The sequence below is a fragment of the Lutra lutra genome, chromosome 12, assembly GCF_902655055.1.
Source record: "Lutra lutra chromosome 12, mLutLut1.2, whole genome shotgun sequence".
In the NCBI taxonomy this organism is placed as follows: domain Eukaryota; kingdom Metazoa; phylum Chordata; class Mammalia; order Carnivora; family Mustelidae; genus Lutra; species Lutra lutra.
Genome location: NC_062289.1, coordinates 39,201,825 through 39,490,182, shown reverse-complemented (window position 1 = coordinate 39,490,182; position 288,358 = coordinate 39,201,825). Strand labels below are relative to the sequence as shown.

General features: G+C 37.7%; 1 protein-coding gene across 7 annotated transcripts; it reads left to right on the top strand.

Moving 5' to 3' along the window:
- The first annotated feature begins 74,873 nt into the window (after window positions 1-74,873).
- ASXL3 (ASXL transcriptional regulator 3) lies at window positions 74,874-270,945 on the top strand. Of its 7 annotated transcripts, XM_047698330.1 has the most exons (14): window positions 75,005-75,042; window positions 90,998-91,063; window positions 107,204-107,286; window positions 110,538-110,540; window positions 142,429-142,537; window positions 143,795-143,903; window positions 159,368-159,489; window positions 171,416-171,533; window positions 172,507-172,626; window positions 197,541-197,704; window positions 253,079-253,175; window positions 255,246-255,351; window positions 259,877-261,827; window positions 264,613-270,945. In XM_047698330.1, the coding sequence occupies exons 3-14, from the start codon at window positions 107,231-107,233 to the stop codon at window positions 268,339-268,341; spliced, it is 6,684 nt and encodes a 2,227-aa protein (XP_047554286.1). In that variant the 5' UTR covers window positions 75,005-75,042; window positions 90,998-91,063; window positions 107,204-107,230; the 3' UTR covers window positions 268,342-270,945. The 7 variants fall into 7 exon arrangements, with proteins under 7 accessions (XP_047554284.1, XP_047554286.1, XP_047554290.1 ...); XM_047698328.1 differs by lacking the exon at window positions 90,998-91,063 and having other exon boundaries at window positions 74,874-75,042; XM_047698334.1 differs by lacking the exons at window positions 75,005-75,042; window positions 90,998-91,063 and adding an exon at window positions 75,154-75,467.
- The last annotated feature ends 17,413 nt before the right edge of the window (window positions 270,946-288,358 follow it).

Genomic DNA, 288,358 nt, shown 5'->3' with positions numbered 1-288,358 from the left:
AGTTTAATAAGCTCAGTTTTGGTTAATTAAAAAGAAAAGCAGGAGTCACTGATGTGTACACATTTCCAAGTTTCCAGAATTGCTCAGATTTTTATTAAATTAGTTCATATTTCTGCTAGTCATCAGGCACAGAAAGACTTTACACGTTCAACTAGGTGAACATTGTTCTGGAATATTGTGTCACAACCATCTTGGATCCTCAGCTGAGTCTTGGGCTTTTTAAGCAAATCAGTTTTAACTGCTCTTCTTAAAAGTGGGAAATTTCTTGGTCATCAAAACAATGCTTCTTGAACCTCTTCACATAATAGAGTATTTGGCTCTGCATCTACACATATAATCACAAGAACCACTCTTAATAATGCAAAGGATATGGTAGGTAATCAAAAAATATATAGCTTTCAGAGTTAGGTGAACAGATAGTTCAGAATATGACAAAACACTCTTTTATTCAGTTTTGCTTTATTTTCCAAACCAAATGCAACCTATGAGTTGGGAAAAGGATGCAGAAGACAAGAAACTTCTTTTTATCTTTCCAACTTTTGGTCCAGTTTCTTAATATGTGAAGGTTCTTCAGTGTAGGTTTTGGGTACCAAGAGGCCACCTCTGTCATTGGAATCACTGGAGAGAGTCACTGGAACCCTATTCCCTTTTCATCCTGTGGTCTCAACATTCCTTTACCACCTTTGTTCCTCGGTATTTGGAAACCAAACTTTTTATAGCAAGCCATCTTGAGGGAGGTTTTGACTTCTATGAGTAATGTATCTATTACACAGATATTTTGTACTGTGAAGGGGAGCTCTTCCTTGTCTGTCTCTTTTTATTTCGTGCTGAATACATCTAACCCCTTATTTGCCTTCACAAAGATAAGATGTTACCATTGTCTTGGGATGTGCTTTCCTTAAGAAGGGAGGAGGAAACACAAAAGTGTCATTCTCTAATTACACTTACTGATTTATCCTTTAAATAGACAACATTTTTCTGAAGAATGTTTCTCGATCAAATAAAACTTCAGTTATGTCTCATCCTCTTAACTAGAAATTTAAATGATCACGACTATGACTTTTTAAGCAAATGCATAAAATGTGGGTTTTACAACAACAAAAAGAAAATAATTAAGCAATGATGAATTTACAAGGCCTTTTATAACCTTGAGTTTTGGCACCAAATATAAATATAGCTCCATGAACTTCATGTTACAAATGTAGTAGAAAAGAGGCAAGACGGAATATGTTCTTATTGATTTTACATACTTAGCAATTTATATAAATCAAGTTAAGAGTTAAATGTTGCAAATCTGCAAGAACTAGAATTGAGTATTGCTCCAATATGAGATGTCAAATTAATTAAATAAGGAGACTTTAGGTTGAAGTAGCTTCAGTGTCTTAGTCACCTAGATAAGTGAACCAAAACCTGAGATTCTAATGCATCAAGGTTAAGAAATCAAAACCTAAGGACAACCCATCACAAACAGTAAATAGGCTTTCCCAAACAAAATGAACACTTAGCAGTACCCAAATGATTTCCTTGCTTTACTTCTACCTCTTCTGTAAAACTTTTTCCCCTAGCTCCTCTCAGTGGAGTGCTCCTAAACACTTCTGGTTTGGAATCTGATTCTAACAGATTTTTGCAAAACAAGCTCTTAAAATTTTGCTATGTTTATCTTTAAACAGAATTGTTTGTAATTCTTAAAGTCCTACAGAAGTGTGGCTATAGGCTTTCTAATGACAGCAGTGGTAACTGTGACACAGTAAATAGTAAAATAAAATAATAAAGATAGAATGAACTCCAATTATACTTAAAAAAAAAAGTCAAAGCAAGTTTTGTTCAACAGGAGGCAAGGGAAGGGCTCAGTCTGAGAGTTAGGCAGTACTGAATTTGGATCTAGTTTGGCCAAAGCTTCCATGACCTTTGCCAAATTATGTAACTTCTCAAAACTCCAGTTTCCTAATCTATATAATGTGGTGATTATGGTATCCCTCTTGTATGGTTGTGAATAGTAAGCTATTTAATACATACAGTGCACTGAAGACATTCCTAGCAGATGATATTTCATAAGTGTTAGCTCATATTTTGTTAGAATTCTTATTTCTAGAATTCTTTATTCCTCCTCCTGTTTCTCCCCTTCCCTTCTAATAGAGTTACTAACACTTTATGTATGGCTCCTCTCTTTACTATTGTCTTAAACCCCGTTGTTCTACCTCGTGAGGTAGCTGGAGGCTGTCATCCCCATAGGTCTACCGCTCACCAACCCAGTGTTTACACAGCTGGCAAACCTCGTTCTGCAGCCAATCTGCATCACTCAGAGGTCTCTCTTTCTTAATATGGGGCAGATACGGTTCATGGCATTTTCCCTTTAAGATCTTACTCCATTCTCCTACGCTGAACTTCATGCCAACCGCCTGCCTAGACTCTGCTGGATTGAATTCCTTGCTGGAAGGAACATTTTTCACTCTGTGCTCAATGTTTAGTCTCTAATCATTTTTTGTTTTTTCTTTAACAGTTTGTGTAATAATAAGAGATTCTTGGTGTGTTTGATTTTTCTCCTGAAACCTGTATTAGATTGGTATTGCTACTATAACAAATTTTCACAAACTTAGGAGTTTAAAATGACATAAATTTATATGCTTACAGTTCTGGAAGTCATAAGTCTGAAATTAATTTCATTGGTCAAGGTGCTGGCAGCACTGGTTCTTTTAGGAAACTCTGAGGGAAGAATCAATCTCCTTGCCTCTTTCAGCTTCTAGTAACTGCCTGTATTGTCTGGTGGTCTCTTCCCCCATCTTCAAAGTGCATTTCTCTGTTTCCATCATCACACTGTCTTCTCCTCTAGCTCAAACTACTGCATGCCTCTTATATGGACCATTATAATCACAATGGGCTTAACTGGATAACCCAGGATTATTTCTGCATTTCAAGAATCTTAATTCAGTCACCTCTGTAATGTCCCTTTTGCCATAAAAGGTAATACTAATGGGTTCCAGGGATTATGAAATGGACATATTTAGGTGGTTATTATTCAACCTACCATAAAAGTGCTTCACCTAAGAGAATAAAAGGAAAAAGAAAAAAATAAAAGGAAAGAAGTAAAAAGGAAAGGAGAGAGGAGAGGGAAATAGAGAAAAAGAAGGAGAAAAGGGGAACAATAAGGGGGATTTTGCATCAAAGAATAAAATCAAGTCGAACACAGAAATCTTCTTTGATGAAACATAGAAAGAAGCAACCCATCATTATAACCAGATGTATTTCATATTTTAAAAAAGAGATGTGATTTGCAGATACACTATTGGGACTTCATCAGAATAAAAGGTTCCTGCACAATGAAGGAAACCATCAACAAAACTAAAAAGCAACCTACAGAATGGGGGAAAGATATTTACAAATGACCTATCTGGTAAACGGTTTGTATGCAAAATATATAAAGAAGTTCTAAAACTCAAAGCCCCCAAAAACAAATAATCCAATTAAAAAAAAAAAGGCAGGAGACATGAATAGATATTTCTCCAAAGAAGACATACAGATAGCCAACAAACACACGAAGAGATGTTCATCATCACTTAACGATCAGAGAATTGCAAAACCATAGTCTAGCGAAATATCACCCTCATACCTGTCAGAATGGTTAAAATCAACAACACAAGAAACAGCAGATGTGGGTGAGGATGTGGAGAAAAAGGAATAGTCATGCTCTATTGATGGGAGAGCAGATTGGTGCAGCCACTCTGGAAAACAGTATGGAGGTTCAAAAAGTTAAAAATAGAGGGGTGCCTGGGTGGCTCAGTCAGTGAACTGTTCAACTCTTGATTGCAACTCAGGTCATGATCTTGGGGTTGTGGGATGAAGTCTCGTATGAGGCTTCATTCTGGGCATGGAGTCTGCTTAAGATTCTCTCCCCCTCTCCCTCTGCACCTACCCACCCCTTCTCTCTCCCTCTCTTAAAAAAACAAAAACAGGGGCACCTGGGTGGCTCAGTGGGTTAAAGCCTCTGCCTTCAGCTTAGGTCATGATTTCAGGGTCCTGGGATTGAGCCCTACATCGGGCTCTCTGCTCAGCAGGGAGCCTGCTTCCCCCTCTCTCTCTGCCTGCCTCTCTGCTTACTTGTGATCTCTCTGTCAAATAAATAAATAAAATATTTAAAAACAAACGAAAAACAATAAAAAGAAATAAAACTACTTTATGATCCAGCAACTGTACAACCAGGTATTTATCCAAAGAATACAAAACACTAATTCAAAGCGATACACGTACCCCTATGTTTATAGCTACACTATCTACAATAGCAAGATATAGAGGCAGCCCAAGTATCCATCGATTGATATGGATAAAGATGTGAGATTATATATGTAATGGAATATTATTCAGCCATAAAAAATGAAATCTTACCATTTACAATGACATGGGAGGGGCTGGAGAGTATAATGCTCAATGAAATAAGGTCAGAGAAAGACAAATAGGGTTTTATTTATATGTGTAATTTAAGAAAGAAAGCAAATGACCAGAGGGGAAAAAAGGGAATGAGAAATAGAGATAGAGATAGAGAGAGAGAGAGAGAAATCAAGAGTCTCCATTGTAGAGAACAAAACTAATGGTTACCAGAGGGAATGTGGGGGCGGGGAGTTAAATAGGTGATGAGAATTAAGGAGTGCATTGTGATGAGCACTGAGTGATGTATGGAAGTGTTGAATCACTGTATTGTACACCTGAAACTAATATTACACTGTATGTTAACTAACTAGAATTAAAATTAAAACATAAAAATCCAACAAAAGAGAAAGAGAGAGACATGTGGTTTGCTGACATAAAAAAAGAAAAGGGAGAATAGAAACACAGGTAACACAAAGCCTGTCCAATTTAAGAACACAATCAAGAAGAGTGTGAATTACTTAGAAAAGAATTTAACAATGACCTCACTTCAGAATGAAGGGGGAAATAACAAGTCCGTTTTATTATAACTGAAATGAAAACCTGAATAGTAACAGCCCATCATGTAATCCTTTTCCTGTGTGTTCCTCCGGCTCACAAACAGCCTTCTGGAATAAACCTGATTGATCATACTGAGAGAGTTTAGTGGAGGAGAGTGCCACCCTCTGCTTGGTTTCTGCAATAACAAATCCAAAGGGGATGCTATATGGGAAAGGATTGTTACATTGTATTTCAGCTATGTCAACACTGGGTTGTTTGGTAACAGCCAATTTTAAGAGATATAAAGAGGTATAAAAGCAGTGGGGGAAATTCACATTCTGGGTAGAATTTTCTTATAAACGATTCATTCCTTTTTACATGGTCAGGCAGAGAAAAACTTCAAGTTCAACAAAAGTAATTATAGCATATTAATTTACTTACTGTAAATCTTGGCTAGAAATTATTTTTGTTAAACTTGTATTTTCAATAGAGTAGCAGTGTTATTTATTCATAATACATAGGTATCTGATTTGGACTATCTTGTCATGTCATTAAGTTAATCATGAATATGTATTTGTGAAACATTTTCATCATATCTCATGATTTACAGATGCTTCTGCAAACGCCTATAATGCAGCGTTTCATTAACATTGCCAAGCTAAATGCATTTTCAAGAAAGAAGTCTTAAGAATAACGTAGGATGTAAGCAAAATAACTGAACCAAATTTTTGCATGGAAATTTGTTTAATAAGGATAGTGAGAAAAATATTCATGAAGCACAAAATGAGAAGACTATTATTCAAATAAAACAGAGCTTCTATTTTTGTATACAGACAAATGCTATGAAAAGAAAGATAAAACATTTGAAGGGGAAATAAAAGAGCTTCAGGTTTTCTCTCTTAAAATAGGCAATATAGTATAACTTCTAGAAATTTAGGAGAGTTATTACTATTTAATGCAAGTGATAGTCACATTTATTAATAGAATGAAAGTAGGAATTGTGTAGTTAGAATTCACACACAGTATTATAAATTTCAGTTAACTTAATACTATTTGAAAAATGGACAGAATGAATAATTAGAATGTGTACTAAACTAACTCACTCTAATTTTTTTTAAAAGATTTTATTTATTTATTTGACAGACAGAGATCACAAGTCGGCAGAGAGGCAGGCAGAGGGGGAGGAAGGGAAGCAGGCTCCCTGCCCAGCAAAGAGCCTGATGTGGGGCTCGATCCCTGGGCCCTGAGACCATGACCTGAGCCAAAGGCAGAGGCTTCAACCCACTGAGCCACCCGGGCGCCCCAACTAACTCACTCTAATTTAAAGCATTTGGTTTAGATAGCATGTCATTCATGTAAATCAGTTTATTTCCAGGAGCCAAAAATAAAGGAAGGGACAAAGGAGAGACATTTTTCAAAGTATCTTACTAACAAAAACCCCAAAATGTGTGAGATCTACACCTTTATTTTCTTCATTCCTCAGTTGGGTATTTATTGAGAACCCATTCTGTGAATACTAGATGAGGTATCTTGTTAGGTCCAGCTCAGCGCCGTCATAGTACACCATGAGAAAACCATCTCCTCTTGATTACCTTCAGACAAAACCATAAAATATATTGAACTGAAATGTTACAAGTCCTATCTCTTACTACCCAGAGACCCAAATCCTGAGATCTCTTCATCCCTTCCCCCAAGCAGGTCAGGACACTTGCTTGGGAAGTTTCCTGAAGGCCCTTTCCAGATCCAACATTTGTAAATTTGTCCCCCTTTTTCAGGGTCTTCCTATGTCACTGACTAGTTAACTGGGAAGATTAATTCCAGCTGTGAGGTGGTAAAGACAGATACTACTATGCTTGTTAAATTTCAGTCTGGACTGGGAGGGCAGCCAAAGCCACAGGACAAATACGGAGCATTAGCATTGATTTTAAGTGCTCTCCAAATACTTCCATATACCTAGTCTCAATTTTTGCCCTAGAAAAATCTTGTTAAAGGTTATGATTCATCTTTTTGAAAACCTGAGTTCAAATTGTATTACCTTAAATATAAAGCACTGATATTTGTCTTTGTAATATTCATGTATTTCAAGCTGAGAACCAAAATTATTTCAGGAAATTGTGGAATTATTATTTAGTGTAATGTTCTATTATTTTAAAACAATAAGAGGTTATGGAATGGTGGTACCTATGAATTATGTGAAGAAAGTTTTGTTCCAAGAATATCAGGAATGCTTGCTGGATTGTATTCTGAATTAACTCCTCAGTTGAGAGGTTAATCAAAATACCAGTCAGAAGAAAGAAAATACTGAAAAGTAATGTTCAATGAAGGTTAATAAATAATTATAAAATAGAATAATTTCTATTTCATAAATATATTTGACAGAATTGTTGTGTTCCAAAAGTACAAATACTTTAAAGTTTTGTAGGAAAAAATAGACAACAAACTTTTCCTCACATTCCAATGAGATAGACCTAAGATCCAAATTTAGATAGTTTGGGGCTCTCTTAATGGTCCATTCAATCATAACATGGTTCATTAAGTAGATTGTGCCATGTTAAGATGGACTTAGAAGCTAAATCAATTGAAAAGCAGCTGATTTGTTGGTATGACCAGGCACTTAGAAAGTGTAGTAATTTCCCCAGATTTTTATAGGATTATTTCGCTTAATAGAACTTCGATAGTCCAAATGCATGAAAGTTTTACTAAACCTCAGATTTTGCATTGTTTATGAGTAAAGGACAGGTTAAGCAAATTCACAGGTGAAAAAGATCCTAGGAATGGTTAATCTACTGTTTTCAAATACTGTAGTACTTACCATTTGTACTAAAGCAATTAATGTGCTCATTACAGATAGTTGTGCCTTATTCTATTCCTTAGAGTCAGCAAGGCTTCTGTTGTACAGGGCTTTTCACTTAGTTTGAAGAACTGAATGTTCTTGGAAATAAGATTGAATTTTTTTTTAACAAACAAGAAAAACTCCAATTTCATATGGCTGATTACTCCCCAGATTTGGGTATTTCACTCATCACATTCACCCTGTGAAACATAACAGCTGCCCAGCATAAAGCCCTGTTGCAATATAATTAATTTATAAAATAGGTATAACTCCTATTTTTTGCATCCTTCAGTCTCACTGTTAAAAAAGAGGATCGGGGGGATGCCTGGGTGGCTCAGTTGGTTGAGCAGCTGCCTTCGGCTCAGGTCATGATCCCAAGTCCTGGGATCGAGTCCCACATCGGGCTCCTTGCTCAGCAGGGAGCCTGCTTCTCCCTCTGCCTCTGCCTGCCATTCTGTCTGCCGGCACTCGCTCTCTCTCCCTCTCTCTCTCTGACAAATAAATAACATCTTTAAAAAAAAAAAAAAAAAAAAAAGAGGATCGGGGCGCCTGCGTGGCTCAGTGGGTTAAGCCTCTGCCTTCAACTCAGGTCGTGATCCCAGGGTCCTGGGATCCAGTCCCACATCAGGCTCTCTGCTTGGCGGGGAGCCTGCTTACCCTCTTTCTTTACCTGCCTCTCTGCCTACTTGTGATCTCTCTGTCAAATAAATAAAGAAAAATCTTAAAAAAAAAAAAGGATCAATCATGGTCTGTAATTCAGGTATTCTGCCAATTCCCTAATTGGTTAAACTTTACCAAGCTTTACTAGATGAGGGGAAAATTGGTCTATGGAATATTTTGAAGTGATAAATTATTGATTTTTAATGTTAAACACACCCCAATACAGCATAGAAGAAAGAAGAATCCAGGAGGGACCGTTTTTGTTTTGTTGGTTTTTAAAAAAGATTTTATTTATTTATTTGACAGAGAGAAAGAGTGTGTAGAAGCAGGGGGAGCAGCAGAAGAGGGAGAAGCCGGTCCCGCTGAGCAGGGAGCCTGATGTGGTGCTAGATCCCAGGACCCTGGGACCAATATGTGAACCAAAGGCAGATGCTTAACCACCTAAGCCACCCAGGCATCCCAGTTTTTTTTTTTTTTTTTACTACTGCCTGTCATTTCTCTGTTTACTGTTGGCAGTCTATATGGTTTTCTTCAGTATAGGACCCTTAATTCTAAAATTCATGCTTGCTATGCCAACTCTGTAGGACCCAGGTACCTGGTAGTAATGGATTTAGATGCGCAACTAGCATTACTGTGATAGTGGTATAACTTTGCAGTATTTTCCTTCTGCTGTAATAGTTCTCTACTTCATGCCTATTCTTTTTTATATTTACCCAAACTTATTAAAGGAAATGAAAGAAAAGATAGAATGAACTCAGGGCAGCCAAGAGTAAAGGATGTAAAGGACGGGGGTGGAAGGAGAAAAAAGGAGGTGAGAGGAAGGGAGGGGGAAAAAGAGAGCGAGAAAATAGAATTTAATATTGTTGGTTTTATAATGGACTCTTGAGAGGCATCAGCAGGTAATCTAAATGTGAAAACCTATATTAGATTGGGGGAGGGTGGGATTCATGACTGGAGAGGAACTCAAAAGGGCTTCTGGGGTACTGGTAATATACTATTTCTTGATCTGCTTACTGGTTACATAGGTTCAATTTGTAATAATTCATCAAACTGCACACATATGTGAGCTTTTGAGCATGGCTATTGTATTTCACTAAAATATATTTTTCATATTTCATTAAAATATTTTAAAATAAAACATGTACTACAGGGAAACATGTATTATTTTTCATCTGTTTTAAGTTTACCTGGATGAAGTGATCTCAAAAGTGACTTAAGGCCATCTATCAACTTCACAGTTAAATATGATCTTTTCTTATCAAAGATAACATTGAACTCCTAAACTTCACTTACACTTATGGCTACAGCTCTTTAATCACTTAGTGGTCATAGACAAGTAGTCTTACAGCTCTCAAGTCTCAGTTTTCTATTTGGAAAATGTTATAGGACCACTTAATGAGATACTAGTTCCAATCTTGTTTTTCCTGAGCCAATCTGCTGTTTTCTGAGCTTCCTTACTTCAGAGTAACACCCTTTTTGGGTTTCGAGACCCATCTTTGAGAAAATCTCTAACCAGTCTTTGTTTGCAAGAACCAAACTGGTATTTGTTTGAAAGGAGTTGGGAATAGGAAGGGAAGCTAGTGCATTTTGAGGAAGAAGAAGGGGATAGTTGGGGCCCTATCTGAAGCAGGTGGAGGCTTAGCAGATGCTGGGGTCAGTTGAGTTCTGGTCAAACTCTTTAGTTCTCAACAAACAGAGGCATTCCTATGAGTCTGTCTATAGTATCAGTGGTACCTGGGCACAGTTTCTCAACTTTGGCCCTATTGATGTATGGGGTACCATAATTCTTTGTTGTCAGGAGCTGTCCTATGCACTGTAATACGGTTAGCAGCATTCCTGGTTTCTACCCACTAGATGCCATTAGTACCTCCGCTCCAAATTGTGACAACCCAAAATCTCTCTCATCATTGCCAAGTGTATCCTAGAAAGCCATATTCCCCTCATCCCCACCGAAAACTACTGCCTTGCCGCAGAGTGCTAGATACTGATTTAGTATGGAAAGAATGGAGGGAATAAATACCAAGAGCTACAAAGCCACTGCTTTTTTTTTTTTTTTTTTCAATTTGTTAGTTACCATATAGTGCAATATTGGTTTCAGGAGTAAAATCCAGTGATTTATCACTTACATATAACACTCAGTGACCATCACAAGTGCCCTCTTCAATACCCATCACCCATCGAATTCATCCCCCACCCACCTCCCTCCATCAATCCTGTTTGTTCTGTACCATTAAAAGTTAAGGAGGGCACGTGTCGTGGTGAGCACTGGGTGTTACACATAACTAATGAATTGTTGAACACAACACCAGAAACTAATGATGTACTATATGCTGGCTAGTTGAACATAATAATAATTAAAAAAGAGTCACTTATAGCTTGTGTACTTCTTTCTTTTCCCCTTCCCATATGTTCATCTGTTTTCTTTCTTAAATTGAACATATGAATGAGATCATATGTTATTTGTTTTTCTCTGATTTACTTCATTTAGCATAGTACACTGTAGCTCCATCTATGTCAATAAAAATGGCAAGATTTCACGTTTTGATGGCTGAATAATATTCCATTATATACACACACATGCACAAACACACACACACCCCTTCTTTATCCATTTGTCAGTTGATGGACATTTGGGTTCTCTCCACAGTTGGACTATTGTTGATAATGCTGCTATAAACATCAGGGTGCATATACCTTCTTGAATCTGCATTTTTGTATCCAGGTAAATACCTAGTAGTGCAATTACTGGGTCATAAGATAGGTCTATTTTTAACTTTTTGAGGAACCTCCAAACTGTTTTCCTGAGTGGCTGCACCAGTCTGAATTCTCACCAACAGTACAAGAGGGTTCCCCTTTGTCTGCATCCTTGCCAACACGTGTTGTTTCCTGTGTTGTTAATTTTAGCCATTCTGACTGGTGTGAGGTATCTCATCGTGGTTTTGATTTGTATTTCCCTGATGACGAGTGATGTTGAGCATCTTTTCATGTGTCTGTTAGTCATCTGGGTGGATGAAAGACCTCAATGTGAGACAAGAAACCACCAAAATCCTAGAGGAGAATGCTACCTCCCTTAAAATGGGCCTCTAAAATTGAATAATAAGCACATAAAATAATGCATATATAGAATAAGTTAAGTCCAACTTCTCTGGGTTGTGTAAACCTAAAATTCATATCAATCCCATGATTGGGGGGTGGAGGACTATTCAGAATTTTTTTTTCCCCATAAACCCTGGTAAGTGGGAATTAAGCTAGATTTGATTTGATTTAAAAGATTAAAAAGTGTAGCGATTATTTTACGTAAGTTTCACGATGCCAATTTTTTGTGTGTTTAAAAAAATTTAGCAACGTTTCTAGCATTTCTAGCCACCGAAATTAAGTATATCATCACCCCTATTTTATAGATGATGAAAATGAGTCACAAGAAGGTAAACCACCTTCTCAAGAGCCAGAGCTAAGTAATAAACAGAACAGATGTTAAAGTACTCCTCCTGCCCTTACTCTTGTAACACTGTTGTCAATAGTAATGGTTAATTGTGTCTGAGTACCTAAAAGAACCACTTCAGCTCCTTTCAATTCAAGTTAGAAAATACAGGAATCCATTGTGTTCCCAACACCAATATTAGTCATTTCAGGATACAAAAAAAATTCTATAACCCAATTTAATTTTCTTTTTTTTTTTTCCTTTTTTTTTGGCGGGGGGGGGGGGGGGGGAGGCAGCCGAGACTCCTGAAACAGCGTAATACGAACCTGCCAGAATGAAGGTGCTTAAGTATCAAAATGATGGAAAAGAAAATTCAAAATGGATTGAAGTAGGTGAGGAAGGCATCATGGGATCTGGACTATCTGGACTAAATTTGAGAGTGGTTAGAAAAAGTACAAAATGTTGGGAAAAGCTTCAGTATCAGGAAAGTAACATAGGTCTTTACACTGCAGGAAGTCCCCACAGTCTGGCACCAATTTTTGATCTCTAGCTTCTGTTCTCTTTACAGCCTCTAAGGCCTTTTCTTCTTCATATAAGCCTAAACCTTCAATCGTACAATTCTTCAAATATGTCAGACCCTCTCAGGACTCCCGTCCTCCATACAGGCTGGCCCCTGTCCTGCAATCGCTCTGCTCACTCTGGCCCACTTTGCCTTAAATTCTTATTTTCCCTTCAAATGCAGAACTCAAATTTACTTCCTCGTATTTCCTAAGAGAAAACCAAAAACTTCCTATTTTCTATTCCCAATACTATTATAACACTTACTACATTATTTGGTGATTCATTCTTTTTTTTTTTTTTTTAAAGATTTTATTCATTTGACAGAGAGAGATCACAAGTAGGCAGAGAGGCAGGCAGAGAGAGAGAGGGAAGCAGGCTCCCGGCTGAGCAGAGAGCCCGATGTGGGGCTCGATCCAAGGACCCTGAGATCACGACCTGAGCCGAAGGCAGAGGCTTTAACCCACTGAGCCACCCAGGCGCCCTGGTGATTCATTCTTATAGGTGCCTTCTACCATGTGTCAAGTGCAAATCTCAGGTAAGTATTAATTCAGCATGGTATGAAAGTTTGTTCTACTCTTTAATTGAGCACCATCAGAATCCACTTATGCAAATATTCACCAGATCCTTTGATGTCAATTTTAGTGGCACAACTAATGCATAATTCCAATTTCTGTTTACATTTTCAAAAAAAAAAGTTAGACCTCAATTTAAAATTCCTGTGACCTTTATCCTCAATTCCAGTATGCTCTCCCATTTCCCTGAAGTAATCAATACTATGTCTTTGGTATACTTTTCCAATTTGTTTTTTACCTGTAGTTGGCATATATGAGAGGGTTTCCAGTTGTTTAGTGTATTTGTTTTTATTTGGGTTGTATCATATTCCATGTATTGTATAGAATGTAACTTTTAGAGTAACTCTGTGTTGATACTGGTGGATTGTGTATTTCAATTCGTAGATAGGACTCCATAAAATATGTGTTTCATATGTGATTTAAACTTCCTAGCAAACTGTCTTAGCAAAGACGTTAAGTTTGTTGCAGTCTTGATAATTCAAATAATGCTGCGGTGAACATTCTTTTGCCCTCAGGCACAGGTACGTAGAAACAGAATTGCAAGGTCACAGGCTCAGAAAATTTAGTTTTAACTATACTTTCAAATTTCTGCCTAAGTGAGTGAATCAATGTATTAGTACCCTAAAAATAGCTTTGGTAAGGAACTGTTTTCCACATTTTTACTGACACTTTATTACAAGACTTGTTTTTTAAATTTTGCATAAAATAATCTCACTTTTGTTTTTATATAGATTTTTCTGATTGGACTAATGAGGGGCAAATATTTTCCTAATATTGAATATTACCATTTATGAACATAGCATAGTTCTGTTAATTTAGATCTATTTATATCATTGAATAAAGTTTTATTATTTTCTCTATATACATCTTGCATTTTTAGTTCTTTTAAAACCAAGTATTTTATGTTTCTGATATGTTATAGACAGTTCCTTATTCTCTAATTTATTTTTAATTCTTACTCATGAAAAATAGGAAAAGCTGATTTTTGCATAAGGAATTTTATCCAACCAACTTGCTAAGTTCTTTTATTAGTTCTGCTGTTTTTTTAGTTGATTCTCTTAAATGTTCTAGGAAGACCACCATCTTTCCAATCTTTGAACCATCTTTTTTCTTTTACTATTTTAACTTGAGTCTCTAGCATAATTATCAATAATAGTAATGATAATATTCTGTTCTTATTTCTGACATTACTGAGCATGTTTCTAATATTTCCCTATTAAATATGTTTCCATAGGTTTTTATCAGGTAGCTCCTAATGAATTAAGAAAGTATCTTTCTACTTCTCATTTTTGAAGAATTGTTTTCATGAATGTGTATTAGATTTTATAAAATTTTAAATCAGCATCCATTAAAATATATGATTTTCTCTTTTAGTTCTCTAAACAAAGAGAACTCTGTTGAAAGAATTTCTCATGTTGTTTCATCTTTACAATACATGGATAAACCTTGATTATTGTATCAGTTAGGAATTGCATTCACCTGGTAGTAAGAGAGACCTGATTACAGTGGATTAAACACACCAGGACTTACATTTCTCTTTTTTTTCTTTTTTCTTTTTTTTTCTTTTCTTTTTTTCTTTCCTTTTCTTTTTTTTTTTTTTTGGTGCAAAATTGTGGTTTTATTAAAGCACAGAGACAGGACCCATGGGCAGAAAGAGCTGCTAAGGACTTATATTTCTGAAATAATCAAGTCTAGAAGCAAGCAGTTGCTGCCATTGGTTGAGCAAACTAAATATATAAAGGAACACATCTCTTTCTTCTTTTGTTTTTTCCTCATAGACCCAAGATTACCACTAGAGATGTAGGCATCATGTCCTCATCGGATGGAAGAAAAATGAAAAAGAGAGAGATAGGGTAAGGTAGGGAGAGAGGTAGGATAATAATTTCTTAGGAGTCCTAACCCAGAGTTTCTTCTTGCATTTCATTATCTATCCAAACTCCAGAAGATTGAGAGGAATATACTTTTTAAGCTGGTCATATTAGTGACTGGATTAAAATTAGGGTTTTGTTACTAGAGAAGAAAGATTCTATTTAGTAGATAATTAATTATCCTCATCCTCATAATACATTGTTCTTTTAATGCATTGCTTGATATGAATGGCTAATACTTAATTTGTAGCTCAGCATCATCATTGGCACAACCCACAGAGCTTATTCAGATTTCGCCAGTTATATATACACTCATTTGCATCTTGGGGGTAAGGGGGTATATCTTATGCATTCTATCACATGCATAGCTTTAGGCAACTGCTACCACAATGAAGATACATAATTATACCATCACAAGACTTCTCTGTGCTACTTCCTTATAGCCACACAAGCTCTTGCCCAGCATCCTAACACTCAGCAATTAATAACTTGTTTTCCATCTCTGTAATTATGTTATTTCACAAGTGTTATATGAATGGTACCATGTAGTATTTGTCCTTTGGATGTTACCTTTTTTTTTCCTCTTCACCCCCTGAAGGACATTTGGATGGTTTGGGGCTACTATAATAAAGCTGCTAAGAATATTCATGTACAACATTCTGCATGGAAATATATTTTCATTCATTTTTTCCCCTTAATTTGGTAGATATACACAAGAGTACACTTTCTGGGTCATATGGTAAGTCCATCTTTTATTTTAAAAGGAACTTCCAAACTATTTTTCAGAGTGCCTGTAACTATATTCCCAACAGTGATATCGGAGAGATCTGGTTTTCCACATTCTTACCAACTTATTCTAATAGTTGTATAGTGATATCCCACAATGGTTTTCATTTGAATTTATCTAGTGACTAACGGTGTTGAACATATTTTTACATACATGTTTTAAATCTCTGTGTTCTCTTTGGTAAAATTTCAGATCAAGTCTTTTGCTCATTTTCTAATTTAATTGTTTTTAATATTAAAGTTTGAGAGTTCTCTATATGTTCTAGATACAAGTCCTTTGTCATATATGTGATTTGTAGAAACTTCTCTCACTGTGTGACTTCTGTTTTGTTATTCTCTTAACAGAGTCTTCTGCAGAGAAAGAATTTAATGTGAAAAAAGTCTAATGTATTAACTTTTTTATTGTATAATCATGCCTTTTGGTGTCAAATGTAAGAACTTTTTGCTTGATGTCCATTAAAAATGATGCAGTAAGGACTTCTAACAATCCTCTCCTCCATAAAAACAGTGATAAAACATAAAATTGTCAAAATCAACATTTCCAGAACTATGAAAATTAACCAAAGATATTAAGCAATGTGTATTTATTCAAGAAAACTGGTTGAATCTTAGTTCAAAAAAACCCAGTGATCTATGTGCTATTTTTGCTTTCCTTAGTCTCCATGACCCTTTCACCAGCCCCATGGTAACCTTGAAAGCAATACTTTCACAATTATACTGAAAAGCAGTGGCCTAACAGCCTCTGGAGGTGAAGGAACTGGGTTAGATCTCTTCAAAATTCCAAATCCTAGAGAAGGGTTATTATTTGACCTGTCTGGCAGTTTCTTGGGCAGTCCCATTAGCAAGACTTGTCTTTATTTGGCTGACACAGAGCTGGCCCAGTGTAAACAGCCTTTCCCTGGGGGTGTATGTCAAAAAACAATCAGCCATAATTGTTTAATATTCCAGATGCCTGAGATAGCAATCACCAAATAGGAAACACATCAAACAGATCTAAAATCTAAAGTTTTTGAGTGACATATACACAGATGACTTTGAAAAGCTCTGACATATTTCTAGTAATCTGGAAGACCATATGCTATGGCCATGAAAGACCTGAGAGGGTCCTAAACTCTCACTTCTGGATGAATTTAAAGTTCTGCACAAATAGGAGAAAAGGTGAAGGTGGACTTGTAGAGTGGATACCTGAACATTCAAGTAATGCCCCCCAGATCAGAGACCTTTCACAAAATCTCAGAGATATTTTAAAGGAATCTCTATACAATTATTAGCTAATCATTAAGCTAACTGAGCATAGACCTCCGTAGCCATACAGTAAAAAAATACAGACTTAAAAGATATAGACTTTAAAGAGTTTATCCAGGAAAGCTACTAAACAAGAAAATGACAACAACAAAAAACAGCAACAACAAACCTGTTGTAAATGTCCAACTTTCAAAAGGAAGACATTATTGGACATGTGGAGAAATAGGAAAATATATCCCATATTTAGGAGGAAAGAGAATGATTGATAAAAAATTTCCCTGAGGATACCCAGGCATTGAACTTAATAGACAAAGATTTTAAATGACCTGTTTTAAATATATTCAAAGAACAAAAGGAAACTATCTGAAGAACTAGAAGAAATACAATGCATTATATACCAGAGCAATGGAGATTGAAGTGTAAAATTTTGTAGGCTTTTTATCCCCCCTCAGAGACTGGACACGTCTTTTCCTCTGCAACAGCTACAATGGAAGACTGATTATTCAGATTCATCTTAGAGTCAAGTTAAGTTGATGCCCTTTCTTGATTTTTATTAGATGGGTTTCTCCAGTTATGTCTTCAATACCCAAACTCTCACACATCTGGCTTTTTAATATAGTCACTCTTTGAACTGGAAGACAGTAGCTGCATTTTGGGGTCACTTCATTTAACAGGAATCTAACTGAAGGCCTTAGAATTCAATTACTACAGAATGCACAGGACTCTTTCCTCTTATTTGAACCCATTTCCCTCTTGTCTGAACCCATTTCCCACTCCTGTTTTCTTTGTAGAATTTGGAAATGGAAGCTATGTGTTGTGAAAGTATTATTGGATTAATCCATTCACTTTGGGTATTGGGGCTCTTCCGGATCCTAATATGTTTCTTCAACCCGGTAGACTCTTCCCATTCTTGCAGTCTGTCCATCTAGAGCAGATTGATTCTCCACTTGCCAGAATTCAGAAAAGATATTCACCTCTCGCTGTAGAATTTTCCATAGTTCTAAACTCATCTGCAAGCGGCTATTGCTGTTGGTGTTGCCATGGAAGCAAAATTGTATTACAACCACCCTACATGCTAATCAGAAGCAAAATCTCAAATTACTTATTATTTATCTTTTTTTGTTTTCTAATAAATACAATTAAGTTCTATATTTTCTCTGAGGTACAGTACTATACATGTTTTTTTTTTATAAACATATAATATATTTTTATCCCCAGGGGTACAGGTCTGTGAATCGCCAGGTTTACACACTTCTCGGCACTCACCATAGCACATACCCTCCCCAATGTCCATAACCCCACCCTCCTTCTCCCAACACCCCTCCCCCCAGCAACCCTCAGTTTGTTTTGTGAGATTAAGAGTCACTTATGGTTTGTCTCCCTCCCGATCCCATCTTGTTTCATTTAATCTTCTCCTACCCCCTTAACTCCCCATGTTGCATCTCCACTTCCTCATATCAGGGAGATCATATGATAGTTGTCTTTCTCTGATTGACTTATTTCGCTAAGCATGATACCCTCTAGTTCCAACCATGTCATCACAAATGGCAAGATTTCATTTCTTTTGATGGCTGCATAGTATTCCATTGTGTATATATACCACATCTTTATCCATTCATCTGTTGATGGACATCTAGGTTCTTTCCATAGTTTGGCTATTGTAGACATTGCTGCTATAAACCATACATGTTTTTATATGTAAGTAGCTAGCTGTCATTTGTTCTGAATCTAAATATTAGCAATTTCCATTTTGATGTTTTCTTTGGGACCCATGACATTTTTTCCAAGTTCATTGGACAGCATTGCCATTGGGCAAGATGTTGGCTTTCATTTTGTTGTCTGCTTTTATATTTATTGCATATTGATCGAGATATATAATGTATAGGTTATTTCTCAATTTTTTGTAATTTGTTCAAGATTATTATGACTCTAGTATGTTGCTACTTTTGTCTTTTAAAATTCCCGAGTGTTTACAAAACTAAAACATCTATTTTGTATGCAAATAATTCTATACGTATCAATTAGCTCAAACTCATTTATGATATCTAAAACTTTTAGAATTGTATTTACTTCATGTCTATTTATAAAAGAACTATTTTAAAATCTCCAGCATGACTGAAGTTTTCATATCTTTTTACTGAATTTTGTAAGGTTAGTCATTCTGTAAGGATCATGACTACTGTATTATTTTGAGGAGGAGAGTTCTTTTCTCAAAAAAAAAATACCTCTCTTTGATCCTTTTAATGCTCTATGCCTTGAATTCTGAGTGTTGTTAAAAGTAAATTATTTTCTTTTTGTTAGTATTTGCTAGACTATTTTTCCTATTTCTTTATGTTCCATCAGCCTGTGGCAGTTTGTTTTAGACCTGTGTCCAGTAAATAAAATATAGCTGTATTTTGACATACATACTTTAACCAAACTCTATTTCTTAGTATTGTTAATTTAAACTTATTCTTGCCATCTTATTTGGTGGTTCATACTTGATACTCTCTTTTTCTTTTGTTTTATAACATTTCTATTATTGGCCTGATTACATTTTTGTTCCATTTACCTCTCTGTAAGTATAGAAGTTTTACAGTCTATTTCTAGAATAGTGGTTTGCTTTAAATTTTTAATACATATGCAGGATCAGATTTTTTAATAGCATCAAGATTTAATCTGTACTCAGTCTCCTTCATTTACTTAGCCTACCATCTTGAAGCCAGATGTCTTTCCCAGATATGTGAGGTAATACTTAGCTGAACTTTTGGGGGAGATACATTTTATTCATATGTCAGCAATCGTTCATGCCTTTAAATTTTCTCTCCTCCAAATCTGCATTTCAGTTCCCAATGCTTTGCTGAGTTCATACTTTGGTTCCTGATCTAGTAAAAATAGCAGTGAAATGAGAGGGAAATTTCCCACCAACCTTGTGAGATAAATAGTCAGAGCCAAAATCATGGCAATTAATAAAAATGAATAAGTAATTTGTTCTGCACACAAGTTTTTGGGTTAAGATAATTACTTGCTATGTATTTAAAATTCAGCAGGAAAATATTTCAAGGGAAAATGTGCTTTGCCTATAGGTTGTATATAAGGATGACAGTGCACTACCTCTAAAATTCTAAGATGTAACCCAAATCTCAGAGATTGAAGATACATTTACTGAGTACCTGTGATGGTCTAAGGGTTGTTAAATGGCTGGTTGTAAAGAGGTGAACAGAATGGGCATGATTTGAAGACTTTAAGCAAATAAGCACACAAATAAATACATTTGTATCAGGATGCACCAGCAGAGATGAAATGTTTACATTTTTCACTCTTTTGCACAGACTGACATCAAAAACCACAATAGAATCCTGGAAGGAAGCCTTTCAATTCCTATGGGATAAGTTTAGGGACTTTGGTAACAATGAACTATTTAATTCAGTTTTCCAGGGAAAGTTAAAATATTTAGGCTTTTTTAATTCTAAGAGTTGAGAAAAAAATAGGTTTTGCTTCTGAGAAGAGGATTCTTTCCTTATGAATAATGTTAAAATATTTATAATTTCACATTCTCTACCTCCTCCCATAATAAATATGTGTTCATTTGTGTTACAAAAGGTGCTCATTCTATCAGTGTAGTCCATGCTTGTGAATACTTAGGCAAACTTACTAGATATAAATCCTTCAGATATGTTTAGAGTGAGAAACTTCCAGATAAAAAGCTGAAAACAGAAATGAATATAACCCTATTCAGATAGTATCAAATTAGCAAATCAGTGCAATATAAAATGGTGACAGGTGGGCCATGCTTTTCATTGATAAAAGATCTGCTTTCCAGATGGGATTATGAAAAGCTGTGAAAACAGGATCATATATTTGTCGACATGAACAATTAATTAAACTAGTGTCATTAGCAAATAATTAAACCAGGAAAACTAAAGCCAGGTTCATTAATCATTTTAAATTAATTATGACAATGATGTTAGTAACAATTGGCATTTGCATTTGTATGAACATTTTGGAAAAGAAATATGTGTATATTGGAGATTTAGGATTAGTGGCTGTGAATCAGAATCTTCTTAGGAGAGGAGACTTGTTAAAAATGTAAATTTAGGTGCCCCAGAAATTTAAATTCATTAGATGTGAAAAGGGCCCATGAACATGGTCTTAACAACCTCCCCTTTCCTTGCACACACACACACGTACACACCCAGAAACGATCATTTTGATACAGGTGATTGGATAGATAGTACTTAAAAAACATTTCTTACGTAAGTAAAACAAAGATGAAAATAAGAATTGTTACATTATCTATTGTGAATTAGCATTTGTTTGAATATTTCTTTATATATAATTTATTTTGAAATTGTTATTTCATTAGTAGGTAGTGAGGTTTAATTATCTATAGATAGTAATATGAGTAAATCTATCAACTTATAACATTACTACAAAAAATAGACTAATATAAATAACTTAAGAGGAGTGCTTGATCTGTTTTCTAATAAGATGTTATAATGGTATAATGAAGGCTCCCTCTTCCAAGAATAACTACAGACAAACTAGATAGGGAAAATACCAAGAAATGAGAAGTGTAAAATTCCTCTGGGTAGTAGGGGAATTGCTTTGCAATTGTATGCTCAGGAAGGGGTTGATTCTAGGCTTTAGCCAGGACAGGGTTGGCAGCCTGGGATTATTGTGGGAGAAAAAGGTAAGAACAGTATAGCTAGAGTTCTGCTTTTGCTTCTTTCCCACCATTGCCCCATCATTGTCACAGCAGGGGTGATACAGAGTTCTGGTGCAGGTATCTGCAGAAGGCAGTTCCCACAAGGGAAATAGCAGAACTCTGGGTCATTAAATTAGCCAAAATAGTAATATTGGAGAAAAATGTCATGAATAAGCATCCTCAAAAACCTCTAGTAATCCCTAAAAGCACAAATGAAAAGATAATCTGTTTTAGGCATATCACAGTGACAAAGGAAAATCCTAAAAGTAGCAAAAAGGAGGCAAAGGCATATTACTTTCAAAGGAGGAACAGTAAGACTGTTTATGGGCACCAGAACACAATACAATGACACAATTAAAGAACTGAGAAGAAAAACTGCCAACCTAGAATTTGTTATTTAGAATATTTTTCCTTTATTTATTTATATTTTTTAATTTTTTAAGATTTCATTTATTTATTTGACAGAGAGAGAGAGAGAACAAGTAGGCAGAGCGGCAGGCAGAGGGAGAAGGAGAAGCAGGCTCCCTGCTGAGCAGGGAGCCCGATGTGGGACGCAATCCCAGGACCCCGGGATCATGAGCTGAGCTGAAGGCAGCTGCTCAACTGACTGAGCCACCCAGGCACCCAGGAGAAAGCAGGCTCCCTGCAGAGCAGAGAGCCCAATGCGGGGCTCGATCCCAGGACCCTGGGATCATGACCCGAGCCGAAGGCAGAGGTTTTAACCCACTGAGCCACCCAGGCACCCCTAGAATATTTTTCCATATACCTTTGTGAAGGTAAAAGAAAAAGACAAACAGAAACTACAAAAGTATGTCTTGCAAACCTTCAATACAAATATAAAACAATTAAACTTATAGAGATCTGCTGTGTAAAGAGCTTAGAAGTCATCAGTCCTGTCTTCACAACAAGACAAAAGCTGAGTGTATTGAAAACCAATGAATTTTCTTATACTCCTCAGAGATATGGTGTCCCCGGATAAGCCACCACCCTGAAAACTAGAGAGATGTGAATACAGAGGTCACAATTCAGAACTACGTACCTGGAGCAGAAGCTGCTAGAGCCACAATATGGTGGGAACACACAAATGGCAATTTTAATGAATTGCTGGAGACTGAGAGTGCACCAGCTTTTTGTTAAGAAGCTCCTGGGGACCCCCACATTCTCATGGGTTTTCCCCCTAGAAACCCTGCCAGATTCTAATGGAAAAGTTATGTGGAAAAAATACCACCTATTTCTGTCAGGGAGAGAAGGAGAGTATGCATTTTGAAATATACCCAAATCATTCTCCATAAAAAAAGAACTACACTCTGAAAGAAAATACTGTACCAGAGCCTTATCTGATCCAGAGGAATGGCAATTAGCCAACTCCAAGTCCCTCTAACCTTCCTGTCTCACCTCCAGGGGGCTAGAAGCTGAGAAATATTTGAAAGTCACAACCCAGAGACTCAAGCCCACTTAAAGATCATTTTGAATAAAAAAATAAATAAACACAAAAGATTATAGAAGATTTCTCCTCCTCCTCACCTGACTACCACATCAACAGACCTACAGAATAAGAACAGTGAATTACATGGGGTGTCTGGGTGGCTCAGTTGGTTAAGCATCTGCCTTTGGCTCAGGTCCCAGGGTCCTGGGATTGAGCCCCTCGTTGGGCTCCTTGCTCAGTGGGAAGCCTGCTTCTCCCTCTGCCTGCAGTTCCCCCTGCTTGTGCTCTCTCTCTGTCAAATAAATAAATAAAATCTTAAAAAAACAAAACAAAACAGTGAATTGCAGCTAAAATTGCTGCAAGACCCAGAATCTGTTCAAGAAAGAGTTCTTAGGGAAATCCAAAGACAACAGGGAAGAAAACAAAAAGACACTAGAGAAAGCTGAAGCTTCTGCATATAAGCTACAACAAATATTAAACACAGCCCAACTGTGAGCTAGCGTAAGATAAATCTTCACAGTAAAGGCATATTTACCTCAGATCCCATTACTCAATATACCATGTTCCACTTTCAACAAAAAGTTACAAAATATGCTAAAAGGCAAGAGAAAACAATCTGAAGATAATAAAGCAAGCATTAGAACCATACTCAGATGTGATACAAATTTTGGAAATATTAGGGAATTTAAAATATCTATGATTAATATGTTAAAGGCTTTAAAGGGAAAGGAAGTAACATGCATAATAGGTGGATAATTTAAATAGAAAAATGAAAACTCTAAAAGTCAAAAGGATATTCTAGAAATCAATACTATAAAGGAATGAAGAATGCCTTTCTGGGCTTGTCAATAGGCTGCACAGGGAGGAAACCAGCAGTTCGAAGATACATCAGTGCAAACTTCCCAAAGTTAAATGCAAAAAGAAAAAAGATAATAATAAATAATATCCAAGAATTATGAGATTTGGAGCATTTATAAAAGTTATAAAATACATATAATTGGAATACCAGAAGGAGAAAAAAACAGAAGAAATATTTGAAGTAATAATAGATGTGAATTTTCCAAAATTAATGTCAGACACCAAACTAAAGATCCAGGAATCTCAGAGAATGTCAAGCAGGATAACTACCAAAATATATAAAACCTGGGCATGTCATCTACAAACCTTCAAAAATTAAAGAAAATATTTAAAAGTGCTGGGAGAGAAGAGGGCATACCCTACCTATAGGAAAAAAAGATAAGAATTACATCAGATTTTGCATCAGAAACAATGAAAGGAGGAAGAATGTAGAGTGGTATATTTAAAATGTTGGGATAAAAAAGAAACACCAACCTGAAATTCTGTATCCAGCAAAAGTATCCTTCAAAAAATAGAGAGGAAGAATGACTTTCTCAGATAAAAAAAAATGAGTGAATTCATTGCTAGCAGAGCTTCCCTATAAGAAAAAAGTTCTTCTAGAGAAGGGAAATGATGTAGGTCAGAAACCCTGAGAAACCCAAATCTATATAAAGTAGGAAAAAGTGTCATGGAAGGAGTAAGTCAAAGTAAAATAAAACCTTTTATTTCTCTTATTCTTACCTAATAAGTGTTGAAAGTAATGATAGAAGCAATATATTGGTTCTTTTGTATTGGTAATCTAACTTTATTAGATGCATTGTCACATATTTATTTTCTAAGAAAGAGAGCTCTAAAAGAATAATAAAAGAATGCACAACCAGTATCCATAGTTAATGGATAAGGGAGATGAATGACAGGAATCTTATAGGGATGGGAAAGAGGAACTGAGACTACCACATTATAGTAGAATAGAATATATATAGTATTATGGTATTCAAGTGTTCTGGGATCTATTGTAAGTTACCTGCACCTACCCATGAAGTGAGAGTGCTATTTGAAAGTGGACTTGGATTAGTTAAAATTGTATATTGCAAAGTCTAACACAGCAACAGAATTTTTTCGAAGTATAGTTGATATGCTAAGAGAAGGTAGAAAACGAAAACCTATAAAATACTCCGTTATAACCAGAGAGTGAAGAAAATAAGAGGAAGCTTTTAAAAAGGAAGAAAGAAAAATTATAATGAATAAGAAATGCTTACAATCATGGTACATATTAATCCAACTATACCAATGATACTTTGAATGTAAGTGGCCAAAATATACCAATTTTAAAGACAAAAGACTGTCAGAATAGGGGAGGGAAAAGAAACAAGACCCAGCTACCTTTTATCCAGAAAAAAAACTTCTTTATTATAAAATCACAGACAGGTTAAATGTAAATGAATGGAGAGAAATAAAGATACTCCATGCTAACCCTAACCCAAAGCCAACTTCAGAACAAGGAAAATTATCAGGGATAATGAACAGGCATTAAACAGTGGTAAAAGGGTCAATTCTCCAAAAAGACATGACAATCTTTACTATGCATGCACCTAACAGCAGAATGTCAAAATAAATAATACAAAAACTGATAGAAATAAAAGGAGAACTAGACAAATCCACTATTACAGTTGGAGACTTCAGTACACTTTTATCAGTTATTCCAACGGTGAAAGAAATCAGTAAATATATAGTTGAATCGAACAGCATCATTAATCAAGTTGGTCTATAAATTGACATTTATAGAATGCTACATACAATGAGGGCAGGATACACATTCTTCTCAAACACATATGAAATAGTCAACAAGACAGATCACATTCTAGGCCACAAAACCTAGCTTCATAAATTTAATATAATAGTAATCATTCAAGTTATATGCTTCTACCACAATGAAATTAAACTAGAAATCAACAGAAACATAACTGCAAAACAAAAAATACATATAGTGGAGATTAAATAATACTGTCCTAAATAATATGGAAACACCAACCTGAAATTCTATATCCAGCAAGTTCTATATTCAGGTCAGAAACCCTGAGAAACCCAAATCTATATAAAGTAGGAAAAGTGTCATGGAAGGAGTAAGTCAAAGTAAAATAAAACCTTTTATTTCTCCTATTCTTACCTAAGAAGTGTTCAAAGTAATGATAGAAGCAATGTATTGGTTCTTTTGTATTGGTAATCTAACTTTATTAGATGCATTGTCACATATCTATTCTCTAAGAAAGAGAGCTCTAAGAGAATAAAAGAATGCACAGCCAGTATCCACAGTATCCAAAATTTCTCAAGAGAAATTTTTAGATATTTTGAATTAAATGGAAATGAAGATACAACTTAAAATTTGTGGGATGCAGCAAAAGTGAGGCTTACAGGCAAACATAGCATTGAATGCATATGTTGGAGAAGAAAAATACCTAAAATAGAAAATCTGAGCTTCTACCTTAGGAAATTACAGAAAGGATGGGAATTTAAGCCAAGGCAAGCAATTTAAGCCAAAAGCAAACAGAAGAAAAGAAAAAGCGGAAATCAGAGAAACTGAAAGCAAGGAAATCAATAGAATCAATCAAACTAAAAGCTGGTTCTTCAAAAATAACAATTAAATGTATAAACCTCTAGCCAGATAAACCAAAAAAAAAATTTTTAGCAGAGGGAAAATGATTCGAAACAGCCCCTTGGAAATGGCAATGAAATGGTAAGTAAGTGGGTGGGTACTTATAAAAGTATACTGTCTGTACAGAATAATAATAGTAATGTGTTTTAGAATTTAAATAAGTGCAGAATTAACATGCGTGACAATATTAGGGCAAATGATGAGAGCTAGGTTAATAGAATTCAAGCATCCTAGGATCCAGCGTTATCAGGGAAATGATAAAAATAATAACTTTAGTAGATGCATTGTCACATATTTATTCCCTAAGAAAGAGAGCTCTAAAATAATAATAAAAGAATGCACAGCCAGTTAAGAATGGAAAAATAATTTAAAATATTTTATTAATTCAAAGAAAGACAAGAAAGAATAGAAAAGTAAACAGAAAGAGATCAGTCACATGTGAAGCAAATTGCAAGATGGTAGGTATTGCTCCAAGTATACCAATAATTGTATTTAGATGAAACAAGTATTTCAATGAAGGAGTAAAAATATTAGATTCCACTTTTAAAAATAGCATGGTAATTAGAAGAGATATATCAAGAAGAGTAAATGAAACAAGATGGGATTGGGAGGGAGACAAACCATAAGTGACTCTTAATCTCACAAATCAAACTGAGGGTTGATGGGGGGAGGGGGTTGGGAGAGGGGGTGGGGTTATGGATATTGGGGAGGGTATGTGCTATGGTGAGTGTTGTGAAGTGTGTAAACCTGGCGATTCGCAGACCTGTACCCCTGGGGATAAAAATATATGTTTATAAAGCTGTAAAAAAAAAAAAAAAAGAAAAAAGAAAAAAGAAAGGATGAATACCCAAGTTTTGTAGCAACATGGACGGGACTGGAAGAGATTATGCTGAGTGAAATAAGTCAAGCAGAGAGAGTCAATTATCATATGGTTTCACTTATTTGTGGAGCATAACAAATAGCATGGAGGACAAGGGGAGATGGAGAGGAGAAGGGAGTTGAGGGAAATTGGAAGGGGAGGTGAACCATGAGAGACTATGGACTCTGAAAAACGATCTGAGAATTTTGAAGGGGTGGGGGGTGGGAGGTTGGGGGCACCAGGTGGTGGGTATTGTAGAGGGCACGGATTGCATGGAGCACTGGGTGTGGTGCAAAAATAATGAATATTGTTATGCTGAAAAAATAAAAAAATTAAAAAAAAAAAAGAAGGTTTGGGACCACATGTAGGGGTCAATGTGGGAAATAAATGAGAGTTAGCACTGTCAAAAAAAAAAAAAAAGAAGAGATATATCATAGATCCTGTGACACAGAACTTTTGAATGTAAAGAAATGAGAATTACTTGGGGACATTTGATAATGATGAGACAATCTAATAGATAGACATAAAATACCAAGTCTGTATGTGCACAATTAAGTATTTGAAAATATACCAAAACTAATGGTGATGCCAACATATTTCAATGCACCTTCTTTAATCGCTAATAAAACAACATGAGGAGTCATCCCTCTTAATCTGACTTCTATCCAAAAGACAAAACTTGAAACTCTAATAAGAAAAAATTTCATAAATAAAGAGTGATTATTTGTGGTTTTCTTCTGTCTGGACCTCTGTAATCACAGACTATACCTATTGTCCTCCCATGGAACTTACAAGGTTTTAGAAACCGAGATCTGACCTTTCCTACTCATTATTGGACAGGATAACTGATACCTCCCAGAGGAAATGTCCTCACAAAATGAAACAAGATATTTGAAGAGAACAACTGCAAGGCAAAAGAATGTACTGCATGAAACTCAGAAAGAGAAGCATTATAATGAACAAAGCAAAAGTTTTAAATAAAATATAGTGTATTAAAATATAAACAAGGTATTTTAAATGTGAACCATAGTAAAAATGCATTAAAAGAACAAACCGGAAAAACTATCTGAAAATGAGATAGTTACTGTAAAGGCCACAATGGCTCTACAGATTTGCAATGTTGTAAGTGAGGGAGGAATTAGTAACTGGAAGATCCACTTGAGTATCCAGAAGGAAGTAAAAGATAAAAAGAATATTTGTAAATGTAGAGAGTTATGGAAAGTAGAATAAAAGTAGGATTTTAAAATATATGGATAATGAAAACCTAAGGAGAGCACGCTAGAAACTAAAAAGAGGAATTTTAAAAAATGGAGAAACATTTCCTGGAATTGAAAAATAAATGAAATAATTCATATTGTAAGCATTCGCATTATTGAAAGGAAGAAAATAGTTGGTGGGGGGGGAACCATGGGAATTAAAGAATATATCAAAAATAAGAAACTTCTAAAAGTTTTAGAAAGAGGGATCAGACCAAGGAAAATGATCAGAACAATATATTTTCCAATGTCACTGGAAGCAATATGAAGATGGAACAGTATTTTGAAGATATCAAAAGAACTGGGTTATGGGCATTAAGGAGGACACACGATGTGATGAGTACTGGATGTTACATGCAAATAATGAATCATTGAACAATATATCAAAAACTAGTGATGGACTATATGTTGCCTAATTGAATTTAAATTACAAAAAAGAAATTTGAACATAGATGCCAAACCAAACATTCAAATATTAGAGCATGATAGAAAATATTCACATGAATTCAACACTTTGGCTTGCTTTTCCCAAAAAAGACTTGCACTTAAAATACCTTGGGTTTATTGTCATTGTCATTGTCAACAATAACCAAATTATGGAAAGAGTCCAAATGTCCATCAACTGATGAATGGGTAAAGAAGAGGTGGTGTATATATACAATGGAGTATTACCCAGCCATCAAAAAGAATGAAATCTTGACATTTGCAACAATGTGGATGGAACTAGAGTGTATGATGTTAAGCAAAATAAGCCAGTCAGAGAAAGACAAATACCATATGATTTTACTCATCTGTGAAATTTAAGAAATGAAACAGATAAACATGGAGGGGAGAGAGAGGTAAACCATAAAACAGAATTTTAACTATACAGAACTGGGTGATGGGCATTAAGGAGGGCACATGATGAGGGTTGCTGGAGGGTTGTGGGCAGAGGAATGGACTAAGTGGGTGATGGATATTAAGGAGGGTACTTGTAGTGATGAGTGCCGGGTGTTATAATTAAGTGATAAAGCACTAAATTCTACTCCTGAAGCTAGTATTACATGATATGTTAAGTAACTGGAATTTAAATAAAAAGATGAAAAAAATGGGAATGGAATAAAAAAATAGTTTTGGATAACATTTTTAATAACATTTAAAATCATATTTTTAGCTTTCAAATAAATCTATGAGATACCACACAAAGTATTAAGAGGAAAAAAGACATGCTACACAAAACATAAAGAAGAAAAAAATGAATAAGAGATTGAATATGTTAGTAAAGTTTGTTTTCTTTAAAAACACAGTGAGCATCAGAGAAAAGAAAATATATGAGAAAAGAAAATATATACTAACCCAGAATTAAAATCTAGATAACATCAAGCTAAAAAGGAAGGTGAGAAGGCATAGCAGAGGGATAAGAAAATACAGTAAATAGATCATCTTGTTGGAGCTAAGAGATAGGTAACAGCTGAAGACAATAAATAAAATAAATTTTAAAATAGACCTAGAAAAGACAGAATAAGGTAGTAAACCAAAATATTAGATAAAGTATCTTAAGAATTAAACTAAATGTAAATTTTCTAAGCTCCCTATTAAAGAAGTTTGCATATTGGATTAAAAAGAAAATGAAATCAAGTCTATGGTGTTTATAAGAGAAAAATCTAAAGAATAGAGACTTGCAAAGACAGAAGCTTTTTAAAAAGGGAAAGCATTCCGTCAAATAGCAATCAAAAGAAATCCGGTTTAGGTAAGCCTACTATTAGAAAATTGTACTTAAAACCAGTACTAATTATATGCACAAGGTATAACCTATTTTGGTAGGTACTACTGTCTCCCCAGCTTTTGCCTGGAGACATTTCAGATCTGTGACACAGGGAAGGGGAAGGCAAAACAGGAGCAGGCAGTATTACCAAGTGGAGGAGAGATCAAGTTCTGGGAGGCAGAGGCACCTGGAAATCGCCAAGGCATTGTAACAAAAAGGAGGGAACCATGCAGAAGAAGGGCTTCAGGTGTCAAATCTGTCCACAGAATGACCAAGAAGGAGTAAGCTGGATATTCCACAGAGTTCACACAGAGCTAGACACATACGCGTTGCAGTCAGTCAGAAAACAGAATCCGTGAACACCTAGGGCACTCAGAAGAGATCTCTGAAGGGGTATGTCTTAGTAGACAGCTAAATTTCAGAGAAAAGTCCCTATAAATGCACCTTAAAACTCTTTAAAACAAGCTTCCAATGGAAAAAAAAAATAGAAAATCTTAATAGCCCTATGTCTCTTAAAAAAAAAAATTGAATTTATGAGTAAAAAGAAGCCTGCCCTAGATGGCTTCAATAGTAAATTTTGTGAAACATTTTGTAAGGAATAATCCATTCCTATACAACCCTTTCAGACAATAGAGGAAAGGAGAACTTGTGCCTGCTCACTTCATAAAAAAGCATTGCCCTGATATCAAAACCAGAAAACTATATGAGAGAAAGAAAGAAAGAGATGGGGGGGGGGGGGGGGGGAGGAAGGGAGGAAGGGAGGAAAAAAGGAAGTTACAGGCCAATTGCTTTGATTGATATTAAAAGGACACGTTCCCCAAACAATATTTTATCTTATCCTTCTCTTAAATATTCGGATTTGATGTTCTCAGGGCAGTGTGCCAAAGTAAGATTCTGGATGGATAAAGAGCAGGTGAGAAAAAAGAATCAATATGATTTTAAGAAATGGTCTGTATAGAAGTTCATGATTAGGAAATTGATGTATTTAAAATTCATGGTACCTCTGATATACTAATTTTGTAATCAAACTGAATTGCTAGTAATACTGTACAATCTGCCCTGTTTCCCCAACATGGTTTAAAGATTCTTCAGAAAGGGGATTCAGGCTCCTAGGACTCTCTTTCGCTCCGCCTTTTACTTGGTTTACAACCGTGTTTTATTTACATTTCATTTCAACTAGACTTTTGCTCCCCAATATAATAAGCACAGAGATCATTTTATTTAAAAATCATTATTCTAATGTTATCTTGAAATATTTATTATAGTTGTTATTGTTAGTTCATGTAGGCATGAGAATCCTGTACCCAGCTGAGTAGATGATTATCTGATCATGCTGTAGAACATCGTGGCATCTGCCTCCAATAAAAGTTTCATGCAAAGTAGTTATCACAATTCCTTAAGGAGAGAGAGGTGGGACTTTAAGTCTAAAAGACTAGTTGTTTAGTATTTTTATACTTGCCTGCTAATAAATATTTAATTGTGGCAGAATTTTTTCTGAGAATTGCTTTTATTATACAACCTGCTAGAAAATGTGTTGAGGAGGTGTCTAAAGCTCTTGCCTATCTGGGATTGTTGAGGAATGTCACAATTCTGGATGGACAGACTGTCTTGGATCAGATCAGGTGACAACAATAACTCCTTTAAATCAGGAGTAAAAAATGTGATTTCTTATCATTCCCTTTCTTTTTTCACCCTTATATTCCTTCTCCTCCCTTCCCACAGGACGGATTTCCAGCATATGCTTATAGATATTCCAATGTACTTTGTCCTCATTAAGTAGGTTCTTAAGGATTTTTCCAATTCTAAACAACCTCTTGAAAAATGCAGTATTCTGGTAATTCATAGTTGGTGCACCTTTTACTGTAATGCTATAGTGGCCTAAAAACATACTGATGTTTTTAAATAATGTAATTTAAAATTTAAAATATTTAAGGGCTAGCAAGATCAATTTTTTAAATGTTGATTAATCACATTGACTCTTCAGTACCTGCTGCACAGTGATTCTGCTCCTTCAAATAGAAATCCGGAACATTTTTCTATGTAAAAACACATACCACATCTATTTCATCTTTGAAACAGCAACCTTACCTGCCAGCAGCAGTTCCTTGGGGGTTTTAAAAACATCAATCAGTTTCACAGCTAGAGAGAAAGTACTTTTTCTTCCAGAACAATCTTAGTTAAAAGAAGAATAGGCCTTGTCATTTTCAAAGACACACAATGGGTTAACTTTAAGAAATTGCAAGATGCAACTTCTTATTCACAACTGACTTTATTTGAGAGGAAAAAAAAAAGTAGAGTAGGCAAATTGACTAAACACTTTACATCCTGGTTAAGTCTCAGGACTACAAAGTGAGCTGCGGTGATAACCCCTGGGCAGGCTGGGCCTAGGCACACTTGTCACATCAACCCTACAGATAGGCCTTGATGTAACAGTGCTAAAGATAAAAGCACTTCTTTGTATTTATAGGTCTGATTCTGCTTTTGTTTGTGTATTCACTTGGTTTGGTTTACAGATTCCGCAGTTATAGAGTGAATAAGTCATGAGCGTAAAGGTACAGTATAAGGAATAGAGTCAATGTACTATAATAACATTGTATGGTGACAGATGGTAGCTACACTTGTGGTGAGCATAGTGTAAGAGTTGTTAAATCACTGTGCCGAACACCTGAAACTAATGCAACTTTCGGTGCCAACTATACTCAGAAAAAAAAAGAAGAAAAGGAAAAGAAAAAAAAAAAGTAAGAGTACTTGATGATTTCTACTTCTTCCTGAGCCGTTATTTAAATCTTTTTTAAATTTAATTTAATTTTTTCAGTGTTCCAAGATTCATTGTTTATGCGCCACACCCAGTGCTCCATGCAATACATGCCCTCCACAATACCCACCACCAGGTTCACCCACCCCCCACCCCCCAACCCCCCCACCCCCACTCCAAAACCCTCAGTTTCTTTCTCAGAGTCCACAGTCTCTCATGGTTTGTCTCCCCCTCCGATTTCCCCCAACTCACTTCTCCTCTCCTTCTAATGTCCTCCATGTTATTCCTTATGCTCCACAAGTAAGTGAAACCATATGATAATCAACTCTCTCTGCTTGACTTATTTCACTCAGTATAATCTCTTCCAGTCCCATCCATGTTGGTACAAAAGTTTGGTATTCATCCTTTCTGATGGAGGCATAATAATACTTCATTGTGTATATGGACCACATCTTCTTTATCCATTCCTTTGTTAAAGGGCATCTTGGTTCTTTCCACAGTTTGGCGATTGTGGCCATTGCTGCTATGAACATTGGTCTTGACAGAAAAGGAAATCTATAATCTCAAGTGAAAGCATTGCCCTTTCTTTACTTAGTTTACAACTTGTGTTTTATCTACCTTTCACTTGAACTACTTTGTTTTTACTCAAAAATATAATAAGTACACAAAAATAATTTCACAGAAATCACTATAACTTTATCCTCCCATCTTTGTTATAGTATTGTTAGTTCCTTTAGGCAGAATGTGGTAGTGAATTCATTGTTATCTTCTTGGCATTTTAAAGGAAAATTTAGGGTTTTTTTTAAAGGATAATTATTTGACATACTCTGTAAAGCTTGGTTCAGAGTAACTGTGTTTTTACCAGTATTTTAAATAGGATAATTTCCTTCTCTATGTCATTGTCACAATATTTTGATCAATATGCTGAAGAATCAATGGGATACTTTTAGTCAATTAAGGTAAATGTAAAAAGGTACTATTGAAAAAGCTTGTTCATTTTGTGTCGGTTCATACATATGAAAGACAACTATCATGTTATATAATAATTGAGCTATTGGTCTTTTAAAAGTTTATAAATCTGTGTCAGAAATGTATTCATCTATGTGGCTAGAATGTGAACTAATAATTTGGCAATTAACATTTAATTTCACCCAAAAAATTGTCTTAAATAAACCACAGAGATTTCCCTCAGGAAAAGCTATCAAACTTAGAAGCAAAAAAGAATGCTTTATTTCTTTTGTAATTTAACCAGCTTTTATGTCTGAAAATGGAAAAAATAGCACCAATTGAAAAGATGGATTAACGTTAATAAAATCATTTGAAACCTTAATTTTTATATTTATTATGTAAATATAAGTTTATGACTAATAAGTATTCGAATGTATGTTGGAAGAACAACTTGACTTTCAGTTCTTTATTACAGATGTTTACTCATATTATTTGTCTTCTCTTATTTGTTCTGACTGGCTCCAGTCTTTGAAATTATACATTTTATCTGGAATTTATTTGTCACAATTCTCTTTAAAATTCAAATGTGCTATTATTGCTATCATATATTTAAATAGTTTACTTTTTCTATTAACAAAGAAAATAGGGACGGAGTTGGAAATAAAATAGCCTAATGATGAGCGGGGAGCCACTGGGGAACGGCAGGAGGAACAGTGAGCATTATGAAGAAAGGAAAAAAAACACTAGTTGAGGATGTATATGGAATGATTCTGGGCACTTGATTTTTAACCCTCACATCTAGATATGTTGTCAGGTAATTATCATTTTCCACTTTTTACAAATAAAGGACCTGGGGATCAAGATGAAGTAACTTGCCCCCAGATCAGTTAATAAAAGTAGAGCTGTGGTCTGCTATGCAAAGCCAGGTCTGGCTGTCCCCAAGGCCTGCAAGATGCCTAAATACAGTGTTTGATGCTTCTGCAGAGTTCTATAGAGGTGAGTATGGACCATGTCCAATAAAAACTTTTGGTTTACTGTTTCAAAGGTCTTTAATGCTTCATTTCCTAGGCATTCCCCAGATGTAAACAAAGGAACTCTCGCATTCACCCCAAGAGCATCACTAATGCCTTCCCAGTCCCTCCCGTTTCTTCCTGCTCTGCCTTTCACTATTCATTTATCTAAGTGTTCATTCATTCATGCATGCATTCATTCATTAAATATTGTTTACTATGTGCCAGGCACTGTTTGGCACCAAGGCTACAAACATGAACAAAACGGACCCCATCCTTGCCTTTGTGGAATTACCATCTAATAGTATCTGAGAATAATTTTATGGAGGTGTTCTAACTACACAAATAAATATTTAAATTTCAATCACTTCTTTCTACCTATCTCCATCATCAACCCTAGTCAATGTTATGCCTTGGGAACCATCTGAAAGCTCAAGTGAAATGTAAATCTATGCATTTTATCCTGCCACATTCTGTAAGAGTCCAACTGCCAACTGAAAGGTGCCAAGGGTAAGGGGGAGGGGACATGTACAAAGAGGAGCCTCTAGAGTAGGACAAGAAAGGCAATATTAATCAAAAACATAAACTGCTGGAAAAGGCATAGATGATTGGTCAGGGATGAAAGAAAAAGGCAGAAATAGAGATAGCCTAGAGAAAATGATTAAGGTGGGTCCTGACATGCAAATTGAGCTGTGTGCCGTTTCTCTCTCTGCAAGGCTCTAAGAACCTTGAGAGAGGGACTCAGCCTTTCTTCCTATTCACTTATGCATCATCACCATGTCACCTAGCATCCTGTCTTGTACATAGTATGCATACTATAATACTTGTTGAATGAAAGAAGGAGGGAAGAAACTCAATGTATTAGCCTAATCTGATTTAAATATTAAATGTTAGTGATAATTGATGGGCAAGTTGTTAAATGGATACAACTCCATGTCTTCTGATGTCCAGAGCAATGATGACTTGAGGGATCTGCTTTTGGCTTTCAACTCTTTGGCCTATTTTCTGTGATAATCATGAAATCCATGAATTAGCCAATGCTAAAGATTTTTTAGCTGTGGATTTAGCAAAGGAACATGAATGTCTATAATGTGAAAATTTCCTAAAGACTGTGACCAATGTCATGGTCTCACAGCTCTTTACCCTGATCCCTTAAACCTTCTGAATGACCAGCTGGACACTGTACATTTAAATCAGGCTCACCCACTCAAAGGCACATGACCCTCATTAGAAGTGATGTGTTAGGTATGCTCTTCTTTCCAACATTCCAATTTCTCTCTACCAGTCTGATTTCTGACCTTTTGTTTTGGCCTCTTGGATTCACCCCACACTAAGGAGGAATTCAGTTCTCATCCTTGCACCTCAATACTCTCTAGATCAGAGTTTGAGCTCACCCTTCAGCTTGACCTGCTCTCTCTTGGTTACTTTAGATAACTGTAACATGCAACCTAACCCTTATTCCTGGAACTACATTTCAGCCAGTGTGACCTGATACCTCACTCAGGCCTACGCCTCAGGAAGAGGAATTGAACTCTCACATCCCTAGGCCTCTTTGAATTTCCTGCCTATGTGGATGAACAACTTGAATTTTGAATTTAGCTTGATGTCACTGTTGGTTTCTCTCACCATGGATTAAGCTCATCCTTGCCTGTGTACTCATATGCTCACTTTTTTATCTTGCCTCCTTTATCTCTCCAGCTTAACGTTAGGTCAGCTTGGGAAGAGGTGTCCACCTTTTCTTAGCCAGAATTTTTTTTTTTTTTTAAAGATTTTTTTTTTTTATTTGACAGAGAGATCACAAGCAGGCAGAGAGGCAGGCAGAGAAAGAGGAGGAAGCAGGCTCCCCGAGAGAGCAGAGAGCCCGATGCGGGGTTCGATCCCAGGACTCCGAGATCATGACCTGAGCCGAAGGCAGCGGCTTAACCCACTGAGCCACCCAGGCACCCCTCTTAGCCAGAATTTTTTATATAACTGTGAAGTCCTTCTGTTTCTTAAACTCTAGGTCTTAACTTTCTCTCAAATTGGGTGAACGATAGTTGGCCAAAAAGATTTCCTATACCCAAGAATTTCAGACTTCCCTCATTTTTCCAGAATTATTCAAGAAAACTCCAAATCATCCAGAGCAACACCACCTTTAGAATATCTCTTAGATCTTGACTATTCAACCCAATCCTCCCAAGAAAAATCTAGCAAAAGATGTGTAGCATGTTCTACCATATTAGAAGAAATATGAATAGAAGGGTCTAGTCCTAGAAAATTACCTGACTACTAGAGAGCATAACAGAAGCCCAAGCTTTCTCTTCTCCCAGATGATATCCTATAACTCAGATTTTAAAAAGGATATAGAGGAAATACTGTAAAAACAAGCAAACAAACAAAAAACAAACAAAAACCCTCTTTCGTGCCTCCCAGTATTAATCGAATGTTAGCGTGAAATTCTCTATGCATTTTTGTTATCATTTTTCTTTCTCCAGAGGTACAGGAAGTAGGAAAGAATTGACTCATCCCAACTGTTACTTATTTCAGTGAGGCTCGTAAAGATTTATCAAGGTGTGAAAAGGTTTTCTAGTTCCAGTTGGCACCCAATTTAAAATATCTGAATACTTACTGAAAAGACTTCATCAGTTAAGACATACTTGCTTAAAAGAAAAAAAATAAATTCATCTAAATTTACCCATGGGAATCTTCTATTTGGAATTCCAGAATATCATTGTGCCAAAGGCACAAATTACCATTTCTTCTATATATTTACAAATATATATGTTTCTTTATTGCCTGAGGGAATGTTATGTCTCTTTCTCCATTGAATAAATGAATATTTAGTTGTGTTTATAGAAGAATAAAAGAACATTTGGGCAGAAAAAAGGAAGGCACTCAAGGGCAAGTGTGACTTTCTGACCTGAGATTTACGGTCTCTCCTTGATGTAGAGACAGTTATGCACGTAAATCTTTGTGTGCGAAGAAGTGAATCTATTCCCTATGCTCTGTGTTAGGTGGGGGAAAAGAGAACTCAGCAAGAACAGATGTGACCATTCCCTCAGTTACCCAATGAAAACAAGTAATTGCCATGGCAACTGGAGAATATCATGTGAGACACAAACTGACCTCTAAGACTCAAAGTGCTTTATGGTATAGAGATTGCATATGCATACTTGATTGTGATGTAGATTTCCTTCCTGTACAATTACTTTTCTTCTTTCTCCTTCTACTACCCTCTAGTTCTATTTTGATCCCAAACTGAGCATACTGTGTAGTCCTTGCTGTCAGAACTACAAAATATTCTACTAAAAGATGTAAATAAATGGTGAACCAGTATAAAAAGATGAAAGGACTCTCACAAACAGCTCAGGAAATAAAAAGCTCAGGTTTGAGAGCATTTCCACTACCCTTCAAAATAGCTGCACACTGACCCAAAGCTGTGTTCTTACTCCTATTTGTTTAATCCCTATACCAGCCACAGGTTCTTTCAAGTGGGAAGTAACAACACAACTGAGTGGGTAAATCGATTCCTGTAATAAATGGATGTGTGTGTATAACGTGGATGCTCTAAAGGTAAAAAAGTCAGTAGTGAAAACAGGACAATTACACTGAAATTACTCTGGTTAACATTCTCCATATTATGAACAAGATCTAAAACTTAACTGTTGTACATGGGAACCCGAATTAATTCAGCTTTTACTAGAGAATTACTCTAAATGTGAAAACAGTTTCCTAGGAGCTGAATTTGGTAAAACTTCAACTTAGATCCATTTCTGTCCCCCCCCCCCTCAATGAGTGGCGTCACCAGTCACTACTGTGTGTGGTGATTGTGCACACTTACCCTTCTCTTCAACTCACTGCTTTAAAGGGCCTGATATTAATCATGCTCTTATCTTCACTCATTACAAAGAAAGTTGGTGTGTCTAAAATCATAGTACTAACTGTCCAGTGTTACTCATCTCTGCAAGGAGAGGAAGCGTACTAGTTAAGAATACCATAAACTTTAATTCCGAAAAGCAAAATGCATCCGCTGGCTCTTGGGGCTGCAGTGGTTGTGATTTAACAGGAACTGAAGTGAACAGGGCATAAATACATATTGATGTTGCCTATTTACCTCCTATGGGTACTGGCTTCTTGGCCACAGCATTCTTTGGACTTCAGTTCTCTCATGGGAGAAAGATGATCTTTAAGGGTCCTTTCCGTGCTAAAATGTAGCAAGTTTCTAAAGCTAACCTTTAAATTTCATATCTCTTTTTGTTTAGATTGTATTTGTTTATTTGAGAGAGAGAGAGAGAGAGCATGAGTGGGGCAGGGGGGTGGGGGGGATCTAGGAAGAGGAAGAAGCAGACCCCTGCTGACCAGGGAGTCTAGCTCAACTCAGGGCTCAGGCTCAAGGACCCTGACTGAGTTCATGACCTGAGCCAAAGGCAGACTCTTAACCAACTGAGACACCCAGGTGCCCTTAAAATTCTGTATCTTTTAAAAATTCAAAGCTCACTCATGTCAGTAATCATGGAAGCATAATAATTATAATGTACTCCCAATAAGGTCATTCTTTCAAATACATTTTCTTCAACCTGAATATTAAGTTGGAATTATAAGTCAAGAAGAACTGGAACAAGAATTGTTGGTAATTGTACTTTCGTGATCAATCAGAACAGACATTATAGTCTACATTTTTAATAATTACAAATAATTCATGTGTATTACTCAGCCCATAAAAAAGAATGAATCTTGCCACTTGCAACAACACAGATGTATCTAGAGAGTATAATGTTAAGTGAGATAAGTCAGAGAAAAACAAATGCCATATGATTCTATGTGCAATTTAAGAAACAAAACAAAGAAAAAAGAGACAAACTGGAAAAAAAAAAAACCCAGATTCTTAGCTGTAGAGAGCAATCTGACATTTCCCAGAAAGGAGGTGGGTGGGGGGTTGGGTGAAATAGGTGAAGGATGAAGAGTGCGCTCATCTTGATGAGCACTGAATAAGGTATACAACTGTTGAGTCTCTATATTGTACACCTGAAACTAATATAACACTGTATGTCAATAATACTGGAATTAATTTTTTTAAGTCATGTATATAAAACACCATAATCAAATTTAAAAGATAAGCAACATACTAAGATATTTGCAACATAGCAAATAAAAATATTATATCTAGGATATATAAAGACTTTCTTAGATAAATTTTAAAAACATTAAAAATGCAGGGAAACAAAGTATTTGAGTAGAAATTCAGAAAAAAAGGAAGTCTGAATATCAGAAAAAGTGCAACTAATATCATAATGAAATCTCTCAGTTTTGAAATGTGTTAAATGGCTAACACCATTATGTTTTGGCCAATAAGTAAGGAAACTAACTATTCATAACTGGTAGGAGTGTGCGTTGGTACTTTGTTCACTATAACTCGTTAACTTTGTATTATGTCTCTATATTACTATGTGGGAAGTATTTTTCCATTAGGATACATATCTTGAAAATTGATGGGCCATAGGGTAGTACATAAACAGAGTTGGTCACTGCAAAACTTTTTATGACAGCAAAAACCTGGCTGTCAATGAGGAAATAGGTTTAAAAAATGTAGATTAGCAAAATGGGATCATATATAGCAGTAAACTAAATAAAGTCATTCCTTTTTTAATAGTCATTCATTTATTTTTCTTGCAAATACCTTTATAAAGGAAGAATGTGTGTGTGTGTGTATATACATATACATATATATGTATATATATATATATATATATTCCTAATTCTAAGTGAATCTGTACATCATTTATAATGGTGGAGTTTAATTAGAACTGGAGAAGTGAGGGATTTACCAATAGCCAATGGGCTTATCTTTACCAGGTTAGTAAATAAAATTGATCTCTTCTGAGAAATGCAAATTAGCTGAACAAACACGGTTTTTTTGGAATTATATTTGTTTATTTGTTTGTATTTTTCTGCATTAAGCCTGCAATTCTTTTTAATTTTTCCAAATTTTTATTTAAATTCTAGTTAATTAACGGGCAGGGCAATATTGGCTTTTGGAGTAGAATTCAGTGATTCATCACTTACATACAACACCCAGAGCTCATCATAACAAGTGCCCTCCTTAATATGTGTCACCCTGCACCCACATCCCTCCATCAACCCTCAGTTTGTTCTCTATCTTTAAGAGTCTCTTATGGTTCGTTTCCCTCTCTCTCTTTTTTTATCCCTTCCCATATGCTTATATGTTTTGTTTCTTAAATTCTACACATGAATGAAATCATATGGTATCTGTCTTTATCTGACTTATTTCACTTAGCATAATACAGTCTAGCTCCATCTACATCATTGCAAGTGGCAAGATTTCATTCTTTGTGATGGCTGGGTAATATTCCATACTACTTCTTTATCCATTCGTCAGTCGATGGACATTTGGGCTCTTTCCATAACTTGGCTATTGTTTATAATGCTGCTATAAACATCAGGGTGCATGTACCCCTTTGAATCTGTATTTTTGTATCTTTTGGGTAAATAGTTAGTAGAGCAATTTCTGGGTAGTAGGATAGTTATATTTTTGACTTTTTGAGGAACCTCCAAACTGTTCTCCAGAGTAGCTGCACCAGTTTGCATTCCCAAAAACAGCTTAAGAATATCCCCCTTTCTCCACATCCTCACCAACACCTGTTGTTAATTTTACCCATTCTGACAGGTGTGAGGTGGTAACCCATAGTAATTTTGATTTGTATTTTCCTGATGATGAGTGATATTAGGCATTTTTTCATGTGTCTTGTAAGTCATCTGGATGTCTTCTTTGGAAAACTGTCTATTCATGTCTTCTGTTCCTTTCTTAGTTGGATTATTTGGTTTTTGGGTGTTGAGTTTGAAAAGTTCTTTATATATTTTGGATATTAATCCTTTATCAGGCATGTTATTTGCAAATATCTTTTCCCATCCTGTAGGCTGCATTTTAGTTTTGTTGGCTATTTCCTTCAATTGTTTCCTTCAAAGCTGTGCAGAAGTTTTTTATCTTGATGAAGTCCCAGTAATTCATTTTTGCTTTTGTATCCCTTGCCTCTAGTGACATGTCTAGTAAGAAGTTGCTGTGGCCAAGGTCAAAGAGGTTGCTGCCTGTGTTCTCTAGGATTTTGATGGTTTCCTGTCTTACCTTTAGGTCTTTCATCCATCTTGAATTTATTTTTGTGTGTGGTGTAAAAAAGAGGTCCAGTACTATTCTGCACGTTGCTGTCCAGTTTCCCAACACCATTTGATGAAGAGATTGTCTTTTCCATTTGATATTCTTTCCTGCTTTATTGAAGATTAGTTGATCATACATTTGTGGGTCCATGTCTGGGGTCTCTATTCTTGATCTTCGTGTTTGTTTTTGTGCTAGTACCTTACTGTTATTAATGGCTACAACTTTGTAATATAGCTTGAAGTCCAAAATCATACCTTCAGTTTTGTTTGTTTTTGTTTTTGTTTTTGTTTTCAGGATTGATTTGGCTATTCAAGTTCTTTTTCTGGTTCCATACACATTTTAAGATCGTTTGTTCTAGTTCTGTGAAAAATACTGTTGGTATTTTGATAGAGATTGCATTAAATGTATAGATTTCTTTGGGTAATAAATACATTTTAACAGCACTTTTTCTTCCAATTCATGAGCATGGGATGCTTTTCCAATTCTTTGTGTCATATTCAATTTCTTTCATAAGTGCTTTATAATTTTCAGAGTACAGATCTTTTAGGCTTATTCCTAGGTATCTTATTGGTTTGGGTGCAATTGCAAATGAGATCGATTCCTTGATTTCTTTTTCTGCTGCATCATTATTGATGTATAGAAATGCAACAGATTTCTGTACATTGATTTTATATCCTACAACTTTGCTGAATTCATGTATTAGTTCTAGCAGTTTTTTCATGGTATCTTTCAGGTTTTCTACATAGAGTATCATGTCATCTGCAAATTATGGAAGTTTGACTTCTTCCTTGATGATTTAGATGCTTTTTCTTTTTGTTGACTGATTGTTGTGGCTAGAATTTCCAGTACTATGTTAAATAGTAATGGTCAGAATGGACATCCTCGTCTTGTTCCTGACTGTAGAGGAAAGGCTCTTAGTTTTTCCCCATTGAGGATGATATTACCTGTGGGTCTCATATATGGCCTTTATGATGTTATGGTCAGTCTATCCCTACTTGGATGAAGGGTTTTGTCAAGATGGATGGTATACTTTTCTGCATCTATTGAGAGGATCATATGACTCTTATCCTTTCTTTTATTAATGTGATGTATCACATTGATTGATTTGCAAATATTGAAACTTGCAGCCCAGGAATAAATCCCACTTGATTGTGGTGATTAATTCTTTTAATATGCTGTTGAATTCAATTTGCTAGTATCTTGTTGAGATTTTTTTCATCTGTGTTCATCAGAAATATTGGCCTGTAATTCTCCTTTTTTACTGGGCTCTTTGTCTGGTTTTGGAATCAAGGTAATGTTGGCCTCATAGAATGAATTTGGAAGTGTCCCTTCCATTTCTATTTTTTGGAATAGTTTGAGAAGAATAGGTATTAACTCTTCTTTAAATCTCTGGTAGAGGGGCGCCTGGGTGGCTCAGTTGTTAAGTGTCTGCCTTTGGCTCAAGTCATGATCCCAGGGTCTGGGATCAAGCCCCAAGTTGTTCTCCCTGCTCAGTGGGAAGCCTGCTTCTCCCTTTCTCACTCCAGCTGCTTGTATTCCCTCTCTCGCTTTCTCTCTCTGTGTCAAATAAATAAATAAAATCTTAAAAAAAAAATTCTCTTGTAGAATTCCCCTGGGAAGCTATCTGGCCCTAGACTTTGTTTGTTGGGAGATTTTTTATTACTGTTTCAATTTCTTTGCTGGTTATGGGTCTGTTCAAATTTTCTATTTATATTTGTTTCAGTTTTGATAGCTTGCATGTTTCTAGGAACTTATCCATTTATTCCAGATTGCCCAGTTAGTTGGCATGTAATTTTTCATAATATTCTCTTATAATTGTTTGTACTTTTGTGGTGCTGGTTATGATCTTTCCTTTTTTATTTGTGATTTTATTTATTTGGGTCCTTTTTCTTTTCGATAAGTCTGGCTAGGGGTTTTTCAATTTTATTAATTCTTTCAAAGAACCAGCTCTTAGTTTTCCACTGATGTGGTAGGATCAAGCTGTAGGATAATTTTCCACATATTTGCCTGTTAGAAGAGCACCTACAAACAGAAGGGTGAAAGAATTAGTGGTCTGATAAATGAGTATTTCATATTTTTATAGTATCTCAAGCTTAAAGAACTGCTACAATAGGACTCTGGCTTCCTTAACATAACTGAAAGACCCTAAATTAAGCACATTTAAAAGCATTAAATATATCTCAAGTGAATATGATTGCAGATTTTAGGGGCACCTGGGTGGCTCGGTCATTAAGCTTCTGCCTTCGGCTCAGGTCATGATCCCAGGGTCCTGGGATTGAGCCCAGCATCCATCTGGCTGCCTGCTCAGGGAGAAGTCTGCTTCTCCCTCTTCCACTCCTCCTGCTTGTGTTTCCTCTCTTGCTGTGCCTCTCTCTCTTGTCAAGTGAATAAATAAAATCTTTTTTAAAAATTGTAGATTTTCACTGTAGTAACTCAGCTAAAGGAAGAGTAAAGCTAAGTTCTATGAACTTCAGGTGTAGAGCAAAATATCTCCAGGGGTATGTGACATTTACATTGTCTAAGAAAATGTAGAGCTAATATTTGTGATCCTTTGTAGGATATTCAGATGTTAAATAGGAAGTTACAAATGCTTTAATTCAGATATTAAAACACTGCAAATTACAGTGTTTCCTGGATGCTGTCCTCTTCAAAATAATCTGAATAATGTCTTTTAAAGAAGAAAGGAAAAGGAGTGCCTGGGTGGCTCAGTGGGTTAAACCCCGCCTTCTGCTCAGGTCATGATCTCAGGGTTCTGGGATGGAGACCCACATCTGGCTCTCTGCTCAGCAGGGAGCCTGCTTCCTTCTCTCTCTCTACCTGCCTCTCTGCCTACTTGTGAGCTCTGTCTTTGTCAAATAAATAAATAAAATCTTTAAAAAAAAGAGAAGAAAGGAAAAAAATTACCTGTCCTTTGTAAAAATGTTAAACAAAATGATGAGAAGTGGGTAGAAACCCATTGGAGGATAGTTTTAAGGCTTTTCTGGCTTTGAGAACTTACCCTCAAAAAGTTATAAACCATTTAAGCACGCAAGGGGGAAGAAGTCCAACAAACCTAATTCTCAGTAGGGCAACGTTTTCCTTTCCTACTTATCTGAAACCAGAACTAATAATCTCATGATTTTTAAAGTCAATATTTCTCTGAATAGGATTGGTCTAGTTACAAAAAGTACTTATCTGGGAAAGAGCCTGTTTTCAAATATGGATCTCAAAAGAGTAAATATAAGGTTTCCATAATTGGATCCAGTCAATGCATGGCAAAGAAACCAGAATAAAACCTAGGCAGTGAAAAGTAGAGTTAGAACAAGAGAGAAGGAATAAATAAAAATTAAGTTGGGATTAACTAGAGAGAGGTGGTTTGGGAAAGAATCCAAAAAGGGAAGAAAGGAAAAAAAAAATGGCTGGGAAAAGTGGAGAAAAGGCCTAGTAAGGCTGAATTTTGTTGACATTTTAAGTAATTATGAAAATTGGCTTCTCTCAAATGGGTGCAGCTAACAATATCAGAGAGGAGCCAGATTCAGGTAAACACACCTGCAGCAAAGCACGTTCTTCTAAAATAATTTCCAAATGCCTAGGAGCCAGCAAGTTGAACCACATTCTGAAGATTAGGGAAGAGAGGATTTCACTGTACATTTAGGACTTAAACTTAGCCTAAAGAGACCCCCTCACATAAAAGTGTGAAGCCAGAGACTCAAGCAGAAATTTCTGGGAGGATTCCCCTTACCCTTTATTAGCTACAAAATAAACCCCTCTCTAAAACTCCTGTAATTCAAATCCACTTGTGCTCGGTTTAAAGTGGTATTAAATCTAGTTGAAGTGGTTCAGAAGTCTTAGAGGATTCAGGTAACTTTCTCTCAATAGAATGAGTTTATCCTGGAAGCACTCAGAGAAGTTAACAGCTAATAGACAGCTTTTGAAGATTTTCATTAATATAAGAAAAAAAAAAAAGGGGGGGGAAATCCATCCAGAGCAGGAAAGAGTATCAAGAAACATTTTGTCTTTATCTTTTCCTAAAATTTGACTCAATAAACCAATGGAGAGAAAAACCCACAGGCAGAAAAAGAAAGCCTTCCACCTTAAAGATCGTTATTCTAAGACAGTGATTTTTAAGCTTGAGCCTGCATCAGCATCACCTGGAGAATTTATTTAAACAGGGATTTCTGGATTCTACCTCCAGAATTTCTAAGTCAGTAGATACCAGATGGGGCCAAGAATCTGTTCCCGTGTTCTATTGCTTCTGCTTTGAGGCCTCCACTTTGAAAATCACTGATGTATGAGATAGGCATAGTTAGACCTTGCCAATTTTATAATGGAAATTCCGAGTTTCACCCACCGATTTTAACAGACTTTTGCTTGTCTGTTTTCAGCCTTGTACTTTTTTGAGAATCAGAAGGTCACCCAGACAGAAAAGAAGGATAATTTCTTCTCACTGAAGGATATTTCCCAGTACTTCAACAAAGCACTCAGAAGTCAAGGGCATATTCTCTTAGAGCAATTTATTCACTGGACACTCCAGGAAGATCCTCAGAAAACCATTCAGAATTGCCATGGATTATCATCACACAGGACCATCCAGATACAGCAAGATCAATTTTTAAGGAGAATTTGTGAGTTTAAGGAGTTTAAGAAGGATTGTTCCAGCTCACACGGAGTTATAATTTAGAAACAATGTGCCAGATTGTTCCAGTGTTGGTGTTAGTAGAACTTGTTGAACAGATCAACCCATAAAAAAATCGAAATTAATCTCTATTCTAACCACCACAAACAATTTATTGATGAGTGAAGAGAAATAACAAGAAACATGAGGTCTCGAAAATGGATGTCAGGTGGGTAAGTACTTAGACATTTATTACATCAAAGCTATACTTCAAATGCCTCCTCTTATGACATGCATTATTGTTACTTTGCGCTTGAGTCCTTCCAGCTAGATTGTAGACCCCAGGAGAATAGAGCATACCAAACTTGTCTAATATTTTGCCATGACCCCATAACTAAGCTATGAATTTTTGAGAGGAAGATCCTATTTGTGCAATGCAATGAAGATCTCTTCTACTCAAACTCAGAAAGCATACATTACCTTGGAGTTTCGTGGGCTGTCATATTTTATGGGGTGCGGCAGACTAAATTCTTAATGATTGATTACTACAAAAAGCTCTCCTTCTGAAACTTTTCTGGTGAAATGGGGGTAGTAAATACTCATCTTTGTATTTTTACTTTCTCTGGTCTTAAATTGGTTGTGGATCAAGTGAAAATATCAAGTGACCTAGGCAAGACACAAAAGCTAATCTAAATCCGAAGTAGATATGCTCTACTACTTCTCTAAATATTACCTTCAGACACTTTGACGTTGTTGGCAATTTTCAACCAGTGATGTGCCAGGATTGGATTGCATTGGCCCAGGAGAGCCAATATTTCACATCTCTCCCCAGCTTTGTATTCAGTGACAACCATGCTAGAAATTTGAAATCAGGCGTGGTGAGAATATTTACAGAACGGAACTGTTAAACCCCACAAATCCGGACTTCTGATTTTCTGGAGAGCCAATGATTAAACATACCACTTCCAACTCAGCACAGTAGTACAGCATATGTTTGTGACAAGTCAACAAGTTTCTGGAACAATTGTGCAGAGCATGTCACCATTTCTTGTTAATTTTTAAAAAGAGCTTGTAGTATTTGGTGCAAGTATATATGCACTCCAATTAATGTGAAGCATTTGCCAATTCCACAAAGGGATAGTGGACTATCTACCGAACAGGCAATATCAGCTGTTTGCTTTATGCACACAGCAACAATTTATCCCTAGATCATTTATGAATAAGCTTTGTTTGACATAGAAGCACCTTATTTTACAGGAAAAGTTCAGCAATACCAGCAATGTGATTTTATGTCCTTGAATCTCTTAGATCCTTTGTTTTCTTATTTTTAAAACAGAAGAGAAAATTCCTTCTTTGTCTCGAAAGTTTGTTGTAAGAATCAAAAAAGGTCATGTATATGAAAGTGCTATGTGAACTTTAAATCCGTTTGTGAATATTTAGTGTGAAAGACATTTTTTTGGAAGTAGGAAAGATAGTTGTGCAATTTCTCTTATCTCTAACTCACATTTTGGAAAAAACACATGTATTCCTCTAGGTGAAAGAAGTTAAAAATCCAGCCTTTTCTACATTAGGATACTATATGGATACATCTATTAAGGTTACATAGCAACACCATATGCTATTCCTATATGATTTATGTCATCCTAGATCAAAGTAGCAATAGATAAAATAAACTTGTCAACTTAATATTCAGGGAGAAAAGACATAGAAAGAAGTGATTAATGTCAGCAGTTTACATTTTCACTTGAAGGATTTCAAAATACTTTGTAGGCAATAAAAGTACTCACACCTTACAGTATTTATTGTGTTTATTCTCTTCCAATTTGCCTCATTTAATGAAAAAAGCCACTTACTTAACTTCCTAGTGCACTTCATTAAATTAACTCTAAAATGTCTTGTTAGAGGTAATTTAGCCAAGAAAAAGCTCAATATTGTTTTCATTAACATCCATTTAGTCAAAGAGACTGTGGTGGATTTACCCACAGACTAGTCCAGACCGTGTAGTAGAACTTCAAAGACAGCAGTGGATTGATTAGGGGATGAGGCAAAGGAATTTACGTTTAAAACCTGAATCACCTGGCCAATTAACATAAAATCAGGCTGTGGTAATGACTTTTGCAATCAAATGATTCTCAGTTCAATTTTCCAAAAGACCAATTTGCCTAAGGCACCGTATTCTGAATTTATAGCTACATCCAACTGTAATTCAAATAATGTATGTTTTTTTCAAAACGACCACATGGATGATTCTATGTGAAAAACATAATTAATACAAGAGAGTTTCAGAAATGAAGTGAATAATTACTCTATCGCTTGTAGTTTAATACAGTCATTATGAAGCCGATCACAGTTCCTCACATATTAGGGATACTAGCCCTTTGGCGGTGCTATAACACTGTAAATTTTTCTCATTTGTCACTTGTCTTTAGAGTTGCCTTATTGTGTTTTTGTCATGCAAAGGTTTTCTTTAATATAGAAAAATTTTCTACTTTTTCAATATTACACCTGGATTTTGAGTCATATTTAGAAATCCTTTTCTACACTGAAGTTATTGAGGAACTTATATTTCCTTTACTACTCATATGTATGTGTGTTTTGTATTTAGGTTCCTGATCCATTTGGGTTTTTTTTTTTCCTCATATATGTTCTGTGACATGTATCTTCATCTTGATCTTTTTCAAAACAGCTAATCAGTTGTCTCAGCACCATTTATTAAAAATCCTATCTGCCCAGTGATTTGTGATCCCGTCTTTATTATGTACTTGATTTCCATATGTACTCTGGTCTGTTTCTGAAATTTCTATTTCTACTGGTCTATTTATGGGCCAGTACCCTACTGCTTTCATTATAGAAGCTATCTCATGTGTTTTAATAACTTGTAAGACAAGTTCCTTATAGTTTCTCTCTTTCATTGTTCCTCTAGCTATTCTCCCATAATTTTTTTTCCACATGAAATTTAGTATCAAGTTTTCTAGCTGTACAAAACTAGTTTAGTGGCACTTTATTGAAATGTTTATTTCATTTTTTGTAAATGAATTTACATTTGTAAAATTTACAAATTATTTTTGACAGAACTGACGTCTTTTTTTTTTAAAGATTTTATTTATTTATTTGACAGAGAGAGATCACAAGTAAACAGAGAGGCAGGCAGAGAGAGAGAGAGAGAGGGAAGCAGGCTCCCTGCTGAGCAGAGAGCCTGATGCGGGACTTGATCCCAGGACCCTGAGATCATGACCTGAGCTGAAGGCAGCGGCTTAACCCACTGAGCCACCCAGGCACCCCAGAACTGACGTCTTTATGATGTTGACTGGTTCTGTTGTGTTTCCTTCATATAAACCTCTATTTGTGTATTTTAGAAATATTCCAAGCTTTACTTCCTATTGGTTTTGCTTATTTCCTATTAAACTTATTTTTAAGTATTTAATTTTTTTTTGATGACTGAAAATGGGGTTTTCACTAACATTTTATCTCCTGGCTGGTTATTTATATATATGAGGATTATTGATTTTTGCATATTATTTGTGCATTCTGCTACCTTACTCATTTTTTATTTGACAATATGATAATTCTCAGGTTTTCTATGTATAGTATTGAATCTTTTGCTACAAGAGAATTTTTCACTTCTTTTCTAATTCATAGTTCTCTATTTGGTTTCTTCGAACTGCCTTGGGCAATACCTTCAGTACAGTGATAAAGAATGGAAGGGAGAATGGGAGCATTTCCCTTTTCCTGATCATGAGTGTGGATGACATGAGAGATGGATAACCAATCTTGCATTCTTAAAATAAATACCACTTAATTGTCATTACATAGTGAGTTTATCTTCATGAATTTTTTATTCATTGGTTTATAACTTTCTTCTTGTATTATTTTTAACTTGGTTTAATTATTAATTTTAAACTAGCTTCAGAAAAATTAAGGGCATTTTTCTTCATTTTCTCCATTTAATACTTTATGTGTACCATTTCAATGATCTGTTCTTCAGATATTTGGTATATTTCTCCTGGGAACCTAACTGGGCCTGTTGCTTTATTATTGAGTAGCTCTTTAATAACTTTTCAAAAATTTCTACAGAGAAAAAATTTTTTTAACATTCTATCTCTAGTGGCACCAATTTTCTTATTATTTTCCTATATTTATTTATTTAAACTAGGTTTCCAAATTTGTTTGCATAGAGCTTTTCCAAGTAACCTCTTCCAATATTTTTTAAAATAGTTCTTCTCAGGGTGCCTGGGTGCCTCAGTCACTTAAACATCTGCCTTTTTGCTCAGGTCATGATCCCAAGGTCCTGGGATTGAGCCCTGCATCAGGCTCCCTGCTCAGCAGAGAGCCTGCTTCTTCTTCTCCCTCTGCGTGCTACTCTGCCTACTTGTGCGCTCTCTTTTTCTCTCTGTCAAATAAAGAAATAAAAACTTTTTAATTAAATAAATTAATTAAAATAAAATAGTTCTCTTTTAATGTTTTTTATCTTCATGTCATTTCTTACTTTGTATGTCAATGTTTTCTTCACATATTCAACTAGCTGAAAGTTTGAATATTTTGTCATTTTTCAAAGAAAAACAGTTTATTTATTTGTTAGAGCATCACTTATCCTCCTTACCTCATTAATTTCTTCTTTTAAAACCACTTTATTGAATTATGATTGACATGCAAAAAGTTTTACATATTTAATGCATGCAACTTTATGAATTTGAGGATCCATATACACCATGAAACCATCACAATCTGAGCCATAAACATATCTGTCACCTGGAAAATTTTCTTACCATCACCTTTATTATTATTGTTATTATTTTTGTGATAAGAACACTTAACATGGGGTGCCTGGATGGCTCAGTCGGTTGGCAACTGTCTTCGGCTCTAATCATGATCCCAGGGTCCTGGACTGGAGCCCCATGTCTGGCTTCCTGTTGAGGGAGGACTCTGCTTCTCCCTCTCCTCCCCACTCATGGTCTCTGTCAGTATTTCTGTCTCTCTCTCTCGCAAATAAACATAAAATCTTAAAAAAAAATACAACACTTACCACAAGGTTTCTCTTCTTAGCAAAGTTTTTAAGTATAACAATACAGTGTTTTAACTATGGGCACTGTGCTGTACAATAGATCTCAAGGACTTTTCATCTTGCATAACTGAAACTTTATATACTTTTGACTAATCCCTCCCCACTTCCGGTCCACCTAGCCTCTTGCAAACATCATAACTGTATTGGATGATAACAGTGTTATTTATAACATTTCTCTATGAAAAGTAACCTATGACTAATTTTTGTAAAATTTTATGTTTAAGATGTTTTAAGACAGAAAAACTGAGGAGCTATCATAGACTGGAAAAGGTTAACGAGATGAAGCAACTAAATGCAATGTGGGATCCTAAATCAGATCATAGAACAGAAATTATATGATTTATATTCAAAGTTAAAGATTTTATAATGCATGCCTTCTGTGTCTCTGATACATAAAATATATAGTTTTAGTTTTTGTTTGCAATGTGGTTCTATCATATTTTATGTCATATCTATATATAGTTTTAGTCTTTGTTTGCAATATGGTTCTATCATATTTTACATCATATCTAGTTGCTGAAACTAATTCTATTCATTATTTTTCTAATTTTCCTTTCTCAAGTCCTCATAATGCGATACTAAAAAAATGAGAACTTGCAGATTGGATCTAAATAGGCAGACAGGTAGATATCTTGAATATTTCTTAAAGTTTTTTTTTTTTTATCCATTTTCTACACCCAGCATGGGGCTTGAACTCACAACACTGAGATCAAGAGTATGCTCTTCCAACTGAGCCAACAAGGTGCCCCTAGAATATTTTTTTGAAAAATGAAAAAATGTAAGCACACTGTAAACATAATTACTCCAGATCACAATAATTATTTTTATCTTCTTTTGTTTATCAGCCATCTCAGATCTGACCCAAAAAGGTTTTAATTTCTGTTCTCATGGTGTAAAATTTGATGCTTAGGTCTTCTGTACGATAACATATATTTTATTCTTGTACCAAAACTGGTGTGTTAAAAATCTTTATTATTAACATTTGTATCTACTTCTCTTTCTGTCTTCTGCTTTTTAAACGTGGATACTCAGTTATTTGGAACATAAATATTCATAAAAGCTATATCCATATTGTAAAATATGGCTTTTAGATTTATAATGTGTCATTCCTTGTCATGGTTTAATGCTTTTTTACTTGAAGTTTACTCTGTTTTATATCAAAATTGCAAACTCTGTTTTTATTTTATTGTTTCACTTCCTGTCCCCACCTTGGTTTTAGTGTTAGATCTACAACCGTCTACATTAAATGCTCACTACTAGTGTTTTCCTGTTTTCCCAGTCAATTCTTAGAAAATTTAAACAAAGGGGTGCCTGGATAGCTCAGTCCATTAAGTCTCTGACTCTTAATCTCAGCTCAGGTCTTGATCTCAGGGTTGTGAGTTCAAGCCCCTCACTGAGCTCTACATATAAATTTTTTACTTAAAAAAATTCATAAAAGATGTGAGCTTTAAGTTGAGGTTTATTTTTCTGCCTATGAATGTCTAATTGCTCCAACCAATTGTTGAAAGGACTATTCTTCTTCTTCTTCTTTTTTTTTTTTTTTTTTTTGTCAACAGTGAGTTAGCTTGTATTTGTTTGGATTATTTTCTGGCCCTCTATTCTGTTCCGTCTATGTATCTATCCTTTCTGCCACTACCACCCAGACTTTATTAGTTTAACTATATAATTTGTGAAATAGAGTAAACTGATTCCTCAAACTTTATTTTTTTAATAAAATTTATTATGTTAGTGATTCTAATTCCTTTGCCTTTCCATTATAAATTTTAGAATTATCTTGTTTATGCTTACAAAAGCATTTCTGCCTTCCTGGGGATATTTGAACATTTTTTAGAGTTCCATTTTTATTTATCCATAGTGTTTTAGTGTCTCTGTATAGCTTTTTTAAGTGGTTGCTCTGGGTATAACATTATTGTATTTATCTATATTTTTGCTTAGTGTGTTCTTTCTTCCTTCCTAATATTCAAAGATTCCATCCTTTATAATTTTCTTTCTATTTAGAGAGCATCCTTTAACAACCATTCATTTTTGTTAGGTCTGTTGGCAACAAATTATCTTAGTTTTTCTTTATCTGAGAATGTTTTTCTCTCTCTCTTTCTTTCTTTCTTTCTATTTATTTAGAGAGTGAGAACAGGGAAGGGGCAGAGGGAGAGGGAGAGAAAGAATCTTAACCTGGACATGGAGTCCAACACAGGGCGCTCAATGCCAGGACCTTGAGATCAAGACCTGAGCAGAAATCAGGAGTCAGACATTAAACCAACTGATCCACCCAGGGGCCCCTGAGAATGTCTTCTTAAGTATTTTTGTGAAATATAGGATTCCAGTTTAAGTATTCTTTTCCTCCAGAGCTTTAAAAATGTGTCACTTCCCTCCAGCCTCCATGATTCTTGATGAGAAATTTATTGTTCCTGCAAAGTGGTGTTCCCTTATAAGTAAAACATTAGTTCTCTGGCTGCTTTCAAGATTTGTTTTTCTTTTGTCCTTAATTTTCAGAAGTTTGACTAGGATGGGCTTTAGCATGTATTTCTTTGGGTTTGGTATTCACACAGCTTGAATCTATAGATTTTTTTCTTTTGCCAAGTCTGGGAAGTTTTCAGAGATTATTTCTTTGAGGTTTCCTCCCTCCCTTCCTTCCTCCCCTCTCCCTCCCTCACTTTCTTCTTTTCTTTCCCCAGCTCTACCGTATTTCTTCTCTCCTGGAACACTGAATACTAAATGTTAGATCTTTTATCAAAATCTCACATATCCTTAGTCTCTGTCCATCACATTTTAGCTGACTTTCTCTCTGTTCTTTTGATTGTGTAATTTCTTTTGTTCAACCCTCAAGTTTACTGTTTCTTCTCTCCTTTCGTTCTGCTGTTGAGCCCATCCCCTAATTATTTTCCCTTAATTTTTAAATTAAAGTTATTATATATTTTTTATCTAACATTTCCATTTTGTTCTTATTTTGATTTCTTATTTCTTGCTGAGACTGTTTTTTCATTTGTTCAAGTGTGTTTTTAATTGCTCATTGAAGCATTTTTGTGATGACTGATTTAAATTCTTTGCCAAATAATCCTGACATCTCTGTCACCTCAGCATTGGTATCTATTGATAATGTTTTCTTATTCACATTGAGATATCTTGAGTCTTGATATGAGTGATTTTTGATGCACGCCTGAACATTTTGGGTATTATAAGACTCAAAAATTATTTGAATCTTGTGTTTTATTAGGTCTCTTCTCATACTCCTCCCATCAGGGAAAGGAAGATTCAGCCTCTTCCTGCCAAATGGTAGTGGAAGGTCTAGATTTTTCACTCAACCTTCTTTAACACCTAAGTGGAGGGAAGTGGTTCCTTGTTACTGTTGGACAGGGTGAGAGTTCAGGCTCACTATATAGTCTCTGCTTTGAGGGTGTGGCTATTAACTCTGAGCTCTGGTGAAAGTCCTTAGGTCTCCTCTGACACTACGCCAACAGGGAAGGAAACCACTAATTTGTTACCACCAGTGCATGGTAAAGATCTGGGCTTATTATGTGGTTTTTTACTGATATAGCAGAAGTAGGGATACTCTTTAATATCTGGAACGGATGAAAATCCCAGAGTCCCACTCATCTTTCTGACACAAGCATGTCTTGAGGCAGGGGAGATAGCCAAGGGCATTTGGGACACTTTATTATAATTAGCCAAGAATAAGTATAGAGTTCCCATGTGGCCTTTGCTAACATGGGTGGAGATGCAGCCAGAGTTTTTTCCTTGGGGTATTTGGCTGGAATAGTATAGTAATTCTCTTACAGTATTCTGTCTTACTAGATTGTCCCTTTTCCTGACCTAGATTGGCCCTCTCCTGGCCTTGATGGTTTTGTTTTGCTTTATTTTTTGTTTCTCTTTTCCCTGTGCCCTTTGGTATTTCTGAGTGGTTTACTTCTCCAACACCCTCTTTAGGATATATGAGGCAAAAACAAAAGTGAGGGAATTCATTGCTTTGGAATTTGGATACCAAAGTTTCTAACAAATCTTCCTCCTTCTCTCTACCTTTCAGTTTTTTTATGTTTGTTTATATGTAATGACCAGGGTTTTTAGCTGTACTTAGCAGGAGAAATTGGGAAAAGTATATTTTATCTATCTTCCCTGAATCTGCAGTCCCCAGAGCTACTCTTTTTATTTTGTAAATCAGTTTTAGTGTAAACCTAGTTTTAAAAATATGAACATTTGAAATTAGACATACTTGTTCTTTTATTTATCAAACACTGCGATCTTAAAAGTAATAATAATGATAGCAACCAGTTACTGTTTTTAAAGTTCTTAACACAGTGTTCGACACTGTGTTAAGAACTTTAAAAACAATTTATTTAATCTTCAGAAGAAACCTATGAGATAGGGATTAAGGTAATTGATACTCACAATGGCTATACAACTTCCTTAGTTCACACAGGTATATATGGTAGGATTTGGTTTCAAGCCCAGGTCAGATCTGAAGTCCTTTTTATTCAGTAGCCCCTGTGACGACCTATAAGAAGTCATCATCCAAAGATAAAGATAAGCATAAAAAGTAACTTGACAATTACACTAAATGTGAAGCTTGACTGTCACCATAGTGCTTTCAATGGCCTCACAAATATTTTAAATAGTATCTTATGACATATTAGTGAATTTATCTTCCATATTGTAATCAGCCTCTTTCTTGGCTCTTTCTCTAAAGTGCTGGAGGCATAATCTCCTTCAAATTTAGATCCAGTCCTGACTGAGGAAAAAAGTAAATAGCATAGCTTTTATTACAACACCCAATTTGTTTTGGGATAGTCAAACTCACATGTGGGATCTAATGGCGCACCACAGCTACTGTGTTCTTTCATTCCTTCCCACTCCTCTTCCAACAGACTTCCATTATGAGCTAAAGAATTTTAGGAATTTATCTTTAACCAGTTTGCTAAAATGATTAAAATCCAAATCTTCCAATTAGTTCCCTAAAGCAACTAATTGGCACTGAAGAAAATGGAAATATATTAGGTGAATTTCAGCAAAAACCTTTTCATTATTAACGAATGCAGTTGAAAAATGTGTATCATTGTTTAGTAAGTGCAGCCAATGAAATCTTTCTTCCGTTAGTTTTATGCACCTTTGTGAAGTACATTTTTCAGTTTTATAGTCTTTAGAAACAGGACTTGAAGTTAACCTAATTTAGAACTCAACTAGTTTTATTTATATTTCAATTAGTTAACTAATAGTTTAGGATTAATCTGTCCTGTTAAAAATAATAAAATATTTAAAATTATGCTCTCACTAAAAACTAATATTGATTATTTGACATTTCAGGGACAACAAAAATATTTAGTATCATTAATAAGTGAAATGAAAAACGTCTTATTTAATCTTTAGAATATTCTTTAAATTTTATAATTTATGTATGTTTAATGATATATAAATTTGCTACTGTACTAACATTACATATAGTTTATATAGTGGCGCATATAGTGGATTTTGATTTTTTTTAACTCTAAGGGTGTATGGGTTAGCAAAATATATTGCAAGACCACTGCATTTGACCCTGTTAAGTGTCCTGTAGGTCTTCCCTGAGGCTAATTGTGCTCTAGGAAACCAAACCAATGTGAACAGGGCACAAAAAGGAGCTCTTCATCACAAACTCACAAATTCATATTTAAAGTTATTTACACATAAAGACACAAACATATACACACAAAGGAGTGCAAAAATAAGAATATATTTTAATTATTAAATCTACGTGGACAATATTATGTGTATTCATTCTTTTAACTTTTAGCTTTGTTTATACATTTTAAGTTAAAAAATGTGAAGACTAAAGCTCTTTATTTTTTATTATTTTTTTAAGATTTCATTTGTTTATTTGACAGAGAGAGAGATCACAAGTAGGCAGAGAGGCAGGCAGAGAGAGCAGGGGAAGCAGGCTCCCTGCTGAGCAGAGAGCCCAATGCGGGGCTTGATCCCAGGACCCTGAGATCATGACCTGAGCCAAAGGCAGAGGCTTAACCTACTGAGCCACCCAGGCACTCCAACTAAAGCTCTTTATGTGTAGATCTAGTATGAAAAGATTAATTTTTTAATACTAATCTATCTCCTAAAATATCACTTCTACTCTGTAAGTACTTACCGGAGTCCTGCTATATGAAGACATGTATTTGAAAGGAAATTTCTCTAATAATTGCCTTAATTTCCCACTTTAGTCTGTATTTCTCTCTATACATAGACAATCCAAAGTTGCAACTACAGCTAGAATGGATTCTTCACTAAGAAATGTCATAAAAATTATTTTTCCCCATAAAACAGTCCTAATACATTAGCAATTCTAACACAGGATTTATTCTTGGCAGGATACATTTTACAGCTGCTATTTATATTCATTCCATTTTAATATTTTCTTTATCAATTTGTAAACAAGAAGCCAGATAAAAAAAGATGAAAAACTCAAGAGGCTTGATGTTGCCTGAAAAAGGTGCTGAATACCCTTCGCCATGGGGACCATCCAGAAGACAAAAATGTACACAGATTTCCAGAACAGGCTTCCAAACCTTCAATAGCATATAGCATTAAAGTTGAGTTTTATAGGTTTTCTCACTTCTGCATATGTATAAACTGAGAATAGAAACTATTCCCTGTAAGGAGGCTTCTATACATATATCAAAGGATTTTGATGGCATTATAATAACCAATAGAGTAGAGCTGGGGCAGTTTGTGATGATTCTGGAATCTCAAGACATTTACTTTCTGTTATAAAATATTAATGAAACAGCTGACAAGCCAACAAAATTCTAAAGGAGCACATCTCACAGGAGAGAAATTTGTTGACATTGACTCGGACTCGGAAGTGAGTTTTATAAACTCACAGTTATGGATGTACCTATTACCTTTGTGTTAATTGTGTATTCAAGGAAGAGATGCAGCACTTTCAGAGATAGGACATCATCATAACCTCTTTTATTATTCAATGTATTTCAAAGCTATGGGGCAGGACAGAGCTTGAGCTTGTGCTATTTTTATGTGCTTTTAAATAGAAGTGACTTATCTTGCAAAATGAATGTGGATAGATTTTTTGTTGTTTTGTTTAGGCATTTGTGGTTCAATTTTTTTTTTTTTTCATTGCTGAAAGAATTCCAAGGCATGGTGTTTTTTATTAGGAGGAAAAAACATACCCGATGATGATCAGAAACATTTTCATCCATTGGTAGGGGGGCAAGAGTATAAGTTGCTATAGCCACGAAGTTTAGGGCAAGAGGCTGACTCCTAACTCCTGGGAGCTGAGAAGCGCTGGGTTAATAGTATGGAGCAGCAGAATATATGTATATTTTCCCTACAGTTCTTCCTGGTACCCTTCTCCCAAGCTTCAGGAACCAGGATGATGAAATGCAGTATCAAAAGTAGCCTGCAATTCTACTGAATACCGGGAAGGAACAACCGACCGCCAGAGTGTTCCACATTTATTTGGCTACTAACCCAACACATGCTTTACGTATCCCCTGGGTATTTTTGTTTTGTTTTGTTTTGATTTATTCCAACCAGGCAATAAAAATCCACAACTTTCACAATATATACTTTGTGGTGGGTTTTACCTGAGTAAACGATTTGCAATATTTTCTCTAAAAGCAAGAACATACATCTGCAAATCCCAGGCACAGTTAGGAGACCAGAAACCTCACAGCATACATAGGCACATGTATTCAAAACATTTGTTTGTATGAATCCAAATTGCTTATCTAAGGTTTAACTTCAAATTTGACCTCACTAGCACCATCTTTTAAACAACCAAGTTAACTACAAACACATATTAAATAAGTGTGTCTCAAATGATCTTCAACAAAGTTTCCGAGATATTTCAATGGAAAAGAGTCTTTTCAACAAATGATGCTAGAACAATGAATCATGGAACACTACACCAAAAACTAATGATGTACTGTATGGTGACTAACATATCATAATAAAAAAAATGAAGATCAACAAGGAAAGGAAAAACAAACAAACCAACCAAAAACAAAACAAAACAAATGATAGTAGAATAATTGAACATCCATGTGCAAAAAAGAATGAACCTAGCCACAGACCTTATACATTTTGAACAGGATCATACATCTAAATGTAAAATGTAATACTATAAAACTTAAGAAAAAAATATAGGTGATCTTAGGTTTGGTGGTATGAATTTTTAGCTACAATACACACAAAAATACACAATCTATGAAAGAAAAAGAAATTGATAAATAGGACTTAATTGAAAATTAAAACTTCTGCCCTGAGAAAGACTCTATTACAGGAATGAAGAAACAAGCCACAGACTGGGAGAATCTATCTGTGAAATCGTATCTGATAAAGGATTGCTGTTTAAAACATGCAAAGAACTCTTAAAACATAACAGTAAAAACATCAACAAAAATTAGGCAAAAGATATGTATAGACAGTTAACCAAAGGAGGCATATAAATGGCAAATAAGCATATGAAAAAATGCTCGATATCATCTGTCCTTAGAGGAATGCAGATTTAAAACAACAATGAGATAGCATTACCTACCTATTAGAATGCCTAAAACCCAGAAAAATAATTGGTGAGGATTTAAAGCAACAAGGAACTTTTATTTCTGGCTGGAGGGAATGTAAAGTTTTACAGCCACTTTGGAAGACAGTTTGGCAGTTTCTTACAAAGTCAAATAATAGTCTCACTGATTTATCAGTTGCACTTCTGGTATTTACCCAAATGTGTTGAGAATTCATGTCCACACAAAACCAATTGTTTATAACAGCATTATTCATAATTACCCAAAACTAGAAGCAACCAAGTTGCCCTTTGATTGATGACCGAATAAATAAACTGTACTACCTCTATATAATGGAATATTATTCAGCAATAAAAAGGAATGGGCTCTCAAGTCAATTAAAGATATGGATGAAGCATAAATGTATATTGTCACTGGAAAGAAGCCAGTCTAAATAGGCTATCTACTGTATGATTCCCATTACATGACATTCTAGAAAAGGCAAAACTATAGAGATAATAAACTGATCAGTGTTTGCCAGAGATTTAGGGGATAGGTGGGTGGTTTGAATACATGAGGCACAGAGAATTCTTTCAAGGATTTCACGGTATGATGTGGTAATGGTTGATATATGACATTATAGAATGACCAAGTGGAATGCAGAATATGACAAAGGAATCTAGCTTTACTACAAATGGATGAAACAGTGTCATTGAAGGGGTGGACATCTGCCTTTTCATCATTTGTTGAAAAGACTATTTTCCATTGAAATACCTTGAAACAATGTCATTGAAGGGGTCATTGAAGAGTTCTTAAACATTATTAAGTTTTGTTGAAGTTTTTTCTTCCATGGTAGTTCTGGGTAATTGTTCTAATGTAGCTATGCATGTATAGTGGAGTTGAACAATTAGATAAATAGATGGCAGATGGTGGGAGCTAGATTTCTTACTGTCGTAGTGGAAAGTTATAACTAACCAAGGAGAGGATCCTAGAATGATCCATGTGGTAATGAACTTGTTGAAGAGTGATTATATGAACTCATGTTTAGCTTAATATACATACAGATGGCTATATTTGGAAATACTATACATGTATTCACATAGGCTACTACTCACACGTATGTTTCCTTGCTCTCTCAGCTGAGAAGGGCTAGAAAAACACCTCAGGAGCAACAAGCATACTTAGTGCTCAGATCTTGGTTTCTAATACCATTCTCCAATAAAAGAATGAGGGCTTCCTGGACAAATGGCTGATTCTATAACCAGGATAGGAAATATACAAGATGAGCCCAGAACATCTTGTCGTGCCTGAAGGTAGGGATGTGATTTAAAACATGAGCAACAACAATAACAATAAAAAGCAAAAAATACAATAATAGGGGTGTATCAAAAGGACATAGGGCCTCCTGAAAGAGCCCCTAATGGCCAAATTGGAACAATTTGAGTAAAAAAATAAATAATGTTGTATTGGTTTATAACCCATCGTGATATTAATAATGATCAAATAAATAAAATGCAGAGAATATACAAATTTGTCATGCAGAAAAACCCCGTAATATACCCACCTGTTCTTAAGTGTGAGTTGCACATAGTAACAGCCTTCCAAAAAGTATAGTATCTGACAAAAACTATCTCAGCCAGATGATCAAGGCCAACATCAACTGTGATAAGTCATGTTGATAGTACATACTCTCAGAACGATGTGATGAAAATAGCAGTTTACCTGTGTGGTCTTCCTCACAAAAACCTATAACTCCAGTCTAATCATAAGAAAAATAGCAAACAAAGTCCAATAAAGGGGCATCCTACAATATACCTGAAAAATATATCTGACCAGAAGTCCTCAAAACTGTCAAGCTTAAAAAAACAAGTCTGAAAAACTGTCACAGCCCAAAGGGGTCAAAGGAAACTTGATGGCTACATGGACGATGGTATCTTGATGAGATCCTAGAACAGAAAAAGTATTAAGTAAAAACTATGGAAATATGAAAAAAGTATGGACTTTAGTTACTAACAATGTATCATTATTAATTCATCAATTGTGACAAATGTACATTATAATATAATAATATGGGAAACTGGATGTGGGGTGTGGGGAAACTATCTTTGCAAATTTTCTATAAATCTAAAACTAAACTAAAATACAAAGTTTATTTAAAAAGTAATTGTCACCATAAGAGACTCTTAATCTCACAAAACAAACTGACGGTTGCTGGGGTCAGGGGGTCGGGAGAGGGGGGTGGGGTTATAGACATCGGGGAGGGTATGTGCTATGGTGAGTGCTGTGAAATGTGTAAACCTGGCGATTCACAGACCTGTATCCCTGGGGCTAAAAATACGTTATATATTTATTAAAAAAATTAAAAAATAATTAAAAAAGTAATTGTCTCACTGGGGGAAGGAGGATAGGGAGAAGGTGTTTGGGTTATGGACATTGGGGAAGGTATGTGTTATGGTGCTGTCAAGTGTGTAAGCCTGATGATTCACAGATCTGTACCCCTGGGGCTAATAATACATTTTATGTTAATAAAAAAATAAAAAATTTTTTAAAAAAGTAATTGTCTCAAAGGTCCTAAGGAAGTTAAGTACCTGTTTGGTATTTTTAAAAATTTTATGTAGTTTTATGTATTTATTTTTGCCTTGAATACATTTTTACTGTGGATGATTATTAATTAAAACAATTACTAAATTCCTGAGGAAAGTATTGTGTTTTCCAGTTTTCAAAGCTCTTTCACATATTACCTTATCTGGTCTTTTATTACAAGTACAAACTGTTAGTTTCATTTTATATCCAATGAAATTGATACTCAGAAAGGGGAGGAGAGTTGCCTGAGATCACACAGCGAGTAGTGGCAGAGCTGGTAATTTTCCATGCCAGTGCAGCAAAGCCCGTGTATATAATAGAAATTTTACATGTGCAAACATTTATATAATTCAGCCTTAATAAGAATTGTACTCTTTTCAGCAATTAACCTAATTTTACTTATTAGTATCTATTTATATCTTGTTGCGATGCTGGAAAGTAAGACTACTATAATTTCCTTACATTATGGAATGCATGCTTTTCATTAAGTTACCCATATTTTTTTTTAAAGATTTTATTTACTTATTTGACAGCGAGAGAGAGACAGCGAGAGCAGGAACAGGAGCTAGGGAGTGGGAGAGGGAAAGCAGGATCCCATGGAGCACGGAGCCCAATGGCGGGCTCGATCCTAGGACGCTGGGATCATGACCTGAGCCAAAGGCAGATGCTTAACGACTGAGCCACCCAGGCATCCCTGCCCAAGTTTTTTTTTTTTTTTTTTTTTAATAAACATACATAAACACACAAACATGAAGAAAACAGGGAAGTACATGCTTCTTTTACAGATATATATGGATAAAGTATATAAATAATTTAACTGACTCAGTCTTTCTTCGTGGCATGTATTGCAGAATACTAGATATAATAAACTTTGTAGCCTGACTTTCACTTGTTGACAAAAGAGCAAAATATTTTATAGTAGAAAAAATGCACACTATCATGTTGTGGTGTGCTTAATTGGAGGAGGTGACTCATTGCATAAAGTTTCATCTCAGCTCTGTCACTTGCAAGTTGTATGAACTTTTGCAGGATTTACTTAATCTCTCTGAACCTAACTCCCTCATTTGTGAAAGAGGTATAATAATTGTGTATTACTCCTAATGTTCTTGCAAATAACAAGACTTTATAATAGCTGCTACAGCATAAGTATTCAATAAGTGGTAGCTATTGTTATAATTGGCATAACCCTGAGAACCAATCATTTCCACATTCATATTGTTTGACTATATTGATCCCTAAAAATAAGTCAGTAAAAGTCCTCTAAATGTAGCTTTGTAAATATGAAGATCAGAAAATTTCTCATCGGTCATTAAGGCTTTGCAAAGTTCATCTCCTTTCTTCTCTTCCCTCTCCACTCCTTTCTTTCTTTCTTTTTTTTTTTTTAAAGATTTTATTTATTTACTTGACAGATCACAAGTAGGCAGAGAGGCAGGCAGAGAGAGAGGAAGGGAAGCAGGCTTCCCTGCTGAGCAGAGAGCCCGATGTGGGACTCCATCCCAGGACCCTAAGATCATGACCCGAGCCGAAGGCAGCGGCTTAACCCACTGAGCCACCCAGGTGCCCCCTCCACTCCTTTCTCTCTCACTTTTTCTTTTTTTTTTTTTTCCCCTTGCTCTTTTCAAGTATGAGAATGACTGCACTTATACCCCCCCACCCCCCAGCAAAAAAAAAAAAAAAAAAAAAAAAAATGACAAGGGGAAATGAAGAGGTCATATTAGAGTGTCCTGGCTGATGTTTGGACTTAATTGTGCAACTCTAGATGCAACCCCCTCTCTCTCTGCCTACTTGTGATTCTCTCTCTCTCTGTCAATTAAATAAAATCTTAAAAAAAAATGTGGGGGGGTGCCTGGGTGGCTCAGTGGGTTAAAGCCTCTGCCTTCGGCTCAGGTCATGATCCCAGGATCCTGGGATCGAGCCCCGCGTCGGGCTCTCTACTCCACAGGGAGCCTGCTTCCTCCCCTCTCTCTCTCTGCCTGCCTCTCTGCCTACTTGTGATATCTCTCTCTCTGTCAAATAAATAAAATCTTAAAAAAAATTAAAAAAAAATGTGGGAATGTTCAGAGACATACTACTTAACCAAAATAAGTGAGTAGAACAAATGCTGTCCTTGTTGCTTCACAGTTCATGCATTAGTTCTTTCAGGTATTGCTTAACAACTGATATGTACTAAATCCTGGGCTCATCATAGTGCTACAGCGCTGTCAATAAAGACATCATTCCTTTCTTTACAAAGCACCCGGTTAGTGGGGAGGGTGGTGGAGGTTAAATACTAAATAGAAAAACCATTTGAAGATATAATGGCTAAAACATTTCCAAATTTAGCGAAAATTATGAATTCAGATGCACTCAGGGAACCTCACACGAGAAACAAGAAGCAAACTGCACCAAAAAACTTTAATAAAATTGCTCAAAGCCACTAATATATTTTTTTTTAATTTTAAAGCAGCCAGAGGGAAAAAAGGACTCATTATGAACAGAGGAACAAAGATAATGCCTACTGCAGATTTCTCACCAAAAATAACGCAAGGGAGAAAACAGTGGAGGGTTTTGATAGGGACTCCATATCAGCAGCCACCTTCCACCCCTGTTTTGGCAGAAACTGACAAGCTGTTTTTAACATTTAAGTGAAATGTGAGGAATTTTAAATAGGTTAAACAACTTCAAAAAAGGGGAAGAAAGTTGAAGATTTTCACAAGCTGATTTTGAAATTTATAATGCTACAATAATCAAAATGGTGTGATGATATTGGTATTTGTAAACATTTTGAATATATATAAAATATCTAGATCTATCTATAGAAAGATAAATATATATAGATAATGTATATATATACATAAATAAAAAATATATGTACAACATATGTGTACATACATATACATACATATATAGGCAACCTAATGGGCAGCCCAGAAAATTATCTAAATAATTATGGTCATTTGACTTTCAACAAATGTGCCAAGACATTTCAATGAAGGAAAGGAATTTTTTTTCAACAAATGGTACTGAAATAATTGGATATCCATATGCCACAATGAATAAACTGGTATCTTTACTTCACACCATACACAAACTCCACAATATAACTCATAATCAATCATATACAAATATTTACAAGCTGAAATTAGAAAACTTCTAGAAGAAAACATATGAAAAATACTTGTGATCTTAAGTTAGGCAAAGATTTTTTAGATATGATGCCACAGGCTACTACATACAAGAAAAAACTGATTAACTGAGTTTCATAAAGATCAAAATCCTTTGTTCTTCAAAAGATACAATTAAGCAAATAAGAAAATCATAGACTGGGAGAAAAATATCTGTAAATCATGTAGTTGGTAAAGGACTCACATGACGAATACATGAAGAACTCAAAACTAAACTCAGTAATAACATAAGTGACAATAAAAAAATGGGGAACATATTTGAATGTGTGTCAAACAATATAGTGACACTTTGGAAAGCAGTTTGACAGTTTCTTAAAAATGTAAACATATATCATATGATCTCCCTGATATGAGGGAGAGGAGATACAACATGGGGGGTTGAGGGGGTAGGAGAAGAATAAATGTAACAAGATGGGATTGGGAGGGAGACAAACCATAAGTGACTCTTAATCTCACAAAACAAACTGAGGGTTGATGGGGGGAGGGGGGTTGGGGGGGGTGGGTTATGGACATTGGGGAGGGTATGTGCTATGGTGAGTGCTGTGAAGTGTGTAAACCTGGCGATTCGCAGACCTGTACCCCTGGGGATAAAAATATTTGTTTATTAAAAATAAAATTAAAAAAAAAATGTAAACATATTTAAAATAAGATACAGCAATTTAAAAGCTTATCTACTTAAGATACAGTAATTCCATTGTTCGTGTTTATAAATAAAAATGAAAATTTATGTATACACATAAAGATGTGTATACAAATATTCATAGGAGTATTATTTATAGTAGTCAAAAATGGAAACATTCCAGATGTCCTTTCACTGGTGAATGGATATGTTGTATATTCATGCAGTGGAATACTATGTAGAAATGAAATGCGATACATGCAACAAAATGAACACATGTAAAGTAGATGATGCTAGGTGAAAGAAGCCAGACATAAAAGACCTACACATTGTGTGATTGTATGTCCTGGAGGTAGGAGCAGAGTTTGAGCTCGTCCCGGCACGAGGGCATTTTTGAGGGTGATAGAAAGTTTCTAAAATTTAGGCTCTGGGGGCGCCTGGGTGGCTCAGTGGGTTAAGCCGCTGCCTTCGGCTCAGGTCATGATCTCAGGGTCCTGGGATCGAGCCCCGCGTCGGGCTCTCTGCTCAGCGGGGAGCCTGCTTCCTCCTCTCTCTCTGCCTGCCTCTCTGCCTGCTTGTGATCTCTCTCTATCAAATAAATAAATAAAATCTTTAAAAAATAAAAAAAAAGATAAAATTTAGGCTCTGGATGAATAAACATATACATTTACAAAAATAAAAATATAAATCTGTATAATTATATTTGAATATATTTGTGGTGTATAAATTATACCTCAATAAAATTGATAAAACTTTAACAAAATAGAATTCAAAGAAACAGCAGAGTGAATTAATAGTTTTGCTTATATTACAGAAAGCAAGGAAAAGAAATAAAATGCATTAAATCAGAAAAGCAGTGTAACCTCTGATATTTGTAAACAACATAATTATAGACATAGAAAATTTCCTTGAATTTATGGTAACACCAGTAAGTGAATTTAGCAATGTGACAGTATGTGAGGTCAATATTAAAAATCCAGTTTTACTTCTATATATCATCAACAAAAAAACCCTTACATAAAATTAAAATACTATTTCCTAAAGTATAGAAAATATAAAAACTTGGGAATAAAAACAGAAGAATATTTGAAGCTGGGGTAGGCAAAGATTTCTTTGACAACATTCAAAAGCCCTAATCATAAAAGAAAAATCAGGAATTGGACTTCATTAAATACGAGACCCATTACAAAAATGCATAGACAAGCTACAGTGAGTGGAAAATATTAACAGTCCATTCACAGGCCAAACTCATCTATGGTGATTGAAGTCAGAAAGTGGTTATTTCTCTGAGGTATGGGGAATGATTAGAAATAGCATAAGGAAACATTCTGGAGGTAATGGAAATGTTCTGCATTTGCTGTGAATGATAGTTCCTGAGGTGTATACAATTATCAAAAGTCATTGAACAAAACACTTAAGAGTTATGCATTTTTATTATATGTTTATTATACCTCAAGTTAAAAAAAAAAAGAAGAAGAACAGGAATAAAAAGACTAAAAAAAAAAAAAAATTACCAGAGCCAAAACATTCCTTGTCTGCTTAAAAAACTCAGCAATAAACCCACAAATAGAAGGGAAGAAGAAATTGGTTTTATGAAATGGGAATTAAATAAATGAGTATGGGTTAGGCAGAAGAGTTGTGATCTAGACATTTTGGATCTTTACTACAGAGTTAAACACCTCTTGGTCTAAAAAGAAAGAGAGTCTCAAGAGAAAAGAATTTTCTGCTAAAAAATGCGCATTGATCAAAGTTCTTACCAGCAACTCAACCCAGATATTGTTCAAATGCATGATTCATTATTTTGACATCTAAATGTCATAACTATCTTTGATCCTTTTCTTTGGGGATAACTTGCTAAATGTGATAGAGTGGTAGAAAGTCAGGGGGAGTGGGTGAACAAGAATCTCTTTTTCTGGATCTCTCTATTCTCACACAAAAGGCAAATATGTTTAGCTCCACCCCCACCCAAGCCTTACTGGGGCAATGAAAATCCTGGACAGATTTCAGACACTGCAGGGTCATTGTTGTCTCTTCCGAAATACCTTCCTGCTGCCTTTCCTCACTGCTAGGTGACACTCTGCGTGGACGTGGCAATTTCTGCACACACACACCCCCAACTTCTTGTCCCTCTTCACATAAACCAGTAGACAATCGGATGGCATTTCCTTGGCTACAATGGACTCCTAAGAGATCTTCCAGTTATTCCCTCTATTTAGCTAATCAATCACGTCACCCCATGGTTACTGGAAGTGTGTTGGCTAAGATGATCAGCCATGTCGCCTGCAGTAAAACTCAACGGGAAAGCAATAAGAATTCTTCAGTCACAAAAGGAGCCCTATCTCCTCACCACTTCAATCCATCGTTGTAAAAGTTGTAGAATGGCCTTATATCTTCCTTTGAGATTTTGGTGCTAGGCACGAAACGAAGAGGAAGTTCCACTCCTAGATTAATACCTACAGTGTATACTTTATATATCTTACGGTACAACTTATGATAGCAGGTCGGTGAAAAATTACTGGAACAAATTCCTTGTGAGTGATTCCTCCCAAGTCCTTTTTTGGGGGGTCTTAACCACAAACATTACCCTTGGGTAAACATGGAAACTGAGGCAAGCAGAGTATCAGTTAGCATGGCCAAGATTTCCTTTGAATTACAGAGCCTGAGACAACAGTTGTCATCAGAATTCTAGTCTTTTCCTTTGTGAACTAAGAACATTCTTTCCACACAAAGATGAATTTAGCAGCATGTAATTTTCCTTCTTATCTACTAAATGTGGGATTGAATTAGAGTTTACCTAGAGGGATCTAATTTGTAGTTTTGAAAATAAGCAAAAAGCTGTTAGACCGTAATGTTGATATTCTGATCACGTTACATATGCATAAGAAGATAGTATCAAGCAAAGCTTTATTTACATTTCCTAAGAGTTTTTTTCATTTTGTATAAACTAATGAGTGGTGCTGTTAGGGAATATGTGTATCCCTCTTTGTGTAATGGATTAAGCGTGAGTCCTGTTAAACACTAGGCCATAAATCAGGCTGTGTTCTTTATGCCTAATTAAGGGTTTAAAAGGGGAAAAGGTAAATTCTTGAATGAAGGGCTCTACTCAGAAGCAGACTGTGTTATTTCACAAAGGAAGTAGATAAAGCAGAAAAAAACAAGAACAATTTAAGAAAATAAAAAGGAGGAAAACTATGAAAGTGTTTTAGCCACTTTATGCTGTTTCTCCTCAGCTTTGAGAATGCCTAAGTGTCCAGATGTAATGTGAAAATTATTATTTTTTAATTAGTGCACTGAAATGTAGTAATAATACAGATTGACTGGAGAATTTAAAATGAGCGTCAAAGTAGCTCTAATCAACTAAAAGAGAAAATTATATGCATTGACAATGCAAATAAAATCAGCTACAGAAAAGTTTTGAAGAAAATTCACAAGTGTTTTTTTTTCTTTTTAGCTATACATATTACAGTGCACTAAAACCTCAGCATATTAAAACTGTTATAGATTTTGAGTAAAAACCAAAATAATCACTGTTAATCCACTCATTTCCTAGTGGAAGAATTGTCATGAGTTTTGTTAAAAATTAGTTTCAGATAATAGTATTAAAACACTTCTGTATGTTCCTGAAGTTAGGCTAATGTTTATATTCATAGTATAAACTGACTTTCAATGAATATATTGAGTGACTTGAAAAGTGCATTACATAACATATATAGGATTAGAGTAAGGGAGACAAGGTCATAATTCATTAGCCCTTAGGAGCTCCACTCAGTAATATCTGACTATACATAATTAATAATGCTGACATTTGCCTTTATTTCACCTTGCTTTGTATTACTCCTGAACTACACAGTGAAATATAGGAGAGAGATCGAAAAAGAAAACATTTTGCTATTAGGAGAAAAAGAAGTAGATATTGATTAGACTTTTATTTACAATAAAAGGGACCAATTTACTAAATTTCCAATCATTTATTTTTTACTCAGTAAATATTTACTGGGGTCTAGATTATGACAGTAATTTGCTTTGTGGTAGAAATTCAGTGAATTGGGTAGGGGGCAAAGCAGACAAGGTGACCCCCTTTATGGAATTTCCAGACAAGTGAGATCCTAATTGGTCATGGACAAAAGATGTTCAGGGAAAATAAGATTGTTCTTATTTGATGTTCTTATCTGTAGAATTCAGAGTCTCAGCTTATACAGAATAAAGATATTTCAGAAATAAAACTCATGTTACATGGTCCTCAAGACCACTGAAGAAGACCTCTTCCATCCTCCTGGCACCTTGCCTCCTTCTCTCCTCTCAACTTTTATTATTCCTTCCCCACCCCACCTTCTGCTCTGTGTTTCTGCTGCTGGCAGGCATGTGTGGGGGAAGGGTGGAAGAGATTTGCATTAATTCTAGACTTCCACATGCCACGGATATGCGGGATGGCAGGAAAGCATCCCCTGTCCTGTAACTGGAACACCTAAACTTGCATATATTTGGTCAACACTCTGATTGGTATTTCTGTCCTCAAATTCTTAAGTCTCTCTTCTCATAGTAGAAGAGCCTTATACCAATGTTAACCCTTGTCCAGCACAACATCACCTCTATTTTGTGTTATATAAATCGATATTTATGTTACCATTTGGGTTTGGTTTGTATTGAGTGTTTATCAGTTGTTGAACGTCTTGTAAAATAAAATGAAATAACATTCCTGGAGATGAAAAGGAAAGGTCTGCTGGAATTGACAAAGGCACACATGTGCAACAGCAGCTTGAATTGTTGAATTTTGAACTTAGAAGCAGGAATGGCAATAAAAAAAAAGCAGGGTAAGGCAGAGAAGGTGCTGTTACATGCCAAATGAACTTGGGAGTTACCCCTATTCTGTCTAATTGGATGGGGATCTTGGAAAAGGAAGAATTTATAGGGCAGTTCTAGCTGGAACCTCTGCTCTTTGAGTTATTCCCCCTCATTTAAAGGAAAGATTCTTGAAATACAAGTGATCTCATATGTAATTTAAATGAATGCCAACAGCACTTGGTAGATGTCATCTATCCATTTGAGTATTTTTCTAATTCTAAATTGTCCTGACTTCCACTGCACTTCATTTGGAAAAGCGTCTCTCCATTCTTACAAATTAGAATGTTCAAATCCTTCCCATCCTTCAAATCTCATTTTAAAAGACAGCTCTTTCTTTTTTTTTTAATTTTATTTTTTTATAAACATATATTTTTATCCCCAGGGGTACAGGTCTGTGAATCTCCAGGTTTACACACCTCACAGCACTCACCATAGCACATACCCTCCCCAATGTCCATAACCCCACCCCCCCTCCCAATCCCCTCCCCCCATCAACCCTCAGTTTGTTTTGTAAGATTAAGAGTCACTTATGGTTTGTCTCCTTCCCAATCCCATCTTGTTTCATTTACTCTTCTCCTACCCCCTTAACCCCCCATGTTGCATCTCCTCTCCCTCATAACAGGGAGATCATATGATAGCTTAAAAGACAGCTCTTTCTTAAAGCCTTCTTTAGCCTCCACAGTAGAGAGTTATTTATTTATTTTTTTTTGTATTAGTTTTCACATACATAATTTTACTTGTAGATTTGGGACATTCATTATTTTCTGCCTCTGTTAAAAAGATACTCATATCACTTACCAAACTATAAAAGAACTATCACTGATTCATATTTTCCTTCCTTCCACTACCTTTATTGAGTCCTAAGGAAAAGTATGGCAGAACACACATAGGTCAATGTAGAAGGGAAGAATACAACAGCAGCAACAGCTTCCCTGCAGTGGTGGACTACTGCTGTTCCGGTGCTCTGTGAAATATGTTATTTTGGCATAAAACACAAGTCTTTAACTAGACTTACCTATTATGGACTATTTATATTCAAATATCCAGAAGTAGAGGTAGAATCTAAGAGGCTTCATAATATTGATTATTTATACTTGGCTCACTATCAAAGAACTGGTACATAAATAACTGTGTTTAGTTTTAGGTTTTCTTTTTGTTTTTAATGTACAATCAGTTTACATCCACTTAAGCAGGATGATATATTTTCTCTTCTGTAATAACCAGAATTGCTTATTAAAGAATAATAAGTTACAGCAAAGCAACTGAATAAGTATGTTTTCCTTTCGCTGGCTCTAAAACTTATTAGGCACCATTTCACAAAAAATAACAAATTATATGTTGTGGTGATTGCTTAAAAATAGGTATTTCTGAATAGAAGAGAAAACATTAGAATGAGAATACTTCGAAATAAATCAATTGCTTTAGTTATAAAGAGAGTTGTCGAAAATAAAAGCAGATGTGAACGTGATTCAAATTTAATATATTTGAAATATAAAGTAAAAATCTAATACACCTGGATAGAGTTATGCAAATTGCATGGGTAAATTTTTTCCCCTAGGGATAACTTCAGCATGTTCTCTAAATCTATTTAAAAAAAGAAAGTAGGAAACTGGACATAATTTTTAGATGTTTCCTTAAACTGATGCATAGCTTTTTCTTATTATATTGAATTAATAAAGTAAATATTTTTAAAGAATTAACATAATCAGCTCTTTATGGCTGTGAACTGCCTCTGCTTAATTTTAGGTAATCAAACATTTTTATTACTTCAGTCATTTGACACTATTCTCAAAGGAATCACTTTACTAGTATTGTTCTCATTCTTAGGCATATGTCTTTCCATTAGATGTAAATGTTCATTTCTAGTTAGGAAAAAAAAATATATATAATTTATTTTAGTATTGTATTTTAGGATAATAGAAACAACATGGGGATAGGGTCAGAACACTTGGGTTGGGTTCTTAAAACTGATTTAGCAAGAGACCTCGCATGCAATGTAATGTTTTTAAGTCTCATTTCCTCATTTGTGCAGTAGACATAAAAATCTGTTTGCGTGTCTTGTTTGAAAGGGTCAAATGAGATAATGCATATGAAAAAACTCCAAGTACTATTTACATACCATTATTATTAAATTTAGGAAGTAACCTTACATAAATAATCCTGTAGGAGTGCCCTTTTTGTTTTTTAGATACTCAAATACACACATAATTAATGTGTAGGTCATAAAACCACTTCTTTCTTTGCTTAACAATAACTTTCTTGACCTAAACAATTTACCAGCGATCTAAGAAGTTGGAAAGGTTACAATAAACTTTCAAGTCTTAACATATCATTTTGTAGTTCGCTAACAAGGTTAACAATCCAACTTTCCATGCATGCCAAACCTGGCAATTATAAATAATTTAAAAATACGCAAGTGTTAGCTGTGCAGTTGTTTACAGATGCGTCACGTTTTACGCTACGGAATGATGACCGTACGACGTTGAAAAATAATTAGTGCTAAGGCACAACGTGGCACTGATCCATGCCACGGCCACCAATCTTCGGTCTTGCATTGTTTAAGATGATGTAGGTGGCTCAACGTTGTGTCAAGTTGCACGTTCATTATTAGTTCTGCGAGAAGCTGGTTTTGTACACTTTCAGCAAAGCTCTGGGAATCCGCCCAGCCAAGCAGAAAAGGGTTAAAGGAGTCCAGCAGAGGGAGAGGGAAGTAGTGCTGAGTGAGTGTGTGTGTGTGAGAGAGAGAGAGAGAGAGGCAGAGGGAGTGTGTGTAAGAGAGTGTGAGCGCACAGGACAGAAGCATCGAGTTGCGGAGTGGACTCGTACACAAGTTCCAAAGGCCACAGTGTCCGCAGTTTTCGGCCCTAGTGGGCCCAGGGGGCATGGCCTGCACCCAACGGGCAGCGCCCCGTGGGCTTGGGGGGCTGGGTGGGAGGGAGAGGGGTCTCGCGAGGGTTTCGGGGCGTGGCTGGAGTGGGGGGCGCGCGGCGAGTGTGCGCGGGTGTGCGCGCGCGAGAGAGCGAGTGTGAGCGCGGCGAGTGTAAGCGCGGCGAGTGTGCGGCCGCGTCGCCATTCCCCGTGACGTCAGAGTGTATTGTTGTGAGCGGGGCCGAGCGAGCATCCCCGGAGCTGTCACCGCGGCGGCCGCGGCGGCGGCACAGCGCGAGCCCCGCACGAGCGAGCCCGGCCGGCGCCGCCCCCGCCCCTGTCTCCGGCCCGCCGCCGCCGCCGCCCCAGCCCCCGCCCCCGGCCCGCCCGCCGCGCGCCGCCGCCGCCGCCGCCCGCGCGCCCCCACCCACCCCACCCCACCCCCTCGCTCCATCCCTCCCACCCGCCGCCGCCGCCGCCGCCCGCGCGCCTCCCCCCGCGGAGCGAGTGCGGGTCACCGGGTCACTGGGTCATTGTCTCCGCGCCCGAACCCCGAGCACCCCGTGGAATCCCCCACGTCATCATCAGAACCATCAATGAGATGCAAACATGAAAGACAAGAGGAAGAAGAAGGACCGCACCTGGGCCGAGGCTGCCCGCCTGGTACGTACCGCCCCCCGCCCGCCGCCCGCGCGTCCCGCCGGCCCCGCCGCTCGCCCCGCGCCGGCCCGCGGCGGCGGAGACGGCCACTTCCAGCCCCAGCCGCCGCCCGCTCGCCGGGCTCCTGCTCTTTGTTATTCTGCGGGAGTGGGCTCGCCCAGGGGCCCCTGTATGTGTGCGTGCGCGCGCGGAGGGGCGCAGCGATTATCTCGGGGAGCCCCGCGCCCGCCGCGCCCGGGACCGCCCGGGACACTTCTCCCGGTACTTCGCTGTCGGGGCTCGGCTGTGCCTTCGCCACGGGTGAATCTCCGAGCGCTCGGCCCCGCTCGACTTCCCTCTCTGCCGCTCCGGAGACCTTTGTGTGGCAATTACCACTCCCTCCCGGCCCCTCCACCTCCCGGAATTTCATCAATAACTCTCTGTGCACGGTCTGTGTGTCTGTTCGGCGTTTGTGAGTTCATACATTTTACACGTGCGTGCACGGTGTGTGTCCGACACGGACTTGTGGGGCGTGTGCATGTGGGCTAGGTCGTGCGTGTCTGTGTGCCGTGTCGTGTGCATTATGTATGCACACCGATACGTGCATGTTTCGTGTGGATCAAGTTCGTTTGTGTTTCGTAGGTATTGTGTTCTGCTCGATGTTTGTGTGTACATTCTGTGCACGTGTGTGCAATTTTTGAGTGTGTGTGTCGGGGCGTGTGTGTGTTTGGTGAAGTTGGGTCAGTGTCATTTGTAGTGGGAGGTTATTAAGAGTGTACAGCTAGGTGTGTTTTAATGCTGGCTTCCTGGGCGGTGTTATTCAGCTGCTTTTCTTTAACCTTTCGGAGCTTACGTTTTAATCATCGAAAGAATGTCTCTATAGAAATCCTGGTTGGCAAAGGGGCGTCGGCGTCTTTGGTTTGATGCATGTGTATGTGTGGGTTTTTTTTTTTTTTTTTCTTTTTCTTCTTTTTCTTCTTTTAAAGGACAGCTGTAAACGGATTTTTTAAAAAGGATATTTCTGTACAGTGTGCCTCACGGGAATGCAAGGCATTATATTTGAAGCTCAGCCTTTCAGGGTTTCGGCTGCATAAATTAAATATTTATTTAGCAACTTACTGTCTTTTATAATTGGCCAAAAGAAAGCAGACTGCATGCAGTAGAGAGCGGGGTGCGGGGTGGAAGACCACAGAACATGTTATTGGGTTGACTTTGTAAAGATTGTTTTACTATAACTGTTTTTTTTTTCTTCTTCATCTTCTTCTTAAAAGCTTTTGAGTAACTACATCATGTTCAAGGAGAACATTTGTCAAAAGTGATTATCTGAGTTTGGTTGAAGGGCCTTGCTGGTATGTTTCTGGATTGGAGCAAAGGGTTTTAAATAATTGACCCTATTGCCCTATGAAGGAGTGACAAAAGTCCCTTTTAATTGCGGTTTAATTATTGGAAGCTGAAGTGGCTAGGCCCCTTTACTTCATCTCTTAATTTGTAGTAGTGTATATTATGATTTCTCCTCTTATCTGTGATTGTGTTAATTGCTAAATCACTCACTGTCTGTGGATGAATGGGCAGGTGATAGTCATTCTCTAATGAACTGCATCTGGGAGAGGAAACTTATCTGTGAGGAATATGTGAAAAGTAAGCAGTAAGTGTAAAGTAGATGCCAGGTTGATGTTATCACTGAATTTTGCTAGAGCATAGTATATTACTTATTGTTTGCTTAGCCATTAATTCAGAATTGTGTGGGGCGTGTGCAGGGCTTCTGAAAATGCATTATTCAGGTTCCTTGGAGTGGCAATCAAGTGTTATAAAGCTTCAGTGTATGTGTTTTAAACAAGTGAGTGAGTTGACTTATAAATATTTTAAAATAATGATTCATGAATTACGTGTATCTGCCTGCAGAGAATTATTTAACAAATAATATTATTCTGATGGATTTAAAGCTAACCATTTGTATTCAACTAGTATTTGTTACTATTCTTGAAAATACTGTGCTCTCTTTGATCTAATTATAATGGATCTGTATTGATAAATCCTGAAATAGATTTCTGAATCACAGCTTTTTGTTAAAAGTTGCCTTTTTCTCTTACAAAGTTCATTGATGGGAAAAGACACACTAGGAGTCATCAACACAAAAGAATTAATGATAGACCAGATGTCTCTATTTTAACCAGACATATTGAACTAGTAGTTATGGTAATTTTTCAATTTGGTTCAAGTTATTTTTCCCCCGGTAGTTGTACAGATGTGTATGTATTCAAAATGTGACAGTTGAAACAAAATACTGAGCAAAATAACAAGTAATTATACTGGAAATATCTTTCTCAGAAATTTGTGATTTGTAATTGAGACATGATCATTCTTAACTTACTATGTGAATAAAAAAGGACCCATTTGAGTAATACTGATTTTTTTCATGTTTTCTTTATGATAACATGAATACATATAGACTTAAACTCTCTTACGAACTTGCATGAAAAAATTTTTACTCTTATAACTGTATTAATTTACACTCAATTAATAAGGAATGCTGTTTTGGGGGGCATTTCTGTGCTATAAATACTATCATTACATATTTCACACTGTCCCTGATGATCTCGCTGTGGTTGTTGCTGTTAAGGACTTTTAGCCTTTTCTCCATCAAATGTTAAAGTAAATGTCTGTTTTTAAAAGTAAAGACTATGGATGGACAGAAAATATGCATGTGGTTCTTGCTATATATGAACTAAAGAGAGTATCCAAATTAACATTAAGAATAACCTTCCCATCATACCATGTATACTATATATCTCCTCCTGGAGCGTGTGTGTGAGCGAGATATCTTGGAAGAGAGGGTATCAGGGGAGAGGAAATGCAAAATACATTTTTTGAACTGTGACCAAAAGCTTCTGTTTCCATGTAGCTTTGCATTCATTTTTAAGAAAAATATAGATGGAAGAAGAACAGTTCTTTGCAGAGTAGGAACTTCCAGTCGACAACAGAATTTGTGCTTGCTTTCTTTGTGAGAAAAGTATATGGTCTGTAAATCTACAAACTCTGAGTGCCAACTCTAGGGATTTTGCTTTAGATAGAGATGCAGCTCTCAAGCCCTACCATTTTCTTGTAGAAGTATGTCATGTTTGTATGTGGTGAGCTTGCTTAGCTTAGGCAAGAAGGAATGGTAGTATGATTTTTCTGTATTTTCAGGAATGTCGTGATTATTAACAGGCTGCCATTTTAAAACAGTAAGATCACATCTTTTTTTTTTCTTCCTCTCTCTCTCTCTCTCTCTCTTTTCCTGTCTTTTTGCCCTGCATCAGTTGGAGAAATTTCAGCCTTCAGCCTCCTCCACTCCCCCTCAGCCTTCTGCAGTTGTGGTTGTCACTTTGCGCATTGCCATTTAATATGGAGGCTTCTCCTAAACCAGATGCATTTTCATCTGTTTTATCTGCTCTTCTAAGGTTATAGAGTCTCAGAGGATCCCACAATCACATGGAAGTGTCTTCTGTCTTAATATTTGTAGAGCACAATAAGAATAAAAATCAAAACCATAACTCATGTCGAGCTGGGGCTTTGACTTTAATCCTTTTGACTTTTATCTCAAGTCTTCACTCTGTTACTATAAATACAGTTTAAACCATTGTGAAAGGATCTTCATGCTTCTTTGTTAAAAAAAAATGGGGATTTGACAGGACTTTGTTTTACTGCACTAAGGGGTTTCTTTGTTACTGGCTTAACACAAAACATACTGTTATTTATATATTTATTCTAGGTTAATTCTTTTTTTTTCCTGACATGCAAAAATATTGTTGCTTTGAGAAGTGCTTTTTGATAGTTCCATCACTTTGTTCTATAGGGAATGCTGCTGGTAAGATAATGATTCAGTGTATTAATTTGTTCCCTGAGTTTCTTCTGTTTGTTTCATTCCTTACAATCTTTGTTCAGTCTCACTGGCACCTGAAAATAAATCTTAACAATCTTCAATAGCTTTGTGCTTGGTAACATGGCTGATTTATTTGCTCATAGTTTAGGTACATTCACAAAGGTAATGACTATTAGTAGGGTTTTTGTGGGGGATGTTTTGTTTTTGTTTTTTTGTTTTTGTTTTTTTGGTAGTTCAAGGTGACCTTTGGGGAAATTTTTTTTAAATGACAAATTTGCCTCATTGTTGGGAGAAAACAGATACATATATCTTTATGCTATAGAGAGAGCTACTGAAGGTTTTAGTAAATTGAAATTCTGTAAATCATATTCTATTAAAAATTAAGTGGGGTTTTATGAATTAAAAGGAAATTTGTGTGAATCTTTTGCATGGAGAAGATTCTTTTGCATAATGCATTATATGCTGAATAAACTCTTAGGGTTCCTTTGAAATAAAGCCGGATGGTATTGGTAGCTGTTAAAATAGAATACAATTCATAATTGTTAATTTACTGGTTGCCTTGTCTTTTGTCTTTGTATTTTGGAAATATATACAGCTTTTCAGGAATGGTGAACATGGGGATGGAGGGGGGAGCACTGATAACTGCTTTTGGCTTTTTCTCACTGGGCTTGGATTTCAGGTTATGAGCAGGCCTTGATAGTTGAGAACATTTTGACTTGTGATATGGGGTAAGCCCCAAAGGAGCACATGAACATAATTGTGACAGTACTATTCGGCTTAGGAGCCTGGCTAACTCACGTATATGGCAAGTGTTTTATTTTCAATCGCTTACATTTCAAGTGGTTTGATTCAGCTCTTTTCTGTGATCTACACGTAACATCATCTTTATGTCTGTATCTCATCATCTCTTCTTTCAGATGGGGAACCTAAATTGTCATTGCAATTTGAAAGATTGGAAAGAGTTTAGCAATCTCTCTGCCTCTTTGAGTCTCAAGTTGGGAAAAACGTGTTTGAAATAAATGAGAAATGTGAACTTAGGCCTAGTGTTTAGGTTGTTAATTTTTTATTTCCCGCTGACATGAAAGGGAATTTTAAGAGTTGATCCTTTCTTAAGTTTTTCCCTCCTTTGAGAAAGTCTTTGGTAGCAGAGGATTCCTTGGCTGTCAGAAATGGACCCTTGGCGTGCTCTGGCTTTTAGACTTGTAGAGTTGTACCTGTAAAGGAATTTCACCACAGAGAAATGAACTTATAAAGTAATGAAATTTAATATTTAATAATATAATAGTTTCAACCTTCACTGAAATGCACTGGAAATGTGAAGTATGGTCCCTAACCATTTTGAGGGTTCCTACATATACAGCTCAAATGCTGGGGAGGATACAAAGATACATCCTCAAGGAGTGTTGAGTTCAGTAGAGGAGATGAGGAATACTGGAGGAAGACTGAGCAGACACCATCTGCAGGTGTCACGTGAATGATCAAGCAGGTGCTAGTTTATGGATTCACAGAAGGGAGAAGCTGTGCTATGTGGAGATTGCAGAAGGCTTAATGGATTAGGTGAAACTTGGTTTGTCCTTGAAATAGGAGTAAGATTGAACTGGTGATGAGAGGGGAACATTCTAAGAAGAGAGCCCTGCATGAGCAAAGGTGTCATGTCAGGCACGAGGATGGGTTCAGGAGGCCATGAGTGGACAAGTCCACAAATACCCAAAGACTTGAGGGGGTTGGCTTAGCAATAAAGTTGAAAATTACTTTGTGACCAGATTAGGGAGTGATTTGCAAGTTATTTCAAGAAAGTTGGGCCTTGTAAATTGTAGTGTGGGGCTGGTGAGATGGATGGTAATAGAAATAGGGTTTCTTTAAAAACACACAAAACAAAATGACTATCTCTCATAGAGAGAGGAGACACCAGTGCTCTGGGGATGTCTCTGAATGCTTCCATTATTGGGTAATAGAGTCCGAAAACAAAATTGACGTTAGAAACATTTTAAAGGATGCAGCTTTATTCTGTCCCATAGCCTTTGCCAAATGAGGTAAAGTTAACATCAGTGAGTAATATACATTACATTTGTGGAAAACATACACAGGGCACTTTGTTACCTAAAATACTCTCTTGAGATTAGTAGGTAGCTAGGGTTATTTCAGTAACTCAGTCGCCAAATGTGTGGTGGAATGATATGCCCAATATCATCACCCTGTCTGTAAGGAGCAAAACTGGCACAGGATTTTTAAAAAAAAATCTGTGTTGTGTCTTTCTGATTTTTAAAAACGAACACAGGCATTTTAACTGATGTGAATTTAACTGATTTGTTGCATGGGGGCATAGGGAGGATCCAAGCCTACAGCAGACTTATTTCCTGCTTTTCAGATGGCCTGCTTTTCATTTCTCTCTCTCTTTTTCATCAAAAGTCTGCATAAAATTATTATGATTATTAATTTATAACTTAAGACCCCCATCCCCACCTCTCCCGCAAGGCTCATCAGTAGCAGGTCCTGGCTCCTTCCTGATAGGGCCGGGAGGAGGGGCATCGGTGTGGAACCACTTTCAGCTACTTGCCGGCCACTCAGTGGCTTGATTGTTCTGCTTTTGTCCCTGCACAGTTGGTAGCTGTGGAAATCTAGCCGGGATTGAAACTTTCCCTGAAGAGCCCTTGGGGAACAAATAGAAACATTATATGATTAGCCACATTGTTTTCATTATTAAACAAATCTACATAAAAGGGTAGCAATTAACAGCTTTATCAGCCTGAACTTAGGCACCTACCTCTCTGCTCCCCTCAGTATTCCCACTTGAAGTGGGAACAATTAACTGTTGCTGGTTTTAATGTCAGCAACTGACAACATTAAATTGGGAATAGGCACTTCTCCTGCTTGATTGACATATAGCCCTCTGACACATTCTTATGTGTTTTAAGGCAAACTCATGCCCTGGGGTTAGAGCCAAAGGGCTTGTCAGAACATTGGCTTTAATAGCTGAAATGTATAACCTAAATGACATCCAAGACCTTAGCCTTTGGTGGAACTTTTAGAATCTGAGGAATCCTCTAAGGCAGTGCAATCTACACTTAGTGGACACACTTAGAAATTGTAAGATTTTTTTTTCCTAAGTATATAGATGTATCATTTATTTTACAAGAGTTGTTTACCATGCATTTATTTGGCATATATTTAGCATAAATTAGTGCATGAAAAACTACATAATGATGTTTAAGATAATTCCACAATTGCTATTTTTTTGGCAAGTGTTGTGTTCTTCAGTTATGCTGTTGTTGATTTCCAAATATATTATTTATGACTTAAAGGGAGGGAATAGGATGGACCCTCTTCACCTTATTCAGAAGACAGATGGCATTTCTGAGATTTCATTAACTATAAGGTATTAGAACCCATTTTAAAAATTTCATGCAGTTAGAAATTGAGGTAGGATTTTTGGGCTTCTTTTCCAGATCACTTATAGAGAAAACATGATATAATGAAGATGTTGGTTATTCTGAGTTTTTTTTTTTTTTTAATTCTTAATGTCAAAAATAAGTGACTGTATATATAATTTGTACATATATCTGAACCTTGTTGACTGAAGAACTGAGTTGCTGTTTGGACCATCAGGATTCTGTATGATGGTCTTTTAGTGTTCTGAGACTCTGTTTTGGTGTGGAGGAAGGGGTCCCCACACATATAACAGGCAACACCAGTGGTATCCAAGTATTCAACTCAGTTCTGCCACTATCTACCCAGAGACATCATCAGATTCAACAGGTTAAGGCTTCAGTTCTACAGTAGTCACCTTCCACCCCCTTCAGAAGCCAATGGCAAGTCCAGGTGGTTATTACTTATGCTTCTGACTGACCTACCAGCCATAGCCTGGAAGTTCCAGTGACATCTCCATGGACTTAAGAGGCCAGTTGCAAGTATTTCTGACTGTCTGTAAATCAAAGCTTCCCAAAACCTCTTCCTCGGGCTTAATTAATTTGCTACACAGTTCACAGAACTCTGAGAAACGTACTGCTTGTAGATTACTAGATCACTAGTTTATTATAAAAGATATGACTCAGGAACAGCCAGAGGGAAAAAAAGCATAGGGCAAGATAGGGCGTTACGGCATGGAGCTTCCATGCCTCTCCAGGTGAGCCACTCTCCCAAATTCTCCACGTGTTCACCAACCCAGAATTGATCTGAACTCTGTCCCTTTGGGTTTTCATGGAGGCTTCATTACATAGTCATGATTGATCAAATCATTGGCCATTATCCAGCTCCTCTTCCTCCCCCAAGGTCAGGAAGTAGGAATGAAAGTTCAAACCTAATCACATGGTTGGCTCCTTGTCAACCAGCCCCCATCCTTAGGTACTTTCCAGAAGTCATCTTATTAACATAATGAAAGACACTCTTAATCTTCTCAACACTTAGGAAATTCCAAGGTTTGGGGAGCTCTCTGCCAGAAAAAGGACAAAGATCGACTACATATCATTATAATTCACAGCGTCACCCCCTCCATTCTCCCTTCCCCCCACTATGCACACACAACAGATACTTTCTTATCTCCTTCCTTTAAAATATTGTCTTCAAATTCTTGCAACCAGAAGTTGTCTTTCCTAAATCTTTTCTGTTTAATTTCTTGTCTCTTTTAAAACAAGCCAAGAAATTAAATTAAAACATTTTGCATCAAACTTCTCTGATATTCTTCTTGATCCCTTTCCATCACTATCCTTGCTCTTTCCTGCTTGATTGAGGGTCTCCTCCTCTTGGTTTCTCCTTTAGTGTCCGTGTATCTTAGAACGCTGCCTATCCCTTCCATTTTATTCTCATTTTCCTCCTGTCCCTTGACCTTCTCACCTGCCTCAGTGGCCGTTCTCTCATGATGAAGACTCTAGCCTTGATATTTTCCCTAAATTTCAGACTTATATGAATAATTCCTTTTGTATCTCTATGTACCCTGAGTATTTCAAATGAAATTTATCCAGTTCTGTCAAACATTTATTGGATATCTCCCATAAAAGTGTTGTACATTGGGTACAAAAAGAGAAATGTGATAATATTCTTATCTGTGTGGGTTTATTTATCTGTGTGTACATAAACACTGGTATCTGAGGAGAGTGGTAAATTCCATCTTAAATATAGCTCACATTCAGCTCCTCCCCTTTTCATTAACTGTATTTTGTATAGTTCTGACCTTTCAACTAATTTTGTCTTTAATCTCTTTTTAAAAATCTTACAGAAGCTGTGTTTCTCTTTCTAGAGTAGATCTGATCTTACTGAATCTTTTCTCTGCTTAAAAAGTCTTGTGATTATCTTCAAGTTAAAGTCAAAAAGGTCATGGGAAACCCTTTTCAATATTGGCAACACTTTTTAAAGGGGTATGTCATGATTGTTTTTCCTAATAATATGGAGAATTTTGCAATTTTTGTTACACATCACACCAGTGTCCCATTTTCTACAGTCTTCTACAGATTTATTTTATATTCTTTTAAAACACAGTGAGGATAGTTAAATTTATCAGTGGATAGTTACACTTATCAATATTTTACCATCTTCTGTGCTCAAATCTGTTTCTTGTATCATACTCCCTCTTCTTTGTAAATTACTTCCTTTAACAGGTTTTGTTTTGTTTTTAATGAGGGGGCTCTGGGTTCATGAACAATCTTCAAATATCTAAAATGTTTTTATATTGCCCACCCTTAAATCTTTTTTTATTAAACTTCAATATTTTGAAATAATTATAAACTCATATGAAGTTCTGAGAATTAAAAAAAGAACTGTGGGCAAATGACAACATGATCCACCTGCTCTTTTCTAAGTCCTTCCTATCCTCATAAATTGAATCTGAACACAGTCCAGATTGAATGTACAAAAGTGGCCAAGAGAAGACTTAGGAAGATTATCCCCCAAATATGTAGATTATAATTCAAACAAGAGATGTTGTCACAAAGTATCACATCTTTCATTTAAAAAAAAGAAAAGTGGAGAGACTTGATAGGGAAAAACTGAAAGATGAATGTTGTTCTCACCTTTGAGTGATAATTTAGCTAGTTATAAAAGTTTTAATTGACAATTTTTTACTCTTAATACTTTGGAAATGTTTCTTCATTATGTTCTTATATGAGTGGTTGTGACACTGTGTCTGAGCTGAGTTTATTACTTTTTAAGAGGTAATATGCTTTTGTATTTGAGAGTTGTTATGTGTTCTGTTTACCCTTGAGATTCTGCACTTTTAATACTCTGTCTTAAGTATTTATGGGTGGATTTGTCTTTATTCTGCTTGGTATTGTGTGTGTGTGTGTGTGTGTGTGTGTATTTTAGAGTATCCTTTATTGTTGTCTTCTTTATGCCTTACACTTTTAGTCACATTGTAGTGTAGAACTTACCTTTGGCATTGTATCCCCACCTGACCATGAATTCTTTGAAATCTTCTAAGAGGTCCTTCAACATATAGTACTTTAATATATTCAGTTTATGGTTCAGAAATGATTTAAGAGCAATGCAGAAAGGACCCCCCCCTCATACTAAACAAGATACTGCCATGAATGTGTTAGCTTTGTCAGTCAGGATTATGGGTTGCAAACAACAGAAAGCAAGTCTTGATAACTTAAGTAGAAAAGGATATTTTGGAGTCTATAAAGTAAATCATATAATCATCAGGAAGGATCCAAAAAAAAAAAAAAAAAACAGGCTGGAAGAATAGATGAGGATCAATAGAGCCTGGGCAGCAGACACACACAAAGTCACACTATAAGAATAGTTGGGATATTGCTGTGGGCACCACTAATGGTCACCACTGTGACTTAGTGTTGACGTAGGATACTGCCCTTGCTGACAGTGTAGCATATGAGTGTATCACCATCTGCTTTGTCTTTGCATCCCAGGTTCAAGATTCTAACTCACAGGCAGATGCATTTAATTGTCAGACTCTAGTGCCCATATCTATATCTTAGTTGTTAGGGACTGATGAAGAGGTGTGTATGGCTCTTCAGTATCACAGAGGAAATCTCTCCGTGTGTATTTTCTTAGCACCGATAAAGTAAAAAAGATTAAAACCAAATGCCTCATTTCTTCCCCACCTTCTGCTCCCAGCAAGTCTTCTCTTCCTCTTTCATCTTTTGGTGAAAGCCACCACCGTCTTCACAGTTGTTTAAGCCAGAAACCTTTTTGTCATCATTAATGTCTTTTTGTATTCTTCCCCTTTTATCCAGTAATCACTGAGTTCCACTAGTTTTATCTCCTTTGCTTCAAATCTTCAAATCATTATCCTTACATCCTACACTTATATCCATTTCCACTGTAATTTACTTTGACACAGGCAGTATATAGGTTAGGAAAAGAATAAAGAGTAATGACGGGCCTAAAAGTCAGGCAGATAATGTTTGAGTCTCAATTCTGCCACTTACTGTGTATTTGACCTTGGGCAGATTAGATAACATTTCTCAATTTTAGTTCATTGTATATTAGCAGGGAATAACATAAAAGAGGGGTTGGAATATTTAAATAAGGTAATGTGTATAATGTACTTAGCACAGAGTCTCACATTAGAAGATGCCAGTTAATGTTCATGTTGGCTGGTTTTCCTTTTCTTGCTAAGTTCCTGCAGCAACCTTGTAACTGACTTCACTGATGACAGACTTGCCTCCACTCAGAATTATTCTTCTTATTGCATCCATAATCATGTCTTTAAAGGTGAAACTGGTTTATGATACCCCTTGAGGCTGACTTAGTTTCTGTAGGAAACAGATGGCAATATTGCCATCTTAAAGGGGTGATTAAGTGAAGTTAGGACACCAGTTAAAGAAAAGAACAAGGGTTAGTGAGGCAAATCAGGGATATAACCAGTAAGAGACTGTCAATCCCCTTAGACTTGAGGGGCCAAGAAGAGTAGGGAATGGTTACTGCAATGATGTGGTCTTATAGGAGAAGGGTGCCTGACACAAACTGTGACCACAGGCAGTGGGATATAGCCACTGCTGGCCCTCACCCCCTCCTGGGGGTGAGCAGGGAGACACATCACCTCAATACACTGATGCCTTTGCCTTCTATTCACTCTTTCCTCTTTCCTCAGAGGAAATCTTTCCTCAGCTTCCTGTTAGCTGAACCCATCCAGAAGCTAGAGGGTGAGGGGGGTCTCTGTTGAGAAAATTCACATATGTCAGCCTACTGGGTCGCAGAGCTGTGTGAAGGAGGACGGAGAGTGAATCTGGAGTTGCTAATGAGGAATATACAAAATTCCACTTAAGAAAACCCTGTTATTAGCTTTGTGTTATTTTAAAAGTATAGTCCTTGGGGCGCCTGGGTGGCCCAGTAGGTTAAAGCCTCTGCCTGTGGCTAAGGTCATGATTCCAGGGTCCTGGGATTGAGCCCCACATTGGGCTCTCTGCTCTGCGGGGAGCCTGCTTCCCACCCACCTCCCCCCTGCCCTTCTTGCCTCTCTGCCTACTTGTGATCTCTGTCAAATAAATAAATAAAACCTTTAAAAAAAAATGTTTAGAAGTATAGTCCACTTGTTGCAAAATCTTTTAGGTTTATCTTATTTGTACTTCTCCAGTTTCATTGTTTGATTCCCTTCTCCAGTCACATAAAAGTTGTGAGATCTCTGAATTTATCATACTTTCCCATACTTTGCCTTAACTTTGTACACATTGTTTCTTCACTTTGTGATGTCCTACCTCTCCCCCTCCTTTTTATCTGGCAGATTCCTATGCTTTCTTCAGATTTCAGCCTCCCTTGAGAAGCTTTTATATGTTCTCAAAGCACTATGTAGTTGTGACAATATGCTTTCTTGTTTATAATTGTTTCCTGAGTGCCTACTGCCCTACCTCATTTTAAGTTGTTGCTGATTACAGTCGTGTAAAGTGAAGGAGTCAAAAAGGGTTTTTCAGGGGAGCTGTTAGAGCTAAGTCTAAAAGTTTTCAACATATTTGTAGAACTATAAAACGTATGTCTCCTTGATTTATTTCTGTGCCATGCTGAGTTGTCACTGTACAGTCTAGAGAAGGGATCAAATTTCTCAAGAATCAACTAGACAACTGACATATTTTGAAAGCCTGTGTCTACTTTCAGCTCACTAGCACCTTTTATTACTTTGGGATAATAATTTGATAGTCATCATGCTTAATGGCACTGGAAAATATTCAGTTCCTGCCATTAATATGTTAGGTGACTTGGGAATGTAATAAGATATGAACCTTGACCTTTGGGAAATTAACTTAAAAAAAAAACAAACAAACCAAAAAACTTCTTAGGACCCAAGAGATACTTTGCTGTAAATTTGAAATTATGTATGGTAGTAGGAATTCAATAGCCTAAAAGTAATCTTCTTTATTTGGTTTTAATAAGACACAATGATGATTTATAAAGGTTTGCTATGACTTTCAGAGCAAGCGAATTATCTAGTACATTGACTACAATGCAGATTGGAAATGTTTGCCGAGTAAATAATCTCCTTTTTATAAATAAGTAAAATATTTATAAGCTTGGTGTCATAGCCATAGAGTATAGGACTCTTATATAACAACAGAATAATCTTCTTGTGTCCCTTATCATAACATATTACTATTACTAAAGTAACACTAATTAATAATAATGGCCTCTAAGAACTAATATTATTGGGTACTTATATGCCTGCCACTGCATTAACTTGTTATATGTGTTATATTATTTAATCCTGAGACCAAACCTAGAAGAGATATTTTAATATTATCAGCATTTTTTAAAAGATTATTTATTTATTTATTTGATGGAGAGAGTAGGCACACAAGCAGGGTGAGCAGCAGAGGGAGAGGGAGAAGCAGGCTCCATCCCAGGGCCTTGGGATCATGACCTGAGCAAAAAGCAGAAGCTTAACTGAGTGAGCCACCCAGGCGCCCCCCTATCCACATTTTTTTAAATGAAGAAATTTAGGTTTAGAATGTCTTTTAGTTGAATTTCTTTCAGTTGAAAGTGAAATAAATTTAACTCAAACTGGTTTAAGTAAAAGGGCTCACATAGCTGAGCAACCCAAGGGTAGGCTTCAGTTCCAAGTACATGTTGAGATTTAGAGAATGCCATCAAGGTATTTGCTTTCTTTATACTTGTCTTTGACTTTGCTTGCCTTCAGGCAGGGCGCAAGCAGAGCTTTGGACAGAGAAGGTGGTCACTGGCACCCCATACCTGCATCCTCTAAACTTAGCACACCAGTATAAAAGGAATCAATCTTTCAAAATTATTATTATTTATTGTTATTAATTGTTATTATTTTAATGCTAATCCCAGGGAAGTCTTCATTCTGCCCTACTTGGCTGATATACTACTCATCGCTCACAGCAATGGCTAGGATCAGATAACATGATTGATTGCCACACAAGGATCACATAGAGCAGAGGGAAATTACACTAAAGCACCAATAAAAAGCAGATGGAAGGCATGTTGGGAAAACAAATTATGAATGCCCTTGCCTTTACTATGCCGAGGGTGAATTAACTTGCTGTGCTAGTGAGTAGTGGAACAATGATTCAAATCCATGTCTGTCCAACTTTGGGCTCTAGTCTTTGAGCATATTAATGTAGACACTTCCTCATTCATTCTTTCTGTTTTTTTTTTTTATGATATTCATTTTACATTTAAAAAGTGTTAAAGCAAAGGCAGCTATTGCAAAGGTTCTAAAGACTTCTTTGGTCTGTTTTCTCTGAAATTTACTTTCTTGATTTAGAGACTAAAAGTTACAATGGATGGTTTCTGTTCTATTTTCCCTCACAGACCAGTTTCTAAGTTCTGTATGAACAGTCGATATATAACATTTACAACATAGTCTAACACAATTTAGGATCTGAATTTACAAAATCTGTAATTCTGGATGAAGCTTCCAGGTACTTTCTGAATACAAGTAAATATTTTTATTCACCAACTAAATGCCAAGTTTTCTTTACGGGGTTGACCATGATCCTTAGAGGATCTGAACTTAGCTAAAGAGAGCAAACATTTCAGTAGTGTAAATCTTCATTTATTCCTCTAAATATTGAGATAAGATCAGCATAATGACTCCTTGTTTCATTATAGAATCGTATGGACAGTCTTATTGCTGTCACTTTTTGTTTATTCATCTAATAGTATTTCTCTTCTCCTAGAGATTAAATGAAACAAAGATAGTGCTTCAGGAAATTTCTGCTTCTCCGTTGCCTCCACACCCACCCCCCCCCCAGTCTTATGGAAATTTGACCATACTTTCTCAGTTTGGATAAAGGTATGAGGTACTAAAAGTTGATGTTTATGTGTGGTCTGCTCTAGGCAGAGATGCTACTAGTAGAAAGAGAAGAACTCTTTTAATCCACCAGGATCTTTAATGAGGGAATGAGAAAAAGATACTCTTAACTGTACATAAGGATGTTCTCATCCTTTCTCCAATTTTTTTATGTCTGTCTTATCACTTTTTGACTAATGCTATCTTTACAGTCCAACTTCCAGTAACTAAATAAGAAAGACTGTCAGCAGGGAGAAAAAAAAAAAAAAAAACCCCAACAACCACAAATACAGATATTGCATTTTTAAAAATATTTTAATGACTCTGCCCACCCTTTTTTTCCAGAATTCACTATTTACTGAACTCAGCTTCATAGTAGGAAATGCAAGATGCTTGAAAGTTAAACATTTTTTCCATTGTTAAAAGCTGCAGTGAAGAATGAGTTTTCTTCTTAATTAGTCCAGTCTTTCCACACCATCTTTTCATGACATTTTGTCTCATTCTCTTGGCGTTAGGTGATAGTGGGAGGCAGCTTTAGGGAAAAAAAAGCAACTTTAAGCACATGAAAGATGTCATCCAGAAAAATGATGTAGAAACAAACAGTAGGACTTTAATAAACTTTAGGGTTTTGTTATAGTCTTTTCCCTATGTGTTTGTTCATATATCTTTGTTTTGGATAGAGTCTACAGGGAAAAAAGAGATTGTCTTCTGAGTTATTTAAAAAAATCTTTCTCTGTCTTTAACGAATGGTTGACTGGATATTTTGTTAGTCAGTAGGCTGGTGCACCGTTCTTTCATTTTCCCTCCTTAGGGACAAATGGTGGGGCTGTACTTCTCTGCCCCCTTGAAGTTAAGCATTAACCCTGTGAGTTGTTTTGGCCCCTCTAGCCAGCGTTTGATGCTCCTTATTTCCTTCTCAGTTGTGTTGATCACAGAAGCTGGTGACAAGATGGTCATCCTGCTTCTAGAGATGTGGACATAGAGATGTGAGTGAGAAATAAGCATTTGTTTTAAGCCACTGAGATTTCAGGTTTTTTTTTTTTTTTTTTTTTTTTTTTTTTTTTTTACTATTTTCTATCCCTCCCCATCCTGTCAGATGCAGCCCTTGCAGCAAAACAGGTGTTTTTGTTCTAGGACGCCTTCTGCCTTCTACCTTTGTTTATGAGACACTAAATGCATAATTACATGCTTTAGAGGTAAGGGAGGCAAACAAGGTTAGGTCCCTTTTTTTTCTTCTCCATTACATTAAATTGCTCTGTAAAATCAGCCTGTCTCGTATTCATTCTTTGATATTTTCAAATCAGTAAGCAATAGGGAATTTTCATCGCCAGGAAAATTCTTTCATATTCCATCTTAAGATAATTCTGTTTATATTTTGGCTTTTTAAAATACTTGCTTTTCATTCTGTCTACCGAAGAGGAAAGGTTTCTCACCAGAAGGAGTAGAACAATTATGGCTCATAGGGAATTGAATTCCAAGATAGTTGGAGAGATAGGAAAAGGGCACCTGGACATTTTCAATGAGTTCAAGTTCCCTCGTGCAGACAAATTGTGCTTCATTGAAAAGGTATGACCAGATTTCCACACCATTGAGAGGAGGAAAGCAGACACTGTAATAACACCTCTTTCTTTCTCTCTTTCTCTCTCTTTTGGCCTAGGGGAATGTGCGTAGAGGAAGCACCCCCACTAAGGGATTAGATTTCCCAGTCTGTCTCAGAGATTCCTGTCTCCATTTCCCTTCCATTGAGGGCTCAGTCACCCTCCGGCTGTTTCCCACCAGTGTCCACTCTCCTCTAGATAGAGCCTACAGAAACTCCTGACAGCTGACAGACTCCCCTTTGAGGCTTACTCCTTCATGGAGTAAAAGGGAGAAAAAGAGGGAAGAAAACTTGTCCTGAAAGCCTGCAGACTTTCACACCACAAGGAATGTGTTGACCATATGCATCTTAAAACCAGATGAATAATGTTTGTCCAGCCCTTCAGCTCACCCATGTGCAGCCCTATCTGTCCCATGCTCCAAAGCGAAAAACTCAAAACCGGATTTCTTACCAATTTCCTACCAATCTTTTGCTCAAATAAGGACGAGTTGTTAATACACAGTCAGGTACATGTTAAATTATATTGTTCATCATGGCATAATTTATCTGCAGGGGACACTGATTTTCGCAGTGAATTCCTTAAAAAAATTTTTTTTGCCTTTATTTGGGGACATATTAGTTATAATTATCATAGGCAAGGCCACCTCTGAGATGCTAGGGTCACAAAACAGACTTTCATTTTCCTGTTTTAATTTCCATTAATATGGAGATAATGTGTTTCATGTTTATTTCCCCTTTGCACCAGGATACCTATGGAGTATCCCAGTGTTTGTTCTCCTATATGTTCTTTATACCTGATGGCAGACATAGTTACCTCTTAAAAGCTGAACATCAGAAGAGTTAACAGAACTCTCAAAGCTTTTCCTAGAGATAGCTTCTGCAGAGAGGATCTGATTCCTGTGGGCCTACTGCCTGCATTTGAGTGAATCTAAGAGAAAAACATCTGGCCTAATTTATCTTCAGGCATAATTTAATAATGCTGAATGGCAACCTCTGGGAAAAATCTAAGTAAGACTTTATGTAACCACTAATTTAGAGTTGGTTAATAGATAATTCTTATTTGTATTTCTTTTGAAGGAATAGATATTTTGATCACATCAGAGCTAATCATTTTTCTTCATCCTGACATCTAAATGTGGTATTATAGTATAATGAGCTCCCAGCCTGGTTGTAGGCAGAACTCAACTGGTAGAATCGGGACTGAAGAAGGCTGGAAAGCAATAGGGACTATCTGATTTCATAAAGAGTCTTTTGTTGGCAAAGGTAAGTTTTAATGCTCCATTGCCTCCTTAAAGAGACTCAGCCCATATTTCATATCAACAAATATCGGCTGATTGAAACCAGTTCTGTTTGCTTTATGCCCTTGATAAATATGGCCTTTATTCCTCCACATAGTCTAAGAAACAGGATAGAAAGGGGGATAGACTGGGGAGGGTTGGAAAACTTGGCTAATATTAAGGTGGGTAGTACATCAAGCAGAAAAAAGTATTTGCCCCAAGAATGTATTTAGCATAAATCTATATGCCAATACTTAAATTATATCTTAATTCCTTGAGTATAATAAATTTGGTGGGAGATCTTTGACTTGGTATTTAGTATAAACACTTATGCTAGATTCTTACTTTATGACTCCAATTAGAAACAAGGATGACATATCACATAAGCCTTTTGGCTTTCAGAAGGCCTCTAGGACATATTATGAAAATATTGAGGTACCTGCTTCATATTTTTAAAATGTTGGCCTTCTTTCTGAAGCCTGGGATTCAGAAATTCTTTTAGCTGGTGCTCATCAAAGTTGTGTTCTAGGTAAAGACCTCTTACTGCTAGAATTATTTATAGCTTTGCCTGGTGAGTTCCCAATTTTATACAGTTTTTTAAATTTTTTAATTATCTGTCTGGATGGATCAAAGTGTATATTTGACAAAGGGCTAACACTCTGTATTCCCAAGTTTTATCTCATTAAGAATTTGAGTTGCCAGTGATGAAGTAAGTGTTAGCAATTGCTACTCTTTATCTTCTAAAGGAATAAAACATTAACATAAGGCTTAGAAACATGTCTTTTGTATTTTTTAAAAATAGCCTGTGAAAAGAACCAACTGAGGGCTTAGTAATTAGTCTAATGCACACATTGGCCATGAACAGTTGGTCATGGACAGTGACTAAAATCGAACTCTAACCAATTAAGCGAGAAGTTGAATTTACTGGACGACTTGTATAAGCCTAAAGCAGCATAGGAGAATACAGGTCCTTAGCAACACCTGGAAAGAAGCAGTGAATGTGTCCAGGCCTCCTTCATCTCTGCTTCTGTCCATGTAGAAGATTTATTTTCTGGACCGGGCTACTTCTACATGGCTAAAGACTTGGCTTTTAGTTAATTTCAGGCTCTCACTTCATATGCTCTCATCACATGGGATTATTTTCAGAAAGCAACTGAGATTTATTTTCTCGAGATTTAGGCCAATGTGTCCTGGGGAAGATCGATGGTTGGCCCTCCTGTGTAACAGGGACCATCCCACCACCCGTCATTCGTAGAGAACTCTTAAGTATCTACAGGAGTATGATAGCTCCCATTCAAATCAAAGCAGGAAGGGATTTTTCAGAAGAGAATAAGGCGTTGTGTACCTAAGACAATACATTCAGCACATCAGTTCTTCCTTGTCATTGTTCCTCTTGTTTTCATTCATTAGCCAAGTTTCTATTCAGTGCCTACCTTGTGCCAGGTACTAGCAATGAAGGAATGGCCAAATAAAATAACATAAAATAAAATAGTACCACAATGATTATCACTACTTGCATAGAATCTGAATTATAATAAAACTGTCAGAAATGGGGTAGGCAAAGGTTATTTCTATGTGGACTAAATTAGCATTTTGAATGAATATGAACAAGGCATATGGCTTGGTCTCCTTTCTTTTATTTTAAATCCATTTCTAAGTAAATTAGCTGTTTGCCACCTTCCCCTCCCTGACTATAACCGGGGGATAAGTGTCTCTAGAGATGGTGATGACATGTTTTATTGTATTTCATTTTGGTGTATGTGTGTGCTTGGTAAATATTTGTTAAATCAATGAATTATTGAGGAGGTGATGTTGTTGTCTAACTATAGTCCAGAGAAAAGGGTGACTATTAACTGTGACAAAGCAAGCATCATTGTCTTTGTCATTCTTCAACATTTAAGTGGTCAGGATCAAATAATTCCATATAACAAAGTCATTTTCTACAATTATCTCAAGATATATTTTGCAACTAATTCTTTCTGGCAGCTACAGCTGGATGCTGTGTCATTTCAGACGAGTCTGGGAGAAAAACACTGAAGAATTTTCTTGACTCATTGAATGATGAGTAATCCTTGCTTTGGAAAAAATACAAAATATCTCTATTTTATTTTCTCCACTGTGCTTTACAGTATGAGGTATATAACTGCTTCTGTTGCTGCTTGAGTATTCATTTTTATTTTGTTTGAAACAGATTTTTAAATTATTTATTAAATACTATGTAATTTAAATAATGCAGGCATAAATTATATAAATGGCATAATGTAGAGATTAATATACAATTTAAAGAGGATGAAAGTAATTTGTGCTTCTAAATATGCAAATATTTAAAAAGTATGACATTTCCTCCTTGAACTTTTGCTTTTCTATCCCTCTCCAGGGTAACATTTGGTAATTGCTGGAATATTTTTATATGGTGTGAATGTAAGTTGGGGGCATGTAAGTGTATGGACAACAAATACATTTGAATACTTGCTTTCTCTATACATACTGTTCTTCAGCCAGCTTGTTTTTACTCGTCACTTTATGGACGTCTTCCTCTGTCAGTGCATATTTTCTTTGAAATGGCGGTGTATTTTATGATATGTATGTGTCTTCATTTATTTAACTATCCCCCCCCTCTTAGATTAGCTTTTTTTAAAAAAAAAAAAAATTAAAATAATACTTCGTTGAACCTGTGGGATAGGCTGTAGATTTCTGTAAGAAAAATTCCTAAAGGTGAACAAATGGGACTTCCTACTTTTTACATTTTAATAGTACTGCCAAATTACCTTCCTAGTAAGTTGGCACCATTTACTACAAGATGGTATATTGGGACAGTGAAGCACTTGGAGACTGAAGGCATGGGTTTGGTTGGCTTCTTACTTAGGGATCGTGTAGTAGAGGGGAAGTAATGTGTCTGTGTCTCAGTCCTCTCTATAACATTAATATATACCTTGACAGGTGGTTGTAAGAATTAAATATGTTAGCATAATTCAAGTTCTTGCGAAATGACCTAGCATGTTTCTATTACAGAATGCTTTCTAGCGTTATGCACATACTACCTTCTATTATTAACACAAGCACCTTGTAAAAATTCCCAAGATATAGAAATTTGGGGTCTCAACCGATTGCTGCTTCAGAGTGTTATCTTGAGGAGAATGCTGGCTTTGTCCATAGGTCTCCATGTAGACAGGTTTTTAGTTTCCCATGTGTGGGCAAAAATACACATTAAGATCCTTAGTTTTCATAATATTGTATTTTGCCATCTACAAGCCTGGTTTTTAGAGTTACTATATCCATAATAATATAATATAAATAAACTTTTAGTTGTTGGAGTATATAATCCTAATAATTATATTGGACCCTTGGGAAGACTATCTACTTGGATTATTTTACATAATTATTCTCAATTTTTATGTTTATATTTTTATGAGAGGGTCCATGACAAAATTTATAACTGTCCTTTGCTTGTTTTTGTGACACTGTCATTGAAGATCTTGTTCATAACCACCCAATACCACTATATGAATTTCCATAGGAGATAATTCTCTTACTTAAGAAATAGGAAAATCTTTATCAGCTCTGATAAGCTGATATTTCCTTCATTCAGTCCAAAGGAGTTTGCCCCTGCATTTTAGCTGCCATGAAATTAGTATGATATAACAGATCAGCGTGGTAGCATCTTTTACTGGGCATGATTTTTCAGTTTTCTCAGTTTTGAAATATTTCATTACATTTTTCTCCTTTAAAATAGTACAGAAAGGGACACCTGGGTGGCTCAGTGGGTTAAAGCCTCTGCCTTCGGCTCAGGTCATGATCCCAGGATCCTGGGATCAAGTCCCGCATCGGGCTCTCTGCTCAGCAGGGAGCCTGCTTCCTCCTCTCTCTTTCTCTGCCTGCCTCTCTGCCTACTTGTGATCTGTCTCTCTCTCTCTCTCTGTCAAATAAATAAATAAATAAAATCTTTAAAAAAAAAAAAATAGGGCGCCTGGGTGGCTCAGTGGGTTAAGCCTCTGCCTTCGGCTCAGGTCATGATCCCAGAATCCTGGGATCAAGTCCCGCATCGGGCTCTCTGCTCAGCAGGGAGCCTGCTTCCTCCTCTCTCTTTCTCTGCCTGCCTCTCTGCCTACTTGTGATCTCTTTCTGACAAGTAAATAAATAACATCTTTTAAAAAAATAGTACAGAAAAAAATAGTGCAGATTTTCTTAAGAAGGTGTGATAAAATAACACAGAAGTTATCTCCACTGTATTTTAAATGGAACATGAAATGATGAGATGTGGTTTTGATGACAAGACACTGAAAGAACCTGCAGATATGAGGAGAAGGGCTGTTGATAATCGCGGGGAAAATCATGGGGACAGGGGAGTAATTGTCTAAGGATCGAACTACCGGGGTTCTAATCTTGGCTTTACTACTTTGTAGCTGTGTGACTTTGGGAGAATTAAATAAACCCCTCTGCACCTTAGTTACCTCATCCTGTCATAAAATGAGGGTGATAATAGTCCCTAAATGATGAGGAGGTTGCTATGAGGATTAAGTGAGTTTGTATACATGTTAGAATAATGCCTGATGCAGAGTCACTGCTGTGTGTTGGCTATTGTTATTATTATAGAAAGAGATAGAAGGAAGTGTTTGAAATCACAGATTATTGAGCTTTATCTCCACTCTCAGGGAAATTCTAGAGTGTACTATTAAGCAGATGACTCTAAGCATTTAGAAATGGAAGTAGTGATCGCTGGAAGGCATTATGGATTCTCTAAGTTAATTCCTGTCAAACTAAATTAATTTATTTTTGATAGGATTATTAGAGTTACATATCAGGAAGATGCTCCTGTTGGAACTAAATTTCAGCCAGTCATTTGAAGTATAATTAAATGAATTTTTAGAAGATTGAAGATCTATAGCTGAGCGCATTGTTTGGCTAATCGGGATGCGTCTGAAGGAAGACTCTAGCAGCAGCCACACTGTTGGGGCTTTGTTTTCCATGGCTTTGTTCAGCTCTGTCCTGAGTAACTTGAAGGAAACATCAAAGTCATACTGTCAAATGTGCAGATATCACAAAGTACAAAGGGAAACTGGACAGTCGAACAAGAGAATGATGATTCCAAAAGAACTTTATAAAGTAGGACAAACAACCTTCATCTAAAAAGTTGAAAGTTGACTGAGATAAGTATTTTTCACATTTGTGGATACCACAAAGTTTACCTGGTACCTGGAATAAAAAGATATTTGGGAATGATAAGATTTCAGAGCCCATAAAAATGGATTGAAACAAACCCTAGTGCATTGAACAAACATCCATTTACATCCAGTAAGTTTTGAAATCTATACCACAGAACTATGCATGTGATTTCAGAAATAAATGTTGAAAGTTCTGGAAGTTTTAGTTGGTTGACGGCCTGAGGACTGCTAAGAAAGAGCGAGTGTCATACTAGTTTGTGTTAACATAATTATATGAGTTAGAAAAGGGAGATAATAGTTTTACTATATTATGTTTCACTCAAATTACGTTTAGAGTAATTATTAATGGTATTTAGCTAAATTCATTCAATTAGCATAATCCTTAAAGCATGTATTTTACAAGTGATGTTGGCAAACTCAAGAATGTTCAAGGGGTATTTTGTGAGACAGTGTCTGCAAACCATTTTATGTGAGGATTGATGGAAGCAACTGAGGATCCGTTAGCCTAGAGATGAAAGAAGACTGGGCCCTTAATGGTGTATTCAAACAAATGGCAGCATATCATATGAATAAATGATTGGAACCCATTTTGTAAATTCGTATAACACAATCACTTTACCTTAAGCTTTCATGTTAGGAAAGTGCTTGTAATTTAATATTAAATAATTGTCACATTCAAAGGCAAAAACTAGGACTACATAGTAGAAGTCATAGGAAAGCAGAATTTTTACTTGATGCACAGAGAAAGCTTTTTAATAATTAGTGGGTTTTAAAATATAGTACACTGCCTGCACATTTCTGTGGGAGAAGTATTTCTTTCATTAAAGATATGTTTTACTTTCTAAAACAGTTTCATCTATATCATCATTTAAGTAGGTATTAATATTTTTCTTTTACCCTTTTTAGAATGTTGTAGAAATTCTGGATTTCTCTCACATTGTTTTTGCTTTCTGTTTTATATGTAATGACAACTATTTCAAAAGATTAGAAACTTAATGAGGTAGAACAAAGTTGCCAAAATCCACAGGAAATTAGAAGTCATCTCTCAGTCCCATAGATCTTTATCTACAAATTCAGATAATGATCACTCTGAACTGTTCTAGGCCTCACAAAGCCGTTTTTCTCCTCTCAGCTGTGCTCTGTTTTATGAGGCTGCGCAATTAAATTAATCTTATGGACAGATTTTTTTTTTGATGGGTATTCAATAATACTCTATTACTCTAATATTCTAATACTCTATTGCTTGAAAGTTTGTCTTGAAATGTATGTGGCTGGAAACAAGTTGTTACTGTTGATATTCTATATTTTTACTTGAATTGTAACACAAGTATAGCAGGATAATTTGTCCCTGTACTGTGCTTTTCTTTCTGGGTAACACAGCAGTGTCTAGAATAGTGCCATATGGTCTAACCCTCCTTGTTAAACACAGATAAAAAGACTGTTGGATGCTGAAACTAGGCACAGTGTGTGCGGGTTTACCTGTGAACCCTGAGTAGAGGAAGTCTGGCCATGCTCAGGCGATGAGGGGTAGCAGGAGGAGACTTGCCGTATTCGTAGAAGCTGGAGTGCAGTTTACACAGGAAATCTCAAAGAGAGACTACATCTAATGCCCATCTTTTTTTCTTTTCTTTTTCTTTTTTTTTTTTTAATAGCTCTCCTCATTTTCTAGGATGTGCTCAGAGGGGTCCCCGCCCCCAAGCCAACAGTGTTAACTAATGTTTATTAGCACATACTGCTCCAGGCAGTCATTTGGCGAATTGGAATAATAAGCACTTCACATTCATTATCTCATTTTGTCCTCACAGCATTTTTATAAATGAGGAAATGAGGAAACTGAGATCCAGGGAGGTTAAATATCTGAGCTCAGACAGCTAGTGAGTAGGGGCTCTTGGTTCATCTGATTGCAGCTCCCATAACCTCAGAAAGTGACTGGACACATCTCTCCAAATTAACTTGGCCTCTGTATTAGCCTGCTTGGTCATGCTGCAGTCTGGGGATGTGGACATGAGTGAGGACCAAAGCCTTCAGTGTAACAAGAATAGCATTAAGCAGATACTGCTAATTATCTATTTGACAGGTGCTACCAAGGGAAGGTACAGTTTAAACCATTATCTGAGAGTTCAAAGAAATATTTGATTGTTCTTAAGTGATAGATTGCTGAAGTGGGGATTATGAGGTAGATACTGTGTATAATATCTTGATTATAGACCTTCCATTTCTGTACAATCCCTGTGCTCAGGAGGAGAAGCAATTTAACGCTAAGTAGAAGAAGCAGAGTTCGGTGTCAGAAGGGCCAGACCCCCTCACTTACTGGCTGCTGGACCTCAGGGGCACTTGATCTTCCTGGAAGCTGCTGTTTTGGGGTGAAGTAGTTTGATACCCTGATTCTCAAGGGTATCAAAACAAAATCCACATCTTTTAAGTCACACATTCATAAATACTGTGGCAACATATAATTTCCCCCATAAAATGCATGCAGGTAGAATAGAAAAATTGTATCATGTTTAGACCCTTAACTAGCAGCCACATATGTTAGGAGCAGAGAACAGCCTAACTGAGCTGTAGATACCGGGCAGTCAGCAAAGTGCTGTCACTTTCTATGTGGTTGATTTCCTCGTCTGAATCCTGTCAGTGATCCCAATTCATGTTCCATCAGAATGACATGGACATTTGAGGTTTCTCAAGAATAGTGGAAGTAGGGAATGTTTAATATATTAATTCCAGAGTCTACTGTAATATGTGGAAAGCTCCTACAGACTTAGCACAGAATTGCCTAGCAAGTAGGAACTATTCTTATTACATTTAAATATTATCATCATCTGTATTATCATGTATGCAAGTCCTGTCCTTCCACGTACTAGCTTTTTATTTATTATTTATATATTATTTATATGTTATATAATATATATTATATATTATTTATTATTTATATATTATCATGTATGCAAGTCCTGTCCTGTACTAGCTTTGAAACAATTACTTCAACTTTGTGCATCGCTGAGAAAGTTAATCCTGCCTCCTCAGTGCATCTCACCACGTTGTTGTAAGGGTCAAATAAAATAATACATGTTGTATGAGAGCCAATAAACTGTGTTATGTGAAAGCACCCTTTAACCATACAGAGCTATGTGATGGTTTATTGTTATAACCCTTAAACCATTTACCTAAGGCCTGAGACCTTAAAGAGGTAAGCATTTCAATGAACTGCCAGCCAGGACTAAGGGAAGACAAGCTGGTGTTAGAAAAAGGGAGGGAGCTAGGTGCTCACATAGGATTCCACAAATCTAATCATATACCATGGATGCGTTTTCAAATTATGGAAATCTCTTCCTTTTGCATTCTAAGAAGTAAGCTTAGAAAATTTTGTTTAGGACCTGAAGGACCAAGATTTTACCCATTAGGTGAACATTGGTCCAGTATGTTTATCTTAGGGATACTGGAGATGACTTTTGTGTTTGAGAGACACCAGGGAAATCTGGAATAAGCCTTAAGATGTTCGGAATCTTTTATTTATTAGATTAAAATGCTTGAACCTGAAACATAGAAGAATACATTCTTAGCTTGGCTGGTGCCCTAAATGATATGGCAAACCATCTCTGTTCTTAACTACATTACCATCCTTTCTTTGAAAAGCTTTTTGTTTTGTTTTGTTTTGTTATGTCCCCCCCCCCCCCACCGCCTTCTACTGGGACTTGTAGAAATCTGGAGGAGGAGGTTTCTGGAATAAGTCTGTCTTGTCTCAAAGTAGCATGAGTCTAGATGTTTTTGAGATTGGTTCTGCGATAGTCTTATAAGTAGAGAAGGTGAAATCCAGTGGTGTATTTGGCAATTCTATACACATGTTGAGGTCTTGTGAAAAATACAGGGGGCTCCATTGCTAGGAAGGTGGCTGATTGTACACAAACGTTGTATCCCTCGCAATGGACATCCCCCTTTTTGGAGAGCCACGTTAAATCTGAAATTTCCTGGGGAGTAGCACTGCAGAAGAAAGGAGGGAAAGGAAGATTGAAGGGACTTTAGTGCATCAGGCGGAAGCATGAAAGGTGCAAAACAGAGCTCTTAGAGAATGAGAGTAAAGTGGACTCACAAATAGGGCTTGAACGCAGGAGGGTGATTTGTTTTTACAAAGAAAGGAAGGGCATTTTATGTAAAGATTAAGCACTGTGACAGACCGATTTGTGTAGAAGAGACATTGATATCTGGCCAGTGGTTCTAATTACAGTCTTCCCTTGGCAAGGCAGCGCTGATCCTTGTAGCTGTGGATACTCTTTGCGAAACTCGGCAGTTTTGGGGACCTGTTTTTGAGGAAATAAATGACAAAGCAGCTTAATTTTCGGCAAAAAATTTTTTTGAAAGGGACTAGATCAGTTTTTATCCAAAGTAAATAATACAGGAATGAGAAAACACAGAAGTGTGGGAAAGGAGACCCAATTCACATTATTTGTAGAAAATATGATTCTGCATTTCTATTCTGTTAGAACTATTAAGAATTCAATTAGCTGTTCATATAGAGAGTAATTATCACAATTCAATGCCTGTGTATGTCTTAGCAATAAAACGTGAAAATATTATATGAAAAAGTGTATTCATAGTTGCAACTGAAAATATAAACAACAAAATGCTTATTACTGTTTATGAAACAAAACTTAAACACATGGAACACTGTGTAAATTGCTTAAAAATTTAATTAGATGTCTCATTTAACTCCAATCTAAATTTCATCTGGAAATATAAAGAAGTGAACAATTAAAAATTTAAGAAGGAATAATGAGAACAGTGATCGATCCAGATAGTGAAGTGTATTATAATATTAGAGCAATTTAAAACAGTGTGGTGCCATTTCATCAGTTGAATGAAAGATCAGGGGATCTTTCAGGACCCTGGATGAGCCCCAGGGACAGTGGTTTACAGTTCAATTTTTAGACACCCTGAAAATTCCCACAAGTGCCTTTGGCGATTAGAGGGAATAAGTACGGGGGCTCTGCGCACTCTCCTCTCCATCTTAACAAGGATAGCTCTGCTTTTGTGCATTTTATATATTGGGTTCCCACATTTATTTGGTTTCACATCCCAAAGAGTTTTCATTGCCCTAATATTAATATAGGGTAGAGAATGACTCACTAACCGTGACTGGCTTGTGAAACGAATTATAGTAGGGAATCTTGACTTATTTATAGGTGGTGGGGCTTAAGTCAGTGTTTCACCTTGCTACAGAATGATGAATTATAGATGAATTAAAAAGTAAAACCATAAAAAATACTTGAAAAATACTTCTACAAATATTTTATTTTTATTATGTTTTATTTTATTTTATTATTAATTTTATTATAATCAAATAATTATTTGCCTGATCTCTGGATAAAAGGAATCTCTAAACCTAGGACAGAATTCAGAATGGAAAAAACTGATGGAGTTGTTCCTGTGAAAATAGAAAACTTTACCTAAAATACCACCAAAAGAGCAACAAAAAGGATAGATATCTACTGTTTATTTACAAAATAATAAATATTATTTTACTATATGAAGAGCTTTTTATACATTAAGGAAAACAGAAATATCCTGTGATAGCCCATATGATATTCATTTGGAAAAAAAAGAAAAAGTTTGTCCTCATTAGTATTTACAGAAGTATGATTAGAATAACAAGTGAGCCATTACTTTCTGACCTAATAAGGTGGCAAATACTACTAAAAGATAAGCTGAATCTTGACAAAATTGTGGTAAGAGCGGCAGATTGAGTTCTGCTTGGTGGATATAAACTGTTAAAATGGTTTTGGAAGCAGTTGGCAAGAGACGTGTCAGGGTTCATATCCTTTGAAACACTCTAAGAAAGTTACATTCAATGTACTCTTTGTTGAATTTTAAAAACAGTATAATGTCTATCTTCAGTGAAGTGTGAATGATGATGCCCATTTTGAAGAATTCATATCGCATAGAGAAAATTAAGATAGCTAACAATATATGCATATACTTTATATAATTATATTACACTGATATGTATGGATAGGAAAAACTAGAGGGAAAACACAAGCATTAGCAGTGGTTAATATTCTTGTTTTTAGGTTTATGGGTACATTTTGTTTTCTATGACATAGGTATGAGTTTGTGTTTTTCCAATTTTTACTCTCCAAAAATAAAGTCATTTTAAATGGTTATTATCCATGGAAAACTTTAGAATTTCATTTTCCATTTTGTCGCAATTAACATCATAATTGCCCAAGCCTGCTTCAACGTGTTTTGATTTTCTGAAATATTTATTGGCCCTATAAAATCTTACTGTGATAAAGAGTCTTAAAAATTGTGAGTTATCTTACTTTCTTCCATGCTCTAATGCATCCTTGACCCCAGTTTCTAAAGAGGTAGGTACAAGATGGGAAACAAATCAGAGGAACGTGTTAAAATCAAAACAGGTATTATGTAACCATGAAAACATGTCCGAATATTATTTGTATTTGAAAACGTCAAGAAAGACCATTTGGAAGGTTTAATTTTGCGGGGCGTGTGGAACTGTAACACCTCCTAGCCAAGAGAGTGTTGGGGCAAAGGGCAGTTCCTCATTCCAGGGTTTGGGCCTGGTAGCATAGTGTGCTGTCTCGCTCTGACTGTGGTTCGTGCCCGCTGTGGTGCTTGAGTATGGCTGCCCATGTGTCTGATTCATGTCTACGCCATGTGTCGCATTATTTTGATGGTAATCAATGTTTTGTTCTGTGAAGGTAATCTCTCTCTCTTTTGTTCTGTTCATGTTCACACAGCTAGTTCAGTGAAGCTTGTTCACAACCAGGAACCTCTCCTTCTCTGTCTCCTTTCTCTGTCTTGCAGGAACTGAGGGTGGCTTCTGGTGTTTTGTATGGCTTCATTTCCTTCCTGCCTCTCATCCACTTCATGATGTAATTCTTGGCACTTTTACTTCCTTTGTAGAGTAGGATGTGATGTCATAGAGAAGGGGACAGGGCTATCCAAATTCTCTCAATTGCTGGGAGGAGCTGCCCAGGTGTGCTGAGGGGCCTGTACTCAGGAAGAGAAACAGGGAATCCTCCACAGTGAGTAACCCCACTTTTGAGTGCACCCAAATTTCCGTTAAAACGTTGCCCAGTACGCTGGAGTTTCCTCTTCGGCCCTTTCTAGATTTAATCAGTTTGCCTTTTGGACATTCCCAGTTCAGCTCAATTTTCCTCCTTTCTTTCCCTTGTCCCCTCGCCCCCTCATTCTGCCATCCTGTGCCTCTCCCTGCCAGATTCCCTCTTCCTTGCTTGCTTACTTGTGTCTGTCTGTGTCTTTTGACTTTCTGCCCATATCTCTTATGAGAGACCATGAGTGTCCCCAGCATTGCCTGTCATTTGGGGTGATGCCCACCCTTTATATGGCCCATGCGCATCCATGCGCCCACAGCATCTCCTTTCAGTAACTCATAAGTACGCACCGTTCTACCTACAGTTCTTGCCTTTTTGTTTTCATGTCTATATCTTTCCCGCCTTTCTCTGTGATCTAATCTTCCCCCTTTTCAGCTCTAAGATGCAGTTTCCTTCTTGCCTTTTTTTTTTTTTTTAAACCAATATTTTTACACATTAGTCCTCTTCCCTATACAGCTATGCCTATGTTTCTTTTTCCCCCTTCCCGGTTTTCAGGTGAGCTCTCCAGTGGCCTCCTCTGTGAGGACCATTTTCCTTCTTTCCTGTGGGCATACTTGTTGCCATACCCTCTTTCTAGCGTAGCTCATATTGCTGGATTCTTTAAAGGACTTACCAACTATGGCTAAGGGACTGATCTGGACTCAGAAGAATGGGAACATTTCCTGGGAACTAGAGAGAGGGGAGAACAGGAAATGGGCCCCGATGGTGAAGGCTGGAATGGGGCAGGCTGTCTGTAAGTCACTGGAGAACCTTGACAAATAGAACCTTTGCCAGCACTGGCTGCGATTTGGCCATGAGCGTTAGGTGAGATCGCAGAGCTATTTTGAACAGATTCAGAAGCCTTTTCAATTTCTAGTTTTTTAAAGAGACCCTGTTAATAATTATGATTGTTCTAGTAAATAATCATAAGTTAGAACTCTAGAATGTGCAGAAGCTCTGTACAGCATCTTCAAGTAGGTGTTGTCTACCCTTGGAGGAAGTCATTGTAAGGATGCGTGTAGACTTGGTTCTCATACCTGGAGGTGGCCCCAGTCTATAGTCTGTGATGGTGAGCAGAGTGGACACTGTTGTTGATTACCTTCCCTACAACCAGTGATATTCCTGGATAAATAAAGGAACTTGATTTCCAGGTCTGATGGTCTCATGCCTGTGGAAATAATGAGCCGTGTCCCATGCATTCCCCACGCTTTGTTTAAAACAACTCCCTTGCACTCAAAAATAAGCAGGCCAGAAGGGGAGAGAAAGAAAAATGGGACTCAGTTCATAAAACTGAGATGGGCTGAATGGGAAGAGGAAGGGGTTTACTTGAAATTAATTGAAAAAGGCAGAAGAAAGGAAACTGAGCTGAACTGGAACACACACTGTAATAACTTACTTGGGTTTTTGTATGCTTTTTCCCCATTTTTGCCATGAAGGATTTTTTTTCCCTCTCTCTCTCTCTTTTTTTTTTTTTTAAATGCAAAAGAGGTTGATCAAAATGTGAATCCATTGAGGGTATTTCTAACCAGCGCTTTGTTCCCTGCTGTTGGTAGTGTCCAGGCTCAATGTTTCCAAGGTCCTGGAGATTTAGGAAACATTTTAATAGCCTGAAAATCTGTCTTTAACCATAAAATATTTGCAATTTTTAATAAAGGAAATTACAAACACTTATTAACTTTGTTTTCAGGTTTCACATTTTTTCTTTTCTTTTTTCTTTTTTTTTTTTGTTTTTGTTTTGGCGTGTATGCCTTTGTGACTTTTTTTGAAAAATGACCCCATGTTGCAGAAATTGCCATAAATGTCCAGAAAAGAATTGCATTCTCATTTTGGACACCCAAACTGTGTGATGAGACCTTGTTTTGACATAACAGCCCCTTCCCCTTAAAAATTTTAAGGAAGCCTTGCATGATTCACACACATTTTTATTTTGTATGCTTCCATACAATAATCTAGGAATTTTATGTTTATTTTTATTTTTTAGGCACTAGAAAAACACCCCAATTCACCAATGACAGCGAAGCAGATATTGGAAGTCATTCAGAAAGAAGGGTTAAAAGAAACAAGGTCAGTATTCATATTTACATTTTCTGTTTTCATTGCCACTAATTGCAAAGCAGTAGATGTATCTAGATTTTGATATTGTAGTTGATTGTGGAATCAGTAATTACCTACAGATTCTTTTGTGATTGCCAAATATTTGGGTGACCCAAAATTTCCTTGTAACTGCCTGTTGGCTTAATAAAATACATTAGACAGGTTAATATAGAATGTACTTTGTTAACAAAGAGCCTTGCTGCATGAATTAGCCCTTCATTGGAGTTACTCCTCTTTCTCTGTGTCTTATAAGAGGAGCTTTTGTTTCTGAAAGTAAAGAGGAACACTTTTACAGGCTTAATAGATAGTCTCCAGTTATAAAGGTTACATCACTCTGATAAAACTCCCAAGTGCTAATAAACGTGGTTGACAATTTAGTTGTCTTATATTTAGAAATCCTCTGCTTGGAGTGTCATTACTCAGCTATTGAGCCTTTAAAAAATAACAATTTTATTGAGATATAATTCATATACCATAAAAGTCAAGCCTTTAAAAGGTATAATTAATTGGTTTTTAGTATATTCACAGAGTTGTGCAATCAACACCACTATCTAATTTCAGAACATTTTCATCACCTTGAATGAAAGTCCATCCCCCTTAAGCAGTCATTTGCCTTTCCCTACTCCTTCTAGCCCCTGGTAACCATGATTCGACTTTTTGTGTCTGTGGATTTGACTGTTCTGGACATTTCATATAAGTGGAATTATACAATATGTAGCCTTTTGTGTCTAGCTTCTTTGACTTAGCAAAATGTTTTCAAGGTCTGTCTGTGTTGTAGCATGAATCAGTATTTCATTCCTTTTTTTGTCGCCAAATAATATTCCATTGTATGGAGATGTACTCCATTTTGTTTATCTACGATGAGCCTTTATTTAGTAATTAATGTTTCAGTTTTGGCTTTAGCCACCAGTTGAGGGCCATATTGATATTATGCAAGGAGAAAAAAGAAGTTTGTTATGAAATAAAATACATAGAGCTGTCATATGAGTGTGTAATCGTCCATGTTACATAGAGCGAATTACTTTTGTATGAAATTATCTACCTATAAGCCATTGAGTGTACAGTAGTTGCAGCTGGGTGAAAATCAGAGCTGCAGAGCTATCTTTTGGGTGTTTTTACTGATACCGAGATAGAACTGCTGAGAGAAAGGAAAATCCTCCTGAGGCCAACTTGTCCTAAAAAAATCAGTATCATCTGTAACCCCTCTTACTGTAAAGGGTAGATAACATCAGCTTCTAGCTGTTTAAAATACATCCTTTGCAAGTCTCATCCACAAACATCACGATTTAGAGGGGTGTAAGACATCTGGCTCAAATTTTCATCTCTATGTTGGAGGCTTTTTCTGCCTGTTCTGAAGACACAGCCTAAGATAATGTAGCTACACCGTTTGGAAGAGTCGTGTCCCCAGCAAACTGGAAGCCACAATGGGGAGAGAAGCCACTGACAGAGCCTAGCAGCTCTGGTAAGGGTGATCCTGTTCTCTGAAGCTAGATGTCAGCGTGAAGAGTTAGGGAGCAAAATGGGGACCCCTGAAATTAATTTTCTCCTTGCTGCCTGTCAAAAACCCTGAAAATATTTATGCCATTTAGAAAGCACTGGAAATGTTTGTGCAGCAGCCAAAAGAAAAGAGGAGGTAAAAAAAAAAAATATCTAAGGATATCAACTCCTGTTGAATGTGGGCTCTGTGCCAGTGGAATCTGCCAACATAGACATAAAAAGCATCTCCTGGAAGCAGACATTTGAAATTTGTTCATTACGATATTCTTCTCAACAAGAGTGACTGTGCTGCCATTGCTTATGTACCCTGAGATATAAAATTCCTGTACCATGCCTCTGAACAGCATTTTAATTACACTTATTATTATAACAGCATTATTTCCTATTTTTCAAAATGCTGGTCTTCCCAGAACGGTATATTAAAGGGCTTTAGCATATGTCGTTAACAAAACAAAACATGAAACAGCTTCTTTAAAGAATACTGAAGTGGAAAGACGTAACCCTCTATTTCTCTGAATATAACCCTCCCTCTCTACCCTCTCCACCCAATTTTTGTGTCCTTCCATAAGGAAAAAAACATGTTTGTTTTTACAAATACTGATGAACCAGTATGGTAATATTGGATGTACCTGTGAGGAATTCACAAGTGGGATAAGAAAGGGAGCAGGCAAAGAAAGAGACCCTGGTTCTCCCTAAGTTGTATTCAGTAAAATCAGCTCTGCATTGAAGGGCCTCAGACTACACATTTTCGTTTGTATTTCTTTCTGCTTTCTTTGAGTCCTCTCTCTCTTGCCAGTTGTGATCTGTTCTTTATGGCCAGTGTGTCTGTGACCACTCTTCCCTTGCTTCCTGGTTTGCTTATGAGAATCATCTCTAAAACAGGAGTACGTGCTTTGAGTGAGTTTTGGGCTTTGCTACCTGTCATGTATGTTGTTATATTTTGCCCACTTAATGTGGGCAAATATTTGCTACCTTCCAAGTTCCTAAATGTTTTCCAAATATTTATGGTAGCAGAGTAAATGAAGTGTAACTGTATCTATTTTTCTTAAGTTACATTTAGAAATTCCACCATCATAAAGTCACACATGGCTGTTTAATTTCTAGGTATTTATTAATGATGTGTTTTCTAAGAAATTCGGGTTTTATGATATGCCTGATTGAATGGAGGGAGAGGGGAGTGCTTGTGAAAGTTACTAAGGTGGCTGTCACCTGCTGGTGGTCTTGGTGGATGAGAGGTTATGGTAGTGGTCATCCCCCAAACAGTCCACCACTGTACCTAGCATTTCTAGAAAAGAGAAGATTGGGTCTTAATCCATCATCATTCTGAACCTGGATTTGAAGTTATACCATTTGTTTCAAGTTTCATTGGTGGTGGGGGGGTCCTTCATTCTGTGTGGTGCTGACCTCACTGTCCTGTAATTTTGTCCTTGTTTGTCTACCTGCACCTGCCTGTGGGCTCTTTAAGAGCAGGGTATCTAAGACTCCTGGCACTCAGCAGATAGTCAATCAATATTTGTTGAGTAAATCTTCTTTCTCAAGATGTTAATTTTCTGGTGCTTAGTATTGACTTCTATTTGGTGTTAGAATTTTCTTTTTAACATTCTATGTTTTATTTTTCCATCCTATTTAATACTTTGTATGTTTTAAGCAAAAAGAACCTAACAGTTTTGTGGAATCCCATTAAATATATGCATGCTGATAATCTCTGGCAGATAACATGTGAGAAAGTGAGGCTATTGTGCTGTTGCCTGTTTTCAAACACTCTAAGTGCCTCTGGTTTAAACTTGTAATTTGTAATAGAAAACACACCAGTAATTTTGGCAAAGCTGATACGAGTATTTGAAAGAGTTCAGTATATGTGATATTGTTAATTTATTTGACTGCGATGAGATTCTTGACATTTTATGCTTTTTCTCTTTTCAAGTGACACTTTAAATTGCATACTTTTTATGTAGACATGATAAAAAGAGGACAGCTTTTCTATATCATGTTCTTTGTATCTTTTTCATGTTATAGATGAAAATGTGTAGTGTGTGATTAATATCTATCTGAAAAAGATAGACTGAAAAAAGTACTTTCCATGTGGTTTTAAAAAAGGTCAGAAGGACATGTGATTTTTGTTGGAAAAATAGTATCATGGCATGATTTGCTAGAATTTTTAATGAAAACCTATTGGGTAGGTTTTTATTCCCTTCTGTATAATAACGTAGAAGATTTTTATCAATATAATCTATGTATTTGCTTTACTGATTCTGAGTTTTCGCAGGATTCTGTTACTTAGCGTTGATGAGTTGTGAGCAGTCGATAAGACATAGCTGTTTGGGATGCTTTTCATATGATCAGAATCTTATCGTCCATCAAATAGCCATGCTGCTCATACAGAGGGGATAAAAATATGTGTATTCCAGTCTGCTGCTTTTGTGGATGGATATTTGATATGCCTATTTGGACTGCTTGACTAAACATTCCCCCTTCCTCAAGGAGTTAGGGTGCCGCTGCAGAATATGGTCTTGTCCTCAGTAATTTCAGTACATGTACTACCAAAGTGAGCACTTGTCTCCAGTAATTAGAAAGATGTTCCTAGACAAAGAGAAGTAACTCCAGTTACCATGTTGGTTTGGATAACATTTGGGGTTGTCCTAATTCTGCTTTTCTGTTTTTGGTTTGCTTATTCAGAAGTTCTAATTCCTTTACAAAGGGGACTGAGGGATTTTTGATGCCTGAGGATACGTTTTTCTCTGCTCATGTAATTTTTAAAGAGATGCTTCCAAAGAAGTATGTGCTCTCACGTAGGGACACCTCCAGGGGCAGCAAGGGCAAGCAAGCAGGCTTGCAGCACTTCCCGAGTGAGAGCAGAACAGTCATTCCTCAGCGAGGGTAATGTCTTATGTGCTGGGCGTTATCATTACAAGATACCCGTCATTAAGGTACCATGAACCTTGATTTAGTTTTCACATTATTTGCTAATAGGCAAATAGTTCTATAGTGGAAATAAGGCAGTGGCATACACCCCCCCCCCAAACACCCCACATACACAAAGCAATTAAAAAAACCTCCGTTGGCTTGGGGGCAGGGCAATATTTATGAGGTACATTTTTACAAGATTATAGATGTCTTACTTTACAAAAAATCTGTTAGATTTCATCAACTGTTTGCAGAGCAACAGCCTATAATTACGTATCACAGTAGGGACATTTGAAAAGCTTTATAAACAGTCTCTGTCATGCTTAGTGTTACTCAGAATATGGATGTATTTTTGATTTTGCAATGTGGTACATGCAATTGACAGCCCAAGATTTTGTAATTATTCTGGTATCAATGAGAACTTTTTTTTACCCCCACTGATAATTCTTAGAATAAATTTGTTTTTAGCTGCTTGCCTTAAGGTTCTGCATGTTTTCTGTTTTGCAGTCCATGTTATGATATGCTGAAATTAGGATCTCTGCTTCTTACTGTGGTTTATTAAAGATGTTGCATTTTTCTAGGGGGATAAATGTCAGAAAATTCTATTACCATGTATAGTGACAAACAATAAAATTTCTTGGCATTTCTCTTGGTGAGATTTACGTTTCTAATTAGTACTATAGGAGATGATTCTTTCTCGCTGCTGAAATGTTTTGTCTAGAGATAAGAAAGAAACACAAATAATTTCTACTGCAAAATCAATTCTTATCTCCAGACTCCATGTTGGCATCCTTCCTTTCACACTGAAATGGTGGTCTCGTTTGTGCTGAGGCATTTTAGAATTACAGTGTTAACTTGCAGTGTCACCCCTGCCATTTGCTAACATCTAATCCTCTCATTGTGTAAATGGTGGGGACGGTCAGCTACTTAGAGGGGGCAGTTGAGACAGTGGGGTTATTAAACAGAAACACAGGACAATCTGCATTTATTTAGGCATGTGTGTAGCTGTGTGAATGTGATTGTGTAAGCGAGCCTTGAGAATAATTTACCTCTTTGCTGATATAAAATTTTACTTGTCATCATTACTCAGGTTAGAAGTCTCAATCAGTCATTCCCAACTCCCCCCTCTGATGTCCCTGTGGCCAGTTGGTTCTTGGGTTGCGTTAGTTCTCCTTCTTAATTACATCTTTCTTTGTATTCCTACTTCTTGCCATTCAGTCTTTGCACTTAAAATTTTTTAACTAGATTACTGTAGTGTCTTCTTATCTGGTCTCTTTAAACCCAGTCTTCCCCATTTTAAGTACACTTCTTTTCCCTCAAACACCAGTTATAGTAGGATTTCTTAACTGATAATCCACAATATTCCAGAGAATATATTGCACCTAGCAAACTATGAATCAATAGGTATCGTCCATTGTCTGTTTGGTGATAATTAGTTGAAACTGGGTGTGGTACTTTTTTCCTAGTCACACGATAACCTAAATGAATGCGTGCTATTCTGATAATGTAGGGTTTATGATGTAAATGATGAATGCATACATTATATCTTAAAATTAGAAGGGATTTTGAATTTGCAGTCTGGTCATTTATGCATATATTTCGTTCTTCCCCAAAATCATCACTTAAAATGTCATTCATTGGCATCGTACATAATTAACTTGCTTTAAATTAAATGGTGTAAAACTGGTTAAATAAGAATTCAGAAGTTATACATGGATATCACTAATTTAAAAGTAACTTTGCAATCAGTCACAAATTAAACTTTTTAAGCTGTATTTATTTATTTATTTATTTTAGTTTCAGGTGTACAGCGTAGTGATTTGACAGTTCTGTACATTACTCATTGCTCACCATAAATGCAGTCACCATCTGTTACCATATGTTATTACAGTAATATTGACTGGATTCTCTATGCTGTACTTGTAATCTCCATGACTTATTTATTTTAAAATGGGAAGTTTATACCTCTAAATCCCATTCTCCTATTTCATCTAAACTTTTATTTTCCTAATTATGGTTATTTTTCTTTTTGTGAAAAAGTAATTCAGGATAATAAGATTATATATTCCTTTGGAAGCATTTCCTGAGTTAAAAAGTAATCATGTGAAACATTGCCCTACAAGGTAGGGTCCCAACTGCTAGCACCTCCTGATCGAACCGGATGTGGGCAGATTTAAAGCCTTAGTAGCCAAGCATCTGCTGTTGTAGCCACAGGTAGCTACTTGCCTTCTACTGTGACTTTTCCTGTGTTATCTTTTAGTGATTTGGGAAGGTAGAAGTAGAGCCCCATGAGGCATTCATGAACTGTGTCATGGGTGTGCACGCAAACTCACGCACACAGTGTGTAATTACCACAGTGTTCCATAAGAGGCTAGAAGATTGGGTTGCCAGAAGGAGAAGTAGCACTTGTCTGCTGGAATGCCTCATACCAAGGTAATAATTTGGACCAGGACTCTTCCTAGTTCACTGAGTGAACTCGTATTAATAGTGATTGGCTTAGTCTGCTTAGGCTGTCATAACCAACATAACCGAACACTGTAGACTGGGTGGCTTAGACAATAGAAATTTACTGTTGACCATTCTATAGGCTAGTAGAAGTCCTAGGTCAAGATCCAGCACAGTAGGTTTCTGGTGACGGCTCTCTGACTGCTTTGCAGATGGTCCCCTTTGCATTGTCTTCACATGTCCTCTCCTGGGTATGTGCGTGCAGAGAGAGAGAGGGTGAACTCTTTGCCGTTTCCTCTTATAAGGACACTACTCCTATCGGATGGGGCCCCATCCTTATTAGACCTCATTCAACATTAATCACTTCCTTAGAGTCCCCATCTCCAAATACAGCCACGCTGGGGCCTTTGCTTCATCATAGGAATTTGGGGGGCACAAAAATTCAGTTCATCATAGTGATTCAGAGTTTGGAACTTTAGATTGCCAGAGCTCATGGCATAACGTTAGAATATTTCTAGGATTTGGGATATTTGATTAATCTTGGAGGGTATTCACAGGACTATGCTTAACCTTGTACTTTTCTTCTGTTTTTACATACTCTTAATGTGTATTTTCATATGTTATTCTTAACATGTAAACCAGCAGAACACTCAGCTTAAGTTTTGTGTTCAAATACAGTGTGTATATTCATATAACATAAATTGATTTGGATTTTATTTGAAGCCTTTGGTAAAAGTAGCTGTGCTGACTGCGTGTAACCCTCAAGGCATCAATATTCACTAAAGAATGCAATTATAGCTAAGAAATGGCCATTTCTTAAAACATCTCTTTATTCTGTCAAGCTTTCTTTCTCCATTCTTCCAAATAATTGAACAGAAAAAGGTAATTTAGGTGATTTCAGCTTTATCAGGATCTAGGTATAATTTACTCCAGAAATACTGAGCACTCTATAAATATTTCAGTGCAGAAATAGAAGCAGAAATGGATATAAAATTACATTGTATGTGAGTCTAAGTATCCTATGCAGATGAAAACCTTTGGGAAGGAGTAGGCATTAAACTGGGGTGATTTTATTTAATCTTTTTCTAAGTAGTATTTTTCTCTTTATCTCTTAATTTCATTGCTTGTGGTCTTAATTGCCACATGCCAGTGCTTTTAGTTTTGCTCCGTTGTTTTGAACTTGACAACATAATTCAAATGCAAAACAGTTGATATGCTGACATGGGGACTTCTTTTTATAGTTGATTTGTTTTCAGAAGAACGAAAATTATGACGTTTTGTTAAGCCAGGTTTTCTAAAAGCTATGGCGTGTAATTCCTAAGAATAAGTCTTAGTTCCTTCAGGATAATTAAGGACTATTTATCCTGCAACTCCAGATATGCTTAGATGCAGAATCAAATTGATACTGTGGACTGGGATCCTGCCTGAAATTCGGGTGATTTCTATCAATATTTTTTTTAAAAAAACAGGTTAAGATCTGTTGTAGGTGCTGCGCAAGGCTTGGGCTCAGGCTCAGCCCTGTCTTCAGTCTGACCAGGTCTGTAGGTGAAAGGCTTTGTCTGGTCCCTGATGTTAGAGGACATCAGAGAAAAGACAAGAAAGTTGGGGAGATGTCAGTATCATAACATGACGGTAATCAATTAGATACTTACTAAGTGCACTCAGTGTGCTTACTGTGTTAGATCCTGAGATTTTGTGGAGGGTTTAAGGCATGCGTTCATTACATTTATGAAGCACATACTATGTTACTGAGAGGGTAGAGATCGCTGGAATAGTGAATGAATAAAATGTAGTTCTTGCTTTTTAAGAATTTAACAACATGGTTCCAGACCATTTTTCTGTGTCATTTAATTAGGTCTTTTAATCTCTTCTCTGTGAAGCATGTCTTCTGCCTAGTGCATAATGCTGAAAAAATATATGTATAGTTAATTTTATATAAATATAAATATAAACACACAGTTTTTAAATTTAGGAATTTCTAATTCTTTCTTGAATTCTTGATAAAATATGTGATATTCCAACATGTCAAATAGTATTGTCTTTCCATCACAAATATAAGACCATTACAGTAAGGAATTCACATCTTCGGATCCATTAATCTGTTTGACATAGGGCTGAGATACCATGCTTTATGCAAATTTATGAGTAGGGGCTTGATGGTTAAAAGGATTCCTAATTTTTAAAAATCAGTTGCTTATATTAGACCCAATCCTGAAGACTTTACCTGAATTACCTTTTTAAAAACTTTGTGGTGGGTTGATGATATTTTATGACCCATTTCACAGTTAGGGAAATTGAAGCAGGTGTGGTTAGGTGACTTGAGACCATTCACCCAGCTAGCAAGTGGCAAATCGTGGATTTGATATCTGATTCAGAACCAATTGCATTTAACTTTTTTAAAATATTTGTAGCCTGAGCCTAATACAATTTTGGTTAAGGGAAGTGTTGGTTATGTGATTCTATTAAGTAAATTACCTCCACCCCAAACATATCCCCTTTAGCAGCTTTTCAGGCTAATTGTTGAGTGTCTTATATATTACTTAGTGAGGTTAAAGTCGAGCCTATGGATAGGTACGTTCAGACTCTTCAAGTTTATAGCCTAATTACAAATAGGATTGAAAGGTGAAAAAGACATTCATAATCTATTTAAATTTGGGGAATGCAAAGCCTCAGGTGAGTTTTTAACTCTTATGCTTGTCCAACAAGAAGGTGACTTCTTGTGAACATTTGGGCTTACAGACAGCAGCAAAGCATATTTGAATGTACCTTCTTACTGTTTGTTTTAGAAGGCAATGCTGTGAGGATGGGAAGCACGCCTCAGGTAATGGGAGGATCAAAGGCTTCATAGGATTCTCACCATGGCGTTGTTGGTATTGGACTTACAGATTGAAACTTGTTTCTGGGAAGCTTGCAAACTGTGACCAGTCAAAGCATAATTGCTAACAAAATGTAGATAATCCAAACAGCGATTTTAGAGGGGGACAGTGCCTACATTTGTGAAACCACCAAATGAAAATAGATGGGATTGACTAAACCATGCTTAGATGGGGGAAGGGGAGGCTAAGTTATTAACATTGTTTTCCTCTTAAGAGGTGCATCTAGGGGAAGAAAAGGAGAGAGTGAGTATGGTTTTAATATGGTTTCAGAAGCAGCATTACTGCCTTTTTTGGGGGAAATTATGTTAAGCAAAGAATGAGCAGATACACTTTACTGTCATTGTTAATCTGTATCATGACCATTTATCCATCCTTCGTCATCTCATCCATCCATTGTATTTCCACTGGGAGGTATAAAAACACTACTCTTTCCTTTTTATTTTTATTTTTCTTTTTTCAAAAGACAGATGTAAAATTTCTAAGCAGAGCACGTTCTCCTTTAGGCCACTCTAGCTAACCTGAATTCATTACTTAGTTCTTTTCCAGCATGTCTGCATGCAATACAACAATTTGTACAATGGTTATTTTTCAATTTGTTGCTTAATTTGTGTTTATTGAAGGTGACCTGCTGGTTCTAGATACAGAAAAATGGCATTCATGAAGATTTGTTGGAAAAAGTTGTCAATGGTGGTAAAGTCTAAATGGCTCCAATCTTAAATTCTGAAGTATTAAGTTGAGCAGAGGTCACTTTGGAATTCCCCTACACTTTCACCCTAAGAAGGAAAGTGCTAAAGCAGGAATACAGAAAGTACTATTTGGAATTACTCAGAACAGTTTTCACTGCTCACTTTTTTTATCCAGCCCCAATATTAAAATGGCTAACTTGATTTTTCAAGTTAGAATTTATATAATTTACTATTTTTAGTTCCCATCTTTTGGCTGCCACGTATAACTTAATTTTCCAAAGTTTTATAAATTAGTTTGGATATGAGATACAATGGTATATTCTTTTCTCATAAAAGAGTGATGAGGAATTGTGTAATAGTATCTGTAGAAATTTGAGTAGGAGCAGATAATTATCTAAATTTTAAATCTAGTCTCTTCCTCACTCAATTTTCAACCACCTGGTCACCTAAGCAATTTCCTGTCTTTTTTAGAAGAGTTTCTTGGGATAAAAAAATGGTGGGCTGAACGATTCCTAACAGCTAAAGAAGTAAACTTTGGAAAGTCAGGACTATTTTACACAAGGGGCCATTTGTTATTACTGTTACTATCCAACTCTAAGCAATGCTTTTGAGAATTTATTTGAAAGCAAGCTTCCTTTAGAACAGTTATTTACTACATTGGGTTGCAATCTGAGATGAAGTTTAACTCAGTACTATAACATTCTCTTTCTGGTAAGGACTTTGCAGATCATATAGTCTTCAACTTTTATTTTACGGATCAATAAGCCAATGCTTAGAGAAGATGAGTGGTCTGCATAATAGAACTAGTAAATATCTGACTCATCTTAAAACTTAGATGAGGCTGATCAGTTCTGAATTTAAGAATGTGAAAAAGCCTAGTAGTAAGGGAAGGCAAGACCACATTAAAAAAAGAAGATAAATCTACTCTAAGGTACTGTTAGAAGGGACATGTCTTTCAATTGATTTTCCTGAAGTGATGGGTTTTCATTGATCCAGTCCCCCTCTGTTACCTGATTTTATGTGCCTCCAGTAGTACATATTTGTAACACTGTTGGCAGGAGTTAGGGGTGCGGGAGAGATTGTACTGTAATTTATATGTCAACTAGTGATCCAATATTCTTGAATTTGGCCTCAGTAGCTCCCTTGTTGCCATCAGGACCTTGCTCAAGGGATTTTGGGAAGAACAGGGGAAGAAGTTGCAAACACCCATGTCCCTTCCTCTGTGGACTGATGTAGCTAGCCAGTGAGCTCAGTAAAGTACAATGCCTTAGATCATTTTATTGAATGTTCTTATTCCAGTTATTCTTTGGAATGCCTGCAATATGAGGTAACATGTGAAGGAAGGGTGAACAGATTCGCGTGCAGACAAGTTGGTGCACACAGGTCATCCAGCAGCCGTTCTCCTCTGTTCATATTTCCACTTGGGCTCTTGTAGCCTGCTTGCTTTCTTCATTCACACTCTGATCATATATTTTTGTTGACTTATTAAATTTTCCTCTATTCACTATAAGAAATGGATAGCAATTAAATATTTAAATGTAATCACAATAAAACCGAGTGGACTGAGAAGTCCAATATGTAAATTGTCGACTTAGAACAAAAATCTGCTTTTCACTAATTGATTCTTTTTTCTGGCATTGATAACTCATTTCACTTTTCTCATAAATGGATCTTTAGTATATTAGTGTGGTATGGAATATATGTCATTATTTTATGGATTAAGTGAGGTTAAACTCAATATAATTTGGAGCTATCAAATTCTTATGAATTCATGATATGTTGTCTTATTCCTCACTTACAATATAATAATATTGATTTCTGACTTTTCCTCTGCCTAGGGTTGTTATGTAGATTAAAATTTAAAAATAGATTTGAAAGCCTTTTATAATTATATGTTGCTGACTATATTAAATCCTTTGCAATTAATTTAAATATGTTCAGGTTATTTTCATTAGGTTTTGAGAATTGAGATTCAAGAAATTACTTTGATTTTGCATTTACTTTATAGCATATCCTATTTATATAAGCTAGTGTATAATTTTGCATGCATATCATGAAGTGCCAGAATAAGTGATGAAACAAAATAAAAGTTAATTTCTCACATTATATTTGGAAGGTAGTCCCAGGAATGAGGAGACAACTTTGCTACATCAGGCTATCCAGGGAGTCAGGGTCCTTCTGTCGTATTGTTCCCATTATCCTTAGGATTCTGTCCTCATCCTGATGGTCTAACATGGCTTGCCACCAAATCCATGTTCCAAGAAGCAGCTTGGAAGAAGGGACACATGCCGTCCCTTTATTGATACCTTCCAAAGGTTGAGTGTAATGGTTTTCCTCTTGTCCATTGGCCAGATATAGAGTTGCACTTAGCTGAACGGGAAGCTGGAGAATACAGTCTTTGTAGGAGGCATGTTCCCAGCTAAAAGAAAAGGCTTCACTATAGGGAAAGGTAGTTATTGAAGAGCAACTACCAGCCTCTGCTATATCTGTTTTTAAATTAAATTTCATTCTTGGGCTTGGTATAGGTTAAATATGTATTATCATATTTGACATTTGAAAACATAATTACCTATTTACTTGACTTCATGCAACCTTCCATATATTTTCAAGCCTCTCTGACTCTGCTCAGCCTGAAATGACCTTCACATTTCTTGTCCTCCACCCCCCACCTCCAAAGCCCAGTGCCAATGTCCTATACCATTTCCTCAGTAAAGAATTCTTTAATTCTAGCTCTAATTCATTATTTTATCCTTCCTATTCCATTATAACATAATATGTGTGTTCCTTTGTTGTAGCATCTAATAAACTCTCTCCGATTTTCTCTTGTTATAATAGGACTGCAATTTCCTTAATGGTAGAGTTCATGTCTCATTGATTTGGCTCTTCCCCATGGTGCCCTTCATGTAATAAGCTCATGATATTTTCTGATTGAGTGAATGGAAATTTTAATCCTCTATTTCTGCTTCTAGCATAATGTGTTATCCTGGATAAGTCACTCAGTCTTTTTTTTTTTTTAATCTTTCCATTAAAATGGGGGGAAATTGCAGCTCTTTATCTGCATCAAAAGACTGTTATGAAAACAATATAATTTGGAAAAATGTGCTATCAATTGTAAGATATTTGATTAATGACATTTCACTGTTTGCTCCCTTATTAGGAATTTGGGGAAATTAATCAAGATTAAATAGATTTCAAGTCAAATTTATATTCTAAGATATTCCACAGTAGTGTTTTTTACACATTGATGCCAAAAGGTTGTTTTAATAAGTATGCAATGTTATTTAATACCTAAGTTTTTATCTAAGATTTCTTAAATTAGGAAAGGGATTTTAGTTTTTGTTCTTAACTCAGAGGCAGTGATAAGATTGAAAGCCATTGTAACTTGATTGAGCAGATTCTGAGGTTTTTTTTTTAGACTGATTTATTAATTTTTAGAGAGAGAGAGCATACAGGCATGTGAGCAGGGGGAGGAGGAGGGGAAAAGGGAAAGAATCCCAAGCAGACTGCCTACTGAGTGCAGAGCCAGATGCCAGGCTTGATCTCAAGGGCCTGAAATCATGATCTGAACCAAAATCAAGAGCTGGACGCTTAACTAAGTAAGCCACCCAGGTGTGCCGATCCTGAGTTGTTTTTAATACAGCTGTCAATGTCAGTGTTGGAATGCTAGGATCAGGGATTTTCCCAATTTATAATATACCAACAAATAAATAATTTTCCATTAAATGAGATGGTTTTGGGGGTGTCCTATTTGTAATTGAGAAACTTTTTCTAGCTAGCTTTCATATGTGGGCCACTTCAACCTTTAAAAAAAATTTTAGGATTTGTTTGTTTGAGAGACAGCATAAATGTGCACAGTGGGGAGGGACAAAGGTGGAGGGAGAGAGAGTGTCAAGGAGACTCTGTGCTGAGTGCTGAGCCCGACAACAAGATTCGATCTCAAGACCCTGAAATCATGACCTGAGCTGAAATCAAGAGTTGAACACTGAACTGATGGAGCCATCCATGTGCCCCTGGGCCACTTTAGCCTTTTGAATGAATGATACTGATGAGGTATTTCCTCCTTTCCCCACCCTTCAGCCTTCTGTGTATTAACATGGAGTGTCCTGACAGAACCTCCTTCTAATTATCTGATCGGTGTGTGTGTGTGGGGGGAGGGAATGTGTCTCAGAGTCCTGTGTATTTGTCCTGTCATCCAAATTCTGGTTGATATTTGATCATGAAGCTTCAAATATACAAAATGAAATTTTGGAGTATAGACTTCAATAATAATAATAAAAGAAAACCTTTGCTATCTCTGAGGAGGTCTCTATTTAAACATGTAGGACATGATTAATTATTTGGAAAATCTGTGTCATTATTTGTGTGCTTCTGTCATTAAGGTTCTCACAGTTTTGGCTTGTTTAATATGTATTAAATGTTCATAGTATACTGGGAGTTTTCCATTATACTGAAATGGAAATGCTTTCTATTATACTAAATATAGGACAGAATAGAATATATTTTACTTTCGAGTAGCAATCTGATTTCCAAGATTCTACTAAATTACATGCATGCTAATGCTTAGCTTCTGTTGATTACTACCATAACTCCTACCCTGCTACCTGTTTATCATTTAAGATGCAAATTGTCGCCTCCCCTGGGCAATGTTCCCTATGATTCCCAGGCAGAAAGACGGTTCCTTCTTCTATATTTCAAGGGATGTTTTAAATGTATTTTATCACAGGTGTTTTTGTTTATATGTCTTTCTTTCATTTAAACTATAAATTGCAAGATAGCTAGTGGCCTACCTTACTGATGTTTGTATATCCTGTATTCATAGATCATAGAAGATATCTCAGCAAATGTTTGTTTGGCTGAACATATATCATTTATAGACATCTTTAGCTGACATATATATATAAGGGTTGGTCTGAGAAGACTCTCATACTCACTCTAGTTGGTCAGACAACAAAGGGTTAATATATCAAACAAGATGACTTAAAATTTTAGGAGGAAGAGCATTGTGTATTGCTAAGCACCAAGTGGACTGTAAGTTTGAGCTATCAACCAAGTGGTCTATCCCTTTCAGTGTAGTATTTTCTAGGTCCTTTGCCTAGGTGATCCATTTAGTTTCTGCATTTTCCTTATGAGAGCTATGTCACTTTTTATGAGATGTAGTGGAGTTAGTGGAGAGTGTCCAGAAAGAAATGTATGTATAGTGAGTATTATGTTTGATATAAATCTCAGGTCCAAACCAGTCTAGTAAATTTCTGGGTATTTGGTATCAGTGGAATAGTTGACTTGGGAACCAACATATATGGAGTGGTAAAGGAGACAGTGCACTGGATGGACTTCCCTGAGGTTTTTCATTTTAGTACAGCCTGAATGTAGCTGACAAGGATGGGATGAGTCTGGCTGGTAGAGCAAGTGATATGGAAATTAGAAGACAGAATTCTATTTTAAATGGAATTATATATGACAGGTTGTCAGATAGCCATTTGCTTAATGCAAATAATAATTTAGGGTAAGTACATAGGAAATAATGCTACAGTGATTTAACCCATTTAATTTTATTTTAGGCACATTCTAGAAATAGAGAAACAGTAACATTTTGTGCTGAGATTGAAAGTTTTAGTTTTCAGTATTAGTTTAGGAGAAAGGGGAAGCAAAAAGGAAATACGTAGCCTTTAACATTGTAATAAAAGTCTCAAGATGATAAAAATAGTGCATTCTCTGGTTTAACTTTGAAAACTCTATATAGTGTCTATTTGTTTCTTAAAAGCCTATTCATTAAGCAGTGAGAGGAAAAATTGATATTTTAAATGTTGATTTGTTCTGGTTATTTAACATATAATAGCTCTTGGGGCTTCATTGATCATTTCCTTTTTTCTTCCCCCCCCTTTTTATTCCTACCATTTGAAGTTGATAATCATTCAAAGGTTTCTGGTCCTGTCTGCATGAGGAGCAAGTAGAGAGTTCCTTGATCAGTAGAGATTCTGATAATACAGTCAAGGCCAGGGTAGCTAGGATTATGAAAGTGGTGACCACATAGCGGGGTTCAGAAGGAAGAAGGCACACGTTTGATAATATGAAACAGAGCTTCGAGAGTTAATCTGGCATTGCTTTCTCATGTCCCAAAAAAGCCAAGGTTATTTGTTTTTTTTGTTGTTGTTGTTGTTTTTGGTTTTTTTTTTTTTGAAACACAAACATAGTTTGATCCATATACCAAGTTTAGAAGATTAGCCTTGGAAACCAATATTATGTTTTCTCTCTTCCCTTCAGGACAGAGTATATTCCATTTGGGACCACCTCAACTACCTTCCCAGGCAGCTCCAGGTCTTCATACGCTGTCAGTTTACTTTCTACTATGAAAAGGATCTTTCCTTGAATGTTCATATTCTACCTTGAGAAGGCGATCTCTATATATACATAAATATAGGATGGATTAAGCAGCTGTAAATAAATATGACATAGTAGAAGAGTGGTTTGTGGGAGTTTTACTATATATACACATATATAATATTTTCCAGTCTGGTTTCAGACCCCGGCATGGCTTGGAGACAGCGTTGGTGTGTATGAAGGATCTTCCTCGAATGAAGGATTTGGGACAACTTTCCATGATGATTATATTAGAGCCTCAGCTGCTTTCGTGTTGGTCATGAGGTGATGCTGAACCGAATGCTTGAACTAGCAGCAGTGGCTGGGAGTGCATTGGAGTGGTTCCGTTCATTCCTTCCGGGTAGGTACCAGCTAGTGACGGGTGAAAATGGACATTGAGGGTCTTCCTGTGTGGAACCGCGTGGTCGTCACTCATTCCCCCGTTCATGTTCAGTGGGTTTGAGAAGACAACTAGACACCTGAAGGCCAGGCAGTGTGATTTGAATGACTGTGTTGAAGGTTATGAGGGTGATTCCCAGATGGATGTCGCTCCCATATGTGATTTCTGTTTTGTCAGTGTGACAGTGCAGACTAGAATCAAAACTGAGAAGTGTGATTTGTTGGAAAGGGAAAATTCGGGCAGCCCTGGTGTGCTTGCTAATAATGCCTCTGTCTGAGTTACAGTTTGTGTAAACTGTGGCCATATTTTGACTACCAATTTATTTATACATGCAAATCCTATTGCAATGGCAGATAGAAATGTTTTATTTTCCTTTTCGTTATGTATCTGAGCCTTCTTCCCTGTGAACATTGACTACATCTCCATGATCTTTCTTGCTGAAGTTGTAGTCTGCTTGTTCACCCTTTTGCTTGGGGCTCTTTTAAGCGGAGTAGCCTGACTACATCAATAAATATTCTCAAGGATGATGGCTGATTTTTTTCCCAGTAAGTGTTTTGCTTTATCTACACTGAGAGCACTTCATTATTCTAGCCATGTTTATTAAGAATCAAATTGAGTTGTACTTTTAAGGAGTTTTGCAGCATAACTTCTGTCTGTCTTTCTTTAAACTACTTAGGCATTTTAAGTTTTTACATAGAATATGCTAGACTTTCTTTAATTTTGAACATGTTCTTTAGAAACTTGGTGCCTTTTCTTGGCTATTATTTATTTATGAAATGTTATTTCAGTTATTTTCCTTTAGGGTAATGAAAAGCTTGCTGAGTGTTGAACATGGAGGAGGTTTATTAGGCCTAATAGTAGAATACAGGTAAAGAACTGAAAAGAAACACAGATGTATGTGTCTGTAAATATCATTAGAACTGTCTGTTGAATGTCATTTTGGCAAAAGGGCAGGAAGCTAACATTTATGTGGTAACTGATCAGTGTCAGGCACTGAGCCAAGCAGTTTCTATTTTTTAGTTCATTTAATCCGCACAGTAACATTGAGAAGTAGGTGCTGTTTCTTCATTTTACAGATGAGGAAATTGGTGCTGAGAGAAGTTAGGTGTTTTGCCCAACTTCACACGGGTATAAGTGCAAGATCTGGAATTTGAGTTGGGGTCTTGCAGATTCTGAAGCTCAGTCTTTCCATCACAGTCAAACGTTAAGCCACAGGCAAATGTCAGACTTAAAGTGGGGGTCCCAAAGGGAAGAAGGAAAAAAGAAGAAGAAGAAGGAAAAGGATGCCTGTCAGAAGGCATGAGCAAACCAAGGAAATGAAAGACAGAAGTGTATTAGCATCGCGATTGTTTTGAAAATTTCTAGAGTTTTCTTAAAAGTCGGTTTAATGAGCCAGGTGAAAAATGAACAATTTTAGGATTGTCAAAGTTTTGACACTTAACAGGATAAACAGGTTTAGAATTTTGGATTTTATCTTTTTGGGCATTTGTCCATTCTCTGTTTTGAAAATGAAGTAGTGATACCCCACATTGGATCCTTGAAAACTCTAAAGATCTGTGCAGGGTCAATCAGGTAGCAATTACATGAGAAAAGAGCGACTGAAGACCAATTCTGGGTGTTCAGTGTTTTTTTCTTTCTTTTTTTTTTTTTTAAGATTTTATTTGATGCAGAGAGAGAGAGAGATCACAACTAGGCAGAGCAGCAGGCAGAGAGAAAGGGGGAAGCAGGCTCCCCGATGAGCAGAGAGCCTGATGTGGGATTCGATCCCAGGACCTTGAGATCATGACCTGAGCCAGAGGCAGAGGCTTAATCCACTGAGCCACCCAGGCACCCCGTGTTCAGTGTTTATAAAAGCTTTTTTTTGTTTGTTTATCCTTTTATTGTGTCTATAAAACTTTGCTATATGGAACCTCAGCTTACCATTACCTGTAATGTAGAACATGGTGCTTAAGACTGAAGATGTGAATTTTTGTTGTCTGCTTACTAGTAATATATCTGGATTTCAGTAAATACTTGTTTTCATCTTTAAATGAAATTTAAATCAATATGATCAGTTTTTCTTTTCATATTGACAGGCAGCTTGCTCCCACCCTCACACAATAGACTTATTTCAGGCATAGCCAGAGAGAACGTTGTTTCTGTGTGTATAAACTGACATTTAGCAATAGAAAAGTACTGTACCATATATTAAAGCTGTTATTGTTATCCTAATGTGATATACTGTTATTAATTATGTTAATGGTACCTTATGAAACACCCCCCAAAGGAGGTAAAGCTCTTTAACTGTAATGATTTTCAATTTCAGTGATATGTTTTGTCTACTAGCGGCTCATGAAGTAACAGTCATAATTGAATTCAGCACCTTAAGATTTCCTGACTTAGCTTAAGTGAAATATTGATTTCATGGAATTAGGTGGCAGGTGCATCGAGGAACTATTTCCTGAAAGCTTTAAGTGGCTATATAAAACCTCAAGAATATTAATTCAGGTTAAATGAGTGGGTTGGAGTCGTGCTTACTTCAGATGTTTGCCAAATGGCCAGAAGCCATGATATGTCAAGTTTTGTTTTTTGAAATATTGAGAAATAAAGGAAGTCACAGAAATATTTCCTTTATTGTTGCATCAACATAGAGATAGTTCTCTGTAGTTCTGACAACTGCTTAATCAATTACCCTTTAGTTAGTTGATTAAATAGGGGTCTAGTTGAAAAATAATTTTTCTTGAATTATTATCATGGCTCACCAGTTCTCTTCCTTTCCACTCTGATTCCATTTACATAATTTTCTCCCTTTTTGTTACTGGAGTTGTTGTCTGGAGGGTCTCTGTGTGCCTGGCTGGAACACTGATATTGATGTAAAATAATGTACAGGAAATCTTTTGTCTAAAGATACATTTCTCCCCATGGGTCATCAAAATGCGCATTTTGTCCTGAGGAAGATGTTTCTTTCTATAAAACAGAGGTAACACATATATAACGTATTAGTAGCATTACTTTTTGAATTTATTAATATATATGTGTGTATAATTTTATAGTTTTCCAAAACCATTAGCCTGAAACAAGTGTTGTTTATTCTCTTTTTACATTTGCATTGATCTTAGGCATTCTTATCTTTATCTTACCGTTTTTTTTCCTGTATGGAAGAGTATTAATGTGGCTTGTAGGAGACATAACCATTCCGCAATCCCCGCTCCTAACCTGTCCCTCTCATGAATTATATTTTCCTGAGGGTGAAATTAAAACAAGAACTAGGTGTATTAAATTTCTTGTTGGCCTACTGCCAGACTCTTAGATGTAATTTTAAGTGTCAAATACTAAGTTTGGGGAAGGGAAGGATGCTTTAGATTCACTAGGTTTTGTATTTATTCTTCCTTTCTCAGGGCATATTGTTTCCACGAGACCTTGCCTAGAAGTTAGGCCCTTTGTAAAACTTGTTTTTACTTTATAATTTAATCTGAATTTTGTGGATGTATTTCATGCCCTCCCAAGTAACTGTGATGTTTGAATTTCGCAAAAATCTGTTCTGTAGCAGAAAGCTATGCTGACTAAATATCTTTCAATGGTAATACTTCTAATTAAAGCCGATAACTACCCCTGAACATATTGCCTTAAGAGTACATGTGGACAGAGAAAGAAGAAGAGGAGGAAGGAGGAGAAAATGCAACTCCGCTAAACTGACATTTAACTCTGGCGTGAATGCCGGTCTTAACATAGTGGTTGGTGTAGTTAATTTTAGATATTTCCTTTATCAAACATTTAAAGGTAAAAATTTCCCCATAGCCAGCAAAACTCTGAGCTGAATTCCTTTGACATTCTGCTGATCAAGGAATTTCCAACGAGTAGTACCAGATTGTTCTGCAGAGGAGTAGGAGCATGAATCAGAAATGGACAAGGAAACTGCTCTTATTCTTTCTGAACCATAAAAAGCCATTGAAAATGATAAATGTTTATTGCACATGTAATGTGTTTGTTGCATTTTATATTGAGGAAGATATGTACATGATTGAAAACTTACATATGAAAAGTCTTACCATTGGGAAGAAAATTAGAAAAATTCAGATACAACATTTGAATTCAGATCCAACATTTCACAGTTCAAAGAGTGCAAAGGAAATAATTGACATAATTGACTACAGAAATCTTTGTGCCTACATATCAAAATATAGTAAGTGACAATAGAGAAAATATTTTTAGTTAATATGCTAGAGGTGTTAGTTATATAAAGAGATCATTAAAACAGTTAAGAAAATAAATGATGACCTTAGAGTATGATACTCAAAGGACATGAGCAAAGGAGCTCCAATGTATAAAACTAAGGATTAAGCAAGTAGCATGTGATCCTACTAATAATCATAGAAGTGCAAAGTAAAGTAACCATTGGAGATTTTTCTTAGTTTACCTAATAAATTAATCAGCCCACGCACTTGACCCTGACTCCAAATGATGCTTCCTGTTATATATTACCAGTGAGAATGTAAACCAAAATAACTCATTTGGAAAGCCAACTGGCATTATTTGCAAAAGGTCATATATCCTGAATTAATAATGCCACTTTTGCAAGCCTATCTTAAAATATTTCAGAATATGAGAAAAAATATATGTGCTAAGATATTCATATTAATGCTATTTCTCTTATAAAGGATGTAATTTAAATGTTCACCAGTGGTATCAGTGCTTTTCAAACTTGGCCGCAGATCCGAATCATTTGGAAAGATGCAAGAAAATGCATGATGTCTGGACCCTACCCAGAGATTTTTACTTAATAAGTTTGGAGTTGCCTAAGGATTTACATTTTAAAAATCCTAATGTATAGACAGATTGAAAATCACGGACTTGAAACAAGTTGATAGGCTATTTTTAACCATTCGATATATTTCTGATGGCTTTAGGTATAGTATTAAAAATATCGTGATTCAACATTTAGGTAAATTATAACTTTAGAAGCACACCAAAAAAATAGGCTAGAAGAAAACTTATAAAATGCTCAAAGTTGTTTTAAGGAGTTCAGATTTTGAATGATTTTCCCCATCTTTTCATCCATTGATAGATAGTGATGTTCTTGTATTATCTTTTAAAAGAAAACTGTGTTTAAAAGAAAGATTCCTACTGGCAAGATCCTCTAGGTAATTTCCTATTTATAGATTATTTCTACCTATGAATACAGGGATTTATTCTGACTTCTAAAATAATCATATCCTGAGGTTAGAGTTACACCTCATTATTATAATGAAATCCTTTGCAGGATTCTCTTTTCCTTTTTGTCATCTCAGAAATATTTTCTCATGTACTTTTCTGCCTGTTGGAATATAATAAGCTCAAGTCAGTCATTTTTCCTCTTCTTTTATTGCTCTACATCTGTGCCTATCAGTTTTCACCTTTCTAAATACCATTCTCCATGCTGATGGTTCCCCAGTGTTTATCTCTAACCCCAGCATTAACTCTGTGATGCATGTATATATCTGAATTATGGATGCTTACCTTTAAATTAGTAAGTCCAGAACTATATTCATCATGTTTTTTTTTCCAAACCTATCTCTTCTATATTAACTGTCTTAACTAATTATACCACTACATGCCCCCCAGCCACCAAAGCAAATTCCTTCTCTTCCCTTATCTCACACATCTAGTTAGTTTTTATGTCTTACTGACCCCCCCCAACACACCGTATTTCTTTTCATGAAGTTCTTGACTCTTTCCTCATGTCTGTAGCCTACCGTCCTTGCTCTGTTGAGGTTCTTGTCATCTTCCCTGCTGTCCAGTACTGCAGGCCCTAATCCATCTGTCTTCTAGGCATGTCTCATTCCAGATCTATACCCATGCTAACAGGGACAAGGACATCTTTGTCCTTAAAATTTTCTGGGGCTCTTTATCATCTCTTGCATGAAGACTAAGCTCCTGGCCATGGGATTCAGACATGTGCATGGCATGGTGTGTATTTTCCTTCTGGAAAACGATCCCGCCCCTACCTTCCCTCCCCCTTACTCTCTGAAAATATCTCATAAATAATCATGTTTCTGTGCACCACATTCAGTTATGTCCATCTGTGCCTTGTTCATGCTGTTCCCTCTACCTGGAATGACCTCTTTACTTCCATTTTGGATAGATTAACAAAAATTTAAAGATTAATGCTATCCACCATTGTCTGGGGTGGGGAAAATAGTTACTCTCGAGGGAAGGTAATTTGGAAGAAACTATCAACATTTAAAAATCACCCTTCTGACCTAAAAATTCTTTCAGGACTCTGTTCTGGAGAAACAGGCATACACATTTTCTTCGTCTGTTTGGGCAGCTGTAACAGAATACCACAGATTGGGTGACTTATAAACAACAGAAATTTGATTCTCAGTGTTCGGGAAGCTGCAGAGTCTAAGATCTAGGTGCCTACAGATTTAGAGTCTGGTGAGGGCTCGCTTTCTGGGGTCCTCTACCCTCTAGTGTAGATACCCCACTACACATTGAGTCCTTATGTGGGACAGGGATGGAGAACTCTGGGGTCTCTTTTATAAGGACACAAATCCCTTTCATGAGGGCACCCCCCTCATGACCTAATCACCTCCTAGAGGCCCCCACCTCCACATACCATTACATTGGCAACTAGGTTTCAACATATGACTTTTGGGGTTGGGGACAAAAACATTCAATCTGTAGCTCATATATAGAGAGAAGTATATATCGTATTATTTATTGCAGCATGATTTTAATGGGAAAAATTAGATACAATCTAAATGTTAATAAGGAAATACTTCAAAAATTATGACATATCTACTCTATAGGATATTAAAAGTACTACATGAATATTAAGAATATCCAATAATCTGTACAATAATAAGAGCAAAAAATATTCTGTGGGAAAATGTCCTGGTTTGTGTCATTAAGCAAAAAAGTATGTATCAACCAGTGTGCACAAACTGGTGTCATTTGTGTTGAAAATAAGTTTAAAACACCAAACCATAGATTCAAATGCAGGCATATTTGATTGCAAATAGGAAAAGCTCTGGAAGTGAACATGGCAGATCCTTGGTAGTCATTACTTCTGAAGTAGTAGGTACAGTTAGAGGAAGTTGAGAGGGACTCATGACTTTCAGTTCTGTGTAATGATGGACCTTTATACTTTCCATATAAATTCTGTGTATTTATTTGCTTGCCTAAAACTCTTCAAACAATAACATAAATGGACACAGGGGAAGACTCTCATAGAATTAGAGAGAAGCCAAATTGTGGGTAAAAGAACAAAAGCAAGAGTGATTTTCTGTTTTGAAAAGTAAAATACAATAAAATGCCATAGACCAACAACCCATGCCTGGACTTCACTGTTGTGGACATGTTGTTGCTTTGGTTTGTTTTCAGATGAAATCTAGCAGGAAAAGCCGGAGTTTCATTGATTTCTTTCTTTCCTCAGAGGTAGTCTGTGTCATAGATTTGCTACATACTATTGTAGCTCAGAATGAATATAGTTTTACTATAAATATATAGGTGAAAATATAAATGTGTCTATTGCTATAATCTATTGGTGAATATTTAGTTTATGGACATTTTTCTTCTTAAGTAATGTCCCTCGGTGAATGTGCATGAGTTTTTCTAGGGTTTATCCCAAAAAGTGGAACTGCTGATCTGTAGCGCATGCATACTTCTGTTTTGTTTTGTTTATCACTTGATATTGCCAGATGTCTTTCCAAATCGGCTGTGTCAATTTATATTCTCACTCGAGTATTTTGTAGTTTCTATTTCTGGACATTGCCAGTACTTGGTATTGCCAAGCTTCAAATTTCGTTCTATTCTGTAAATTGTGAAATGTTACTTTATCAAGAGCCTCTGAATGTTTCATGAGTGTCCAAGCCCGGCAGGCCCCTGAGGGGACTGCAAAGAACCCTTAGGGAGTTGGAGTCCTAAGTTGCTAGATGCCATCAAGCTATGTGGTGTCAGGTGCACAGAATGAAATGCTGCCTGCATGGCACTGGCTATAAAGCCTCAGAAATTTCAGAGGTGATCATGGACTGGAGAGGTCATGGGGAGTTTTTAGGAGGTGAAGGTGAGGGGACCTTGACAGATGAATAGGAAGAGAGGAGAACAGAAGGCATTGGAGATGAAAGGGTAGGTAGACAGGCAGCATAGCTGGAATTAACAGGAAGCCGAGAGTCAAACCATTATTAGTTGTCCTTAAAACCATAGCCAGAAAGGGATTAGCAGAGCTTTAAAGCACACCTATACAAATGAGAAGATTGAGGCCTAGAAAAAGGAGGTCATCTTGTATAAATCATTGAACCTATTTGACAAGTGTCAAAAAAAAAAACAACAACGGGATATTTTGCTTATTTAACTTGGACCTCTGATGGATTGAACTTCAACTTGACTAGATAATACAGGAGTTCAAGTGATAGCATCCCTCCCTCCCCTTTTCTTTCCATGTTTTGCTCCTCTTTCCTCTGGTTAGCTTATTCTTGGCAGGCTGTCCTTGTGGAGGCAGCCATAGACACCAGCTAATCATTTTTGTACCTTTACAACTTATGTTTCTACTGAAAATAAGGTAGGCTATTTCTCTTTATTTCCATATCAGTTCCCCAAACTCACGCCCTTTGACCATTTCATTTAATCTGGCTAGCCTTCGTGGTGGGGAAATAGGACCGTTTCACTGATAACTAACCTGAAATCATATGACTGAAGAGGGAAAAGTCCCTGAGAGACAGGAATGCGTGGCAGGCATCCGTAAGATGGCCAGTCTGGCCTGAGTGGTGTGTCGGGTGTTTGACACACGTGATTGGAGTCATTAGTTTAAATAGAATATAGTTGAAGGTCATTGCAGGTGCCTTATGGCCACAAATGCCGGATTGCAACAGCTGCCAGAGCGGCGATCTAGTTCATCTCAACAAACGTGTTTTGAGTGCTTTGGGATTGCTTGCCGGATAATACAAAAATAAATAAATATGTGACTGTCCCCTAAGGAGTTCCCAAAATTGCAAGTGATATGGGGCGGGAAAGTTAGAAGTATAAATTTTTTTTTTTTAAGATTTTTTTTTTTAAAGAATTTTTTATTCATTTATTTGACAGAGAGAGATCACAAGCAGGCAGAGAGACAGGCAGAGAGAGAGGAGGAAGCAGGCTCCCTGCTGAGCAGAGAGCCCGATGCGGGGCTCGATCCCAGGACCCTGAGATCATGACCTGAGCCGAAGGCAGCGGCTTAACCCACCGAGCCACCCAGGCGCCCCTTTTTATTTATTTATTTGACAGATCACAAGTAGGCAGAGAGGCAGGCAGAGAGAGACAGGAGGAGGAGGCAGGCTCCCTGCTGAGCAGAGAGCCCGATGCGGGACTCGATCCCAGGACCCTGAGATCATGACCTGAGCCGAAGGCAGAGGCTTTAACCACTGAGCCACCCAGGAGCCCCAGAAGTATAAAAATTTTTAATTTAATTTTATTTTTCAGTGTAGAAGTATAAAAATTTTTTATGAAACCATGAGCGATATGTGAAGTGTTGAGGTTATAATACAGGAGTGTCCTGGGCTCACAAAAGGTGTCACCATACAGGCCGTAGCTAAAAAGTTTTATTCTGAGTGGTGAATGGAGCAAGGAGGGGGATGGGTTTCCAGGCAGAGGGTTTCTTATGAACCCAACAGAGAGATGGGAAACCACAGAGGCACGATTTCCTGGGTTGGATCAGATTCTAGGAGAAGGGTCTGAGAGTGAAGCGTAAGCTGAGTGTTGGAGAAGATGAGGTAGGGGAATTTACACTGTAGGGGACTGTAATTTCAGCCTAAAAGTTTATGCTTCCAGAACCACTGATTATAAAAAATAAATAAAATCCAGCGTATGGCATGGTCTGGGGTGTCTAAGTGGTGTTTTTGTTTGTGTTTTAAATAAGAACATTGCTTTGGCACCATTGGGTGGGCTGCATTGGAGCAAGGAGATATTGAAGGCAGGTTGGGGCTATAGAACTGTTCTCCTGTGAGGCAAATAATGTTTGAATTGGGATGTGAGGAAGCAAAAAGGTAAATTGAAAAATGAACTTTGTTGAGGCACCATGATTTGAAGAGTCTGAGAAATCCTTCAGTCCTGGGTGATGAGGGGGAGGATAGTACCCATCACTCGGTGAGAGAAAAAGAGAGACAGGAGGAGGTTCACCACTGGGAGGATGAGTAAGATGACCTTTATTTGGGGGAATATTACAAATACATAGTATTTTCAATTACATGTGGATACTATTTGTGAATTTGTCAATGCTATTCAAAGTGCCTGGATATGTTTTTCAATTTTATAAATTTACACAGGGAAAATTACTCACCACAATGCATTGTTTTTTCCACAGAGGAATAGATGTTTTGTATACCTTTAAAATAATATTTTAAGCATTTGGCTAATAAAATTAAACATTCCTGAGAGTATAACTGCTAGGTGCTTTTTCCTAATGATCTTAGTGATAAATATAGTATAGCATTTCCTCAAGTATATTTCTTGGCGTGCTATAATAGGGATGTTGCTAAATGTTGCGGTGGGAAGGATTTTTTTTTAAAATTGTTTATGCTTAGGAAACAGTGAGTTAAGGAGGTTTCCTAAGTAGGAGTTTTTCAGACTTCAGTGTATATTGTTACTGTATTTAGTGATTTTGCGAAGAATGCAGCACGCTGCTTTTCCGAAACTCATTTTGACAGTTCTTTTGCAGCCACACATGGGACTAGTATTCCATAGAACACGTTTGGAAATGCTGTAGTATTAGCCATTGCTAACAAGTTGAGGGAGGAGGAGTACAAGTAGAATGTAGAAATTCACATTTTTATATGAAACTAATCAATCATACCAAATATAATTATTTCTTAATAATATGAACTCCACCATTTTATTTTGGAAGTTACATTTTTTGGCTTAATTGAGAATATTCTCTTTGAGATTGCTGTGATGGGGAAAATAGTATAAAGACCTGAAGAGCCGCCAGTGGCCCTGGGTTAGTTGCCTCTGCATTGGCGTTGGTGACATAAGAAATTGGCACTTGATTCCATCTCAGTCATCTCCCTTGGAATAAACTAAGAACACCATTTAAATTTGAAATGATTTTCCTCCTGTGGTGCCACATGCCTCAAGGCTCCTTTCTCCTAGATCCCTTGTCATTTTGTATGTATTCAGAGAATTCACTTGAGGTCAGCCTGCATTTCTATTATGTGCAAAGCACTGTCAGAGTGCAAATTTATTTCAAGATTAACTGGACATAGATAATGTGCTTAATGTTTATTCAATTAATGGATTGTGTTATTCTTTAGTGATCTAGTTCTATAAAGAGACATCTCAGTTGTGGACCTGAATCCTCTACTACATTCTCTCATTGTTCTTTCTTTTCAGTTTGAATAGGTAGCATTATCTGAAGGAGACGAACAGCAATGTCCTCTTCAGCAGCCTAGTTCTTAGAATAATGAAGTCCACCCAGAGGGTCGTCATTGCTATAGGTGGCACTGAGCGAAGAGGGAGCCAACCACGTTTACCATTTGCCAGCATCTGGCTTTCCTTTGTGTGTTTGTATCAAGTGCTAAATACTCTTTTTTGGCATCCAAGGTTAATTAAGTGGAGGAGGCAATTGTGGGGAGAAGAATGTGGGGGGATTGGAAAAAGCATGGGCTTTGGAATCAGAATAGAATTTGGATTTCAGCTGTATCACCTAGTTGTTCTTTGATTGCAGTAAGACTTCATCTCTCAGCCTCAGTTACATCTGCGACGTCGGGCATCATGCGTACATTTCGTGGTGGCCATAAGGAATATAGAGAATAGGGAGGAGAGCCCAATCCTATTACAGATGCTTGGCAAATGGCAACCATAATAACAGATATTTATTATTATTCTTTTCTTTCTGCCTTTACTGAATAATAAGTTATTTTCAATATTATTTATATGTGAAAGGCTGTGGGGTTGGAGTGGAAGCTTGTTCACGTCTTCTCTTATTTTTGCTCATGAAACGAAAGTGGAATTAGACAAAATCTTACCTGAACCAATTCTTTAGACAAGTTAGGAAATATTTAAATTCTTTTCATTTGCCATCCTTTGTCCCTCTAGATGTTGGTTGCTTTGAGGAGGAGGCGTATTCATAATAATAACTCACAATTTTCAAACACTTACGGTATGCCAGACACATTTCTAAACGTTTTACATGCTTTAACTCATTAATTCCTCAGAAGAATCCCTTATGAAATAGTGACTTTTTTGTTATCCACATTCTGTACTCCAGAGAGATCAAGTCTCGAGTCACACAGCTAGTAAATGGTGTAGCCTCTGTTGAACTCAGGCTGTTGAGCTCCAGAAGCCACAGCCTTATCCATTGTGCTCTATGGCCTTTCCTGGAATAGCAGTGGTAACGGGCACGCAGAGAAGCAGTGGCTGACGTCCAACTAGACGTGTGGTGTGTGTTTGCTCAGTGTCTAGTAAAGCAAAGATTTATAGACGCCTCACCTCAGGTTTTAGCTGGAGGTCTTTAAAAATTATAATTTGGGTTATAGGCTTTAGTTGATATTTTTATAGGCCCATTGCTCAATTTCCTTATACTGTTTTAAAAGAATGCTAAGCAAGCCCTTGTCCCTGTTGTAATGTTTTAAGAACCTTGTCTCCTAAAACAAAAGGTCAATTTAATGAATATGGTTGTATGAACCCCTGGAGTCTATCTGGTGGCAGCTTGGTAATGTCTCCAGAGTGAATGAAAGGTCTAAGTTCAAATCTCTGTTTATGTTTTGAGAAGACTATCTCTTGATATTGTTCAAGCCCATCAGAGCCATGTGTTTAGGTCTGGAGTCTGAAATTGTTTCTCTAAATTTAAGAATTAACTTGCACAGCATATGTCATGTGACAATTATTTCATGCCTCAGTCTGTCCACTTCATAAGAGCGCTGGGCCTACATTTCTAATTTTGCCTTAGAGACATGCTGAATATCGAAAATCATACAGATATTCTTCACATGGAAATATGCAAGGATCTTCCTATTATGACCCATGTCTTGAGTTAATTGGTTCTTCCCTATTTATTTTTATATTTTTAAAACTCTAATATTTGTTATTTCTTGTATGTCTGGGCTCATGAAAAATGTTCATTAGTGATCCTGGAGGCACTACAAAGTTTGGGACACTGTTTGTGTCTTCAAAATCAAACTTCAGGGTTGCCGTAGTCAATTTTTGATTAACGTTCTATGTGCTGGGATTATTTATGTAATGTTTGAAGCTTTTAAGTTTTTTTTTTTTTTTCAGTCCTTCCCAAGAGTTCCAGACTAGTGATAATTTTTCTCCAAGAAAATAGTTTAGCCTTGCCTTCCTATAAGGTTTTTTTAATCATCTAGGTTCCTGATTGATCCATGGATGTCCACTGTACCTTTGTGTGCTAAGGACTCATCGACACTCAATGGGTAGAAATAGTTTGTTCTCTTCCACTCGTCATGACCTGCCCTATTAAAGATGTAAATAAATAGACAAACCCAAGAGTGCATTGCTCATTTTTTAAGATTTTAAAAACATTTTGCAAAGTGTAACATATACAAGAGTTAGATGCACAAATCCTAAGTGAACACTTTAGATTTTCCAATAGTGAACGCAAGGATCCTCCCTCGAGAACTAAAATATCATCTGCACACCAGAGGCCCACATAATTTCCTCTCAAAAATATGTCCTCTAAACAATTAAAAAAAATCCCTTAAAGTTAAGGTATTCTCTATAAGCCATCAACACTGGAAGTACTTGAAAGGAGCTATTATGATTTTTTTTTGAAAAGAGAGTGAACGTATATTTGTTTCTGTTAATTTGTATTAATGACAATTAGCACAATAACTTAATAACACAATAAATGCTGCTTAACAGTTGCTTCTTGCATTTGTTGAGTTATTAGATTCACGTTGTTCAGGATTAATTGTTTGATGTTCCCATGTTTGAAAAATGAGATTAAAATGTTTTTAGGAAAAGCTTTCATCTGACATTTTTAAGATATACTTAGTAAAGTAGTAAAAAATTTGGGTTACTTAAAAATATTGTACAGCATTATTACTTTATACATAAAGGAATGGAGGACCACAATTATGATATTTTCTTTGTCATGTCTATAAATATTCTTCCAATTGCATTCCCTGGCTATTTTTTTGTGGTTTTAAAAATTATTAAAATAGATAAGCCATCCATTCCCTTCACTAAGTGTGCACTATTAGTAAAATTTTATGTGTTCTGTCAGCAATTTGACGTGATAAAGCAATGGTTTTCCTGTAGTTCACACAGCACCAGGGCTCTGCAAAGTATCTCTGGGGGTTCTTTGATGTCTAGACAGTTTAAATTATGCCTGCTCCCCTGCCTCCAAATTCCACCCCTGTTCTGCTTCAGGGATTGTGGGAAATGAAAACAAACCAGAAGGGTTCCACAACCCTACAGTCTAGGGAGAAAAACAAACAAGTAGAATAAGCTGTATATCTACCCTGGCAGGTGTATAGGGAAGTGCCCAATTACAGGAACGGTAGAAAAAAAAAGAATTAGGGACAAATATTGTCCTTCTTGCTTATTTCTAATTATATTCCTAATATAGAAATACATGTGCATTGCAGACAAAGTCAAAATGTGCTCGAGGCATTAGAGAAGGAGGTTCGAGTTGCCTTTTACCCCAGCTCCCCAGTTTTTCCTCCCCAATGGCAGCCAAATCTACAAGATTGGTGTGTTTCTTATGTAGTGTCCTGTTTATTGAAATGGTAAGATGCAGAATTGCATTCTAACTTGAAAAACTAACTTTTTTTTCTTCCTTTTTTTCTTGGTTTTCATTTTAAAATTCGGGACACCATGATTCTTCCAACCCATCTTTTTAGAAAGTAAGTAACTTTTGAAAGTTCAGAGTTTTGTTGTTGTTGTGAAAATGTTGATGCTTTATTAGTTCAGGTATATATATACACATACACATAGTTTATTACAAAATTTTTAACTTTTAAATTTCAACTGAGTCAATTAACCCTTGCCTCAACCGTAAGTGAAATGTTTTTAATTCATTAAAAATATGAATTGTTACATAGGTGCTCATGCTATCTAAGAATACACTTTTTACATATATTTACCTCACCTTCCTTCACACGCATGGTAAATCATTTAAATATATATTCATATATAAACATATTTAAATATGTATGAATATAAATATGTTTTGCTTAAAGTGGGCCAAGGCATACTTTCTGGCTTTTTAAAATATGAAAATAATAAAAATATATAAATAAGACTTTTATTTATTAATGTTCAATGACAAGTTCATTAAGACATTCATTTCTTCAGGAATTGCAATCCAAATTTTCTAGACTGTGTGGAGTTGTTGAGAATAACAGCAATAAGTAAATGGTATGAAAAACTTTTAAAAAATTCATTTTCCTATGTCTATTCTGCATTAGATGAAAGTTACCTTTTATTAAGCATTTAACTCTATTGATGCTATCGTTTTATTGTTTTTAAATAAAATGGATCATATAATTAATTTTTTTTTCTGTTCAGAAATGCAGGTGGTATGCTTACAATTAAGTGACTAATCAGCCAGTGATTTGAGATGTAAAATTTGCATTTTGTTGCAGATTATTTTCTTATTCTTCCAAAATGCAAATTCATTTAGTTTTGAAATAAAACAAATTTCAGATGTTTGTTTCCGGAAAGATTTGAGAGAATTATAGTGATCATTGAGACTTGGAGATATACTGTCATGTGATTGTGAAGTACATATTTTAAAATATTTCCATAGTAAATCTTGAGTTTATGGAATTAATAAACAGTATAATTTAATAATATATTCATGCTCAACAGAGCTTATTATTTATATGAAACTGGGTGCTTATCACTTATATTTGCAGCAAGCATAGCATTAAACTGCTACTTAATATTCAATTTATCTTCCAAAATTATCTTTCATTTACTGTACCTTAGAAAGAAAATGTAAATTATAGTGATGGTAAATTATATTTGTTCAGCATTGTTTAGTTGTCTCGAAATCTGTATTATTCTTTCATGTTCATCTTTAGGACTTTAGGAAAAAACAGGAAGAATGTGTGTGAGGTTTGATGTTAGGTGGACAATTTTATTGTTATATTTTTAAAAGTCTACATTCTTTCATTTTTATGTATTGGATTCTTTTTTACTTGTAGTGTTAACATCCTCTTGCCAAGTCCCTACAGAAAGTCTGTGTTTCTGACAGTTTCACTAAATTAAAACTCCACAAATCTGGCATAATAATTTCCTAGCTTCAAATTGTCTGTGCTTTTATCTAAAGAGAAAATGACAAAAATAGGCATTCAGAGTGCTCAGCATAACATGTACAACATTATTTATCTGGAATTTGTTCATGGACAGAGATATTTCTGGGGGAAATGAATCTATTTTACTGTATAAGGTATGCCTGGCCCACTTGAAATATGAGCAGAAAGTCTTTTGCGAGGAAAAATAATGAAACGAGGTCTGTAAACTTGGAGAAGCTTCATGAAGAAAGATATTACATAAGCACACACATTGCAATTACCATGTATACTTTAGTGTTATTACTACATCATTCTCTGAACACATTCAGATTAGGGCGCTTGCTTCCTGTCAGATCCATTGGGATCATACTGACATGTTGGCACAGAGAAGCTACTTCCTAAAATAATACTGTGTTCTTCTTATTATAATACTCATAAACCTTTATAACTTGATGGGTTTATATGTCGTATATATGGGTTTATATGCCATACACACACACACACACACACACACACTCATATAGTCACACATATACATATGAGTGTGTGTGTATACACATACATACAAAGGAGATAGAGAGATATATATATATATATTTCACTTTTTTTCATTTTATTGGTGGGTTTTCATAGTAGGTAAGAGATTTCCTAATTTTCGTTTTTAGAAACTCTTAATTTAGAAACATAAAATAATGTTTCTTTCATGGAAATTCAAACCTTCCTATCCTAGAGCTCCATAATCTTATCTGAGAATATTTTGGGTTAAATACCCAGAACCTGTAAAACACAAATGGGGTGGAGTAGGGCTTCTTCTCAATAGTGGTTCAACCAAATATTGATCTTTCAGCATATTAGGAAGTAAAATGTACATGGAAGCGTAAGTAAGTGAAAGTAATAATTCTGGCTCTAAATTCTAGTTTATGCAAACAAAACCCAAAAGAGGTTCTAAAGTCTACACCAGAAAATACTTAACACATACATTTTACATTTTACAAACATCTTTCTTAGGTATAATGAATACATTTCAATAATGTTTGTACAAATGTGCTTTGAAATTTTTAATCATTAGTTTAATGCCAGTTGATATCTTTAAAAAATCTGTTTTCATAATTCCATCACTTGCATCTATGCTACAGAACATAAAGCTGGGCAGAATTCCCAAACACTTATTTTTTTTATTGACAAATCTGAAGAAGCTGTATCAGGTGTAAACACAGATATAGATTTTTTATTTTGCCATGTGAGAAATGTAATCCTGTGGGTAACTTAAACACTTGTAATTTCAAATCAGTTCTTCCCTGGTTTCTCATTATTCTTTTGTTGCTTTTCAACCTATAGGATGGAGCTGTCCTTGAACTTGGTTTATTTGATCACTCAAGTGCAACCATCAAGTTGTCTGTAATATTTAAAAACTGAGGCTTCATGGTATTATTTGTAAAATAACAGCACATAAACATATGGGCTTTGGTTTCTTTGATATAGAGTGTTGGTTGCTTTATGAATAAAAGCATAATTTCAATTCAGGAGACTTTTTGCCTGAAGCCTATAAGACAGATGCATCTGATTAACTTTGGCAAAACTGGACTGGCCTGTTATTGTAATGTAGATGTTTTCGGGGTTGGGAGGATATTTTAAAAAGGCATGTGAGAAGGTTTTTTTTTTTTTTTTTTTTTTTTTGAGAGAGAGACAGAGAGCACCATTTTGCTACAGAAATTGCATCTCAGATTGCTTCACTTTTGCACACTTTTATTTTCTAGTGGAACTTCTCCATTAGCCTGTCTGAATGCAATGCTTCACACTAACACTCGAATAGGGGATGGAACATTCTTCAAAATCCCTGGAAAGTCAGGCCTTTATGCTCTCAAAGTAAGTCGGATTATTCTGCATATTATGTCTGTTATTACTGTGTATCATGCATTTTTTCAGACATGTGAAGGTAAACAAAATTAGATTTGGGTGAAGGGTAGAAAAATGACCCCTGTGCCTTTTAAATGTTTTCAGATGTCTTAAAAAATGATTTCATATTAAGAATAAACAATGACATTTTTCTTCAAGGAAAGCATATCTGTGGTTTCTTTCTAACATATGGTAACGGAAAATAGTTGTGGCTTCCTTAAAATTCTTGATTCTTAAAAATTTACATGGAGGAGTGCCATGAATCTTCAGCCAAGGGTTTAAGATGATCACAGTTGCTGTAAACTATTTGACTTAATGACCATAAGCTGATATACAGACTTCACACCTGTATGCCTTTCTGTCTTTTATAAAAATAAATCTATCTGTTCATCTCAAAAAGATGCGAGTTTAAATTAATTATTCAATTTTAAAACAGCAGTAATATCAAGAGAATTTTAAATAATTCATACTTGTGTGAGAAAAATAAAGAAATGAAATAAAAAACTTCAGATAATGGAATCTTAATTATTTTAGTATAACTTCCAACTAGAATGGGAAATGCTGTCTAAGATGAAAAATTCCAGAGGATAAAAGCTGATGATCTACACATGGTTGTGTAACCTGGAACAAATAAAATCAGTGTATTATTTCTTATAAGTTAAAAATACTTCACTGCTTTAATATATGATGGATTACATTTAATGTTCATTAATGTTCTTTGAGAAGGGCATTTTTAATGCTGAAAGTTATACCTTGCAAAGAAGCAGGGGTTCTTTCTCTGCTACTAAGCATTAAACCCTTCTCATTGTGTGTTTCAGAAAATTACACAGGTTAATTAAAAAGACTTGTATTATTTCAGTTGCTTTTTGTAGCTACTTGGGTATTTAATTTACTGGTAAAATTCTCACTTGTGAAGCCATTTCCTAATATAAGGAAGACTGTAGAATTGAAAAAAAAAGGTAACAATGTATGCCAAAAGGAAACTTTTATATAGATTTTAAAAGACCTAAAAAATCATCTTGTGGCAGTGTGCTTTTCCCAGTGGTTTGGTTTGGTTTTGTTTGGTTTTTAAGGGAGTGATTTTACATTAAGATATAAATCTGTTGAAATTCCAAATCACAAGTAACAGTGGTAATACGTTAGGATCCTGAAAATATTTTAAATGTTTTCAGTTGCCAGTACATCTCCATCATAAGTCTTCATTTTTTTTTTTTTTAAATAATATAGAAAGAGGAGTCGTCATGCCCAGCTGACGGAACATTGGATTTAGGCTGTGAGTCTGAACTGGATGGCGCGGAAATGGCGGAGGCCAATGCCAGCGGAGAAGGAGATGGAGGTGTGTGTGAGGAATGTCAAGATATACAGAATTATATCAAGTTATACAGAATTATATACAAGTTATACAGAATTCCAGGAATTCACTGATTGAATTCCCAACCGTTAGAGATACAATTCCTTCTCTAAGTATTTACCTCCTGCATAGATTCATCATCAAATAATTTTGATTCAAAAGGTTGGCACAAAAGGAAAGTATGCATTCTTTGCCTTTTATTTATTTTTTTTAACAATAGGCTTTTCTGGATAATATTCTTGAGTGTTATCAGTACGTTTCTCCTGTAAGGTGAGAGTGTTGCTGGAGTTATCTAGTGGTTTTATTCTTCTGTGAGGCAGAGAATGCTAATATTTTCTCTCTGATTGTGTTTCTTTTTCCTGTGATCACGAGTAGTTTTGTGACAGCTTCGTTCCTAGGTTTGTCCTTTGTAAATGAAGCCTTGGATTAATATTCCTCCCAATGAAACATGGGCCAAATAAATTCTATTCTTTCGAAACTCTTTTGAAAAGTGAGTGACCCTTCCAGAATTCTAAGGGGGCATTTTCTGCCTCTGAATTCTATCCAAGTTAATTCATTTTTATCTTTCTCGAGACATTTACATTATGATTCCATTGGTGTGTATAATTTCCGTACTGCAGTTTTAACAAATCTTTGTTCCACCAACGCTGCTGGACTTTTTCCTACCCTACCCACTAGTCCCACAGAGTGGACCCAGAGCATGATTTGGGAGGAAGACTGTGTCATTAAAGCCTTGGTTGGTGGACTCATAGAAATCAGTAAATTATCTTTAAACAAACAAACCTTAAAGGATCCTTGCAGAAATATCGTATTTCAGTAATAGCCCAAAGCCATTCATTTTATTAACAGCCATAGGAGTCTCTTTGTATTCTGACTGGACACTTCTGCCCTTTAAGCTGGTCTGCTTTCTGATAGTCCCCATGAGACTTATTTTGCTTTGGTGCCTATCTGATCTGCAATAGAGGTTGTGAATTAAGGTAGGAAACAACAGATTCTTTGTAAAAAAGGCTGATGTTGACTCTGTAGACTTCTTTTTTTTTTTAAAGCCAACTTTCACTGAATTTGTTGTCCTGATCCTTACACCTTTTAAAAAACTCAGCTCCACACCGTTGTGTGCTAGTACTATGAACTTCGACAGGTCCTTGTGGTTACAGAGGGAACAAGGAAGATGCATAGCAATTTCTGCCTTTCTGGAAGGGCTGGTAAGTGGGGCAAACTGTTTCTCTTTAGGAGGATGAAGGGGAATCATTGGGTCCTCCTCTTGTTGCCCTGCCTGCTTTAATGACCACGGTGTGCTCTGTCTCTCTCTCTCAACCTGTATATTGAGCTTCTATTATGTGCTGCATACTGTTTTCAGCACTGCAGTTTACGCAGTAAAAAGCAAGAACAAAAAGAGACCTCTCACAGATCTTAGGTTGGTAGAAAGACAGGTAATAAGCAAAATAAATGTGGAGCTTATTCAGTGCCAAAAAGTGATATGGGGCAAATTGAATGAGATGAGAGAGAGGAATACATATGAGAAAAGATCTGAAAGGAGTTAAGGGAGCAGGTATTTAAGGGGAAAGAGTTCTAGGTGAAGATGCAGCTATTACAAAGGCCTTGAAGCTGGAGAGTGCCTGGAATGTTCCAGGAATATCAAGAGGCCATTGTGGTTGAAGGCCAGAGTGAGCAAAGGAGAGGATGGCAAGATATGAAGTCACAGAAGTTATGGGGCCAGATACTATAGTGCCTTGATCTTGCCTTTTGCTTTGAGCAAGATGTTCAACTCTTACAGGATTTTGAGCTAGAGACACAATGATCTTACTTAGATTTTAGCAGGAGCAAAGTATAGAGGAAGCGCTAATTATAGAAATTTATATGGGGGTGGGGATAAAGGACAAAAACAGAGGGAGGGGCCAGTTAGAAAGCAATTTCCATAATCTAGATAAGAAGTGATGGTGGTTTGAAAAAAAAAGAGTAGCAGTGGATGTACTGAAAAGTGATTGGCTTCTGGATATGTCTGAAGCTAGATCCAGCAGAAGCTGCTGGAATTAGCATGGTTAGGCAATAAAGAAAGGAGTTGGAGATAACCCCAAATTATAAGTGTTACCAAATAGAAGAATTAGCACTCTCTTTAACTTAGATGGAAAATCTGCAAGTGAATTAGTTTCAGGGGCAGCGGGTTGTTGATCAGGAGTTCAGTTTTGAACATATTAAGTATGACATTCATTTTTACCACCAGAGTGGATGTGTTAAATAATTGGACATATCTGTCCTGAATTTATGGGAAAGACTTTGCTGGAGATATACATTTGGAAGTGGTTGGTTTATAGACAATATATATTTTTTTAAACTAGCAAGGATCCATCTCCAATTTTTTTTTTTTTTTAAGATTTATTTGACAGAGATCACAAGTAGGCAAAGAGGCAGGTAGAGAGAGAGGGGGAAGCAGACTCCCCGCTGAGCAGAGAGCCCGATGCGGGGCTCGATCCCAGGACCCTGGGATCATGACCTGAGCCGAAGGCAGAGGCTTAACCCGCTGAGCCACCCAGGCGCCCCTAGACAATATTTAAACATGAGAAACTGGATGAGATCACAAAGGAACTGAAGGGAAATAGAAAAAAGAAAAGAAGCCCAAAGACTGAGCTCAGGGATATTCGGATTTTAAGAGCTTGGAGAAGGTATGGAAAATAATTACAATAAATGAGACTGAGGATAAATGGATAGGAGAGCATGTTGTCTGTTCTGGAAGCCAAGTAAAGAGAGTGTTTCTGGAGTGAAAGCACCTCAAATGTGTCAGATACTTTTAGATATACAACTCATAATGAAGACTGAGCATAACCATAGCTTTTTGAGGTTGTTGATGAACTTGACAATGACAATTTCTTTCTAGTGGAGAGACCACAGCCTGAATGGAGTGGGCTCAAGAGAATGGGAGACAGAAATTAGAGACCCCAAATGTAGCTGATGCTTTCAAGGATTTTTCAGGTAAAGGGAAGAAGTGAAATGGGAAAATGGCTAGAAGGGAAAGTGGAATCCAAAAAAGTAATTTTTTGATATGAGAGAGAAGCAGGAGAATAATTCTACACTGATGCGTAAAATCCAGTTAGGAGGAAAATTTGATAATGAGGAAGTTGTCCTGTGGCCATGTGCTTGATTAGAGGAGAGGAAATGGGATCTATTAAATGGATGAAGAGACTGGCCTTATTTAGGGGTATAGACAGGTGCTCTAAGGAAGCAGAGGGAAAAAGTCAGGGTATTTGGATAGAAATGAAGGTAGGAGAGTATATGTGGGAGGGGCTTATGGAAATTTGCTTTTTATTGCTTCATTTTTCTCAGTGAAATAGGAAACAAGTTCTTCAGCTCAGGATGAGGACCAGGGAGGTAGTTTTGCAGATTCAGGGAGACTATATAAAATGTTTGTCTAGAGTCAGGCAACATTAAGTATACTCTCAAGGTTGCTAATTCTGAATTTAATACAAGACTAGCCAACATGGTTGTATTTTTTCCAGTCATGTTCATGACCACTGTTACAAGTGCAGAGTCGGTACAGAGTCGGACTTGACCATGGTTGGGATTTTGCCAGGTGTGAATGAAGAGGTGAGAGAGGGATGAAGGAGTTAAAAGTACATGAAATGGAGTAGTTAAGATCAGTCTCCATGGTAGTTGAGGTGGTTGTGGAGGTGAGTAAGGACACGATTATGTGAGGGATGACGTGAAGGGGGAGGTCTTCTTGGAGTGGAAGGATTGTTTGTACTGGTGTTCTACAGAAAATGAGTTAGAAGGACAAATGACTTGAGAGACGAATACAGGAAATTGAGGTTAGGAAAATATTATGGAATGTATGTCGGAAATGAGAGGAAAGAAAGAAGGAACCCCGGTGTAAGGCTGTCACAAATGGTTGGAGCGTTCACGCTCTTCTGGAGTGGCCTGACTGAAGGGACCATCAGCCGCAGCTGAAATTCAGCAGCCCTTGGTTTGCCCAGCCTCGTGTTATGGGATGGAGCTGAGTCTGGAATAGAGGTCACCCATCCCATTTCCAGGCCCAGTAGTACAAGATGTGTGGAAAAGAAAGGGGCTTCCACCTGAGAGGGTTCTAGGGGAAGTAGTGGTCATTGGAGAGAGCCAGGTTTTTTGTAACTCAAGATGTGAAGGGAAGTTTTCAGAGAAAAGATGGAGGCTCATGTATTTTGGAAATTGACTACTATTGAATTTCAGAGGAGACAGTGGGAGGGTTTTAGTGGCTAGAAAGGGGCGGAGGACCAGGCAGGAGCATTCAGCCAATAGCTAAAACAAAGTAGGGAAAGAAAACTCCCCTAATTTGAAATGTGAATAGGAACATCACAAAATAACGCATACCCGCACATCTCCAGCTAATGTGACCAAGATTAAATTTTCTGGTCTCTCCTTTGAAGTTGCATTAGAGAAATTGTTTTGGGGAATCACTGAACGGATAGTAAATAGCTAGTTTCCTTGAGTATTCCTTGACTTTCCCACTTTTGTTTGCATCTTAAGGCAAACCACAATTGCTTCTTTTTAGGACAAGGATATCTCCTATCCACGTAAATACCATATACTTCTGTGTATAACCCATCAAACTTGCCACACTTAGATATTGAAAAGCACTGCCTCCACTGTCCAGACTTTGTAAGCCATATCTGGTTTAATCCTCATAATGTTCCTATGAGATAAATAATCTTTCTAGGCTCTGTTATTTTTTTTTTATTTCCTATTTTTATTTATTTATTTATTTTTGCCTGTGAGAAAACAAACTTAAATATCTCATCCAAGTAGCAAGCATAAAACCCAGGCTCTAACTGCCGTGAGCCTCCCTTGGAATCCCAGGGAACACTGTTAGCCAGGAGTCATTGATACAGTTTTGCTTTTCCCACATTTGTGCAAATCTGTTCTGACTATAGACTTGAGAATTTGACAAAGAGGAACCCCTGGCTTATCTGAATTAAGGAGTGGGATACCACATGACTTCTTACAAATCAATAATACAGTTCATGAAACTGAAGCAGTTCAGGTGATTTCCTTGCTGATTTTGTTTCTAATACATATTTGAACCAGAAGTTAGAATGGATACAGTTTCCGTACTTCTAACAGCTGTACAAATATACTTTGAAAATATAATCAGAGAGAGGGAGAGAAGGTGGGGGAATGTGTGGGGTTGGGAGCCAGGGCAGGGAGAGAATGAGAGGGGAAGGAAATGGGGAGGGTCCCACCATCTGTTTTTTTTTCCTTCTCCTCTCCCATTCCTCCTTTGGGATGAAAGAGTGGGAAGTGCTGGGGTGAATAATAACCATCAATTGGTAACATACCCTTGTGGCAATCCAAAGAATAAGCCTCTGCTACCATAGAGTTCTTTCACATTAATAAATATCAACTGACATTCGCTGTACCATTAAACAGGGTAAGCACAGAAATATTTCTTTTTAAAAAAAGACACTTAAAAAAAAACTGGTAGTAGAAAATCTTAGTAGCTTGATTCCAATCAATAACAGTTGAAATTTTAGATCTGAGATGATAATAGTAATGCTTGAGGCCTCTTCTTGCAGTCAATTGGCCAGAGAAATATTCTTATTAAATGGATGGTCTTTTGCCAAGATACTCTGTTTTAAAGTTTTTTTTTTTAAAGTTTTACAGTGTGGGGACGGTGGCATATTATTGATTATAGGATTTGCAAGACACACAGAACTATAATTTTGTGTATGTTTCTTTGACTCCTACCAAACAGTTTCTCAAGTTAATAAGAATTAGACATACAGACTCCAGAAAGTAAACTCTTCAGATGTCACAGACTTTAGCTCTGGAGATTGAAGAGTGATTTAGGTGAATCACTTGATATACCTCTGTTGACAACCCATAACCATTTATGCCAATATAAGTATAGATCTCTGTCACCCAAAGAAAATATTTTGAATTTTATGGGCTATTTTAGTCAGAGATCTATGGGTATATTTGTGTCGGAGTTGTTTTCCGAGCATAATACATTGGTATATCATGAGTTTGCTCACACATATTAAGTTGACTTACAGTGCATTCCTGGCTGCAAAACCCATACATATTTTATATGAAATGATGCCATCACTAGATAGTCTTCACCCTCTTCACCTTCTATTTATAAATTGTTATTAGCAAGAAAAAAAATGAATTTCTCTTTTCGTGGCCCTGATTTATATTACAAGTTTAAAATCAAAAGCGACCATCCTATTTATTAAAATAAGGAAACCAGAGAATGTACAATTTTCATCCACAGAGATCAAAAAAGGTTCTGCCTGTTATTAACCCTAATGGCTTTCAGGGAGGAAGCAGCACTCTAGCGGGGGAATTAGTATTTTAAAAGTCTCTATTTAGGGGAAAAAATTATAGAGAACATATATCCTATGTTTTAGTCCTTAGATCCCAGGGTAAATAATGATTCCAACATCTGAAGAATTTTATATGGTCCTTTTTCATTATTCTTTACGGCCAGCTTTATAAGTGGGTTTCTGATCGTATGATTCTTGGCAGGGTTGTGTTAACTTAATGAAACATTATTCAGCTCACTCTTTGTTTTCATTGGCTTGGAGGCCGCAGTTTAAGGGGTCTTTTTTCAGAAGTGAAAAGTGCTTTAAGATGGCCTGAAGTGTGTGGATAGGATCTCTGTTGAGACATCAATTACACACAGATGAGGAGCCTCCTGGAGGAAGTGAGAAGTGTACTAATGAAGGTTTACGTGCCCTCAGGGAGTAGTCACACTGACAGTTTATCAGTGGCAATTTTATAGAAGGGATCAGGGAAAAGAAAACGAGGGGACTGTGGAGTTGTGACGACAGCGTTTCGAGTAACTTTGGAGGACGTTGGTAACCTCTTTGGTGTTTCTTTTCTTGTGGTGGTATCGGTCTTGTTGGGCTGGGGGTTTTTCAGTAGCTAGTCTGTGGTTGCCCCCACGTGATGGTACTTATGATGGAATCTGTGCCTTCATCTGGGTGTTCAGGATGCACTTCTACCTGCCAGCCACTCCTTAGAATCTTGCCCATGAGGGAAGGGAATTATTTCAGCGGTTGGACCCGGTCCCCTGATTTTCTTAGGTTAAGCTAATTTGTCTTTGCTTTAACATTTCTTTTTCCTTAACAGCTTTGTTAGCTCATGGAGACACCTGTTCTACATTGGTGGCCTAGAGAAACTTAAGTATGTGAAAATTATATTGTTTTAGTTACACATGGAAGAAAATATGGAGGAAAGAGAATACTCTTCACAGTCAGAAATGACCATTGGCAGGATATCAGACCTCCTCTGCCCACTCTTTCCTTTTTCTCCCTTCTTTCAACCCAGCCCACAGCATTCATGAGAAGTACGAGGGACTTCAAGTTCATGTGGGCTGGACCCCAAGCCAGCATTTGACTTAAGCCAGTCAATTTAGCTAGATAATATTCTAATAGTAAATGTCCAGAGAAATAGGAATCTCAGGCTCCTTTATATTTGTCTCTGTGTTTTGATAACCTTTATAGTCAAGAATGTTTTCCTTATGCTGAAATCTTTATGTGCATTTAATTAAACTAATTCCCCCCCCCCCCCCCCCGTCTGATGATGAGGAACAGCTGGGCATCATCTAGATACCACCCCTTCATCTTAACTTCTTTAAATGACTTATCCCAGCTCTTTCATAAATTTTCGGTTTACTATTTTCCATTTCTTTTACCCATTAGGGACCTCTTTTTCTTACATACTTCCCCTTGAACTGTGAACTTTGTTCTTGTATAAATGGATTTTGGTCAGTTTTAATAGTCTGGAGTCACAGAGGAAAAGAAAGTTTCAAAGTGCAGATAAAGTGACCCATTTAAGTGTACTTTTCCCTTCTTTTCTTGAGCTCTGAAACATTTCATAATATCGAGATAAAGATTGCAAAGAGAGTGCGCTCTCATAATAAAAGCAAACTTCCTCTCAAATAAAACCAGAATTAAAGATTTTCCCTCATTTAACTCATCTTAACTAGCCAGCTTTCTGTTTGCTTTATTAGTTTATAATTAGTATATATGAACAAAGCACCCATTCTTTAAAAAGTACTTTTTTCATCGGTGCCAGATAACCCATTCTCTCCTTTTAAAAGTGACAGTATATAGCCATTTCTCAGTTAACCACCTCAGTACCTTATCTAACTCCCTTTTATTATATACTAGAGTTGTCTTTTACGTGTCAGAGGATAAAGTACTTAGTGGTGATGCCCACAAGTGGAGGAAGCGTTCACCCTTGACCTTGTACCAACCTTTTAATGATACTCTTCTTGCTTCTTGCTGTTTCTGATTTTCTGAGTGGATTGCTGTATTTCTGTGTAGATGTTTCAGGACTGTAACGCAGTGTGGAAGATCACAGGTATTGTGCAGCATAACAGAAATAGCTTCCACTGTTCTGCCCCATGCAAGCAGTTCATCGTGTCACTGCTGTCCATAATTCTGACAGAGGAATGTATTCCGACACATCTGTAGGCTGTAGATGGACCGACAGATCTGGTACCTGTAGGGTATGCTTTTCCTATTAAATACTTTTATTTCTGGCTTGAGTTTCTCTTTTCTGAGTTTAGAGGGATATTTTTTATGGATACCCAGAGATATTAGTGTAACTCAATGGCTCTGGCGATAAATTGAGTGCCTGTAGGAGGGATTCCTATAGCTGTACCCTTGGTGTACAAATGTTCTTCCTAGTTAACTTGGGAGCTTCTGTGTCCTGTCCAGGGCAAACCAAAGTGTCTGTGAACCATTGGGGGATCCTGTAATGAAACTGCAGTCCATTCACTTCTGTGATATTGGATGAGCATCACTTGTAGCCTCTGATATCTGCCTGATTACATCTTGTTTAGGATCATGTTCTTATTGATAGAAATTGCTAGTATAATTATCATCTGATTAGCCATTCCTCTTATTTTATTTGCTCCCTTTTCTGCAAACCTCTTCTGCCTAAGAAGAGGGCTTTATTGGGCTAATAATAAAGCTGGATATAACATACAGTAAAATTTTAGGTTATTTTAGTTATATTTTATTAGCAGATGATATTCTAAATATTATCGAGTATCAATAGGTAAAATGTTTAGGCAGTTTCTCCCTTGAAAGTTTCTTAGGGGAAAATTGCTATTTACATTATTTTAATTCCAGTGTTTCTCTATGTAGTTGCTGGCCTTTCTTGGAATCTCATATGCTTTGAATGTTGTCCGTTGGAATGAGGGAAGTTGTTTAAATTCCAGTATCTGTACCTATCTTGGAATAAGGAATGCTTTTAGAGAAGGTAGTTCTCCTTAGTCTGGATTCAAAAAGGATTAAGGAATTACCTTTCCTCTGAGAGAAATGGAGTCTAGGAAAGATTTTTGGGGTCAGATGGGGTTTGCCTGGTCCTCATTAAGTAATTTTTAACAGTTTTTGGCATGTATTTTGTTACTATGTATATCCAGAACATCTGATATGAGCAATTTCAATGTAAGTATGATACATAAAGTGGACACAATCCAAATATAAGCTTCTTTGATTATTTGCCATCCGAGGATACTTTTGAATTATGTGCTTGTTGATCTTTCAGAACAAATTTTAATTATCTTTGGTAGGTTTTCACACACTTGGTTTTCCTCAGATAGAATTAATAGTTCTATACCACAGTTCCTAGAAAAAAATACATTTAAAAAAAGCTTTATAGGTCTTGGGTTTTATTCGCTGTTGTCCTCCAGCATTCGATACAGTGTTTGGCACAGAGGTGCTCAGCAAAAGTTTTGCAACTAAATGAATGATTCATAAATAAATAAGCTTCCACTAAGACTCAGTTCTCTTTTAAAATGTGATTGAACTCTAACTGTGCACGTTATCCCTAATACATCCTGTGCTCTTCAATTTATATCTTTTGTTTATAAAAACTATCTTAAGCCTATAGTGACTGTCAGGATTATTTCTACAGAGAACTATTTTGATAGCATCTAGTTTGATCAGAAAATTGAAAGGGAGTAATTGGAGGGAGAACTGATAGAAATGAAATGGATCAAAGGCTGTTCTGCCTGCCTGGATTAGACCTGGGAACACCAGTTACCTCTGATAGCCTGTTACTTATATCATGTGGTTTAGTGGGACATACAGCAATTAATATCATTGTTGCAGGGACTCTGTTGTGTGCAGATCCTGGTCTGTGGTGTGGTTCTGCCCTCACATAGTTCCTGCCATTTCAAATAAGGATTGTGATTTCTAATTTTGGCTTTCGAATTATTTTTATTTCACTATGGAAAAGCCCCAAACTGTGACTTTCCTCTTAAAATAAGGCAACAAGTCAGGATGGCAGAAGGAAGTTTATTTGCAGTGCATGGCAGGTCATGTGACTTTCCACCGATATGTGTAGGATGTTTTGTTGTTTGGTTTTCATATTTTCCCTAATTGATTTTAGGAGGATTTAAAAAAAGTTTCATAAGATAAAAAAGAAATTCACTTTTTATGTATGCTTTTCCATAATAATTGAACTCTTCTTTGCTGACTTCCCCTTCCATGAATTCTTAACTAAAAACCAGTAATTGAATGTTGACATTAAAAATAAACACTTTAGATAAATTTCATTAAAATCAAATTTGACAGTTTTGCCTAATAAACATTTATAGATCAACTGCTCTGCACCTACCTTTGCAACAATGTGTAAGTCCCTGAGTGGCTGGACTTGTGGGTGGTGAGGCAGAGAAGCATCGTTTGCAGAGAGTGCCCTGAATGCATACACTAGGTTCCAAAGAAACAAGGCAAGGGGAGGAGTGAGTCTACCTCAGAGATGGGCATAGTCAGGAAGGCTTTGGGGGAAGCTGTTCCAGGTTGCTATGCCAAGATGAATTCTCCAGGCAAAGAAATGGAGAAGGGTATTTGGATGAGGGACAGTCGGAGCAAGTAAAATAAATACAGCAAGTCACCGTGTTCAGGAAATACAGCAGGTTCTTGGTTGGTTGGATCAGAGAGGATGGGAGTTGAAGAGGCAGACAAGACTTAAGATGAGAGAGAGACAAAGTCAAGGTTGCGTTCTAATTTCTCCCTTCTTTGTGTCTTGGTTTAAAGGTCAAAGCCCTCTTGTACACTTGTCAATGGGTTAGTAATTACATTGGGGGGAGTAGTGCCCAAAGCTTCTGTCATTCAACTTTAAAAAATATGAGCTCTAACCCATTTTCTAGTTTGATCTCATTTTTGAAGCTGAAGGGTAAGTGAATGAGGGGAAAGAGGAGGACAACATGGAGACTCTGCGAGTCAGAAATCCAGTCTTGCCGGGCAGAAATCCAGTCTTGCTGGGCAGTCACCAGTTTCTCTAGCCTTCAGGACTGTCTCATGATGATGAGGAATCTTCCATCTCTCTTTGCTCCTGAGGCTTCCAAATAGAATATTTGGGATGGGAGGTTTGGGAGTCTGAGTGTGAGTGAGAGTGGAGGTAGTTGAACAGCAAATACTAAGAATCTCATTACCTGTTTGAATTTAAAACAAGCAGATTAGCCTTTAACTATGTCTTTGGTTTTGCCTAGTTTTGGCAGCCAAGCAAAATGTAGGCAGAAATAACATTTCTGTACCTTGAAAAAAAAAATAAAACACCCTTTCCTTGTCTTCATTTTGTCCACCTACAGAAAGGGCAGGCAGTCTTGTGGGGTTTTGAGGTATAAATCCTGGCATTCGTTTTTGTGATCATGCCAGTGAAGTTAGAAAAAAAAACAAAAACCAACCCATTCTTGTTTGAATGCCAAAAAGATATCACTTTCTAAGCTGCCTGTCAGTGTTTGATATTTATTGGATAAAACATCTGTCCTAATTCTTCAGTTTCCTGGTTTCTGTTGTAATTTTACATATGGGGGATTTCCCTTGGTCCTTTCCTTAACATTGATTTTTCTTTGGCTTGTTTTTCAGAGGCCAAACACAGTCCCTTCTGTAAATATTCAGGAAAGTGTTTAAAATGAACTCTGCATTATTTATTTATCACATCTGTTATTAAGAAAGCTGCAAGAATGAAGTGAAAGTGAAAACCGTGTGTTTTGTCAGAATATGAAGCTGCATGAACCTCCCACAGTCCAGCTACTTGGTGTTTTTCTGTTCAGCCGCCCTCGTCATATACATGGCAAAAGAATGAAAAACATCACTCATACACCCATGTTAAGGGTCCATTTTTGTCAGTACACACATACACACACACACACACACACACACACACACACACCATGTGCATGTACACGGCACACACGCAGGTGCACTGTTTGGAGCCTATGGATTGCACTGTGCATTTATCTCTTGACTTTTTCCTTAAAAATAAGGTATTTGGGTTTTTTTAACCCAAAGGAACACTCATTTATAGATTTCATTTTCTATTACATTTGCTTTTTTTTTAAAGTTCCATAAACATTTGATCAGAAATAAATAATTTGGAGGGCGCCCGGGTGGCTCAGTGGGTTAAGCCTCTCCCTTTGGCTCAGGTCATGATCTCAGAGTTCTTGGATCGAGCCCCCCATCAGGCTCTCTGCTAAGTGGGGAGCCTGCTTCCCCCTCTCTCTCTGCCTGCCTCTCTGCCTGCTTATGATCTCTGTCAAATAAAAAAAAATCTTAAAAAAAAAACAAGAAACAAAGAAAGAATGTGGGAAAAATGGTTTGATCCAGGGAAACAGGACCAACAGGACCAAAGAGGGAAACAGGAAGGCAATTGATTATGGAGGAAGGAATTCCCATGATACTTCATTTGAGCATTGGATGGAATGTAAGATATAGCAAAATAGAGATTTAAGTTAAAGAAAAATGAATCATCTTCGGAAGAAAACTTCATAGGACTGCTTGATGCTGTTTGATTTTATTGTCCTCCCCTCCACCTGAAGTTCTGGGCTCCAAATGGAACCAAATCTTCCTTTTGGAAACACTAAATGCATGTGAATCACTATTAACTTGGTGGAATGGTGAATTTAAATGAAGTATGCATTATATCCTCTGATAGTTAAACAGGTATCGTGATGCCACGTGGCTTCCTAAATCAGAGGGAAGTAGAGCAAGTTCTAAGATACCTCTTGTGCTCTGGAAGGAGGGCTGACTGTACCATTTACTGTCTCAGTCAGATGAGTGCAGCAGGGATGAGCTTTCATTATGTACAGACTAATTCAGCATCTGTTGTTTTTGGATCCCACTTCACTGGAGTTTACCTTTGCAAGACTTATGAATAAAAGCACTTCTTAAGCAAATCGGTAAATCTGTTTGGATGTCCATTATGCAGAACTATTCTGCTATTTTCCCTAGGTTCCCTAAAATCCAGGGGTGGCATTTGGCTCTCCTTTTTAACTAATCAGTAAGTTTCCACAGTCGAGGTAGAAATACTACTCTAAGAATGTGAAGTAATAAAATAACATTGCTTCTGTCTGGGCTTCTGTTGTTACATATAGGTCCATCCAACTGGAATCAGTTGTCCCCGCTGTGACCTTCCTCTCAGTTCCTTAGTTTGTCTCACTTCATAGAGACTTCAGAACATTAAAAAGACCATCAATGTAATCACATAAAAGTAAATTTATCTTTGAACTATAAACCAATAGTTAATTTCTGATATTTCTTGATGAGTAAGACTTGGCAGAGTATTATAATTTACTGTAGTGATCATTGCAAGGAGAAAAGCTTAGGAGCCATAGTCCGTGGGAGCAGTGTGACAATTTATATAACTACAACGTTTAGACTGTTTTAAGGAAAAGTATCATATGGTATCAAATAGAAGCAAGTCACCTGATCATTAATTCAGGGACTTCTCTGAGTCTGTCCATGGGCAAATCCTTTGGCTTCTTCAACTGAAGTATTTCCTGAGCCAATCACTGTCACCGATAGTTCTTAATTTTTTCATGTCTGTGGTTAAATGACTTGATCTTCCTGCCCTTATCAACTTACTGTTTCAGTACCTTCGGGATGCAACCAAATTGAACTTCTTTAGACACTGAATTTTCTGTATCAGTTCTGGGATTTGAGGACAAATATTTTAAGTGCGAAATTATGGGTCTGGCCCTGACTCCCAGCTCTGCTATTTTGTTGACTTTGTTACCGTTGGCAAGCTGTTGCGCCTTTCTGAGCTCTAGTTTCCTCTCTCCAAAACAGAGACAGTACCTTAATGTCTTGCAAGGAAGCAGCAACGATGCGGCAGGGATGAAATGAAATCACATATGTAAAGCACTTGGCATTAATAACTAACAATTACTGTCCGAAACTTGTTCCTTTTGTTTGGTCCTCAGTAACTTGATTACTTTCTGTCTTAAAACAAAACTTGACTCTTTTCCCCCAAAATTCTCCTTCATGAGCCACATTTTTATTTCTAGGCAACATGTGCTTGAGTCTATCTAAAGCAGCTTGAGTGTTCTCAACACTGTGCACGTGCATATGCTTCCATTTTTGACTAGAATAATTTTTACTCCTCCACCTGCCTCTAAAGCTCAGGTCAGAATCTTCTCAAGTTACTGTTCCTTCAAAAATTTTCTTGGATTAGCGTTAACCCTGGTGCCCTTAAAAAGTCATATTTTGAGCTTTTCCAATATGTTCTCAAGTTATTTTTTTCCATCTAACTTCCGCTTGCCTCCTGCCTTTGACATCTGCCTCCATTCTGCCCCCAATCACAGCACTTCCTGACTTTGATTTTCCAAATAACACCTTCCCCTCTGGTGTGCACAGAAGAGGGCCTGCAATCTCTCTGTGGCCAGAGTCCAGCCTCTTCTCTCTGGTGGACAGTTTGAGGGCTAAAGATGAGTGCTGGCCATAACCCAGGTTCCACAGAGCCACAGGTGAATGTGGGCCCTTGTCACCCATGTCAGTGAGACATTGGTTCGTCTAAAAAACAGCTTTTTGAAGAAAATGTCCTCTGTAGAATAGGCAACAGGAAAGTTTGATTCTGGTAAAAGTGGGCAGATTATATGGTTCTCTGCAGAAAGCATGATGTTCTTGAAAATACTTGCCTTAAATTGACCCCCAGCATCTTGGCTTTTATTTTTGCTTCTCCGTGATAGATGACTTGGCCCATAGGACAAGACAAACATGTCCCAGTAGGCCAGGAAGTCTATAGAAGGAGGGCTGTTAAATGGAAGAGCACCAGGGCCGTTGGTAGATTTGAAACACAGTTTCATGAATTTACATTGTTTCTTCAAAAGACTGTGCATTGCTCAATCTGCATATTCAGATTTGGAAAGTATCTACTGACTCCCAAGTCTTAAGGCAGATATTATGCTCTTTTTTACGTCCGCACAATAGCCCTGTGGGATAGGAATTAACATCAATTAGTGGGTAAGGACACGGGGTATAGAGAGGTTACATGTAACTGTGACCACACAGTTATTAAGCGATCCGTTCTCTCAAATCTAGATATTCTTCTTGTCACTGTGGTATTTGGCTTTATTTTAGGTATCCATTTTCAAATGGAGAGAAGCTCCAAGTGAGTTAATTACAGTGGATATAAAAAAAGGAATTCAAATTAGTAATACCATTATCTCTCTCTGTTTCTAGTTTGTGCGAAGCAGGTAAACGATGAAGCATCTTCCACTCGAGATTCAAGCCTCACGAACACAGCGGTGCAAAGCAAGTTAGCGTCTTCCTTTCAGCAACACACCAAAAAGGCTCTGAAACAGGTAAGAGAGCTGCTGTTCGTTCTTTGTTCGACCTCCTAAAAGTAATGGGTGTGAGGTAAAGAAGGTAAAATCCGCAGGAACATAGCAGCCAGAGAGCAACAGAGGTGTCCTGAATTCAACTACTTGCATTATACTCATACACTAATTTTACTCCAGGCGAAAAACGAGGAGAGGCTCGGCTGAGAACTTTAATGTAAAATAGAAGAGGGAAAATGTTCTTGGAGCCATGAAAACTTTCATATTACGATTTTCTTGTGTGAGGTTTATAGTAAACATTTTGGGTTCGTAAATGCATTGCATATCTTGAAAATACTGTCTCTGGGGTCTCATGCTTAATAGTTGATATAAAAAATAAACACATAATTTCTTCCTTGTGACTGAGACGCATCAAGTTATGACTAGGAAAAAGAGTAGTTGTGGCTTACTGTTATCAAGAATGTCTACCAGTGAGCGTTTGGTGCTGAATGGAGGTTAATCGTGCAATATCATCTTGATACTACCTACGTGTTCTTGATCTCTGTGTCCTTGCGCCAAGGTGGTGATGGGAGGGAATGGTTGCAAGGTTGGCTTCTAGGTTCTGAAACACTCCGGTTTGAACTCCTGCAACTCTGGGCAAGACACTTCTCTCCTCTGAATCTCGAATTTCCTGTCTAGAGAATGGGGGAAATAATAGCACCTTTCACATGGGAACAATCCGAGAGAAGTCTGTGAGGTGAGATGTCGAAAGCACATGGCAGAATGAGCGACCCCGACCCCTAACAGCCACTTAGTAGATGTTAGCTATTGCTGCCACACCAGTACATTCCGAACTGGGCGTGGAAGACGAGGAGACGATGCTGTGCTTAGATGGGGACACTGTGTGATGGTAATGTGCTCCATAAGTGGAAAGCTTATGTATGTGACCGTTCATGTGAAAATTCATGATTTTCCCTTGTTTAACTGCCTTCCTCTCCCATATTTATTTTGCTCTTTCTATGACAGCCCCCCTCCCTCACATCTCCTGCAGACCCTGACCAAGTCTAGGAATAGAAGTACCATTCTCATGATATATTTATAACAAGGAAGAGGAGAAATGTTTTTAAAAAATTAATTTTTTTAAGTCTCACTAACCTGTAAAGCTTCTTAATATCCTATCCAGTTTCCTAGACAGCCCCTACCTTCTCCTCTACTTCAAACAAGGAAACTTAGGAAAGAAACTCAACCTTTTTGTACTGAATTACATTACTTTTCTATTCTGTATTAATTATTGAAATTGCAGTATTTCCTTTCATTGGTATTATGTATAAGGTAATTAGTGTTACATCAAATAATCTTTGATGAGCTTGCCATTTATATCTTGTATGATGTTTTAGACCAAAGAACAAAATTGAGTTCAGTGCTGAGATCCCTTTTTAAGTGATGAAATAAAGGATGGATGACAGTAGGGAAGTCCAGGAAAAGGCTTCTTCAGGTGGCAAATGGAAGTCCAGGAAAAGGCTTCTTCAGGTGGCAAATGGAATGCAGATAATAAAATACTACCCAGGAGAGAACAAAGGATACAAAGCTGGATACCGGTACTTGTAGCATTTTAAAAAACATAGATGCAGTCATAAATGAAAGTCCTACTTCTGAAGGGCAGTGATTTAGAAAATGTCTACACCATGAAATATTCCTGTATGTAAACAGGCATAGAGATAAAAATTCAGATCTGTGTCTTGTCATGTCTCACTATTTTTTACTTTCTCCATTTTGGTTTCATATCATTTAAACATTTTTTATAATGATTAACTTATTTCACAACTTTGAGTTAGTATTTTTGTGTGTTGTTGCACAGCATGTGTTCATGGAAGGTGCCACTTGCTTGCTTAGGATCTAAGCCTCTTTTTAAGAAACCTGTCGTATAAGCTTCTTAATGTCCCAGAAGAGCTGTGTAGTAATTTCTTAAAACTTCATATTGTATAACCAAATAGCAAATTAGCTACTGTGGGAAGATGGCATAAATATGTAGCAGATATGCTAATGTTTGATTAATAATCAAATTCGTATTGGAAATTCATTAGAAAAAAAGCTGCTCTTGCAGAATTTTGCCTAGATTCCCTGTAATTGCTGAGTTTCTTAAGACAGCATTTCAAAAATTGACTGAACACGAGGCATTTTAAATTGTAGCAGCCTCAGCAATTCTGCAGCTTTCTTTTCTTTTGGGTAGTTGAATGGCTACGGCCATGTAGAATTCTTTGTAAGTGTATATATATATACACATACGTGTACATACATATGTATGTGTTCTCTATTCATAAATATATGTTTTGTGTGTATGTATGCGTGTATAAATCATCTTATGAATGTAGGGCCAGCCGAATGACCCTAATGACAATTACATTAGCTGACATTCAATTTTCTGAATTCTACACATTATGCTCTGTATTTTATATATACCGTGTCATTTGATCCACATAGAAATCCTTTAATGTATGTACGAGTATTCCCATTTTTCAAGTGAGGGAAAGAAGGCCCAGAGAATTTAGATGACTTGCCCACAGTTGTTCAGCAAGTACATTTTGGAGATGACACTTGAACCCAGAATCATAGTTTCAAATTCTTCCCTCTTAACTGATACTGCCTTTTAGCATGTGGTCTATAATATGATAGATGAATTTTTTACATTATCTCTAGAAATTTACATTCTTCAGCATTTGTATAATGTAAGAAAAGCAATACAGCATAATCATTAAGAATATTATTTTTGAACACAGACTTGTGTACAGTTTCAGCACACATTACTGGCAGACACTCAAATATATCAATTATGCCGCTCTTATCATTTTGCTGGAAGTGTATTGGGGGTCAGTCAGCCTTTAGTAGTTTGGCTGTCCATAGGCCAGTGTACAGTCTTAGAAAGAAGTAGGTGGAGCTATGGTGAGGAAAAAAAAAAGAAAGAGGTACGTGGGAAAAAAGAGAAACAAATCCAGTAGCTTTGTGAGCCTAAGTGTAGTAAAATAATAATAATAAGTTATTATTATTTATTTATTATTTTATTTTATTTATTTATTAAAATAAACCCTCAGGCATTGGGGCGCCTGGGTGGCTCAGTGGGTTAAGCCGCTGCCTTCGGCTCAGGTCATGATCTCAGGGTCCTGGGATCGAGCCCCGAGGCGGGCTCTCTGCTCAGCAGGGAGCCTGCTTCCTCCTCTCTCTCTGCCTGCCTCTCTGCCTGCTTGTGATCTCTCTCTGTCAAATAAATAAATAAAACCTTTAAAAAAATAAATAAATAAATAAACCCTCAGGCAAAATAAGCCAGACATAAGTTCTCAGATCTGAGGCCTCCATACCCACTCAAATTATGTTGCATAGAGAGTGGGTCCTTTTACTCGGCAATACTGCTGATTGCAGTGTAACTACAGTCTGGGCAACATGGAGGCTAGAATGTCCCTTGACTACTGACATAGAATATTTTCATTGCTTCTAAATATTTGGGTCTCTTTTACCTTCTGATCATCAAAATGTTAGTTAACATTCTATGCTCAATATAGTTGCATGAATAATATATTGTTATCGTGGTAGATTTCTTTTTCCTGAATACGCGTATTCCAAATAAACACATTCAGAGGCCTCCGGAGAGTAGCAGCTTGCTGATTATTACCTTGTTCCCTGACTTCTTTCCACCTTGTTATTTTAGTTATAATGATCCTAAAAAATAAGAAATGATTAGATTTTGAATTTTAAAGAGGAAGGATTAAGAAAGATTAAATTTTGGAAGTTTTGAAACAGCAGAATCAAATGAAAGATTAGGGAAAAGGATGAGTTCTGTGATGATGGGATGTAACATGGTGTAGAAAAGAACCTTTCTATGTTGTTGCTGTTGTTTCATTCGACTTAGTTATTTATTTAGGGTGGTAGAATTTATTCATAAAGTTGCAGGTATTTTGCCCTCTCCTCTTATCACAAAGCAGATATGGTGTTGGTATTTTGCTTCAGCTTTGTATGTTTGACCAATACCATGAAATTCCAAAGGTTATGTTGCACGATAGCAGTTTCTTGAACATGGGCGTTGACATTTAGCCTGAGAACAACAGTGCAAGTTGGTAGTGCCTGACTCAGCCAACTGTTTTCTATGTGTGTATTTCTAATTATTTTAGCATTCACAGCATGTGATATTCTCCGATTTTTCAGTGAAGGGCTTATTGCGTTCAGTGCATTCTTAAGTTACATTGTTAGTGTTTTTTTCATATTACAATAAAACAGGCATTACTTGTTTATGCAAATTCCAAGTTAACACAAATGCCTGTGATTTTAGGTTTTATTTTTCATTACAGTAGAAATGAGAAACCATTCCAATTTTTTTAGAGTTATCTGACAAGCTTTCTATTGAAAAAATAAAATGTATATTTAAAGGGTTGACTTTTTTTGTTGTTGTTTCTTTCTTTTTATAAGAGACTATCACAATACATGTCTAGAGAAAAGCATGCTCAGCCCTCATCTTTTGATTTCTTTATTTTTGCTTAAAGCCAGAATTATAATTGATGCTTGATAGGATCTTTACTTTTACCTGACTGGTTTAGCTCTGTTATATGTTTCCTGTAAAAAATAAGTTTATTTCCAAGTTTAAGCCTATAAATTTCTTTCATACTGAATAACACCTGGAAGTATTAAGCTTGGTTAGTACCATGTTCTCTGTGGGGTTTGGTCGTGTTGGACATTAAAGACGTGGGCAGCTTAAAGGTACATTCCTTCACAGTAGACTGCATTTACACTTGCCTTCTTCTTGTTTAAGTTGTTTTGTTTTTAAAGATTTTATTTGTTTATCTGACAGAGAGAGAAAGAGAGAGAGAGAGCTGGTGCTCGCATAACGTGGGGAGGGGCAGGGGGAGAGGGAGAAACAGATTTCCCGCTGAGAAGGGAGCCCAATGTATGGCTGGATCCCAGGATCCTGACATCATGACCTGAGCAAGTCAGAGGTTCAACCCACTGAACCATCCAGACACCCTGATTTAAGTTTTGATCGTATTTCTTTCTGGATTTGAAATTATAGGAGTTAAAGTTGTTCAATAAGATATTCCATTAGCGTTCCAAACTAGAGCTAAGTCTTGAGTAGTTGGAAAGTAGTTCAGTGACATCATCCCCCTCAAATGAATCTAGACGAATACAGTAAGTCTTATTTATGTAATGTCAGTGTCAGAATAAAACCATGTTACAGATTGAGCAACAGGGCCACCTCTAGCTAATTGAGACCTTTGGTGTGTAATAGAAAAAAACACCTCTCATAGTTTGTCACAACAAAATAAAATCTCCTCTTTCAGGGTAGCCTTATGCAGAGCAAACCTCCCACGACCAGCTAAAGTGACGCTTCTAGGGATGCTTTGGTGGCTCAGTTGGTTAAGCGTCTGCCTTTGGCTTGGGTCATGATCCCAGGGTCCTGGGATTGAGCCCTGCATCGGGCTCCTTGCTCATCAGGGAGCCTGCTTCTCCCTCTGCCTGCCGCTGCCCCTGCTTGTGCTCTCTCTCGATCTCAAATAAATAAATAAAATCTTTAAAAAAATTAGTCTTATTTTCTTAACCTGGTCTTATTTTCTTAATCTAATCATGACTTTATATTTTTCAGGCTGTGGGATATCCAAATTTAAATAATGTTAAATTGCATTTAACTTCTATTATTTGTAACATATAATGTCAAACAGGAATTTTCTTGTTCTTCTGGAATTTTAGCTAAAGCTCCAGGCTGAGGACAGTGGGATAGAAGTATACCTATTGTAAAGAGAGTGCTAGACACAATATCAGAGGACTTAGTGAGAGACGCCAGATGGCCCTGGACCGTCCCCAACAGCCAATATAGAAGATAGCTCAAGAGTCATTTAAAGGAGCATTAATTAAATGGATTTTATAAAACTGGATAGAGCTCTGCTACATCCTCTCTATCTTGGTGAAGGGAGGTATAGTCTCAGTGAGAGGAAGACTCAGAGAGAAACACTAGTGAAGGGTGCAGTTTTTCCCAGGAAGGAAACCTGTTGTCTCACACACTGTTAGGAGGCGCACACACACACACACAAATATATACATATATATATGTATATATATATATATATATATACTCTCTATATACTCTCTCTATATATACTCTCTATACAGTTATAACTAGATAATAACTATATATAAAGTTGTAACTAGATAATAGATATATGGTTAACATCGTTTGTATAACTCGATGACGTACACCATACAAAACTAGCAGCTGGCCTTCTGCCTCCCAAAGATTGTGATGCTGTGACTCTGATAGCACTAGGTGAGTCAACTTTGACCTTTTTTTCTCCTTGTTTTAAACTCTGATCCTGGGGCCCCTAGAAGAAGAGGAAGGAAATGGAGGAAGAGTAAAATCAGGAATCTCTTTGCTAATGCAGTTTTTTGAGCTAAGACATATGTGTAGCCTGGGGAGAGCAGAAAAAAGGCTTCATATTAGACCTCGTATCTTTAAGCCTGGAAATGAGACTGTATAAATACTTGAAGGCGACCCGAGAAGCTATGTGTTCTAGTAAAATATTGTCCAGAAATGAGAAAGGGAAATTGGTCAGAAATGTGTAAGGCCATATTAGGAGAATAAAGTTATTTCTTGATTGCTTCATGCTGATTTCTACCTTTTGAATAAACCACTTACATATTTTAAAGGAAGAAGAGGGCTTTCCTATTTTTATTAAAATTATTTCTAAGAATTTTTATTTATCCTTAGTAATTATTTATTGAGCACCTGGTGAAGCCTAGGTAATCTTCTGGGCACTTGGGGATATGTCAGTGAACACAAAAAAGATGAAAATCCCTGCCTTTCAGAGTCTATATTCTGGGTTGGGGAAGGGAAGAGAAAATGACATTACACAGTATAATATATTTTCCATAGGGGGAAATAAATTCGAGTGGATGGTGGGAATAGAGAATATGGCGGGAAAAGCAGTGAAGAGTGTGTTATTTGAATGTTTATGTCCCCTCAGATTCATATATTGGAATCCTAAGGTTCAGTGTAGTGGTATTGGGAGATGGGCTCTTTGGGAGGTGCCTAAGTTACAGGCATGGAGCCATCATAAATGGAATCCGTGTTCTTACAAAAGAGACCCCACCGGAGCTCCCTGGCCCCTGCCTGCCGTGTGAGGGTACAACGAGGGAGAAGCCCGCAATCCAGAGGGGGCCTCTCACGATCACACTGGCACTGTAATCTCAGGCCTCCAGCCTCTAAACTGCGGAGAATGAATTTCTGTGCTTTACAGGTTACCCAGCCTGGGGTATTTTGATAGAGCAGCCCAAATGGGCTAAGGCCATGAGTCAAGTGTCAAGTGTATGAGGAGGTGAGCCATGCGGTCATCTGAGGGAAGAGCGCGGCACGCATGGAAGAGAATTCAGGCAAAGGCTCTGAGGCAGAGGTCTTCCCAGACTGATCCAGGACCCCCTTCCGAAATTGCTCCAAATGCTCAGAACTATTAAGAAGCCTTTCCAAGGTGTGAGATGCAACATACTTTATGCAGTGGAGCCTGGAAATGTATCCTGAAGCAGTGCATGAAGGCGAAGGACGCTTTTTTGGTAGAAGACACATGGTGCTTTCTCTTTGCTGGGCCTCTGCGGCGTCTTTGGGGCAGAAGTGCTAGAGTGCTCCCTGTAGGCTGTGGGGAGAGACCGGGCTTGTAGAGCTGCCTTTGCTTTGAACATAAATCTCCTGTTCCTAATAAACCCACGGCAGTCATTTCAGGGAATTCTTTTCCATTTCTGTAATCTTCCTAGTCCTTCTTCTGAGCTACCCCAGCTATTTATTCCTTGAACCACCAAAGACCTTTCCTGATAGAAGTCTTAATACTGTCTCTTTCCCTGACCGGAGAGTCTACCATTGTCATGTGGCCAGTTCTTTGTCATTTGGGTTTCATCTCCACTGTCCCCTCTCATGAGATTTTCTTCCCACCCCAGTTACTCTACCTCCTCGTCTTGGCATAATTTTCTTAGTGCTTGTATGTGTGTAAAATTATTGTGCTTATTTTATGTGGTTCCTTGTCAGTCTTTTGCTAAAATGTAAAATAAAACAATCTTTTTTTTTTTTTTTTTTTTGGTCTTGTTCATTGCCATGGATCTGCAGTGTACTACAACAGAGTAAGGCCTCCAAAAAACACACTCATTGCGGAATGGGTCAATTATATAAGAAGTAACATTTATTGGATATTCACGATATGCTACAAATAGTATTAAATACTATTCTATGGATTTCCTATTTAAAATATCTTACCAACACTATTGTATTTGTTTCATAGCGAGATTTTAGCCAAGTAATTTACCCAGCATGCTCAGCCGCTTAGTTCCTTCTTTCTCTGACTCTGCAACCTTGCCCTTACCCATCACCTCACACGGTTATTAAGATGCCTCTGCACCGGTCCCCAATCTTTTGCAGATCAGCACATTAGAAGAGGGGGGTTTTAACACCTGTTGGGCAATGGTCAAACCCATTTATTTGGGGGAGGTGAGGAACATTGGGAATGGTGTGTAGAAGGTCTCAGAGATTGGTGCCCTCAGGCTGAATTTAGCTCAGAGTCATCTTTGTTTTGCTTGGTACTTTGTTTAAAAACAGGAAAAATCACCTTAAAATCCAGTGGTGTTGCATCTCTTGAGGACTAACTGCCTCCCCCATGGGGTGTGTGCTTTTCTCACTTACTTCAACCTCCTCCTCTTTCATGGTCTCACCCCAACGTCCAGAAAAACATTGCCCATTTCTCAGGGGGTTGTGAGGAGCCCTGCAGCCTATGTTCTAGCAATTGATGTGCACCTAGTTGCAGAAATCGAGTTAGACAACCCAAAACCCCATGGACAGTTAGCTTCTTTACTTGCAGGAGGGACACCCTCCAGCAAGAGAACAGGAATCACTAGAACGCATGGGCCGCTGTACCACCTGCCTCACGCACACGGCAGGTGCCATAATTCTCTTGTGCGGAGCCCACTCTGTCCCACACAGCTTAGCGCCTGTGCATTGTTTTCTCCACCTCCACCCACATTCTGATCTGCTTGGAAGCTGTCCCTTGTCTCCAGAGTCAGATAAATCCTGCTTTCTGGGAAGTGAACTGGAATCCTCAGGTTAGCCTGGAGTAACTGTGGATCACTAACTGTGATCGAGATGCCCCTTCAGATAACTGGCCTGGGATGCTCCTCAGGTTTGCCGAGCAGCTCTCTACTTGAACTGCTCTGACTAGTCTCACAGGAAAAAAAAAAACGACCTCCCAGCTTTTGCTGTCTGCCCCTAGAAATGTTATTCAGGGTCAAATGGAGTGCATGTTTTTCAGAAGTAAAACAGAAAGGTATGCATATTTTAAATACACTTAAGACAATTTTTTTTTATAAGGTGGGCATTTAGTTTCGGTCACCTGTGGATACGTTGCTTCATTTTAGCATTTAAAAAATACTGTATTTAGGGGCTCCTGGATGCCTCAGTGGGTTAAAGCCTCTGCCTTCGGCTCAGATCATGATCCCAGGGTCCTGGGATCAAGCCCCACATCAGGCTTTCTGCTCAGTGGGGAGCCTGCTTCCTCCTCTCTCTCTCTGCCTGCCTCTGCCTACTTGTGATCTCTCTCTGTCAAATAAATAAATAAATCTTTTAAAAAAAAATTTAAAAAAATAAAAATACTGTATTTAAAAATTGTTGTCCAAGTTTCTGAGCAGGAAATACATATTTAGAAAAATATCATTGAATGGTCTCTATATTGATTAGTGTTCCTCTATCCCTACCTTGGCTCCACCTTGATGCTATGGGTTGTTGTTGCCATTATTATTATTATTATTATTATTATTATTATTTTAAAGATTTTATTTATTTATTTGACAGAGATTACAAGAAGGCAGAGAGGCAGGCAGAGAGAGAGAGGGTAAAGCAGTCTCCCTGCTGAGCAGAGAGCCCGATGCAGGAATCAATCGCAGGACCCTGAGTCATGACCTGAGTCGAAGGCAGAGGCCTTAACCCTCTGAGCCACCCAGGCGTCTTGTATTATTATTATTATTATTATTATCTCATCTCTGTCATGGTTTCTTTCTGTCCAACTACTAATTTGTCTATAGTACAGTCCTCCCAGCTGTAAAAGTTGAGGACAGAATTTTTATCACTTTAATAATTATTTACCACAAGTGCTATAAAAAGACTTGTCATCTTTATGATTCCAGGTTCTAAGTAGGCCCTTTGTTATTTTACCACTTTTTTTCTTAACCAGTATTTTCAAATATGTACCTACCCACCTTAACATAAAATGAATGCTTTTAAAATATCCACTTGGATTGCCAAGGGAAGAGGTTGATGAGCATGATGTATAGCCTCCTAAAAGTTAATCATTCTTTGTGCAAGTTTTATTGTCTTACGGAGTGGGCAAAAATGGACTTAATCGTAATATAAGGCACCGTGTTGCCTCGTTCTGTTTTATTGTTGGACTGATGGGTTAATGTCTATAAAGTGCTCTGAGCTCTTCACCAGGCTGTGGAGATTTAATGCAGTTGTGTACACCTGGAGGAAAGAAAGGGTAAATGTCTTAAATATTTGATAGCATGCATGCGCTCATTAAATACATTATTGACAGCAAGCTGAAGGCAAGGAGGAGGGCATTTTGTTCATTTTTGTAACCCTTGTCCCCCACCCAGTGCCTGCTACTTTATAAAAGCTCAGCAGATGTCAGAACTGAAGGGAAGTCGCTGTGTTATCCTTAGCCAACAGTATCATTTGTAATGGATTTCCCAAGCCATCCACTTTTCCATCCAATTCTAAATCTCATCTGAATAGGCCTTCTCGCATATAAATGGCATTTAATTTTTTACTTCTGTAATTATTTGATTGCTAAATCTTACGATGTACAAGTTGGACATTCAACTTATACCCTTTGCAAATAAAATGACAGTGCTTCTGACAGCAGGGGATAAACGGGCAAGGCAGTATTTTAGGCGGTTGTGACAACTTCTAGTCGAAGAACATTAATCAGCTAACTGAGTTGTTATAAAATTGGTCAAAATGATACAGAAGCCAGGAATAAAAATGCCTGAGGCTGTCTGTGGTCGGCCTTTTAACCTTCCAAGGAGTTTTAGCATCCCTGTAACTGTGAGTTTAACATCTCTTCAGTTTCATGTGCTGAAGACCCTTTTTATTACAGGTAATTTTCTGTGTAAAGCGATCCGCCGGATAAGCTGTATTTCAGAACTTTTAAATGTCTTTTATTACATTATCATCACAGTAGTTGATTCATTTATGAAACACAAAGCACTCCCATTTGGAGAGATTTATTCTCGTCTCCATCTTTTTTTTTTCCTTCCTGGATTTGCCAGAACACCGTCATGTTCGTGTTCTGAAGGTTAATGCCCAAAGTCAAGCAGACAGAAGCCAAGTGCTGCAAGGTTTCCAAGATTAGGACTGATTCCCTTCACAGAAATAAATGATTCCTGCCATGTTCAGTGATTCTGTGCAGCGCTCCCCACGGCTGAGCGAGTGCGTCAATACCGTAGTCCTTACCTGCCGTACATACTGACGACACTCGGTGTTAACTTGATTGACCGAGCAGTGCACTGGAGAGGACGCACCTGCAAGAGAAGTGCAGACACATCTATTTTTATCCCGGTCTCGAAACATTTATTTTACATTTCTTTCACTTGGGAGTCATGGTTTCAAGTTGCATGGGCTCCCAGGCCGCATGGCTAAGGTAGAACAGACCTTTAAGCGCTGCTTTGTTTTCAGAATTATACTCCAAATGGGCTCAGGTAGCTGCCCTTTGCCAATGCCCGACCGTCTGCTTTTGAGGGAAAATGACATGAAGATGACTATTGAGAATCAGGACAAATTAGTGACTCTGTGGAATTTAAGTCTCTTAAGAGGTTGTATCTAATGATGGGCGAATGGATCATTTAATTCAATTAGGAGAAATCATGTTGGCTATATTTTTATGTTACATTTTATTATCATGTTTTGTAGGCTTTGAGGCAACAGCAGAAGAGAAGAAATGGAGTCTCAATGATGGTAAACAAGACTGTTCCTCGTGTTGTTTTGACACCATTAAAGGTGTCTGATGAGCAGTCGGATTCGCCTTCAGGTAAATAGCTAAAATACCGTATGCTTGGCCAGTTTCTTCCCGGAGGAGACTTCTTCACTGAGAGAGATGTCACGACTTTTCTCTGCAACCGAATAATATTTCTACTTGAGGTTTTGGTTTAAATTTTTTTTTTTTATATACTTTTGACTCTTTCAGTGATTCCAAACTAATAGGGCATTTCGCTCTCAAGAGAATAAAAGGCACCAGCGTGCTCATCATCAAAGGACTTCATTTGCTACTGTCAGTAGGTGTAAGGAAATGTGTGGTACTGCTCCGTGGATTTTTTGTTGTTGCTGCTTTGGCTTTTGTTTGAATGTTGAACTTTAATGGTGGACCACATGCTGGTGTGTAATGCCATCAAAAGCAGTTCTGCCGTGAGTGTGAATTTGTTTTTCAGTCTTCTGCTGCAAAAACCAGCCATCCTTTATTAGTTTCTGTGTTCTGGGAACATTCTTCTCACCTCAGTGCAACCCTGACCTTTTCTTCTAATTTACCTTCTGTCACTTTATCAGCTGTGTACCATTCTGTTTATTATAGATTGATGTTTGCATTTTCTGGTCCTTTTTCAATGTTAAGTTATTTAGAAAGGTATGATCTCTCCTGGTCTCCAAGCTTCTCCTCTTCCTTCATGTTTCTGTCTCTGTCTTGCATCGTCTCTAAATGGTATAGAATTGTCGAAGCTTATCCGTGTGTTTTTACAAAGGATCTGAGTGTTTCTTTTAAAAGCTATCAGATCAGTGAAAGTGTTTTTGACTTCACTATGAGGCCATCTGTTCTTGCTTTTTGTTCTGTTTGATTGATTTATTGGGCTTTTCTCTTTATATCCAGCAGAGGAATCAGATTGTGGCCAAAGGTAGTGAATTAACTTATAGAAAAGGAGATTATATCTATGGTTTTTGAAATAATTTTAGATTTTTTCTTTTCAAGGACAGCAAGAGGAAGATAATGACATAATAACTATTTCCTTTTTTAGGATCCGAATCTAAAAATGGTGAAGCAGACAGTTCAGATAAAGAAATGAAACATGGGCAGAAATCTCCCACTGGAAAACAAACAAGTCAGCACTTAAAACGATTAAAAAAGTCTGGTTTGGGTGAGTGTTCAATAGACTATGACATTTCACATTTTAGAGATTTATATCTTTTTCAATGAAATGATGGAAAATTCTTAGAACATTTTTTTAATGGTTAAACAGGGAAACTTAACAATCTTTCCAGTTTATCTAAACCAAAAAAGATACCAAATAAGAAAATACAGTTCCAATAGATTGGGCTTAAGCATATTGCTGAATTTATAAGTGATATTATTGGGTACAGATAGGAGATTTAAGGTGATCAGTGTAGTCAAGAAATGATCTGCCAAGTCATGGTTTTATCTACCGTGCCATATTTTGTTGCTGCAACTGGGCTACAGTTTATCAGAATATGCTGCATTAGAGGAAAAAATGCAACTTTGGGGAAAGAGTTCATTCAGCCATCAAAGACATTGTCACTGGGGTCTGTTGCCGTAAAGCTGCTCTGCTTTGCTTTTCATCTGTGCTGCTTGAAATATTCAGTAGTGCTTGTCGGAAGAACAGTGTAAAATTGCTGAGAAGTATAGGAGGCACAGTACCCGGGTCCTGTAAGTCCACACCAGGTTTTCTTCTGCTGATTTCCTTCCTGGTCATTTGCCTCAGGAACTCAACAGCAGCATTCAGGGAAAGCGTAACATGAGAATTCGAGACAAAAATAAACCTGTCCAGAGCTGAACATTGTAGTTCTCTCCTGAACCTGCCTTGCTGAATGTGTGGACCTAATGGCTTCACGTCTCTCTCTCAGTTGGTCCACCTCCGAGGAAGGGTCATGATAATGACTGGATCATTGTAACGTTTGTAAAATGGTTGGTAGAAACTCAAAAGTCACTGACCTGAACTTTATTATTGGTTCTGCCACTTACTTTCTTGGCAACTGAGGGTAATTCTGATATGCAGTTCATCTGTTTATAAAATTCAAGTAAGAGTTTTACTTAATTTCTCCCTCTCTATCTCTCTTTCTCTCTCCCTTCCCCTCTCTCTCTACGTATATAGTAAAGGTTTACTATATACTATATATAAAAGTTTACTGATTGCCTATTGTATACCAGGAATTTTGCTAAACCCTGGGAGCATGCTTTCAATAAAAAGTCTTTGAATAGGGGGCGCCTCGGTGGCTCAGTGGGTTAAAGCCTCTGCCTTCGGCCCAGGTCATGATCCCAGGGTCCTGGGATCGAGCCCCGCATCGGGCTGTCTGCTCCGCAGGGAGCCTGCTTCATCATCTCTCTCTCTCTCTCTGCCTGCCTCTCTGCCTACTTGTGATCTCTGTCTGTCAAATAAATAAATAAAATCTTAAAAAAAAAAAAAGTCTTTGAATAGGATTTATATATCCTTAGATAAGATCTCTTTAGGGAAGCAGAATTTATTTTTGTTTTATATTCTTAGTGTGTAGCATAATTACCTCTTTTGCATTATTTCCAAAGCTAAATAATTTTACAATTTTTTGTGTAGCCCAAAATGTATGAATGTGTGTTTGTATATAACCTCACTTACATATATGCTGTTATGTTTTTTTCTAGTCTTTTGGGGGTTGAAAAGTAAGTACTTTAATAAGAGTAGCTTCTAAAATAGAAAACTGTAATGGGAGAGTGATATGTAAAGAATGTACTAAAAAATGCCATGTTATAATACCCTAAGTAATTTAAAAGTCAGTGACCTTCAGTTAAAAATGACCTACTACCAATGTCAGTAAAATCAATGCCATATCATGAGTTTAAAACAAATTCAAGGCACAGGGTCCTCCCTATGTAATTACTTGGATAACTTCAGGATTGGGAGTCAAGAAGAGTGTGTATTATTCCTCGGGATCCTGCCACGTGTTAGGTCTTTAGTCAGGAGCTCTTCTTGTCTAACCACCGTAACCTAGAAGCCCTGCGTGGCAATAACTATCTAACATGTTAAAAATTGTATTGTCAGATTATTTCAGCTGACTTGTTAGCAAATTAAAAAGTTGATAAAGGAGACCACTGTGTTCATTTTAACCTAAACTTTAAGAGAAAAAAAAAGACTGCAAAGTAATGGAATAATGAAGCTACCTTAATGAAGGGATGTAGAAGTGAAATCATATTTACTGCCCATATTTAATGCAGTGGTCTGTGTCTTTTGAGATAAATTACCTCATTTAGTACTGCTACAATTATGTACAGTAGAGTTATTTCCATTTTTCAGCTGAAGAAATTGAGGCCCAGAGGGTGTCAGGGAGGTTTTCTGTAACTGACATGGCGAAGACACTAGTCAGGGTATAGCTAGCTCCGAAGTGTAGACCATTACCTTGGGGGTCTGAATGTCACGTCATCCAGCCCTCAGTGTGGACCTGCAAATGTCACAGAGGAGCAGCAGACCCTCTGTCACGTGACGAGTCCACCACATTCGTTAAAATGCAGGTTCTCTAGTTACATGGAGAAGGGCGAGCTAGCAACTCTAAGATTTCCTGTCTATCCTGTAAAATCAGGCAGATGGAGGAAGAAGATGTGACTTAAAATAAGTCCATTAAGGTTAAAAAAAAAAAAAAGAACCAAAAAACTGCCAAGAGAAGCTGAAGGTGATTACCAGGAAGCAATGGGACCGAGGCCTAAGCAGCAAGCATCGGGAGGAGTGACTTATTCTGCGCTGAGGAAGTCCGTGGTGCTTAGGAAGCGTTCAGTAGAGGCCCAGCACTGTAAAATAAAAAGCGAAAACAATGGAAGAATGAAATTAAAAAAAGAGTCTTAAATGTAACCATTTCTACACAATACCCCATATATCTTTTAGAAAGTATGGTGTGTTTTTTTTTTTTTAATTTTTTAATTTTTTTTCAGCATAACAGTATTCATTATTTTTGCACCACACCCAGTGCTCCATGCAATCCGTGCCCTCTACAATACCCACCACCTGGTGCCCCCAACCTCCCACCCCCCACCCCTTCAAAATTCTCAGATCGTTTTTCAGAGTCCATAGTCTCTCATGGTTCACCTCCCCTTCCAATTTCCCTCAACTCCCTTCTCCTCTCCATCTCCCCTTGTCCTCCATGCTATTTGTTATGCTCCACAAATAAGTGAAACCATATGATAATTGACTCTCTCTGCTTGACTTATTTCACTCAGCATAATCTCTTCCAGTCCCGTCCATGTTGCTACAAAACTTGGGGATTCATCCTTTCTTTTTTTTTTTTTTTTTTTTTTACAGCTTTATAAACATATATTTTTATCCCCAGGGGTACAGGTCTGTGAATCGCCAGGTTTACACACTTCACAACACTCACCATAGCACATACCCTCCCCGATATCCATAACCCCACCCCCTCTCCCAACCCCCTCCCCCCATCAACCCTCAGTTTGTTTTGTGAGATTAAGAGTCACTTATGGTTTGTCTCCCTCCCAATCCCATCTTCTTTCATTTACTCTTCTCCTACCCCCTCGACCCCCCATGTTGCATCTCCTCTCCCTCATATCAGGGAGATCATATGATAGTTGTCTTTCTCCGATTGACTTATTTCGCTAAGCATGATACCCTCTAGTTCCATCCACGTCGTCGCAAATGGCAAGATTTCATTTCTTTTGATGGCTGCATAGTATTCCATTGTGTATATATACCACATCTTCTTTATCCATTCGTCTGTAGATGGACATCTAGGTTCTTTCCATAGTTTGGCTATTGTAGACATTGCTGCTATAAACATTCGGGTGCATGTGCCCCTTCGGATCACTATGTTTGTATCTTTAGGGTAAATACCCAGCAGTGCAATTGCAGGGTCATAGGGTAGTTCTATTTTCAACATTTTGAGGAACCTCCATGCTGTTTTCCAGAGTGGTTGCACCAGCTTGCATTCCCACCAACAGTGTAGGAGGGTTCCCCTTTCTCCGCATCCTCGCCAGCATCTGTCATTTCCTGACTTGTTAATTTTAGCCATTCTGACTGGTGTGAGGTGATATCTCATGGTGGTTTTGATTTGTATTTCCCTGATGCCGAGTGATATGGAGCACTTTTTCATGTGTCTGTTGGCCATCTGGATGTCTTCTTTGCAGAAATGTCTGTTCATGTCCTCTGCCCATTTCTTGATTGGATTATTTGTTCTTTGGGTGTTGAGTTTGCTAAGTTCTTTATAGATTTTGGACACTAGCCCTTTATCTGATATGTCATTTGCAAATATCTTCTCCCATTCTGTCAGTTGTCTTTTGGTTTTGTTCACTGTTTCCTTTGCTGTGCAAAAGCTTTTGATCTTGATAAAATCCCAAAAGTTCATTTTTGCCCTTGCTTCCCTTGCCTTTGGTGATGTTCCTAGGAAGATGTTGCTGCGGCTGAGGTCGAAGAGGTTGCTGCCTGTGTTCTCCTCGAGGATTTTGATGGATTCCTTTCTCACATTGAGATCCTTCATCCATTTTGAGTCTATTTTCGTGTGTGGTGTAAGGAAATGATCCAATTTCATTTTTCTGCATGTGGCTGTCCAATTTTCCCAACACCATTTATTGAAGAGGCTGTCTTTGTTCCATTGGACATTCTTTCCTGCTTTGTCGAAGATGAGTTGACCATAGAGTTGAGGGTCCATTTCTGGGCTCTCTATTCTGTTCCATTGATCTATGTGTCTGTTTTTGTGCCAGTACCATGCTGTCTTGATGATGACAGCTTTGTAATAGAGCTTGAAGTCCGGAATTGTGATGCCACCAACTTTGGCTTTCTTTTTCAATATTCCTTTGGCTATTCGAGGTCTTTTCTGGTTCCATATAAATTTTAGGATTATTTGTTCCATTTCTTTGAAAAAAATGGATGTTACTTTGATAGGAATTGCATTAAATGTGTAGATTGCTTTAGGTAGCATAGACATTGTCACAATATTTATTCTTCCAATCCAGGAGCATGGAACATTTTTCCATTTCTTTATGTCTTCCTCAATTTCTTTCATGAGTACTTTATAGTTTTCTGAGTATAGATTCTTAGTCTCTTTGGTTAGGTTTATTCCTAGGTATCTTATAGTTTTGGGTGCAATTGTAAATGGGATGGACTCCTTAATTTCTCTTTCTTCTGTCTTGTTGTTGGTGTAGAGAAATGCAACTGATTTCTGTGCATTGATTTTATATCCTGACACTTTACTGAATTCCTGTACAAGTTCTAGCAGTTTTGGAGTGGAGTCTTTTGGGTTTTCCACATAGAGTATCATATCATCTGCGAAGAGTGATAGTTTGACTTCTTCTTTGCCGATTTGGATGCCTTTAATTTCCTTTTGTTGTCTGATTGCTGAGGCTAGGACTTCTAGTACTATGTTGAATAGCAGTGGTGATAACGGACATCCCTGCCGTGTTCCTGACCTTAGCGGAAAAGCTTTCAGTTTTTCTCCATTGAGAATGATATTTGCGGTGGGTTTTTCATAGATGGCTTTGATAATATTGAGGTATGTGCCGTCTATCCCTACACTTTGAAGAGTTTTGATCAGGAAGGGATGCTGTACTTTGTCAAATGCTTTTTCAGCATCTATGGAGAGTATCATATGGTCCTTGTTCTTTCTTTTATTAATGTGTTGTATCACATTGATTGATTTGCGGATGTTGAACCAGCCTTGCAGCCCTGGAATAAATCCCACTTGGTCGTGGTGAATAATCCTTTTAACGTACTGTTGAATCCTATTGGCTAGTATTTTGGCGAGAATTTTTGCATCTGTGTTCATCAAGGATATTGGTCTGTAGTTCTCTTTTTTGTTGGGATCCTTGTCTGGTTTTGGGATCAAGGTGATGCTGGCCTCATAAAATGAGTTTGGAAGTTTTCCTTCTATTGCTATTTTTTGGAACAGTTTCAGGAGAATAGGAATTAGTTCTTCTTTAAATGTTTGGTAGAATTCCCCCGGGAAGCCGTCTGGCCCTGGGCTTTTGTTTGTTTGGAGATTTTTGATGACTGTTTCAATCTCCTTACTGGTTATGGGTCTGTTCAGGCTTTCTATTTCTTCCTGGTTCAGTTGTGGTAGTTTATATGTCTCTAGGAATGCATCCATTTCTTCCAGATTGTCCAATTTGTTGGCGTAGAGTTGCTCATAGTATGTTCTTATAATTGTCTGTATTTCTTTGGTGTTCGTTGTGATCTCTCCTCTTTCATTCATGATTTTATTTATTTGGGTCCTCTCTCTTTTCTTTTTGATAAGTCTGGCCAGGGGTTTATCAATCTTATTAATTCTTTCAAAGAACCAGCTCCTAGTTTCGTTGATTTGTTCTATTGTTTTTTTGGTTTCTATGTCATTGATTTCTGCTCTGATCTTTATGATTTCTCTTCTCCTGCTGGGTTTAGGGTTTCTTTCTTGTTCTTTCTCCAGCTCCTTTAGGTGTAGGGTTAGGTTGTGTACCTGAGACCTTTCTTGTTTCTTGAGAAAGGCTTGTACCGCTATATATTTTCCTCTCAGGACTGCCTTTGTTGTGTCCCACAGATTCTGAACCGTTGTGTTTTCATTATCATTTGTTTCCATAAATTTTTTCAATTCTTCTTTAATTTCCTGGTTGACCCATTCATTCTTTAGAAGGATGCTGTTTAGTCTCCATGTATTTGGGTTCTTTCCAAATTTCCTCTTGTTATTGAGTTCTAGCTTTAGAGCATTGTGGTCTGAAAATATGCAGGGAATGATCCCAATCTTTTGATACCGGTTGAGACTTGATTTAGGACCAAGAATGTGATCTATTCTGGAGAATGTTCCATGTGCACTAGAGAAGAATGTGTATTCTGTTGCTTTGGGATGAAATGTTCTGAATATATCTGTGATGTCCATCTGGTCCAGTGTGTCATTTAAGGCCTTGATTTCTTTGTTGATCTTTTGCTTGGATGATCTGTCCATTTCAGTGAGGGGAGTGTTAAAATCCCCTACTATTATTGTATTCTTGTCGATGTGTTTCTTTGATTTTGTTATTAATTGGTTTATATAGTTGGCTGCTCCCACGTTAGGGGCATAGATATTTAAAATTGTTAGATCTTCTTGTTGGACAGTTCCTTTGAGTATGATATAGTGTCCTTCCTCATCTCTTATTATAATCTTTGGCTTAAAATCTAATTGATCTGATATAAGGATTGCCACTCCTGCTTTCTTCTGATGTCCATTAGCATGGTAAATTCTTTTCCACCCCCTCACTTTAAACCTGGAGGTGTCTTCGGGTGTAAGATGAGTTTCTTGTAGGCAACATATAGATGGTTTTTGTTTTTTTATCCATTCTGATACCCTGTGTCTTTTGATTGGGGCATTTAGCCCATTAACATTCAGGGTAAGTATTGAGAGATATGAATTTAGTGCCATTGTATTGCCTGTAAGGTGACTGTTATTGTATATTGTCTCTGTTTCTTTCTGATCTACTACTTTGAGGGTCTCTCTTTGCTTAGAGGACCCCTTTCAATATTTCCTGTAGAGCTGGTTTGGTATTTGCAAATTCTTTCAGTTTTTGTTTGTCCTGGAAGCTTTTAATCTCTCCGTCTATTTTCAATGATAGCCTAGCTGGATATAGTATTCTTGGCTGCATGTTTTTCTCATTTAGTACTCTGAATATATCATGCCAGCTCTTTCTGGCCTGCCAGGTCTCTGTGGATAAGTCTGCTGCCAATCTAATATTTTTACCATTGTACGTTACAGACTTCTTTTCCCCGGGCTGCTTTCAGAATCTTTTCTTTGTCACTAAGACTTGTCAATTTTACTATTAGGTGACGGGGTGTGGACCTATTCTTATTGATTTTGAGGGGGGTTCTCTGAACCTCCTGGATTTTGATGCTTGTTCCCTTTGCCATATTGGGGAAATTCTCTCCAATAATTCTCTCCAATACCCTTCTGCTCCCCTCTCTGTTTCCTCTTCTTCTGGAATCCCAATTATTCTAATGTTGTTTCGTCTTATGGTGTCACTTATCTCTCGAATTCTCCCCTCGTGGTCCAGTAGCTGTTTGTCCCTCTTTTGCTCAGCTTCTTTATTCTCTGTCATTTGGTCTTCTATATCGCTAATTCTTTCTTCTGCCTCATTTATCCTAGCAGTGAGAGCCTCCATTTTTGATTGCACCTCATTAATAGCTTTTTTGATTTCAACTTGGTTAGATTTTAGTTCTTTTATTTCTCCAGAAAGGGCTTTTATATCTCCCGAGAGGGTTGCTTTAATATCTTCCATGCCTCTTTCAAGCCCGGCTAGAACCTTGAGAATCATCATTCTGAACTCTATATCTGACATATTAGCAATGTCTGTATTGATTAGGTCCCTAGCCTTTGGTATTGCCTCTTGTTCTTTTTTTTGTTGTGAATTTTTCCGCCTTGTCATTTTGTCCAGATAAGAGTTTATGAAGGAGCAAGTAAAATACTAAAAGGGTGGCAACAACCCCAGGAAAATATGCTTTAGCCAAATCAGAAGAGATCCTGAATTGTGAGGGGGGAGAAAGGGGATAAAAATGGGTTCAGAAAGAAAGAAAAAAAAAAAACTATTAAAAAAAAGAAAGCCGATAAAGAAAAAATATAAAAAGAGGAAAAAATATATATATATTAGATAAACTATTTAAAAAACGTTAAAAAAAAGAAAACGGTAAAAGTTAAAAAAAATTTAGCAGATGAAGAGAAAAAGAAAAAAAAATTGAAAAAGAAAAAAAAAATTAAATTAACTGCAAGGCTAAAAAATCATGGGGAGAAAGCCATGAGTTCCGTGCTTTGCTTTCTTCTCCTCTGGAATTCCGCCGTTCTCCTTGGTAGGTGAACTTGGTCCTGGCTGGGTTTCCCGTAGATCTTCTGGGGGAGGGGCCCGTTGTAGTGATTCTCAAGCGTCTTTGCCCCAGGCGGAGTTGCACCGCCCTTACCCGGGCCGCGCTGAGTCATCCGCTCGGGTTCGCTTTCTGGAGCTTTTGTTCCCTGAGCGCTTTCCGTAGAGTCCGGAGGACGGGAATAAAGATGGCGGCCTCCCGGTCTCCGGCCCGGAGGAGCCGAGAGCCCGGGTCCCCACTCCTCAGTGCGCCCTCAGAGAACAGCGCCAAATGACTCCCGTCACCCTGGCCTCTGGCCGCGCTCCGAGCTGACCGAGCCTGCGACCGGTTCAAGGCAACCCTGAGCTGAGAGTCACTCCTCGGCTCTGTCTCTGCAGCCGGCTTCCCCGTTCTAATACCGGTAAGCTCTGCGACACTGAGACACCCCCGATCCTTCTGCGACCCTGCGGGACCTGAGGCCGCGCTTACCCCGCCTGGGCTTCACCCCAGTTAAGCCTCTGGAGCGATGTCCCTCAGCGGAACAGACTTTTAAAAGTCCTGATTTTGCTCAGTTGCTCCGCCGCTCGCCGGGAGCCGGCCCCTCCCCCCGCGGTCTATCTTCCCGTCGCTTTGGATTCACTTCTCCGCCAGTCCTACCTTGCAGAAAGTGGTTGATTTTCTGTTTCTGGAATTGCTGTTCTTCTTCTCTTCAATCTCCCGTTGGATTTGTAGGTGTTTGCAATCTTTAGATAAGCTATTTAGCTGATCTCCCGCTACCCGAAGTAGTCTCAGCCTGCTACTTCTCCGCCATCTTGACTCCTCCCCCAAAGTATGGTTTTTGATGTTCTGTGACCTTATGAATCTTACAGAGTAAAAGAATCTCAATGCTGTGAAGCATTTTCAAATCGGAATGGTATTTAAGATTCCTCGAGGCATATTTATTTACATTTTGCTCTCCCCTCTTTGCCATTAAGTTGGTAATTCCTTGGGTACAGTGACCTTCCTGTCTGTCTTTGAGGTCCTCCCCACACCCATTATGTCCCTTTCGTTTAGTAAGAGCTGAATGAGTTGTGAATGAATTGTGTTTAGGTAACTGAGGGGGGGTAAGTTTGGATGAATGAGGCATCCTGTAGGTTAAAGCATGCTTACACACCCTTGAATAAAAATGGTCCTGTACTCCTAGGAAGGGTCATTCTTGCATAGCAGCAGACACAGCAAAGAAAGATGAACCAGCCAACACCCAGTAGCCCGCCAGACAGGGAGAGCTGTTTCTCCCTGGCGTTCTCCCCATCAGGGTCAGACATTTAATTCATACAGTTTTAGAAATGTGCTCTGAGCCATCATTGCCTTCTCTAGGTAGAGGTACCTGTATAGAACTCCTAACCTGTTGAAATCATTCTGAATTAAAACAAATGGTGGAATCTTTTCTGACATTGGTAAGCCTGAAACTAAATGCAGTCAAAATCAGAGGTTAGGGTGTAAGTCTAAATTGTCATCCTTATTGTGAGATTTCCCTAACAGGATATAAAATACTTCTCGTTGTCCTCCAAGTGCTTCCTTTCGGTCTGTGGCAATTCTCAGTCAAATTGCAGGCTACTCACCTTATACAGGTAGCGATTTCACTTGGGTCGAGAACCTCATGCATTGTAGCCAAGGGCCTGGGGCGCTTCCCTGGGGAAACTGCTGGAAGAATGCACTACAGACCTCCTTCAGGTCCCTTCACATGCCAGCTTCCCTGGAGAGGGTGAGGAACACACAGTAAAAAATTACTGGGGGCGCCTGGGTGGCTTAGCTGGGTAAGCGTCCAACTCTTGGTTTCAGCTCAGGTCATGATCTCAGGGCAATGGATACAGCGGGAAGTCAGCTTGAAGAGTCTCTCCCTCTGGCCTCTCCTCACTTGCTCTCTCTCTCTCTCTCTCTGTAAAATAAATAAATATTTCTAAAAAAATTATTGAACATTTGTATCCCTCAATCATTCTAGTCCTTCTGATGGTGATCTTGAAACTTTTACGAGAAATCTATCACTAAGCATGGGAACCTGTTACTTCTAACATAGGTTTTTGTTTGTTTGTTTATTTTCTTTGGTTTGGTTGTTCTTGTCCAGGCTTACGTATGAAAATTATGAGACTATTTCTCTGAGTGGCTCTCTGATTGACTAGACATGGTAACAGAGTGAGTGGGTGCAATTGAATAAAATAATGGGTCTAAAGACTGCTTCTCTAATGATGTTAAAATAAAAATAGGTCTGTCACCCATTTTTACATCATACATAGTAGAAACACTGTTCTGATAAGCATACAAAGAAATGCTAACAATATGTACTGGGCTCTTTTATTGTCAGAGGGCTTGCAAATTAGTATCATAGTAAATATTAGATCACCAAGTAATCAGGCAGTAGAAACCGCAGCTGGTGAGATGAAAGGTTGGTGACAGCTGAAAATTGGATTTGAAGTACGGGTTTTCTTGCCTCATCAGTTGTTTCGTAGCCTCTCTCCTGGCCTGAGCAAAAGATGGAACTCATTTAAAACTTCCCCTATGGAGCTTTCTGTGCTAACTCTGGCTACATTATCATCCCATGGTCTTCAGGGCACTTAGAGAATGGGTTGTAAACATTGAAAAAAAATGTTTAATTATATTCTGTCCTTCTACTTGTTTTGTATTAATTTCTCACATTTTCCCCTAACTGAAATGTAAGTTCCTTCAATTGGGGGTCATTAACCTAAACTAGTTTTTAATTATGCTTCTTCCTACCTGATCACACAGTAGGAGTTTAAAAAGTACTTGTTAAACAAATCTAGTCTCCTAATGGATTATCTCTGAGAGGTTTTTAATAAATGTCTTTACTGAGCCCAACTTCTAGGATTCATTCCAGTGTATTTTATTGGTTTAATCTTTCTGTAGTAAAGAATTACAACTTTGCTGGTTTCATAAAATGTTACAGACTTTTAAAATAAATCAATGAAGGAAAATTAAAATTTGAATAATGTCCCTAAATCCTATCATCCAAAATAATTTTCCCAGTGTTATATAAACATGATTTGACATCTTTTTTTATAATCACGTGCGTATAACTCTCAGTGCGCATCACAAGAAGGGCCCTTCTTAATACCCTCACCCATCTAGCCCATTCCCCCGCCCACCTGCCCTCCAGCAACCATCAGTTCTCCATAGGTAAGAGTCTCTTGTGGTTTGCCCCCCCACTTTTTTCTTTCCCATATGTTCATCCTTTTTGTTTCTGAAATTCGACATACGAGTCAAATCATATGGTATTTGTATTTCACTGACTAAATTATTTTGCTTAACGTAATGCACTCTGCTCCATCTGTGTCATGGCAAATGGCAAAATTTCATTCTTTTTGATAACTGAGTAATATTCCATCATGTATCCATACCACTTCTTTATCCATTCATCATTTGATTGACATTTGGGCTCTTCCCATTTTTTGGCTGTTGATAATGCTGCTCTAAACATCGGATGCACATGCCCCTTTGAATCAGTATTTTTGTATCCTTTGGGTAAATTCCTATCGGTGCAATTGCTGGGTCATAGGGTAGTTCTATTTTTAACTTTTGAGGAACCTCCATACTGCTTTCCATAGTGGCTGCACCAGTCTGCTCTTCCGCCAACAGTGTAAGAGGGTTCCCCATCGGCTACAGCTGCTGTCAAAGAGGTTGCTGCCTGTGTTCTTCTCTATGATGTTGATGGTTTCCTGTCTCACATTTAAGTCTTTCATCTGCTTTGAATTTATTTTTGTATGTGGTGTAAGAAAGTGGTCCAGTTTCATTCTTCTGCTTTTGGCTGTTCAGTTTTCCCGACACCATTTGTTGAAGGGACTTTTTTCCCATTGGATCGTCTTTCCTGCTTTGTCAAACATTAGTTGACATTATATTTGTGAGTCCATTGCTGGGATTTCTATTCTGTTCCATGGATCTATGAGTGTGTTTTTGTGCCAATACTGTACTGTCATGATGACTATAGGTTTGTAATAGAGCTTGATGTCTGGAATATTGATGCTTCCAGCTTTGCTTTTCTTTTTCAAGATGGTTTTGGCTATTCAGGGTCTTTTGTGGCTCCATTCAAATTTTAGGATTGTTTGTTCTATTAAAAAGGCTGGTGGTATTTTCATAGGGATTACATTTAGTGTATAGTATAACATTAGTGTAGCATAGTATAGCATTAAATGTCTGTACTGCTTTGGGTAATATAGACATTTTAATGATATTTTTTCTTCCAATCCATGAGCATGGAATGTTTTTCCATTTATTTGTGTCATCTTCAATTTCTTTCATAAGTGTTATAGAACACTTAGTTTCTATTGAACACTTATAGAACGTTAGACTTTTTAAAAATATTTTATTTATTTATTTGATAGACAGAGATTACAAGTAGTCAGAGACGCAGGCAGGGAGAGAGAAGGAAGCAGGCTCCCCCGCTGAGCAGAGAGCCCGATGGAGGGCTTGATCCCAGGACCCTGAGACCATGACCTGAGCTGAAGGCAGAGGCTTTAACCCACTGAGCTCCTAGACTTTTTAAGTACAGATCTTTTACCTCTTTGTTTAGGTTTATTCCTCAGTATCTTTTTGTTTTGTGCACAATTGTAAATGGGATCAATTCCTTGATTTCACTTTCTGCTGCTTCATTATTGGTGTATAGAAATTCCACAGATTTTTGTATGTTGATTTTGTAACCTGTGAATTGACTGAAATAATGTATCAGTTCTAGCAATTTTAGGGGGGGTCTTTTTTTTTTTTTTTTTTTTGAAGATTTTATTATTTGAAAGAGAGTGCGAGAGGGGAGAGGGGCAGAGGGACAAGCAGACTACCCCACTGAGGAGGGAGCCCAGTGTGAGGCTGGATCACAGGACCTGAGCCAAAGGCAGACACTTAACCAACTGAGCCATCCAGGTGCACCTTGATGGAGTCTTTTGGGTTTTCTACATAGAGTATCATGTCATCTATGAAAAGTGAAAGTTTGACTTCTTCCTTGCCAATTTGTATGACTTTTATTTCTTTGTGTTGTCTGAATACTGAGGCTAGGACTTCCAGTACTATGTTAAATAACAATGAGAGTTACCCAGTATAACTCTCAGGAACATCCCTCTGTTATTCCTGACCATAGTAGAAAGCATTCATTTTTTCCCATTGAAGGTGATTTTAGCTGTGGGTCTTTCATATATGGTTTTTATAATGTTGAGGCATATTCTATCTGTTTCTACTTTGGTGAGAGTTTTTATCAAGAATAAAAAGTTGCTTTATGTCAGATGCTTTTTCTGCATCTGTTTAGAGGATCATATGGTTATTATCCTTTCTTTTATTAATGTGGTGTATCATGTTGATGGATTTGCAGATATTGGACCACCCCTGCAGCCCAGGAATAAATCCCACTTGATCTTGGTGAATAATTCTTTTAATGTACTATTGAATTTGATTTGCTAGTATCTTATTGAGAATATTTTCGTTCATGTTCATCGAGGATGTTGGCCTGTAATTCTTTTTAGTGGGATGTTTTCTGGTTTTGGAATGAAGGTAATACTAGCTTTGTGGAATGAGTTTGAAAGTTTTCCTTCCATTTCTGTTTTTTGGAATAGTTTGAGGAGAATAGGTATTATTTCTTCTTTAAATGTCTGGTAGAATTCCTCTGGGAAGCCATCTGGTCCTGGTCCTGGACTTTGTTTGTTGGGAGATTTTTTATTACTGATTCATTTCTTTGCTGGTTACTGTTCAAATTTCCTATTTCTTCCTGTTTCAGTTTTTGTAGTTGATATGTTCCTAGGAATTTATCCATTTATTCCAGATTGCCTGATTTGTTGGCTATAATTTTTCATAATATTCTTTAATACTTGTTTGTATTTCTGTGGTGTTGGTTGTAATCTCTCCTCTTCAATTTGTAATTTTATTTATTTGGGTCCTTTCTCTTTTCTTCTTATAAATCTGGCTAGGAATTTATCTATTTTATTAATTCAAAAACCAGCTCCTAGCTTCATTGATCTGTTCTACTGTTTCAGTTTGGTGGTGATCGTTGTTGTTGTTGTTTCTATCACTTATTTCTGTTCTAATCTTTATTATTTCCCTTCTGCTGGCTTTCGGCTTCATTTGCTGTTTGTTTTCTAGCTCCATTAGGTGTAAGGTTAGTGTGTGTATTTGATACTTTTCTTCCTTTTTGAGGTAGGCCTGTATTGCTGTATACTTCCCTCTCAGGACCACTTTTCTTGCATTCTAAAGGTTTGGGACCACTGTGCTTTCATTTTCAATTGTTTCCATGTATTTTTTTTTAATTTCTTCTTTAACTTCCTGTTTAATCCATTCATTGTTTAGTAGGATGTTCTTTAGCCTCTATGTATTTGTGGTCTTTCCAATTTTTTTGTTGTGTTTGACTTCAAGTTTCATAGCATTATGGTCAGAAAATATGTATGGTATGATCTCAGTCTTTTTGTATTTGTTGAGGCCTGATTTGTGACTCAGTATGTAATCTATTCTGGAGACTGCCCCATGTGCACTCAAAAAAAATGTGTATTCTGCTTTTTTAAGATGAAATGTTCTGAATATAGCTTTGAAGTCCATCTGGTCCAGTATGTCATTCAAAGCCATTGTTTCCTAGTTGATTTTCTACTTAGACGATCTGTCCATTGCTGGAAGCAGGGTATTAAATTGTAAAATTACTCTATTAATATTAATGAGTTTCTTTATGTTTGTTATTAATTGACTTATATATTCAGGTGCTTCTACATTGGGTACATAAATATTTACAATTCCTAGATCTTCTTGTTGGCGAGCCCCCTTTATTATGATATAGTGCCCTTCTCATCGTTTGTTACAATCTTTAGTTTAAAATTTAGTTTGTTTGATGTAAGTGTGGCTGCTGTGGCTTTCTTTTGATGGCCATCAGCATGATAGATGATTCTCTATCCCATCACTTTCTATCTGCAGGTGTCTTTAGGTCAAAAATAAGTCCCTTGTAGGAAGCATATGGAAGAGTCTTTTTTTTTTTTTTAAATCCATTCTGATACACATCATCTTTTGCTTGGAGCATTTAGTCCATTTACAGTCAAAGTGATTATTGATAGATGTGAACTTAGTGCCATTGTATTATCTGTTAAGTCATTGTTTCTGGAGATTTTCTCTGTTCCTTTCTAGTCTTTGTTGCTTTTGATCTTTCTTTCCCTCTCTAAATCCCCTTTAATATTTCTTGGAGGGCTGGTTTAGTGGTCACGAACTCCTTTAGGTTTTGTTTGTCTGGGAAACTCTTTATCTCTCTTTCTATTCTGAATGACAGCCTTGCTGGATAAAGTATTCTTGGCGGCATATTTTCCCCATTCAGCACATTGATTATATCATGCCACTCTCTTCTGGCCTGCCATGTTTCTGTGGAGAGGTCTGCTGCTAACCTTATTTGTCTTCCTTTGTAATACAGTTAGGGATTTCTTATTGTTTTTTAGCATTTTTTCCTTATCTTTATATTTTGCAAATTTTACTATGATATATCTTGGTGTTTTCCTGCTTTTGTTGATTTTGATGGGAATTCTCTGTGCTTCCTGGAATTGGATGTCTGTTTCCTTTCCCAGTTTAGGGAAGTTTTTAGCTATAATTTTCTCCAATAAACTTTCTGCCCCCTTTGCTCATCTTTTCTTCTTCTGGGACCCCTATGATGTGAGTGTTATGCTTTATGGAGTCACTGAGTGCCCTAAGTCTATATTCATGATCCAATATTTTTCTTTCCCTGTTCTTTTCAGCTTCATTATTTTTCATAAGTTTTTCTTCTATATCACTTATTTGTTCTTCTGTTTCTTCCATCCTTGTAGTCATTATACCCAGTCAGTTTCACATTTCAGGTATAACATTTTTATTTTTATTTTTTGGCCTGACTAGTTTTTAATCTCTGCAGTGAGGGACTTCCTGTTGTCTTCTGTTTTTCTCAAGCCCAACTAGTGTCCTTATGATTTTTTTTTTTTTAAATTCTGGTTCAGACATATTACTTATGTCTGTTTCAATAAGACCCCTGGTCAGGACCTTTTCCTTTGTTTAGGATGAATTCCTCTATCTTGGCATTTTGTCTAGGTCTCTGTCTTCTTCTCTGTGTAAGGAAAGCCTGTTATGTTTCCTGCTCCTGAGAACAATAACTTTATTAGGAAGAGGTCATACACTGTCCAGAGTCTGGCACTTCAGGAAGTGTTCCTGGTGGATACTGTGTGTACTCTGCTGCTGTGTTTTGGCTGCTCTTTCCCTCAGGTCAGTTCTCTGCAGAATTTCTACTTGCCTGCAGTGAGAAGTGTTTAGATCTTGTCCAGCGTGTGGCAAGTTTTACCCCAGTGTTTGCTGGGCCTGCTTATTAAAAGAGGCCTGATCCTATTTCCACTGGAGCTGAAGCTCTACTGTGGTCAGTAGCCTTGGTGCTTTGGCAGGGGTGGGGTTTGTGCTGGTCTTGTGGGGGAGGTGCCTGTTGCTCTGGCTCTCAGATTCACCCTAGTAAAGCAGCACCTGCAGAGTGCAGTGAGGTTAGGCTTGGTGTAATTGGCTCAAGCTTCCACTCTGGGTGCTGTGCTGCTCACTGAAGTCCATCCCATGTTGATGGGTTAAAATGACATCAGCCTTCTCCTTTGTCCCCAGGGAGGGACACCTACTGCTGTCCAGGAAGCCCTCACAGAAGAGCAACAAGTCTCTCCTCATGTGTCCGAGGCATCCCTCAGATTCCTGCCTTCGCTTCTTCTAGGTCTGGGCCATCTGCTTGCCCGGCAGCACAGTGCATGTGTGTTTGATCTCAGGCATACTGGCTGTTTTAAAACTCCAAACTTTTGGGACCCAGTGCAGCGTGGACCCATGTGGTCCTCTGGGGAGGGTCTAGCTGCGCTGGGGCTTGTGTCATGTTGTCCCAGAAGGGCGGTCACTCCAGTGCACAGGAGCTTGCAGTTTAAAGGGCAGCATGAGTTCAAGTTAGATGCCCCCAGAACCCCGTTGGGTTTCTGGTAATGGATAGGACGGTGCAGTGGCACCTGCTGGGTCTTTCGTCCCAAAAGGCAAAGCCACCTCTCCTAGATGCACTATAAGAAGGGAGAAAGTCTCTCCCAGTGTATCCTCAGACTGTACCATCTATTCCCAGGCCTCTACCCCACTCCTCCACAGGAGCACCTTTACACTCACCAGGCTCTACAGCCATAGCCTAGAACTCGAAAACTCCGGGTTTAAGCTGTCTGGGTTGTGAACACTCAACACAATCAGCCCCCTAGTTTCTCCAGTCAGTGGATTTGGGGATGAGTTTTCCTTGTGTGAGGCCCTGTGTGTTGCTCGCTGTCTCGGAAGTCTCTCTCTCCCTCTCCTCTCTCTGCAATCAAGGCTTCCTCCCCTCTGCAGCAGATACAGTCCTTTTCTTCCCTAGATCATATCTCCATACCTGCTGCCCTCCACACTGTGGCCTCTTCTTTCCTTCCAGTTGTGCAGCTTGTTCTGTTGGTCCTCAGATCGATTTCTTGGGTGTTCAGAGTGATCCAGTATTTCTTTAGCTATGTTGGAGGAACGAGGCAAGCATAGGGTTCTTCTACTCTGCCACCTTAACTCCATTTCTGGAGGCTGAAGATCTGAGATCAGGGTGCCAAACAGAGTCAGGTGAAGGCCCTCTTCTGAGTCAGACTTTGCTTATTGTCACCTGGTGGAAGAAAGTGATTCGACATCTCTTATTGCGTATCTATAGCCAGAGATCATCTTAGAAAAACTGTGTTCACCATTTTCATTGAAAGTACTAAGTTTAATTAATTTTAGCTGAATAATAAAAAAGTAAAACCAAAAAAATAAAATTTCTGTACATTGCCACAAAATATATTCATATCTAAAATTCTCTCTATAGGTATTAAGATATGAAAAACTGAAATAGTGATATTTTTTTGGATACTCATTACAACATTGGACAATCTATTATAAAGGATGTATGAATAAACACAATTACAGACACTCCTACCCCCATGTTTTTGTTAGCTTTATTATTTTTAAACATCAGGGTTGCTAACATTTATGTTCTGTTTTGTGACCATTATCTCCATAGTTCTTTAACCTCAGTGTTATTTTTTAATGCATTCAATGCTACCCAATAGACTCATTATAGACTCATTCACTTCATTTGTGAAGTCTATGTGGAATCACATTGTAGATGATTTGCTTTTGTCCTATGATAAATTTTTTCCCCTTAGACTGAATCTTTAAAGTCTGTTTTTCTCTGAGCTCTTTTAGAATCATTCCTCTCTAATTTCTTTGAGACAATGAAGAATTCTTTCATTTTGAACTCTTTTTGTATTTCTTTGAGTAGTTCCTCTTGTAACAAAAGACCCTGGTCTGCCTCTTGTATGGGCTCCTTCCCTCCAGGTGAGTATTATGTCTGTGTGTCTGTGTTTGTGTATTTTATGCGTAAATCTTCTGTGGGTTCCCTTCTGGGAAATAGGAGTTTTTATTTTATTTTATTTAAGATTTTATCCATTTATTTGACAGAGAGAGATAGCAAGAGAGGGAACACAAATGGGGGCAGTGGGAGAGGGAGAAGCAGGCTTCCTACTGAGCAGGGAGCCCGATGTGGGCTCCATCCCAGGATGCTAGGATCATGACCTGAGCCTAAGGCTGATGCTTAATGACTGAGCCACCCAGGTGCCCAAAATAGGAGTTTTTAAGCTTCAGACTACCTTACACACTTGTTGGTGTGATCAACAAGTACACCAAAGTCTGCAGCCTTCTCAGATGGGTGGTCTTTGAAGTCCCTTGGGTCAAAATAATAAAGAATTTCCCTGACCCTGATTGGACATATTCCCCATGATTTTTATCATGGTTTTTATCATGAGGTCAGCCTAGTGTCTTCGTATATGGCATAGATTCTCACTGTGGTAATTTGGCAAGTGATGCTTCTCTTCCCTCCTTCTCTGGACTTCAGCTACTTTACTCTCTCTGGTGTCCAGGAATTAGATACTAAAATGACATCTTTTTCTTCCTCTGAATGCTGTAGGGAGATGAGGTACCAGCTCTAATGAGATAAGACAATCAGATATAATTGGATTGTTCTTAAGCCAATTAAGAGTAAGTGTGTAAGGATAATTAAAATGGGATTAAACATCCTGTGTGGCTACAAATTTAGCAATAAGTTCATCTGCTCTTTGTTCCAAAATTATGGAACATGTTATTGTTTAGTTGGACATCTTTGAAATAGATTTTCTTTTGGTTTTGTCATTAAAAATTATGTGCCTCTCTGAATCTTCTTTTATCAATGATATTCTTAAAGATTTTGAACCATACTAAATAGTAATCTACAGCATAAGTACTGCTTTTCACATTGCTTACAATATATTTTTCGAAGTCTTACAATTTTCTTATTTCCGTAACACTCCTCCTCAGTCAGAATAACTCTTGGTAAATGACCTCAGCTCCTTCATTTGAGATTATTTAGGCCATAAAGGAGAATTAGACAAACTCCTTTCCTATATTTCTCAACATTTTTGTCTGTAGGTTTTGCCTTTGCCTCCACTGCTGAGAAAAGAAGCTTCTCCCTAATTCTTCTCTCCTTATGTTGTTTTTTAGTTGTGAAACACTTTAAATATATAGAAAAATACAGATACTAATAAAGCAAGACACCTATGTCCCTATCTCCTTGACCATTTGCTTTAGATTTTAATTTAATTTAATTTGCTTTAGATTTTTTTTTAAATGATATGACTTTTGTACTTTTTTGTGTCATATTGGTTGATGATTTTTTTTCTTTTTTTCTTTTTCTTTCTTTATTTTTTATTATGTTCAGTTAACCAAGGTATAGAGTACTTCATTAATTTTTGATGTAGTATTCAGTGATTCATTAGTTGCTTATAACACACAGTGCTCATCACCACACATGCCCTCCTTAATTCCTATCACCCATTTACCCCATCCCCCACTTCCCTTCAAACAAACCCTCAGTTTGTTTCCTGGAATCCAGAGTCTCTCATGGTTTGTCTCCCTCTCTGATTTCTTCCCATTCAGTTTTCCTTCCCTTCCCCTGTGGTCCTCTGCACTGTTCCTTATGCTCCATATATGAGTGAAATGAAAAATAATTCTTTCTCTGCTTGACTTCTTTCACTTAGCATAATCCTCTCCAGTTCCATCCATGCGGATGCAAATGATGGGTATTCATCCTTTCTGATGGCTGAGTAATATTCCATTGTATATATGGACCACATCTTTATTCATTCATCTGTTGAAGGACATCTTGGCTCCTTCCGGTTTGGCTGTTGTGGACATTGCTGCTATGAACATTGGGGTGCATCTGCCCCTTCTTTTCACTGTGTCTGTGTCTTTGGGATAAATACCTAGTAGTACAATTGCTAGGTTGTAAGGTAGCTTTATTTTTAATGTCTTGAGAAGCCTACAAAACTAAGAAGCAACCCATGGAATGGGAGAAGATATTTTTTTTCCTTTTATACTGTTCTTGTTTGTCCTTATTTTGAAATAAAGGTATATTAACTTGATAAAGTGAATTGGAAATATTTCTTTATAAACCTATTCTCTAGAATATGTACAAAATGGGAGAGTTCCTTAACGGACTGATAAAACTCATCGTCAGGGCAACTTATATATTCTGTATGTATGTGAAGTGGGGAAGATTCCTTTTTATCCATTTTTTTAAGTTTCTGCAAATTTATTCAGGTTTCCTATTTTAAATTAAACTTGAATATTTATAAACCTGAAAATAGTTGGTCTTCAAAGATATTGGATAAAGTCATAGTATTTTATTATGCCACTTAAAATCCATTTTTCATTATGTGCCATGTATACTATATATAGAATTATGTCCCGACCTTTCATGCCTCTATATTTATACCAAGTCTTACCAGAGATATATCTATTTGATTAGTTTAATACAAAAAAAAAAAAAAAAACAACCCTTTTTTGGTGTTGATGGTCTTCATTTTCCTTTTCTATTTCATGAATGTATACTCTTATTTTTATAATCCTTCCTCCTTTCCCAAATTTTTCTTATTTGTTTATTAACTCCTTGATTCATACACTAATCCTTGAATTTTCAGTATTTTTTTCCTACTCTGTAATAGATACACTTTATCTTTTAAACTGAGTTGCATTTCACAAATTTTGGCATTGTTATTTAGAATCCAAATATTTTCTAATTTCTATTAAATTTTCTTCTCTTTAGCTTATGAAATACTTAGAAATGTGCTTTTGAGTGTCTAAATATACAACAGATGTGGGAGGATTGGAGAGTTGCTGTATTTGTGTTATTGCTCCCTAATTAGATGAAATTTAATACTGTTCATCATTATTTTAGAGACTTGCTGGTCAGTTTTTGTGCGTTTTACTGTTCCTTGAGTGATGACAAACATTGCTTTCTCTAACAGCTCAGTGCAGTGCCTTATGTTAAATTCATTGGTTCAACATTGATTATTGAGTTGTTAAAATTCTCTTATTAAGACAAGTTTTTTGTCTGATGTCTCAGTTTCTGGTAGAAGATGTTAAGACTTACCACTAGCATCGTGTAATGGCACTTTCCCTTTTAAGTTCTCTCAGTTTCAAGTTTTTGAATGATATGCTGCTTAAATGATTGCAGATTTAAGGTCATTTTATTATCTTCTTAGTGAATTCATCCTTTTATGATCTTTCTCATCCCCAACAAGGTTTTCTACCTTTGTTTATGTTGTCTGATGTTAATATTGTTATATTATTTTGTTGTTTTGAGTCTCAGCCTACTAAGTGTTTATTTCATTTTCATCCATTCCTTATGATTTTTAAGTTTATTTCTTGTAAGCAGCATGTAGCTGGATTGTATTCCTTTTTAAATCTAGTATGAAAACCCATTTATATTTATTTTTATTTTGTTGGACTTAATTTTTAATTTTTCCCCCTGCTTTTATTCCTTCCATTTGATGCATTGAGATTTCCTTCCATGCACTTATTTGGAAATATCACTCTTTCTTGTTGCTTCTAATGGTCATCTCTAGAGCTTTAACCAAGCAAAGAACTATTCCAAATCTCTCCTTCCCAAATCAGACCGAGGTTTATGTAACATTCTCATTTCAGTCAGCTGTCCCATCTTACATGCAATTATTTTCCATTTTATTTCCTCTTTATTTAACTTATTTCTTTTATTTAACTCTCACTGGTTCTTAGTATTATCCTTCAAAGCTAATATTTACTTGGACCTGCTCTGATCTATTAGTCTCTTAGTTGACCATGGCTTCTGTAACCCATTTATTTCTTCTTTGATTTAATTTCTTCATTTGTTGCGAACAGCCACTAATGATTATTTTAGCAAGATTCTCTATTGAGTTTCCTTTTTTTTTTTTTTTTAAGATTCTTTGTTCATTTGAGAGAGAGACAGAGGACAAGCAGAGGGGAGAGAGAGAATCTCAAGCAGACTCCCTGTTGATTGTGGAGCCTGACTAGGGCTCATTCTCAAGACCCTGAGATCACGACCTGAGCTGAAATCAAGCTTGACTGAGCCACCTTGGTTCCCCAATCCCGAAAATGTTCCTATATTATTGCCATCATCTAGATTGGTGCTTATATTCTCTTGACCCTTTGAAGATATTCTATTGCTATTATTCATTGATAAAATTTCTGTGTCTTATTATCATCCCTTTGGATATAATCTGTTTTTCTAAAAAATTGCTATAAGATACTCTTTTTGTTTTTGATTTTTTGTAATTTCAACACATCAGATGAAAGTGGGTGTTTGTCCTTCTTGAGATTTGGTATATTGCGTTATCCAAGAACTCGTAATTTTTTCTGTTCTAAAAATGTGAGCCATTAGCTCTTCAAATACTGCTTGCCCTCCATCTGCTGTTTTGAATCTCCCATAGATGTTCATTCTGACTGCTTATGCCATTCCCCATATTTCTTCACTATCTTATTTTGACCTGTCATTTTTTTATGCCGCATTCTAGATATTTTCGTCAACTCTGTATTTTAGTTAATAATTCTTTCCTCTTCTGTGTCCATTACTTTTTTTTGTTTAAAAACTAAATTTTCATTTCTAGGTGTTCTGTCTGGTTCTGTTTCAAAGTTGCTTATTCTTTCATCATAGTTCCCTGTTTACTAATAATGACTTTTATTCTGTGTTTTGTCACTAATTACTTAAAACAAGAGTTGGCAATTTTTTCTGCCAAGGGCTGAGTAGTAAATATAGGTCATGCAATTTCTGGCACAACTATTCAACCCTGCATTGTAGTGCAGAGGCACACCTAGGCAGTTGCTAAACAATTGGGCATTTACTATGTTCCAGTAAAACTTTATTTACCAGAACAAAATTTGGACTGGATATAGCTCATGGGCCATAATTTGCTAACCCTTGATTTAAAATATACTCTATTAAAACAGCTCACATTTGGGACGCCTGGGTGGCTCAGTTGGTTGGACGACTGCCTTTGGCTCAGGTCATGATCCCGGAGTCCCGGGATCGAGTCCCGCATCGGGCTCCCAGCTCCACGGGGAGTCTGCTTCTCCCTCTGACTTTCTCCTCGCTCATGCTCTCTCTCACTGCCTTTCTCTCAATAAATAAATAAAAATCTTTATAAAATAAATTTTAAAAAAAACAGCTCACATTCAAGGTGTTCTCTTAACTCAAGTAACTGAAAGTAATTCTTCTCTTTGATGCATCAACTGGCTGTTTGTTAGAGTGGATTATCTTCTTGTATGTCGTAATTTTGAGTTGTGAACTCTACACAGAGCCTTCTGTTGAAGCTCAGTGTACCTTGAGTTGTAGAATTATCCTTCAAAGTGTGTTGATATTTTAGACCTTGAAACTAATATTTTTAAAAAGGATTGCTTTTTAAATTATTACTCTCAAAATACCCCGAGTAGGAATCTTTTGAACTAATCCAGTGCTTAGTGTTCAGCCTGATATATGGAAAATCACACAACTCTGAGCTAGCTATCAATGCCTCTGTTAAAATTAACAGAACTCTTAGTATTATTATTATTTATCTATGGTCTTATAGAATCTATAAAAAATTGTAGTTGTTAGCATTTATGCTCCCAAAGTTTTTAAAATTCTGCTTAATTGGAAGACCATAATTAAGATACTTCTTAATCTTGACATGATGCTACTTTGACTAAAATATATAGATGGTATTGAGTGAAGTATACGTTATGAAAATAAAATACAAGTAAGACAGGACAAAAACACAAAGGAGCTTTGGAGAGTTCTTTCTGAAATGTCACTTTTTAAAGTGACAGCATTAGATGTATTATTGAATATGTTCAATATGTAGATATATGTGTACGTACATGTGCGTGTCTTCCCCAATCTGCAGTGAATTAATGCTCTTGCTTGTTTATCACAGGACACTTGAAATGGACCAAAGCTGAGGACATTGACATAGAAACCCCAGGATCTATTCTTGTCAACACTAACTTGAGGGCATTAATAAATAAACATACGTTTGCTTCCTTACCTCAGCATTTTCAACAATACCTCCTGCTTTTGCTCCCAGAAGTGGATAGGCAGGTAAGTGGGAGTTTTAAGACATTTGATATTAGTCACAAGCTATATTATCATGAAGTGGCAGTTCCATTATCAAAGATGACTGATATGTATGTGGACCGTTTCTATAACAGTATAGTCTATTTATAATATATAGACTATGGTGTGTTTAATTTGCCAAAACAGAACCATTTTTATTATCAGTAGAGAGCCAATTCAAATTTTAAAATACAGCACACTGCTGTGGAGTGAAAACAACAGACCTTTCCACATTGGAAAGGGAAAACAAAGAAATCAAACATTCCATTATCAAATAAATCTTTGAAGTAGCTGCTCCTTTGCCTGGAGGGAATATTGAAGTGCAGCAATAAAAAGCCAGGGTTTCTAAGAAATTATGTAAATGTTTTTATTCTCAACTCTTTCCAAAAAGCATTTAAAATTTATGTTTGCAGTTGCCTTCCGAGACTCTATCATCGTGAATATGATTGCCTATAAATAATCACCTTTTATCTTTTTTTTTAGTATAACTGGAAATGCTTTAAGTTTATTTTTGTATTTTGAAAAGCCTCTAAAATAAGGAAATACAAATATAGACCCATAATAGCAGGCATCAATCATCTTCTAAAGCTGTTTCCTTAGAAAAGGAAAAAATATTTCATCACATAAACTTTTATTAAATTTCACAAAAGTTATTAAATGGCAACTAGGAAAAATTTCCTTGTGATTCTTATTTCAATAAATTTTGACACTGTATATAGTTTCCAGTTGATGGACATAATGTGTATGTGTTTATGTATTTGCATTTCAAAATGAGAGGTACATCCGTATACTGAAATCGGCGAGATTGATTCAATATTTCCATATTACTTTGAATAAATTTTCTTAGCTTTGTATTTGATTCCATTTTCTGCTAACTTAGTTGCCTTCTTCCATATATATTTAAAGTGTGATGAGCTGTGGTTTTCTACCACTCATATGTATCTCTTTGGTGGAGATTATTGTTCACATTTAGAAAAAGATTATTTTGATTTGGTGTACATTTCTGTTTGGGAGTTTGCCTTCATTCCATGAAAATTTGCTTAATGTTTACTATGAATATGCTATGTTTTAGGTACTTTGGAGTAATGGAAAGACAGTAAGTGCCTTTTAAGTATTTATTGATGATTAAGTATGCTTTAGTAGGATATATAAGTTATATTTGTGAATAATCAAAATGTGAGGTAGAAGCAGTTAAGACTAGAGGAAAAAGCACAAGGTATACTGAGCTTTCATAGGCAGAAGGGAAAAATCAGAGACAAATTTAAGGTCCTTGCATTGGGCCTTGAGATGTAGGCAGGATTTGAATAAAATAGATGGAAATCTATCAAGTGAAAAGTTCAAAGATCCAAAATCAAGAGCTATTTTCATGGGAGTCTGGATTGTAGGAAGAACTGTGCAAAAGAATCTGGACAGACAAATTGGAATTCAATTTTTGAAGATTCCTTGAGTATGAGGCTAAGGAGTCTGAACAGTGTTCTCCCTGTGTTTGCAAAGCCACTGAGGGCTTTTGAGCACAGCTGTAATAGAGTAAGATTGTTGCTTTTTAAGAAAATTATTCTGGCAGTATTGAAAGGGAATGTAGAGATGGGAAGCATAAAAGTGGGAAGGGTTGTTAGGAAGCAATTTTAGTTGTTCCAAAAAGGCAAAATGAGGGCTTGAATTTGGAGAATAGTGTTGAAATTAAAGAGGAGGAAGATAATGTGATCATCACTATCATTATCGAGTGGTAGCACTTTTACATTTTGTCAAATAACACTTGAACAAGGTGTAGGGAGAAGCCACTCATCACTCGGGTTTTAAATTTGTGTAGCAGAGAACTGAGTTTGGAAGTTAAGAAAAACTTTTTTTAGGGGGGATTGGTGAAAGAGACTGATTTATTAGCTCTAGAACTGTTTCCTTCATCTCAGCACACGAGTGGTTCACCTTGTTTACAGTTCTGTCCGCAGCTCCTGGGATAAGATTTGGCACACACAAGGTACCGAATAAATCTTTTGGAATGAAGAAATGACAGACTGCCCTAGGTTTAGCCAAATATTTCGGTAACCCAGAAGGCCAGGCGAAGCGTAGTATTTTTTCCAACCTGTAGCAATTTCTGTTCATTTCTTCCAGCCAGCGTGAGAAGTGAAAATGAATAAGGCACAGTAGCTGTCCTCTGGTAACAACTAGTCCACCAGCAGATTACTCAGGCAGTAGTTACGGAGTGTGTGCTATGTACTCTGCACACTTTGCTAAATACAGAGGATGAAAGGGGAGAAAGACCACCTCACGCTGATCTACTAGTAACGATCTACGACGCTCGTTACTAGGTTAAGAAGGCTAATAACTGGGCAAACCAAATTAGTGTAAGACCAGGAAGAGCAACACAAATGTCAAAGTAGACTTTTAATAAAAGTCTTCTGTAGATACAGAGGATGAAGAAATTTTAATCAGAAACTAGTACTGGAGAAGATTTTATCTGTGGAAAGGATACCTCAGTTGAGCCTTGAAGGACTAGTGTTTTGCAAGTAGAGCCAATGGTAAGTGAATTCTGTAGAGGGAGAGCTTGTCATTTATAAAGATCTGCTGCTTGTGTGTTCCAGAAGATTTAGTAGTTCTGTATGACTGGCTCCTCCTATGGGGGGAAAATGGGGAGCTCCTCTGCTGACAGGGAGTATGGTTTACAACTTTGGTGACCTGGTTGCAGGTTAAGCTCTTTGAACTTTTTCTGAAACCAGTGGATGCCATCATAGAGTTTTCCAAATGAGAAATGACCTGCTTACAATAATGTAAACAGATATTTTCATGCCTGGACATAGGGAAAAAGGATAAATGAAGTACACTCCGTATTTTCTCCTAGGAGCTAGTAACCCTGTGAATGATGGATTGGACAGGCAGAAAGATAAGACAGTGAAACTGGGTAAGAGACAATTGCAGTAGTTGAGATATGAGATAACAGTATGACCTTGGGCATTGGCCTTGGAAATGAGAAGAAAGGACTGAATTCCAGACATAGTTTTCAACCTACTTGAGTAGGAATAAATGACAGATTGCCTGTGGGATAGGGTTGTAAAGGGTCTAGAAGGCAACTGGATATTTTATCTAGGGTGACTTGGGAGAACTGAAGGGCTCTATGGACCTATCAACCATTTGATACCAAGAAATTTAGGACTCCGTCTCTGCGTGCCTTGCTGGAGGTGAGCTGACGCACCCTCTCTCCTGTCAGGAAGGGGCAGGAGACTTGATGCAGCAAACTCCCCAGACTGCTGCTGTTTCAGTACAGCTTAGAATATCAATGGGGTTGAATACCACCACTTTCTGGGCCAGAATGACTGGAAAAGGCATGCAAATGTGAAGCTAGTTCCATTGATTTATTTGAGCCAGTGGAAAGTACTATAATTCTAGGAGACACCTCAGAATTTCACTTGTATGAAAGCTTGTCTTTATGTATCTGTACAGAAGGTGAAAGTCCAGGGTTTCTTGTTTCCTTCCTTTGACTCCCCCGGTTGCTGCCAGATTTCCCCCCCTGAAGGAGTCCCTACCAGCCTCTGTCTGACTCTAGACCATAGAAAGCTGGGGATCGATCATTCAGGAGTTACATCTTCAAATATGGAAGCTAGGTTTCCCATTTATCTTATCAGTGCCAGTTGTCATTCTGCTAACCTGTCTGGTGTTTTGTTTTTCTGTATTTCTACTCTTCTGTCTTTCATAAAGGCCTGCTTATCTTACATTTCATATATATTAACTTTCAGTTGTTTTACGACATTTTCACAACTAGCTTTATATGTATTTTTACTCTCCTTTACACATTATACTGCAAATAACAGAAATACAACTCAAACTGCTTTAAATATAAAGGGATTTATTGGCTTAGGTAATTGGAAGATAGAAGTTAGAGTGGGCTCTGGTTGTTGGTCCTGGGATTTACTTATTGTCAAGAACCCTGTTCATTATTATTTAATGAATTAATTTTAAAAATTGTCTGTCTTCTTGTTGGCACTGTTCTAATCCCCCTCTTTTTTGTTGTTTTTTTGTTTTTGTTTTTGTTTTTCTAATTCCCTTTTGGGATAGGATGGCTACCTGAATCAAAAAATGGGTACTTGCTTCTTGGTTCACATTCATGGGGAAAATGCTTCTGTCCTAGTATTTCAAGGAAAAGGTCTCAATTCACACTACTGGTACTACTAAGATCACATAACCACTTCTTAAACAATGCCTCTAGCTAAGGAAATGGAATATGCAAATTGTTTAGAGCCACTAGACCTACCCTTGAACCTCAGTGTGCTCACCATCTCAAGTAAAGGGCGCACTGTGATAGAGGTCAGGGCTACTTTAGAAATCTGGTTTTCAGGAAGTTACGTTAGAGGATATGCAACTGGGGTGGGGGAGAACCTTGGCAGTTCACTAACAGTGCCCACTCCAGGGGGTAGGTATTGAGTTTGGCTTTAGCAGGTTGGATTAAGATGCTTCTACTGTATAAAATGTTGAGAAGTAATTATACAGGTTTCAAAACTGAAGGAGATGGAGTTAGTTTATAAAATCTACATAGATAATGGTGTTAGCTATGGGATTTGATGAGGCTACCAGATATAGTCATCCCAGAGGAATACTGTATTTATGAGAGGGTGTGGATGAGAAAGAGTATGGGAAGGAGCCAGGGAATAGACAGGAAATAGCAAATACTTCAGAGATCGTCAAGTGCAGGTTGTAGACTGCCAGCAGTGCCAGATGGACGGTAGGAGGTCAGTGGGGAGTAGGTGGGATATCTTTCCTTTGCCCTTCTAGATCCACCTTTCAGCCTTCTTCACTCTGCTTTGCTGCAGGAGGCTAAACCGTATGGACTAATGCACCAGGGGGACATATGCCTTCTGTATTTTTTTTTTTTAATTTTTAATTAACCAGACACTTTTAGAAATTTGAAGATACATTAGAGAATTAGTTTCCAGCCTGGTAATCCTTCCAGGACCCCCCTTCCTCCAATATATTATGACTCTAATATATTTGCACCTGGCACCTATTCGTTGGCACATAATTTTTATTTGTCCCAATACTGATGATGTTTACTTGATCATTTTGATTAAAATGTACCTGCCAATCTTCTGCAGTACAAAGTTACTTCTTCCCTCATATTTAAATAGTATCTAGTGAGGAGGTTCTTTTTAAATTATATAAACATTCTTTGTCTTCAGACCTTCAGTTTATTCATTTATTTGTATCTGTACGGGTTCATTGTTTTTTATTTCTTCAGTAGATTACTATGCTCGAATTGCCCCACAGTTGGTCACTGAGAGCCTGTCCAAGCTGGCTTCTTTCTGTATCTTCTGAGGTCTCCATTGCCTTCAGATCACTTCATTATTTTGAAGCACACCACATTGTCCCAGTCTCTTATACTTTTCTTGCCCAGGCTCTGGAACGAACCCTTTCTTCAAGGAGCCATGTTTCCCTCGAGTGGAGGATGGTACTTAGGAATCAGGAGCTCACAGCACGTGTGCTCTGTGTGTGTGTGTGTGTGTGTGTGAGAGAGAGAGAGACTACCTCCTAACCTCTGTGTCAGGGAGACAAGGAACATCTTATAGAAGAAAGAGCATAAGTCTTTCAAAATGTATAAACACAACGTAATTTATATTGACATTTATTTCTATATCTATGTCTCTATCTTATAAACCAGGAATTTACCTCCAGTCCTAATCTAATACCCCACGGTTTATTCTAGTTTTCTCTCTTTCCATAGCTGACACTGACAGTGAGAAACCCTGTTATTACTCTTAATATATCCAGATATTTGGTTAATCCCCTTATAGGTAGCCACTCTTCCATACTGCCCCGTGGATGGTCGTCTTTACTACACTCAGGCCTGAGTACGTGGCAAGTTACTTACCCACCCATCCTGCTGAGGCACTTTTCCCTTCCGGCTTGACCTCTGACACTACATATCAGGCTGCTCCTCTGTGTAGGCGGTGTTCCTCACCGTGCAATGGCTCTGCAGCTCCTCTCAGGGCTTCCCTCCGTGTGGATACTACCTCACCCTGCTAGGCTCGGTGATCGCACTTTGGGCCATCGTGCGTTCCTCTGCTCCTTTTCTGGCATAGGGGCCTATATTGTTTTAAGCATTAGGCCTGAATTATTTGGAAGCAGGAAGAGAAGGCCCCATGGGTTTTAATTGGGTTCAGCTCTGAGGGAGCCCCAACAGAGCTTTGGGCTAAAGAAGAGTGAGATTGAGCCCCTCACCAGCCCTGTGTGCTCAGCACATGATACATCCATCAACCAGCTCCTATCAGAAGGTCTTCTCCCTGTAGCTCTCTTCCTGTCCAAGTTCTGACAAACCCTTTCTCCTGGTACCTTCAGGTCCAGTACTACTTCCCATTATTAGCTTTAGTTTCCTGAACTATCTTTGGTGGTTTGCTGCACCCTGACCATACCTTTCTTTGTAAGTAGTCCCTTTAATCTACTCTCTTTAAATGATGTTAACTTGAATGAGCCATCTGTGCCTGCTGGGACTCCTGACTGACAGACTTTGTGATGATGTAGAATAATATGGATACAGGCGAATTCTATTGGTGCAGGGAAGGGATGGATATATATTTCTTTCATTCATTCATCCAACCAATGTTTACTTAACACCTATTATGTGCCAGATAAGCACTGATAATACGAACACTAATAGAGTAACAGTTCCAACCCAGAGAGAGGTGATAGTTCTTGAAGGGAGACAGAGATATAAAAGCCTATAGTTACACAACTAGGCCATGGTGGTGGTATACACATTGTGCTATAGGAGCAATGAGGAGATAATCGTATTTTATAGGTAGGAGTTAGAGAATGCTTTGAAGAGAATGTGTCATCTAAACTTCATCTGGAAATATGGAGGAAGTTTACCAGGAAAAGGAGTGTGGTAGGCATTCTGAGTAGAGGAGACCATATGTGCCAGTAATAATAGTGATGATATATAGTGCTAAGCCTCCTACATCAATTATCACTATTTCTTGCTGTAACTCTCTAAAGAGTTTGTATTATTAGCCCCTCTGTATATCTGTGTGGAAATAAGGATTGGGGAGAAAAAAAGGATTTACCCAACTTCTTCCAAGTAAAAACGTAGGAACCAAAATTTGAACACAGATTTGTCCATCTCCAAGTTCATGCTCTTTGTTCTGCATGGCGTCCCTTGCCCTCCAAACACGGGCAGAGAAGTACCTGCTCCCCATCAACAAAGAAATTGAGATGGAGGGGTACAGAGGGAGTAAACTGAGTTTAGAAGGGGGAGGTTGGAGCAAAGCTTTAAAAAAAAGGCCTTCTGTGTCAGTGAGCAATGTAGAATCTATGAAGATTATATGTTTGGAGTGTGACATTGTTAGATTTATATTTTAGAAAAGGATTCTTTTGAAGGAGTGAAGCGTGAAGTAGAGGAGAGAGATTCTCCCACTTTCCACCTTGCTGTGCTTTAGTCATTTTGTCTTCCTTCCTGCCCCTCAGACCTACACCTAACCTTCTATTCCTCCTCACTGGGCTTGCTGAGAGCACTGCTAGAAAGGCTTCAGGGCGTCTTGGGGCAAGGCCCGCTTCTTCTCATCCCCGACAGTGTCATCTCCTCACAAAGGCTTTTCTTGTCCTCCTTCCCATGTCAAGTAGCCTCTACAGTTGTTCTCTGACTTACTTTTCTGTTTATTTCCCTCCCAGCACTCCATCATTGTCAATAATTACTTGCTTTTGGATTTGTTCATTTGTCTTCCCTCATGAGAACCCAGGACAGTGGCTTTGTGGCTTTCTTCTAGACCCTGTGCCTGGCATGTAGTAAGGGTTCAGTAAATGTTTTTTGAATGAATCAATGAATATAGGGTAGGAATCCACTTAGAAGCTAGTGTAACATATCCGATAAACCCAAGAACATAGCCAAAACCATTAAAGAATGAAAAAGAAAGGCCCATTTCATGAGACATTAGTTTGCTATTATGGCCATAACAAAATACCACAGATTGGGTGGCTAAAAAAAAAAATTTATTTTCTCCCAGTTCTGGGAGGCTGGAAGTCCAAGATCAAGGTGCTGACGTGGTTGGATATTCCCGAGGCCTGTCTCCTTGACTTGCAGAATAGGCTCCTTTTTGCTGTGTCCTCACGTGGCCTTTTCTCCATGTACCCACATCCCTGTTGTCCCTTCCTCTTTTCGTAAAGACATCAGCCATATTGGATTAGGGCCTTGCCCTACAACCTCGTTTATGCTTGCTTTCCTCTGTGAAGGCATTGTCTCCATCTGCAGTCACCTTGGAGGCTGGGGCTTCAGCAAGAGAACGGGGTGGGGTGGGGTAGGGGCACAAGTTAATCCAACACAGACATTTTAGAGATAAAACCATCAGGACTTGGTCATTGGATTTGGGTGAGAAGGAGGATTTAAATATGTATTTTAGGCAGTAAGTGTTTATTGCACATTTGAGAATAGCAAAAGATTGTTATGTCTTAAAAGCCAGGGTAGACTTAAACATGTTTTTGTCCAAAAATTGAGGCTGTCAATGGGAGAAATTGAAGATAGAAGAAAGAAGATTTGAAAAATTGACCAAGTTTTAGAATAGATGGGCTGGGACTATACTGGAGAAGAGGCTGGTTGAAGGGGGGAAAAAAGTACTGATTGCTAAGGTGAGAGAGAAGAGAAGCAGGAATGGAGGAGGGAGGAAAACCCGAACAGGAGGCACAGAGGGAAAGTGAAGGACTTTCAGCTGCGTGGTGGTGTGTTTGCTCAGCCACTAGAGGCTTATGGGTGTCAGGAGAGTACCAAGGCTTTGGAAGGCAGCCTGAAGGGTGGTTCTGAGGGTTCATCCTGATGAAAAAGTGATTGCCCATCAGCCTTGAGGCCCCGTGTGAGGTTCGACGGCAGTGGGTCCTGATGGTCTGCTTCCATGTTTTTCGCTCCAGCCGTGCTAAGGATTTGTGTCTTTGACTTGGTACTAGATGTGCCAGGAGTTGGATTTTGCTAAAACTGGAGATTTTTCAAAAGCGCACATTGAAAGAGCTGAGAGATTTTAGGGGACTCTGAGGTGCTTGTTGGAATGGTTGATTATGGGGTCCAGACTTTAGGGAGAGAAGTTAGGGCTGGGGGCTGGAGTGAGTGGAGGTCTCAGGGAGAGGAAAACATGGCACCAAAGGAAGAAGGATATGTCGTTGAGTGAAGCAGTATAGGGTCTCAAAATAACACACTTCAGGTGTAATCAGGTTTTGGTAAACACATAGGTCAAAGCTATCTTTTTGGCTACCGCATGTTGGTTCAGAGATCAAACCCAAAGAAACTAAAGGGTGAGAGCAGTGTTAGTCAACACTAGGGAACAGGGAGAATTGTAGCTAGTTCTTCCTTCAGTTCCCAGGTAGGAATATTGCCTGAATAAATACAGTGCTTATGTTTGTAGCCGGACATGCCTTTGTGCATAACTCTCTGCAAAATATGCCTGGATAATTTTTAAAACTTCCTTGCATATATACATAGCAGATCCCTCCTTTCTTTAAGAATTTGTACTTCATAAACTGTATCTACATGGAACAATGCTGTGACCTTTTAAAATATACGTAGCAGTCGGCGTATTAAATGTCAACTAAAGTGGAGTCATATTTAAGTTTTTATTACACTTCCCAGTTGAACATCACTGATGAATAAGTTGCTGTCATTTCTGTCATCTGTATCATTTTTAAGTAATGTTCATCTCTGCCTCCATGTGGTGGTACTGGGACTATTAGGGCTCTTTCTCCAAACACTGGCAAGACCATCCCCCAACTGCTTCTAAATAAATTATGCCTATTATTTTTGTCCAAATGGTAATTGCAGCATTTCAATCCATTCTTACTAATCTCCCAATTTTGTTCTGCATTCGTATCTGTGTCTCTATGGTCTGTTAAATGACTAGCCACAGAAGGATATGTACTGTGTAGGCTCTTTAAAATCCTATCTAGCTTTGTGCTCTTCAGGTTTTTGCACTCATTGGCAATAATGCACATAATTTTAACTGTGGAGAATGTCATTAAACTAAAATGGAACATTTACACAGTTCCTTTTGCAGAGAATTTTGGACTAGGAAAATGAATGTGTGTGTCAGACGTTTTACAGCACATGAGAATGTGATTTATTGATTTCTGATGGCTCTGTTGGCATCGGTGTATATATTTAAAGAAGTCACGCAGCCTTTATAAATGCAAATGGGAAAGGGCTTTCCATCTTTTTCCTCCATGGAAATAGCTCATACATTTGCAATAACTCAGGCTCCTCTTAGAGATTGCTCTATGTACTGTATATATTGATTTAAAAATTATACCGTTATTTTATTCTGCAAATAATGTTTATAATGAAATGTCAATTTACCTAACAGATTATAGAAATTCATAAGTATTAAAGATATGAAAAAATACTGGTATCTTAAGCCTTTAGGTAAAAAGTAAGTGTGTACTTGAGATGTAATTATTTTAATGGAACTGACACTAGCTTTTTTTTTCGCCTGCTCCTGAAAGCATATCTTAAAGTACTTAGAAAATCCAATATTCTTTCTGGCCTAAGTCACTTACTGGCGATAGTAAATCAGACATGGCCAAAGATATCCTCGCGGACCACGCCTGATATTTCCATACTCGCCATTTGAGCTTTATGCTTATGGAGGGCAGTAATACTATCTGGATATTATCCATGTCTTAGCTACCTGGATAGTTAACATCAAATCCTGTTTATCAGTATCTGCTTCAAAGTAGGTCAAATAATGTATAAGACTGGATTGAAGTACTTATGTGCAAGTAATTGCATGTCATAGGCAATCTGACAAATGGAGCAGATTTCAATCCTGTGCATAAGGAAGTTAATTGAGGAACCTGCATTCATTTAGTCTGGAGAACATCCCATTCTGTGCATGAAACCACTTTCTTCCTCCTTTATAGGCTTTACTGCGCGGCAACCTCATGGCCTAAAAGGCCGTCTTTGGGCATGTGTGATCAACTACGTATGATCAGGCATACTGGATGATTAACTGTTTGGTACTATCATTTAGTATTTACATAATCACCTTTGTTTTCATCTTATGTAGGTTTTAAGATAATATGTATATGTGTAATACTTAACTCCGTTTAATGAGAATGGAGAGCAAGGAACTTTAATTTTGTTTCATCACACAAATGAATAGAGCTTGAGAAAGGGAGTCATGCAGATGGCAGATTACACATTAGTGCCTGTGCCTGTCATTTTTAATAAGGGACATTCTAATGTCCAGGTCACGACAGACCATTATGAACAGGTGTCATACAGTGACTCACCCCTAAATTAGGCTCAAGGGTAGAAGGAAGAAAATGAAATTTCACTCATTAAATCACCTTTAGAACTTGTAGTAATTAAACCCCATTCAAAAAATATAGTTGCCTAAGAAAACACTTTGGTTCCATTTGCGAAATTTATTAAAGATCGTTGTAAAGAAATAAAGAATCAATTATAAGCAGGGAGTGAATAGTGTAGTAGTGTTCGAAACTCTAGATTAAAGTGACAGCATTATTTAATTCCCTTCCCTGCTCCTAAATTCCATTAAAATGACACTGGCTTTTCCCGTTATGTTTCTTTATCAGTCCTAAAACCTAGGGGAAGAATGCCATCCAGACGCCAAAAACTGTGCAGAATTTCTGCAGGAGATAATGAAGGTGAGGCTAGATTGATCTAAGATTACTAAAATGAAAGGGGCTGCCTGGAAAGGAACCCTCTTTGTGGGGTCTGACTGAAAGGGACTGCAGATTTCTCTTAGACACAACCAGCTAGGAGTGGTCTGGCTGGAGGAAAGGGTGGAGCATTGCAGAGATCTCTGTACTGACTCTTACTTTCTGGGAAGGCTCGCTAGCACTTAGTCTCTGAACAGCAGGGGGCCACTGCAGAAGAAAGGTTTCCAGGCTGTGCTTGCTGACGGGTTGCCTTGTGTTCTCTGTCCAAAAGCTAGCTGTTTTGCTAGTTAAGAGGAGGCCTAGTCTCATTGATGTGTATCCTTAAATATATGATTAAGGCATTCTTTATTAGGGAACCAATCCCTTTCCTCACAAGGGCCAAACCTCTACTTGAGCAAGTATCAGTGGGGTAAACGTGTACTTTTTGCTGATCCCTTTTTTGAGCCTGAGAGATCTATACCAAGTCCAACAAAGTTTCTGACAAAAGCCATCTCAGTAGCTAATACTGATCCAACGCCTACTGACCTCTCGCTCGGAATGAAAAGAGAGAGAGATCAGTAATGCGGCATAGGAAGGATTTAGCTGTTCAAAAAAGAGCCCTCGTGTGACAATTCAGAGAACAAGACCAGTTGTTAATAAACTGAGAACAAGAGAACAGAAACAGAGAACAAGAACAGTTGTTAATAAACTGGAGATTTGTGAGAATCCAGTCATTTTTACAAGTATTAACTCAAGTTTTACAGTGGGCCATGCAGTGCGCTGACCAGTAGGAACACTATGTCACCCGAGACCGCGTGCATCTGCCTTCACGGAGCTTCCGTTCCAGCTCTGGAAATAGTGCACGTTTATGGAGCCCCATAGGCATATCATTTGGGAGATGCGAGGAGAAGCTTTCAAGGGGCATCTGAGTGAGCCTGATCCAGTTAAGTTACATGAAAGCACTTTGATGTTTTGAAATCTTAAGATATCTTTGGCAGAACCGGAGCCGTGCTCAGTCTGCAAATTGCTTTCATCACTGAGGCATGTGTTTTTCTAGTCTGACAGGTGGGAATGGACTCTGTGAGCACTGGGCTCTGTTACCTCTATTCATTTCAAGTAGTTCTTGCGTGGCTTCTGGTAAGTTTGCTCACATATATACACTGATAAAGACTCAGTGGAAGAACTCCAGAATTTTCTCTCTGTGGTGCTATGGTTCACTTCCTCTGAACAATAATTGCCTTCTTTTCTTCTGACTCTCAGCTTCAGCGTCTTGTTAGCCCTGTAGTGGGATGGTGGTGCCATTTACTGAGGTGGGTAAGATTCCAAGAGCTTATTTTCTGTTTTGGACATGTCTCGGAGGTGCATTTGAATAATCTTGAATAATGCGGAAATTTTGAATAAGAAGTTGGCTATATAAGTGTGAAGGTTAAAGTAGAGTTCAAAGCTGGAGTTTCAAGAAAAGAATTGGCAACCGCCGACATCTAGATGTTAGTTAAAACCATGGATATAAATGATAATGTAGTATAGACCAGAATGAGAAGAGGGCCCAGGACCAAGGTTTGGGCCCAAAGCCCAAGATTTCCAAATCTTAACGGCTGAATAAAAGAGCTTAAGCTGGCAAAGGAGAATAGAAAGTAATAGCCAGCAATGTGAGGGACAGGAAGACCATGTGTGTATCACCGAAGTCAAGGGAGTGAGTATTTACGGAGGAGGGTGTGATTTATTTAATATTTAAGTGTTGCATAAGGTGAGGATTGAGAGTTAACTATTGTATTTCGTATATGCTGTTCACTGGTGATCTTGACAGGAGCACTTTTGGAGGCATGGTAGGGAGGATATACCAGTTTGGAAGGTCTTCAAAAGAAAATGGAAAGAGAGAATTTGGACAGAGCACCATCCTCCCCTTACATGTGAAGTGAATAGAGAAACAGAGCAGTAGGTCCTAGAATTACTTGTTGACTGCATTGAGGTTAAATTGTTTTTATAAGATCGCTGTCATAAATGAGGTCTTTTCTGCCATAATAGAGTTGTAGGGCTTGTGTATTAGAAAGTTATTTTTTTCTTAGCCTTCTTACTCAGTGTTTGATAATTTTGAATTGCTTCTCATTTTATGCTCTTGAGTTCCCCAGATAATCATACCACTTACTAAGGATGGTGATTTTATTTCCTTTCTAATTAGTATACTTTTAAGAACCATTTCATTTATTTGATAGGTAAAAAGGCCAGATTAGGGTTTGATGAGGATTGAGCTAAAGAAGGAAAGAATATAGACAGATGTGTCTTTTAAAAATTTTGGTTTTGAAGTGAGATAGTCATAAGGAAAATAGAAACAGCATAATTTAAGGATAAAAGTAGGATTTTGTTTATTTGACTTATTCGTACAGTTGGGAGAGGAGTTTGTGTGTTTGGTGATCAAAGAGATAGAGGTCCCTTGAGAGGGAGCAGTTAAATAATCAGGACAAAAACGGGAAGTTGGTTGCTTATTATAATGACCCCTTAAAAGGCAGGGGTGGAGAAGGTAGCAATCAAAGCCTCAGTGGAGAAATTTTCCTTAGAAAGGAGTCAGGGCACCATTTCCAGGAATACTGGAAGGAAGGAAGGAAGTGGGTAAGGAAGATGGGTGTGAAGTTTGGTATTGTAAAACCTAGGGATTTCCTCTATGATTAGTACAGTTTCTTTTTTTTCCTTACAGAAGTAAGAGTCAAAAGCATGGACAGGTAGTGATGGGTAGGATGAGGATAGGGAGGAAGGTAAAAAGCTTGAGGTGAATGTAGTTTGGAAAAGTCATTGAAGAAGGTCAAAGTGAAAAACCACAGTAGGCTAGCAGGAGAGTGATAAGTGACCCAGCGTTGAAGACTTAATTATCAAACCTGTTTGCTGAGAAGAGCAGATGTTTACCGAAAGTACTGGATGTGGAATGGTCAGGTCCACCATGGACTGGGCCTTTGTCATACGAGTGTATCCAAATAATGAGAAGAGCAAGAACCTTAAGAACCTAATAGATCAGAAAATCTCACCTGGAAACATAATGAAATGATGCAAGAAGAGGAAAAATGGACTTGGTGGAAGCAAAGGAGTGAGCAGACCGCAGGTCTTAGTCAAGAATGTGTAGAGTAGAGCTGTGTGAACACGCAAGCCAGAAGGAGCGAGGTGGGTCAGCATAATAGCCTATGACTAAATGTTATCGTGATGGGGCAGTTTGGATGGTTTTCCCATTTCCCCCCAAACATCTATAGTCTTCTGTTTATTTATTTTAGTTTCCAGTAGCTCTACAAAAAAATTTAGTTTTTATTTATGACATGGAGTTTGGTGTCTAGCTTAAGAATATTTCTCGACATCAGTATAATACAGATATTTTCCAAAGTATTTTAATCTTTTTTCTTAAGCTTTTCCCTTTGGATTTTTAGAATTGTGAGTCCTGCAATTGTGTTTTTCTTTCAAGGTTGTTTTCTTTATTGTGGGGCCCCGAATTTCCATGTAAATTTTAGGATGAGTTATCAATTTCTGTAAAGAAACCAACTAGAATTTTGATAGGAATTGTCTTAAATCTGTAGATCACTTTGGAGTGTACTAGCATCTTAATATGGAGTCTTCTGATTCATCAGCAAAGGCTGTCTTTCCATTTACTTGGATCTTAAATTTCTTTCAACTTTTTGTTTTAAGAGTGTAACTTTTGCATTTCCTTGGTTAAGTTTATCCCTTCCTATTTTTTTCTTTTTAATGTTATTGTAAATGGTTTTTTTCTTCATTTTTTTGTTTGATGAGAAGCCAGCTGATAATGTTGCTATAGTCCTTTTGGACATAAATCATTTTCCTCTTTCATTTTCAAAATTTTATCTCTGGCTTTCAGCATTTTTACTCTAAGTGTCTGGGCATGAATAGCTCTGTATTTATCCTAATTGAAATATATCTGGTGTCTTAGATTTGTAGATTTATGGTTTTCATAATCATCATTTCTTTAAATATTTTTTCTGCTCCCTTCTCTCCCTTGCTTCTCTTGATGTTACTTCTATTACTCATTTGTTGGTCTATTTAGTTGGGGCCCACATTTCTTTGAGCCTCTGGGTTTCTTTGTTTTGTTTTTTATAATTCTTTTTTCACTTAGTTCTTTAGAATACGTAATCTCTGTTGCTCTGTCTTCAAGTTTGGTGATTTTTCTGCCTGTTCAAATTTACTGTTGAGCCTCTCTAGTGAAATGTTTGTTTTAATTATTTTACTTTTCATCCAGAATTTCTAACTGGGTCTGTTTCATAATCATTATCTCCTATGGATATTTTTTATTTGATGAGACATTGTTATCATACTTTCCTCAATTTATTTAAGCCAGGTTTCATTTAGTTATCTAAAGATATTTGGGATGGCTGCTTTGAAGCCTTTTTTTTACATCCAAAGTCAGGGCCTCTCACCAGGAACTTTCTTTTCTGACTGTTTTCTGATTGTTTCTTATGCCAGTCTCCGTTACCTGTTTCATTGTGTCTCTCTCCCTCCTCTTCTCTCTCTCTGGACATTTCAAGCTATATTTGTACAATCCGTACAGTGATCCCTCCACCCCTTCTCCAGGGATTTTTCTGTTGTTGTTTTATAATTAATTTGGTTAGAGACTTGGCTGGATTATTTTATTTAAATTGATTTTCCCTGCAGTGTGGACCCTCTAATACTGCTGCTCAAAGAGCACAGCCTGGGCCAAAATTAGTCATGGTGGAGTTCCCTTTGTCCCTTTTCCTGATCTCTCTGTTAAACCACTATAAATACCTACGTTAAGGTATTTTTTTCCCTTAAGGAGGGAGAGTATTTCAAGTATCTCTTTTGTTTATACCTTTATATTATCATTATAATAGTTTTGAGGAGTTTGTATTTGCTTTGGGGAATGAGATGATTATTTCATATTAGGTTTCCAGTGGTCACAATGAAATTACATTTGCCATTCATAAACATTGTGAGCCAGTTCCTAAGTGTTCTGTTTCCCTGGTAAACAATGGGGATACAGTTAATGAGTAAATACAGAGGGTGCTCAAAAATTTTACAGTCCCATTTGGTATCACACCCAACCCCTGGGCTCCAATAATTGCTGCCTTACTGCTATATTGTTTTCAGCAATGCCCTGGGGCATAAATTTCTCCAGAAATTTCTGATCCAATTAAATTAGAGCCCCTTTGCAGGGTTAGTTTTGAGACCAGTGTTTGAGGTTTCCTTGGCCCCCCGCAGGGCTCTTTAGCTAACTCTTTCCCTGGTTCTCTCTCGTAAATTAGTTAGCCTTGGTTTATTTAGCTTGTTGCCCTTAGAGAGCTTCCAGTGTCCTTTAATCACTCACCAGCAAAATCTCCATTGGTTTCAAGATCCCTTTTTGGCTTGAACTTCTCTCCATTCTGTTTTAAATAAAATTGGTTCCTTTTGGGGGACTCTGGACATTTACTTGTATCCTGACACATTACTGAATTGCTATATGAGTTCTAGTAGTTTGGGGGTGGAGTCTTTTGGGTTTTCCATATAAAGTATCATGTCATCTGCAAAGAGAGAGAGTTTGACTTCTTCATTGTCAATTTGAATGCCTTTTATTTCTTTTTGTTATCTGATTGCTGTTGCTAGGACTTCTAGTGCTATGTTGAACAAGAGTGGTGAGAATGGGCATCCTTGTCGTGTTCCTGATCTCAAAGGGATGGCTGTCAGCTTTTCCCCATTGAGGATGATATTCGCTGTGGGTTTTTCATAGATAGATTTTATGAAGTTGAGCAGTGTTCCCTCTGTCCCTATACTTTGAATCGTTTTAATCAGGAACGGATGCTGTATCTTGTCAAATGCTTTTTCTGCATCAATTGAGAGGACCATGTGGCTCTTCTCTCTTCTTTTACTGATTTGTTCTATCACATTGATTGATTTGTGAATGTTAAGCCACTCTTGCATCCCATGGGTAAATCCCACCTGGTCATGGTGGATGATATTTTTACTGTACAGTTGGATCCTATTAGCTAGAATCTTGTTGAGAATCTTGGGATCCATATTCATCAGGGATATTTGTCTGAAATTCTCTTTTTTGGTGGGGTCTTTGTCTGGTTTGGGGATCAGGATAATGCTGGCTTCATAAAAAGAGTCTGGAAGTTTTCCTTCTGTTTCTATTTTTTGAAACAGCTTCAAGAGAATAGTTATTATTTCTACTTTGAATGTTTGGTAGAATTCTCCAGGGAATCCATCAGGTCCTGGGCTCTTGTTTTTTTTTTTTTTTTTTTTTTGGGTATTAATCCTTTCTTTCTTTCTTTTTTTTTTTTTTTTTTTTTTACAGCTTTATAAACATATATTTTTATCCCCAGGGGTACAGGTCTGCGAATAGCCAGGTTTACACACTTCACAGCACTCACCATAGCACATACCCTCCCCAATATCCATAGCCCCACCCCCTCTCCCAACCCCCTCCCCCCATCAACCCTCAGTTTGTTTTGTGAGATTAAGAGTCACTTATGGTTTGTCTCCCTCCCAATCCCATCTTGTTTCATTTACTCTTCTCCTACCCCCTCAACCCCCCATGTTGCATCTCCTCTCCCTCATATCAGGGAGATCATATGATAGTTGTCTTTCTCTGATTGACTTATTTCGCTAAGCATGATACCCTCTAGTTCCATCCACGTCGTCGCAAATGGCAAGATTTCATTTCTTTTGATGGCTGCATAGTATTCCATTGTGTATATATACCACATCTTCTTTATCCATTCGTCTGTAGATGGACATCTAGGTTCTTTCCATAGTTTGGCTATTGTAGACATTGCTGCTATAAAGATTCGGGTGCATGTGCCCCTTCGGATCACTACGTTTGTATCTTTAGGGTAAATACCCAGCAGTGCAATTGCAGGGTCATAGGGTAGTTCTATTTTCAACATTTTGAGGAACCTCCATGCTGTTTTCCAGAGTGGTTGCACCAGCTTGCATTCCCACCAACAGTGTAGGAGGGTTCCCCTTTCTCCGCATCCTCGCCAGCATCTGTCATTTCCTGACTTGTTCATTTTAACCATTCTGACTGGTGTGAGGTGATATCTCATGGTGGTTTTGATTTGTATTTCCCTGATGCCGAGTGATATGGAGCACTTTTTCATGTGTCTGTTGGCCATCTGGATGTCTTCTTTGCAGAAATGTCTGTTCATGTCCTCTGCCCATTTCTTGATTGGATTATTTGTTCTTTGGGTGTTGAGTTTGCTAAGTTCTTTATAGATTTTGGACACTAGCCCTTTATCTGATATGTCATTTGCAAATATCTTCTCCCATTCTGTCAGTTGTCTTTTGGTTTTGTTCACTGTTTCCTTTGCTGTGCAAAAGCTTTTGATCTTGATAAAATCCCAAAAGTTCATTTTTGCCCTTGCTTCCCTTGCCTTTGGTGATGTTCCTAGGAAGATGTTGCTGCGGCTGAGGTCGAAGAGGTTGCTGCCTGTGTTCTCCTCGAGGATTTTGATGGATTCCTTTCTCACATTGAGATCCTTCATCCATTTTGAGTCTATTTTCGTGTGTGGTGTAAGGAAATGATCCAATTTCATTTTTCTGCATGTGGCTGTCCAATTTTCCCAACACCATTTATTGAAGAGGCTGTCTTTGTTCCATTGGACATTCTTTCCTGCTTTGTCAAAGATGAGTTGACCATAGAGTTGAGGGTCCATTTCTGGGCTCTCTATTCTGTTCCATTGATCTATGTGTCTGTTTTTGTGCCAGTACCATGCTGTCTTGATGATGACAGCTTTGTAATAGAGCTTGAAGTCCGGAATTGTGATGCCACCAACTTTGGCTTTCTTTTTCAATATTCCTTTGGCTATTCGAGGTCTTTTCTGGTTCCATATAAATTTTAGGATTATTTGTTCCATTTCTTTGAAAAAAATGGATGGTACTTTGATAGGAATTGCATTAAATGTGTAGATTGCTTTAGGTAGCATAGACATTTTCACAATATTTATTCTTCCGATCCAGGAGCATGGAACATTTTTCCATTTCTTTGTGTCTTCCTCAATTTCTTTCATGAGTCCTTTATAGTTTTCTGAGTATAGATTCTTAGTCTCTTTGGTTAGGTTTATTCCTAGGTATCTTATAGTTTTGGGTGCAATTGTAAATGGGATGGACTCCTTAATTTCTCTTTCTTCTGTCTTGTTGTTGGTGTAGAGAAATGCAACTGATTTCTGTGCATTGATTTTATATCCTGACACTTTACTGAATTCCTGTACAAGTTCTAGCAGTTTTGGAGTGGAGTCTTTTGGGTTTTCCACATAGAGTATCATATCATCTGCAAAGAGTGATAGTTTGACTTCTTCTTTGCCGATTTGGATGCCTTTAATTTCCTTTTGTTGTCTGATTGCTGAGGCTAGGACTTCTAGTACTATGTTGAATAGCAGTGGTGATAACGGACATCCCTGCCGTGTTCCTGACCTTAGCGGAAAAGCTTTCAGTTTTTCTCCATTGAGAATGATATTTGCGGTGGGTTTTTCATAGGTGGCTTTGATAATATTGAGGTATGTGCCGTCTATCCCTACACTTTGAAGAGTTTTGATCAGGAAGGGATGCTGTACTTTGTCAAATGCTTTTTCAGCATCTATGGAGAGTATCATATGGTTCTTGTTCTTTCTTTTATTAATGTGTTGTATCACATTGATTGATTTGCGGATGTTGAACCAGCCTTGCAGCCCTGGAATAAATCCCACCTGGTCGTGGTGAATAATCCTTTTAATGTACTGTTGAATCCTATTGGCTAGTATTTTGGCGAGAATTTTTGCATCTGTGTTCATCAAGGATATTGGTCTGTAGTTCTCTTTTTTGTTGGGATCCTTGTCTGGTTTTGGGATCAAGGTGATGCTGGCCTCATAAAATGAGTTTGGAAGTTTTCCTTCTATTGCTATTTTTTGGAACAGTTTCAGGAGAATAGGAATTAGTTCTTCTTTAAATGTTTGGTAGAATTCCCCCGGGAAGCCGTCTGGCCCTGGGCTTTTGTTTGTTTGGAGATTTTTGATGACTGTTTCAATCTCCTTACTGCTTATGGGTCTGTTCAGGCTTTCTATTTCTTCCTGGTTCAGTTGTGGTAGTTTATATGTCTCTAGGAATGCATCCATTTCTTCCAGATTGTCAAATTTGTTGGCGTAGAGTTGCTCATAGTATGTTCTTATAATTGTCTGTATTTCTTTGGTGTTCATTGTGATCTCTCCTCTTTCATTCATGATTTTATTTATTTGGGTCCTTTCTCTTTTCTTTTTGATAAGTCTGGCCAGGGGTTTATCAATCTTATTAATTCTTTCAAAGAACCAGCTCCTAGTTTCGTTGATTTGTTCTATTGTTTTTTTGGTTTCTATTTCATTGATTTCTGCTCTGATCTTTATGATTTCTCTTCTCCTGCTGGGTTTAGGGTTTCTTTCTTGTTCTTTCTCCAGCTCCTTTAGGTGTAGGGTTAGGTTGTGTACCTGAGATCTTTCTTGTTTCTTGAGAAAGGCTTGTACCGCTATATATTTTCCTCTCAGGACTGCCTTTGTTGTGTCCCACAGATTCTGAACCGTTGTGTTTTCATTATCATTTGTTTCCATAAATTTTTTCAATTCTTCTTTAATTTCCTGGTTGACCCATTCATTCTTTAGAAGGATGCTGTTTAGTCTCCATGTATTTGGGTTCTTTTCAAATTTCCTCTTGTGATTGAGTTCTAGCTTTAGAGCATTGTGGTCTGAAAATATGCAGGGAATGATCCCAATCTTTTGATACCGGTTGAGACTTGATTTAGGACCAAGAATGTGATCTATTCTGGAGAATGTTCCATGTGCACTAGAGAAGAATGTGTATTCTGTTGCTTTGGGATGAAATGTTCTGAATAGATCTGTGATGTCCATCTGGTCCAGTGTGTCATTTAAGGCCTTGATTTCCTTGTTGTTCTTTTGCTTGGATGATCTGTCCATTTCAGTGAGGGGAGTGTTAAAATCCCCTACTATTATTGTATTCTTGTCGATGTGTTTCTTTGATTTTGTTATTAATTGGTTTATATAGTTGGCTGCTCCCACGTTAGGGGCATAGATATTTAAAATTGTTAGATCTTCTTGTTGGACAGTTCCTTTGAGTATGATATAGTGTCCTTCCTTCTCTCTTATTATAGTCTTTGGCTTAAAATCTAATTGATCTGATATAAGGATTGCCACTCCTGCTTTCTTCTGATGTCCATTAGCATGGTAAATTCTTTTCCATCCCCTCACTTTAAACCTGGAGGTGTCTTCGGGTGTAAGATGAGTTTCTTGTAGGCAACATATAGATGGTATTTGTTTTTTTATCCATTCTGATACCCTGTGTCTTTTGATTGGGGCATTTAGCCCATTAACATTCAGGGTAAGTATTGAGAGATAGGAATTTAGTGCCATTGTATTGCCTGTAAGGTGACTGTTATTGTATATTGTCTCTGTTTCTTTCTGATCTACTACTTTTAGGGTCTCTCTTTGCTTAGAGGACCCCTTTCAATATTTCCTGTAGAGCTAGTTTGGTATTTGCAAATTCTTTCAGTTTTTGTTTGTCCTGGAAGCTTTTAATCTCTCCTTCTATTTTCAATGATAGCCTAGCTGGATATAGTATTCTTGGCTGCATGTTTTTCTCATTTAGTACTCTGAATATATCATGCCAGCTCTTTCTGGCCTGCCAGGTCTCTGTAGATAAGTCTGCTGCCAATCTAATATTTTTACCATTGTACGTTACAGACTTCTTTTCCCGGGCTGCTTTCAGAATCTTTTCTTTGTCACTAAGACTTGTCAATTTTACTATTAGGTGACGGGGTGTGGACCTATTCTTATTGATTTTGAGGGGGGTTCTCTGAACCTCCTGGATTTTGATGCTTGTTCCCTTTGCCATATTGGGGAAATTCTCTCCAATAATTCTCTCCAATATACCTTCTGCTCCCCTCTCTGTTTCCTCTTCTTCTGGAATCCCAATTATTCTAATGCTGTTTCGTCTTATGGTGTCACTTATCTCTCGAATTCTCCCCTCATGGTCCAGTAGCTGTTTGTCCCTCTTCTGCTCAGCTTCTTTATTCTCTGTCATTTGGTCTTCTGTATCGCTAATTCTTTCTTCTGCCTCATTTATCCTAGCAGTGAGAGCCTCCATTTTTGATTGCACCTCATTAATAGCTTTTTTGATTTCAACTTGGTTAGATTTTAGTTCTTTTATTTCTCCAGAAAGGGCTTTTCTATCTCCCGAGAGGGTTGCTTTAATATCTTCCATGCCTTTTTCAAGCCCGGCTAGAACCTTGAGAATCGTCATTCTGAACTCTATATCTGACATATTACCAATGTCTGTATTGATTAGGTCCCTATCCTTTGGTACTGCCTCTTGTTCTTTTTTTTGTTGTGAATTTTTCCGCCTTGTCATTTTGTCCAGATAAGAGTTTATGAAGGAGCAAGTAAAATACTAAAAGGGTGGCAACAACCCCAGGAAAATATGCTTTAGCCAAATCAGAAGAGATCCCGAATTGTGAGGGGGGAGAAAGGGGATAAAAAGGGGTTCAGAAAGAAAGAGAAAAAAAAAAAAAAACTATTAAAAAAAAGAAAGCCGATAAAGAAAAAATATAAAAAGAGGAAAAAAATATATATATTAGATAAACTATTTAAAAAACGTTAAAAAAAACCGGTAAGAGTTAAAATTCAGCAGAAGAAGAGAAAAAGAAAAAAAAAATTGAAAAAGAAAAAAAAATTAAATTAACTGCAAGGCTAAAAAATCATGGGGAGAAAGCCATGAGTTCCGTGCTTTGCTTTCTTCTCCTCTGGAATTCCGCCGCTCTCTTTGGTAGGTGAACTTGGTCCTGGCTGGGTTTCCCGTTGATCTTCTGGGGGAGGGGCCTGTTGTAGTGATTCTCAAGCGTCTTTGCCCCAGGCGGAGTTGCACCGCCCTTACCCGGGGCCGCGCTGAGTCATCCGCTCGGGTTCGCTTTCGGGAGCTTTTGTTCCCTGAGCGCTTTCCGTAGAGTTCCGGAGGACGGGAATAAAGATGGCGGCCTCCCGGTCTCCGGCCCGGAGGAGCCGAGAGCCCGGGGCCCCACTCCTCAGTGCGCCCTCAGAGAACAGCGCCCAATGTCTCCCGCCACCCTGGCCTCCGGCCACGCTCCGAGCTGACCGAGCCTGCGACCGGTTCAAGGCAACCCCGAGCTGAGAGTCACTCCTCGGCTCTGTCTCTGCAGCCAGCTTCCCCGTTCTAATACCGGTAAGCTCTGCGACACTCAGGCACCCCCGATCCTTCTGCGACCCTGCGGGACCTGAGGCCGCGCTGACCCCGCCTGGGCTTCCAGTTAAGCCTCTGGAGCGATGTCCCTCAGCGGAACAGACTTTTAAAAGTCCTGATTTTGCTCCGTTGCTCCGCCGCTCGCCGGGAGCCGGCCCCTCCCCCCACGGTCTATCTTCCCGTCGCTTTGGATTCACTTCTCCGCCAGTCCTACCTTGCAGAAAGTGGTTGATTTTCTGTTTCTGGAATTGCTGTTCTTCTTCTCTTCAATCTCCCATTGGATTTGTAGGTGTTTGCAATCTTTAGATAAGCTATTTAGCTGATCTCCCGCTACCCGAAGTAGTCTCAGCCTGCTACTTCTCCGCCATCTTGACTCCTCCGCCCTGGGCTCTTGTTTTTTAGGGAGGTTTTTGATCACTGCTTCAATCTCGTTACTAGATATTGGTCTATTCAGGTTGTCAATTTCTTCCTGATTCAGTTTTGGAAGTTTATAGATTTCCAGGAATACATCCAGGAATACATTTTGTCTAGGTTGCTTAACTTATTGGCATGTAACTGTTGATAATAATTTCTGATGATTGTTTCTATTTCCTTGGTGTTAGTCATGATCTCTTCCTTTTCATTCATAATCTTGTTAATTTGGGTCCTCTCTCTTTTCTTTTGGATTAGTTTGGCCAATGAACCTGGAAACACTCTGTTCTTAAGAAGTTTCTCTCTGTCTGGGCAAAATCTAGAGCCAGTGTTCCAGAGGTGGGAACAGGTGCGACTCTTCTGCTTCTACAGCAGAACATTGGATATGGCTGGTAGCCCCTGGTTTTTCTCATCTTGCCACTGCTGGGATAGAACCTCTGCTCTCTAAGTGAGCTACAATGAGGGCATTCAGGGCCCCACTAATATTGGCCTGCCATACCAGGGGTAGAGCCTCCACTAGAGTGGTCACTGGGCAGGAAATAAGACCCGCAACTTCTTGGCTATACTTGCCAGGAATCTAGCCTCTGCAACTCAGGGCTGGAGGGGATAAAAGATAAAATTGTCCTGCCTCTTTCACTGAGTGACTGTATACCTTGACTGGGCTGAGAAAAGAGGCAGTCTCTCTTTTTCAGGCACAAACACCTGCAAAGGAGTTAATCACAGAAACCTGTTGAGTAGAGGGAGTGGGCTGGGGCTTAAGTGGCATCGACTTCTGCTTTCGTTACAAAGATTTAGTAGATTTTTTGAATAACTCTTCATTTGCTGTCTCTTAGGACAAATTCCAGAAACTTCAATTTTTTTTAAATAGTTTTCACCATTATGATTGTTTCACAAGGGAACAGGTTCACACACTCACAACACCATTCAGGAAATGGAACTCTACTAACTATAGATTTTTAATGTGACACTTATATATGCTAATAAATACTGATTCAAATTGTTTTCCTCGGCTGGTTTACCAAGTATGCCAAAGTCGTTTATTCAATAAACCACACTTTTCCAAAACGACATGTAAATAATAGATGGATATTTTGATATATGCTATAATATAGTAGGTACTCAACAAATATTTTTCAGTGAAATTCATATTAACATCTTATTTCTATGAGTAAAAGTGCCTCAAAAAAAACCTGCTTTATATTCTTCCTATCATCTTTGATTACATTTCACATTTATTCTTCAGTCAGAAGTTGCAGTTTTGCTAAGCTTTTTTATATTACAGAAACTTGTAAAGAGAGAGTTGTATTAAAGCACAGATTATCTGCAAACAATGTAGACAGCTTGACAGTTACCATTATCAATACCTATATTAACTACCTGTAGTAATTGTTTAAAGTACTTTTTTCTCAATAGGAGACTATTTCTATTTCTCTTTATTGTACCTTTAACCTATCATTATTTTTCATGATTTTGAGGTGTTTGTATTTGCTTTGGGGAATGGTAAAATTAATTTACATTAGATTTTCAGTGGTCACAATAAAATTGCATTTTGGAACTCATAAACATTGGGCCTATTTCTCAATATCCTGTTTTTGTGATAGGCAGTGGGGATAAACTTATTGAATAGATGCCTGTACAGGATTTACAGTCTTTGAAAATAATATGATAAGCTGTAAAACAGAAGTATGCCATTGAACTGTAGGAGCTCAAAGGTGACAATGATGCTTAGAATATATGTTTCAATAATTTTGCATCAAGTCTTAATAGAACATTTTTATTAATTGGTGTTTTAGTGCCAAGATATTTGTTACTTAAATCTGGTGTTTTGCACATAGAGATATCATTAAATAAATGGTGAGTGAAGGGAAGAAGGAAAGAATGCATTAATGGATGGTTTGAGGAAATGCTTCATGTGGTTTGATTTCCGCATTTTCTTTAATCTTCTCTTGGGATAGTTTCCAAAATGTTACTTTTTGTACTCTGTGTTCTCATTTAAATTATTCATCTAATGTTTTTATCTATTCAGACATTCCATTGAAAGGAAAGGAAGGAAACTAGGAAAAAAGAAACTTTGTAAAACAAGATTGAATAAACTCTTCCTAATGTTCAGATATTATATGTTTGATAGCTTATATTAATATATTTCAATATAGTTCATATTTTAATATATTAATGTACACTTGATTCTTAAAAAATAAGGAATATTTTTGCTTTCTGGATGTCTTACAATGCACATGTATACATTTTATATTACAAAAGCAAAATAACTTTAGAGTAATATGAAGCTACAATTTATTGTGTTTTTTTAATATCCCTTAAGAGTATATTTCATTGGGGAAGAAAAAGTATTGGGAGTCCATCCCACCACAGAGATCCATTTCCAAAGCTTAAAGATAATGCCACAATTTTTTATATAACTGAAAATATTTTTCTTATGCCATAGGTGACTGACATCTTTATTTAAATTTAAAAATGTGATCAATTAATGACTACAGGCTTTTACGTTTATATAAAAGGAACCACATTCAGCAGAAAAACTGTTTGAACTCTAGATTTTTTTTTGTTTGTTTAAAAAAATAAGCCAGGGGTGCCTGGGTGGCTCAGTGGGTTAAGCCTCTGCCTTCAGCTCAGGTCATGATCTCAGGGTCCTGGGATCAAGCCATATCAGGCTCTCTGCTCAGTAGGGAGCCTGCTTCCCCCTCTCTCCTTGCCTGCTGCTCTGCCTACTTGTCATCTCTCTCTGTGTCAAATAAGTAAATAAAATCTTAAAAAAAAAAAAAGGCCAAACTATAGATAATTGTAGAAAATGTTAAGCCTCTATTATTCTAAGCAAGCCCCCACTGTGCTTTGGTCCTTTCTCATTTTATCAATGGCAGGTCTTCCACATTTGGCCTCTTTATCTAATCCTAGCTGTCCTATAGATCAGTTTTTTCTAAAATTGAGGGAGTAATGGAAGGAAAAGATAATTATTCCCCTATTTTTATGTGAACATTTTATTGAAGTGTGATATGCACACAGATAGATGCCCATCTCATAATTGTGTCATTTTATGAATTAAAAAAAAAAATAACACACCCTTGAATTGGCACACAGGTTTTTTTAAAAGAGCAAAATATCCTTGCACTTCAGAACTCTTTTTTTGCTCTCTTTAGTTAACACTCTCTCAAAGAAACCCACTACCTTGACTTTTGTCACCATCACTTAGTTTTGTCTATGTTTGTACTGTGTATGTATGAAGTCACTCATACGTACTCTGTTTCGTTTATGTAAATACTGTGTATGTAAAGGTCATACGTTTTGTTATGTGTAGCAGCAATTAATTTATCCTTGTGGCTGTGTAGTATGCCACTGGGTGATTATACCATAGTTTCCTTATTGTTTCTCTTGATGGCTGTTTAGCTTGTTTTCAGTTTGAGGCTTTGGGTAGGACTCCTCTGAGTACTTTTTCATCCATGTTTTTTTGTTTTGTTTTGTTTTGTTTTTTTTGCCTAAGTACAAAAGTCTTTGGGGCATATGACTGTGCCCTAAGTGCTGGATTACAGAGTTTACATGTATTCAGCTTTTTAAAATAGCAATAAGCAACTGCGCAAAGTGGTCCCCTTAATTCCACCAGGAGTATGTGAGCAATCAGGCAACTTTACCTCTTTGCCATGATGGGATGTTGTCAATCTTTGTAATTTTATTTGTGGTTTTAATTTGCATTTCTCTGATGACCAATGAGGTTGAGTGATGTGTCATATAGTTTTGGGTATTTGGATATCCCCTTTCATGAATTACCATTTCAAGTCTTCAGTCCGTCGTCTTTGTTGGGTCATTTTTTCCTATTGATTTGTGGCAGTTCTTGGTGGTATCTCACATTTTGGCTTATCTCTCAATGAGGATTCTCTAAATGATGTCCTTTGATGGAGAGAAGTTCTTAAATTTAATGTACCCCAATTTGTTGATTTTTGTTAATAAGACTTTTTTGTGTCATGATGAAAAGTGTCCTTATGATACCTCTAGATTTAGATCCATAGACCACCTGGAGTTGAATATGTATGTGATAATGAGGCACAGATTATTTTGTTTGTTTTATATCATACTCAATTTGCCAAACATGTTTTATCAAAAAGGCCCTCCTTCCTCCCACTGCAATGTAATGTCACCTTTGTTAAAACAAACCAACCAACCAAAAAAACAAGCGACCAGATACATGTGCATCTGTTGTGGACACTTTTCTTTTACATTGGTCTTTTGTCTATTTTTGCACCAAATCATTTTATTTTGATTATTGGTAGCTTAATATCTGGTAGAGGCAGTCCAACAACTTTGTTTCTTTTTTTCCATTGACTTTCAGTGGTCCTTAGTACTTTCATAGAAATTTTGGAATAATAGTATCAAAAGTACATGGATTTTGATCAGGGATGCATCTAAGATATAGAACAGTTTGGGGAAGAATTGAAACCTTTAGCATGTTCTGTCTTCTCACCCATGAATGTAATTTGTCCTTTTATTATTTCTCTCAAAACCATTGGTAGTTCCCTTAGGAGAGGTCTTGTACACCTTTCAATAGATTTGTTCCTATATGTCTGCTGTTTTTGTTTTTTTTTTTGCTTGGTATTATAAATTGTTTCTGTTTCTTGTTGATAATAGAGAAATAAATTTTTGTGTATTGATTTTTTCCTACTGAATGTGCTAACTCATTAATTTTAAAGTGTATAGTTTCTTTTGGATTCTTTGAGTATACAATTATGTTGTCTATAGTAATTATAGTTTTATTTATTCTTTTAAAATACTTATGTCTTTATTACATTGTTGTGCAGTATAATATCTCCAGTATGAAGTGTTGAATAGAAGTGGTGATAGCTTCCATCTGTTTCTTGCTTTCAATTTCAGGGACAAAGATTTTACTATTTCAACTTTATGCAGGAAGCTTAAAGCAGATTTTTAAAAGAAGCTTTTTATCATATTAAGGAGGTTTCATTCTTTGCCTCATTTTCTGAGTTTTAATAAAGGATGTATTTTCTGCATCTATTAAGATGATTGTTTTCTCCTTTATTATATTAATGTGGTAAGTGACCAATGGTCTTTCACACAGCAAACAAACTTTGTATTCCTAGAATAAACAAAACACACACACACACACACACACGTATAAATGCAATTTGCTAATACTTTGTTCAGGATATTTATGTTAATGACCAAGGGAGAATTTGGCCTGTAATTGTTCTTTTGGGTGATGTCTTGGTCAGGTTTTGCTAGTAAAGGTAATTCTGGCCTCTTAAAATCACTTAGCAAATGTTCTGTTTTATTAACAGTTTGTATATGATTATTATTTCTTTTTAAAATATTTGGAAACTTGGGGTGCCTGGGTGGCTCAATGGGTTAAAGCCTCTGCCTTCAGTTCAGGTCATGATCTCAGGGTCCTGGGATCGAGCCCCATATCGGGCTCTCTGCTCAGTGGGGAACCTGCTTCCTCCTTCTCTCTGCCTGCCTCTCTGCCTGCTTGTGATCTCTGTCTGTCAAATGAATAAATAAAATCTTAAAAAAAAATTTGGAAACTCATAAAGTTATGTAGGTGTGGATATCTCTTTGTGGAAGACTTAATTACAGATTCAGTTTCTTTAGCAGATGTACAACTTCTCAAATTCAGTCAGCTTTTGCAGATTATGATTTTTTGAGAATGAAAAAAATTAAATTCTACTGAGGTATAATTAACATACCGTGCACACATTGGCAGTGTGTACATTGACAATTTGACATTTGATATATACCCATGAAACAATTACCACAGTTAAGAAAATGAGTAAGTGATATTCATTACCCCGCAGAATTTCCTCATACCCTTCTGACATTTGTACATTAACAAATCTTCCAATCCATAACCATTGTATATTCCATTCCCGCCATTTACTTAGATCTTTCATTTTTTAAAATGTTCTGTAGTTTTCAGTATACAGCAGGATTTTAAAACCTCAGCACTAAGAATGTTTTGCATGGGATCATCTTTTGTTTGGAGGGCGGGGCGCAGGCTGGGCATAGGCTTCTAGAGGACTGGCTTGTGCATTGTAGGATGTTTGTTAACGTACCTGGCCTCTACCCTACTAGATGTCACTAGGGTCCCCTACGTCCAGTTCTAATAATCAGAAATTTTCTCTAGATATTGCCCAGTGTCCCCTGTGGGGTAAAATTCTCAAGGCTAATATCAGTGAGAACCACTGATATAGAGGCCTCACACTTCTTTCATTTGGATTTATTTATCCCAAAGTCTTTTTCATGCTATTGTATATGCTAGTATCTTTCTAAATTTTTACTTTCTCTTTGGAGCATAGTGATGACATTGATTTCTATGGATTGTGATCCAAAAATGTCACTAAATTTACTTGTTAATGTTAATAGTTTTTATTAACTTAGGCAAAAAACTTGACCTGGCGCTTCATAAAAGTATGTTATAAAAAAAGGCCAATAAACTTTTAAAAAGGTGCTCAGCTTCCTTAGTCATCAAGTAAACACAAATGAAGCCATGATGCAGGACAGCCACATACCCAGGAAGACGGATAGTGTTACCTACAAACAAACATGGAAAACACACGTAGACAGTTACAAACGCGGGTGACGAAGCGAAGCGCAGGGAACTGCTGTCACTTTGATGGGAGTACACAGACATTTTGAAAAAGTGATTTGCAAATATTTATTAAAGTTGACTGAACATTTAAATTCCCACTTTTATCTTGAAAGGAATCATCTCTATGTTTACCAAAACACATGAGCAAAAACGTTTGTTGTAGCCATCCTGTTCACAAGACTCAAAACCTGGAAATGGCTGAAATACCCACGAGGAGCAGAATGTGTAAATTTCTGTATGGTATTTCAGTGTTTGAATTTATCACAGTGACAGTGAGTGATCTACTGCTACCTGTTACAGAATGGGTGAACCTCAGAAACAGAAAGCAAGAGTGCTTGACACACAAAAGAATATGTGCTATCTAATTCCATCACTATTAGGGTCAAACATAAACAAAAGTCATCTGTTATGTTATATGATCCTTGAGGATTCGTACAGGGGAGGTGGCACTTCTGAGTCTTGTTACTGTTGTTTCTTATTCTGGATGCTGGTAACATGACTGTGATGAGTTTATGAAAATGAAGCAGGCTATATGGTTGTGATTTGTTCACTTTCTATATATGTTACACTTCAATAAGAAGTTGCAAAAATTTTTAAAAACTACTATTATTCTTCCCATAATTTGGCTCTGCATAAGCCCATCTGTTCTATCACACAGGCAGCTAGAGTCACCTTGCTTTTCCTTCCCACTCCTACTTCCCAGTCACCTCCATTCCCACTACGCCCCTTGCCCACGATGTCCTGAGGTTGGTAGATCGACTTAAAAGCCGCATCATGGCTTCTGATCTGGATGAAACGTATTATTTTTCTTTTTGCTGTACCTTGTTTCATTGGTACTTCATTAAGGTCAGCTAGGAAACTGTAATCAACAATAGTTTCAGTTTAAAAAATTGTATCCACAATGGGAGTGTCTTGACTAGAAAGAGTTTTTTCCAAATTAGCATTTTTTGTTTAGTTTGTATTTTCTCTTTCATGTGATCATGGTTCACTTTGAAAGGGATGCCTGTGAGCTTCTGAAAATATGTTCAAAGACACAAAAAGTAGATTTTTCCCTCTTTGTCTTATGAAAGGTATATATTTCTGAAGTCCTTTTTAAAGAGTATTGATTCTAACCAATGTAAATTTTCCTGAATTTTTGTCCTTGATTTGATGATCTAATTTAGAATTTCCTACTTATTTAAATATGGATCTACCGGTGAAAATTTTAACAAATTTGTCTTTCTTTTTTTTTCTTTCAACCATAAGAGGTTTGTGCACTGAGTTATTGACTTTAAGCATATAATGAAATAAATGAATTTGCAGTTTATCCTGACCGTATTGAATTTTTTATTCTATTTCTTTTACTGAAGAGTTGGAAAGTTTTGTTTTTTTCTAAATATTTCATCAACCCTTTATTTTATAAAATGATTTTTAAATTTTATGATAAAGTTATATATAAAACACTGCCAAATTTTATGTATCTCATTGTATTTTTTCCATAATGTTGTTTTAAAATGGTACACTTTTTTCATTTTTTTCAGATTTATTATTTCATTTAGATTTTCTATTTAGTTTCCTGTACTTTAGCCCAACAGAGCAATTTTGTCATTTGAGAATGAATATATAGATATCATGGTTTTCTTGAATTGATTTCTAAATTAACTAAATTACATCTTACTTTGTAAACAGATGTTTGAATTTACTTTATTGCCATAATTTCTCTATTCCTTTTGGCAAAATACATCATTTTTTATCTCCAATCTCAGTGGCATTCACATTTGCTCTCTTTTTTTGTCTTTATATACAAATTGGATGAATATTCTTCCTATCTAACTTTTACTTTGATTTTGTGCCATATGCCTTAAACAGGCTTTCAAAATATACATAATTTTCTTCTAAAATTTAGCTTGGCTTCCTTTCCCTAATTGTATATGATATTTATATAGCTGCATTTTATCCCTGCTTCTGAGGTAGGAACCACATCATGGACTGTCTGAATTCCCAAATGACTAATTGTTAACTTGTCAGTATACGGTTAGTATTTAATTAGATGGAAACACTTTTCAGTTATTATGATAATGAATTGTGTCACTGGTAACTGACTTTTAAACAGCTTGGAATTTTAAAAGCCATTCCTCCTGTTAATCACTTGAATGAAATCCGGTGGTTGACTTGATTGTTTGCTCATAGGTCATACATGTCCTGTGGGTGAGAGCATATGGCCTGATTGGATCACTCTGTGTCGGGGGTGGGGGACTGGGAGTCCCTTGCACAGACAGTGCTGATTTTTTATGGTATTGCTTCCCTATGAATTCTTCAGGCTCCCACATTCTCACATTTGTGGTCTGGTCACTTGTGTATCATTCAGCAATGCAAAACTTCGGTCAAAAAGATTAAAATTCTAACCATTCCTGCAGTCGCCTAAAAAAGCTGGCAATACAGTCATAGAATGTGCAGTCCTTCTCCTTATATTTCCGTACGATATGAAATTAATTCATTAGTTCCGCACACACCCGCAATTTCCAGTTTATGCACAATAGATTTTTCTGTAGATATTATTACTTGCTTACTAAGATGAGATCTAGAAGAAAGATATAGAAAGGGAAAACTGGCAATGTTGTTTTGGCAAAAAATTTGAGAACTAATGTTGATTTTACGGTTGCTATTATTTTGCTAAAATTCTTCTCATATTCTTTTTAAAGCCTATTTGTTTATAGTGGTTAATCATGAAGTTTGTTTTTTGGCTCTTTGTTTTCTAGTTCATGTATCTATTGCAAGATGTTTGCTTTAGATATTCACCCTTTATAAGTGAGCAAAAAAGACATTTTAGCAATTTCTATCATTTAAAGAAGAGCTGTGTTATAGTCGTAGAATTGAAATGATTATTACTCGGTATGTACATTAACATAGCTAAATATGGTTTGGCATTCATTAAGATTTCTTGCTTGCAGTCCTGAAAATAGAGATAAGGGATTTGAAAGAATTTAGGTTATTGGGGAAGGAGCCAACCATTTTATCATACTTTTATATTTCAAAATGCTCTCCTAGATCACCTATAGATTGCAGTACTGGCTGACAAAATGAGTTTCCTTGTGACTGCTTCAAAACAAAAACTCCTCTGATATTTTTTAGGCTGATTTTCCTAAGAGGCTCTTAGCTACCCAACCACTGCAAAATTTTTAGCTCAGAGCACCAAGAAATTCTGTAGGTTCTCTAATATTCTGGAGCTCTGGGTAGCCTTTTGCCATGTGAGTGTGTGTGTGTGTGTGTGTGTGTGCGCGCACATACACACACATGCATGTGCATTTGTCTATTATTTATTTCCAAGATGTATCAGTCAGGGTGGAAGCTGTGTTGCTGTAACAAAGAGTTCCAGAAAAGGGCAGCAGTTTTTGTCTTACATCACAGTCTACAAGCAGACAGTTTAATTGGCCCTTGGTGATTAAGCAGTAGCTCATTCCCAAGGCTGAACCTGACCCATCCCTGTGCTCGCTCCAGGGTTGTGGCAGGCCAGTGTGCACAAGTGGTGTGTGCTCACATGCTTATGTTGAGGACTTTCATCCTGTGGTCACAACCAACTGCAAGAGAGTCTCAGAAATATTATCTCTCATGCTGCTGAAATGCATGGGAGGTGTCTGTAACTATACCAGTGTGAAGGGCAGAAGGGGTCCTGGGAGACAGTTAGCAGCCTGCCACCTAGAGTTTTCATCTGCAATTTTCATCAAGTATACCAAAGTCACTGTAGACCCAAAACATGTAAAACCACTGATAGAGAATCAGAGTTCTGGAAGTAGTGACCCTCTTCTAAATTACATATTTTGTAAAGCCCTTTTACAATCTCTAAAGCCACAGAAAATGTAATTTTCCTACATACACATTTTAAAAATATATAAGTAATATACAGTAACATAGCACACAAGAGAAATTAAAAAAAAAAAAAGACGTTATGATTACTCAGACTTTCTGTATTCCCGTGTGTTGGCGCTCAGGCATGAGCATCCGTGAAGGCATGATGGGGAGTGGAACCGCCGCGCACACGTGTCCAATGGCTATGGTGGCTGTGGCTACAGTTGGAGACCGATAGATTGTCTAGCAATTCAGAGTTAATGTCAGTAATGCAACTTTCCATAAACAACTTTTATAAACATTTTGAATACAACAATTTCAGTATTCTCTCAAAATACATCTTAGGTACATTCCTAGAAAGAAGATACCATACCTTTTAAAACCCACGCAGAAAGATGCAGTGATGTTGTTTTGGATCATCCTTGCAGGCTGTTTTTTTTTTTTTTTTTAAACATTTATTTATTTTAGAGGGAGCACAAGTCGGGGAGGGATTAAGGGGGGGGGATCTTAAGCAGACTCCCTGTTGAGTGCAGAGCCTAATGCAGGCGTCGATCTCAAGATCCTAAGATCATGACCTGAGCCAAAACTAGGAGTCAGACACTCCACTGGCAGTCACCCAGGCACCCCCGTCCTAACAGTTTTTACAGCAAGTGCTCCTTGCGTGAATGGCCTCTAAGTTATTTGTAAGGCCTGCAGGATGCAGGGACATTCTCCACTGTGTGTGTGTGTCACTATGTACACACTTCAGGACCTCTGGATCTTTCTTCTTGGACTACTAAAGTCCAGAAATGCCCCCCATAATTGTTAAAAATACCCCTCCCCGTACCAACATACCCACTTCAAATGGTAGGTCTTGGTTTTATAAAGTTTTCCCCTTAGGGGTGTCTGGGTGGCTCAGTCAGTTAAGCATTTGCCTTTGGCTCAGGTCTCCTGGGATTGAGTGCTGCCTTGGGCTCCCTGCTTAGCAAGGAGCCTGCTTCTCCCTCTCCCTCTCTGCTTGCCGCTCCCCCGCTCCTCCGGCTTGTGCTCAATCTCTCTCTCTCTCTCCTTGTAAAAAAAAAAAAAAAAAAAAAAAAATTCCATCTAGAACTTGTCCCTGCCTTGTGCTCTTGCAGTCCTTCACACGTGCACACTCAATCCTTCGCTCTCAGCAGGATCGGATCCAGGGTTTTAGCGCAGCCGCCTTCCAGCGTCCAGATTCCCTTCAGTGCGGGCGGCCACCAGCTCAGGGAATCATACCACTCTTTGTCTTCGTGGGCACCCACTTTCTCCCAACCTCGCTTCACCCTGCTGTTGTTGACTGTCGCTTCGTTGGGCTTGATCTCTGGGATCACTGTCATTCTGCTTCCCTTGGCTCTACCTGTGTCATCGAACATTGGATCTGGAAAAGACGTTAGTGATCTCTTATTTTAATCACTTCATTTTACAGACCTTTTATAGAAGTTCCAAATGGTTACAGTAACTTGCCCAAGGACCTATGGTTACTTCTACCTCTAAAGTAAGGGCCAAGGATATTTCTTACTGCTTGCGTATTTCTCTTGGGAAGCAAGCATCCTTTTTATCCCATCCAAGTTTTGCCCAACTTGGCTTCAGACCACATTTGTTTCCTGAGTTAGTAGGTAGATACCAGAAGGACCTGTGTCAGCTCTCCTGTATTTCTGTTTGCTTCAATTTGCCCATTAATGTTGAATCCATTCCTTGGCAGGGACTTTTTCAAGACCCTTATTCATTTTTGGATAACTAGTTCAGTTAAGATTTATAGTTGGCAGAGTTATTCACCTGGGAAGCAGTAGTGTGCACCTCTTTTTTACATTATTCCTGCTTCTCAATGAAGTGCTCCATGGTGGAGCTGAGTGACATTCTTGTCATGAGCAATGATGTCTCTATGTTTATGTATAGTTTTAGAAAGGATACTGTAATTTTTTCATATTTATAAAATATTTACAGAAAAATCAAGAATGTTAAAACCAGCTTCACTTTTAATGAACTCTTTCCATTTAAAAAGTATTGGTATACATAGGATTAAAACGTGAAATATTTGAGATATAGTTAAAGAGACACATGACAGCTAACAAAGAGGGGATACAGCATGGTCATTATAGAGCCCCTCTTGAGTGAAGACCCTGCCTTTGAGCATACAAGTTATTTCAGATATTTCTGAGATCAAAGGCAAAAGACAAACACAAAAATCACGCAGGCTTCATTTTTTTGAAAAAGGCATCACTCTTTTGCATGTAGGAAGTACCAAACAGCACCGGAACAATGTTTCAGTGGCAATTTTGTGAGAATGGCAAGGACATAGTACACAAAAGCCATTTCTTATTCTGGCCTTTGACAGTAGCTTGGGAGTTCATTAAACTGGAATTTGTAAAGATGTGTCCCTTCAGAGGTAGAGTCTAGCTCTTGAATTCTCTAGTGCTCTAACCGTCTTGCTACAGTTGTTGCCTTGTTCCCGGAAGGCAGCCTTTCCCATAGTGAAAATAATCAGTAGAACATCAGTTCCCGCAGAATCATCCAACAGAGAGTTGTGCTCTGTGTTTTCAGGAGTCTGAGAAATGCTTTATTCATGTGCACGGTGAAAGGCTCCAAAGTTCCAGAGTGGATAAAATTGTTGAACTTTGTGTCAAGCAGTGTTTCTTGAACTTAACTGGTGATGAAATCTTTTATTTCCCTGGGAACTTCTCATGGATGCCTATCGCAGAGAGTCTTTTGGGAAATGGAGAAGTAAAGATTGAAGGTTTGGCATGTAGGTCACTCACCTGTGACATAAGTATTTCAAAGATGAGGTGATGGACAGGCATTCTGTATCACTAACAAGTGGAGAGTTATGTGTCTTGGGATTTTCATCTAGGTGCTTGGTGTTAGTATGGTTTAGGTGGCATGTTTAGATTTTGTTAGGAAAATTTAAAGGTTGATTTAGAGCCTTATCTTTATGAAACTCTACCCTCAGAGTGTGCTATAAGTTGAACTGCTGGCTCGTTATTAATTTGCATTGCAGTCCAACTTTTTTCATGGTCTTTGGCTTTTTTTTTTGCAAATGGAATTTCCTTCTCCAATGAACTGTACACTCTCTTCAAAGTGGAAAATGTTTAATAGATTACTCAGTGCAATACTTTTCTAGTTATGTTAGTTTGGCCTTGCTTAGGTTGCAAGAAATGGAGATCTGTTGGGGGCAGGGGGAACTTTAAGTAATTGGAGGGGAGGAAGAGGGAGTTAAACATGCATTTGGCCTCTTTTCTTTTGCTATATGATTCTGGGGTATCTTTGTTCTTCTCAAATGTCTCTTCTGGTATTTCAGACCTAATCTCTTTCTTTTAAACAAGGAGAAGGTGATTAAGTCATGGTATGTCTCTCTGTGACAGCTTTGTGTCTGGTACTGGTCTCATGGCCAATCAGCTATGGCCTTGGTAGTATAGCTGATTCTGCTCCCGGCTAAGAAGCTGATTTCTCAGGGGATAGTAGAGGTTGGGTGACGAGCCAGCACTCAGGCAGCCAAGCCTACTCCGTAAACTAGAATCTCCAGCTGTGATACCTCATTTCAAAGCAGATAGTCCTCTCCAAAGGTTGCTTCTTAGATCTCATGGTATCAGGGCACCTGGGTGGCTCAGTTGGTCAAGCATCTGCCTTTGGCTCAGGTCTTGATCCCAGGGTCCTGGGATTGAGACCTGTATCAGGCTCCCTGCTCAGCGGAGAGCCTGCTTCTCCCTCCCTCTCTGCCTGCCACTCCCCCTGCCTATGCTGTCTCTTTCTCTGACAAATCAATCAATCTTAAAATAAATAAATAAATAAATAAATAAATAAATAAATAAAGATATGGTATCTGTGTTCAGGTGATATAAACTTAAGAGGACATATTTGAGAATTTCAAGATTTGGAATATCACAAACTAAGCACTCAATAAACGATGAGTTTATTTCAGAATCTTTTAAAATCTCACTCTTCATATGTAGTATCTTAAAATTTCACTCCTTGCTAAGTAGTATACTGGCTTCTTTACACTTAGTACTTGTAATTTATCTAACAGCTTTGAAAGTATGTTTTATTTTCTCATTGAGTAATGAGACAAACAGAGACTCAAAGCTGCTACAAAACGGGGACATCTCAGACAGCTATGAATAAAGCAGAACTGGGGTCAGCAGCTCCATTTTCTAACTTTGCACCCAGCCTGCCCTTTCTCACAGTGGCATGCTGTGTTGCTTACCGGAGCAGAATATCAGGGAAATGTCTTGCATCTATCATAACATTTATTTTCCTTTAAATTAGAAATTAAAGACGATATTAGAGGAACTGGGAAATACATACAATTAAATGCCTACCAGAGTATTTCTTCCATTTTCTAGTTTTCACACAATGGATTGATTTAATTTGAAAAGATAAATTGTTCACACTCTGGAATGTTTTGTTGCATTAACCCAACTGTAGTGTTGATAACCCCTAGACAAAAACTGAAATCCATTGTCTGCTTTCTTCATCTTTGTTACTTTACATCAAGACAGTAACTAAAAGTATCTCCTGTTACCAGCATGTTTCCTACAAACTCCTTGTTGATATCCCCTAACAAAAGTGTCTTTTGGGTACTGCCTCATCAAAAGACAGGATAGGGTTACACAGATGGGTCAAATAATGATGCAACTAAACTGCAACAACATTGGTTCCTCCATGATATTTACGAAGCACCGCATCTGTCACAGGCATGCCAGTCCTGCTCTCATAGAGATTACGGTCTGCTCTTTCCTTATAATCCGTTATCTTTGATAATCCTGTTTGTATTCCTGTGTTCTCTCTTCCTCTCCCCTAGACACAAATACACACACACACGCGCGCGCGCGCGCGCGCGCACACTTATCCATAGGTAATTTTCTCAACTGATAAAGAAGCAATCAAATAAATTTTGTTCACCTCCCCTGTTTAAGTTCTCTGTACTGTGTAACAAAATACCACAAAATTAGCAGCTGAAAATAGCACATATATAGTATGACACAGTTTCCATGGGTCAGGAGTCTGGGCACAGTTTAGCCGATTTCTCTGTTCAGGCTGAAACCGTAACCAGGGCTTGTCCCGGGGCACTCTCCTTTGCAACTTGGAATCTTCTTCCCCTGCTCAGTTAGGTTGTTGGCAGAATTCGCTTCCGTCGGCTGTAAGGTTGATGCCCTCCACTCTCAGAGGTCACCTCGCTCCAGAGGCAATTTGCAACATGATGGTTTGCTTCTTTAAGGCCAGCAGGAGAGTGTTTCTGCCTCCGTTGGTTAAGATGGAGTTCTCTGTAACGTAATCAAAAGGGTGGACCGCCCATCCTCTTTCCCATTTTCAATTGGCTAAAAGCAAATTACAGGTTCTTCCCACACTCAGGGAAGGAGATTATACAGAGTTGTGACTCCGTGAGGGTACCCTAGGGTGTGTCTGTCACACCTTCTACCAAATAATATTAATAATTTTTACAGCTGCACTCCTGGAGCTCTTTCCCTAAGCCAGCACTGTTCAAAGCATTATACATCTATTTATTGATTTAATAATCACAGAACTCTACAAAGTGAAGAGTTTGTTATTCTTAGTTTACATATGATGAAACTAAAGCATAGGGAGGTGGACCTTCTCAGCTAATCCTTATTCACCAAACAAAAAGTTAAACAAGCAAAAACAATAGCAACACATCTTGGTGTCACATACTCTTCAGCTGCCATCACTCACTGCGCTGTCCTTTATAACATGGTTCTTTGCCTCTCTTTCCAGAGTTTTGATGGCTTCTCTCTCTTTCTCTCTCTTTTATTGAGGTAAAACTGGTGTTTAATATTATATAAGTTTCAGGTGTACAACATTATAATTTGACATTTGTATACTAAAGTCATCACTGCAAAATCTAGTTACTACCCATGCCCATGCATTTGACCCCCAATTTCACCCACCCTGACTCCCTTTCCCTATATATACGAGTTTGATTTTGTTTTGTTTGTTCATTTGTTTTGTTTTGTTAGATTCCACATATAAGTGAAATTATTTGGTATTTCTCTTTCTCCACGGGACTTACTTCTTAGTGTAATACATTTAAGGACCATTCATTATGTTGCAAATTGCAAGATACAACATTTTTAAATTGCTGAGTAATATAATATATATAAATATATAATTTATATATATATAGATAATAAATGCCATATCTTCTTTGTCATGCATTGATGGACATTTATGTTGTTTGCATTTCTTGGCTATTGTAAACATTGCTTCAATAAATATAGGGATCTATATATCTTTTCAAATAGTGTTTTTATATTCCTCTGATTGATATGCAGAAGTGGAACATCTGGATCATGGTGTAGTTCTATTCTTAATTCTTAATGTTTTAAAAAGATTTATTTATTTGAAAAATAAAAAATAAAAATATTTTAAAAATATTTATTTGAGAGAGTGCATGCCAGGAGGGGGAGGGGCAGAGAGAGAATCGCTGAGCACAGAGCCCAACACAAGACTTGATCCCAGGACCCTGAGATCATGACCTGAGCTAAAACCAAGAATTGGACATTTAACCGACTGCACCATCCAGGTGACCCGCATTCTTAATTTTTTGAGGAACCTCTGTACTGTTTTCCATACTGGCTGCACCAATTTAGATTTCTACCAACAGTGCATGAGGGTTCTCTTTTCTCTACATTGTGTGGACATTTGTTATTTCTTCTCTTATTAATAATAGCCATTCTAACAAGTATGAGATGGTATCTCACTGTGGTTTCAATTTGTATTTCCCTTACAATTAGTGCCTTTCCATATGTCTGTTGGTCATTTGTATGTCTTTCTGAGAAAAAATATCCATTTAAATCCTCTGCCCATTTTTGAATCAGGTTGTTATTTTGTTGTTGACTTATATGAATTCCTTATATATTTTGGATATTAATTCCTTGTAAAAGATATAATTTGCAAAAATCTGTTCCCATTCAGTAGGTTGCCTTTTTGTTGCAATGATGTTTTTTTTCACTAGGCAGAAACTTTATTTTGATGTAATCCCATTATTTGTGTTTTGTTTTGTTTTGTTTTTAGTCTCCCTTGCCTTCCGAGTCAGATCCACAAAAGTGTTGATAAGGACCTTATGTTCTATGTTTTCTTCTAGGAATTTTATGGTTTGGGGTCTTACATTCAAGTCTTTAATTCATTTAAATTTAATTTTTGTATATAATATAATGCCCTAGTTTCATTCTTTTGCACATGGCTGTCTGGTTTTCCCAACACCATTTATTGAAGAGACTTTTTCCATTGTATGTTCTTGGATCTTTTATTGTAAATTAATTTGTCCATATATGTGTTGGTTTAATTTTGAGTTCTCAGTTTTGTTCCATTGATGCATGTGTCTGTTTTAATGCCCTTACTATACTGTTTTGATTATTGTAGTTCTGTGGTGTAGTTTGAAACCAAGGAGCATGATTACCCCCTGCTTTATTCTTCTTTCTCAAGATTGCTTTGGCTATTCAGGATCTTTTATCATTCCACACATATTTTGAAATTATTTGTTCTAATTCTCTGAAAAATGCCATTGGAATTTTGATAGGGACTGCATTAAATCTGTAGATTGCTTTGGGTAGTATGGACATTTAAATAATATTAATTCTTCCAATTGTGGGCATGGAATATCTTTCCACTTATGTGTGTCTTCTTCACTTTTTTCATCAGTGTTACAGTTTATACGGTATAGGTCTCTTACTGCCTCAGTTAAATTTATTTCTAGGTATTTTATTCTTTTCAGTGAAATTGTAGATAAGATTGTTTCCTTAATTTTTATCTGATAATTCATTATTAGTGTACGAAAATGCCACAGAGTTCTATATATTGATTTTGCATCCTGCTACTTTATTGAATTCATTTATTACCTCTGATAGTTTTTTTGGTGAAGTTTTTTGTTTTTTTTATGTATAGAATGATGTCATCTGCAGATACTGACAATTTTACTTCTGTCTTTCCAGTGTGGATGACTTTTATTTCTTTCCTTTCCTTTTGGTTTGTTTGTTTTAGTTTTGCCTAACTGTTGTGGCTAGGACTTCCAATACTATGTTGAATAAAAATATTGAGAGTGGGTATACTTGTTCTTGATGTTAGAGGAAAAGCTTTCATCTTTTCACCATTGAATATAATGTTAGCTGTGGGCTTGTCATATATGGTGTTTATTAGGTTGCATTATATTCCTTCTATACCCACTATGTTGAGAGTTTTTATCATAAATGGATGTTGAATTTTGTCACATACTTTTTCTGAATTTATTAAAATTATCATAAAATTTTCCTTCTTTGTTTTGTTAATGTACTGCATCATATTGATTGATTTGCAAATATTTGAACCATCCTTGCATCTCCAGAATAAATCCCACTTGATCATGGTCTATGATCCTTTTAATGTATTTTTTAATTCAGTTTGCTAATAGTTTGTTGGACTTCTCCTTTATTCACTTTATAGCTTACACTTTCTTATCCTTCACTTAAGCATCTCTACTTAAATACTAAGACCTCAGAGAATCCTTCCTGCACAAAATTACACCCAGAACATTGTGTTAGAGTATTTGTTACTTCTCCTTCAAGGACCTTAACGCAATTTGTGATCACAACCTTATGGGAAAGGGACTGTATATTTTTTTATCACTGTATTCCCTGCACCTAGCATATAAAGATTTTGAGTGAAAGAATGAATGCCTGCATGTTAATTAAAGGAAGCTATATGGTGTAAAGAGGTATCATTTTAGGGGGTTACATCCTGCTTCACCACTTACTTACCTTCAGGGCTGTTGGAGGTACAAAATTAAATATAGTTATTGATTTTAGTTATTATTGAACAATAAGTGGGTTGGGGCCATTGTTGAACTATAGAGAGGAGAAAAGAGGTATGTACAGACATGGATATAAACAGACTACAAAGGGGGAATTAAAAACATTCCAGATACCCAGGTGTAGGGGTTCTCATAGTTTCTTTTTCTTCTCTTGGTACTTATCATACTATCTGTCTTATTCTAAGTGCTAGGCTTTTGTGGCAGTAGACGTTGTCCATTTCATGGTTCCTGGCATGTAGTAGATACTTATGAAATGTTTGTTAAAGAAATGAATGACTAATAGACAGTCACTTAAACACAGCTGTTCAGTGTATTACAAGTAGAAACAGTGATTCATTGCTTCCCACTACATTATGACATAATCTTATTTTATCTACACAAGAACATGAGCTTGATTTTCACTAAATAAAGCATTAGTATTCTGTTTCATGATGGAATACATTGAAAGTTTTCTTTATTTCCCTCCCACAGAGGGAACATTGATGAAAATGCAGTTATAAGAGTGATTTTCTTTAAAGATACACACACACACACACACACACACACACACACACACACACACATTCTCCTATTTGCTAAAACTTGTTCAAATTTTATTTATCTGCATTTGTATAAGAAAATCACTTTGTATCAAAAATCTATCAAAATGTCCTGATTGGTCAGAGATTGTCTGCAAAATTAAATAAAACAAAATAGATGAACCATAAGCAACAAAATACACTTTTCTAGTTTTGAGAAGCTGATCAAAGCTTGATCTGTCAGTGACTTTTTCTTTGCCTTTAGGTGTCTTTATTTCATTTATTCTCACCTATTTCATCACTGGCTATATTTCTTCTGAGCAAACTTCCAAAACACTGAAGATGGAATAGCACTTTAATTTTTTTTAATTTTTTAAAAATTTTCATAGTATCGTGTGCCACCCTTAATGCCCATCACCCAATGACCCATCCCCTCACCTACCTCCAGCAACCCTCAGTCTGTTTCTTAGAGTTAAAAGTCTCTCATGGTTATTCTTCTTCTCTGATGACTTCCCATTCAGTTTCCCTTCCCTTCCCCCATGATCCTCTCTGCTGTTCCTCATATTCCACATATGAGTGAAATCATATGGTATTTGTTTTTTTCTGATTGACTTATTTCATTTATTTCACTTACCAGAATACTCTCTAGTTCCATCCACATCATTGCAAATGGCAAGATTTCATTTTTAGATGACTGCATAATATTCCATTTGTGTGTGTGTATATCTATATCTATTTATCTATCACATCTTCTTTGTCCATTTATCTGCTGATTGTCATCTGGACTCTCTCCATAGTTTGGCTATTGTGGACATTGCTGTTATAAACAATGGGGAGAGGTGCCCCCTTAGATCATTACATTTATATCTTTGGGGAAAACAACTAATAGTGCAATTTCTGGGTTGTAGGTTAGCTCTATTTTTATCATCTTGAGGAACCTCCATACTGTTTTCCAGAGTGGCTGTACCAGTTTGTGTTCCCACCAGCAGTGTAAGAGGGTTCCCCTTTCTCTGCATCCTCATCAACATTTGTTGTTTCCTGTCTAGTTAATTTTAGCCATTCTGGCTGGTGGAATGAGGTGGAATCTTATTGTGATTTTGATTTTGTATTTGATTGTATTTGATTTGTATTTGATTGTATTTGATTTGTATTTGTATTTCCCTGACGCCAAGTCTTCATGTGTCTTTTGGTCATTTGGATTTCTTCTTTGGGGAAATGTCTGTTCATATCTGTCTTCTGCCCATTTCTTGACTGGATCATTTGTTTTTTTTTTTGGTGTTGAGTTTGATAAGTCCTTTATAGATTTTGGATACTAGCCCTTTATCTGATATGTCATTTGTAAATATCTTCTCCCATCCCGTAGGTTGCCTTTTAGTTTTGTTGACTGTTTCCTTTGCTGTGCAGAAGCTTTTGATTTTGATGAAGTCCCATTAGTTCATTTTTGCTTTTGTTTCCCTTGCCTTTGGAGATGTGTCTAGCAAGAAGTTGCTGTGGCTAAGGTTGAAGAGGTTGCTGCCTGTGTTCTCTGCTAGAATTTTTTTTAAAGATTTATTTTTATTTTATTTGACAGATAGAGAGCACAAGTAGGCAGAGAGGCAGGGAGAAGGAGAGGGATAAGCAGGCTCTCTACTGAGGAGGGATCCCGATGCAGAGCTTGATCCCAGAACCCTGGGATCATGACCCAGCCGAAGGGAGCTGCTTAACCGACTTAGCCACCTAGTTGCCCCCTCTGCTAGGATTTTGATGGAGTCCTGTCTCACATTTAGGTCTTTCATCCGTTTTGAGTTTATCTTTGTGTATGGTATAAGAAAATGGTCCAGTTTCATTTTTCTGCATGTGGCTGTAAAATTTTCCCAGCACCATTTTTTGAAGAGAATGTCCTTTTCCATTGGATAATTTTTCCTGCTTTGTCGAAAATTAGTTGACAGTAGAGTTGAGGGTCCATTTCTGGGCTCTCCGCTCTGTTCCATTGATCTTTGTGTCTGCTTTGTGCCAGTAGCATATAAGAATAAAGACTCCTTGCTTTAAAATCTGCAAATGGGATGACTCTTGGAAAAGGTGGCAGAGTGTAGAAACATAGGATAATGTCATTAGAAAATGATTATTGTTGCTAATAAGATTGTATAGAAGATTGAGAGAAATCTCATGTAAGTATGATAATTGAAACTCAATAATTGAAAATTTTTAAGAATCAATATCAAAAATTTTTTCATATATTTCTAATATACACACCCCACACATGTGGTTTTCCTTATTATATATGCTGAAATTCATAGCAGTAATTATGAGAAAGTTTTTATTTTTCTCTTATTGCTGGGAATTCCTTTTTCCCAATCCCAGAGAATTTCCCAATTCTCTTATTGCTTGGGGCCTGAGAAATTGCTTGCCAACATGTCTTACTCTAGAGAATGGCCTCCCTAACCTCTGACTGAACATTTCCTCTGTGGATCTGGGGGCTTGGTCGGGTCATCTGGTGGGTGAGAGAGCAGTTCTCTTAGAACGCACAAGAGACCGCATTTTAAAGAAGACCATGATCTTAGCCAAGGGGTTGGATTGCTTACAAATTTGTTTCCAGAGGAAGGAGAAAACTTCTTGTGTGTTTGGTGTATGTGTGTGTATACACACATATACGTAAATGCATGGATATACATAGATAGATAGATAGATACAGATATATAGATTCATACACTTGTATGTTTCTATGAATTTTTAAATGAGAAGGCAGTAAGCAGTTCCCATAGGACTAGTTATCATTATGCCATCTTATAATCTTCTTTAGTCTCAAAGCCCTTTGTAATTTACACACACAAAAATCTCATTGAATAATTAACTGTTGCTATGTACTTCTTGGGCTCATTCCTCTGCTTGAAGAACTTCATTCTAGTTAAGCATTACACTTGGCGTCATCCACATTATGGGGGAGCTTCCATCTCCCAAACCCTTCCATGCTGAACATTATACCTTGTGCTTTTCGCCCTAGTGCTCAGCAGTGATCCCCCAAGGAGTAAGTAATAGGAAGAAAAGGCAACAGCTCAGTTCAGAAGAGGGAATTTGTGATAAAAGCCCTATCATAACAGTGATAACACAAAAGCCTCCTCCTATTCCATCTCACTATTGCCATTGGGGGATAATATATTCTCTGAGATGTCCCTTTGGTTTACTTTAGCTTATTCCATGCATATTTTTTTAAAAATTAGGTGGAAGGAGGATGAGCATAGTATAACGTGTTTTTTTCTTTAACCTCCATGTAATTCCATATAGTCTTAGTTACAATTTTAAATTACAATCTCTACTTTTTGTTTATTTATTTTCATTTTTAAAATTTATTTGGAAAGAGAGAAAGAGCACAAGAGAGAGACTGAGTGCAGGGGTGGGGGGAGGCAGGGGGAGAAGGAGACAGAGAATCTCAAGCAGACTCCCCGCTGAGAATGGAGCCCAAAGTGGGGCTCGATCTCATGACCCTGAGATGTTGACCTGAGCCAAAGTCAAGAGTTGGTGCTTAACCGACTGAGCCACCCAGGGGCCGCTAAAATTAGAGTCTTTACTTTTCAAAAGAAATGTTGTTACATTTGCTTATATTTTGATATATATATATATATATATATATATATATATATATTTTTTTTTTTTTTTTTTTAAGAGCTATGCCAAATAGTTGTTTTCTAAAGTGGGCTTTGACCTTGAAGTTGTTTAGGCCTATAGACTAAAGCATATTACATCACCCTTTACAAGTTTTCACTGCTTTTAAAAATCGTTGCTTACCTGCTTATCTTTTTTCTTATTGAAGTGTAGTTGGCAAATGGTGCTATATTACTGAAGTATGGTTGATGTACAGTGCTATTTCAGGTCTCTAACATAGTGATTCGACAATTCTATACATTACTCAATGCTCACCACAGTAAGTAAGGGTCGTTACCGTACAACGTCATTACAATATTATTGACCATATTCCCTATGCTATGCATTTCATCTCCATGACTTATTTATTTTATAACTGGAGGTTTGTACCTCTTACTTCCTTTTACCTATTTTACCCATCCCCCTCCCAACCTGTTCTACAGCAACTGCCAGTTTATATTTAAGACTATGATTTTTGTTGTTGTTGTTCTTGTTTGTTTTGTTTTTTAGATTCCACATATGAGGGAAAAGATATGGTATTTGTTTGACTTATTTCACTTAGCATGATATTCCCTAGTTTTATATTCACTATTTTACTTATTTATTTTGAATGTTTGATTCTTGTGTTGTACTGGAAATGATCCCATGTCCAGATCTGAGAGCATTTTTTGTTCCTTTGTTCACCAGGGATTTAGTATCCAACATGTGCACATTCATTGTGCTTAGGGTTATTTCATTGCTTCTGACTGATTTACAGCCTTTAACGCATCATTCCCCAAATTTATATTCTGGAGAATACTTGTTCCATGAAATATTGGTAATTGTTCTATAAGAGGATTACAGGGTTAAAAAATTGGAGAAATACTGCATAATAGATATATTCTTAGGCATTAAAAATAAATTATGATTTTTAGAAAATACAGTAAAGAAAACTATTTTAACCATATTTAGTAAATACAAGCTGTATTTATCGGATGGCAGAATCAGTTTCCTTGTAGATGGAGGACCCATTAAAATTAAAATTACTTATTTAAATTCCTGTTTTGGAAATTACAGTTTGGGAAATACTGTCTTAATGCAGTTTTGGAAATAGCATTCGAAAGTTAGTGGCCCAGTTGTCCTTAGTGTATTGTCAGTCCCGTCTCCCCTACTGGATCCTCCCTCTCTCAAGAGCCCTCTTCCACTTTTATGCCTAAGTTAATGCTTCAAGAATTACATCTTCCCTTATGGATAAACCTTGAGCATATTTATGGAGTCTCCTGAGCTACCTGAATCCTACTAAATAAGATAAAAAATGAAAAATTACCTATTAGAATGAGTGCTCTGACTTTAATTCTTACTGGGGTACATGGTACAGGAGCATGGGGTGCTCAGACTCTAAGAGGGTCAGTGATGACAGTGTATAGTTTATCTGCTCATTACTCTTTTGCTGTCGCATTCATTTCCTAATTGGTCTTTGCTGTAAAGACCCTATGGACTTTTTTTTTTTAATTGGGCACCACAACTTACATAGTGTACTACACATACTGTTAAATCATTCCACACGTTTGGTAGATACCAGCACACACACAACACAGATCACTTACTTCCCTTACATCTCTGAGGCCCCGAGCTCTGATTTTCTTCCTACCTCGGTCAGAGAGCTTTAGTTCAGTCTTCTAGAGGGATCAACATTTGCTCCCTGTTCCTTCTGAATTAGTGTTTCTAAGGCTCTGCTTTAAAGCTGTCTTCTTTTTGGGTAAATTCTTTTTTTTTATTCTTACCCATATCCATGTTTTTAACTCTTCTTTCTTTGCTGACAATTCCTTCTTTTCTCTGTTGGATCCCTCCCTTGCTGTTGAGCTTCTTGTCCTAAGTCTTGGTTACTGATTAGACATCTTTATGTGGATGTCTTTAAGATATCCTTATGTCAGCATATCCAAAACAAAACCCATCACTTCTTTGTCCAGAATACAGCTCCTTCTTGTACCTTTTCCGTCCTGATTTCTGCTCCTGGCAACCACCAAATTATCCTAGCTCTACACTTGAGGCTCATCATTTATGCCTTGGTCTCATTCACCACCCACAACACGAGCACTTAGCCCTGTCAGTCCAGTTTCTATACCTCTCTTGAATAGCTCCCTTCTCTTTACTTCCATTGTCTAAATAATCTTAAGACTTTTTGTCATTTTTACTTTGGCCTTCCCTAGATGATTCTGGACAGGAGTTCCTGTCTTGCCTATGTCTGGTCTTGCCTATGTCTGGGACACCCTATATGCTATATGCAGAATGATCTACCAGAGGCATCTGCTTGGAATTGTTACCCGTGTCTCAACCTTAACTGGTTTAAAACCAAACCTCCTCTTTCCATTGTCTTCTTCATTTTAGTAAATAGAAATTTCATAATTGTAGTTAACAAAGCCAAAAAAAGGTCTTTGGTGTCATCCTTGCCAGATCTCTTTCTCTCATACCACACATCCAATATGTCAAGTTCTGTTGGTTCAGCCTTTAGAAGAAACTCAAAAGCCAAGCATTTCCCCATTTCTACTACTGTCACCATAGTCCAAGCTACTATCACCTTCTTCCTGGATCATCCCTGTAATTACATGCTTGTGTCCTCGTAAGTCTTCTTTCCAATAGCTGTGAGCCACCAGTGGCTGCTGGGCAAAAGAAACAGGATTGATCTGAATGAGATATTTAAAAATTTGCACCATAGATTTAAGAATTAATAAACAAAACAATGAAAAAATATCTTAATATTTCATATTGATTGTATATTAAAACAGTAACATTTGGGATAGGTTGGATTAAATAAAGGGTGTTATTAGAATTTCACATTATTTCTTTTTACTGTTTCAAAGTGACTCCTAAAAAATTGAAATCACATATGTGGCTGACATTTATCTTACTGTTAGATGGCACTACTCTAAAGTCTGTTTTACACACAGCCATCAGAGCTATCCTTTTGAAATGTCAGAACTTCCCATTCCTCAGACCAGAATCTGCCAAAGGCTTTCCAGCTCCCTTTTTGCAGAGGGGGTAGGGGTGGGCAGGCTATACAGTGGATCTACAGCCCAGCATGTTTCTTTTCCCTCAGCTTCTGTGCCTCTTCTGTCCAGTGTGTCTCCGGGTCTGCAGGTCTCCTGGTGGCACCCTCCCCCAACCCCCGCCAAGAGTCTGTCTCTGGACTGGCATCCCTTCACTTCGCACACTCTTTCCCAGATGGTTTCAAGACTCCTTCCTTGTTTCTGTCTGGTGTCTCCATGAACATCACTTATCAATAGTGAGGATTCAAGAGAGAGGCCCATCCTGACCACCCCGCCTAAACCAGCATCCTGCTTACCTGCACATGCTCAGTGTGGGGTGGCTTCACTCTGAATGGCTCCCCATTGTCTGTAGAATGAAATCCACATTGCTTAATGTATCTAGGTGTCCCGTTATTGTCGGGCTATTTTCAAACTCTCCAACACATCTCTCTCTGTTCCACTTTGCAGCCCACATGTCATGCGTTCTGAATCACAGGAAACCTAAAATAAGAAGAAAAGTGATAAAGAATATATTAGAGGTTTAAAGGATTATTATTAAACATAGATATATTTGTGTACAGAATTAAAATTCATTGACCTTCAAAAACTGGATAGGGTACAAGCAGAACTGGCATTTCAACCTTTTGAATTCCATGGATATCCATCCCACAAAATGGATGTTATAACCAATACCAAAGGCAAGTGGATAGACTCACCAATAAGGGGTTTAAACCTTTGTGAAAGGATCTTGGCATGAAGGAATTTTCCTTTACTCATATTTATTTTCCTCTGTAACAACTAAAATGTTCAGGGGTTTTCCCTCCTAATTAAAAAGGTAGCATAATTTATCAATAGTTTAGTTAGACACTTCATTATAAGAGAGTTAAGGGAGTTTTTAGAATGAGCATTTCTAGCATGGGCAATCTGAAAAACAAGAATTTATGGCTCAGCAATAAATAAATAAATAAACCTTTCAGAAATGTTTATTGTTCCAGCTCATTAAAATGTTATGTCTTTTGGACAGTATTTCTTAAAGGCCATAAAATTAATAGTGTATTTTAAAAGTTTTATTGGCACGTATTTCCTAAGTCCAATTTAGCTCCATTGTTTAATTGTGCTGTCTCATACAGGCTAGAAGCCTGGCAGTTAATATTATTCTTTCTGTTTTAAAAGAAAAACACTTTCCTTCAGGGCTAGCTTCCATATTTTTGAATGTGTTTATTTCACACTGCCTTGCATTTTCATGCGCTGAAATCCCGAAACACTGACAGAGCTAATCTGGATCTGGTATTTCTTTGTGTCTTAAAATTATGCTGAAATTTCAATTAATAACTAATCACACTCTTGGCCTGGGAGAATACATGAAATGAAAATCCTGCATATCAACTACCAAAGTTAAATTTTAAATCTTTCAATTACACAAAGCAAGGGAAGCAATAAGCATTTATTGAGTACCTGCACTGTGTTAGGTGTTGCATGGACTGTGGAAGATTATAAGGCACCATGAAGTCCTCAAATATAGGAAAATCCCAACCTATTCATTGCCTTCTATAAATGCACTTCATAGCAAACAAATTTCTTTACCTCTTCAGGGAACTTGCCTTCCACCTACTAGTCCTATTTAAAATCTACACAATAAGAATATCTCTTCGCTGTTAGTCTTCCTAAGTGAAGTTGCTTTATCTCAAGGCTCCCAAACCACAGACAGACATGCAGAGTCAACATTTGCAGAAAATTTCAGACTTCTTAGAGGCATAACTTTTAGGGGAACTGTCTTCTCTTCATCCTAATTGCCTTTGCTAGATCTCTTTCAAAGTGTTTCATGTTAAGTGCCCTCTGTCATTAAGTCTTTAAAGAGTGGCCAGTCATAATATTTTGGTGAGAAAACAAAAACAAAAAACGAGACTTATGATGAGGGAGTCAGTGTAGCTACAGACTCTGCTAGTCTCAAGCTGGTCTTAAGTTCATCGTTTCCCTTCTCTGATTACCCTCACACTTAGCCAGGAATTCTGCTAGTTTGCCTGGTGGAAGTGACCCAAACCATCATCCCTGAGGAGTCTGAGCCTTTGGCTCCTGTGCTCATTCTGGCTGTCATTGCTATAATCTGTGTTTGCTGTCACCAGCAGACACAGAAGCACCCAGAGAGGTCCTAATGAAGCTCCAGTGCTCCCTACATCCTTCTCTGTGCCTTTGCCCTACAGCAGCAGTTCTCTTTCCTCATGACCGTGAGGGCCGATTATCCCACCTGTCCAGTCACCCCTCTCTCGGCCCACTGATGCACTGGTGTGAGAGGCACCTAGGAACCCGACGAAGCTTTAGCTACCGTGGAGCCCTTACCATGTCCAAGAGTGTGATGATCGTCACCTGGGGATGATTTTGCCCCAAAGGGACATTTGGTAATATTTGGAGACATTTACAATTGTCCCATTTGGGAGAGGGGTTGCTGCGGGTATCTAGTGGGTAGAAGCCAGGGGTGCTGTTCAACAGCCTACAACATACAGGACAGCTGCCACAATAAAGGAGTCTCTGTATTTAAATGACAATAGGGCCGGGGCACCTCCGTGGCTCAGTGGGTTAAAGCCTCTGCCTTCGACTCAGGTCATGGTCTCAGGGTCCTGGGATCGAGCCCCGCATTGGGCTCTCTGCTTAGTGGGGAGCCTGCTTCCCCCCCTCTCTCTCCCTGCCTCTCTCCCTACTTGTGATCTGTCAAATAAATAAATAAAATCTTTAAAAAATATTTAAAAAAATGACAATAGGGCCAAGGCTGAGAAGCCCTGACCGAGTAGAAATGATTGTCCCCCAGGGACATGGACTTTTATTCTCAGAAGGCCTAGAGCTCTGGCCACAGAAAGTATACTGTCTGCCCGTGGTTTACGGAAGAGAGAGTACAAAGATTCACTCACTCCACCCCTTGGGTCCCAGGCACATGTATTCTGTTGGAGACGCAGGACCAAATGACCCATTGGTTCAGTGCGTGGACTGCATTCCAGAGGACAGAGTCCTAGAATTGTCCAGTCAGAAGAGAGGAAGGCTCCAGTCTTGGGGCTGTGGTAGGACACTGAGGTGGGATCCTAGCGTGGTGATAGGACTGTGTTACAGTTGTGTGGGTGGAAGAGTTCTACAGGGACCAGAAGCTTCTGCTGTGCGTAGAATACATTCAATGGAAGGACAGGGGCTTTTTCTTTAATGCCACTGTATACACGTACCAGGTACATGGGTTCGTATGAGTGGCTTAATAAGGGTCTCGAATAAAGACGAAATAGCTCGGGGTGAGTAAACAATGATCCGATGAATGAACGAAGCCTTGCCTGAAATTTTCCATGCGCACTGAATGTTTTAGCGTGCTATCCGCAGCTTCTTAGATGAAGAAACTTAAGAATGTCAAGTCTGTGACTTCCCTCTGGATGTCATGATGGCAGCATTCAGCATACCTCATGTTTATTCACAGTGTCTATCTTCTGAATCGGATCGAGCATTATTCAGTGTAGAGTAGTTGGTATAATGCTGACTTTTAAATTCAGCGTTCTCCTTTGCTCCTGGAGGATGGTTCCGCTGACACGTTCATGAAGGCGTTGAGTGAAATTTTAAAAGAGGAGGATTTCGGTGGTGAAGATGGAATGTGGGAAAGACCACAAGCAAACAGAAGCCTGGGGATGAGAAATCTCCGAGCATGTTTTCAGGGAGCAGCAACAATTAGAGATTAGGACCTGTGAAGTGTGTGGATGGGAGTTAAGAGGAAATCTTTGAAAATGTAATTGGAGCTACAGTTTGCCACGCCTCTAACCAGCAGGTTAAAGCACCTCTCACCGTTGAACGCCAGGTGGCTACCGCTGCCCTGTGATGCCATCCCTCCTCGGGGAAGTTCCTGAGCTCTACCGGGCACTACATGATTTTTCTCTAGAACCATACCGTCCAGATCTATCTTGTAGGACCCAGCTTTGCCTCTGGCATCCAGTTCTTCCAAACGGCTTGCGTCCACCTAGATAGCATCCCCCAGCTTTTATTACTTTGCACTTCTTAATGCCCATTCACCCTGTGCTTGACACCGTTTGATCCTCACTCCTCAGTCCATAAGCAGCCAGTCAAGGACGAGGCCAGTTCTTTGATCTTCTGTGTCCGCAAGCAGACTGTCTGCACATAGGAGGTGCAGTAAATAATTGGAAAGGTAAAAGCACCCGGTTTGATGATGCTTATCTGAATCCCTTCTACATGTGAGTTTTTAAAAATTAGTATGTTTCAGGCAAGAGGTCGGTAGCTTACGGTTGCGGGCATTGTGCACCTTACTAGTTAGCTGGTTTTTTGTGTGCATCCAAATTAGAAGATGAGGGGATATGTATGACAGTGTGCGGGTATTCGTTTTAATGCTTTAGAACTTCTCCCTGTCTAAACCTCAGCCGGAGAAAGAACCCAAGTGATCAGACTGGATTTCTTTAGCTTTCACAAATCTTAGAACATTTAATTTCTGAAAGTTAGTTGAAAGGTGTCAACATGGTGATTTTTAACCTGGTACCATTTACAACATAGTAAAACGGTAAAGATATCACACTGTTTTGATGAACTTCCATGCATTTGTTTTACTCACCACCAATAATGGAAATGCCTAATAAAGATTTCCTTTAAATTGATGTATTTTTGTTATTGTAATCATCAATGTGTGCTTTTCCTACCACACTTTCTCTCTCGCGTATACACCCTGTTTTCACTTCTTTCCTGTGTACTTAACTCTGAATTATCCTTGATGGATCTTGTTTTTGTCGGCTTATTTCCTAGATGGGAAGCGATGGAATTTTACGCCTCAGTTCTTCAGCACTAAATAATGAATTTTTTGCATATGCAGCTCAAGGATGGAAACAGCGACTGGCAGAAGGTAAATTTCTTTTTTCCGTTATTCTTTGGCATATCTGAGTACACACAGTATACTGAGCTTTGCACCTTTCTCTGATTTCCGAGTCTTTTTCTCCCCCTGAAGTATACTTTAATTTAGTAAAAACACCCATTCTGTTCCAAACGACTTCACTAATTCTTTGTTATACTTGGCATTTTTGAGATACAACATTTTTTAAGGAAGCACGATATCCAAAACATAATAAAAAATTTTGATCTATCTAGATTTTCTTTAGAATCATAATTTTAATCACTTGCTTGAGGTATTATGTATTCTCTTAATGTCCTAGAGCCTAAAGAATTTTCTTTTAATACTTTCTTCCCCTAAAGTCACCATTTCACCTGATTCTTCCTTTAGTCACCAAGCTTCTTGAAAGACTAAAAAATAACCAATGGTACTTCTTTTTTACTTTCTTACCCACTCAAATTGTTATGGCTAGGTGTGACCCTACTATACACAACTAAAATAATGCCTCCTGGAGAATATTAATGGCTTTTTTTTTTTTTTAAGATTATTTATTTATTTATTTGACAGAGAGAACGAGAGAGGGAACACAAGCAGGGGAAGTGGGAGAGGGAGAAACAGGCTTCCCACTGAGCAGGGAGCCCAATGTGGGGCTTAATTCCAGGATCCTGGGATCATGACCTGAGCCGAGGGCAGACACTTAACGGAGCCAACCAGGTGCCCCTATTAATGACTTTCTAATAGCAAAGCCCAGTTTCCTCTTTTTGGTCCTTACGTTTTATGTTCCTTCTGCAATCTCTCTCTCTTTTTTTTTTTTAACCCATCCAATTTGAAACCATGTACCTTAGACATTCACAATATATTTCAAATTGTTTCCTGCGGCCGCATTGTTGATAGCCATTCCTCAGTTTCCGTCTGGAGCTTCTGTTCTTCCATCTGATGACACATGGTGATGTCTCCACCACTCTCTCTGGTACTTCCTCTTGTAGCTGTGCACATTCACTAAGCAGCCTCCTTCACCGCCTGGTATAGCCCCTATGCCAAATCTTCCACATCTGGCTCTAACTCCTCTTTCCTAATCCTGTGTTCTGTTCCAAATGCCTGCTGGATCTCCGAGCAGATACCAAGCACCTGAAAACCATAACGTCAGTGTTAACCTCACTGTTTTCCCTTCCCTTCACCTTGCCGGGCCTTCTGCCCCCTCTCCACTCATGTCACCTCTGTCCTCACTTGGGAACTTGATCTCTTGTCCTCTCTCATCTCCTGATCCGGTCATGACCTGTCAACTGTGCTCTGACTCTGAATGCCCTTGAACACTCCCGCAGCTGCTGGCTTGACTGTACTCTCTGTTTCTCATCTATGCCATTCAGCAGCCTCCTGGCTGGAGTCCTCCCATGTCTACACCTGGTTTTTGAGCCACTTGTTAGGCCATATACCTCTCTGAGTAGATGCCATCAGGACCTCCCTCTGTCTCTTACAGGAAAAATGGAGAACTCTCTTTAAACCATGTATTTGCTAATTGGCCTCAGCCTACCTTTCCCATTTCATTTCATCCTACTCCTACATTCTCACAATTGGCCACTCAAAAGAACATAAATATACATATTCATATCTCTGTGCCTTGTGAGTTAATTACTTTATAAAAGCGTGGTCATCCTTCAAAAGCTTACTCAAGTACCATTTCCTGTATGTGGTCTTCCCTAATCGATTCAGGCAGAATGAAGTGCCTTTTCTTCTGTGCCCTCATTACCTTTATTCTTACAGCCCATACAGGGCTTTCAACATTATATTATAGACAATTGTGTGCCTTTTCTCCCGCCAGACTGATTTCATTAGGGACACTGAATATACGCCACTTCATTCACAGCCCCTAGCATACACTTTATTTGCTGAGGGTTTTAAAGTTCACCTATAACTAAATGACTATTTGAGTGATGTTCATGAAGAGAGAAGCTGTAGAATATTGTCAGTACTCAGCCTTTTCCTTTGCAACATCCATAAAAGTTTACTCAAATTAATGACATTTTCCTTATTAATCGGTAAAAGATATGATCACTTTTACTCAATATATAAGCATTTGCTTTCTAGGAGAGTTTACTCCAGAAATGCAGTTGCGGATAAGGCAAGAAATTGAGAAGGAAAAGAAAACAGAACCTTGGAAAGAAAAATTCTTTGAAAGGTTTTATGGAGAAAAGTAAGTACTAGAGCATTTTTTTCTCATTTCTCTCAGAAGGAAATGAAAATGTAATTCTCTGCTTCACATAGCACACTCATATGCTGTAAAACTTAATAAACCAGTGATAAAAGGCAATAGTCCCTCAGTGTAAGAAATTGCAGGTAAAATTATAGTGGCATATCAGCACTTAAATTTTTAAAAAATGCATTTTCAAGGGTTTATAACTTGTCCATGAAAATTCATTTTGGACTGAAAGTAGCACATGAAATCCTATAGAAGTCAATTATGGCTTTCTTAACTAGATTTTAGTAAAAATCTCCTGGTTTTAATCCAAGTATATTCATTAAGGAATACTTGAGAGCTAAGTAGTTTTAGACACCCTTAACTCTCCTATTTTTCTGAAAATGTGACTGTGCGTATATTTAGTCCTTGTTTTGGGGAGAGCCCGAGGTATTACTTTTCACTCCAGCCATCTTCCTCTTTGAGTGTGACCAGGTTTTAATTCATGATATCTCTTCATGTGTGTTTCTTTTTAAGATAACACCAGCCACACATAAGCGTGGAAGCAACTACATTACATTGAAAGTAGTTTTACCTTTGCCTTACATTTAGAAGGGACGTATTGTACTTGAGCAGAATTAGAGACTCAGATCCCTAAGGAAGAAGAAAGAATTTCGGAGCTGACAATTGACAGTGACTTTAGTTCCTCCTCACAAAGTGATTTTTCCTGGAACTCACACATACGTAATTAATGCCTGGAAGTTGTTTTGCATAAATGACACTGAAGTGGTTGCAGGTAACAATATCTGTACCATTTGATTTAACTTCATAAAATGTCCCCTTGTAAATAGGGAAACCAGTGTCAGAAGTCTCATATGCGTTCTCTTCTTCTTCTTTTTTTTTTTTTTTAAGATTTTATTTACTTATAGGACAGACAGAGGTCATAAGTAGGCAGAGAGGCAGGCAGAGAGCGAGGGAGGGGGGAAGCAGGCTCCCCACTGAACAGAGAGCCCGATGCAGGGCTGGATCCCAGGACCCTGGGATCATGACCTGAGTCGAAGGCAGAGGCTTTAACCCACTGAGCCACCCAGGCAGGAGTCTCATATCAGTGCTCTTCTTGAAAAGGAATCCTGTGATTAACAGCCTGCTTACCCAGAGGAGGCTAGCATTTGGGGGAGTGTCCTAAATGGCAGTGTCCTAAATAACCCTCAAGTAGGAAGGCTTGTTTTCAATCTTTCCTAGGATCATGGATGTGTATATATCTTTAAGCAAAACTAGCAGGAGATAATTAATGCGTTTTCTCAAAAATTAAAAATGCAGCAGCCTCCTTATATGCCTTCAGATATTGTCACCGGCAGCAATACTCAAGGCTGGCTGCATCAGAATCCTTACTGGGGCTTTTTAAAAATAGATACAGATTTCCAGGATCCATGCCAGACGTACTGACTGGGAATGTCCAGGAGGTGAGCCCAGAAGTATGTGTTTTTAGATGCTCTCCAAGTCATGCTGATGCCCAGCAGGATTAAGAACCGTGGAGAATGGCATTGCGGACCACCTAGAAGGTTTCCCCCCACCTTGTGTGTGACAAAGGGTGTGTTGGGAGCACCCTCTCAAAGGCAAAACTGAGCTAGTTACCTCCAATGTACTAGTCCTTAGTTCTTGATTGTTGGGCCCTTTTTAAAAAATTTTTATTTATTTTTTTTTAAGATTCTGTTTGTGTATTTGGCAGAGAGAGACACAGCCAGAAAGGGAACACAAGCAGGGGGAATGGGAGAGGGAGAAGTAGGCTTCCGCCAAGCAGGTAGCCTGATGCAGGGCTCCATCCTAGGACGCTGGGATCATGACCTGAGCGGAAGGCAGACGCTTAATGGCTAATGACTAAGCCACCCAGGCGCCCCCCTCCCTTTTTTGAATTCAGCAAAATTGATCCAACATCTCATCTAGATGCCAGAGGTGCAGACATTCACAGGGCTTTCTAGGCTCTGCCCTCAGAGAGCCTGTGCCCCAGAGACCTGCATTACAGAGGACTTTACTTCATTCACCATGTCATGATTGAGCATACTGGGCTCTGATGTGTGTCTAAGAGCTTTGAAAGTCTTATTTCACTAACCCGCCCAGCCCAACAGTCCTATAAGATAGACACCCTTATTTCACTTTTACATTAAAAAGGGGATTAGGGAACTGAGAGACAGTGAAACTAAGTCATTTATCCAGGTTTACACAGTGTGGTGAAGTGACTTGCTCACTGTCCTCGTGCCACAATTCCTTCTCAGAAAAGGTCACACCTACATAATTTTTTTTACATAAAATTTTGAGGGCTTCCAGACTCCCATGCATAACAGGTTAAAGAGCCCTGCCTTGGAGGGTAACTGCTATAATACTGTGAGTAAGCATGATCTCCTCTTACCATCCCTGAGCTCTCAATACAAACACTACTTTTATTTGACCCTTTCCTTGCTGTAGTTTATCCATAGAGTTTCTGTCCCCTTAACATCACTGGAATTCTTGCTTGTCTTTTTCCATCTTCAATTACGTATTGGATGACAGCCATATTTTGGACATTCCAATGTCCTTCTAATTTTGTTACTTCAAGATTACTTAAACTACCCCAGTGTGTGAAAGATTGTTTTTCCTAGCACCAGATAAGTTTCAGTTGACATGAAAATTTCGCTGCTCTAACTTTTCCCAAGAATGTTGCCATCCAAACTCCTGCATTGTTAAGATTTGTCTCCTCTAGTCTTCAGGCTGTGTGTTGGAGCTCTCTATTATGGTTCTGATCGGCTTACTCTGCTTGTAACATAGCACTGTTCCCTATTTGCTTTCGTCACTTAGAGATTACCCATATATGCACTAACTCAGAATGATAGATTTCTGGACTTACCTGTTTTCCTTTGTGTTGTTACGCGGTGTGCTGTGAAAACCAACCTTCTTTGCCTTATGCCATCTTAAATCCATTTTGTCATGGAAATAATAAAATGTTGACATAGGCATATTTTATACAGTACTGTTCTCCATATATACTAATATATATTATGACTGTAGACACACATGTATAATATATACATTTTATATATTCCATACATTTGTGATACTTAATATTAAAAATATTTAATATGAATTAATAAATTTATTATATCCTTATTAACCAACCAGCAGAAATGTGGCTGCCAGTGGATAATTACTGTATATTTTACACCTAACCTAGTATCAGTAGTATATCTGCTTGGCCTAGCCCCAAGGGACCATATTTCTAGTTGATTACTCTGCTTTATCTGTAATGTTGTTATTCTGCTCCTCTCAGTGTGGTATAGTTATAAATTGGAGCTTCGTTCGAACTCATCTTAGGGAAAGTTGAAAGAAAAGAGGCTAATTATGAGGGCAGTATTTCCTAGCATCTTTTTAGAGCCTTCTGAATGTTAGCAAAGAAGGCAATGAATACACCCCAAAAAATGTATTCAATTTTATTTCCCTTTCATTTGGGAGAATTTAAGTCAAAGGTTGAAAATTTCACTGAGGTATTTTCCTGCATGGATACTTTCAGCTGTATTTCTTCACTCAAATATGTTTGAGAATATTTGTCTTTGTAATGGTCTGTACTCGAACTTCTTTTAGAGCAGCTAATCTCTCTGCCATGTGATGCTGATGATGTCAGTGTGACAGGAAATAGTGATTTCCAGTATCTTTGTAATTCTGATGAACTTTTCCTTAAGACATGAATATTAGGTTACATTATTTCTTAATGCTCTTTGTTATCTTTCATGGAACATCCTTACAGGAAGAGATCACATGAAAAAATTTTAAGATCTTGCCTCATACAAATATAATCTAGTAGAATCAACTTTGTTGACCCCAAATATGTTTGTTATTCTTTAGTGAAATGTCCGTGTTGTCTTAAGGTAGACACTTACAGACTAAAATAAGGTTAGTAATAAACCTCTTACATTGGTTTAAGAGAACTTAATCTTTGGAAGTCATTTCAGTTTTAAGATTTTACAACATACCCATATCCCATTGATCTTATTTGCTTATATTGTATCCTCTGAAGACTGTGTAATTTTCTATGATAAAGGTAAATTGCTACTTTTTGACTAAAAAATTTTAGATCTTATCCATTCTTTTGTTTTTCTGCCCATATTTTCTAATCTTTTGTAGAATGTAATTGTTTAATTCCTTTTACATAACATTTGGCAAAGCTCATATCTCCTTGCTTACACAATAAAAATCTGTACCAAATAAGTTAGTAAAACAAAATTTAAAAAATAAATAAATAAATATAAAAATCTGAATCTTTCTTAACCAGAGTAGAGTTTATTTAGTTATGATTATAAAAGAAGTAGAAGAACTAAGTCATCATAAACTAGTTTATATAAATTAAGCAGGTTACTTAGCAATTGTAAAATTAATTTGATGTATTTGCTTTTGTTGAATACACACACGCGCGCGCGCGTGCGCACACACACGCACACACACACATATATCTCCAAATTGTACCTTTCATATTTTGTGGTTGAACAATAATTCAATATTTCTAATTTCTGTTCAGGTTGGGCATGTCAAGAGAGGAATCAATAAAGCTCACTTCTGGACCAAACAGTGATGGAGCTGAAAGTAGTTCATGTGGAGCCTCTGGCCTTCCAGGTCTTTCTGCACAGACTCCCTTGGAAGAGCAACAGCCAAAAAGCATGAAAAGTCCAACTTCTCCAGAGCCTGGTTTCTGTGCTACACTTTGTCCTATGGTAGATGTAGGTAAAGATGGAATGGCAGAATCAGACTCAGAAGATATCTTGATCCCTGAAGAATCCGTGATTCAGGAGGAAATTGCAGAAGAGGTAGAGACTAGTATCTGTGAATGTCAGGATGAAAATCATAAGACAATACCTGAATTTTCTGAAGGGTCTGAAAGTCCAGCCAACTCTCATGAAGAGCCTCACATAGCACCTCCTGAAGATAACCCAGAGTCCTGTGTTATGATGAATGATGTTTTAGAAACTTTGCCTCATCTTGAAGTGAAGGTGGAAGAGAAGTCCGAATCTCCCCAGGAAGAAATGTCGGTTGTTATCGATCAGCTAGAAGTCTGTGACTCTCTCGTTCCTTCCACTTCCTCTGTGACTCATGTCAGTGACACGGAACATAAGGAGCCAGAAACTGCAGTAGAGACCAGTCCTCCAAAAATAAAAACAGGATCCTCTTCTTTAGAAGACCAGTTTCCCAGTGAAGGGATTGCTGTAGATATGGAGCTACAGAGTGATCCTGATGAACAGCTTTCTGAAAATGCTTGTATCTCAGAAACTTCATTCTCTTCCGAGAGCCCGGAGGGAGCCTGTACCAGCCTGACATCCCCAGGAGGGGAAACTCAGTCCACCTCAGAGGAATCATGTACTCCAGCCTCCCTTGAGACAACATTTTGTTCTGAGGTGTCCAGCACTGAAAATGCAGACAAATATAACCAGAGAAATCCCCCTGATGAAAACCTTCATGTGTCTTTGATGTCAGAAATATCTCCAATATCCACTTCACCTGAAATATCAGAGGCATCTCTGATGTCCAATTTACCTTTAACCTCTGAAGCATCCCCTGTATCAAATTTACCTTTAACATCAGAAACATCACCCATGTCTGATCTACCTTTGACATCAGAAACGTCTTCAGTGTCTTCCATGCTTCTCACATCTGAGACCACTTTTATATCCAGTTTGCCACTTCCTTCAGAAACATCTCCAATTTCTAATTCTTCCATGAATGAGAGAATGGTGCATCAGCAAAGAAAGTCCCCTTCCCTATCTGAAGAACCACTCTCCCCACAGAAAGATGAAGGCTCTGCCCCTGCCAAGCCACTGGGGGAAAGCCTTCTCTCTCAACAGAAGATTCTGTCAAATACTCCTGAACCCATCAAAATGGGTTCCTCCATTGTTCCTGAAGCATTTCCGTCGGAGGACTTGCACAGTAAGACTCTGAATCAGCAGCCTTGTAAATCACGTGTTGAAACTGAGAAGGCCTATCCTGCTTCAATTCCAGAACTCCCTTCTATAGAAATGATAAAAGTGAAAAATCATAATGTCCTGCAAAGAACAGAAAAGAAAGGGGCGTCTTCACCATTGGAGTTACCTGTGTTTTCTGAGGAGACCGAGAATAAGGGAAATGAGCTTCCATCAGCTAAATTACAGGACAAGCAGTGTGTCTCATCAGTGGATAAGGCTTCATTTTCAGAAGGCTCTAGAAACAAAACACACAAGCAAGGGAGCTCACAGAATCGGTTGGAGACCTCACATTCTTCCAAGTTGTCAGAGCCCTCCAAGTCACCAGATGGGATAAGAAATGAAAGTAGAGAATCTGAGATATCGAAGAGGAAAACTGCAGAGCAGCACGGCTTTGGAATTTGTAAGGAGAAGAGGGCTCGGATAGAAGATGATCAGTCAACCCGGAACTTACCATCCAGCAGCCCACCTGAGAAGGAACAGCCTCCAAGAGAGGAGCCCAGAGTTCCACCTCTCAAGGTATGGACTAATAATAACAACATTCAAGACAATTCCATAGATAGGCTTTTCCTATTCAGATGCTTAATTTTCAGAATTAAATAAGGTTTTATTCCCTCCAGGGTTTATGTAGCAGTTGATGATCTAATACTCTAAGCACAAGTCTAATATTAAATGATCCTTTTTAAGGATTGCTGAGCTCACAAGATAATCTTAGATGCATTATATATTTAAGGAAAAAGAAGTGGGGAGGGAGAACAGGGCCTGGAGGGGCCTATAGGCCATGAGATGAAGGGTCTTTGGGGGAATTCCAAGGTATAAGACGAAGACGTACATGCACTTCGGAAAAGTTGAGAGAGAATTTGGTCCCCAGTCAAAGTTCGGTAGGACTAGGGAAAGTAGTCAAAAGTCAGAGGCGTGCATGAAGGAGGAGAAGGTGCAGGATATTTTATTTATTTTCCAGCAAATATTCACTACCACCATTTCCTAACAGAAAGGACCTGACTTACGGAAGAGCCTCATTAAATATTTCTTGAGTAAATCAAAAAAATTCCTTTGCACACTCTGAGGGAAAATGCTGTAGATATACAGATATACAAATCTTTTTTTTTTTTAATTTTTGAGATAGTAAAGAGGCACTTAACTTCACAGATAATAAAACCTGTAGTGAAACATTCCCATTTATACATTCTCTTTTGACCCCGCGTAGGTTTTAACTCTCAGAAAACAAACCTTTTATATAAATTGTCTCTGCCTAAGTAAACTGAAAATTAAGGTTAATTCAAAAGAAATACTTTGTTTAATTTAAAAAAATCCTAACCAATATGATCTATACTTATTTGGTGCTTTCCTCTTAGTCCATTTATACTGCCCAACGGTAAAGTGCATTATTCCACCATAGGTTTGGTCTAGGATTATAACTGTGTTCAAGCTGTGTTTCTCTTAATCTCTTTCTCTTTACTTTGTTCTGCTCTGACATCTATGTTATGTATGTGTCTCGTGATATCCATAAGGCTGACTTTTAAGAGTGTAGCTGCAGTTACTCTACTTAATAAAGTAACCCCTATTAAATAAGATTCTAAAGATGTGAAAGATGAACATTAAGCACCAATTAAAGGCCCCGCTATGCATTTTAATTTCTGAAGCAGTGGAAAGAAAAATATAAGCATGCTTTTCATAGGGAATATTTTTGAACATAGCAGTCTGTTTTTCTTGTCAAAAGCTTGTTTTCAACGTAGTATATACTTCCCGGTAGATGGATAACATAAATAGATTTGGTGTTTATTTGGCCTTGAGCTCTTGCTCAAGTATAGCTAGGTTTAATTTTTTTAAATGTTTTTAGTTGTTTTTTTTTTAAGTAAGGAAAATATTTAAAAGGAAAACTGGAATCACCTCTCTAAATTCATTTTTTTTCTTTGAAGCCTTTGGATTAGAAGAGAAACATCACAGGTTGGAAAAGGAGAAATGATATAGCTCAGAAAGATCATTTCATCTACCGAAGTTTCAAAGCATAATTCCAGATTGATATGATCCTGTAGTATGTGTCAAGCGTTTATAGTATAAATATACATATGTTAAGAAGGGAGATATGTTTTCTAGGAAAAGATTTTCCTAGAGGGAGGAAAACAAAGGAAGCATAGTACTTGTCAGGAGCCCTGAATGGGAAACCATTCTGTCACACCCTTGTTATATGATCCCAGGGCAGCCTACTTTCCCTCCACAGGCTCAGTTTTTTCTACTGTAAATTGAGGGGCTTTAACTAGGTCCCTTCCAACTCTCCAAATCTATGACCCTAAAAATCTATGACTCTCTAATCTATGACTCATGTTTCTAGTGCCTAGAGCGTTGCTATAACATGTTGGTCGTTGAGCCTTGTGCCTCATGAATTTGGGAATGACTGTGAGTCTCTTAATTAGCATGAGTTAGATAGATGCTGTGGGTCGGACTGTTTATGAAATTCAGCAAATTGTAGATTACCGATATCCAAAGAAACTGCCCAACCTGTCGTTGCTTTTAGAAGCAGAAAACCAGCGTTGCCCCTGCTTTCATGAAAAGATAATGATACCAAATCCCTTTGGAAAGCAGAGCACTCTCACAAGCATAGTTTCATTCCATCTTTATAACAACCCTGTGAAGGAAATAGACCAGAAATAACTTGTCTCATTTTACAAGTGAGTTTACAAACTCTTATTGTGTGCTGATTATACAGGTATGAGCCAGCGTGCCAGGTTGTATGGGAGTACAGAAAAACTACAGAGTCTCTGGCTCACGGAGGTCTCTGGAGAAAGCAAAGTACACCATGATTTGCCCAAGATTGCAGAATTTCTTTGAGGGAAGGCAGGATGAGAATTCTAGTTTGGGACTTCTTGGCTAGGGCTTTTTTCTTTGTGGCAAATGAAGAGATAAACTCATATAGAATGAAGGTCCCAGTTTTCCCTGCCAGGAAGGAAGATAATTTAAAAGCTAACTATCTCTAAGTCTTTTTTAGCTAACCTCATTTTAAAAAGCATGGATTTTGTTTCCATTTATATGAGGCATTAAGAAGATGTTTCATTTCCATACCAAATGAAGTCACCGGTTGATGTTCCTGTAGATGAAAAACAGAGATTAAAAATTTTAATTTCACATTTGTGCCACATTGATTGTCGCTTTATACCCAAAAGACCTATTTGGGGATTTAGGTGTCGTTCATGCCACATTATGAGAGGACATCGCCCATCTTATCTCTTGTGTTATCACGTTCCAAACTGCGTCCTCTGTGATCATGTACCAAGCGCTTTCTCTTTCCATTCTCCCCTTCCTATAGATCCAGCTTTCCAAAATTGGGCCACCTTTCATTATCAAGAGCCAGCCAGTCTCCAAACCAGAGTCTCGCGCATCCCCCAGCACATCGGTCGGCGGTGGGAGGAACACAGGAGCCAGGACCCTTGCAGACATCAAGGCCAGGGCCCAGCAAGCGAGGGCCCAGCGAGAGGCAGCCGCGGCAGCTGCTGTAGCGGCCGCGGCAAGCATCGTTTCGGGAGCCATGGGGAGCCCAGGAGAGGGTGGGAAGGCGAGAACCCTGGCACATATCAAAGAGCAGACAAAGGCGAAGCTGTTTGCAAAGCATCAAGCCCGAGCCCACCTCTTCCAGAACACTAAAGAGTCCCGGTTGCCTCCGCTCGGCTCAAAGGAAGGGCCTCCAAGCTTAGAAGTCTCTTCTACCCCTGAAACAAAAATTGAAGGGTCGACCGGTGTGATTATTGTCAATCCAAACTGCAGATCTCCTAGCAACAAGTCTGCGCACCTCCGGGAGACCACCACTGTATTACAGCCATCTCTTAACCCAGCTAAACTTCCAGAAACTGCCACGGACTTATCTGCACATAGTTCTGACGAAAATATACCCGTGTCGCATTTATCTGAGAAAATTGTTTCATCTACCTCTTCTGAAAATAGCAGTGTGCCCATGCTTTTTAATAAAAATTCCGTCCCTGTGTCTGTTTGCAGCACTGCTATGTCGGGAGCAATTAAAGAACATCCCTTTGTGAGTTCTGTTGATAAATCCTCTGTTCTAATGTCTGTTGACAGTGCAAATACCACAATTTCTGCTTGTAATATAAGCATGTTGAAAACCATCCAGGGAACGGACACTCCGTGCATAGCCATTATACCAAAATGTATCGAAAGCACTCCTGTCCCCGTCCCAGCCGAGGGCCGCGGTGTCTCGAGCCCCATGGACGACAAGCAGTTGCCACTGCCCAGCAGCAGCGCTGGTAACCTCGTCTCCAGTCAGTACACCTCCGTGCCAACTCCCTCCATTGGAAATAACTTGCCAAACCATCTCTCCACGAGCTCTGTCTTGGTTCCCCCACCGGGGATGAACAGCAGATTTCCTTCTGAGAAGATAGCCATGCCTGGGGGTGAAGAACAGGCCCCCGGACCCCTGGGTACCACTGTGAGAGCCGCCCTCAGCTGCAGGGAGTCGGCAGCGGCCACTGACGCTCTGGCCGCGCGGCCGCCTATCGCCATGTTTACTGGAAGCATGCTGACCCTCAGCTCTTACGAGGGGCCTCCCAAGTTAAGTGCTGAAAGCTCGGACAAACATCCAGGGCCCCGAAACAGGGCAGACAATTCTGGGAAACCTCAGCCACCCGCGGGGGGCTTCGCACCAGCAGCCATAAACAGATCGATCCCGTGTAAAGTCATCGTGGACCACAGCACCACGCTGACCTCCACTCTGTCTCTGACTGTCTCCATCGAAAGTGCGGAAGCCAGTTTGGACCTCCAGAGCCGGTCCGTGAGGACAGAAGCCTCCGTCCAGCCCGTGGCGTGCCCCCAGGTGTCCGTCATCAGCCGGCCAGAGCCGCCGGTGGCCAGCGAAGGCGTGGACCAGGGCTCGAGTTTCATCAGTGCCGTGGCAGCAAAGCAGGAGTGTACCCCGATGCAGGCAGCCTGCCCAAGTCTCCGAGAGGGACCCCTCGTGGGTCCGGACAAACGGAACGAGGTGCCTGCTCCTAGCCACAGCTTCGCCGAGCAGGCACGGGGCCCACCCGCTTTCAAAAGCGAAGCCGACGCAACCTGTAGCAATCCGTATAACCCAGGCAGCCGGATTTGCTGGAACGAGGAGGGGATGCGGGGCGCAGGACAGCCCCTGGTGAGTCACCCCGCTTCAAGCAAGCAGAAAGAGTATCTGGAGCAGAGCTGTCCGAAGGCCATCAAAACCGAACACGCCAGCTACTCCCACATGGCAGAGCTCCACCCCAGGAATCTCATAACCAGTGTCGCTCTCCCCGTGAAGTCCGAACCTCATGAAGTGGACAAGGGCTTTAGGATGGACACTGAAGACTTCCCCGGCCCCGAGCTGCCTCCTCCGGCCGCGGAGGTCACACCCGGGGGGCAGCAGACGCAGAACGTGAAGGCTCCCACCTCCGGTCCCATGGAAGAGGCGATTTCCTTGGCCGCAGACCCCCTGAAAAGGGTTCCCAGTGCGGGCAGCTCCGGCTGCCGACTGTCCTCTGTGGAGGCCAACAACCCGCTGGTGACCCAGTTACTCCAGGGCAACCTGCCTTTGGAAAAAGTGTTGCCTCAGCCCCGACTGGGAGCCAAGCTCGAAATCAACAGGCTTCCTCTGCCTCTTCAAACTACCTCAGCGGGGAAGACAGCCCCAGAGCGGAACATCGTTGAAATGCCGTCCAGCTCTCCAAACCCCGACGGGAAGGGCTACCTGGCGGGGACCCTCGCGCCACTACAAATGAGGAAGCGAGAAAACCACCCCAAAAAGAGAGTCGCCAGGACTGTGGGGGAGCACACGCAAGTGAAGTGCGAGCCAGGGAAATTGCTGGTGGAGCCAGATGGGAAAGGGGTGCCTTGTGTCATCAACTCGGGCCTGACTCCGCTAGGAGGGCACAGCCAGCCCTTCAAGCAGGAGTGGCTGAGCAAGCACCCCATGCAGAACAGAATCGTGCCCAGCCCCGAGGTCAAACAGCAGAAGCGGCTGCTCCCCTCCTGTAGCTTCCAGCAGAACCTCTTTCATGTCGACAAGAATGGCAGCTTCCACCCTGACGCTGGTACCTCACACAGACAGCAGTTTTACCAAATGCCGATGGCTGCCCGGGCCCCCATGCCGAGCGCAGCCCTGCTACCGGCCTCCGCCAAGACCCCAGTGGGCTGTAATGCGTTTGCCTTCAACAGGCATCTCGAACAGAAGGGACTGGGAGAGGTTGGCCTTTCTCCCGCACCCCACCAGCTAAGGTTAGCCAACATGTTGTCCCCCAACATGCCCCTTAAAGAAGGTGATGACGTGGGAGGGGCTGCACACGCAATGCCAAACAAAGCCCTCGTGCACGCCCCACCCCCGCCCCCTCCCCCCCCACCCCCTCCGCCCTTGGCCCTGCCCCCGCCTCCCCCGCCGCCACCACCTCCTCCTCTACCTCCACCTCTTCCTAATACAGAAGTCCCATCCGATCAAAAGCAGCCACCGGTTACCATGGAAACCACTAAGAGACTTAGTTGGCCACAGTCCACGGGCATATGTAGCAATATAAAATCGGAACCTCTTTCTTTTGAGGAAGGTTTAAGCAGCAGCTGTGAACTGGGCATGAAACAAGTTTCCTATGACCAGAATGAAATGAAAGAACAGTTAAAAGCATTTGCGCTAAAAAATGCAGATTTCTCTTCCTATTTGCTTTCTGAGCCACAAAAGCCTTTTACCCAATTAGCTGCTCAGAAAATGCAGGTGCAGCCACAGCAGCAGCTCTGTGGAAATTATCCAACAATACACTTTGGGAGCACGAGCTTCAAAAGGGCAGCATCTGCAATTGAAAAGTCCATTGGGATTTTGGGAAGTGGCTCCAGTCCCGCCACGGGCCTGCCTGGTCAGAACGCTCAGATGCCTGCTCAGAACTTTGCCGACAGCAGCAACGCGGACGAATTGGAACTGAAATGCTCTTGCCGGCTGAAAGCCATGATTGTGTGCAAAGGCTGTGGGGCCTTCTGCCATGATGACTGCATAGGTCCCTCCAAACTCTGTGTAGCTTGCCTGGTGGTACGGTAAGAGCTGAGGAAAGATGCAGTATCCCTTTTCAACACGGAAAAGCCAAACGGCGTCAGCAGCGACAAATTGAGTAACTCAGTGGTTTATATCGTGATAATTTATTTTACTCTGGGACAGATTATCTTTTCTCTCTGGGATTCTTTACTTGCGTTTCCCAGAAAGGGGAGATCGCACCCCAACCGAGTGGCCCAGCGGCATGTCTTTTGCATATTAAATTACCATCCCCAGCTTTGGAAAATTTCTCTCCAAGTGTACACAGGTCACTACCCCATTCGTTCTGTTTCGTTTTGTTTCTTTTATCCAGTTGTAGATAGGAAAAGGACATTTTTAATTACTTATTGCTAACCAGAAACACAGATGTAGAAAGAATGGTAAAAGTGATTTAAGGTGGTTGGTTATTCGTTCTTCTGTAGATTAACCATGACAACAAGAGTTTTCACAGTTGACTCTTCTGGACCTACCCTTACCACAGTGATTAAATCATATTTGGAAAGGGGAATCTGATTTAAATGTATGATTCCTTGTATTTGCTCATATCACAAAAGATCCATTAAAGGAGGTATGCCATTAATGAACTCCACTGTCCTTATTCTCTTCCCTCCCTTTTTACTCTTTCCAGAGACTGGCAGAATATCCGATCTGCCTTGGACATTGTGCACACATTGTAGTGAAATGTGTCTTATACCTGAAATTGCAGTGTGGGCCTCAAGGCCAGTAATCTGGTTCGAGCCCTTCGACACCTGATACTGTAAGGTCAGTCGACCAAGAGAAGGCCAGAGGCCCACAGGCCCACGGGATTTCAGAACATCATGTGTAGCTTTTAAGAGCAAGTATGAAAAAAAAATGCCCTTAAAATTTAAAAAGTCAGCAAGTAAAATGCTGTGTATGCAAACACATAGAAGTGGGTTGATAATGTAAATATTGGTCCATTCTGTTTACTCTAATACAACTACTAGATATTAAAATGGGGGGGGGGGGATAATTGCACCCTTTGTTGATGATTCCAGTCCATTCTGGCTTCTGACTCTGCAGAGGTTGGCCCCCTCCCTTTTAAAGCATTGTTGATGATAAGAGGAACTGCAGAAGGCTGATGTGTGGATCTACTTCTGAGCAGTTTTCCCCTCATGATTCGCAATCAATATCGTTAATTATATTTGACTCCGAAATAACCCTTATTTTAAAAAATCATTCTAAGTATTGCATGTTTTGTCCCCCTCCCCTCCCTCAGGTGAATTCAGTACATTCTTCCTCATATTTGGGGGAGTAGAACTGCTTTTGAAAATGGGATACTGCATCTTACAGATAACGTCGGTGTTTATCCAGTAGAGGCTGTGTTGAGGATTTGAGCTACATTCCACATACTTTGGCCACCCCCATGCCGGAGAACAGCTGTAGTTCAGCAGGCCCTGTTCCCTAAAGCAAGTTCAAAAAGCACGTGCACACAGTGGGAAGATGAAAGACAGCAGAAACCACGCCCATTTAACTTCAGATTACAGAGCACAAAAGGTGGAGTGCCATTAACCCATTGATTGATTGTGGCTGTAGAATTTTTTAAAAAAAGCAAAACTTGGGATGGGGGATGGAAATCCTCTGTATCCAGGGTAAGAATGACAGACATTCTCACATCAACATAAACTTTAGACATTCCCTTAAAACATGTCTTAAAAATTAACTGGAGTGAGCAGAGATTACATTCCTGGAGAAAAAAAAAGAAAACTTGTGATTTTTTTGTACTAATCAATCACGGTATATGTTTTTTTTCCCCTCCATATTTATTATTGTGATGTTGCCAAATTTTATTAGGTGATACAGATGTCTCTTTTCTTAATACGTTGCTAATAGGTAAAGATACTTAGGAAGAAAAGCAGAGAAGGGTCTGTCTCTGTGGCTGAGATTTGGTGCCTCGGTGAGGTCACTTCGGTTTTTCACGGTGAAATTAACACAGTTTAGTGACGGAGAAAGAGAGCAGCGCACTTCACCGGCCCCTCCCCAGGAATGCAGCAGAGGTCCCTGCTCGCTCTGCACCAGGTTGTGTTGGGGCAGCAGCTTCCTCTCTGTGGTCTGCTTGGCTGCAATACCATCTTGGTTCAGAAGAGCATGCTCTAGTCTCACAGAGGGAACCCCTACATGTAGACACTTGCATACCAGCCCCCTCCAAATCCACCTGCTGCCCGATCAGTGTCAGGCACTGTCCACACCAGCAGATTCAAAATCACTACCGCAGTAACTGACACGGGATGTTGAAGAAACGCTGGTCTACCAGACTCTGTACTTTGTTGATGAGGTACAGTTGAAGCTGAAGCGATACTGAGCTCATTATCAGTTCCATCGTTATGGAATACTGCCTGCAAAGTACTTAAACTTTGGGAATAATAAAAAAGTGTCCTTCCGTATGTTTTGATTTTTCACAAAATAGGTGATTTTTCACATAATTTTGGAGAACCGATTGTTGATCGTGCATGGATTCCGTCACCCAGGTCCAAAGAGGATAATTTTTCTGTGCCCTTTCTCTTTTTTGCCCCAATTCAAATTCCTGGTGTTTGCATATGGTTTATACTAGTGAAAAATTAATATCTTTGGGCTAAAAAAATAATGGAAAGAAAAATTCAGAAGTAAAATATGGGTCAGATGTTTTACAAGTGTCCCCTTAATATATATATATATATATATATATGAAAGACAGTATACTTGGATTAGGTAAGTAGGTTCTTAGTTTCCTGATTTCCACAGGTGTCTGCCTATGTGCAAATGTAGTATGTTATTTACTACATGGTTATTGTGGTGTAATGTGCAAATGTTAGTGTGTGCATTATCCTGATTATTGGACACTATATCCCTATCAGGAATAGAACTTGCACATGTAACATGTAATTTTTTTTTTTTTTTTTTTTAATCACAAAGGATGTATTTCCCTAAGTAGCACTTTTGGAGCAGGGGAGAGGAGAAAACTGCTATTCCCCCATCCCCCTCCTCTATGATATGCATATGCCTGAAGTGTTTAAAGACATTTAGGTAGTTAATGGGCATGTTAATAAGAACCTTCTGATGCAAATTCATTTTCAAAATGAAAATAGTTTTCCTTCCCCAAAGTGAGAAGAGCAGAGATGTTGGTGAACTGAGCACCATAGTTATATATAATATTTCTCTGGTAAGGTCTAGTTTGAAGAAAAAAACTTGAAAACAAACCTTTGAGGTTGAGCCTGGTTGCTATAAAGACTTCACGGTGGTATGTGTTTCTGGGATGAGCTATCTAGGAGGTTTAGGTGACTTTGAGACCTTGAATGTTCTTAGTCATTCAGAATAAACCTACAAAACCCAATGGGCTTCTGTGTATGGCGCTTCGTCACGCAGCCGAGAGTAAGAATACATGATGTTGTAGTCCCATTTTAAACACTCGCACAATTTCCACAGAGGAAGTTGCTGTGGCCTTGGGTACCCAGTTCCTTCTGTCTGGTGAGGCTCCAGGTCACAGAGGCGGAAGCCAAGCTTAGGGTTGCCTCCTCTCTCCGGGGTGGAGGCCAGCACCGCGCTAGCTGCCTGCTGGGAATGAGCCCGCTGAGCGTGCGGAGCCCAGAGTCACTGTCTTTCTGTGTTTCTAGAGAACAATGTGAAGAGTCCTAGAAAAGGAACTCGTCAGACTGTCAGGGGCCGACGTAGCCAAAATGTCACTGAATATAAAAATCTTGTCTTCAGTCCTCATGCTTTGTCACTGTAAAGCGAACAAAAAGCATTTTTACTATAATTTAAAGGAGCTGCTTTTTTATAGCACATACTATTTCGCTTTGTACTATATTTGATAGTTGCAGAATAATTTAGACTGTAGAAAAACTTTGTTGTATTTGTACTGTTCATGAATGTTTCAAAGAAAGTGCTTTACTTGGTTGCCATAACTTTCTTGTACTGCTGTATTTTTCCCCTGCTTCCTGGAAACCTAATCTGATTCATATTTTCAGTACAGTTTTTTTTTTTTTAATGTGTGTGTGTATTTTTTTTCTTTTTGGGTCAGTATTCTGAATGTTTACATCTGTTTGACATTAGCCATTTAATGCCTTTAAAAAAAAAAAAGGCGGTATTACTCCTACAGTGTAACAGCAAAATGTGAAATCAACCCAAACATAACATGCATGACAAACACAGATTGGGGGCGAAGGCCCTGAACATCCAGACATTTTCTATCAGCATACAGAAAAGTAAAACCCTCCTTCAGTCCTCTACCAAAGAATATATTATTCCCACAGGAAAAACTCAGAAAAGGTGTGTAAAATCCTCAGAAGGGGGAGCAGTTGATTCAGTAAGACTGCTACAATTTAATACTGTTATGCTTGCTTTGATACCTGACTAAATGTGACTGAGTGCAAGGAGCATTTACACAATTTTTAGACAGTGTTTTGTTTAGAATTCAGGGATCATGCATTCTTTAATGGTGCTGTTTGTTTTTTTATTTCTTTTCTACAAAGAAAAAAAAGTGTTGCCTACAAAAGTGCTCACAATACCATAAGTTAAATGAAATGAAATGTTTGTCTCTTCATGTTTCTCTGTTTTTCCCTTTCTCAAAGTAACAATTTGGGTTTCAATATTAAAATATTCTGGAGAAAATAAAGAAATTAAACATTAAATAATTGTCATTTTTAATTTTTTTATGAAATGAGGTAGTTACATAAAATGCGTTAATAAATACATTGAAAATTTTACTTAAAAAATTATAGGGAGAAAAAACCCCACATACTTTTAAATTACCTACCCTTTCTGGTTTGGTGAATTGCTACGCACAGTTATAACTACTGTTAAAACTGTCAAAACTGAAAGCTCTTTGCAATTAATAGTATCTACTGTGTTTATCATTTAAAAAATATTTGGAAATTGATTTCATAAAGATCTTGTTAATTCTTTATACCAAAAGACATTCGGGTCAAATTGTTAAGTATCATATTTAATTTTAACTTTCCAAATGAATTAACTTTTAAAGAATAGATCTGGTTGATTTTTTAAAATCTGGCATTAAATATTACAGCTATAGTTACTTGAGGAAAATGCTGTGAACCATTAGAACAAAATTGTCTCAGTTATATCTACATTGATTAAAAAATACGCATATCTTTAAAATGAATCGTAAAGCATTAAACATAACTTAGGGTTAAATCATAGTTCAACTGTTTTCATCTAAATGGACAATGCTGTCTTTGGCCACCAGATGGCGAAAGAGGATGTTTACTTTTGGAGGGGGGAGAAAAAAACAAAATACATTGCTTCCTCCAAAAACCAAATTAAATGCTTATGGTAATGAAAGTCCAACTTACCCAAGTAACTCAATGGAAAATTGATACTTCTAAGTTTTATTAAGCTATTTTTGCTACAAGGATAGCATTCCCTTTTTGTCCTATTTTTCCTATTAAAATATTTACAAAATGATTTAATTTTATTTAACATGGAACTTATTTATTGTTTTCATTGCATTACTCCACAGGCATCCTTTATCCCAGAATTTATTAGAGGAAGTTGAACAGTCCAGTGTGAAACTGATCTGAATGCTTTATGTTTTAATACCTATATTCTCATGAAATAGGAACAATTACACAGTTTTTATATAAATATTCAATTATCCTTACTACATTATTGCGACCTTATTTGAGTGAAAATTGCTCTTAGCATCTGAAGTATTTATTTGTATCCATCATAGGCCTTGACTGAGAACAAGTAGTTAACCCAGTGATTCGTTAAGTTTCATGTAGACACTTCATTGTCATCAAAGGTAAGTATTTTATTTTGGAAGAACCTAGCCTGGAGAGCAGTTGACACACCCGTCTGGGCATCTTTTTTCCCTACAAAAGACAATTGGACAGAAGTCCTAGAATGTGTCTCTCACTCCATAAATTTATTCGAAGACTTTAATTATAGGTTGCCTAGTCTTAATGTTTCAACAAATCATTTTCAAGTCTTTAGCCTTCATGATCTGAATATGAAAGAGATTTCATAAACTATCTTCATATAAATAAACTTTCAGAGCTTAACTGTATACTAAGGAAATCAGCAATTTCCCGGAGTTGTTCCCAAAAGGCAGACTGTATTGTTAAAAAAAAAAAAAAAAGAAGTAGAAAATACTTGTAAAATGTTAGTACAGAGTGCTGCAAAGCATTTCACGGGTATTAACGATCACATTTGTCCTTAGAAAAATCCTGTGAGCCAGGCACTGTTATTATAGCCATGTAATAATTGAGGAGCCCGAGGCTTAAAGGGTTTAAAAGAATACATGACAAAAATCTGGAGTATGAAAGAATGTTTTTCAGAGACCAGTGCCTATCCTCTTACTTGCTGATTGCAATGACTGCTCTGCAGACGATGTACTGGGGATTCTGAGAAAGAATCAGAGGATCCCAAACCTTGTAAAAAGTTACAGGTTAGTGGGAAAAGTGATAAAATAATTTTGACATGATGAGAGTATAATCAAGATATGTACAAGATGCAGTGGGGAAGAGAGACACCAAGTAGGTATAACCATTTAGGACTGCTGTCCGGTGAGGCAGAAACCTCCAGAGGTTTCTGACATAGTGGCAGGGAGGGCATGCTTCCCCCTGGTAGCATCTCAGTCATTGCCCTTAACACGGCCCATCGCTAAAGACACGGTCCTTCCTGATAATGATCTCGGCAAGGTGCGTGATCCCTTAGACATGTAAGATCTCTGTCCCCAGGCCCTTCTTAGGTGAACCTAGGAATTTGTTTAGATATCAGTAATGTTGATAATTGATTTGTAAAAGTTAACAGCATATTATGATGTTTGTGGTACTAGATGATGTTTGTGGTACTAGATGTCTTTGGTGGTCACTGACTTCTTAATACTTTTTTAGATCAATGTGATACATGTTTCTAGACATTAAAAAGTCAAATCATATTACAGAGGCTACAGCAAAAAACAGCAGTGTCCTGACAGAGGTTACAGTGTGGGCTATTCTAAGGGAGAAGACTTTGCTTCTGACTGTTTCTGTTATTCAGTAGAGTTCAAATAACACAAAGATCAAGTCTTGCACATACAAGTCGCTGATTTGGATTGAAGTCGGGGGGAATTCATGGTGCCTCGTTCAATACTTCTAAGAAATAAAAGCTTCCCACTTTGCTGGTGATCACAAGAGGGAAATGTTTCGGTCACTGGGGAAAATGAGAAAGCATCGATGAGGCAGCCGACAGGTAACACCAGGATATATACCGCCAGAGGCCAATTTAACCTGCATCACCTACACTTTGCCAAGCAAACCTTTCCTGGGTGAGTGAATCCACTGCTTCATTTCTTCTAGCCTGCTAAATGGGAACACAAGTGGGAGAAACAGAGAAAAGCTTATTCAGTAGCACCCAGTGGCCCCTGCCTTCCTTTTCATGCCGCTGGGGTACGAGCAGGACTTCAGGCTCTTGGCATTCCTATTCAATGTCTGACTCACCACCTTCCCCGGAGGAGAAAATCATCATCTACCAACTCATAACTATTTTTCTGGAAGCCATCTGGCAAGCTAATATTTTAAGTATTTTAATAAGTGATTATTTGATAATACGTCAAAGTAATAATAAATTTATAAGGTTAGATTGTGTGAGAGATGCCTTAACTTTCTTTTCTACTGAAGGAGAATATGTAGTCTTACTGAATACAAGCAGAGCACACTCCTTGACCTTCAATACTTGTAAGGGGCTTCCAACAACTGGGGCATTTTTGATGCCAAGATTTATCCAACCTTCAATGGGCAAATTGGTTTTGTTTGATCACCACATGTATGCTAGAGGCTACATTACAGGGGACAAAAGATTTTGCTGATGACTTGATTCTTCACGAAAAATAGTTACTAAACATTTCTTTAGTGTGTTGTGCTTTAGAATTGTACCACAAAAACACTGTCATAAAATGAAAGGAATTTTCTCAGAAAATCCCATTTAAAAAAAATCAACTTTAATTTCAGTAGAAAATGCCATTTAAATGCACCTTTCCAGGAAACATCCTATTTTCCCGAACAGCTTGGCTGTGGATGGGGAGAATAATTAAGGGAATGGAAGTTTTGGAGAGAAAAATCTCTTGAAGACATAATTTAATTTACTTTATCTAGGTTCAGAGTCAAGATATTTAGGCAATATAAGAAGCAAAATACTTTCCTGAATCTTTTACTGGAGGAATTATACTTTCTCACTTAAAATAGAAAAAAAGAAAGAAAAGCTCCTTTGTATGGAGAATGGTTTGTCACCAAATATGGCTCATCTGGAGAAAACAGCACAGATGGTCTGGTTTGCTTCAGGACTGCGGTTTCGTGCCCTGCGTGATTCACCAGACAAGGCAAGTCAGCATCTCCTCATTTCAGTCTGGATTCCACTAATACAGTAATAGGCAACAACGTGCTCTAACATTGTTTTGTCACTAGACCCTAGCAGGAAAATGAATGCTATTTTGTAGCTAAACTGGAGATTATTTTTCCTATAATTGTACATCCAAATAAATGAGGGGATGTTTAAAAAAATACCTTCGCAAGCTTAATAAAATTTTGGATGACTTAGAAAGCTCTCTGGCCAAGACTGAATAAACCATTTCTTTCTTTCTTTCTTTCTTTCTTTTTTTTTAAAGTGAATATCAAACTATCTTATCAGAAAAGAAAACCTGGGCTTTACAATTGGCTATTCTTATACATGGCCATTTATTAAAGTATTGTCACGGATATTTCTGTGTATAATTTGCCTATGAGAATGGATATTTAAAACATACTTCAGCATATAGATTCGACCATTCTTAAGGTTTATAGTTGACTCATGTATTACCAAGAAAGAATGATAACTTTAATAATGGGAAATCTGATTTCCTGACCCGTGGTTCAGCAAATAGATTTATGCAAATCTGAAGAGGTTAGCTCCTCAGGAGAAGCAAATGTGTCCCTTGACCGTACACAATACAAATTTATACATTCCTTTTCAATCATTTCCTGAGGTAGACTTTATAGAGAGACGTACTATTCTCTTACAGTGAGCCTTGTCTATGTAACAGGCCCGAGACCTTCTGAAGAGCTGGTGTAGGATCACATCTATTTTGGTGTCTCTAGAAGGTTCCATCATGCGTAACAGAGGATAGTCCATTCATATACACAGCAGAATTTACATTGCTGGCTTCCTCTGTGCAGGCTCCGTCATGGGTGCTATGATTACCTGAAATGAACAGTCAAAATTCCTGAATTCTCACATCAGGAGACAGGTAACAAGAGATAAGGAGATGACATATATAGTATGTTTGAAAATGGAAAGTGTTATAAAAGAAAATAAATCATAGTACAGCACAGAGTGTATCCTGATATGGAGGTTGTAAACATAGATGGGCTTCCCAGGGAAGGGCTCACTGAGAAAATGCTATGGGTTGACCTGTGTCTCTTCCCCAAATTCATAGGTTGAAACCCTAACCCCAAATGCAACTGTAATAGAGATAGGTCCTATAAGGAGGTAATTACAGCCAAATGAGGTCATAAAGGCAGGGCTTGATGCTATAAGATTAGTGTTCTTGTAAGAAAAGATAAAAGGGTGTTTTTCCTCTTCCCCACCCAACCCCGCACCATAAGTTGACACAGCAAGATGGTGACATCTGCAAGACTGAAGAGGTCTCACCAGAAACCAAATCAGCCAGCACCTTGATCTTGGACTTCTAAGCCTCCAGAACCGTGAGAAAATTAATTTCTATGTTTAAACCACCCAGTTCATGGTCTTTTTTTGTGGCTGCCCAAGGTGACAAACATGGAAAGTTACTTTTAAGTTGAGAATCAAAGAAGAAGAAGGTGCGAGGGGACAGGAGCATGCCAAGTGGACATCTGATAGAGAGGCCTTTGGGTAACAAGTAAGAGTAAACATAGGGCCCTGGGTCTCAGTATACCGTGAGAGATAATTTACATAAAATTATGTCTCTCAGGGGTACCTGGGTGGCTCAGTTGGTTAAGCATCTGCCTTCAGCTCAGGTCATATTCCCAGGGTCCTGGAATCGAGTCCCACATCGGACTCCCTGCTTGTCGGGAAGTCTACTTCCCCCTCTCCCTCTGCCTGCTGCTCTGCCTGCTTGTGCTCTCTATCTCTGTGTCAAATAAATAAATAAAATTGTTAAAAAAAATTATCTCTCATTCTCCAAAAAACCCTCTACATAGGGGAAGTTCATTCAGAAGGCAAAATAATCAACTTCCTAGGCCTTCCACTTACCAAGATTCTTGCATGAGAATGGGATCATCTGTTTCCAAAGGTCCAACTTGAGAAGAAAAGGCAACTTCCCAAGTAAATGATTAAAATCGGTTCTTTAAAAAAAATAAATAAATAAAAATAAAATAAAATCGGTTCTTTTTCCTCGGCCCATGTTATTAGGCTTCTGATAAAAAGTTGGATTGTTTATTCACCAAGCAAGGTATTAAAAAGTTTCTTATGTATAATATCACCCAGTGCCTTGCTCAAACTTAAGCCGCCTCTGGGAGCAAAGACAGTAGTATGATCCCTGTTTTCAGATAAGGAAAGTAAGAGTCAAACCTACTAAGTCACACAGAAAGGGTCCTCTGTCTCTGCCCTTTTTAAACCATGCAGTTCTAGTTACATGTCAATTTGCTTGAACTACTTCAAAATTAGCTTTTCTCCCCACAGCCGCCTTGTCCTTGGGAGTAGCTACACATTTTAAAGAAACTGTCAGCAAGGATACGTTTTTGTCTGCTTTTTTTTTTTTTAAGATTTTATTTATTTATTTGACAGACAGAGATCACAAGTTGGCAGAGAGGCAGGCAGAGAGAGAGGAGGAAGCAGGTTCCCCACTGAGCAGAGAGCCTGATGCGGGGCTCGATCCTAGGACCCTGGGACCATGACCTGAGCCGGAGGCAGAGGCTTTAACCCACTGAGCCACCCATGTGCCCCTTGTCTGCTATTTTATTATAATGTTTCCCAAAACCTCTGAACAACATATATACACTTTCTGACCTGTAGTTAATAATGGCACCATCTAAAATGAAAAAGTTAAAATAAAAAGAACAAATAAATCCAATTGCCTCTCAATGAACTCCATGATATATCGTAACATCCGCTCAGAAGTATTTTCCTGCCATTTATAAATGGCAAGGGAAAGTGACAGGCCGGTCATGGTGTCATGACTTTTTGTCAACTTATTAAGGGGGAAACTCCATTCACTTAAATCCATACACCTTTCTGTATGTAGCCCGACAGGGTCCTAGAGTTGGTGAACATGGGTCATAGCACCTGAAAGACTTACCTGAATTCCGATCTTGACCAACAGTCACCTGTGCTGATTTACATAAGCCATCCGAACCTCTGAGCTTGTCTATTAAGATGAAATTAGAGCAACCTGGCAAGACTGCGGCTGCGGGATAGCAGTACATGTAAACTGTTTTCAGCATCAAGTTTGTTGCATATGATAGTCACAATAAATGATCTCTGGTATCCAAAGAAGCATGTTCTTGCCCACAGTGTCTCCCAAGCCTGCATGTTAAGGTTGAATACACCAGTACTCCCTCAACATCCCCCTCACCTTAGGACGCATTGTCATTGCCACTGAATAAAGGAAGAAACAGAGACAAGGGAAATAGAAATGCTTCTCCAAGTCTGTGCGTTCCCTGTTAGCATTATTGTTGATGTCCTCTGACTGCAATTTGATCCCTAGAGTCCATGGTTCTAGAACTTGAGTATGCTTTTAACTAGCCAGACAGGCTGTTAAATGTAGAAGTCTGGGCCTCAAACTTGACGTTCTGACTTAGGATCAGTCAGTCCATGTAATTCTGATCAGAAGGTTCGGACTCTCTCTCAGAGAAAAGTTCAGGATCTCTCACTATATAAGGTATCAATTTACCGCTCAACATTGGAAGGCTGAAAACCATCAGCTACCTTGACTTCAAAATTATTTAACAGTTGTCTGTAAGAATAAATATTAGAAAAACTGGTAAGTAATTGGTAAATGCTTAACCAGAAGGAATTGCTGCTTATATCCATGTGAGGGAGTATTATTCTATTTTCTAAATATAGCACTGTAAATTGATACTTAATGAGATGGGCACATAATTCACACTATATTAAAAAAAACCCAGCAGTTTAGAGCATTATGTAAAAAAAAAAAAAAAAGACTTCATTATTGAAAAAAGTACACATCAAAATTATATATATATATAATTATATGAATTGATTGGATGAATAAATTATTCATATATATATGAAAGTAACTATGGTTAATTTAGGCTTGCAGATTTTGAGTAATAATATTCTTTGTCTTTTCTAAATTCCTCAGCATTTCTTCTTTGACTATGTAAGACTTCTGTTAGCCGATTTTTAAAACTATTAAAAGTAGTGGCAGCTTTTATTTATAATTAGGAAAATTTATATCCATCTAAAGTCATCCCAAGTTATATTAAAAATGTGTATTATAGTCATAGAACATTGGGTCATAAGGTTTAATGTTTTAAATATTATCCTCACAGTTGAATATGATAGTTTACATTAGATAAGTTAGTGAATATTATCTGTCAAAAGACATTTTGTTATAAATAATGTTGTCTTATAGTATGCTAAGCAGTAAGAGATAGGATAAAACAAAAAGAAAATATGTTCATGCTGTATATTTTTCAAATTTCTGCTGCCACCCAGTGGCTGCCCAATCTGTTTTACATATATCATTCACCCAGCTAATTGAGCAGCAAAGCTGTTCTTGAAGAACACGTCATTTGTGGGTAAAAATCAGCCAGTCGTGATTTTTTAGCTCTAAGCAATGACCAGCTAAACCATATGAATTAACAGAGAAAACATTCCAAGAGATCAGCACTAAGATGTTTTGAGTCCACATGAGTAATTTGCCAATATACCCTGCTTGTTCCACAAATTCTAGCATCCCTTTCTTGTTATAGCAGAATCCCTCTTGGGCCAATATTCAAGTAGTCCTACACAAGGGACAGTTGCCCCACCGCAGCGATCATTAACACCTGCTCATTGAATTGGATCCAGTCACTTTAAACTCTCAGAGAAAAGAAAAGCTGAGGATGAGGCCAAAGCACACTTGGATATCCCAGAGGGCAGACAGCTGCGGTTCAGCAGGATCTTAGCTCCACAGGAAGGCACTGGAAGGTCAGCTAAAAGCTGAAACAAAGTCCCCGGGATACAATCTCAATGAAAACATGCAAATGCATGAAGAAAAATAAGAAAAAACAATACTTGAACAAGTTCCAATTCCAGTTGCAAATAAATTCTAGAAAACAAGCCACATCTAGAAAACCACATAATAGTAAGGGTCAAATATATAAATCAGTATTTGCATATGTTTGCTAAAGCCTCAAAGCAAGAATGGAGAGACACTAAAATATTGTCATTGGTTACATGATTGGTTGGAAGAAGAGGAAAATTATCTTTCTTCCCTTCCTATTTTTTAATTGTTATAGTGAATATACATGACAATAATTATGATTTTTTAAAAGCCTAGAAAATAGATATATTGTGAAATGAAGGAAAATATAATAAGCACTGGTCTAGTGGCTCCTTCTTATATTTCTCTGGGCAGGAGGGAAAAGCAAACTGCAATTGTTTTCAGGGCTGTAACAGGGTTGTTTTTCCCAAAGAAGACATGAATGTAGGAAAAGATAAAGGTTGAGATGCCTCAACACAAAGCTAGGCAATTTGGGGCCCCAGTAGAACCAGGTCAAACAAACATAAAATGGAAATATCTTTTGATTGAAAGGTAACTCCCGCAGTTGAAGCCAATATTAAATCAAGCTTTTGAAAGGGCAATGTCAAAAAGTAATTTAAGAGCTAAAGGGAAATGAATAAAAAAGCACTCATATGGAATAATGGCGCATTTCAAATTCTGATTGAGGCACGGTGACCTACAGTGGTTGCTCCGAACAGGACAGAATGGAAAACCCTTCAGTAACTGTGAAAATCATACTTATGACTGGTGCCTATGGGTTATTAATTCTAAAGCAGGGAAATGGACTTTGGAGGATTTAGAGGGTAAAGCAAGGATTGGTCAGTGGTAAAGATTTGGGTCTCAAAGTCTTTCAGTCCTGAATAGATCTTTTTAGGAGGTAGTCACTTAAGTTTAGAAGGTCAGGCATGATTCTCACTCAGTTTGTGTGTGTATGTCCTAGGATTCTTGTTTCTACGGCACCTGTTTTATTTGACTTGTTCCTGACAGACATTGATTTTGAAAGGCTCTCATGTCAAAGATATATGGAGATCTGCTTTTTTTTTTTAATTTCTTTCTTCTTGAATAATTAGCTCCTTACAAATTGGAAAGAGATAAACTCTTGAGTGCCTACTACTGACCACTTTAGAAACATGTGATTTATATTTTAAAATTAAGAACATGTAAAATGACAGCACATATTTGTTTAAATTATGTTTCTGAACTACTTGAAAATCAATTCATCAAAATGTACTAGTTTCAGAATGGTAACGGTTGATATACATTTATAACACTGTTAAAACTCCTAGTGTTGAGTAAAGAACATAGGAAATCCATTAAGACCAATGAAAGGATTTATTTCTATGCATTTATAAGATTAAATACTTGCTGACTTGCTGATCACCTGTATAAAATAGATTTCTCCACTCACCTCTTTCTCTACCCCATACCATGCCTGATTTTCCTCTGAATAATTATCATTACCAAAGACAAAGCTTGAAGATAAGAATAAAAGGAATAAGAATAAAAGGAAAGGATAAGAATAAAAGGAAAGCAATCAGTTGTTGCTTTTTAAAAAGATTTTATCTATTTACTTGACAGAGATCACAAGTAGGCAGAGGCAGGCAGAGAGAGAGGGGGGAAGCAGGCTCCCCGCTGAGCAGAGAGCCCAATGTGGGGCTCGATCCCAGGACCCTGAGATCATAACTTGACCTGAAGGCAGAGGCTTTAACCCACTGAGCCACCCAGGTGCCCCAACAATCAGTTCTTTAATATAGATATGGTGCTTTTACATTGTTCTGATCTCAATGCCAGTTCAAATATGAAACCATTTTGCTTTTTCTTAAGGAAAAAAAAAAGAAAGAAGAAGGAAAGAAAGATATTTTCAAATGCATACTATCTTCAACCAGTCTGAAAACATTTGAGATTTGATCCATATCACTATTATTTAACATTAATATTAGTTTAGGTAATATTAGTTTAGGTAATATTAGTAATATTAGTTTCAGGTGTACAACATGGTGATTCAGCTATCTTACACTACCATCAATTGTACTAGCTTGAAGCAAAGTTCATAAATATTAGTGTGCCAAGAATCAACTTGGATGCTCATTGATAAGGTAGATTCTGGGTCTCTGCCATCAGAATTGGTATATCAAGAATGGAACTCAAGAATGCATAGATGCAATAAGGAACCCAGGTGATTCTGATATAAATAGTCTAGAGATTTAAAGTACATGATTGTCATCTGCTTTTATTATAGCCTGACATATAGTGTAACTCTAATAATCCCTTCTAGAAGTTAATAATTCCTGGAGAAAAATGGACAGTGAAAACCATAATATGAGTACCTTTGACAGGTAAACTTATACTGAGGAGGATAATTTGTTGAATTTGTGGGAAAAGTATATGGGCTGGTACTTTCCAAATATATGAAATGGGTTCATTTCACAGTGGTACCCATTGGCAAATGATATTTTTCCTTTTCCCTGATTTTTTAAATTTAGTTTCAGCTCTTGGGTTTTTGTGTCTCCATTTTACCTTTGTAACTTATTTGACTGTTCATCCCATAATCTATTTGAGTAGGGGGATACAAGTAAGTTTTTGACAAATTAAAACCACTGAATGAATTTTCATAGATTTAATGTTATTTTCTATTAGCCTTTTAACTCAAGAACATCTTACTTGAAAAGCAAATGTGTTCTGATGGTTAAAATCCAAGTCTCTTAGCTTTAATTTATTTCCAATTTATAATCAGCCCTTATACTAAATCAGCTAGACTTATGTAATTATTTATCTATTTTCATAAAAACCAGGAATGTGTATTTACTGAAAGGAAATTTCCATCATTGAATAAGTATTATTCTGATTATCTTGAACTATTTTTGTTTACATATATGTGGAACCATATACTACAAGTTTAATGTCGAGTTAACTTTATTGCACTTCATTCATAGTGTTAATATTATTGTATTCATAATATCTTCCAGCTAACTTTTGAATTTGCACAGCTACTCACTAACTATGGCTTTGGCTAATTGTATAACTCTTGCTTTGTAAATACTAATTGGCAATTTAACAATTTTAAATTTTGTCTTCTCTACTTTTTCTATTCATACTCTGAAATAAATACTGACAGAATTTGAAAGAAAGAGGATATTCCACATACTAGATAATTAACTGCCACAGTGTTAAAAATTTACTATTGTAAAGCCAACTAATTACACTTTTCTTAGCCTTTAGATTATAAAATAGTAACAAACCATAACAATTTAAATTATAGGTGAGACCTTTAAGCTTTTGATCCACAGTGACCAGAAGACCCTGGACAAAGCTCATAAAAGACACAGCAATAAAGATTCTCTTGATGTGAATAATTGAGTTCACATTGTTCTCATTTCATTCCTGCATTTAGTTCTTTGAACCATTACAGAAATGAAATTGACTCACTGTCTTCATTATATATCTTGCATGTCTTGTGTCCACACTGTGGTTCTCTGTACCATCCTCCTGAAATATATCACCTGGCTTTCTCAGACTATCTGCAATTTACTATTTTACATATTCAAGAGGATTTGTCATAAGCATGATGTAGCTTGCTTGGAAGAATAGTGTGTTTTATCTTTGGCTAAAATGTATGTAAAAATGTTTATGTTCTAGCTGAAGACAACATGAGGAGAATTCAGAAATTAACTTTAGTAAAATATGATATCTTAGTCTGATCTAGCTATTTGAAGTTTTTTTTTTTAGTAATTGATTTAAAATTTTTAAAGATATTTATTTATTTACTTACTTACTTATTCATTAAGTGATCTCCACACCCCAGTGTGGGGCTCAAACGCATGACCCCAAGATCAAGAGTTGCATGCTCTGCTGATTGAGGCAGCCAGGCGCCCCAGTAACTGATTTTAATTTTTAGAAAGTTTTCAGAGTTACATAACAATTGAATAGACAACAGAAAAAGTTAGCATATACCTTGTGTTCAGTTTTCCCTACTATTAACATTTTACTTTACTATGTTATAGTTATTATAATTAAACAATATGTATTATTATTAACTAAAGTCACTAGTTTATTCTCATTTCTTTGGTTTTACCTAATGTCTTTTTCTGTTCCAGGACTCTATCTAGGCTATCCCAAAACATTTAGTCATCATGTCTTCTTAGGCTCCTGTTGGCTGTGACAGTTTTCCTGGACTTTTCTAGTTTTGATGACATAGTAGTATTGAGGAGAATTGGCAAGGTATTTTATAGGATTCCCCATTGCAGGAATTTGTCTTGGGTCTTTTTCATGTTTAGACTGGTGACATGAGTTTTGGGGAGGAAAAACAGAGATAAAATGCCATTCTCACTACACAATATCAAGAGTTTACCCTAGCAACATGATTTATCATTGTTGATGCTGACCTTGATCATGTGGCTAAGGTAGTGTCTGTCTGGTTTCTTTCCTGCAAAGTTACTCAGTTGCTTGCCCTTTCCCTGCTGTACTCTGAAAAGTGGTCACTATGCACATGCAACATGAAAGGAGCCTCTATCTATGTTAGTTTCCAATGTTGGTTTCTTGTTACAACAAATTATGATTAGGTTGGTGGCTTAAAACAATAGAAATTTCTCATAATTCTAGAGGCCAGCAGTCTGAAATCAAGGTGTCAGCAGTGCCATACTCCCTCAGAAAACTCCAGGGAAGAATTTTTTTTTCCTTTTTTTTACATCTTTAAGCTCTAGGTATTCCTTGGCTCATAGCAGCATAATACCAGTCTTTGCTGTAGTCTCCAAAGAGCCTTCTGTATCTTCTCCTCTTATTATGAGGATATTTGTTTTTGCATTTAGGGCCCACCTGGATAATCTAGGATGATCCCACCTTAAGATCCTTACTGTAATTACATCTGCAAAGACTTTTTTTTTTTTAAATTAGATGTCCTTATGTGGAGTTCCTCTTGCCTTTAATCTAACCACTCATTTCCAAAGTTACTTAGGTCAGTAGCTTTTCCTATAACCCTTATCAGTGAAGTGGTTTCACACATTTGTAATATCTTGCAAAAGTTATATGTAAATTTATATAAATATAAATTAATATAAATATATTAATTACATAGACACACATATCCTGTTTCTTACATTATAATACCCTGAAATTCCCTGGCCTCATAAATTATTATTTTGTAATTTGCTTACATTAATGTCAGTCTTTGTTCTGTGACTTTTTTACAAATGCCTGTTATGTATCTGCCATTATGGTATCATACAGAATAATTATACTCCTCTAAAAATACCCTATACTTTACCTATTCAACTTTTTCTCCTTCCCCAAACCCTCAGCAACCACTGATGTTTTTACTGCCTCTATAATTATGCCTTTTCTAGAATGTCATATAATTGGAATCATATATAGTATAGTCTTTTCAAAATATCTTTTCACTTAGCAAGATGCATTTATGTTTCATCCATGTCTTTTCTTGGCTTGATAGCTCATGTGTTTTTGCCACCAAATAATATTGTGCTGTATGGATGTACCACAGTCAGTTTTATCCATTCATCCACTAAAGAATATCTTGGTTGCTTCCAGTTTGGGTAGTTAGAAATAAAGTTGCCACAAACATTTGGAATGCCTGGGTGGCTCAGTTGGTTAAGCATCTGCCTTCAGCTCAGGTCATGATCCCAGGGTTTGGGGATTGAGTCCTATATCAGGCTCCTTCCTCAGCAGGGAGCCTGCTTCTTCTGCTCCTTCTCCCTACCAGTCCCCATGCTTGTGCTCTCTCTCTCTCAAATAAATAAATAAAATCTTAAAAAAAAAAAAAAACTTGTAGGAGCCCCTGGGTGGCTCAATTGTTTAAGCGACTGCCTTCAGCTCAGGTCATGATCCTGAAATCCCAGGATCGAGTCCTGTGTGAGGCTCTGCAGGAGTCTGCTTCTCCCTCTGACCCTCTCCCCTCTCATGCTCTCTCTCTTTCTCTCTCTCAAGTAAATAAATAAAATCTTAAAAAAATTGTAGGCAGTTTTTTTTGTGTGAACCTGAATTTTAAATATCAGTTGGGTAGTAAGTAAGAGCATAATTGTTAGATTATATGGCCAGACTAGTATAGCTTCAGAAGAAACTGCCAAACTATCTTCTAAAATCTGGTACCATTTTGCATGCCCACCAATAATAAGGGAGAATTGCTCTTGCCTTGCATTCTCATCAGTATTTGGCGTTGTCAGGTTTGAAGTTTAACCATTCTAATATGGTGTATAGAGGTATCTTGTTGTTTTAATTCACAATGCCCTAATGTCATTTGATGTTCATATTTTCAAATGGTTATTTGCCATCTCCATATGCTCTTTGGTGAGTCCTCAGTTCTTATCTTTTGTCCATTTTTTAGTGAAGTGTTTGTTTATTATTGAGGTTTAAGAGTTGTTTCTATATTTTTCAGTGCATGTACATTGTCAAATTTGTGTTTGGAAATATTTTCTCCAAAACCACGGCTTGTGTTTTAATTCTCCCATAACGTCTTTTGCAGAGAAGGAATTTTTATTTTGAATAAATCCAACTTTTTTTCTTCTATTAATTGTGCTTCAAGATTGTACATGAAAACTCATCTGCAAACCAAAGAATTCTTTTCTTCTTCCCCTGCTCTTTTCTAAGATAACTTCTGGACATCTTCATGAAGGAGTATATGTGATCCTGTGGAGGAGGGGTAGAACGGAGTCCTTATATATGTTCCCAGCTTTTTGTTTTGCTTTGTGTCTTACAAGGTCATTCCAGAGGTGTCACCTACAAACCCGGTTACTATGTGCTCGGCAAGTGTCAGCAGCTAGGTCTGTGCCTGGTGAGTCCATGACCTTCCCTCTTCTGGCTCTGATAGCCCTCTCTGCTGACCGACCCCCATGTTAGCCT

Bases quoted from the DNA above. Each gene is read 5' to 3' on its own strand.
- ASXL3 (XM_047698328.1), top strand. From the start codon at position 74,989: ATGAAAGACAAGAGGAAGAAGAAGGACCGCACCTGGGCCGAGGCTGCC. The intron at 172,627-197,540 runs GTGAGTGTTCAA...TGTTTATCACAG, and splicing joins ATTAAAAAAGTCTGGTTTGG to GACACTTGAAATGGACCAAA. The intron at 255,352-259,876 runs GTAAGTACTAGA...ATTTCTGTTCAG, and splicing joins GAAAGGTTTTATGGAGAAAA to GTTGGGCATGTCAAGAGAGG.